This window comes from Manis javanica, chromosome 8, assembly GCF_040802235.1.
Source record: "Manis javanica isolate MJ-LG chromosome 8, MJ_LKY, whole genome shotgun sequence".
NCBI classification, from domain to species: domain Eukaryota; kingdom Metazoa; phylum Chordata; class Mammalia; order Pholidota; family Manidae; genus Manis; species Manis javanica.
In genome coordinates this window covers 115,236,203-115,478,824 of record NC_133163.1, presented here as the reverse complement: position 1 = coordinate 115,478,824, position 242,622 = coordinate 115,236,203, and the positions used below count along the sequence as shown (strand labels likewise).

The 242,622-nt window shown below is 45.6% G+C and overlaps 5 protein-coding genes, 1 long non-coding RNA gene and 4 other non-coding genes across 13 annotated transcripts; 7 read left to right on the top strand and 3 right to left on the bottom strand.

Annotated features, from left to right (window-relative positions):
• Nucleotides 1-41,978: 41,978 nt before the first annotated feature.
• LOC140843297 (uncharacterized) lies at nt 41,979-43,874 on the bottom strand. The gene is made up of 3 exons (XR_012120923.1): nt 43,632-43,874; nt 42,973-43,143; nt 41,979-42,448 (listed from the first exon to the last, which is right to left on the bottom strand). It is a non-coding gene; the product is annotated as an uncharacterized lncRNA (long non-coding RNA).
• Nucleotides 43,875-107,196: 63,322 nt separating this feature from the next.
• On the top strand, nt 107,197-120,160 carry LCTL (lactase like). The gene is made up of 14 exons (XM_037010222.2): nt 107,197-107,308; nt 107,810-107,949; nt 108,338-108,501; nt 109,158-109,245; nt 109,502-109,611; nt 111,428-111,556; nt 111,656-111,751; nt 113,103-113,157; nt 113,242-113,403; nt 116,480-116,754; nt 117,245-117,371; nt 117,547-117,746; nt 118,602-118,665; nt 120,045-120,160. Exons 2-14 carry the CDS (start codon nt 107,832-107,834, stop codon nt 120,158-120,160), a joined length of 1,704 nt encoding a protein of 567 aa, XP_036866117.2. The 5' UTR covers nt 107,197-107,308; nt 107,810-107,831.
• Nucleotides 119,360-155,156, bottom strand: ZWILCH (zwilch kinetochore protein). Its single transcript, XM_073241715.1, has 19 exons — nt 154,910-155,156; nt 151,735-151,783; nt 148,679-148,774; nt 145,488-145,606; nt 142,119-142,318; nt 138,607-138,677; nt 138,140-138,295; nt 136,745-136,858; nt 133,987-134,029; nt 133,386-133,462; nt 132,648-132,753; nt 132,060-132,139; nt 130,163-130,319; nt 129,606-129,634; nt 126,875-127,011; nt 125,659-125,754; nt 124,376-124,488; nt 121,308-121,422; nt 119,360-120,306 (listed from the first exon to the last, which is right to left on the bottom strand). Exons 1-18 carry the CDS (start codon nt 155,032-155,034, stop codon nt 121,334-121,336), a joined length of 1,857 nt encoding a protein of 618 aa, XP_073097816.1. The 5' UTR covers nt 155,035-155,156; the 3' UTR covers nt 119,360-120,306; nt 121,308-121,333.
• A 225-nt stretch (nt 155,157-155,381) lies between these two features.
• RPL4 (ribosomal protein L4) lies at nt 155,382-160,263 on the top strand. Its single transcript, XM_017652189.3, has 10 exons — nt 155,382-155,507; nt 156,890-157,061; nt 157,258-157,364; nt 157,722-157,860; nt 158,283-158,407; nt 158,701-158,830; nt 159,110-159,266; nt 159,557-159,640; nt 159,753-159,873; nt 159,957-160,263. The coding sequence occupies exons 1-10, from the start codon at nt 155,505-155,507 to the stop codon at nt 160,188-160,190; spliced, it is 1,272 nt and encodes a 423-aa protein (XP_017507678.1). The 5' UTR covers nt 155,382-155,504; the 3' UTR covers nt 160,191-160,263.
• LOC118970896 (small nucleolar RNA SNORD18) lies at nt 157,110-157,180 on the top strand. Its single transcript, XR_005059086.1, has one exon. It is a non-coding gene; the product is annotated as a small nucleolar RNA SNORD18 (small nucleolar RNA).
• LOC118970897 (small nucleolar RNA SNORD16) lies at nt 157,567-157,665 on the top strand. The gene has a single exon (XR_005059087.1). It is a non-coding gene; the product is annotated as a small nucleolar RNA SNORD16 (small nucleolar RNA).
• Nucleotides 158,112-158,183, top strand: LOC118970894 (small nucleolar RNA SNORD18). Its single transcript, XR_005059084.1, has one exon. It is a non-coding gene; the product is annotated as a small nucleolar RNA SNORD18 (small nucleolar RNA).
• Nucleotides 158,890-158,958, top strand: LOC118970895 (small nucleolar RNA SNORD18). The gene has a single exon (XR_005059085.1). It is a non-coding gene; the product is annotated as a small nucleolar RNA SNORD18 (small nucleolar RNA).
• Nucleotides 160,264-161,344: 1,081 nt separating the features above from the next.
• Nucleotides 161,345-167,775, top strand: SNAPC5 (small nuclear RNA activating complex polypeptide 5). 3 transcript variants are annotated; one of them, XR_005059020.2, is made up of 5 exons: nt 161,346-161,533; nt 162,508-162,597; nt 163,369-163,500; nt 163,869-164,075; nt 166,807-167,775. XR_005059020.2 is itself a non-coding variant. In XM_037010035.2 (4 exons), the coding sequence occupies exons 1-3, from the start codon at nt 161,444-161,446 to the stop codon at nt 163,480-163,482; spliced, it is 294 nt and encodes a 97-aa protein (XP_036865930.2). In that variant the 5' UTR covers nt 161,345-161,443; the 3' UTR covers nt 163,483-163,500; nt 166,807-167,775. The 3 variants fall into 3 exon arrangements, 2 of the variants coding, with proteins under 2 accessions (XP_036865930.2, XP_073068141.1); XM_037010035.2 differs by lacking the exon at nt 163,869-164,075 and having other exon boundaries at nt 161,345-161,533; XM_073212040.1 differs by lacking the exon at nt 166,807-167,775 and having other exon boundaries at nt 163,869-164,114.
• MAP2K1 (mitogen-activated protein kinase kinase 1) lies at nt 165,326-240,983 on the bottom strand. 2 transcript variants are annotated; one of them, XM_073212038.1, is made up of 11 exons: nt 240,473-240,983; nt 206,151-206,361; nt 204,757-204,903; nt 196,830-196,907; nt 196,236-196,287; nt 172,943-173,067; nt 171,276-171,477; nt 169,969-170,033; nt 168,120-168,181; nt 167,700-167,745; nt 165,326-167,022 (listed from the first exon to the last, which is right to left on the bottom strand). In XM_073212038.1, exons 1-11 carry the CDS (start codon nt 240,550-240,552, stop codon nt 166,909-166,911), a joined length of 1,182 nt encoding a protein of 393 aa, XP_073068139.1. In that variant the 5' UTR covers nt 240,553-240,983; the 3' UTR covers nt 165,326-166,908. The 2 variants fall into 2 exon arrangements, with proteins under 2 accessions (XP_073068139.1, XP_073068140.1); XM_073212039.1 differs by lacking the exon at nt 240,473-240,983 and adding an exon at nt 228,384-228,412.
• Nucleotides 240,984-242,622: the final 1,639 nt, after the last annotated feature.

Genomic DNA, 242,622 nt, shown 5'->3' with positions numbered 1-242,622 from the left:
GCTCAGCACTTCCCCCAGGGGCAAACTATGAACTGTGTTTCCTTTCCCCTGCAGCTGGCCCCCCATGCCTCCCTGAGGTTCAATGGCATCCCTCTCTGCAGGGTTCTTGGTAGAGCACCCTGAGGGATGTCAGGCCTGTGGGGGCTCAGGCCAAGGAGAGTCGAGGCAGTGACCTTCCTGGGGATGGCTGCCTTCTTCCCTGGGCAGTATCTCAGACAAAGTTTTTGGCTGGGGTGGGGCGCCACTGGGTGCCAGCTGGATGGTGTCTGAAAAGCACTGAAACCAGAGTCTGGTGGGCCTCTTTAACCTCCCTTAAGCCTGGGGGTTCTCATCTGTAAAACAGGAATTGGAATCATGCTAGAGATGGTTATTAAAATTAAATGAGGATGCAGAGTCATCCCTCATTACAGGAAGATTGCCTTTGAGTGGAGATAGTGGCAGGAAGGGAAGGGCTGGACAGACCCACTGTCCTCGGGTTCCCAGGGCCCAGCCAGCCTAGCGCCGGACTGCATTTTGACCACTAGAGGGTGTGTGCGGTGGGGCCCAGCAGGGAAAGGCTGTGGAGCTCCAGCCAAAGGGCATCCGCCTAGAAGGGCCCTCTGGAGAACAAGTTCCCTGGGGGTGTAGGAGAGGAGGAAGGTAGGGTCCCAGCTGCTGCTCGCTGCAGCTGAGTTACTCACAAAGAAGTCACTCTAACCCTTCAACTTCAAATCTGTTTCCTCCCCATTATTCCACTATGCCCCCAAAGCACCTGTGCTTTCTCTTAGCCGCGTTTCTCACAGCTGGGAACCATTCTCCTCTGCCTCTGGAATGTAAGTCCCACGTGGGTAGAGGTGGTGAAACTACAAGGACAGGTCACCCACAGCAGCACTGAGGGAGTGGAGGCAGGCCATTTGATGCCACTCTGTGCCATCCAAGAAGCTAATTCACACAAGACAGCTCCTGCCCCATTTCTCCCCAGTCTCTAGCACAATGCCTGACACATAGTGGACACTCTATAAATATTTGTGATGTGGTGGAACTAAAATCCCTCACTTCACCAGCTCCATGCCCACCATCATCCTGTACCAAACACTTACATGCACTATCTCATCAGATTCCCCTCAACCACAGAATGAAACAGTTAATTCTTACTAGACCTATTTTGTTTTAAGAGAAGGTAACAAAGAGGTGAAGTTATTTGTCTCTGGTCACTCAGCCAGTATGTGGCAGTTGGGACTTGGATCTAGGGCTGCTTGAGGTAAGTGTTCATCTTCTTAACACTTGGTCTTAGAAAAGAAAATGTTTCTTTGCCCTCGGGAAGTTTCTGTGTTAGCTGAGAAAACGGAAGGCATGAAACAGCAGAAATCATAAAAGGCAGAGCTTGCTTCTTGATGGTGGGAAGGGGCAGGCTCTAGGGACCACTGCTTCCAAACAGAGGTATCACAGACAGAGTGTAGGCCACCTCTGGCTAGAGTCACATGATCTGGAAGGGAGACTGATTCATCCTAACCCACTTCACAGGAGACTGATAGATAAACCAACACCTCACTTACTAACTCTCAGAGAGAACAACTATAGGCCCAACTGGCTAAGTAGTATTGTCTGTCCCTTCAGAAGGTAGATCTGCTTGGCCATCATGGCCCCAAGTGGGGGAATTGGGGCACCCTTGGGTAATTCACAACCCTTCTGAGGTTTTGATGAATGCCATGGACCCTCTCTTTCTTGAAATATACACACATGCTTGAATGAAACATTGTGTTCATTTATTCCACACACATTATTGAGTCCCTGTTGGGTGACAGGCTGTTTTCTAGATGCTAAGCATTCTGCAGTAAGCAAAACACAAAAATTCCTGAGCTCAAGGAATCTGGTGGGAAGACAAATGGATCATAAATAAAATAATCAGGTCCGCAACATATTGGAAACTAAAGTTACCAAGGTCAAAAATAAATCAAAGAGAAATGAGGAATGACAGGAGAGGATAGGTGTAGTTCAGAGAAAGTGGTAGAGAATGCTTCCCTGAATTGTGACCTTTGAGTAAAGTCTTAAAGGAGTTGGGGAAACCAGTGCAACACTATCTGGGGGAAGAATACTCCTGGCACAGAGAACAGCAAGTACAAGGGTCCTGAGGTGGGGGCATCCTGCCATGTTCCAGGACCATCAAAGAAGTGATGAGATGGGAGAAATACTGGGGGGTTGAGGGCAGATGGCAGGTCATGCAGGCCATTGTTGGGTCTTTGGCTTGTTCTCTGAGTGTGCTGGGAACCCCTGGAGGTTCTGAGAGCCGGAGACACATAATCTGCCTTCTGTTTAACAGGCTCTCTCTAGCAACTGTGTGGAAAATAGACTGCCAGGGGCAGGGCTAGGAGCGGGGCCTACTAGAAGACTACTGCAGTGGTCCAGGAGAGGCCATGCTGGCTCTGGGAGATGTGGTCACACATGGACACTTTCAAAGACAGAACCAGCGTGAGTGGCTGTTACGTATTTGAGTTTAAGAGAACATCTGAACAGTGTAGACATGTTATTGACACTTAGTTTTTATAAATCAATCCACCACTTTTGCTTAGCCTCATCATAAGCAGTAATATCCATGGAGTCACAAGTGTGCTGATTATATCTATCACTTTCAAATAAAAACATAAAATATGCTTATCCATGTATCACCTGAAATTATCCTGGGACTACGTGGATACATGCAATATTGGGAACACTGGTTTAATCAATTCCTAATCTCACCTATTTCTAGGCTTTTGTGTTTACTGGTTTGCTTTTACTGCTTCCTCCCAGAGAGAATGCTTTTTTTTTTTTGGTCTTGTCTGTAATTAGGGGACCCATTGCCGTAGCCCCCACGAACTGACCACTGGTTTTGCTCCTGATACTCCAGGCAGGCTGTGCTCCGTACGGAGTACTGGTTCTTAATCATTCCTTTGTTAAACCCAACAGACCTGGGCTCAAATCCTGTTCAGCCACCTCTTAGCTGTGTGACCTGGGGCAACTTCCTTCACCTCCTGCAATAATTTTCCTTAAGATGCTACTATTATTCCCAGGTTCTAGATCATAGATGGGGGACGCTGAGACTTAATGTTGGGAGATTGTTTTGAATGCTTTGCAGTGTCTGGCACCTAATCAGTGCTCAGTAAATGGCAGCTATTATTAGTGAAAAGAGCGTGGAGTCAGCCATTACCAGGTTAAGCCACTAAACTAACAACCCTGCAAACTGTTGAATCTCTGAAGACTCAATTTCCTCATCTATAAAATAGTCCTACTTTTTTGAGAAACCTCAGTAACTGCTTTCCGTAGTGGCTGCACCAGACCAACAGGTATTATGCCAAGTGAACTAAGTCAGATAAAGAAAGATAAATACCATATGATTTCACTTACATATGAAATCTCCAAAAGAAGACAAATGAACAAAACAGAAATAGGCTCATAAATACAGAGACTAAACATGGTTACCATGAGGGGAGGATGGGCAAAATAAGTGAAGGGGATGAAAGGGTACAAACTTCCAATTACAAAACAAGTAAGTCATGGGGATGAAAAGTAGAGCATAGGGAATATAGTCAATAATATTGCAGTAGTTGTGGTGAACATTACATAATGTCTGTAATTGTCAAATCACTTTGCTGTGCACATGAAACTAATATTGTATATCAACTATCCTTTAATTTTTTAAAGAATTAAAAAGATAAAATGGACCTACTTGACTGAGGTGGGAATGAACTGAGTTAGGTCCTGGCCCAGTGTAGGACTTAGGAGCTCATCATGGGAAGTGACCTGGGGAAGGAAGGTGGGCCTGTAAGGTAACCAAGAGAAACTCCCCTTCCCCATGCTACTGGTCACACCCCTTGGGCTGCACTTTACCCTCCACTATCTAATCAGCCCTTCAGAAGTATACAACAGAGTGGGTAAGGGTGAAGGGTAGGGTATTAGGAAGAGTCTAGTACCAGGAAAGGAGGGTGACTTGCCCAAGATCACAGGGCCAATTGGAGGGAGCTGGGAACCGAGCTGTGCTTCTCTGATGCCCGGGCTCCTTGCCCCTGATCCCCATCTGGGCAGTGTATGCAGTGCAGAAGGTAAGAGGGCAGGCTCCGGGGTCAGGCTGCAAAGTCCTAACCCTGACTCTGGCCCTGGTCACTTTGCCTATCCTCTATGAATTTTAGTTTCCCCATCTGTAAAATGGATTTGATAATAACAATACCTACCTCACAGGGTCACTGTGAATATTGACTGAGATGCAGGTATCCTCTGCTTTTTGAAAGGTGGAGTCACACCACTTTGTTTTTGCAAAGGACCTACATTGGTACCTGTTTCCATTAACAGAAAGAAACCTGAAGAGGATTTTTGCTTTTATGAGAAAAGGTGAAAAGTGAGAATAGTGTTCAGCGTTTGGTCTGCAGTGAGCCCTCCTAGAGGAGCGCACACACCAAGCAGACAGTGTCCCCGCCAGTCTCCTTCCCCCAGAATCACACTCAGCATCTCAGCATCAAGACACCAGGGCTTTGAACTGTGTGAGCATCGGCGCTCACATCAATTTATTTTGTGCAGCAGTTTGCAAGCTGCATCCTAGGCATCAAAAAAACCTAAGAGAGGTTATTTTTTGGGTCTGGGAACACTCAGAATTTTTCCATATAAAGTAATGGTAATTGCTTGTTTGCTTTATGCCATTTTGGCTTATGAAAGCTTTCATAGAACTCTCTACTTTCAGAAAGCTGGGGAAACCTGTGATACATGCTAAGCATTTAGAGCTGCCACTGTTATTCTGCTCCTTGCAGATGCCACAGGAAAGGGCAACGCCCTGCACATTACCAGCTTTCAGAAACATCTAGTGAACAAATGAGCAGAGGCATGAATGAGGGAAGCGCAGCGACTCATGGTTAAGAGGGCTGGAGGCAACTGCACAGAGGTCAAGGTGAAGACTGTGGATTTACCTCGATGAATCTGGATTACCTGCACCATCTTTCTCCAACTGGGTGACGGCTGGGAGACCTCTCAGAGTCAAAGAAGTTTTCTGGAGAGCAAATTTGACTCAAAGATGTTGGAGAGATTCATTTTTATATTACATTTGTGATATATTCCATTTTTAATGTTAAAGCTGACCCAGATATATCAGGAAATAGAATGCAAGATTCCCATATGTTTTTGACAGAGATGGGAGACTTTTAAGGAATGCCATAGTCACTGTGAGCAGCATTACACTGCAACCCAAGGCCTGGAGGAGGAGCCCTCATTTAAGGGACAATGCCAAGGGATATGGCTCATTTGGTGGCTGGCTATAATTCAGTGGCATGGGCACTTGCTACTGGTCAAAGGCACTTAGTGCAGGGAGTCGTGCCCTTCAGGGACTGGGAGTATTAGAAGAAATGTCTGCATTCAATCATTCCTCTACAACATGGCGAGAGAGAGCCTTTTAGCATTCCTCTCTGAACCTGATGCTCCAGCTTGAGAACCCTTCAATGGCTTCCCATGACCAATAGGTTAAAAAGTAACTTCCCAACACTGGTAGGGGCAGATCCCACCTCATCTCCCCCTCCTGCCACATGGACCCTAAACCAGAGAGCGCCAGCTTCCCAAAACATTCCAGAGTTCTCCCCTGTCCTGCTGCCTGACATCCAGCCTTTTCACAGGCTGGCCCATCTGCCCGGAATGCCCTCCCTTCTTTCCTCTGAGCAAACGTCTTTCTCTCTCCTCCCAGTGACTGGCCGCGGGCTGTCTTCCTTGCACTGTCCTGGCATTTTTACATCTCTCCTTTCCAGGTCTAGAAACAATTTGTCTACATCTGAGAGCCCCTCAACAGCATAGCCTGAGCGCTCCTCAACTCTGTACCTCTAGACCAGAACCCAAGAGGTACTCCAGAAATTGTTTGGGGAAGGAAACTTAATTTTTGATAGATGTGACCAAACTGGCCTGCTCCTAGTTGTCCCAACTTTCCCTCCCTACAGCAGTGCCCATGCATGGGACTCCATTCATATACCATACAGATGTGCTTGCTCGTGAGTGGAACGAGATATACACACATATGTGTGTGTGTGTGTGTGTGTGTGTGTATATGTATATGTATATACATATACACACACACAGTTACTTAGTACATAACTTAAAGAGTGGGGAGTTATATGCTCTATAAGGTTACTTTGGAATGACAAGGAAGATTGGAAACGACTTTTATCAATAGAGAATCTAGTTAAATAAATTTTGCTGTATCATCCAGCTGTTGACAAAGAATGTGGCAGCCTTCAGTATGGAAAAAATCAAGATGTTAAGTGACTGACAACAATGTGTACAGTATGCTACAATTTTGTACATTTTTTTAAATGCATGTATATTTGCATATGCCTAACTTGTCTTTGGAAAGATACATGGTAAGCTGGTAGAGATGGTTGGGGGGCCACTGGGACGGGGAGACTGGAAGCCAGGTGGGAGGGAGATTCACTTTTCAGCCCATACCTGTTTGGTTATTTTGTTTGCTCGCTTGCCTGTTTCAGTTCATTTTTTAAATAGGTAATGGTGGCACCTGGAACAAAGTGCAAACAGGACCGAAGGCCGAGCACAAAACCAGCCTCCCTCTCTCCCCCGCCCTCAGGCTTGCTGGTGGGCGCTCTTCAGTACATTTTTGCACCATGGGCCAAATTACCCATTCAAAAACAATTAGATCCAATGAATATATTATTAAAACAGTAAACATTTGTGGAAGAAAGGAGTAAGTCAACAATAGTGGATGGAAGAACTAAATACATGGAACAGTCCAATAACCTGCAAAGCGGGACATGACTAACTGAAGATGAAATAACAGGAACAAGAAATTGACAACAGGACTGATGACAGTCAGAGCGCATCCTGTCTTGTCTTGCTCTTGATGTCCTATATGTACATCTTCTCTTCCTAGCCAGACCAGGACACGCTTACTTCCCAGAGCTGAGTGTACAGAAGGTGTGTAATAAACATTTATTGCCTAATCCCCACTAGCACTAGCCATGCTCTGGAGAGGGGCGGGGGACATGGTTGCCAGTGTTTTCCAGGACCCAGGACTGTGAGCAGCGCTGCATTTCTGGCTTCCATGGGCCCCGGATGCTTCTGTCTCCATGGACCTCTTCTTCCATTAAAAAAAAAAATTAGAAAGTGTATTTTACAAGTGTATTGGCATAAAGACTACATTGTAATCCAGGCTGGATTTATTGTTATGTATTGATTGTTATTCATTTTTTAATTCTGATTTCAGACAAAATTAAAACATTTCATTGGCCCCCTAAACTTATCATAGGTCCTAGGCACTGTGTGTGCTGTGCTTAAAGGATAAGCCCACCCTGGGCCTGTGCCCTGAGCCTGGCTGGTATTCAGTAAAATAGGCTTTGCTCCTAGGAGCAGCCTGGCCAGGCAAATTCGCATGGGCTTTGATGCCCGCTCCTCCATTGCCCACTGGAGCTTTGAAGGCAGTCATTTCCTGAGCTCGGTTTCCTCCCTGCTAAAATGCAGTGCTCTGATGAGCACTAGCTGTTCAATAATGTCCAGTATTATTGGTTGATTTGTGCCCGGGACGGAGGGAACTCTCTGGAGGTGGGTGTTGATGACGCTGACCACAGCCCCTTCAGAGGGAGAGGAGGGAGGAAGTGATGGTGGGAAGGGCAGTACCCTGGCCTCCTCTTATTAAGTCTGCCGCAGATAAGGGAAGATTAAAATTCCAAGTCAATCCTCTCTGCTCGGGGGTTCTTGGCCTTGGCTGTGTATTAGAATCACGTACGAGCTTTAAAAACCACTAATGCTCAATCCCCATCCCAGACCAACTAAAATAAAATATCTGATGTGGGGCCTAGGTATGTTTCAAGACTCTTCCCCAGGTGATTCCAACATGGGTCAGGGCTGAGTATAGCCACGGCGTTCCTGTGGATGGAACTATTGAGCTGGGGAATGGTCCGTCTCATCCGGCTGATGATTTCTCACCTGGACATCTAAGACCAGGAACTATTAGTGGCTGCCAGAGGCAGATTGAAATCGAGGCAAACGTCACTCAGAGGAGGCCCTTCTAAGACTCTGCACCCAACAGAGTATAATTTTTCTTCAAGACAGCCTCCCAAATTGTGTAGGTTCAGGTGGCACCTGTGGTTGCTGCGCTCAGCCGAACCTTCCTGGGCCCTGAGATACGGGGTCAGAGCATGCCCCAACCTAAAGGGTGAATAACTAACAAGACACAGAACCCATCCCAGCAAGCACTGAGTGGGGTTCTCCAAGGGCAAACTGTGGGCCCCACCACCTGAAGATCTGGGGTGCAGCTAACCTGCCCTTCTGGGCCAGCCCAGACCCACTAAATTAGCATCTCGGGGTTAGGTCAGGCTGCATTCTTCACACACGCCTCAACGGATTCTCATGCACAGGAATACTTTTTAGTTAGTTCACATTTCAATTTTGAAGGGAGTTACCTTGGGTATACATATGTAAAAAATCATCAAAGTTTACACTTAAGATGTGTGCTTCATGCACCTGACTGAAAAACAAAACAAAAACCAAAGAGAACCACCTGCCATGTGTCTGGAGCTTAGGAAGGAGAACCAGGAGAGGCTACCTGTAAGCAGAGCCATTTGAGGCAGGCCTAGACAGGGAGCGGAGCAGGGAACAAGACAGATCGAGCTGGGAAGCCCAGTGGGAAGAGACTCCTGTACCCATCACACTGGGGGAGGCAGGTAGGAGCAGAGGAGGGTTGGTTCTGGAGCCTTAACAGGCAGCTGCCTCACTCTCAGCAAGGAACAGGGTGTCCTCAGAGGCCCACAGACTGCAGTGGTCAACACAGGTAGTCCATCTAAGCTCCCAACTTGCCTCCAAGTGCAACCAGGTCATTCTCCCCAACAAGACAGCATTGTTAGGGGTTCCAATGCAGGGCAAGAAAAACAGAGAGCCCAATTGTCCCTGTCATCATGGGTATATAATTTATAATAATGTCAGCTATTAAAGGATTTTTCATAATTAACTGACAGTGGTGTGCAATTTCATTGCATTTTTGCCTTGCCATAATGATCTTGAACTTTGCAAGACGGTTTTGAACTTGCTCAAAATAAGCTCTGAATACAAAGAAAGGCGAGATCATTCCAAATGAGGGGTAAGAGGGGGTGGACAAAATAGGACTGTTCTCCTCCCAGGAAGAGGGGTGAGCTGTGCAGAACCAGGGAGATCTGAGGCCCACTGTCTTCCCAGGGAGCTGCATGACTATTAAGACCCCTGCCAGGCTAGGGAGAAAAGCAAGTCAGCTATTTCATAATAGTGTGTTAAGTTACATTTTTTGACACACCTTGTTTGCATGATACACAGCTAGGAATATTTTTATCTTCCCCAAAATAATATGCATCCACTCTCATTTTTCTTGAAATACATGGCTCTCTTGGTATACCTTTTACTCTCTTGATTTTTAAGAGAGACATAGATATAGGATTCCTTTTCTACTCTAATTCTACTAAGGGAAAAAAAAGCCAGCACAAGCCCTCGTGAGAAATAGTAACTGACACTGAGTGCTGGAGAGGCATTAGAGAGTAGTGGGTTCTATGGCAAATTGGTGAACTCAGAGTGAGCAAGGCATCAGCTCCTCCACTTCAGACACCAGACCACAGGCCTTGGGCAGAGACTGTTTGGTGTCTATGGCAACCTCAATTCCCTCCCTTTCTCTTTAGTAGCAAAATGATATATCCTTTTCCCCATTTTTTTTTAAGTGTGGCAAATTTTATCCTGGGGAAAAAGACTATTTTGGCCCAAGCATAGTTACATGACTATCTCTATTCTCCTCTCACTGGTACAGCCATGTGATGTTTCTGTCCAGTAAGATTCATGTAGAAGCCTTGTACAGGAATTCTGGGAAGGCAGCATAAAGAGAGCTGACTCAACTGGGAGGCACCATTTTTTTTCCTTCAACCTTTCCTGCTCTGACCTAGAGTGTAAATATGTTGGCTGGAGCCCTGGAAGACATCACAGACCATGAAGCAACATTGGTAAATGGAAACTATACCCTGAAGACAACAGAGCAGAGAGACATTAGGTAAGCCCCTGATGACTTCTTGAATTCACCATCCCTGTGGTTGCCTATTTATCTCCTGGCTTCTTTTGTTCAAGAAAGAAACACCTATATTATTTAAGCTACTTTTATTTTGAGTTTTTCTGTTATAATCTTCCCAACTTAATCCTAATTAATATAATTGGACTATCACCAGATCGTGCAACTTCAAATTTATCCAAATTATGCATATTTGTATGTGATATATCTTGATGTCATAAATGTTGAAAACCTTATAAAAATGTTAAGATACTGAACAGGCCAAATAAACCATGTCTGAGATGCATTCAGCCCAAGCCCCACTTTGGCCTATACCACTGATGGTAGGCATTAGGACTGTTAGCTAATAGCCAGTCCTCCCTTTCCTGGGAATAGAGGATTATGCTTCTCCACCCACTTGAATTTAAGTGTGGCCACGTGACTTTCTTTGGCCAATGAAATATGAGCAGGAGTGAAGGGCCGCACTTCTGGGCAGGTGATTTAAGAGCCAGTGGGGAGTTGGTCATATTCTCTTTTCCCTGCTGCTGTCACTATGGAAGCATGTCACCATGGAGCTTCCTTCAGTTGGATCTTTGAATGACTTTGAAGAACAAAGCACCCTTATATCCTGCCATGGAGGGCATAAACAGGAAATAAACATGGTTGTTGTAAAGCCACTGGGACTGGGGTAACGTTTGTTACCACAGCATTACCTAGCCTATCTTGATTGATCTTCCATCTGCAACCTGAACATTGATCATTAGAATTACAAAGCCCTTCATCAGCCTTTTTCTCTATGGGTGAAATTCCCCCATCTTTCTAGCCCCCCTTACTCATTTTTTTTTCTATGTATTCTTTCATTCATTCATGCATTCCTACATCAAACACACAGATGGCCCTGTTATGCAGCAAGCTAAGTCATTGCTATCTGGCAGCTCACATCCTTCCTTAGATTGGGATGTATCTCTTGCCACTATCCCTTTGGACCCTTACCAACCTCCATCATACTCAACCCAGCAGTGGAAAGGAATAGGGAGAGAGAGGGATGAAGCCCTTTGAAGGCAGCCTCTCAGATCTAGGATTTGTGTAAGGGTTTTTGTTTTTTGTTTTTTCTTTTATCTAATTCCACCCTTTCCAGTTAGAAAAGCAGGCCAGAGGGGTTAACTAACTTGCCCAGTCACACAGTTCAAAAGCAGCGCACCTACTCTCAACAAAACTGGTATAGAGAAAATACACCTCAACATAAAAAAAAGGCATATATGACAAACCCACAACTGACATTAAAGTCAACAGTGGGAGGTTGAAAGGGTTTCCTCTAAGATCAGAAGAAGACAAAGATGCCCAATCCCACTACTTTTGTTCAGCATAGTAATGGAAGTTCTAGCAAAGGCAATCAGACAATAAAGGGCATCCAAATTGGTAAAGAGGAAGTAAGATTGTCACTATTTGTAGATGCATAATACTAATTATAGTAAATCATAAAGACTCCACCAAAAAACTATTAGAACTAATAACTGGATTAAGCAAAGTCACAGGATACAAAATCATTATACAGAATCTGTTGCATTCCCATACACTAACAACAAACTAGCAGAAAGAGAAATCAGAATAACAATTCCATTTATAATTGCATTAAAAATAAAATAAATACCTAGGAATAAACTTAACCAAGGAGATGAAAGACCTGAAATCTGAAAACTATAAGACACTGATGAAAGAAATTGAAGAAGACACAAATAAATGGAAATCTATCCCATGCTCATGGATAGGAAGAATTAATATTGTCAAAATGGCCATCCTGCCCAAAGCAATTTAGAGATTCAATGGAATCCCTACCAAAACACCAACAGCATTTTTCAAAGAACTAAAACATCTAATCCTAAAATGTATATGGAACCACAAAAGACCCTGAATAGCCAAAGCAATCTTGAGAAAGAAGAATAAAACTGGAGGTACTGTACTCCCTGGTTTCAGGCTATACTACAAAGCTACAGTAATCAAAACAGTATGGTACTGGTACAAGAATGGTACATAGATCAACAGAACAGAATAGGAGACCCAGAAATAAACCCAAGCACATATAGTCAGCTAATATATGACAAAGGAGGCAAGAATATACAATGGGGAAAAGACAGTCTCTTCAATAAATGGTGTTGGGAAAACTGGACAGCTACATACTACATACAAGAGAATGAAACTGGACTGCTGTCTAACACCACACACAAAACTAAACTTGAAACGGATAAAAGGCCTAACTGTAAGACATGAAACCATAAAGCACTTAGAAGAAAACATAGGCAAAATCTCGAACATAAGCACAAGTAATTTTTTTCTGGATACATCTACCCAGGCAAGGGAGATAAAAGCAAGAATAAACAAGTGGGACTACATCAAACTAAAAAACTTCTGTAAAGCAAAGGAAACCATCAACAAAACAAAAGGGCAACCTACGGTATGGAAGACTATATTTGCAAATGATATATCCAATAAGGGACTAACATCCAAAATGTGTTTTTTTAAAAACTGGTACTACTCAACACCAAAAAAGCAAATAACTCAATTAAAAAATGGGCAAAGGACCTGAGTGGACATTTTTTGAAAAAAGACATACAGATGCCCAACAGACACATGACAAGATGTAGCACATCCCTAATCATCAGGGAAATGCAAATCAAAACCACAATAAGATATCACCTCACACCAGTTAGAATGGCCACTATCCAAAAGACAAGAAATAGCAAATGTTGGCGAGGATGTGGAGAAAAGGGAACCCTCCTACACTGTCAGTGGGAATGTAAATTGGTGCAGCCACTGTGGAAAGCAGAATGGAGGTTCCTCAAAAAACTAGAATACAAATACCATAAGACCCAATAATTCCACTTCTAGGAATTTACCCAAAGAAAACAAAATCTCTGATTCAAAAAGAAATATGCACCCCTATGTTTATTGCTACATTATTTACAAGAGCCAAGTTATGGAAGCAACCAAAGTGTCCATCAATAGATGAATGGATAAAAATGTGGTACATATATACAATGGAATATTAATTCATCCATAAAAAAAAGAAATATTGCCATTTGCAACAACATGGATGGACCTAGAGGGTATTATGCCAAGTGAAATAAGTCCAGCAGAGAAAGACAAATGCCATATGATTTCACTTATATGTGGAATCTAAGAACAAAACAAAGCAAATAAAATAGCAATAGTTTCATAGACACTGAGAAGAGACTGGTGGTTACCACAGGGAGGGGTGGGTGGGTGAAACAGGTGAAGTGGATAAACAAGCACAATATCTCGATCATAATATAAATTAGGGGGATGAAAGTACAGCATAGAAAATATAGTCAGTAATTCTATAACATCTTTCTATGTTGACAGAAAGTAACTACATTAGTTGGGGTGAGTAATAATGTAAATAACTGTTGAATCACTACGTTGTACACTTGAAACCAATATGATATTGTATATCAACTATACTTCAATAACAAAAGCAGCAGACCTAACCTTGAGGCCAGTTGTGACAACCTGCAAGGCGTGTCCCCACGACAACCTGCAAGGCGTGTCCCCACAACTGTCCTATACTACTTGCCTCCATGGAAGTCTCTTTACTGTGGTCAATGCTACCAGCAGAACCCATCTACAGCTATAGGGCAGCATAGCAGATAGAGCGCTTCTGAGTTTTTCTTTCATCACAGACTGAAAAAGCATTTGAAATTCTTCACTGAATCCGAGGTAGTCAGTGCAAAGCCCATGGTCAGCATAGGAAACAGAAGGGCTTGAGCTACAGTCTGTGGGAAACAAGAATGTTTGCACATGGGTTTGGAGATGGTAAATCGAAGCTACATCCATTTGGAAGCTTTGGGCTGCAAATAACTGGAAACCCAATTCAAAGTGGTCCAAATGATAAGAACCTTTATTATTTCATGAAAAAAGAAAGAAAGAAAGAAAGAATCTCGGAGATAAAGCAGGTTCTCAGAGTAGTTTCACAAGGTCATTGAGAACCCAGTTCTTTCCATCTCTTTGCTTTTCGATCCTTAATGGAAATTTTGCCTTAGGCTTGCTTCCCTCACAAAATAGCTGCTGCAGTTCCAGACATCACATGAGAAACAAGGAAGAACAGCTCTCCTTCCTAAAAGTAAATAACCTTTCCCCTGGAAATGCCCTAGCATATTTCCCCTCAAATCTCATTTGTCAGAACAGGGTCACTAATTGACTAAAGCAAAAAAATTTCATCTGTTAAGTGGTAAATTGGGTTCCTGGACCCAATTCCAGTGTAGGGAGAGGGTCACACACACACAGCAAGCAATGTCCAACAATGTAACTATCTACCCAGAGATAGAATAGGATTCCACAGGTTAAGGGTACAGTCCTACAGAACTGCCCTCCACTCCCCTATTCAGACACCAGTTGCAAGTCCCAGGTTACCTGTACTTCTGATCTATGACTAAAGATTGGAGCTTCCATCAACCTCCTCCTTAGGTTCACATAATTTGCTAGAACGGCTCATAGAACTCAGGGACCTAACACTTGTGTTTACCAATTTTCTAAAGGACACTGGAAAGGATACAGATCAACCACCGGAAGAAGAGATACATAGAGCAAAATCCTGAACAAAGGAGCTTCTGTCCTAGTGGAGCTCAGGACCTGGCTTGGTAGCAGATGGAAAGGCTCTGGTTCCCCAAGCAAGGAAGCTCTTCAAAAAGGGAAAGGACCTGGAACAAATAGTTCTAAAATTCATATGGAACCACCAAAGACCCCGAATATCCAAAGCAATCCTGAGAAGGAAGAATAAAGCAGGGGGGCATCTCGCTTCCCATCTTCAAGCTCTATTACAAAGCCACAGTAATCAAGACAATTTGGTACAGACACAAGAACAGACCCACAGACCAGTGGAACCAAATAGACAGTAAAAATATTAACCCAAGCATATATGGTCAATTAATATATGATAAAGGAGCCATGGATATACAATGGGGAAATGACAGTCTCTTCAACAGATGGTGCTGGCAAAACTGGACAGCTACATGTAAGAGAATGAAACTGGATTATTGTCTAACCCCATACACAAAAGTAAACTCGAAATGGATCAAAGACCTGAATGTAAGTCATGAAACCATAAAACTCTTAGAAAAAAACATAGGTAAAAATCTCTTGGACATAAACATGAGCAACTTCTTCATGAACATATCTCCCCGGGCAAGGGAAACAAAAGCAAAAATGAACAAGTGGGACTATATCAAACTAAAAAGCTTCTGTACAGCAAAGGACACCATCAGTAGAATAAAAAGGCATCCTGCAGTGTGGGAGAATATATTCATAAATGACAGATCTGATAAGGGGTTGACATCCAAAATATACAAAGAGCTCACGCACCTCAACAAACAAAAAGCAAATAACCCAATTAAATAATGGACAGAGAATCTGAACAGACACTTTTCCAAAGAAAAAATTCAGATGGCCAACAGGCACATGAAAAGATGCTCCATATCACTAATCATCAGGAAAATGCAAATTAAAACCACAATGAGATATCATCTCACACAAGTTACAATGGCCACCATCCAAAAGACAAACAACAACAAATGTTGGCGAGGATGTGGAGAAAGGGGAACCCTCCTACACTGCTGGTGGGAATGTGATTTAGTTCAACCATTGTGGAAAGCAGTATGGAGGTTCCTCAAAAAACTCAAATAGAAATACCATTTGACCCAGGAATTCCACTCCTAGGAATTTACCCTAAGAATGCAGGAGGCCAGTTTCAAAAAGACATATGCACCCCTATGTTTATCGCAGCACTATTTACAATAGCCAAGAAATGGAAGCAACCTAAGTGTCCATCAGTAGATGAATGGATAAAGAAGATGTGGTACATATACACAATGGAATATTATTCAGCCATAAGAAGAAAACAGATCCTACCATTTGCAACAAGATGGATAGAGCTAGAGGGTATTATACTCAGTGAAATAAGCCAGGCTGAGAAAGACAAGTGTCAAATGACTTCACTCATCTGTGAAGTATAAGAACAAAGCAAAACTGAAGGAACAAAACAGCAGCAGACTCACAGAGCCCAGGAATGGACTAACAGTTACCAAAGGGAAAGGGACTGGGGAGGGTCAGGGGGAAGTGAGGGATAACAGGATTAAGGGACAATATGACTAGCACACATAATGTGGGTTGGGGGGGTCACAGGGAAGGCAGTACAGCACAGAGAAGACAAGTAGTGACTCTATAGCATCTTACTACACTGACGGACAGTGACTGTAATGGAGTATGTGGTGGGGACTTGTTAATTAGGGGAATCTACTAACCACAATGTTGCTCATGTAATTGTATATTAATGATACCAAAATTTTTTTAGAAAGTGGGGAGGGAGGACCAAAACACTGTCCTCTTAGGCTTTTGTGAGGGTTTCATTACACAGTCACGATTGACGAAGTCATTGGCCATTGGCTGATTCAACCTACAGCCCCTCTCCCATCCCTGGAGGTTGACGGTGGGACTAAAAGTTCCAACCCTTTAATCATATGGTTGGTCCTCCTAACCCAAGTCCTGCCCTTGGGTGGGGTCCAAAAGTTACCCCCATTAACAAAAAGACACCCATTTCACTCTTATGGCTGTAAAGCATTTTCAGGAAGTGTAGTAAATAGCAAAGAGATATCTGAGAAATATATTTTGCTCATCTGTATGACTCAATATACATTTCTTATAAAGCATCATATCACAGGTGGCTAGATATCTTCCATTCATCCTTTCGCTGCCCACCCTGTGTCCTGTGAGGCTGGTGTGTGTGGGCTGCATGGACAGGAAACCTTGTCTCTGACTTCAGGTTGGACTCAGCCAATGGGGGACACCAGAAAGTGCTCCCAGAACAGGAAGAGGAAGCGGTCGGGGTATTTATTCCGCTCTGCCCTCCTTGCTGGGCTGCCATAGGTCATTAGCATCTTTCACCATAGGACACAGCTCCTGTAGGGCAGCCCACTCCATACCATACCCTTTCTTTGTTCTGGTTCCACTCTCTCTCCTGGGGCCTCCTTAGTCTTAGGGGATGATACCAGCTCCCATCATTGCTAATCCCAGGCTCTTTTACCACCCCTTGTGCAATGCCCAAACTCTTCATACACCTTTGTAAATAATCTTATATCCATCTCTCTGAATGCCTATTCTCTATTCTTTCCTGGCCCTGAAGATCCTGGGCCGGTGATAAAGTGCCCTTTGCAGTCTTGAACAACTGGCCATTGTTCAAGGCTCCTTCCCAGAAGGTCTCTTTAGCATTTAACCCTCAGTGCATTCCCAAAATCGTGCCTCTCCTTATCCCCCATGCTGACTTCCCCATCTCTGTCAGTACTGCCACCAACCATTCAATCTCCCAAGATCAAAACCTGGGTGTCAACTTCCATTCTCCCATTGCCCCACTTCCAGCCCAATCCAGAAAGGTCCAAATGATCCCACCTCTTCTGTCTCTCTCCCATTCTTCACCCCTACCCAATTTCAGACCCCCATCGCTGCCCATCTGCCACGTGACAGCAGCCTCCTAAATGAGCCCCTGCCTCCAGTTTATGGCACTCTCTGCCGCCACAGGAACGTCCTCAACCACAGCTCATTCTCCTGCTCAAAGACCTACCTCTTTGCCTACAAATTAAACTCTACATTCCTTAATCTGACATCAAAGTGCTCCACATTCAGGCTCCTAACCAGCTTCACAGCCTCAGTTTCTACCACACACACCATCCTCTGGCCATACAGGTTATATCAGTCAGCTATTGCTGGGTAAAAAAAATCACCCCAAGACTTAGTAGCTTAAAACAGTGTATATTACTGATAACAAGTCTAAGGTCAGCCAGAAGTTCTGCTGATCTGGGCCAGGCAGGGCTGATCTTGGCTTGGCTCACTCACATGTCTGCAAGTAGCCAGCAAGTTGGCTGGGGGCTAGCTGGCCTAGGGTGGCCTCACTCACACGTCTGGTGGCTGTCTGACTGTTGGCTGGGTGAAAGGAGGTGCCTGGGCCGTACGTCACTCATCATCCAGCATATTAGTCTGGTGGGACATTAGTTATCTATTGCTGTTTAACAAATTGCACAGCCACCGACAATGAACTTTTATTTCCTCAGAGCTTCTATGGGTCAGGAATCCAAGTGCCGCTTAGCTGGGTATCTTTGGCTCAGGGCCTCTCACGGGGCTGCAATCAAGGTATTGACTAGAGATTCACTCATCTTGAAGCTCGAATGGTGGAGGACCTACTTCTAAGCTAACTATGTGGTTTTTGACAGGTCTCAGGTCCCCGCTGGCTGTGAGCCAGAGCCACGATTTCCTTGCCCCACGGGCTCCTCCACGGGGCCCTCACAGCATGGCAGCCAGATTCCCTTACAGCAAAGGGAGAGCAAGATGGGAGTCGCACAATCTCATAACCTGATATCAGACCTCTTTTGTTATATTTTATTTCTTAGAAGAGAGGCACTAGGTCCAAGCAACACTTGATGGGAGAAGATTGCATGGAGCATTAATCCCAGGAGGTGGAGATTACTGGCAGCCATTGCAGAGGCTTCCTGGGCTTGGTCATATCCTGGTAGCAGGGTTCCAAGAATAGCAAGAATGATGCATAAGTGTGCAAAGCCTCTTGTGGTTCAGGTTTGGAACTTGAATATGTTTGGCCAAAGCAAGTCATAGGGCCAAGGACAGATTCAAGGGATGGGGAAATAGATTCCATGCCTTAATGGGGAGAGCTGAGTAGTTACATTGTGAAAGGGATATGGCAAGGGCAGAGAATTGTGCCCATTTTTGCATAGAACCACACAGATTTTCCCACTGGTCCCCCAGATGCCTTGTGCCTTCTAGCTTAAGGGCCAGTGGGTGCACCATTTCTTCTTCCCATGTGCCCTAGCCCCCCACTCTGCCATTCTTTCCGTCTTTGAGAACTAACTCCTGTATTCATTTCCTTTGGCTGCCATAACAACTTATAAACTTAGTGGCTTAAAACAACACAATTATTACCTTATAGCTCAGGAAGTCTGGAAGCCAAAATGAGTGTTGCTGGCTGAACTAAGACCAGAGTGTTGGCAGGGCTGCATACCTTTATGGAGGCTCTGGGACAGAATCCACTTTCTCACCTTTTCCAGCTTCTAAACACAACCCACATTCCTTGGCTAAAGGCCCCTTCATCCATCTTCAAAGTCAGGAATGGCTGATGGAGACTTTCTCACTCGTATCACTCTGATACTGACTCTCTCCCCCTCCTCCTTCCACTGGTAAGGACCCTCGTGATTACACTGGGTCAATGCTGATGATGCAGGATGACCTCCCCATTTCAAGGTCAGCTGATTAGCTACCTTAATTCCCCTTTGTCATGTAACCTGACATGTTCACAGGTTCTAGGGACCAGGACATCTGGTGGGAAGGGGATTATTCTGTCTACCACACCTCACTCCCACCCGCCATGACCAATAATGGCTGCAACATTTGTTGAACACTTACTGTATGCCTGACAGTGTACCCCTGCCTCTTCATTCTTCACAGCCCTACAAGGAAATTGCTAGTAGTGTTCTCATTTTATAGACTCCAAGGAGTTAAGCAGTTCCCCAAGGCCACCCAGAGAATAAGTCCTGGATATTGGAATTTGAACTCAAATCTGACCAACTCTGAAGCCAGAATTCCAACCACTGTTCGTGCTGCCTCCTGTGAACCTGATCCCTTCAACTGAGTATCACCCCTCCTTTGTGTTTCCATGGCTGAGTAACTGGGTCTCCCTTTTAAGAGACACTCTTCTGAAGTTTCAGTTTAGGAACAGGCCGCCTCCCCAGTTCTCCAGCTGTCAAAGTAAAAATAGTAATTTTCTATGAAAACCTACCATGTGCCAGACCCTTTAATACAATGTCTTTCACTCCCGCTGCTAAGGCACGTGTTACTTCTACTTTCTAGAGGAGGAACCTGAGAGCCTGAGAGACGAGGTTCCGCTTCAGCGTTCATCAGCGACAGGCCTGGAGCTGAACACAGGCCTAATTCCAAAGCCAGTCACTGCCTTTGCTAGGGCACCTCTGCAGTTGCAAGGGCTCTCTGCCACCGTAAGCAGGATAGAAACATAAAAATCATTCACTGGCTTTAAGCTGGCAGGGTAGCCCCATGGTTAAGTTGGAGGTTCTGGAGTCATAGTGTTGGGGTTCAAGTGCCAGCTGTCCCACTTTCTGCCTAAGTGCTTCAGGCAAGTCACTTAACCTGTATCTGCTTCAATTTCCTCATCTGTAAAGTGGATATAACGATAGCACTCACCTTATAAGAGTTGTTGTGAAAATTAAATGAGTTAATATATCTCAAGTGCTTTTGATAGTCATTGTCACATGGTAAGCACTCAATTAATGTTAGCTATTATTGTAGGTTGGCCTGGTCAGGTGAGGGTCAGTCAGGGCCCCTGGCCCAATGTCCTGCCATGTCATTGGCCTCTGCTCCTGCCTTGCTAGTATCTCTCTTCTGTGAAACTTTGTTACCCCAGACTCCCTAAATGGACAGTTATCTGGAAGAGCAAAAAAGGTAACTGCTGAGAAAATGCTTTGTAAACTGTATGTCGACTATTGATGATGTTTATGAAGTGCTTAGCAATGAGGCTGGGAAAGCATAGACCCCCCCAGAGGACCCAGTGTGGGCCTTCTCAGTGTGGCCCCAGGGGGACAAAGGGCCAGCGGCTGTCATATTTCCTCCTCCCCTCCCACCCCCACCCCATCCATCCTGGGGTGGCTGTGTCTGCAGGAATGCGATGGTATCTCAGCAAACAGACAATCTGTTCCCAAAGGAGGGGGGCCCGCCCCCAGGAGGCCCCACTCTCCCAGCCACAGTAAACACAAGGGTCTGTCCTCTTTATCAGCTTGGCTCAGCAGCAGCAGAGACAGTCTGCCCATCGGAGAGTCGCTGCAGGGCGATAAGCCTGAGCTGCTTGCTGGCTGCCCTCCTGGGGCTGCAGCGGAGCTGCCCTGGAATGGGAATCTCGGGGCCGGCCTGGCTTGGGGCCTAAACACCTCATCCAGGGGCTGGGGGAGGAGGAGGGTTCAGGATAGGGGCCTGGCTGGCTGCGATCGAAGGATGTTACCACTCAAATGAAAGAAGCAAAGGCCCAGAGTTGTGCCAAGGTCCCAAGGCACATAGTCCGCAAAGCCCCCAGATGTTCTCCAAGACTTCTGAATGTGTTAATTACATTGCCTTGCAAGATTTCTTTATCATCATCTTCTATACATACCATACATATTGATGACAGTTTCCCCACCCAATGTCCTCCAATCCCTACTCCATTCAATGAATTCAAGCACAGAAAGCAGCAGGCCTGATAAGGCTTATGGAAAATCAGCTTGCAGGGGGCACAGTGCAGGAGTGTTCTTGTCCTCACTCTGGTGGTACAGGCAACCCCCACTCCCTTAAATAATAACAGCTAACCTTTATCTGGGAAGGTCATGCCCGTATGTCAAAGTTGCTCAACTGACTAGAGGTAGGGAAAACTGGAGTGAACAGTGTCCCCATTTGAGAGGGGAGGAAACTGAAGGTCCCAGAGAGGTAACATGTTTCGCTCAAGGCTGCACAGCCAGGACATAGCAGAGCTGGGACCAAACCCAAGCCCTCAAACTCAAAACTTGAGGGGTCTCTTTCCATCTTAGCCACTAATTGCCCTGAGCCAATCACTGAGAACTGGGTTACTAGGCCATGTCCTGGATCCTTTCTAGGGTCAGGCAGAAGCAGAGCAAGATCCTGGGGAAGGGACTGGCCAACAGTCCCTCCACAGCGCTCTGGAAAGCAGCAAGGAATGGAATTCCAAAACAACCAGTGGTAGCTGTAGGCCTGTAGGGTGGGCACTTGGCTGGGAGTCTCAGAGTCCTGGGTTCCAGTTCCAACTGCTGTTTTCAGGCTGGTGATCTGGGCTGGACACTTACCCTCTCTGGGCTTGGTCCCAGGATCTTCATTTCTGTATCTGTAAGTCACTGCCCATTGGACAACGGCTTGGCTACCTTCTCCTCTGCCTTGGCTACCTTCTTGGCTGGGTGAGTTAAATAAAGTAGTACACATTAAAAGCCCTGGTTTGGAGCTCCTAAGTAAAGCATCCTCTCCTCCTGATCAGCTGATTCAAACCCCTGACCACCATTCAGTGGCCTGCTCAGATGCCTCCTCTTCCAGGAAGCCCTCTCTGGTCTCCCAGCTGGGTATTACAGCTCCTTGGAGCTGTCACATCTCTCCTGGGGTACCCTCTCCCTTTCACAGGGTCAAAGTTTAGGACTGATTCCTCATGGCATCCCCAGATCTCAGCATAGCGTCCAGCACACATTAAGTGCTCAATAGAGTGAGTACATGAATAGACTACTGAAGTGAAATGACTGTTCCCTTCTGCCTACCAGGCTTAGAAGAGAAAATCTCCTCCTGTTTGGTAAAGGCTGGTAGAGACCCCCGAATAGCAATATCCTCCCTGAATATAGCTTCCTTCCTTTGCTACACCCTGCTCTCAGTTCCAGATCCTCCTTTGTTCCCTGGGGCCCCCAGGATTCTAGCTGGACTCGTTGGCCTTCGAGGCCCTTCCCAGCCGGGCCTTAATGTCTGCTCAGTTTCTTCTCTGGTCCCTGGTTCCCAAAGTGCCCTCTACCTGGGCCTTGCTTTCTGTTCTCCAATATTCACATCTCTGCTCTTGCTGAGTCTACAAACCAGCCATCACCACCACAGGGATTTCTGCTGCCTCCTCCCTTCTCAACACCCACACCCTCCAGTGGGCACTCTCTCCTAGTCATGGGACCTCCAGGAGGCCTTAGGTTCCCACAGCACACCAGCAGGGCCCCTGCATCTCCCCTCCCCCAGTCGACAGGCTCTGATCTCAGGGTCGCAGAGGGAAGGGATGGGCACTGAGCTGGAATTCGGGGCCTACAGAATGGCCCCCAAAATGTCTCAGGTTTTCTCCAGGACACACCTTCGTCCCTGTGTCCAGTGGAGTGTTCCTGCCTCTACCACCCAACTTCCCATCAGATTCCACACCAAGGGCGCCTCTTTAGTCCACTGCTGCAGCCTCAGACCTCCAGCTATCCCCTGGGCATGGCTGTGGCCTCTCCACCCTCTCACCCTATCACCACTGTATTCACAAATACCCACCCAGTACCTACTCTGTGCCAGGTATTGCTTTAGGTGCTGGGGGGCACAGCAGTGACCAAAACAGATGTGGTCCTTTCCTTCATAGAGCTGTCATTCTAATGAAAGAAATGAGGGCAATAAATAAATGAGTAAAACGGGAAGCATTTTAAGTTAGTTGTATTACAGGCAACTTTACTATCATTGAAAGTAAAGGCTTTGGCTAAAAATAAAGCAGGGATGAGTTTGGGGAGTGCAGATGGAATTGCTCTTTAAATGGAGTGGTCAAGTAGGCCTCCTTGAGAAGGTGACATTTGCTCAAGGAGTTGAAGGAGGCAAGGGAGAGGGCCTTGAGGATCCTGGGGGAAGGGCGTTCCAAGCAGAGAGAATAGTCAGTGAAAAAGCCCCTGTTTGAATTCATGTTCCCTCCACTGTGTACCCACATTTTCCATCCCTTTATTTTGCCCTTCACAGAGTTCCAGACATTTAGAGGAAGTTGTTTACTTGTTCACCTGTCCTGCTGTACCAGGAGCTCCTTGGGGCAGGGACCCTGTAATGATCAACTTCATAGTCACCCTACACCCCACCCTGACATGTCCAGACACACACACCCAGCCCCACACACTCACACCCAGACATACACACCCAAACTTGTACACAGAGACCTACACACCATGGCCAATAGAGAAGGCTCAGTTATTGTCTACTGAGAGGCACTGAATGAAGAGTAAATAATAATTAAGTGCACCCAGCCCCATCCAGTTTACAAAGGTCTCTCTTATGCCTACTCTTTGAGCTTGAAAACTGGGGGGTTATTAAAATACAGCTCAGAGAGACCAAGGTGAGCTAGCTGGTAATTGGTATTTGCAAAACTGGAACCCAGCTTTTCTCATCAGCATCCAATGTATGTCTTCATTTTTTTCAGATGTGAATATAGAACAAAATACAAAATGTCTGTGAAGACAAGGGTCCCTCTTTTCGCTCCTTCCCTCCCCCAGACACCCAGCTCCCTCCCTAGAGTCTGAGGGCACTTCCCAGTTTATTTCCAATTTGCTTGAATTGGACACTTAGGCTCTCCTTTCTCTGTGAAGAGAATCTGCTTTGCAAATACCTCCGATGGTTGAAAACAGGCCAGGGGCCCACTCTGGAAGCATCTCTGCTTGGCCTCTAGAACCTAGGCTGTCTCGAGCCAGGCTTGGCATCCACTTGGTTCCCCCAAAACCACAAGCCTTTAGGATTCATGACATGGTCACTGCATGTCACATATGTCAGTTCCTGGGGAAGATCCACTCCTCCTGAGGAATCCATTGTCCTCAGAGAGAGGAGAGAGGGACAGACCAAAAAGAGGGGAGGAGTGGAAAGGGGCTTGGAAGGGTGCTGGGCACTGTAAGCAGTCACATTGTACCAGGGTGTCTTTAAAATAAGGACCCCATCTAATGGCCTCTGTATTCCTCCCAGTGCTCACAGCTGAAGGACTTTAAGTTCCCCAGGAAAGGATGGCGCTAGAATCACTGGATGACCACCCCACCACATCCCATCACAGAGCCCCAAGCCCACTCAACTACAACTGCATAGCGTCCTGCATGTCTTCCCTTCAGTAGGAGCAGACAAAAATGAGTCAGCCATGGGCCTGCTGCCAGGAGCTTATAGCCTAGGGGAGAACACACACACACACACACACACACACACACACACACACACACACGCACACACACACGCACGCATGCAGTAGGGCAGTGCTCAGGAAGCCTTGGGGGACCAAAAGATGGTCCTCCTCCTGGAGTGAATGAAAGAAAGAGAAGAAGGAATACCCAAGACCCCAGGCAGAGGGGCCAACATATGCAAAAGGCAGGGATGCTTAAGAAATTACAAGGGAAATTTTGATCTTGGGTGGCAGAGACCAAACAGGAGTCAGAGGGGGTCAGAAGAGAGGGATTTAGGTGTCAAGGGGTATGTTTGAGTTCATCTTACAGGTGGGGTTTTCAAGCAGGGTTGCAGCAGGATCCGATTTGTGTTTTACCTGGATCTCTCACAGACTGTTCTCAGTGTAAAGGATGGGCTAGAGGCATGAGATTCTAGAGGCTTCAAGGGCACTGGACATCGAGGCCTTACTAAAGTCAAGCAGAGACAATGTATTTATAATGCTTTATTTCTTAAAAAAATAAGGTGATGGGGACACAATGTTTATGTTCTTTTTATATGACAGGTAGCTCATAATGAAAAAGAAATTTTTAATAAAAAATGTCAGTGAATATAAGCTCAAAGAGTAGGCATTATGATTGGCACCTATGTTGTGTGTGGGGGTCACGGGGAAGACAGTACAGCATAAAGAAGACAAGTAGTAACTCTGTGACATCTTAATATGCTGATGGACAGTGATGGCAATGGGGTGTGGGGGAGACTTGAGAATATGGGTGAATGTGGTAACCACAAAGTTTTTCATGTGAAACCTTCATAAGAGTGTATATCAATGATACCTTAACAAAAAAAAATTAATCTGTAAAAAAAAAGATAACCCTCTTACACAATAACTAATAATGAAGTTTATTATGCACTTAGTTCTTAATAGGCACTATTCCTAGGACTTTACAATATACATTTATTTAATCCTCATAACCCTATGAGGAAGGTGTTTTGAGGAGCACAGAGGAGTTGGTATCTTGACCAGGTCACCCAGTAGGTAGGAGGGAAAGCTGGGCTTCCGGGATCCCGCTATTGACCAGGACTGCGTTGCCACATGGGTCCTGTTCACTACCGCATCCCCAGCATCTGACACGTGCCAACTCCATAGTACGTTTTTGTTGAGTGAATTCAACCCAGAGAGGTTCAGAAATTTCCCTTAGGTCACACAGCCCTTCAATATTAGGCCCCCATGGGAGCCTGGTTGGCTGTCTCTTCATCCAGTGCTGCTTCCCCAACCCAACCTGGCCGCACCCCTTCCTCATTCTGTTTGTCTCGCTGTCTCCATCTCCAGCTGTCCCGGGTCAATACGCCGCCAGTGGGAGCCTGACTCAGCCGGACAAGCGGAGCCAGGGTGACCGCCACCTCGCGGGACTGCCCGGCCGGGAGGAGGGGCGCCACACGAGGCGGGGCTAGGTTGGGGTGGGGCCTCGATGGGGCGGGCCGACGCCCACAGAGGCCACGGAGCCCCATCGCTGCTGGAGAGCGCCGCCTTCCCGCAAGGTGAATCCTGCCACTGTCCCGCTGTCCTTCCCGCGCTCTGGGAGACCCAGCTATTTAGGACCTGTTTTCAGACCCAAAATGAGTGCTCTTGCAAGGGCCTGGGCCGAGAGGAGCCGGGAGGAGGCGCGCGAGGAGCCTCCTTGCACGGGCCGCTGGATGCCCAGCAACCCAGGCCCAATATTCCAGGCTCAGGGCCCGGAAACCACAGGCCCCTGCTGTGGCCGTCGCCTTCTGGGCTTCAATTTCTACGTCATAAAGTAGCAGTTGCGGGGGATGGGGGATGTTCTTTCCACAGCTAGTGCCTTAGAGGCGCGGGAGATGAAACGTAACCCCTGCCCACGCCTCACCCCAACTCTTGTCCTCTAACAAAGCTTCCAGTGGTTTTCGAATTGTGATACATAGACAGTAATAGCAGCATTCGCTAAGAACTTGCCAGAAATGCAAATTCTCAAGCCCCATCCCAGACCCACTGAAGGAAGAACTCTGGAGACTGGGTCCAGCCATCTATTTTACCCAGCCGGATTCTGATGCACACTCAAATTTGAGAACCATTGCTCATTAATTTCCTGATTTGGGCCTAAAGCAGAGCCACATATTTCTTATACTCAAAATATCATCAAGGGCTGCCTATTGCCATAGAATCAAACCCAAGCCCTTCTCCTGCCATGCAAGGCCTTTCACAAATCAACTCCTTTATGCTCCACCCCTAGAACAACAAGCGCCTGACTCTTCTAGACAACTAAATAATTGTCTTCCCCAAAACACATCCTGCATGTATTTCCAGGCCTTGTTAATGCCCTTCCCTGTGCTTACAATGTCTTTCCTCCCTTTGACCAAAGCTTCAAGTTTCTCTCTTCCAGAAAACTTTCCCAGAATGCCCAACTCTTGATGCCTCACTTCTGGGAGTCCTCACTCTTTGCAGGGGTGGGCTGGGCATTGATTGGTATTTGGTTTTGTCATGGGCTAAACTGTGTCCCCTTCCACCACCCACCAAACTCATATGTCGAAACCCCAAGCCCCAGTACCTCTGAATGTGACTGTACGCAGAGACAGAGCTTTTAAAGAAGTGATTAAGTTAAAATGAGGCTGTCAGTGTGGATCCTCATCCAGTCTAATCAGTATTCTTATGAAAGAGGAAATTTGCACACACACAGAGACACAAGGGACATGTGCCTCCAGAGAAAAGACCATGTGAGAGGGAGCAAGAGGGGGACCATCTGTCAACCCAGGAGACATGCCACAGATGAAGTCAGTTCTGTGGTACCTTGATCTTGGACTTCCAACCTCCCGAACTGTGAGAAAATCAGCTTCTGTTGTTCAAGACACAGAGCCTGTGGCCGAGAAGACTGCCACAGAGCTCCACGGGGTCAATTGCATCCTGAGGGGTCTCCCCTTTCTAAATCTCACTTCTCCTCAGGCCACTGTGGCAGGCTCTGCCCTTGTTCCCCAGCACTACTCTGCGGCCCGGAGAAGAGCCATGTGTCAGATCACGATGGTCACCTCTCCTAGAGTAGGAATGGATGGATGGACACAAGCACAGGCGGATGGACACTGTCTGCGCCTCTCTGTCCCTGCCTCACAAATGGCTTCCGGGGAACTGTGTTTATCATTAAGAGGGCGAGACACCGGTGGCTTTGCAGAAGTCATTTCCAGTTCCTGGATTCCATCTTGCTCGTTCCCGGCCTTTTCCCCTTTCCTGAACTCAAGTCACGTTTGATACAAGCAATATTGGTTAAAACAACCGACCTAGGAAACTATAAGCTATGGTGCAGAGTCATAAAAACCTGGGCTCCACACTTGGCCCTAATCTGCTGCGTGGCACTGGCTTAGCCACATCCCTCCCTGGGACCCAGGCTGCCCTGTCAAAGGAAGAGCCCGGATGAATAGATGCCAAGCAGGTTCCAACTGATAAAGCAGATGGTGGGATGGGAGGTGGGCAAATCAGGCTGGAGGAGAGGAGCTGGGTTGTGGAGAGCCTTGAAAACCACTCCAGGAGGTGGAGCTTCGGGTAGGCAGTAGGGAGCTATGGCAGGCTTCTGAGCGGTAAGAGGGCTAACAAACCTGAACCAGGGAATTACCGGCCATGCTGGAGGGGCAGGAAGCTGCCACACCCTACCCATGCCCCTGCTTTCCTAACTTCATGCCTTGCCACACTTCCCTTTTAACTCAACCTTTTGTTCTTCCTGGAACATTCCAAGTCCTTCCCCACTCACACCTGCTACCCTTGCTGTTCCCTTTGCTAGAAATGTAGAAGCAGAAAACACTTCCCGCAGTTAGTGACGTGCCAGGCCCTGTCAAAGCACTTCACATGTGTAACTCAAAGTCCTCTTCACTTCCCTATATGTACATACATGATTCTCATGTGCAGATGAGCAAACTGAGGCACAGAGAAGAGAAGTGACTTGTTCAAGTCCTCACAGTAGTGGCAGAGCTGGAATTTGGAACACTGGGATTCAACTCATTCCCCCACTTGAATAACTTGCCCCTCCCTTTGCCACCGGTAGAAAATGGCTCCCCATACAGACCTCCCACCACCCCTTTCCTTCTGTGGCTTTAATCATGACGTTTGTGTCCCACTGCCTTTTTGCATTTCTGCATTCATCACCATTGTTTGAGTGTCCGTCATATCGTGAGCTCCAGGAAGGCAGGACTTCGTCTTATCCACAGCTGTATTCCTAGCTCCAAGCACAGTGCCTGGCCCAAAGTAAGGACTCAATATAAGTTTGTTGAATGACTGACTAAAGGCCCAGGAATGTGAATCCGTCTCCTTGAGGCCACGCGAGGGGAGAATCTGTCTCCTTGTTCTTCTGGCTTCCAGTAGCCTCCTCCCCGGTCTTCAGAGCCAGCATCAATGAGTCAAGTCCTCACAGGGCACCACTCCTTCTGCATCCTTCTCAGATTCTTTTCTTCTGCCTCCCTCTCCGCTTTTAAGGACTCTTGTGATTACGTTGGCCTCATCCAGATAATTGAGAATAATCTTCCCATCTGAAAGTCAGCTGATAGTAACAACTCCCCATTTCCAGGTAAGCCAAGAAATTCACAGTTTGCAGAGACTACGAGAGGGACATCTTGTAGGGGCAGGGCCATGATTCTGCTTACCATATAGGTGTTTCTCAGATTGTCCCTCAAACCTGCCCATCCCTAAATATCTGTGAAATCATTGGAGCAGGCTCAAAGACCTGCACCGTGGGACAGCCTGGGGCTAAGTTCTCTCAAGGTCTCCAGCGCTGGGCAGGTAGGGGGCATGGACCTCCCATAGAGAAGCCCCTCACAACCTACAAGGAAGCCAAGGACTTGCTGTCGACCACTTGGCAAGAAGGGGCAGGCCCCTTAGAGCATTTTCACCGTTTATCAGTATCTCACCAATTCTGAGTGGGAGGCCATGGAGACATTCTCATCCACATTCTAAAGGGCAGGAAAGTGAGTCCTGGAGGAATGGGCTCACTCACCCAACGTCTTGCGTACAGCCTACACGCGCATGCTTTGAATCATGTGCTCTTTCTCCTGCAACCTTGCTTCTTACAATGAAGTATTGTATCATCCAGGTAGCCAGGGTCCTGGAATTCAGATAAACATACACTTCTTGCCCCATTGTAATGTTACATTGAGCATGTTACCTAAAATATTCCTTCTTTATTAAAATAACACAAATATTATGAAGTAAAGTGCAAAAGCAATTTGAAGTTTTAAGAAAAAACTTGAGACCTAAGAGAAACTGTGGGGTTGCATGGGTCATCCTGCCAAATCTTAGAGGTACATTGTCCATTCCCCACTCTTGAGGGACAGATCAAAGATGCAAGGTGCTACATGTGCCAACACACAGTGCATGCATGCATATCTATGCACATGCATGCATGCACACACACACATTGCCATTCACCCCAGAGTTCCAGAAAAGCCTGTGGTCCAGCTGCAGCTAACTGGATTCTTCCTTTCAAATATGGATGCTTTTTATTTCTTTTTCTTGCTTGACTGCATTAGTTAGACCCTCTAGTACAATGTTAAATAAAAGCGGTGAGAGCAGACACCCTCATCCTCTTCCGTGATATTTGAGGGAAAACATTCAGGTTTGGTTTTTTTTACCATTAAGATGTTAGCTGTGGATTTTTCATAGATGCCCTTAATCAGGTTTAGAAGTTCCCTTCTATTCCTAATTTATTGAGAATTTTAATTAGGAATGGATGTTGAATTTTGTCAAATGCTCTTTCTGAATTTACTGAAATGATCATATCATTTTTCACTTTTGGTGAATTACATTGATTTTTTTAATGATACACCAACCTCTCATTCCTGGGATAACCCATTTGATTTAATCTGTTATCCTTTTCATATATTTCTAAATATAATCTGCTAAAATTTTATTTCTAATTTTAGCATCCATGTTCATGAGGAACATTGGTCTGTAGTGTTTCTTTTCTTGTATTATCTTTAACTGGATTTGGTATGAAAGTAATGCTAGCCTAATAGAATGGTTAAGAAGTATACCCTCCTTTTCAAATTTCTAGAAGGTTTTGTGTATAGTGGTATGTTCTCTTCCTTAAATGTCTTTAAGAATTCTTCAGTGAAGCCATCTGGGCCTAAAATGTCTTTTATAGATATTGGGCTATTCAGTTTCCTCTTGAGTGAAAGTTTGTGTCTTTTAAGGAATTTGTCCATTTCATCTAAGTTCCTAGTGTATTGGCATATATTGTATGTAACATTCCTTTATTATCCTTTTAACATCTGGAGAATCTGTAGTGATGCTCATTCCCAGTACTGGTAGTTTTTAATCTATTGCTTTTCTGTTTTTTATTCCATTGGGTTTTGTTCGGAACTTACTTTGGGTTTCCTTTACTCTTCTCTTCTAGTTCTTTAAGGTTGACACTGAGATCATAGATTGTGGCATGTTCTTTTTAATATAGGCATTTTCATGCTATATTTTTTCCTCTACATACTGCTTTAGATACATCCCACAGATTTGGGTATGTTGTGTTTTCATTTACATTCAAAATATTTTTTTAATTTATCTTTGATTTCTTCTCTGACCCACGGTTTATTTAGAAGCATGTTACTTAGTTTCAAAGCATCTGGGAATTTTCCAGAGATCTGTCTGTTGTTGATTTTTAATTACTTCCACTGTTATCAAAGAACATACCTGGTATGGCCGGAATCATTTAAAATTCATTGAGACTTGCTTAATGGCCCTGAGTATGGTCTGTCTTGATAAATGTCCTGTATGCACCTGAAAAGAATATGTATTCTGTAGTTGCTTGATATAATAGTCTAGAAATATCAATTATGTCAAGTTGTTTGGTAGTGCTGTTGCAAATTTCTAGATCATTCTGTATCACTGATTTTCTGTCAACTTGTTCTATGAATTATTAAAAGAGGAATGCTGAAATCTGTCTATAATTGTAAGTATGTCTGTTTCTTCTTGCAGTTCTACTGCTTTTTGCTTCTTCTGTTTTGAGGTGTGGTTATTGGCTACAAAAACATTTAGGAGTGCTACGTCACCTTGATGAATTGACTGTTTTATCATTATGAAATGAATTTCTTTATCCTTGGTATTTGTTTTGCTTTGATATCTACTTGGTCTGATGTTAATATAGCCACTTCAGCTTTCTTTTGATTAGTGTTAATATATCTTTTTCTGTCCTTTTATTATTAATCTGTTTTTTTTCTTTATATTTAAAGTGGGTTTCTTGAATGCAGCATATGGTTGGGTCTTGCTTGAAAAAACAGGGTCTTTTTCTATTTAAGTAAAAGTAGTTTGGAATCTTTTTATTTTACTCAATCTGACAGTCTCTGGCTTTTAATTGGGATGCTTATATTTAATCACATTTAATATGACTATTGATAGGATTGAGTTTAAATCTGTCATTTTTCTATTTGCTTTCTATTTGTCCCGTCTATTATTTTTTTCCCTTTTTCCCTTTTTCTGCGTTTCTTTAAGTATTTTTTTATAAATCTATTTTATTCCCTTTGCTAGCTTCTTAGCTATAATTCTTGTTTGTGTTGTTTTAGTGGTTTCTTAGTATAACTCTTTAATGTATCACAGTCTACCTTCAAATGATACTATACCACTTCACATAGAATTCCAGAATCTTATAATAGTATACTTATATTTGTCTCTTCCCAGCCTTTGTACTATTGCTCAGACATTTTATATTTAAATTTGTTATAAATTCAACAATACATTGTTATCATTTTTCCTTTTAACAGTCGAGTATATTTTAAATATATTAAGTACTAAGAAAAATAGTCAATATTTATACACATGTAGTCACCATTTCTGGTTCTCTTTCTTTTTTGTGTATGTAGGTTTCTATCAGGGACCATTTTCCTTCTGCTTGTAGGACTTCCTTTAAAAATCCTCCATAGGGCAAATATGCTGGTGATAAATTCTTTCCAACTTTGATATGTCAGAAAAAGTCTCTTCTTCACCTTTATTTTTGAAAGGTGTTTTCACTCAGTGGAGATTGTTTTGTTTTTTCTCTTCTGATACTTTGAAAATGTTTCACTGAGGTTTTTTTCATCTTGTATTGTTTACAATGAGAAATCTGCTGTCATCCTTAAGTGTCTTTATCCCACCCCCCAGTTGCTTATAAATTTTTCTCTTACTCACTAGTTTTAAGCAATTTGATTATGATGTGCTTTGGTTTAGTTTTCTTTATGTTTCTTTTGATGAACTTTCATTGACCTACTTGGATCTGTGGGTTTATAGTTTTCATCAAATTTGGATATTTTTCAGCCATCATTCCTTTGAATTTTTTATTAGTCCCACTCTCGCTTCCTTCAGGATTCCAGCTGCACATACATTTGGTCTCTTGAAGTCCCATCATTCATTAATGTTCTATTCATTTTTCCAAATTCTTTTTCTTGTTGTATTTTATCTTGGATAGTTTCCTTTAACTATGTCTTCAAAGTTGCTATTCTTTTCTTCTGTAATATCAGTTCTGTCATTGATTCTATCCACTTTTCATTTTTCATCTCAGACATGTTTAGAAGTTTGATTTGAATCCTTTATGTCTCTGCTTAACATGTTCAATCTTTCTTTTAGCTTGTTGAACGTTCAGGCTACAGTTAAAATAGCTGTTTTAATGCCCTGTCTTCATTATGCATTAACCCTCACTTCATCGTGTGTTGCATTTTCTTTCTTCTCTGCATGCCTGGTAATTTTGCGTAGATGCTAAGCATTGACTTTTACTGTGTTAGGTAAAATCCTTTTGTATTCCTAGAATTATTCTTGAGGTAAGTTCTGGGGCATGGTGAAGTTATTTGGAAAGCGTTGGTCTTGATTTTAAGTGTCATTAGGAAGAACAAGAGCAGTACTTAGTCTGTGTTTAAGTCTCCCCACTACTGAGATGAGATCTTCCATAGTACTCTAACTGATGCCCCGTGAGTTATGATGTTTTACACTCCGGTTGTTGGGAACAGGCACTATTCTGAGCACTATAGAGTTCCAGGTACCGTTCTTTCTAATCTTTTGGGGTTCTTTCCTGGCCTTGTATAGTTTTCTCATATGCATGGACTAATCGGTACTCAGTTGAATACTAGGGGGATTTCTGGCTTTCCCTGTTTAGCTCTCTCCTTTCTAGTAATGCTTCCCTGGGAATTCTAGCTGTCTTGGCTTCCTTGGACTCCAGGCTCTATCTTCTCAACCCAAGGTAACTGCTAGGCTCTACCTCGGTCACTAACCTTTGCTGTGGTCTGGAGGTGATCTCCAGGCAGTAATCTGGAGCAAGCTAGAGCTCATCTCATTTCTTTTCTATCACTCCCCTCTATTGCCTGATATCCAACATCCTGAGAGTCATTATTTCTTATATTTTGTCTGTTTTTCAGTTTTTTCCAAGTGGCAAGATAAATCCAGTTCCTGCTACCTAAATGTGAAAATGCCAATAATCAGAATTTGAAATTAAAACAAAAACAGTACTAAGTACTACTTAAAATAGCATTTTAAAATAGTAAATACTAAGAGATAAATCTGATAGATATGTGCAAGACCTATACAGTGAAAACTACTAAACATGGCTAAGAGAAATTTTAAAGCATACATAAATAAATGGAGAAATATACAATCATCATGTATCAGAAGACTCAGTATTGCTAAGATGTCAATTCTGTCAAAATCGATGTAAAGATCTAGCACGTCCCAGTCGAAATCCCAGCAGGCACTTTTTGTTGAAATTGACAAGCTGACCCTAAAATCAATATAAAAGTGCAAAGGACTTAATGTAGCCAAAACAATTTTGGAAATGAAAAAGTTAGAGGAGTTACCCTACCTGCTCTCGACTTTTTATGAGGCTACAGCAATCAAGACAGTGTGGCATTGTCCTCAAGATAGGGAAATAGGTTAATGAAACAGAACTGAGTCCACAAATAGATCCACATGTAAATGGTCAATTGATTTTTGACAAATGTTCCAAGGTATTCATTGGGAAAACAAATCTTTTCAACAAATAGTGCTGGGACTATTGGATATCTATATGCAAGAAAATGAACTTTAATCCCTACATTGCACCACATATAAAAAGTAACTCAATGGAAAATCTAGAAGAAATGGACAACTTCCTAGAAAAATACAACCTTCCAAGACTGACCAAGGAAGAAACAGAAAATCTAAACAGACCAATTACCAGCAAAGAAATTGAATCGGTAATCAAAAAACCATCCAAAAACAAAACCCCTGGGCCAGATGGATTCACCACTGAATTTTATCAGACATACAGAGAAGACATAATAGCCATTCTCCTTAAAGTTTTCCAAAAAATAGAAGAGGAAGGAATACTTCCAAACTCATTCTATGAAGCCAGCATCACTCTAATACCAAAACCAGGCAAAGACCCCACCAAAAAAGAAAATTATAGACCAATATCCCTGATGAACATAGATGCAAAAATACTCAACAAAATATTAGCAAACCAAATTCAAAAATACATCAAGAGGATCATACACAATGATCAAGTGGGATTCATCTCAGGGATGCAAGGATGGTACAACATTCGAAAATCCATCAACATCATCCACCACATCAACAAAAAGAAGGACAGAAACCACATGATCATTTCCATAGATGCTGAAAAAGCATTCAACAAAATTCAACATCCATTAATGATAAAAACTCTCAACAAAATGGGTATACAGGGCAAGGGCAAGTATCTCAACACAATAAAGGCCATATACGACAAACCCACAGCCAACATCATACTTAACAGCAAGAAGCTGAAAGCTTTTCCTGTAAGATCTGGAACAAGACAGGGATGCCCACTCTCCCCACTGTTATTCAACATAGTACTGAAGGTCCTAGCCACAGCAATCAGACAAAACAAAGAAATAGAAAGCATCCAGATTGGTAAGGAAGAAACGGAAGCAACCTAAGTGTCCATCAGTAGATGAATGGATAAAGAAGATGTGGTACATATACACAATGGGATATTATTCAGCCATAAGAAGAAAACAAATCCTACCATTTGCAACAACATGGATGGAGCTAGAGGGTATTATGCTCAGTGGAATAAGCCAGGCGGAGAAAGACAAGTACCAAATGATTTCACTCATATGTGGAGTATAAGAACAAAGAAAAAACTGAAGGAACAAAACAGCAGCAAAATAACAGTTACCAAATGGAAAGGGACTGGGGAGGATGGGTGGGAAGGGAGGGATAAGGGGGGTGGGGAAGAAAGTGGGCAATATGATTAGCATGTATAATGTGGGGCAGGGCACAGTGAGGGCTGTACAACACAGAGAAGACAAGTAGTGATTCTACAGCATCTTACTACGCTGATGGACAGTGACTGTAATAGGGTTTGTGCGGGGGAGTTGGTGATGGGGGAAGTCTAGTAAATATAATGTTCCTCATGTAATTGTAGATTAATGATACCAAAATAAAAATAAAAATAAAAATAACTCAAAATGAATCATAGACCTAAATATAAAGCCTAATGCCATAAACCTTTCGAAGGAAACAAGAGAAAATCTTTGTGATCTTGGATAGGCAAAGATTTCTTAGATACACACCAAAAACACAACTGATACAAGAAAAAATGAAAAGTTAGACTTCATCAACATATGAATTTATGTTCTTTGAAAGACACTAGTGAAAAAAAATAAGCCACAGAGTTGCAGAAAATACTTGTAAGTCAGATATTTAATAATGGACTTGTACCCAGAATATATATAGAACTCTCAAAACTCAATCATGAGAAAATAAACAGCCTAATTTAAAAATGGACAAATGATTTGATGAACAGACACTTCATCAAGGAAGATATACAAATGGCAAATAAGGAAATGAAAAAACGCTCAGTATCATTAGTCATTAGGGAAATAAAAATTTAAATCACCGCTTAACCTACTAGAATGTCTAAAACCTAAAAGACTGATCATACCAAGGGTTGACAAGGATATGGAACAACTGGGATTCTCTTACCCTGTTGGTTGGAATGAAAACATACAACCACATTGGATACGGTTAAAAGTTAAACTTACGTCTACTATAGGACCCAGCCTCCCATCCCTAGGTATTTACCTAAGAGCAGTGAAAGCCTATGGTCATATAAGAGTTGTATTCAAATGTACATTGCAGCTTTATTTATAGTAGTAAAGAACTGGAAACATCCCAAATGCCTGTCAACAGGTGAATGGATAAACAAATGATGGGATAGCCATTCAATGGAATACTACTCAGCCATAAAAAGGAAAGAAAGATTCATGCACAATATGGATGAGTCTCAAAATAATTGTGGTAAGTGAAAAACCTTACACACAAGAATACATACTATCGGGTTCCACTTATATAAAATTCTTGAAAATTAAAACTAATGTATAGTGACCTCAAGTAGATCAGTGGTTGCCTGGGGAATGAGGTGGGAGGTTGGGAGAGAGGGAGGGAGGGAAGGATCGCAAAGTGGCTGGAGGAAACTTTTGACAGTGATGGACAGGTTCATTTTCTTGATTAGGGTGATGGTTTTGTGAGTGTAAACATATGTCAAACTACCACGTTGTGCACATGGCAATATATTGTATGTCAACCACATCTCAAAAGAGCTGATATTAAAACATGAAAGGAAGGAACCCAGAGATAAATCTGACCGGGACTCAGCTTCTAGCACCCTCCTGGGCAGGCGGAAGAGGGCTGTGCATTGTAACCTAATCAAAGCCTGAGGCTGAGGTGAAGATGGAAGGACAGACTTCAGGCACAGAGCAAGGATGGAACCAGAGCAGAAGGCCAGCCTTCTCAGTTCCTGAAACCAGTGAGAGGCTGGCTCGGCCTTGTCTCTGATATTCTTCTCTCTCTCCGACATTCTTTCATCCTAAGAAGTTTCCAGCCAACTTCCTGAATTTGGGCAGGGCAGCCTGAGGAGTCAAGAACAATAGCACAGCCCCAGCTATGGAGCCAGGCTCCCTGTTAGTTGTAGGTAACCCTCCCATCACTCCGGCTGGACCTAGTCCTTGTGGCCCCACCTTACAAATAAAGAAACAGGGGTGGAGAGAGAATGCAGGCTGAGAACAGTGACATGACTGCTCAGAGATGATGGCTGACCGGCACCCCCATCCACGGCGCATTCCCGAGGGTGTGCACACGCAGGCTGGAGGGGCAGGGGTGGCCCAGCCCCTTGAAGCCTTTTCTCAGCCCTGGCCACTCTTCTTTGGGAGATCCCATCGCACTGCATATCCGGCATATTAAACCCACAGATCCTATAGTGAACGTGGTTTTTAATGATCATTCCATTTGCAATGTTCTTGTTGCATTTGGGAGCCAGACATGTTCTTTTTTCCCAGTTTCAAACATTTGCTTCAGCTCTAAATTCTAATGGCAACGTGGCCCTGCTCGGTGGGGGTCTTTCCAGGGGACTGGCTTTGTGAGCAAGGATGTGAAGACCCAGTAAGAGGCCCTGGGCTTGAACGCAGGCGTGCCTGGTTCCTGCAGGCTGAGGGACTGACTGTGCTGCCAGGAAGCCTGGCTTGGCACGACTCTGGACTCAGAGCTGTCTGGTGCATATCCTGGCTCCACTGCCATTCCTGTGTGACCTTGGGCATGTATGTCACCTCACCTCTTTGAGCCTCAGTTTCTCCTTCTGTGAAGTTGGGATCTTAATACGTACTTGGTAGGGTTGGGTGGTGGTTAAGGTCATTTGCTGTGTGGAGACGTGTGAGCACTAAAGAACTGTGTCTGAGCAGGTGCCGGAAATCCCGTCCTGGGCCATTTCGGCACCCCCAAGACTCCGGCTGTTTTCCTTCGGAGTCATCTTACCTTATCAAGTCCCAAGTCCCTGAGTCACCCTCAGCCTGGCTAGCTCCTCAGCTGTCCCTGCCACACTTCCTGTGGCCCTCCTCCGCCCGCCCCATATTGTTCGCTGCCCCACCATATTCAGAGACGCTTTGTCTCCCTGGGCCTGGAGACTGGGAGCCGCTGGGAACAGGAACTGCACGGCGGCCTCCGGTCATTCCCAGGAAGTCCATGTGGAATGGAAGGGAACGTGTCAAGTGGCAGGCCTGGACCCCACCTGGACTCCAGCTTCCAGCCGCTGGCTGGAACAGGATTAGAATGCGGGCTACTAGCCTGTGCTTGGGGCCTCATCTGTGCCTTTTTAGTCACAATGTTCATCTCTCCTTCTAGCCATGAATATGCCATGAAGGTTTCTGGATATGAGGAGGTGTAAGGGCCTGGGGGAGGCGTCAGGCAGCCTGAGCCCTGGAGAGTGGAGGGGACCATTGGTGCCAGTTATTTACAACAGCTATGCAAATGCATCAGTATTTAACCACTGGTACCGCCATGCACATGCATGGCAGCTGAAGGTCAGCCTTGCGGGTTCAGCCCCTCTGCCTATCCGGGTCAGCCCTCCCTGACCCCACCAGCCAATACCAGGGGCCCTTTCCGGGGCTGTGCTTACCCCAGGGCTTGTCACATCATAATCCCCTTACCCGTCTGTCCCTTGAAATATTCTGGGCAGAGGAGCCCAGGCTGCCTTTTCCACCTCTGCCTCCACGGAAGGGGCTGTAGTTTTATGTCAAACGAATAGAAGGCATTACATAGGTTCAGAAGAGTCAGCCTGGGTTCAAAATCCCCGCCTCCCCCTCATAGTTACGTGCTCAATTGTAGGTTTGCAAACCACCTTGTGCCTCAGTTTCTTCCTCTGACAGGCTTCACGTTGGCTGCCTGAAGCATCACTTGGAACCATTCAGACCAAGTGCCTTCTCGTCTCTTTCCCTCACCTTCAGATGAAGCCGGGGGTGCCACCCGCCGCAGGCCCAGACAGAGGGCAGCTTTGGCTTTCTGGCTGGAGGGAGAAGGGTCTCCTGAGAGAGCTCACCTGACTTGGCTGCTGCCCAGCCCCTCCTGACACCGCTGGATGTAAGGCCCCTCCGCCTGTGAACTGCCAGGCCTCAGACTGTGCCACTGACGTACACGCCACGTGTGAAAGGGCCACGGTCATCGTAAGGGGAACGACTTATATTTACAAAGGACTTTAGGGATCACACACCTGATCTTAATTAATCTCCCCAAGCACCCTGGAACATGAGTAACAAGAGCCTCCTACGGTACGGAAGAGAAAACTGAGGTCACCAGAGCCCACAGCATGCCCTCTGCGTGAATGACTGAATGTACTCAGAGATCCTGCCCACTGGCACCGGGCACACTGACGTGAGAGAAAACCCGAAGTGGATGGAATGGCCGTCGTGGTGGGATTTCAGGTGGCGGCCAATGGATGGAGGAGGGAATTGAGGGCTGGTGAGGAGGCTTTCCAAGGCCACTGACACCTGGTCCCACAGGTGGTGGCCCCTCTACCTGCGGGAGACCTGGGGGAGCAGACAGGGGGCCCTTGTTGACCCCCTGGCCTTGGCAGACCCACAGAGAGGCTTGGCCCAAGATCTGTACCGAGCTGGCTCTCCACCCTTCTTTTTCATAAGAACAGGCAGGAGAAAAGGCTGGGAGAAAAATCTGCTACTAATAAGGAAATCAATTAGTTGGTGTGCGTGTCACAAAATGCTTCCATAAAGATCTGCCTTTCAGGGATTTTTCCCTTCCCCTGTGATTTCCCCCCACCCAAAGAGACCTGGCTGGGGCCAGAATGTAGTTCCAGTGTTCTCTTGTCAGAGGGAGGTGACGCAGCTGCGTCTGGAGCTGATTACCAAAGGGATATGCTCCGCTGCCCTGCTGGCATTAGGGGCAGCCGGGGCCCCGCCTCTGCCTGGCTCGGCCACACCCATGGGAGTCAAGAGGAGGGGTCCCGCCCATCCCAGGTCCTAGTCAGCCAGGCTAAGAGGCTTTGTGACCCTCCAGCACACACAGTGGAGCACATACCAGTCACCCCAAATCACCCGTGCATAATCACACACACACATCCACATAGACACACACTGCTCACAATAACAGCCCAAACTGCACGCTGACCCTCATATCACAACACACATGCACGCACAGCACAATATTACACATACTCATACCACCACCACACACATATATATACATTCCCAATTGCCCTTATGTAATCACGCATACACTCCAGCCATACACATTCCCATCTCTGATTTCCCACACATAACCCACATGCAATTACACCCACACACTCAACATCCCCCACATACAACCACACACCTGATCACACACAGTCACTCACACACCCGATTGCCTACAATGGCACACACAATCACAAACATATCCTTGATGCAAGAATCAAAGAATGTACGAGCTAAGATGAATCTTCAACATCTTTGATTCCAACTGCCCCTCACGTTACCAGTGGGGAAAGTGAGGCCCAGAGAGAAGGCCCAAACTGCACAAATGGCACCTCTCTGTCCTTCAACACCCAGTTAGAAATGTCTTGGGATGAGAAATATTCACCAGGGGATCCAGGGCTGAGAGAGGAGCTCATCTGGAGCCCAGTCCCCAAAGAACTTCAGCCAAACTTTCTAATGAGGAAGTATAAAAATAATAATCAGGACGAAATCCTCAGAGCCCCATAATTCACCCAACCCTTGCCCAGCCTTAGGAATAGCACAGTCTAAGTGTAAAGCCTGTGGCCTTACTGGGGAGACAGACCAGGCTTCCGGAAACTCAGCTCTGCCATTCCCTTGCTGGGTGAACTAGGGCAAAGGACTTCATCTCTCTGAGCCTCAGTTTTCTCAGCTATAAAATGGGAATGAAACCAACCTCTCGGGCTTGTAGGAAGAGAGGACAGGTTAATGTCTCCAGAGCATCCAGTGCTGTGCCTGGCAGGTGGCAGGTACTTAACCAATCTGATTTCTTTTCCCTTTAGCCCCTTACTCGGCCACAGTTTTGCTGGGTGACCTGGGTGAGTCCCCTCCCTCTCTAGGCTCTGGCCTGCCTGTCCAAAGGAATCCTAAGGCCAAAGAGGAATGAGCTTCTCAGCTGAGAGCTGGTGAGCAGAGTGGGTCTAGGTGGTAACCAGGGCGGTGGCCTGGAACTTGCCCCTGAGACCCCAGGCCTCCAGGTTGGAGGAGAGCAAGGCTACTGCCCCTCAAAGAGGTTTTGAGGGGAATTCAGCTTTTGGCAGCCCCTGCCTGGTGAGGCTGGTATTTGAAATATTCTTCTGAACAGTTGAGAGACGCTGGGAGGTCTCAGGGCAAGCTGGGAGGAGGGATGCAGTTGCCTAGGAAACCATGTGTTTTCACTTTTCTGAGAGAAGGGAAGCCTGAAGAGGAAGGGCCTGGGGTGCACACAAGAGGAGGGCAGTGGGGGGAATGTGTGTCCTTAGGGGGGCAAGCTGGTGGGAGGGGAGGAAGCCAGCAAGAAGGGGCTCAGTGCAAGGCTTGAGGGAAAAAATCTATGTGCCCTAAATGCCTGAGGGCAAATGGCAGAACAAGAATTCCCATAAATACAGATTCTCAGGCTGAGAGGGGCCCACAGAGTGGGAGGGCACGAGGCTGGACAGGGGAATGAAAATCTGTATTATTAACCAGCTCCTGGCCTGGGAACACAAAGAGGATACCAGGGGGGTCAAATTAGGAAGGAAAATGGGGCCAAGACTGGCCCTTTCTGGGACCTGGGTGTCTTCATCTATAAAAACAGCGTGGGCGGAGGGTGGAGCAAATGGAATCAAAGGCCTCCCCACAGCTCGATTCCCTGGAGGCTGTGGCAGGAAGGCAGCAGCCCGGGCTTTTGCAAGATGGTCTGAGTCCAAACTCCACTTCTCCCAGTTACTGACAGAGCCTTGGCCAAGTCACTTGACTCCACTGCAGTTTGCTTGTCTGTAAAATGGGTATAACACCTATTATTATTATTATTTATCATTTCACCAATGTGGTAAAGCAACAGTCATGTGTTACAAAAACCGCTCTTCTGTCCTTGCCCTGGGGGTGTACAGGCCTTCTCGGTCTGGCTCCACTGACCTTTCCTTCTCCCCCTCCCCCAGCCATCCCTGCGTGCTTCTACCACCGCACCCCAGATTCCTCACACAGGCCACCAGGCTCTGCCTGTGCCAACTCTCTGCCTTCTTCCTTCTAACCACCCCAGACCAACTCAGACACCTGCTCCCAGGTGTTCTCCGGCTTCTCTCCTGACCAGGACGCCACAGTGCCTGTCCCATCCCTGCCCCAGTTCTTCACCCCTGCCTCTCAGCTCAGTGTGCCCCTAGCTGGCACCTGGCACCAGCAGTGAGCAGGGGGTCTGTGGAGTAGCCACATGCAGCCTGGGCTCAGACTCCCCTTCAGGTAACCCAGCTGGGCTGGCCTTCCTGAGAGCCCAGAGAGCAGGCCACCCCATTTCCCCTCACCCCAAGTGTCTTCCCCTACAGCCTCCCAGGCTACTCCAGACAGCCGGCAGTTGGAGCAGGCAGAGCGATGCCTTCTTGTCCTTTTCTTTGTGTATGAAGTCCTCGTCCCCCATCGCCTGGGGGCTGAAGGCAGTGTTTGGATGTCCCTTAGAGAGAGGAGGACCCTGGAAGCTGAGATGAAGAGGGCATTCTAAGCAGAGGGAGCAACCAGGGCAAAGGTGGCGCGTGTGGCTGGGAACAGAGCGACCCCGCCGGGGGAGGGGGCTCCATGGCCTGCGGCCAGCCAGCCACTCTCGCTGTGCCAGGGCCTGGGCCCCGCAGGCCGCCCTGGAGGGTGCTGCATTCTGGAGCTCCGCTGACCCTGCCTCTTTGCCACTAGCACCCAGCCCCTGGGAAAGGAAGGCCTTTTTAGACCCAGGATGGGGAAGATCTTGATGTCTCTTATAAAACGGGGTTGGGGCAATTTCCCAAAAAGGCCCTCCCAGCTCCAAGTTGGCCAGTTCCTCCCACATCAGCTGCCAAGAGGGTGGTTAGGGCCTCTCTGCCCCCTCGGAGGGCCTTTGCGGGCCCCTGCCCCCGCCCTCTCCGACAGCCCCCCCGAGGCGCAAGGGGCTGGGGGTCAGCTCGGCTCCCTGCTCTGCTCCGCAAGTCACCCCTACCCCAGCCCGGCCCTCGAGGAGCCCGGAGGGACCAGCCCGCCAGCGTGGAGCCAGAGTGGAGGCGGAGCGGGAGCCGGGTCGGGGGAGAGGCCGGCCAGCCTGGGAGGCCCGGCGGGAGACAGCGTGGAGACAGGGCGCGATAAGGCGGCGGCTCCGCGGGCGGCGCTCCCCAGCCCCGCCGGGTCACGAAAACCCAACGCAAACATCCGGGGGCGGAGGGGCGCGAGGCTGGACCGGTGAGCTGGGTGGGGGCCACGGGACTCCCTCCCCGGTCTCGTCCTGCTACGACCCTGCCCCACCTCCAGGAGGCTGGGGTGGGGGTCAACCCTACTGCGCCCCACTTCCCTCCCTGGCCTCCCTCCTGGGCGCGGTGGGACCGGGGAACTGGGGTGGGCCAAGTGGCTGGGAACTTGGGAATGAAACAGACTGAAGCCAGCAGGCCCTCCCACCCCACTGCCTGCAGGTATTCCTCAGCATGAGGGGGCTGGGCTCCAGAAAGCAATAGATTGGGGTGCAGGCCAGGGGTGTGCTCTTCCTGCATGGAGGAGCCACCGTCCAAGAGAAACTGCACTTCCCAACTCCAGAGGTAGGCAAAGGTCTAAGATTACCAGCATTTACTGACCACATAATGTGAGCCCAACAATTATTGTCATTATTATCCTTTCAAACAAATGCTGGGGGCTAAGGCTCCTGTCCCCTCCAAGTACTACACTCCCTCCTTTTACAAGTCTCACTCAAACTCTTCAATAGCCTGCAGTTGCTCAATAAACTTCCTTTAATCCTTTTGTACCCATGTTTTCATTCATTAATACTCATTCATTCAAATTTACTAGGCCCTGACCCCATGCCAGGCCCCCTGACTGGTGTAGCGATTCCTGGAGGACACAGCAGAAGCAGCCCCTGCCTCACAGTGCTTCACATTCTAAAGAGAAAGACAGATAAGGATCACAATTAAAAACTTATTTACAGCTGTGAGGAGTATTTTTCGCCAGGGGTATAGTGTGTATAAAACAAGAGAACTGTCTGGCTTTTGAGTGGGGCCTGTGATCGGGAGGCTTCCTTCTGAAAGCAGTTTGCCCAGAGGCTGGGTTAACCCTGGTGAAGGGGGCTGGGGGAGTGGGCATGGGCTCTCCCATGTGGAGATGCTGAAGCCAGAGGGGACCCCCACAGGTAAGAGAAGCTTGAAACAGGCCCCTTGGTCAGAGTAGGGGCCCTAAACATGAATGGGGAAGGGGCAGAAGCCAGAAGGTATCAAGACTGGTCCATGGTAAGAATAATGCTGGGTAGGCAGAGAGCATTACAAGCCTGGGATCGCTGTGACCTGGGTGTGTTTTTAAGAGCCCTCTGGCCATCGTGTGGTGAATGGACTCATTGGGTGAGGACAGAGCAGGCAGACCAGATGGGAGGTGTGGCAAGTGCCTGCAAAAGAGATGCCAGAGGCTTGGCTTCTGCCTCATCCCTCCACTGAGCTTTTGACAGGTTCATCAAGGACCTCCAAGTGGCCAAATCTGTGTGATCCTCCATGCTGGGGGGCCCTGCTGATTGCTCCCTCCCTGAACCACCTCTGTCCGTGGCACCCTGGGACCCATGCTCTCCAGTACCCCCTCCCACTGCACCCCAAACCCCACCTCTCACCACTTCTGCTTAGGGGTCTGAAGAGGATCTTGGCCTTCTCCCTCACCCCTAATGTCAGGACACACTGCTTCAGGCTCACATTCCTCTCCCCTCTCTCAATACAGCCTCCCCCGCGCTCACAGATACACCCGCCACCTGTACACAAATGATTGTCGAACATCTTCCTCCTCTGCTCCAAACGACTTTGCTGTCTGAACCCTGGACACCGTGCCTGGCTTTCCTTGGGCTCCCTGAAAGCATCCTGCCCCCAGAGGACAAGTTCAGATGCCCCTGCACTCCAGCAGCCAGAAACTCAGCCCCCCTCGACCCCTCCTACTCTCTCTTTCACACACACCTGATGCCCCCCCAGTCACCTCAATATCTCAAACTCATCTGCTCCTCTCCATAGCAACTGTTTTTCCAAAACATAGATCTGTCCTCAGCTCTCCTTTCTGCACTGCTGTTTTGATTCCTCACCAGCCTCAGAACAAGCCCAGATCTCCCAGCAGTTTCCATGGCCTCCAAGGTTCAGGCTTTACAGTCTCAGCTCCCGCCAGCCCTCCCCACCCCGCAATGTCAATTCTCTGGACATTTTGTGCAGGCTATTTCTTCTGCCCATGACCTGCAGACTCTGCTCAGAGACCCTCTTCTCCAGGAAGCCTCCCTGACTCCAGGCTCTGCTTGCTCCCTGCATTTCTCTGACTTGGTGACAGTGATGGATGGGGAAGACAGAACTTTGCCCTTCCTATCTGGTCAGAATTACCATGGAGAAGAGGTCTGATCTAATAGACCCGATTCCAGGGAGTCATGGCCACAGAAAGATGGAATATCACAGACAGACAGAGAGCAAGAAGCGCAGCTCCAGGCTAGACCAGCAGGATGGTTGCAGGGGGAGCCTGTTTAAAAATAAGGACCTCTCCCACCGACCCAGAACCCTTCCTGCCAACTGCACTGGCTTACATGGAGGTGCCTCTGGAAGACACATTGAACTGCCCATCTCCCCTCCTGAAAATCCCCTCCTATCTCCACCCCTTCCTGGTAAACACTGTCCTGCCATCTTCCCTGATCAACTGCAAATGCTTGACGAACGGATATACACATTGAGCAGCCACTTCTTGCTGGATTCCCCTTAGAGATCAATCCTCAAAATGAAGTATTTAAACCTGATAAGCCGGCAGACAGTCTAGGGCTGTATTACGGAGGGTATTTAGGTTTCAACACTCTTACAGACACAAAGCAGGGCCCCGATGAACTCTGCATTCAAGGACTCACATTGGAGGGATTACCTAGAGGGCTATTACCCAGAGTGGGTGGCCTGCTTTGCTCTGCCAATAGCTTGGCGGGTAAGGTTATTTGGAATTTCTACTCCTAGAGACATGGGGTAACCCGAGGGGCCTTCATCTCTACCTCAGCTCTGCAGTTGACTGAACACTCCACAGACAGGACTTTGAGGGCAGGAAGCGTCCTCAGTACTCATCTGGTACAACCCTTTATTGACAGATGGAGAAACTGAGACCCAGAGCGGGGGCAGGAGCTTGCTTAGGGCTATAAGGCAGAGCAACAGTGCAGACCTCAGCATCTAGGACTTTCAGGCCAGTGTGTTCCTATGGCCTAGGCGCCTGGGCATGGAAACATTCTGAATTAAGTGGGGGCTATCTTTTTAAAAGGCACCAGTGAATTTGCAGTTGGTTAAGTCATAGGGAGGGAAGACTGGTGGCCTCTCTTTAATAATTTCTGGAGGAGGTTGCTGCTTAAATAAAGACCCAGCTGGCTTGGAAGAGGGCATACAAAGATGCCTAAGACACTTTAGCACAAGTATCTGCCTAGAGCTGAGTTCCATCCTGGCTTATTGCTTAGCAGCTGTGTGACCCTCAATAGGTTACTTAACTTCTCTGAGCCACAGTTTCCTCATTTATAAAACAGACACTATTTTCAAAGTGGAGGACTTCACTTCAAGTCTGACATGTAGCAACCACAAAGCAAAAGGTAGTTATGGTGATACACATTTGATATGTAGTCTACCAGGCACAACCCCCATTTTTTCAAAACAAACATGGAGAAAAATAATTCAGAGAATTAGATCAAGAAGGCTTTGAGTTCCCACCCCACTTAGCTCCTATGCTTCTAGCACATTGATAATGGGTTCTGGGTCAGGGGCCTTCTTGCCTCCAGGTCGCAGTTTTCCTGTCTGTATTCTAGGTCCAGGGTAGAAGCAGTTGCTCTCAGGAGTTGTTTCTGTCTGCAGACCAGGCCTGGTGGCATCAGCAGAGCCACCTCTACCCTAGCTCCTGGAGATGTGTTGGGTGGTCAGGAGCCTGGCCCAGGTGGCTCAGAGCCCAGGCATCCTGGTGCAGTCAGAATCTCTCTGCCATTGCACACCTTCCCCAACGCACTTCCCCACAGCCCCTGTGAGCTTCCCCAGACTAAAGCGACATTGTGCGCCCTAGCAGGCGAGCCAAACCTAATAAACGGGTGCGTGCACTTCACCCGGCCTTCCCAGCTAAGCCACATCAAATACCATCTATATGCCAATTACACCAAGATGCTGAAGTTTTCCAGGCCACTGACCTTTAGGGGCTGGAGAAAGAAGTACATAGAAATTCATCCAGTCATTCACTCACTCCCTTACTTATTCACTGATTCATTCATTAAATAAACTCAAAGAGCATTGTCTAGACATCAGGTATTGTACTAGTACTGAGAATTCAGACTGAGCAAAACAGCCCCCACTTTCAGCTTGCTCCTGGACTGGCAAGGAGTTAATTCCCAGAGGTGCTGCCAAGGTCCAAGTAGTGCAAGATCCAGAATAAAGCGTGAGCCCTTCTAGTTTACAAGATCAAGGAAGACTTCCCAGAAGCAGGGGCCTATGGAGAAGGCCTTAAAGGATAGGCAGGAGGGGGTCAGAAAACAGAGGCAGGACATCCCTGATAGAGGACACAGCATGAACAAAATTTGGGATTTGTGACTGATTGTTGAAATCACAGTGTGAGCGCTGGAAAAAGCCAAAGAAATCAGCTTGTCCCATCCCTTTATACTACAGATGGAGAGACTGAAGCCCAGGCAGAGCCCGGTTGTGCCTGGCATTGCCTTACAGGAGGAGAGACCCTGATTATGTGCCACCAGGCTTAACTGTGTACAGGCTTGAAGTTCAGGGGCAACTGAAGACTGGTGCCCCAGGCAAAGCTGGTCTCTTCCCAAGAGACCTGCAAGAAGTCTGTGTGTATGTGAGTGTGTGTATTTTACGGCCCAACGTTATTTAGTTAGACAGTTATCTGTATTAATATAATAAGCACCCAGGAACCTGGAGCTCTTTCCTATTTTTAGGTAACACAGAGGGCAGGGAAAAAAATGCTTGAACTTCTGCAAGAGGGCTTTAAGGTAGATGTAAGGAAAAACTTTCTGAGAATGGGCCAAGTCCTGCATAGGAACTAAGGCCAGAGAAGAGGCCCCCCACAGGACCCAGGTCTCTCCCCTCTGAGCTGGGTGTCTGTGAATCCCATGAGAAAGGCCTGCGCTCTGGAGGCTATTCTGGAGCCCACAGTGGTTCTCACTGAGACATGAACGCGTCCGGAAGTCTAATGAAGACTTGACCCTGGCCCAGAAAAACTCTCCACCTGTTCAGATTTCCCCTGCAGTTTTGGCAGCTGCTGGAGCTCCTGAGGCCTGGCCATGGACCCCAGTGTGGTGGGAGGAGGCTCAGAAGACTGACAGGCCCGAGTTCCAATGCAGGCCCCAACATTCACCAACTCTGTGACCTCGAGTCATTTGACAGCTCTGGGCCTCAGTTTCCCCACTGTGAAAAAGAGGCAAAGACCATCCTTTCCACAGGGTGTGGCAGGAATTGATGAGTCCACATTGAATGCTGAGCACAGGGCTAGGCACAGATAGGCAGAGAATACGTGCTCCTGTCCTTCCCTCCCCCCTAAAGGGCAGGCTCATCAGACACAGTGGGAGACACAAAGAAAAAAGACAGAAACATCCTCAAAAATTCCCTCAAAGGTAGCAGACTAGGGCTTCCGTTCATTCCTCAAGGCTTTTTAACCTTTCTACAAACACACTTAGTTCTATATAAAAAGGATATTGTAGGAGAGAAAAAGGACTGAAGAGCCCTGGCCCGGCCCCCTACTCCTCATGGCTCCTGTCCCACTCTCGGCCCTCAGGCATGCTTGTGTCTTGTGCAGGCTGTTTCCTCTCCCTGGCACTTCCTTCTGGTCTTTTCCACCAGAGAAACTCCTACACATCTGTCAGAGCCCATCCCAGATTTCCCCTCTTCTCTGAGTTGGATGAGCTAGCTACCATACCAAGCTGGCCCACAGAGTTTTGGTCTCACCTCCAGTATAGGATTATCACATTTCCCCACCATTTATCCTGGCTATTTATTGAGAGCTGGGACTAGAGACGCCATTGCCCACTGTACACCCGAGTTTTGCAACCTTGGGAAAATGTCGAATGAATGAACAAGTGAGTGAGTTTTTGAGAAGTTGAGCAAAGCCTGAATCTGATCTTACTATAAAGGTCACGCTAGGTTGTGCAGAGGGATGAACTGAGCTCTGATTCGAGGGAAGGGTTTTTCAGCCTGTTTCACTACCGCTCCCCACCAAAGGGCCTGTAGAGACAGTCTCCCCTAATTGCTCTCACTACAACATTCTGCCACACCAGCTATACTGTATGCCTGTTTAAGCACCACGTGGGTATCCCTGATTTAGGAGTTGTTCATACCTCCACCCTGAACCAGTCTTTGCCCTCTGAGGGGGAATGCCTGCTCTAGGTTTGACAGTCACCTGCAACATCTCCTCTAGCCTTCAGAGCAGGCAGGCACCATTATCCCTGTTGTACAGACTTGCGAACTGAGGCAGAGGTGTTAGACAACATGCCCAGCTAGTGAGTTCCGGGGCTAGGAGGCGCATCCAGGACTTTCAGAGGGAGTTGCCTTGAGGGAGACAACAGGCAGCTGCGTGCTGACAGGAAAGGAGCCCTAAGATGGGAGTCAGACCCTTGCAGGTACTTCCTGCTTCTGGGCCTCAGTTTCCTCTCTCCCAAAGTGAGGAGGGGGCCCTCAGTGTGTCCTAAGCACCCCTCAGGCTTAAAGCTTCTGAAAGGGGGTTTTAGGGCACAAAGACACTGCCCCAGCTCCCGGGGCCTATCCTCTCGCTGGAGCCTCCCCACAGTTATCCCCTGTCCCCCTGCTGGGAGAGGGCCTGGCTGCTAGGCTGGAGCTGCTGCGGGCAGGTGCAGGGAGGGGATGGCTCAGCCTCGGGCCCCAGAGACACAGACGTCTGCGCCCGCCTGGCGGCCTCCCAGGGGTGCTCAGCTGGGAGCCTGGCTGGCCCCGGCTTTCCCCAGGGCCTGATAAACCAGAAAAAAGAAAGCATGCTGTGAAGGGAAGGAAGCACCAGCAGACAAAGAAGGGAAGGGCACGCTGATTCCATCGGCTCCAAGCCCTCGGCCCCCCTGGCGGGCTGGGCAGGGCGCAACGTGCAGACAGGCTGCCTGGGGAGCTGGCGGCAGGATGCTGGGAGCCGGCTGCCCAGTGATCACTGTGCCCGTCTGTCCTAATGCCCAGGCTGGCCGGGGTGGGGACTGGGTCCAGGCCAGCAGGGACAGGCCCCAGCACACAGGCCTTACTGTCTAGGGATCCTCCCCACAATTATCCCCACATACAAATGGTGTCTTGGAGCCTCTGATGGGGCCAAAGTCCTGTAGCCAGTCAGTGGCAAAGCCAGGCTGGGACCCAAACTCCAAGACCTCTCCCACCCCGTATCTCATCAGGTCTGCCGAAACCTGATTCTGTTGTCTGAGGAAGCAGGGAGCCACTCAGAACACAGAAATAGAATAGACCCAGTTCACCTACCAGGCATTTTTCTGTGTTATCTGACTTAATCTTTACAAGGGCCCTATGAGGCTGACTATGTTATTATTGCTACTTTACAGACAGGGACACTGAGACTAGAGAGGTTAAGTAACATGCCCAGGGAACTGGGATTTGAATGGGAGCCCATGCTTGCAGTGGGTAGGGCAGCCATCTCTCCCCTGGGCTGGAGGGCTCCCTGAGCTAAGGGCCTTCCGGGGGGACTTGAAAGGGAAGGGCTGAGAGATAGGGAAGAATAGATTGACTTTTTCCTAAAATCAGTGACCAGGAAAGATATCCTAAAACCTGCCAACAGAAGGAGAAAAGGAGAGAAGCCTGGCTGGGCTCTGGCCTTTCCTTGGGGACCTGGTGGAATGAATGGCACCTGGGTGGACTAGGAATCTGCAGGTGGGGGATGAGCACCCAGCTCCACCACCTACATCCAACTGCTCCATCACCAGGCAGAGCAATGAACCCCAATTCACCAGGCAGGTGAGGGGAGCAGAGAGATCTGGACAGAGGCTCTCCCCAGAGCCGGGCTCCCTCTTGAAGCTCCATCGCCCTCCCACAGGGCTCAGCCAGAGGTTTTCAGGTATGCCAGCTGCAGCTCACACACTAACCACAGTCTCTGAGACCTTCCACTTCAGATGCCCCCCAAAAGGTCAGAAAATGAAACAGGAAGGAAGGAAAACCAGCCGAAGGGGCACTAATAAGCTAGTCACCACTGTGGATAACTAGACTCCACCCTGCTAGGGTCCCTCAGAGGAGCTGTGTAGAATGTGCTCAGAATCTCCCCTGCAGGCTGGAGGAGGAACATTACCCACCGGGCCTCACCGCCTGGGGCAGAGAGCAAGCATAAAGGGGCCTGCACGGCCAGGGCAGTCACTGTGCACCTGCGCCTGTCACTAGTCACCTTAGCCGGACTGTAAAGGTGGGGCTCAAGAGGTGGCTGGCACCATGCCCCACTGAGGCAACCCCCTTCTCAATCAACGGTCCCTGGGCTCGGGGTCCCCGAGGAGGGGTCAGACCTGTCCTCTAGCAAGTAGGGGGCCCTCATGTACATTCTCCCACCAGGAGGTAATGACAATCGAAACCTTCATTCACTCAGCATCTCCTGTGAACTGGGGACCATCAGCAACCCAACAGGATAGATACCCTCCTGCCAGCTCTGTTCCTGTGTCTTCCCACGATCACCCCACCTGGAGTCCCCAGGAGCATCTGATGAAGACCTAAAATCACAGCTCATCAAGCTGGAAGGCCCTCAGGAGCCAACTGGCTCGACTCCTCAGCCACCCACTGTGACAATGCTGAGGCCCAGAGAGGGATGTGGTGTGCCCAAGGTCACACAGCATGGGGTAGAAAGCCAAGGCAGGAGCCCAGGTCTCCGGACTCCTGCTTCAGTGCTCTCTGTCATGCAGGTGGCATGTGCTAGGTTCTCCAGGGCCCTGTCCCCACTCTCAGGAGTAGAGCTTATCAGGATGACTCACATCCAAACCTTTTCTTGCACTACAGCGAGAATCTCCTTCCTGGGTTATGCAGAGCTCAAAGCAGAGCGCTGCAGGGAGCCCAAGGGCCTCAGCTCAGGCTGGGGTGGCAGAGGGGCCGTGGGTGAGAAAGAGGCAGCAGAGCAGGGCTGGCCAAACCTGGATATTACAGCCAGGGGAGAAGTGACAGGCTCCTCCCTCCTGCCCTGCCACCCAAGTGTACCCCCAGCCAGCCAGAGCACTGGACAGAGGACCCCTCACTCACTAGCTCACAGGGATACTGGAGATGGGGTCGGTGCTGAGCCTGAATGACCTAAAGTGCCAGAGATAGAGGCTGGGGGAAAAATCCAAAACACAAAACAAACACACAACTGCCCCCAAAGGAAAAGTCCAGAGTCTGAATTTTAAACAGGAAGAACTAGGCGTCAGACTCAGAGGAAGATAACAGGGCCCGGCCGAACAGAGAAACAACAGAGAAAGCGCTAAGGAAAGCTGGGCAAGGCGTTCCTGCCAGGAGCCTGGGACCCTCCCAGCTCTCCCTTGTCCCCAGGGTGCCAGGGGCACTGGGGTCCTGTTGCCACTAGTGACCCCCCCTTACGTGGGGCCCTGTGACAACCTGCTTGGAAGGCAGCAGGCTATGTAGAAAAGAGCATGCATCAGAGCCCTCAGGCAGGTGATTTTCTGAGCCTCTATTCCCTCTTTGAAAAATGTAACAAAGAAGATCTACCTTGAAGTGCAGGCAGGACTAAGGGAGACAGGAATAGCCAAAGCCCAGCACACAGTAGGGCTAACTTTTATCATCCCAGAGACCATGAGGTTCACAGGTCCAACAGTGAAAGACTCTCTCCTCTTCTGGAAGCACTGGAACACATGGGTCTTTGTCCTCAACAAACTCTGGCAGCTTGGTGAATCAGACAATCCTATGGGGCCAGACAGACAACCTCTAATGCATTATTTTCTGGAGCTGCCATAACAAAGAACCACAGCCCGGGTGGCTTCAACAACAGAAATTTATTTTCTCACAGCTCTGGAGGCTGGAATCCACGAGCGAGGTGTCACAGGGTGGGCTCCTCCTGGGGCCCCTCCTCGGCCTGTAGACTGGCCCTCTTCTCCCTGGGTCCTCACCCGCCTTCCCTCTGGGCGTGTCTGTGTCCGATCGCCTCTATAAGGACACCAGTCCTGCTGCACTAGTGCCCACCGTATGACCTCATTTTAACTTTATTACCTCTGTAAAGGTGATACAAATACAGTCACACTCTGAGGTACTTGGGGTTAGGACGTCAACATAAGAATTTTCCGTGGGGACACAATTCAGCCCCTAACACAACATCTGCCAAGCCACCCTCTTCTGGGCTCCATCCTATAATCCTCCACTTTGGCACTGGAAGGAGCCACCATGTCCTCAAGTCCAGCTCCTGTTTTTTAAGAGAGGATAAGTGCAGGCCTCAGAGAAAAAGGCTCAGGTGACACAACAAAGAAAAATACCCATAAAATCTAGGCCCCTAGAGACATCCAGAGAGAAGGCAGTCCGAAGGGGACCTGAACCCCCAGCTGAGGGGCTCATGTCTGTGGGTTTTGCCCACTGAGGAGCGAAGGCTTTGGTGAGGGCAGAGAGGGGAACACAAGATGCCTACACCTTCCCCCAAGCGCCAGAAAGAAAACGGCTAGTGTGCATGAGCTCTTACTGTGTGCAGGCCCTGACCAGAGCACTTTGCATGTGTGAGTTTGCTTTAGCCTCCCAACAATCCTCTGATTCATATGAGAATCCTAATAACGACTTCAGGGAAGAGGAAACTGAGGCACAGAGACGTTAAGTGACTTGCCCATTGTCACACATCTGACAATGAGTGTACATGGCAGTGCCAGGGAGTCTGGCTCCAGGGCCCGGGGTGCATCGGCAATGCCTTACTGTTGGTGAGGTGCCTAGGACGAAACCTTGGCTGGCCTGGCCATCCAGTCTGGCCCTTCCATCACTTGCTGTGCGGACATTGCTTGGGCCTCAGAATCCCCGCTTGTCATAGGACAGGTAAGATCAGACGACCCTTGAGTCCCAGGCAAGCTACCCGCTTTCCTCTTCCTTGCCCCTTCAAGGCCTTCCTCGGGTTCAGAAGAACAGTCTTTGGCCTCGCTGCCACGGAACAAAGTCATCTCTTGGGGAGTCAGGGTCTGGAGGGCAGAGCAGAGACTGAAGCAAGCCCCGGGCCACCTCTGCCTCTCTGCGTCCTCTGCAGCCACCTTGCTGCCCTGGAACGGCCCTGGCCACAAGGGCGGCACTTCGCTGGCTCAGCAAAGTGGTAAAGTCAATTTTGGGGAAGCCATTCCCAGCTCTGCAAGAGGCCCCATGAGCAGGCAGGGGAAGGCTTGGGTACAGGCAGACCTGGTCGCCTCCCAGCCTGAGTCATCAGGGGACAGACCTCACCCCTGGAGGGCCTCCTAGGTCTCCCACTCCACAACCAGCCTCACCACCCAGGGCAGAAGCCTGGAGGCAAGAGCCTCGGAGTGTCAGAGCGTCTGTCCCTTAAACCACTTGGGGCCTCCGATGGCTGGCTTGCCAAAGTGCGGTGTGCCCATCCACAAACCCGCCACAGCCCTGAGGGGAGGGAGCTCCAGAGAAACTTCTGTTGACAAGGTAAAATGTTACAGAAAAAGAGAAAACTTTATAATAAACCACGTATGAAATATTATTTCATAGTCTCCAACACACATTGATATACATGCATAGAAAAAAAGGAGTACCCCCGAGATCTAGCAGTGGTTCCCCGGGGCTGGGACTAGAGTCTCTCCCTCCTTCCTCCCTCCCTCTTGCTATTTTTCTTTTTCTTTCTTTCTGTCCTTCCTTCCTTCCACCTTTCCTTCCCTCTTTCTTCTTCTATTTCTATACACTTGTGGTAAAGCCTGTTTGGGGAATAAAAAGACCCATTAATTACAAGCAAATATGAAAAATAGAGTCATACTGAAACATACACAGAGGCTGACACCGCCCGGGAGAGCCTTGCTTCTTGGATGACGGTGACCTGCCCCCACCTGGCCCTCTCGTTGTCCTGAGTTCTCTTTATGAGCCTCATACATGCCTTTCGCTTTGCGATTTTCAAAGAAAAGTCACATGTTCTCTCAGTCCTCAGGAATGAGTGGTCACTGTTATCGCGCTGTGCACATGAGGAAACTGAGGCCCAGCTGTGGGCTTTGGCTTGTTCCAAAGTCATCCTGCAGGGGAGAGGCAGAGTGGACTTTACCTCATGCCTCCAGATTCCTCTAGTCTCGGGTGCTCTCAGGGACTTGGGGTGCCTGGCCAGAGCTTCAGAAATCAGGGGGTTGAAAGCAGAAAGCACTGGTAGCATCTCTTCTGGACACAAAAGAACCACCACCTTGCTCTGCAGCTCTCTGCTTCGGTTTCCCCAACTGCAAACAAACAAACCCTTCCTCAGCTGCAAGAAGAACAAGCCTGGACCTCCCCCCTGGGTGGAGGGGCGCTCTCCTAGGATCTAGGCCGAGCCACATCCCATTCTGGGTCCTATGCCCCAGAGACCCCCAAGCCATCACCCCAGCTCCTCCCTTGGGGCCGACACTCCGCACTGGCTTCCCCGTGGGGGCGCTCAGCCAGAGCATCGACTGGATGGGAAGGCGGGAGGCCGGTGGGCACAGCACGACCCAGGCACCCCCTCCCGCCTCACCATGTGACCCAGGGCGGCCAGCAAGCCCTCCTCTCTGGGCCTCAGTTCCCTCCTCTGTATAACAAGGGGCAAAAAAGGCCCTTGTCCAGTCCTTGAAGAACCAGCATTAACTGAGAAAGAGCTACGCCGACGGCGATTTGGGCCAAGCTCATGGCTACCCTGTGGACACAGAGACGACTCTCCGGGCAGATCACTGCCCAGAGTCTGGAAAAGAGCTTTTCGTCCGCACTTGGGGCCTCGGGTTTCCTCTACGTAAAATGGGAGGTCAGTTGAAAGGGCCCTGAATGGATACTTTTTATAAAACAGCCACCACAAGAACAACAATTTCTCTGGCACTGCTTCTGGCATGGGGGGTGGAAGCCAGAGGCGGCCAAAAATAACAGGGGCTTACATGGGCCCAGGACTCTGTAGATTATACCGTATTCCTAAACACCCAGTGTGATCACTGCCTCCCCAAACCTGGCTAAAAGGTGGGTGCTTTTATTGATTGTGATCCAGAAAGGGCCAGTTTCAAGGAGGAGGGCAGCACCAGAGGGAGCCCAGAGCACCTGGCCCCGGGCCAGGCTTCCCGCACCCCCACATGCCCTCTAGCTCCAGACTGAGCAGTGTGACCATAGTATGGTTAATAGTGGCATTAATAATAACCAACATTTAAGAATCACTCACCTTGTACCAGGAATGGTAAGAGCTTTATTTGAATTAAGTCATTTAAACTCCAGGCAACCCAATGAGGGAGGTTCTATTATTATCCTCTGGCTGGCAAATGAGGAAACTGAGGCACCAGGAGATCAGGTAACATGCCCAAGGTGTGGCAGCCTGCAAGCAGCTGAGCTGGGATTTGAACCCAGGCAGCCTGGCGCCTGCATTGACTCCCTTTAACCACTGTGTTGTACTGGCTCCCAGGAGAGCAGCCCAGATAATGAGCCCCTCAATCCCGGTCTCAGCTGCCGAGCTTTCCTGCGGCTCCCTCTCTCCCTGCATACACGAAGCACTTCCCAGCCCCTGACGGACACGGCACAGGCAGAGACACATTAGCAACAAAAGACCAGCATCCAATTGTTAATCCCGACAATGGCCCGGTGATGCAGCAAAGCCATCCGGTCTCCACTTGACCCCTCTACAGGTGGCTCTGTGAGGCTGGGTTAGGTGAGCACCACGACACAGCAAGTAAACAGCATCCATCCATCATGTGACCCTGCTTAGGGGTTCAGCCTTGGGCAAGACACCCGCCCTCAAATAAAACCAGGGAGTCAGCTCAGGTGAGCGCTCAGCCTAACAGGATGCCTGCCTCCTTGCCTCCCCTGTGTGGGTGCTGGGCTAAGCCAGGCGACTCAGGCAGAGAGGGAGGCTGGGTGCGGAGGGCTGGGCAGAGCTACGAGGGGGGATCCTGGACAGAGAGAGGGACATCAGGCCAAGGCAGACATTTTGCTAGAATAAAACTTTTCCATCCCAATGAAGCAGCTTTGTTAGAGGAGAATTATAGGTTTAGTCCTTTGGCTGTAAGGAAAACCCAGTACAATGTTCTTGGTGGCTTTGTCCCAGAGAAGGCTCTGCAGGAGCTTGTGTGTGTGTGTGTGTGTGTGTCTTTATCTCCATATACTGTCATTCTGACAATGAGCTGACTACATATTGCTGTACAGTAAATAATAATAATAATAGTAATATTTTCAGTTACAAAATTAGTGGAAATACTAGTTTTGTTTCTGACTCCAGGGCATAAAGGTGCTCTTTCTTTACATGAACAGCCTCATGGTGACATGGTAAGACCCCTCCCGGGCCAGTGCAAACGTCACCTCCTCAGTGAGGCCTCCCTGATGACGTGGGGGGCTGGGAACCCACAGAGGGAGGAGAGAGGCCAGGCCACCGCAGTGGCAGGCTAACCCCGCACTGCATGCACCCTGACACGGTAGGGAGCTCAGCCAGCGAGCTCCCCTCCTCAGGTCCCCAGACTCCTCCAAGGGCAGCCACACTCCTGCCTCCAATTCTGTCCACAGCCTTCCCCGGCCTCAGTGATGGAACCTGGCATTCCCTGTACATGCTTTGTTCCTGGCAACACACAGAAACCATCCCCCAGGAGCCATTTTATTTAACCCTCATCTCCTCTCAAGGTTTCCAGGCACCCCCTGACATTGGTAGATCCAGAGCCCACTTACCCTATGTCTAAATATTTAATAGTTACAGGTCAAACCAACAGTTACATGTCCCACCCTCCTGCCTTGAACAAGTAGCAAATATACCTCAGGATGTCTGGGAAGAACAAGCTCACATTTAGATTTCTTGACATCTCAGTGCCTCCCTGGAACCAGGGTCCCCCACCCCAGGCGTCCCCTCCTCTCTCTACCCCCAGCTCCACATCTCCTACAAACAGATGTCCCTAGGCCACCCCCTGGCCCAGGGGCACAGACACTGGCATACATGTGTGCCCTCAGGAGGACAGACCCTGGAGGGAGGGAAGCCCAGTCCCTGGGGCTGGAGTGTGGTTGGGAGGAGAGGTGGGTACAGACTCTGGTTGGACACATCTTCTCGGCCCTTTGGGCTACTCACTACATGAGAAAGACTTGTCCAGAGGAAGCACTGAATCTAAGACACTACAGTAGGTTTATTCAACCATTATCTCCATTTTGCAGAAGGGGAAACTGAGGCTCAGAAAGTCTAAATTGGTTGTGCAAGGCCTCGCAGCCAGGAGAGAGGGGGCTGCTTTCAGACTCAGAGCAGGCTGACTGCAGGCTGAGCTGCCCTGCCTGGGAGGAGATGGCGAGTTCCTGTGACAGGGCCATCACAGGGCAGGGCTGCAGCCCTCAGTCCACAGAACAGGCAGAGAAAGCTCAAGTGCCAGGCCCACAGGGATGTAGCAGGACCAGGAAAAATAACTCCAGTGCCAGGCAGGAGAAGCTAAGAGCTGTGGGCAGCACAGGAACCTAGGAAGGAAGGAGGCTGCATTTTGGGGCCTAGAGGGGGCAGACTTGGACTGCGATGGTGGGGGTGGGATGCGGAGAAGCCTCAGACAGAACTCAGAATACAGATGCAAGGTGAGAAGGGGCACCCAGGGAACAGCCACGCATGCTCAGTGTGCTGGTGGTCAGAGCCTGGGCTGTGGACGGGGAGTGGGGGCAGCTGGGGCTGAGAGGAGAGGTTGGGGAGGCATGGGGGTCCAGCCACAGGGAGCAGCCTTCCTGCTGTGTGGTGCTGGGGAGGGTACAAGCCAGGAGGGACCCCAAGGGAGTGTCTGGGCACATCTGCAGGAAGAGGATGGCGCCCAGAGGCAGCCACGTAGGACCGGGGCGCCCTCCCTGTTAAGAGAACACTGCTGGGCTCGGCCTGTCCTGAGAGATGCTCTGGGCTGGGGTCTTCCAAGGCCACCCCAGGACCATACTCCTGTCTTCTCTACCAGAATGGGATGCCCTCAGGCCCAGACCCCACAGGCTGCTCCCTACAGAGGGAAGCGCCACACCCCCACCTCCCTGTCCTTAGCACCTGGCTGTGTCCTAACTCACTCTTGTATACCCATTCAACAAACATTTATTGAGCTCGTGGCCATTGTCCCAGCACATGCTGGGCACTGGGAATACGAGATGAAAGAGCCAGCCCTGCCCTCAAGGAATACCCAGACCCAGGAGGAGACAGACACATACTCACAAATCCGGGCCCCTCCACCCGCCTGGCCACATGTGCTCACACGTGGACCCAGAGCTGAGTAGGAGCCATGGGAGGGCGGCCAGTGCCTGGGGAAGGAGATAATGGCAGGGAAGGGGGGAGTGGGGAGAGGGCAAAGGGCCAGGGGAGAGAATGGCAGGGGCAAAGGCGTGGGGGCGGCACCCTAGAAGAGCACCCCAGGGTCAGAGAGCATCAGAAAGACATTTCCCTGGGTGGGGGCAGCAGGGCTGTGGATGGGGAAAGGTTGATTAAGTAGATGGGGGAAGTCTGGGTAGGGGTGCCTCACAGGCCATGCTAAGCTGCTCACAGCATTCCTCTAGGCAATGGGGAGCCATTAAAAGGTTTTAAACTGGGGTGTGAAGGAGTCAGATTTGCATTTGAGAGCTGGAGCTTGGGAGTTCTGGGAGGGAGAAGTGGAATGTCTGTGCGTAGGGGGTGGTGGGCGTGGGCAAGGGAGGCCTGCTGGGGAACCAGTATCAGGGCCCTTAGGAGGGAAAGAGGCCTGAGCCCAGCAGGGGGTGCCCAGCAGGCCCCTGCTGGGGGGATCCCGGGGACGCAGGAGTCACAGGACTTGTTGACTCACTATCCCTGGGGAGCCAGCGGGACACCCAGGTTCTAGCGTTGATGGCAGGTCCGGGGAGAGGTGTGAGTCAGTGCAGACTAGCCTTGGGGTGGGGTGCCCATGGAGCCTTTACGGTGGTGGGGGCCCAGGCCCAGCCCTCCACTCCGCCCTGACTCGCCCCCCTCACGCCCACCCCCCACCTCCAGCTTCTGTCCAAACCAGCCTGCAGCTACCCAGAGCTTTGAAGGCTGCCCTTCCTTCCCTCCCCATCCCTCTCCCAGTGCTACCCACCAGCCCCAGAGACGAGGGTTTGGCCTAGCCAGGCCAGGCAGGCCATAGTCGGGTCTCCCTGGGCAAGAAGCCAGGAGGCAACCAGGGAAGGCTAGGCATGCGGTGTCTGGGGACCGAACACAGTGGGGCTTGACAGGCTTTGTGGACAAAGGCAGTGGTTGTGGGGGACAGGGGGCAACCCTCCATCACCCGCAACTGGGACATCTGGGATATGGGGTAAAAAGGTGAACACAGGAGAAGCCCCCAAGCCCTTCATCCCTTGGCACACGGACACATGGAGTCTCTGGCCCAGCCTCACACCTGCCCCGAAAGCCAGAGTGTCTGGCCCCTCTGCTGAGGTGAGGACCCTGAGGCCTTCCCAGGCCAGACGATGCTTTTCTGACGATTCCCCCCCTCGCCTCAGGGTCCCCACCTCTCAGCGAGGAGGCACCGCGGGGCTTTTGCAGGAGAAGGAGGAGGCATCTTAGACCGAGCTCTGCTGCTCCCTGGCCTGGAGTCCAGGGCAGACCTTCACCCAGCTGGACCCCGGTGCCTCTTGCTCAGGGACCCTGAGGACTAAATGAGGGCAGGTAGGTGACACGGCACAGCCCAGACCCAGCTGTCTCCAGAGAGGGACAACGTGTGATTCACATTCTGAAGATTATTTTATGAGAATAAGTTTTGGGATTACTTGTACACCATTTAAATAACGCCAAAAGTTAATTATTTAAAAAGCCACAACAAGTCTGCAGCAGAAACTCTTGGGGCCCAGCTTTGCTCTGCACACTTACCGGACACCCCCCCCACCCCAGACGGACCCCTGGGAAAACACCCCTGCCGGTTCCCCACCCTGGGCCGGTGCCGTCCCTGGCAAAGGGCTGGGGGCCACTTTCCCAGCAGCAAGACCAGCTCAGCCGGGTGGGACACGGTGGCGACAGCTGATAAGCCGGCCTGTTTAGTTCTGTCTGCCGCAGGCCTGGGGGGAGGCCCAGGCGGCAGACAGAGTGGCTGTGGCCTCTTCCCCTTCCTGGGCCAGCTCGGAGCCCTGGGGCTGGAACGGCCCTTGCCAGGGGGTCTTGTAGCCACTGTCTCCAGGCCCCTGGCTGGAATGAGCTGGGCGCAGTGCTGAGCAGGGCATGCCCCGTTACTAGTTTAGATTTGTTTATCTTTTGGTGTAGGTATTACATTCTCTCAGTTCAAAAGCTCCATTGGATTTTTATCCCTTATCTCCAGCACCCCTCCCTGCACTCTTCCCAGAGGCAATGGCTGTTGGAAGATTTGTGGGTATACCAGCAAGTATATGTGTGTATTTCATGGCCCCACTGCCCTGGGTATCACCCCCAGCCCTTGTCTGAGGTGGCCTAGGTGCGGGTGCCCAAGGCTCTGGACACACCTTGGTCCACAGGTGCCACGTTATCACTGACCACTCGCAAAGCCCAAGTCATTCTGTCCATGTGCCATTCCTCTGCCTGGTGCCCTCTCTACCACTGTCCCCCATACCCCACAGATGTTCCCACCATGGTCACTGACAAGCCCATGTCCCAGGAAAGCCCTCAGGCCCAGGCAAACCAGGACAGCTGGTCACCCTAGCAGATGCTGAACTCTGTGAGGGCCAGAAGGGCTCTGCCTTATCCATCCCAGTCTCCCCAGCACCCAGCAAGGTGCCTGGCACCTAGAGGCTCTTTAAGTAGTTGTTGCCTCATAAACAAAGCAGCCCACTTACGTAGCAATTACTCTGTCCCCAGCAGTGTGCAGAGTGCCCTACGCATATAAGCTCATTTCATCTTTACAACAACCCAATGAAGCCAACAAATTCCAGGAGGTTTAGACATTTACCCAAGGTCACACAGAGGGTGAAGGGTGGCACCAGGATTCAGGGTCTTTACCGAGGGCATGCTGGGTGTACATGATATGGTTCCTGGGGGCCCATAGCTGACCAGATCGGGCTCCTACAGAAGGAGAGCTGGGCAGGAAGGGGCTCCCAGGCCCCCACAGCCCTGCAATGGGCAGCACTTCTAGCGATACAGGGCCCGCTGGGGCTGAAGGGAGACCTTGCTTTAGCCTGCACTGCTGGAGAGGGGCCTCTCTGAGGATCCCCCATGCCCCAGAGCTTTGTACAAAGGAGAATTCTCTCCACTGCCAGCAGAGGGGGTAGGCTTGGAAAGGGGAATTAGGGGAACAATAACCATCGTCCCCTTTTTACAGGGGTACTTACAGAGGATTAATGACCCCAAAGCTCTGCATAGTTGCCCCTTCAATAATGGACCCCCCTTTTGCTTTAGGGGAAAAAATGCCTTTCCTACATACACCAGGTTTCTCTCCAACATGGAGTCCTGGGACCTCAGCCTGAGCTCAGCCTTCTCCTCACTCTAGCTGTGTGTCCCTGGGCAGTTTCTGAGCCTCTCTGAGCCTCTTTCCTCACCTGTAAAGAGAGAATAATAATAGTACCTATCTCATACAAGTGTTTGTGGAGTCAATGAATTAATATGTATAAAGTGCTCAGAATAGTCATTATACGGTGTCATCTCTAGGTAGGTGTTGGCTGGTGTTATTTCAATTTTACGTGCCCCATCTTCCTAGAATGCCCTTCCCCACCACATGGTGAAATGCAGCACTTTTCAAGGCTTTCCTGCTCCTGTGACTCATACCCATCCCTGTGTGTCTGAGATCAGGGACCCTGCCCCTGGGAAGCTATTGCTCATCCATCATTTGTAGTAAAAGGACAATGAGTAACACCATCAAGCCTTAACCTCGTCAGGCACAATCAAACAGCTACTGGGAACACAGTGACAACTGTTGTGGAGATGTGACTGAATGGTGTCTGCCAGGGGGTTTGGGGTGGGAGTCGGGGTGGCTGAGCAGAGTCCAGGGAGTGTGTGGTGAGCAGGAGCACAGGCCCAGGAGTCTGCCTGTCTGGGTTTGGGTCCTCACTCCTTTCTTAGCTAATCGTGACCCTGGGCTCAGAGCCTCCTGCCCCACCTCCCACTCTTCATCTGGAAAATGCAGGAACAAGCACGTCCTCATAGAGCTCTTGGGAAGATACATGCAGATAGCTCATGTGAGGCACTTCCCTAGGAACTTAACAGCTGTGTGACCAGAGGCCAGGTACCAATGGGCTAAGCTTTGGTTTCCTTATCTATGGATCTACAGATGAGGAAATGGAGGCAATAAACATAGCTCTCATGGTGGTTTTCAGCAAGTACCCAGCATGAAGCCTGGACAGTGACAGGAATTACAGACATGTTGCTTCTCTACTTCTCTTCCTCTCTTCCCTGAGGTTCCCTGAGGAGCACAAAGGTCAGGAGCACTAGGCCTGTGTCACTCCTAAATCGCTTTAGGCAAGTCACCCAGTAGAGCTGGGCTGGAAGGAAGGAGACAGGGAAAGAAATAAGACAAGAAGAAAGAAGAAAGAGAGAAGGAAGGATGGAAGCAGGGAAATACAGGAGGAGGGAGAAGGGAGAAAAATGAAGGGAAGGAAAGAAAAAAATGTGAATGTAATATCATTCCTACCAGCCAGCCAATATGGGGATAAGCAGGCTGAGCAGACCAAGGGAGACATTGGCACAGGCCAGTTGGGAAGACAGTGTCTTCTACTCCATCTGTGCTAACAGGAGCTTTCCTAGGTGGAATCCCATCCCATGTCTTCCCCTGGATCTTCCTAGGAATATCAATTCAAAATTTCCTTGATGGAAACCTGCCATATTAAAATATGTGGGAGAAAGAAGAACAAAGCTGGGAGCCACACACTTTCTGATTTCAAAACATATTACAAAGCTACAGTGATCCGAACAATATGGTAGTGGCATAAAGACAGACATCTAGACCGATGGAGCAGAATACAGAGCCCAGAAATAAACCCTCATGTATATGGTCAAATGATCTTCAACAAGGATGCCAAGGGTTATACAATGGGAAAAGGACAGTCCCTTCAACAGATGGTTGGAAAAACTAGACATCCATGTGCAAAAGGATAAAGTTAGATCCTTGTCTTACATTATATACAAACATCAACTCAAAATGGATTAAAGACCTAACTTTAAGACTTAAAAATATAAAACTAATAGTAGGAAACATAGAGGGAAAATGTTATAATGTCGGATCTGGCAACACCTTCTTGGATATGACTCCAAAAGCATAGGCATAAAAAGCAAAAACAGTTATGGGGGACTATACCAACTTAAGAAATTCCATGTATCAAAGGAAACAGAGCAGAAACACTCAACAAAGTGAAAAAGCAACCTGCAGAATGGGAGAGAACATTTGCAAGCCATACATCAAATAAGGGGTCAATATCCAGAATACATAAAAAATGCTTTAAGCTCAATAGCAACAAAACCAATAACCCAATTAAAAAATGGTCAAAGGCCATTTCTCCAAAGAAGCTATGTATATTGCCAAAAAGCATGTGGGAAAATGGTCAACACCAGAGAAATGCAGATCAAAACCATAATGCAGTATCACCTCACACTGGCTATGATACTACCAAACACAAAACACAAGAAAACAATAACAAAACAAAATAACAAGTGCTGGTGACGATGTGAAGAGATTGGAACTATTGTGCATTGTTGGTGGGAATGTAAAATGGTGCAGTTGCTGTGGAGAACAATAGGGTAATTCCTCAAAAAATGAAAAATAGAATTATCATTTAATCCAGCAATTCCACTTCTTGGTATGTCTTAGTCAGTTTGGGCTGCTATTAGAAAACATCATAGGCTGAGTGGCTTATAAATTTATTTCTCATAGTTCTGGAGTTGGGGGTGCCAGTGTGGTCATCCTCTTTGGGGTTGCAGACTGCTGACTTCTCATTGTAACCTCACATGGAGGAGAGCAGAGAGCTAACTAGCACTTCAGCCTTTTGGAAGGGCACCAATCCCATTTGTGAGGCCCTCATGGTTTAATTGCCACTCACAGGCCCCATCTCCAAATGCCATCACATTAGGATTAGTGCTTCAACATATGAATTTGGGAGGAGATGAATATTAATTCCATAGCAGTATATATTCAAAAGAATTGAAAACAGGATCTCAAAGAGATATTTGCATATCCATACTAATTGCAGCATTATGCACAATAGCCAAGAGGTGGGGGCAACCTAAATGTGCATGGAAGGACAAAACAAAATGTAGTATGTATGTACAAAGGAATGTTACACAGCCTTAAAAAAAAAGAGAGAGAAATCTTTGTCATACTTACCACATGGAAGAACCCTGAGGACACTATGCTAAGTGAAATAAGTCAGTCACAAAAAGAAAAATACTGCATGATTCCACACATAGGAGGTGTCTAAAGTAGTCAAACTCATAGAAACAGAAAGTAGAATGTGTTTTCCATGGGCTGAGGGGAGGGGGAAATTGGGAGTTGTTCAATGGGTATCGAATTTCAGTTATGCAAAATGAAAAAGTTCTAGAGATCTCTTGAACAACAATATGCATATAGTTAGCACTGCTGTACTGTACACTTAAAAAATGGTTAAGATAGTAAAGTTTATGTTATGTGTTTTTACTGCAATAAAAAGATTAAAAGCACAAATCTCAACAACAAAAGATACCAGGGGAGGGGGCCACCATCCTCACCCAATTTCTGATCCTTATGCACATTTCCTCCTTGTAATCACAGTAGACAAATAGTACTGTATGCTTTGTAAAAAAATGCAAACAATAGACTTGTAAAAATAAAAAACCCCTTCAGCATACCCCACTACTCATAAGTGACCCCTAACAGTCAGCCCTGTCTTCTCCCAGCCCTTCTACATATTTACAAGCACAGGTGCACCTTTTCACAAAAACTGAACTGGGTACATACTGCCTTTCAACCTCTCTTCTCTTGTGTGTGATCAAATTTATTTCACTGCAATTTTTCCAAACTGCAAAAACACAGGCTGCTGCAAGAGCCAAGAGTCACAGAGAGATGGGGACCAACAAATTGCCACCCCTGTCTCCTCCCACCACAGGAAATCCATGGAACAATCCAGAAGAGGCTGAGAAGAACCTCTCCTCAGGCTCATATGCAGGGAAGGATCCCTCATACGCAGAATTCCTACAAATGAAATGGAAAATGTCAGACTACGGAAAAATGGGCAAACACATTGGTGGGTACCAGAGGCAGGGGCGGGGGATGAAGAATTAGGTGAAGGTAGTCAAAGGATACAAACTTCAGTTATAAGGCAAATAGGTCCTGGGAATGTATGTACAGCATGGTAACTATCGTTAACTTCACTGCATTATATTTGAAAGTTGTTAAGAGAGTAGATCTTAAAAGTCCTCATCACAAAAAAATGTAACTATGTTAGGTAATGGGTATTAACTAAATTTATTGTGGTAACAATAAATCATTATGTTGTACATCTTAAATGTATACAATGTTTTATGTCAATTGTATCTCCATAAAAGAGGAAAAAAAGAAAAATGGCAAAACCACTTGCCACTTTCTTTCAATATATGCACCCATTTTTTTTTTAGTCTCACGCAAACATAACCAACACATTAAGCCTGGTGATGGCTTAGAGTCTCACACCTGTCACTCACATACACACACAGAGGTTTTTTTAACACAAAATGGGATCATAACTTAACACTACTGCACAATTGCCTTTTTTGCCAAACAGATAATCACAGACAACCTGCAAGTCACTGCCTATAGATTCAGTGAGCTCACTCTCAGTAGTCAACAGTATTCCCCAGTATGGATACAACCAAAGTTATCCACCCATGCCCTAGAGGCATGATGACACTGAGATTGTCACTATGAAGATCACGAAGGTAAAAAATATATATATTTTTATGGATAGAGTTTATGGAGAAAGTTCTGAAAACGGGATTAGTGGGGCAAAGAGCATTCCTACTTCTATTTTAATGGTGCTTGGTGAAATGGCATTTTGTTTATATTTTTACTTGCATTTTCCCAACAGCTGGAGAGATCATGTGCCTTTCTCATGTTAATATTTCCTCTTTTGTAAAGAGGTTTTCTCCATTTTTCTATTGTTTGACTTTTCCCAATTAATTTGTAAGGATTCCATAGAGGGATCATGAGTAATACGAGCAACTCTTGGACCCTTCAACTATCTTGCAAATGACAAATATTTCTCCCCATCTGCTATTATCTCTAGACTTGTTTGTGGAGTCTCTTCCCATCTAATATTTAAATATCTAATATGGTATAATAGGTCTTTTCCTTTATGGGTTCCTGGCTTGTTTGAGAAGATTCTCCCTACCCCCAAATTATACAAAACTTTTCCTAAAATATTCATCTTATATTTTTATTTCTAATTTTTCATATTTAGGTCATTTATCCAGATGAATGCAACTTTCTTTTTTCACTTATCATGTGCATCCTTCCCTATTAATCGATACTGATTATCTCCCTCTTTTTAAATGCCCCCTCATATGCCACTGGAAGATACACTAACTTGTTTAACGTGAAGTATTTGGAGGTACTGAAGTTATTTCTAGCTTTATTACTACTTAATAATAATGAATGCTACCAATTATTGAGTGCTTTTTAGACCTAACTACATCACACATATTACCTTATTAACCCTCACAACAGTTATGGGGTAGGTTCCATTATCTCTTTTTATAAATGAGGAACTACATCTTGTAAGATCACACAGCTGGGAAATAAGGGGTGAAGCTAGGATACTGATTCAGTCCAAGGTTGAAGGGCTCAAGCACTCCAACCTCTGAACCCCCATATGCACTTTCTCTAGTATTTACAGATGGGACTTGAAACATCCAATACTTTCCTTTCTGTAAGGATGGAGAAAGGGGGGAAATAACCATTTCTTACATTCCTCCTCTACCCCAAGTGCTGTCCTAGATGCTCTCAGAGATTGGCTCCTGGAATTCTTACACAAGTTCTTTGAGCAGCGGGTTATCTGCTTTCCAGACATGAAAGTGGAAATTTGGCAAGGTTAGGACACTCACTCAAGCTTTGCAGGCGACGGTGGTGGGTTCAAACCCAATTCCACGTGACATATATTCCAATTTTCACTTAGAAAGATAGGCTCACTAGCTTTACAAATACCACAAGGATGAACCCGTAGTTTTTTTTGTTTTTGTTTCTTTCTTTTGCTGCTGCTGAACTGTTTCCTTGGGATACATTCCCAGAGTGAGATTACTGAGTCAAAGGGTACGAATGCTTTTATGGCTTTCCATCTATACTGCCAGATTGTTATTACAAAGGTCTGCACCCAAGTTCCCTGCCACCAGCACCGCGGGGAGCTTCGTGCCCTACGATGCAAGTATCAGCAGGGGAACTGAGCCTAAGGGCGGTGCCACATTCAGCGCACCAAGCCCAGAGCAGAAAGCATTTCAGAGAGAGCTGGTGGGTAAGCGCTCTGGGGTCCCAGCCCCGCTGCACCGCGGCGCTTTTGTTTTTTGTTTTGTTTTGCATAACTTTGCCTCTCTCGTGAAATCCTTTAAAACGTGACTAACATGGGATGAAGCGTATTTAGGTTTATCTTTTAAGGAAAGAACAAATCTGACAAAAAGTTTTCTGACGCGATGCCCCTGGGGGAAGCTCTCCCTGCAGCTCGGCCCAGAGGGGCAGCCGGGGAGGGTCGGGCCGGACCGGGGCCGGCGGAGGGAGCGGCCCCGCCTCTGCCCCCTCCCCGGCGCCCGCGGGGCCCTCGCTCGCTCGCGGGGGCGGCCGATAAGGCGGGAGCGGCCCGTCGCCGCGGAGGCCCCGGCCCGGCGGGAAGGCGGGAAGGGGCCCTGCCAGGCGAGGGCAGATAACGCCCGCCGCTCGGGCTGCCGAGACTCGGAGACGCCGCGGCCGCGGGAGATGGAGGCGCCCTGGCCCGGGCGCGGCTCCCGGCGCCCGCAGCGGGCGCGCCCACGGCCCGCAGGGTCCGGGGACCCGCAAGGTCCGCGCCGCCCGGGACCTCCGCCCGCCCGCGGCGCCGCGGCCCGGCCACCAGCAGGCCGCCACCCGCGCCGGGGTCCCGGCCCCCGCGCAGGCCCGCCCCGGTGACCCCGGACGGAGGCCTGTCCTTGGACTTCAGTCCCCTCCTCTGTAAAACGAGGGCATTAGCAGCCGTTAATAACCTCCCAGCACAGGACAGGGCATGTGACAGGCGCTTAGCAGTGGCCGAGGACCACTCTGTCGCCAAGCACGGCCCTCCAGCAGCCCCGGGGGGGAGCGGCGGTGACCGCTGCCCCCTGGTCACAGACGGAGGGTTAAGGAGCTCGCCCTGGCTGCTGAGCATGCGGGTCGGGGTCCAGAACCCACTTCTCTACCACCGCCCCACAAAGAGGGGTCCCCCGCCTCAGAGGCTCACAGGGAAATCTCCAACAGTGGCATTTGCATTCTGCCTTTCCAAATTCCTCAAATTCCCCACATAAAATTCAGTTGGCTGCCAGACAGCCAGGGAGGAGGGGGCTGGGAGAGGCCACACAGGGGCAGCCAGGAGCCATAAACCCGTCCCAGCTCTCTGAGAGGGAAAGAGTTTTGGGGCTGGGTGGAAATACACACACACACACACACACACACACACACACACACACACCACACACCACACACCACACACACGGCTGGGTGGAAATACACACACACACACACACACACACACCACACACCACACACCACACACACGGCTGGGTGGAAATACACACACACACACACACACCACACACACACACACTCCCTTTAATCACCCTGCTGAAAATCTAACCTCTCCTCACAGCAGCAAGAGGGTCCCGACTTCTGAACCTGCCATTCGAGACCCTGCCCACGCTGTCACTGACTGGCCTGTGCCTATCAGGCCTCCAAACACCACTTCCAATGTGGACGGTTTGCCTGACACAATGCCTCACTCACCCTCTTGTCTCCTTGGCAACTCTAAAGCCATCCTTTTTCTTCTCCACTCATCCCCAATAAGGATCTAACTCTTCATGGTTTAAGTGATTTTACGATTTTCAGATTAATTTTTTATGCATAAAGCTTCTGTAAGAACCATGCCCCAGGTTAAGACTGGACGCCTCTAGAATACAGCTACCGCTGATTACATGCCTACCACCTGCCAGGGCCTTCCTACAGCATCAGATCCTGCCAGCAACCCCAGGAGGTAGGCCATGCGAGTCCACTTCACAGATGAGGAAAATGGAAGTTGAAGAGGTTCACTAACTTGTCCAGGGCCACAGAGCCAGTTATTGGTTCATCCTAATTCCAGATTCAGGCAGAGAACATGAGGAGATGCAACTGCCTAGGAGACTCACTCTCTGTGACGCCCCTTGGGCAAGTCCTGATCTTTCTCTGGGCCTCAGTCTACTGGGAGAGAAATGGAGATGACAGTTCCTGCTTCCCAGGGCAGTCATGGGGCTCTGCAGAAAGACAGATATGAGGCTGAGCCTATAAGGAGCCCCTCCTCCTGAGGAAATTCTAGATTACAAATACGTCCCCTTCTTTCCCAGGTTACAGGGGAACTGAGTTATCTGTGCCCGCTGTAACCCAGGCAGGCCTCTCCAGAAAACAAGCCTCCCATTTCCTTCTGGCAAATGGGCAACACCATCAGCCTGGGTACTTCAGCTTCCATTCTCTATGCACGCCCCCTGACCCTCCGCCCTGTCCTCCCCACCCCACTCCCAGGCTCTCAGGGCCCTGCTGCCTCTCTCCTCCCCTATTCAAACTTGCTCAAGGAAAAGCCACTCCATCAGTCAGTTACAGCTGAGTATGAATGAGTTCAAGTTACTAACATAGTCTTCCCAAAATATGCATGTTATCAGTCTGGGATTCTGGATAGTTACTAATTTGGGGTAATATGCTCCTCCCTCTCCCCAGGAAGGAAGGCTGTTCTCCCTGCCCCAGCATCTGGAATTCATGTTTTTATATTTTTATTGCTTTTACTCTCTACCCCCCACATGCTGACTTGGGGAGAGGGTTTATATGAGCCCATTAATTATCACAGAACAGAAGCCTTGTTTCATAAATAAATGCACAGATAGGCTGCATACAGCATATCTATGAATGGAAATGAAGCTTGTTCCCTCGAGAGTGTTTAAACTTTTAAAAATATTCACCCCCAGGGTCTGTGCAGGTAAGCCCTGAGGGGCTTTTCCAAGGAAGACCTGAAGGAGGGGTGGCTGGTCATCCCTCAGGTGAAGATGGTTCCTTGGGCTCTGAGCTGGGCCCTTTCGTAGCCTGGCCTCTATAGCTCGTGGTGACCCCCTATGTGCCCCCTTCCTGCTCCAGCTGTCTCAGCCCTTCATGGGCTTCTTGGCTGGGTCCCTGGGCAAAGGGGAGAGAAGAGTTCATGAGAACTGTCCCCAGAGTTACTAGATCTGGGTTCTGGTGTGGCCAGGTGGGGCTGTGAGACCCTGGGCAAATCGGTGGCCCTCACCCGACTGTCTTCCATCCACTGAACCTTGGGGTCTCCTCCCACTCACTCTGAAGTCCTGGCATTATAAATAAAGCTGTCCTGAGAGCTGAAGGCAGACCCAGAGCTCCCCTGTAGGTGGCTGGACTCTGGCCTGCAGACTTAATGCCTCAAATCACTTCAGATGTGGGCAGCTTTCATCTTCAGGACCACACCAAACAGCTTCGACTGATACACCAGTTTCGCAGATGCAGCAACTGAGGCTCAGTGTTTGATCTGACATCCAGACCCCTCAAAGAAAGCCAGGCAGACGTGACTCACATCTTCCTGCAAATGTGGAAAATGAGATCTAGAGGAACCCAGCAGCTCTGTCACAGTCCTGCAGCCTGTTCAACTAAGGTGACAACCCCCGGGAAGCACAGAGTGAGGGCTGAGTGACCGAGGCGTCCCCTACTCCTCCTGGGCTCAGTTTCCTTTGCTGCAACCCAGGCTGACAGGATGGTGGTGTGGACGTGCTGGGAGGAGAGCAGCCACGCTAAAACTGACTCTGGATGGACAGCTGGCTGCTCTTCCCTGGGAATGCAGTGGCCTGCTTGGAACCATCTGGTGGCCAGATCTCATCACTGCAGCAGGCTTTCTGGTCAGATTTCCCAGTTTCCAGGGACAATCTGCAAGAGTTTTGAGCCCAGATCATGAGGCGGCCAGAAGAATTCAGAGGAAGCTGGTTTGGCCACTGGAGCAGCTTCCCCTCCAGCCCTGACACAGGAAGGGCTCCTTCCTATATGTGGTCCCCAGGGCATTCAGTGGTAGGCTGCTGCAGAAGCATCTTGCATCCCGCCCTACAGCACAATGGGGAGACTGAGGCCCTGGGAAGCTCAACCCCTGATTGCAATCACACAGCAAATCAGAAAGAGGACAGGCCACAGGATTAATTCAGTACTTATAGTGTGCAGCAAAGCCTAGCTTTCTGTGTGACTTGTAGAAATCACACACCATCTCTGAGTATGTTTCTTCATTAGAAAAGGAGGGACATTGTGCAGGTCAAATGACAATGTGTGCAAATTGCCTTGCACATGATAACGGGCTGTGCTTATCATTATTATTCCAGCAAATGTTTCCACTGTTGCTTCTCATCCCCTGGGCAGCGAGGGGCCCTCATGGCACCACTTCACAGAGGAGGATGTAGAACTTGAACAGCTTGCTCTGGAATACACTGAGTAAGAGGTCAGTCAGGAATTCAAACGCTGGCTGTTTCAGAAAATGCACAGTGAAGGTGTGAGGGCCGTGCAGGTGTGATGCTGGAAGCCTATTTTAAGGTAGTTCCAAAAGAAGAAATAATACAAGAAAAGGAGAATGCCGAAGCAAAATGACACAGAATGTGAACTATTGATGAATCTGGCTACAGGTTATACTGGAGTTCTCTGTTCTATTTTTTTTCTTCTTTTCTTTTCCACGAGTTAGAAATTATATTTAAAAATGGTTTAAGGCCCAGCTGTTTCCAAATTCTACCTAGTTTCAGCTACTATACTCCCGGGGAGCACATGAACACGCAGGCCGCTCAGAACGCCTCGCTCCAGACCAGTGGCTCAGTTCCTGAGTCGTCTGGTGGAGAACGTGAGTGCTGGCTGCTGACCTCAGGCCCTGACACAGACAGAGGAGCCTCAGCCCAGCGGCCAGCATCACTCGGCTGACCCCAGCCTCCTCAGGGCCTCTCCTCAGCCTCCTTTTTTCCCAGCCCCCATCTCACTCCCACCCAGGTCCCAGCCAGGCTGTGGTGCGAGGCTGAGGTGGGGTTTATTTATAAGTTCCTGCTGATTATGAATCACTGGAGGAACTGCCCGCAGACTGGAGACAAAAGTCTGGGGCCGCCTGGCCAGGAGGAAACACTCCTTACATTCGACTTTCCCCTTGGCACAAGCCTCCCCGCGCCTGGCCTGGCCAGGCTCTGCCAGCCCCTTCTGTTCTCAGAGGCAGAAGCGCATTTGCCGCCAAGTGCTGTCGGCCTGTCCGCCTTGCAGTGTAAACAGGACCCAGGGCTGGCGGCCCGGCCCCACACTGGAAATGAGCCTGCCTTCCGCAGCCCAGCCACTTCCTCCTCGCATCCGGAGACTCCTCAGGGTTCAGATGAGGGCTGGTGGGCAGTAATGAGAAGCTGTGGTTTTGCCCTACTATGGTCTTCATCAACCTTGTTGGAGGATCCGTGGACAAGTGGAGGAGCAGAGGACTCTTAAGCACCCTTCAAAGCCCAGTACAAATGACCCCTTCTCTGGAAAACCACTCCACCCTGGGCCTGCCCTCTGTTGTTGTTCATAGTTTAGTTAAGTTCAATCAGCAAATACTGAGTGCCTCCTGTGTTCCAGGTCCTGTGCGAGGTGCCTGTGAGGCAGGGGTGCATGGAGATACTTTCTTCAGATCCTCATTAATTTTTTTCATTCAATTGCAAGCTTCCTCAAGGCAGGGTTAATGGCTGGCTCATGATTCACCTGAACTTACAAAGCACCCATCATGGTACCTGCACGTAGTAGAAGCTAAGAAGCTAATAAACTTTCTGTTGCATTGACCTGGATTAAATTAGGGCAGGCAGACTAGAAGGAGCCCGGGATCCAGCCCATTCCCTTTTCAGGGCCTCTGCCCCCAACCTGCCTTGGCATTCTGTAACCTAGGAGCCATACTCCTTCTTATAAGAACTTGGTTTCTCTTTATGAATATGTGGACCAGATTTTCTATTTAAGTAATGAATAACGTAGGTGATTTGATTGTAAGGGGTGCTAGAAGCCCTTTCCTCAGCCTCACCCTGAAACATCTTCCCCACTGCTCTGAGATGTCACCAACCTCAAGGCATTCTGCCGGGTAAAATGTTGCCCTCTGCACAGGGTCACCCGTCTAGCTGTGAACCTCTGCTCTGTTCAGTGGCACCTCCAGGTGAATGATGGGAGTTCATTCTGGGTTGTTGGCATTGTAGCTCCATTTTACAGATGAGAAAACTGCAGCTGAGAGCAGTGGCACACTTGATCAGGGCTGGTCCAAGAGAGAGTTGGGTTTCGAGCTCAGCTATCTGCATCTGATGCGCAGGATTCTTACACAGTTGAACTGCCTCCCCTTTATCTGATGCCATCTCCAAGCGGGAGGAAAAGAGGGGAAGCTATGTCTCCTCAGAGGGAGGAAAGATGGAAGTCAGCTTCAGAAGCTTGCTCTGCCAGCCATTCCAGGCTGTGCTCAGTGCGGTCTTCCTGCCACTCCATTTATCATTACGCTCATTTAACAGATGGAAAAATTGAGGCTTGGAGAGGCTGTGATGGCCTCAAGGTCACTGAACTCACGATGGCAGCCACAACCCTTGCCAGGCCCCAGCACTGTCCAGATAGCCTGGGGTTGGTGTAGTTCCATAGAAAAGCCAGCCTGTCAGCCGGGCAAGGCTGTGGCAATTGCAGCCAGAGATTTTTAGGGTAGATATGATGCAGGGTTTTCTTATAATGGGAGATGTGGGAGAGAGAGAAATATCTGAAAGGCTTTTTATTCTGGTGGCTTCTCTTTGACTTGCCTCGAGGCTTTTGCAAGAGTTCTGCGCAGCTGTGCAGAAAAGCAAGGCCTTCTCCTTTTCTCCGATGGGAACCTGTCCCCTCTGCTCCCTGGCTCTGCTGTTGGGGTGACTGCAGAGGCTCAGATCCCACTCACTAGCTCAGGGGTCTCAGGCAAACTGTCAGTTCCATCATCTGCAAAATGGGGGTCATATAGCAATTCACAAAGTTGTCTTTGGGGCATTAAGATGTGAAATATCTTCATAAAGCGAAGTATGAGCAAAGAGATGGTCATGATGGTGGCCTGTGCTATATCGTTATTTCACACAGGATGGGCATTCCTCACCCCAGGGTCCTCAGGATCTGAGGGAAGACAGGAAGATGACAGGGCCACTGTGTCCTGTTCATCTGTCCCTTCCTCTCCGCCCATTCCTACCCACCTGTCCCTGCCCTGCCCCCTGTGCCTAGAAAAATGCTATGTATTCTATCAATGCTTGCTGAAGACCTAGGGTGATTAACCTGGACACAGAGGAATGGGCTCAGACCCTGTGGCCACAGAATTCTGGGAGATGTAACTTCCTGAATGGAACCTCCTGAAGCCTCTGGTCTTGGCCAGTGGGCAGGGATTTCTACATCCATTGTCTCACTGAACTTTCTCAGCAGCCCTGTGAATTAGACACCATGAACCTCATTGGACAGATGAGAAAACCAAGGCTCAGAGAGGCTAATTGACTTGCTCGAAGCCACTAGGCTAGTAGGTGGTTTCACGCTGAGGATTCAACCCAAGGCCAGGGCTCAGCTGTACTAGTTTCAGTATCTGAGGTCTTGGTGCCCAGGGAAGACCCAGGTCTGAATCCTGGCCCAGACCCATGACCTGTGAGCTGGAACTATTCACTCACCCGAGACTGTGTCTCTGTAAATGAGGACGGTGACACCCTATTGTTTGTTGGGATACTTAGACAATAAAGGCAGAGCCCCAGTGCAGCGCTTGGCATGACTAGAGCCAAACCAGCATGCGTGGGCCATCCCCACCCATGGCCCCCTCAGGTCTTCCTCACCAATGATGACTTCAGTGCCCCAGCCAAAAGAGGACACAGGGAGATGTGCACCAGTGCCAAGTGCAGGGGGCTGGCTAGAAAATGTAGACCCATTAGCGGCTGAGCTCCAGCGTGCTGGTGCCTGGCATGGTGCCGGCCCAGAGTGAGTGCTCGGTAAACACTGCCGCATGAATGGATGTTGTTTAGATGCCGAAAGTCGGCAATGCTGCCCGTTTGCTGTCCCACGGGACAGTGGAATGGCCTGTTTGGAATGGGGGGCTGTCCCGTAATGTCTGAAGAGTGAGGTCACTGGGCTCGTATGCACCGCTTACAGGAAGCATGCTAGCTCAAGAAAGCCCGATGCCAACCAGCAGACATTTCCTGGCTGGCAACAGTCCACTGCCCCTTCCTCTTCCTCATCCTCTCAGGCCCCCAGGCCAGGCCCCAGGGACGGCTTCTCTCCTTGTGCCAGGTCCCTCTCTGGGACTGGAATGCCTGTGGGTCACCTGGGGTCCTCCCCGCCTAAGGACCCAGCAGGGTCCTGCTTTTATTGTCTAAGTATCCCAACAAGCTGCTATCTTCTCCCAGGCCACCTCCTCCCTTACAGGCCCCTGGGGCCCCGCTGCGAGGGGCTTCTCAGTGTGACCCCTTCCATGTTATTCTAGCCTGATCTCAGCCTGGTCTGGGTGGAGGGATCACCTCGATGGACCCTTGGGTCACCCCATGAGATGGGAGGCCACACTACACAAATGAGGCACACACGCTTCAGCAGCAAGGCAGTCCGGCAGTACCTCTGTGTGGCCAGAGAGGGTGACACTGGGCCAGGGAGATTAAGGCAGTTTCCCAGGATTGTGCAGGAGTCCAGACTGAGCACTCCCACCAAAAGCCAGGACCAATTCCTGCTTCCTCAGTCTTTGGGCAAAAAACCCCACTCCGGGTCTCTTTCTCCTCCTCTGAAAATGAGCAGGAGGGGCTGGGCAAGCCTTCTGCCCTTCGCAGCCTTGTGACCGAAGTATGTCCTCCCTCCCTACTCCATTCTCCCTCGTGCGATTGTCCAAGCCCCTCGTGGGGTGGGGGCTGGGGGCGCATTTTCTCTCCTGTGCCTTTTCTGCTTCACTGACAGACTTGAGTCTTAGCTCAGGAGTGTTAATGGTCCCTCACCTGCATTTAAAATCACTTTTGCACACAATATTTAATGCTCCCTACACCCCTTTTAGAGAAGAGGAAACAACCCAGAGGGGCTGTCCCTGCAGCCAGCAAGGGGCAGCGCTGGGTTTTGAACCCCTGCCTAAGCAGGGCCTGCATCTCACTCACTCCCCCGGCTCCCTCAGCATGGGCACAGGGCCAGGCCAAATCAGATGCCCAGAAAGCCTGTGAGGGCACGTGCTAACTCTTCTGGGGTCTGATGGGACCATTTAAATGGGGGTCTTCTGAAGATGAAGCCCCTCCCAGGAAATGGCTGGACCTTTGGACCCACAGCAAATCAGGAGGTGGGTCTTCTGCCTTCCTATGCGCCCTGATGGTCACCAGAGCTGGGAGCAATTCCCTCAGTGACCCATCCATGAAATGACAATAACAGTCACACCCATGTCTTAGGAGTGGTGTGAGGCCCCACTGGTGCCAAGCCGCCTGCCTCCTCTGGCCCAAGGGGGCAGGGCCCTGCAGGCTCCGGGGCTTCAGAATAGGAGCTGGCCCTGAGCCACAGCAGGCTGGGAGCCCCGCACCTTCATCTCCCAGCTTCCACACAGCTCACATCAAAACCGAACCATCACTCAGTCTGCCAACCCAAACGTGGCTGGCCAGAGGTGCTGCAGCCAAGAAGAAGGCAAGGCAGGGATATTTGCTATCCAGTGCTCAGTCACTGTGGTGCAATGACCACAGTGGCCAGCAAAGTCAAAGGGGACTCTGTTCTCTGAAGCCAGGGCTCCCCCAGGGTGGGAGGGAGCTGGCTACCCAAAGCCTGAATCAGGCTAACCGAGCGGCTGGCTCTAGGCATGGCATTGGCCTCCATGTTTCACACACGTGACCCCATTTAACCCTATAACACCCCTGCCAACAGGGCTGACTCTGCATTGAACGGACAAGCAAACTGAGGGGCAGGGAGATGAAGTGACTCACCTACTGTCCCGCTACTAGTGAGAGCAAACCAGGTCATCTGGCCCCATTAAGCATAATGCATGACTCCAGTACCAAGATCATGCCACAACCTCCTTCACGGTAAGCCCCCTCTGAGGGCTATGTTAGATTGACTTGAGCACCTACTGCCTGCCAGGCGAGTTGCTTTGCTGGATTTTTATTTGACCTAAAAGTGAATAACTTAGAGAAGGAGACATCTCTAGCTTCTTGTACAGGTGAGGAAAGTGAGGCTCACCCAAGAGCCACTTCAAGGGTCCCCAGGCCCAGGAAACTCTTTAGTAGCTGAGCTGGACCCCTCAACCTGCTTTGTCCTTCTGTGTTAGAAAGACAGCAAAAACCTCCGATGGCATTATCCTCTTGACTCAAACAGTGTCCCCCTGTGGGTGGACTGCAAAGTACACACTCTTTGGGGTGTAGGGTGATTTGGTCCTGGAAGACCATAAGTGTATATAGCTCGATGAGTTATCAAACCATGAGTACAATAGTATAACCTCCACAGCCTTGCTTTTGAAAATAAGTATGTTCACCCAGGCAGTGCAAAAGCACTTGGGGAAACCAGATTGAGGGAGCAACCTGAGATGGCATTTCTAAAGAGCTGCCTGGGATGCTGGCACTTCCTGCGTAAGTGTGGTCCTGAACGCACCATATCAGCACCCCTGGGAGCTTGTTGGAAATGCAGAATCTCAGGCCCACCCCAGGCACAAAAAGCATCAGTCAGCTCAGAGCATTAAAAGCTATTGAGACCCCACCTCCAGAGGTTTGAATTTAATTGTCCTGCCGTGGGACCCAGGCATAGATTTTCTTGACTGCCCCCAGGGGCCACTGAGGCACAGTGGAGGTTGGGAAGCTCAGCTTGAGCCATGAGTCATGACCAGTGCTGGGAAGGACCCCACCCGGCGGCCTGTTCTGCCTCTGCCCTTTACGGAGGATGAGAAAGAGTCCCCAGGAGGGGCAGCAATTTGTCTGAGGGCACACAGCGTATGAACAGACTCGCCAAATGTTAAAACAGGAATTGATTCAACACCTTCATTTTGCATTAGAAAAACTGAGGCCAGGGGAGGATGGGATAGCCAGGAGCAGCCCCAAATTCTAGGACTTCTCTCCATCGTATGTGCTATCTCTTGGCAGCTCTTATCTCTGTCCAGATACCAGATTCCAGACCTGGCAAAGAACAAGCCGCTGCACTGCTCAGACGTCAGCTGCAAATGCCAACACCCTTTCTCCCCTAAATCTCAAATGTGGATTAAGGACCTTCCCAGTCACTGGAGTTGTCATGTTAAAAATGCAACTCGGCCCAAAACCAGGACCCCACAGAGGGAATACTGATAACTGTTACTTTGTAAATTTTACAAATGAGACATAAATCAGTAAAATGTAAACAAATAAAGAACAAAAGATTTGCCAGTAATTATGACAAGCCAAAGATTAATTTGATGCTGTCCTTCATATGTAAAGCACTTTTACAATCAATTAGAAAAGTGGGCAATGGGTATCAGGAAAAGCATAAAAGGCCCATAAATGTAAGAAGAGGTGTTCTACTTCTGTGATAGAAGAAAACACTGGGCTACAACCCTCACCTATTATAAATAAAGATCTAAAAGACGGCCTGGTCATTGTGTAGGGAAATGGGCAATTGCACACATAGTTTGTGAACATATAAATGTACAAAAATTGATTTTGGCAGTTCGGTGATATCCATAAATATTTAAATTTGTATATTTTTTGACTCAGCAATTCCACTTCTAGAAAGTCACCCTGCAGATAAATTCATACAAGTGGACAGAGATTAGGTACAGAGCGTCATGTCAGCGCTGTTTGCAATAATGGCAAATCGGAAATGACCCAAGTGACCATTCATGTGGTCATGCAAACAATGAGGAAGACACACGTTCCCACTCGGAGAGGCATGTATGTCGCAGAACGGTACGTAGATTATGATTTTATTTGTACAAAAAAAATTATACAAATGTGTGCATAGTTCATATATGCACAGACACATCTGGAATGATGCACAAAACTGTTCATATTAGACCATGAGATGGAGGGGAAGGGAGTTTTCAGTTTTTGAATAGCTCATGTAATTCTGTAATATTCACCTAAAAGCACTTACTACTTCTGTTATAAGTAATTTTTAATGAAATTGGGTTGCACTTCGTACCATCTCTGCTGTTGCTGGAGGCAGTGTTGGTTGGGGTGGCGGGTGGGCAACGTGCTAGAACTTTATCAGCAGGACGCATGAAAATCTCATCTTTAATCTCATCAGTTAGCAGCACAACCAAATACATGCTAGATTGCTGATGAAATCCATTGCTTAAATTAAACAAGGTCTAATTGTATTCCTAGGTAGGTTTTTATATCAGACTATGGGATAAAAGTAAGTGTCAGGTCACTCCCAGAGGAAATTCAGAGAAGCTGTGGTGGTGGGTTTAGTATTTAATGGCTTAGACAGCTCAGAGCTAAATGGAAGTTCCACTGTGTCAACCCTCTCTCCCCAGGGCCAGGGGGCTGTGAAGGACAGTTGCCCAGGCCCAAGGAATGGAGGGGGTCCCAGCTTACAGGACCTCTTTCCCCAGAACTTCAAGCAAGGCACCTTGGGGTTTGTCACTATGCAAAAAGGAGAAGCCATGCATGCAGCTCCTTCTGCAGAGCAGGTGCAGGGCTGGGGTTGAGAGAGGGAACTCTTGCCTCTGTGGTGGCAGCAGAAAGTTCCCATAGTTCCCTGCAGTCCCAGTCTGGGTCTCACCATAGAATGAGTGCCCTGCCCACCTGCTGTGCCCCTGTGACATGGAATCCTCTCCTGGTCCCCTCAGACCCCATGGGCTTCTCACGCCTGCCCCTCTCCCCTCTATCAAATCCTGCTCTGAAGGCAGTGTGGGTCATGGGTAGAGTTTGGGGATCCCCTGGGATCAATCCCCTCATTTTAGAGATGGGAAAACAGGCCCAGAGAGGAGAAAGGTGCCCAGGGTCACCCAGAAAATTGGTGACAAAGCTGAACCCGGGACTTTGAATGAAAAAACCTCACAGTCCTTCCCCACGGTTTCTGGGATATGTCTGACTACCCCTTCCCCACGGTCCCATCTGTTATTCAATAAATATTTATTGAGCCCCTATTACGTGCCAGATAATGTTCCAAATCTTGGGGACACCGCAGTGAGCAAAACAAACAAGCTCCTGCCCTCGTGGGGCTTCCATGCCAGCTTCATTACACTGCCCACTTGCTCGGGAGGGACAGGTGCTGTCTGCCAAACCTGGGAGACCTGGGCAGCAGAAACCAGTCTGAGCACATCTCCACTCTGCAAGACAGAGGGCCTCAGCCCTGGAGGAAAAGGCGCATGAGCCAGGAACGGCCCAGGGCTCCCCAGTGCCAGCTCTGCAGGCGTAACAGACCGCGCCCATGAGAATCATCTCCTTTGATTCTCAGAACACTCTAAAAAGCAGGTATTCATATCCCCACTTTACAAGTGAGGAGACTGAGGTCCAAAAGGTGAACACCGCAGGCAACTAGGCCGCAGGTCTGGGCCTTCCACTGCCCTCAGACAGGGGGCCTGGATGCATTCTGGCAGGGCCAGGGAAGGTGGGGCAGTGGGAACAGGTGGCATCTTCTGCAAGCCTCCCCCTTGTGGAGAGGAGAGTGGGGGGCTCTGTTGGCCTTTTCTCAGGGTGCTCAGGGGAGTTTGTGTCGCCTGTCCTGCCTTGGGGACGCCAGAGTGACCAGCTGTGGTCCAGGAGGTAGCATTCCTGTCCTGAGACTCTGGTGCCCAGTTCCTAACTGCCAGGGGATGTCAGTCTTTTCTGTACTTGATGAAAACCATGGACTCTCCCTCGAAACATACTACTTGTCCCCCTCACATCATCTTGTACTCAGATGCCCTGAAGCCCCTCCAGGCAGGGGTAGACCCCCTGCAGAGCATCTCCTAATAAGGGCAAGTCACACCGTGGGGTTCAAAGTCCAGACTTGGGGTATCTCCTGCCTCCTCCAGAGAATCACTGACTGTGGGGCCTGCAGACAGCCACGGAGGTGTCTCCGGCCAGACCATGCTGCCCGGACAGAGCGTGAGTGCCCCCTGGGGGCAGCTCTTCCTAGGGTCCCAGGAAATGAAGCCATCCCCCATGGAAGTTTAATTTGATGACAAGATTTGGTGGAGAGAAGTGGTCATGTAAAACAGTTTTCCAGTTAAAGTGGTCACAGATGGGTGTTACGATGTAAACTCTGCTCTAAATTTCAGGGCAAACCCTCTTCAGGAAGAGGCGCTTGTGCTCCCCGTCTTCAGCGGGGTGACCATGTGATGGTGTTTACCTTTCTCTGCCAGGTTTTCTCAGCTGGAAAATGGTCATGACACTCCCTCCCCTGCAGGGCTGTGTGAGGGTTAAATGCTCATAAAGCATTCAGTGCAGAGTCGGCTCCCAACAAATGAAAACTTTTACTGCTGCTGCTATTGTCGTCGCTACTATTATTGAAGGTTTCAGGAGGTAAAGTCTGAGAACCTCTGTTGGGTCAAGGCTCGACTAAACAGGACCCAGATTCAAACCCCACACCCCTCAGGAACCAGGCTCTATTCCCTGTGATTCCCTCAGCCTCTCCCCGGCCTGCAGCTCCCTGACTCTATCAGGCCCCCCACGCCCCCACGGCTGTGCCAGCATCTCGGGTATAAGCCACCACCTTTCACATCTGTGGGGTCCTGTCAGATCTGAGGGTCTAAGTGCTGCAGGGTCAGGAAGCGGAAGGGTGGGGTGTCCTGGGCAGGAGGTGGGGAGGGAGGCAGGGAGACTCCATGTGGGGAGCAGTTAGTAATACTGGTGATCCTGAGAAGGGGGCGACGCAGCCCTGGTGAGGAGCCGGGACACCAGGCATCGACTGCCGACCCAGTCACCCACTGGCTGTGGCACTGGGCAATTCACTTCCCCTGCTGGCCTCAGCCAGCCTCTGGCAGTGAGGAGGGCCGTCCTCGGCAGAGGAGTCCAAGTCCAGGGGGCCCTGGCTCCAGGCACTGCCCTCTTTGTTTCCTTTGTCCAGGCCTGAGGGGCGGTGTCCTTGGCCTGCCCTTCCCAAAGCCCAACAGCTCAAGCCTTTGGCCTCCTGCTAGACTCTCCAGGGCTAAATATGGGGAGAAGAGTCAGGGTTCCCATCAATGGAGGCTCAAACAACAGCTGGTCACTCTGGGATCCCCAAGGCAGGGCAGGCAACACAAACTCCCTGAGCACCCTGAGAAAAGGCCAACAGAGCCCCCAGCTCTGATGAGAGCCGGAAGGGACTCAACAGACCCTCTGAATCCAACCCTCCGCTAAGGCTGCTGGGGTGACGGGGCAGTGGTGTGACCTGCCCAAGGTCACTGAGTGAGGTAGGGTGGGCGCAGCTCTCTGCTTCCTGGTCCTACTGGTCCAAAAGCCCCTAGGCCCACCTTCAGCGGGAGGTGAGGCTTAGCAGTGGCCCAGCATGAAGGTGGGTGCACCAAAAACAAACTTCTCTCCTTTTCTGGAAGTGGGGATGGTGGGGGGGCTGCAGCAAGTCTCACCAGCAAGTCTCATCCCCCAAGTCAGCTTCCAAGGCTGGGGCTGCCGAGCACCCTGTGCTAAGCACAGAAGACAGAAGTGAAGGGACTTGGACCCTGTCCTCCCCTCCCCAGGCCCGTCATACCAGACCGAGGGAGGGGAAAGACAGGGTGTTCATCCTGGCTTAGCCATGACTGTCCCAGGTTTAGAACTAAAATTCCTTCATCCTGGGAGCCACCCACCTCCAGACCTGGGCAAAGCAGAGCTGCCCTCCTCTTCAGGGAGGCCAGCCTGCCCCACCGACCTGCGTTTGATCAGAAAAACCAGAAACCCAGAGGGCCGCCGGAGCCCAGCCGGGCCACGGACCCTGTGAAGACTCACGGTTGACTAAGGATGGGAACTACCACCCAGGAAAGAGAATGGAAGGCCACCTTGACCCTCAGGGACTCTCGGAACACTGCCACCTGGTCCCCATCAGCAGAGCAGCCCACACTGGTGGTCAGTCCCCAGGTGTCCAGAAGACAAGCTCCCCACGTCCCTCACTGCCCACCCAGCCCCCAGCTATCCTGGGAAGCTGCTGAGCCCAAGGGATGTCTAAGGGTCCAGGCACCAAGGGGAGCCTCCCTTCGAAGGGGAATTTCTCAGTCTGTGTCTAGACACCCAGGGCCCCAGCGAGGCCTCAGAGCCCCACAGAGCACTTAAGTCAGGAGAAAGCAGTCCATCAAGTTGAGCCCACCCCTGGGGGAAATGAGAGGTACCCACATGCCTGAGGTTGTATCTACACTGCTCCCCCACTCCCCCTCCCCCGGGGGTGCTTAAGATGGGCACTAAGTGGAAGGACAGGAAAATTAATTTCTATTTCTTGCTCACCTGAATCGCTGGCCCGAGACTTACTCCTGCTACATTGCCCAGCTCACCCCCTGACATCCTCCCACCCCATCCCTAAACTCCATCAAACAAAGCCCCGAAGGACACGGACACTGACGGAAAGCCGCGGCCCACCAGAAGGCGCAGTGGCATAGCAGCCCAGGGTTGGAACCTGGCTCTGCAGCTCACCTCACCACCACGAGCTTTGCCAACCCCGTGAGGCCTCTAAACTTTGATTTCCCATCTGTAAAATAAGGACCACAAGGCCCACATCAGAGGGTTCTGAATGCGCTAACTCACACAGCCTGACCCGGAGTCAGGATTCGTTTCCTCCTTCCACTGGGGCCTCAGTTTGCCCACCTGTACCATGAGTTGGCCGCACCAGCTGGGCACCTGGGTGGCCTTCGGCTCTGTGGCCAGGTGGCCCAGGTTGGCTTTCGGGTACCCACATGGGGTTCCAGCAGGAAGCAGCACCTCTGCCAGAGCTCAGCTCCCCCTCTCAGGAGGGAGGGGCGCCCGCAGCCCTGATGAAGTCCTGCTGAAAGCTGTGGCTGGCCCCGGTCCAGCACCCAGCACACACCTGTCAGCAATGAATACCCCTGTATACCAGACCATCCTGGAGATCCCAGCCATCAACCCTGAGCCCCAGACAACCCCCTGCATGCCCCCCAGTTTGGGAGTTCCCCTCCACACACGTATGCACATTCTGTGAGTGACTCTGAATGGAAGCGGCTAGTGTTTGAAGCCACCAACGGGTAGGCTGGGCTGCCTGCCCAGTCACAGTGCACAGCTTGGGGATCAGGCCTCCAGGTGAATGGAATCTGGCATCTGCAGGCTGCTTCTCCCATGATGCTCTCTGGAGCCAACCAGAGCCTGGGCATTCAAAGGAGAAAGAGGCAGGCACAGACCTTTTCAGGGGGCACTCACCTCATTAGCCCTGGGGCAAGACGAGGGACATGAGAGCCAAAGAGGTGGCTGGGAGTGTTGAAGGAAGGGAGAGAGCCCGCTCAGACCCTGCCCTCTTCGAGACACATTGTCCGCTGCCCGTAACAGGAGGTGGCGACCCCAGCCAGGACTCCACAGGGATGCGGAACTTGGTTCAAAACTTGGCACTGACAGGAACCCACTGCCCTGTCCTTGTGAGTGATAAGCTGCTCACACCAACCCTGTTGCCCAGTGCCAAGCCCTGGTTCTCTTCTGGGGACCCACATCACAGCATCTCCTTTCTGATGCTCACAAAGGGCTGCTCATTCCTCACATCCTAGACAAGACTCTGATGTCCCCAGCGGGGCCCAGTTCTGAGAACCACATGAAGCTTCCAACAGGCACGATTCCCCTTGACAAAGGCACCACTTACCTTTCCTGAGAAATCAGCACAAAAAGAAAAGAAAACCCACACATTTAATCCCCAACCATTTAATCTCCAACTTTCATTATACCGACCTCACAGTCACTCGTGCAGTTTTCAGGGTTAAGTGTTGGGGGTCGGGGTTAGGCTAGGCCTGAGCTGTCCAACGCGAGGGCCACTGGCCACATGTGGCTATTGGGAACCTGAAATGTGGCCAATCTGAGTTAACACGTGCTCTTAGTGTAAAATATACATGAGATCTCAAAAATTCAGTAAAGGATGTAAAGCATTTCATTCATAATTTTATATTGATTACATGTTGAAATGATAGCGTTTTGAATATATTGGGTTGAAGAAAATAAATTATTAAGAATAATTCTACTTTTCCCTTTTTATTTTTTTAATGTAGCTTTCAAAACAATTAAAATGACCCTTGTAGCTCACCCGGTATTCGTACAGGACAGCACCGGGTCAGAACGTTCCCTCCCCTGCGACGCTGTGAGTGCTCTGAGAGCAGCAGGCCCAGCTCAGGGCTTCAGTTTGCCGGAGACAGATCATGAAAGGTCTTGAGGCCTGGCTGAGGGCCCTGGAGTTGCCCTCTGGGGACTAAGGAGCACAGCATCTGGGTTCTCAGAAGGCCTGACCGTCACCCAGACCCAACCCCAGCCCCACCAGGGAGAGGAGAGGTGGTATCTATCTGAAATGAGAGGACCGTCAGATGGGAACAGGCAGGACCTCCAGGAAGAGGGAACTGTCTGAACAAAGGCTCACTAGCAGTCAGGCCCTGTTGGGAGGGGAGGGAGCCGAGAGAAAGGGACACAGACAGAGGTCAAGAGAGAAGAGGAAGAAAAGAGGACTGGGGAGAGAGCAGACAAAAATAGAGAAAACAGGAGAAAAGAGTAGCTGTCTTTGAAGGGAGTGTTCAGCACAATCCTGCTCCTCTGAGTCCTCCATAGTCTGAGGCAGGTTTCAAAGAAAATCTCCCGGCTCCCTGCCTCCCGGAAGAAGACAGGCCTCAGATGACACTGTCTGTCTGCCTCCTCCGGCAGCCCCGCTCAGATCTCTCCCTCCCCTCCCGGAGCCACAGCCGCATGACATCTCCGAGCTGGCCTGTGAGGACTGGGCCAGAGGCAGGGTTGGAACTAGTGGGGAACAGGGCAGAGGAAGGACAGCGTGGGGGGCCAACCTTTGTCCCTGCTTCCTGCCCCAAGACAGATCCAGTTTCTGGTGGGACTTGCAGGACCAGGCCCTTGGGAAGGCCTGTTTCTCCTGTAGAAGGAGCCAGGTTCCTAAAGGGCCAGATAATCAGGGATAAGGCCCCAGATCCCACCACTTCCTCCTCTGTTCCGGAGACAAGCACCCAGACAGTGGAGGCAGGTATTAGCATCATGGCCCCTGGCCTCTGGGATGCAAAAAGTCAGACTGAGGAAAGCTTTGGCGCCAGGAGTGCCTGTTTTGGTCAGAGGGTGTCAGTAAACCACAGCTCAAGGCCCATACCACCTATGTTTGTACAGACTATGAGCTAAGGATGGTTTTACATTTTTAAGTGGTTGGGGAAAAACATCAGAAGAGGAATAAAGTTTTACAGCACCTGAAAATTATATCAAATTCAGATTCCAGTGTCTCTCAATAAAGTTTTACTGGACACACCCACACTCATTGGTTTACAGGTTGTCTAGAACTGCTTTCATGATACAGCAGAAGAATTGAGCAGTCATGGCCTGCAAAGCCTAAAATATTTACTATCTGGCCCTTTATAGAAAATATTTGCCAATCCAAAAGTTACTGATTTTGAAGACCTGCTATAAATCTGGGCCCAGGTTCCGGTCAGACGGACCTGGATTGGAAATACAAGCCCACCATTTCCTACCTGGGTAACATTGGAGATAAGAATAGAATCTACCTTGTAGGGTCACTGAGAGGTTTAAGTGAAATAACACATGTGTATGCTCAGCAAATGCTAACAATTGTTTCTATAATTGTTATTCTTTTTAAGTGGACAAGTCTGGAAATGTGCAAATCTCTACCAGCCCAGACATTGGGGTCCATCAGATAGGCCACACTCAGTCTGACACTCAGAACTGACCTCACTTCTGTGTCCCAAACCCGCTCCTCCACCACATCGTGGCTGCTGATGTCAGGGAATTGTGGGAACACCTGTCCCTCACCCTATCCCAAATGCCCATAAGTCTGAGTTGGGCAGCTCATGTCTGCAAGTGGGTGAGCCAGGCAAGGCTTAGTAGCTAGAGACTGAAGGAAAGAAGAAGTGGGAAGGATTTGTGCGACACTGGCCTTTTGCCAGGCACCCTGATGACCCTTACAAGTCCCAAGGTGTTATTGTCATTTTACAGAACAGGAAAGTAAAGCTCAGAGAAGCCGAGTGACTTGCCTAAAGTCACACAGCTATAAAATGGCAGGACTGCGATATATATAATACATTTATGTAATTTGAAATTCCAAATGTACAGAAGAACACAGTAGAAAGTCTGCCTCCCAACCCTGACTCCCAACCACCTAGTCTCTTTCCTGGAAGAAAATGGCCTTGTGAGTCCTCACAAAAATACTTTATGCATACACAAACAAATGTGAAAAAAATATGCACATATATGTAGACAGAAATAGGTATTCTTCCCTCCCCACTTTTTTCTTTACCAAATGGTACTAAATATATATTCTCATCTGTGTCTTGCTTTTATCACTTACAACTATCTTAGAGATCCTTCCATATTAGTACATAGTTTCATTTTTTTTCACATAGTATTCCATTGCATAAACAGATCGTGAATGATTTACCCAGTCCTATATTGGCAGATATTTGGGTTGTTTCCAATCTTAGGCAATTACAAAAATAATGCTGCAATGAGTAGCTTTGTGTGTTTGTATATCCATAGGATCAATTCCTAGGAGAACTCCTGGGAGAAGGGGCAGGTATTTTTGCAATTTTAATAAAGAGATAGTTCCAAATAGTGTACACCAAGATTCACCCAATTTACAACTCCACTAGTAACACACAGGCATAGAGGCAGAACCTGAATTCAGGTCCACCGGGTTCCAAAGCCCGGGTTTATTCTGCTGTGCCATGGCAATCTCTGTCATCACTAGAAAGTTCTTCCTGATAACTTGGGCTGCCTCCAGGTCTTTGGCCCTCCTGCTTACTCACCTGGAATGCCCACCTCCTCGCCTAGGAACACTCGGCCCTACCAAATGCCCCCATGCCCAGTAAACGCTGCTTCCCCTGAAATCCTGTCCACCCACTGTCCATCCTAACTGGTTTCTAAGCATCTGACAGCTCAGTCCTTGTTTCCTGGGGGGGGGGGGGGGGGTGTCACTCTTGCCCTGCAGTGCCCCTGAGAGGACAGAGATGGTGCCACATGTCCAGTCCTAGTACCAGCCATGAGGAATTGACTCAATAAATGTTTGCTAAATAAATGTACCCAATTTTCATGCCAGGTACACAGAAATTGCCCCTGATCCCTACTTCTCCTTTACCCTCAATATTTAACTAACACCAAATGATATTGATTCTACCTCTTAATATCTTGAGTCCTTCCACTTATTTCATCCCAGCTGCCCTCTCCTAGTCCTGGCCACCTGAATCTCTCACTTGGATTATTACAATGGTTGCTCACCTGGTCTCCCTGCCTCCACACCCACACCTTCCAATCCACTCTCGACATCTCTTGCTTGGTGGTCAAAACATTGTTCTCCAATATCCATTCTCACCTTCTCCCTCCGGCAACAGCACCTCTGCGTTTTGCCCAGTCTGCCTTGTAGCGGGTGGGACTGAGCTCTGGCTTCATGCTCGTGAGTACTTATGACAGCCACAGCTCTGTCTGCCCTTAAAGAGGAAGGGCACACCTTCCCCCCAACCCCAGCCCCCTCTCCTCTTCTCATTGCTGGGACAGGACAATTAGCCAACTTAGACCTGGAGATGGAGGCTGGGCATTGAGGATGGCAGAGCCACAAACTAGAAAGAGCCTCAGGAGGCCTCTGGGAAAAGGGCAGGGTGCCTGGCAGGGATACTCCAAACAGGAGCTCTGGCTGAGCATACCCACGGCACCACCCGCCCTGCCTTGGTACCTGAGATCTAGCCAGCCAATGGATCGTCCCTGAGGGCACTGGGAATATGGGAGGAAGCAAGAGCAGTGTCTTTTAAAAGTTTTTTGGGGAGTTGACTTGGAGCTCAGCCATTGAAGTGTCATCCCCCTGGGTTCCTGCTGCACACACACACATACATACACATATGCGCACGCCTGGCAGCTCTCTGCTAGGAAAGAATGCAGCCTTTTCCCTTCCGTCCATCATCACTGTGCCTTCAGACAGCTCGCATTCCTCCTCCCTGAAGTCAGCAGCCTCACGCTGCAGGCAGCCACGGAGAACCTGCACATACACAGTGATCCATTCTATCGGGCCAGCTCTCCGCTCTCCAGGCCAAAGGAAAAGCAGCAGACAGTCCCCACAAAGGTGATTAGCATACACACATCGTATGCATGGACGTCTGTCCCCTTTGTCCATAATCTGGAGTGTCCACTAAAGGCCAGGTGCTTAGTTGGGTCTCAGGGTGCCCATGATCAGAAAGAGAACCCCAGGCCTGTTCCTGGGGCAGGAGGAGGCCAGCAGGTCATATCATGGTGACATCACATTATTCGGGGCTCACACCTGTGTATAACCCACCGCTCAGTCACACGGCCGGGCAGTGCAAAACCCAGGATTCAAGCGGGCCCTCTTCCCACTGTGCTCATCGGCCACCACCAATTATTCACTCATCAGACATCTGTGAGGCAGCGTGGAGGGGGCACTTTTTAGGACTGGGGAAATGGTGAGATTCTTCAAGTTTCGGGGATTGGAACTGAAGATTCAGGAGAGAAGGGGATCTGAGGGGAGGAGGGCAGATTGCCTAAGGGGGTCGTTTAAGTTGGAGAAGCAGGGCAAGAAAGGAAATAGTTTCGGGCCTTGGAATGGGGACTGCAGCAGGAGCCTCTATTTTGACCTCTATGGCGGGTATGCAGGGGCCAAGCCTGGAATTTGTAGGGCTTCCATCAGTCGCCTCCTCAGGCAATTTTCCCCTAACGGCCCTTGCATCCAGGGAACAGGAATGGAGATAAGATAGGGAGCCCCAGCAGAGTGGGGTCGGGGGCAAAGTGCTGTAAGTCCGGGGAAAGGAAATCCCGGGGCAAAATACCTCTAAAAACTGACACCACTCAAAGGGAGAAATAAAGTTTAAAATCCATTTATTGCCTACAAACTGCAGTCCGGGGCCTTCTCCTTTTCCTGCTCCAGCAGAAGTAAAACCAGCCCTCCCCTCACCTCTCAGGTACAGATAAGCCCTCCTTGCCCAGGTAATTGCCCATTGATATGGAGATGAACTTCTCTCCACCCCTGAGGAATAATGCAAATGCACTATTAAAGCCAGGGGAGATATTCTGGAAATATTACAATTTTACCCACAAGTGCTGCAAGAGAGCGGCGGGCCAGACTGGGGTTGCCCAAGAGGGATCACGGTCTGCTGTGGGCAGTCTAGAAAGGATGCCTGGAGAAGCAGGCCCAGCATACAGGAGGCAGTGAATAAATATTTGTCTGAATTGCTTTAAGTGTCCCAGGAGGTCTCTGTGGATGAATTCTCTGAATCCTTGCGCAGAGCCGATGATGGAGTTGCTGCTGCCAGGACTTTGCACACCTGAGCTTGGGGGAGGCAGCTGGTTGTCCCAGGGACAAGGAGGTGTCTGCTTCTGGGCCTGGGGGAAGGCACAAGAGGCTGTCTGTGCCAGGATGCAGGGAGAAGAGGGGCGAAGGCATGGAGACTAGGGGACAGGAATGGCTTCAGCATGAGGGCCTTAAATGTCAGCTGAACACAAGCATACGTGGGCTGTCAGTTGTGTTACTGGCCCCTGCACGGGTGTCACCTTGGCCTGCGGTGTTTGCGGCTGTATCCCCAGTGCCCAGAACTGCGCCTGGCACTGAGAAGGTCCTCCATAAATGTTTGTATAAATCTACAAATAAATAGATTTAATCCTCACAATGTCCTTGTGCTCCATAAATGTTTGTATAAATATACAAAGTAATAGATTTAATCCACAATCTGCACTTTACAGAGGAGGAAACTAGGATTGAAAGGCATGCAGACCCAGCCCTTGTGAGAGGCAGGATTCTAAGAATGATCCCCACTGACCCTTGACCTTATAGGATCCCCTCCCCTTTGAGTGTGGTTGGTACTCATAAATATGCTGAGATATCACTCCTGTGCTTATGTTTTATGACAAAAGGGAGATTATCTGAGTGGGCCTCTTCTAATCACATGAACACTTGGACAGCAGTTTTCTCCAGCTAGCGGCAGAAGCCACCAGAGCCATCAGAGATCTCCACAAGCCATCAGAGATCTGCAGCACCTGGAGCCTTTGAGGGGGGGGCCACACGCCACGGCTGGCTTTGCAGAGGGAGGGCCACATGCCAAGAACGAGGAAGTAGCTTCTCAGAGCTGACAGCGATCCCCAGCTGACAGCCTAACACGGGCACAGGACCTCAATCCTACAAATGCAGGGAACTGAATTCCACCTACAACCTGAATAAGCCTAGAAGTGGATTCCTCCCTGGTGCCTCCAGAGAAGAGCCCAGCCCAGCCACACCTTGATTTTGGCTTTTAAGACCTACGCAGAGAATTCAACCATCCCCACCTGAACTTGTAACCTACTGAACTGTGTTAATCAGTGCACATTGATTGAAGCTGTTAAATTTGCAGTAACTCGTTACACAGCAATAGAAAACACAGCCCTTGTGCACAACACACAGAGCATACAAGGGCCACATCACACATGGGGCACACGGGGCTCTCACTGCACGCGTGCTTCAACCCCCACCCCCGTCTCTTGTGAGCTGATCCCACGCACAAGCGCTTCAAAGTGCACTTTCTGATGCCAGGCTCACTCCCGGCTAGGCCAAAGATGGCTCCCCTTCTGCAGTGCAGTTGACTCTGGGAAGTGGCTGCCTAGCCGTGGACTACATTCCCCACCCGCTCTTGCATCCAGCATGATCCCATGATCAGTTCTCACCAGGGGAATGTGAGCAGAAGTGATGTGAGTCAAGTCACTTCCTGATCTAGGCAGCTAAGGAGTGGGTGTGCACCTCTCTTTCCCCACCCAGCCACTGAATGTACAGGACTCGAAGGCCCTTAGAGGCTCAGAGAGCCACAGGCTAGAAGAAGCCTTGAAGAGCCACCGGCCAACCAGAAACCCCTGCGGGGCACCGGGATGGGAGTGACTGTGTTGCTGGGTTAAGCCACTTACCTGGGTGTGTGCTGGTCGGGAGAGGCTTCTCTGTTGCATTAGCTGGTGTTACCTTGATATGCCAGCCCTTGTTCTCCTTGACCCTGCCTTCAGGCCAACCACAGGAGAGGCTGGGGTCCTCAGGTCTGATGGGTCCTCTGCAGACCCTGGATTAGGGTAAGCTCCCCTCCACCCCTGAAGGAGGAAAACAATGGAGGCCCCTGTAGCCGTCCACATCTGCCCGGTGGCCATCCTCCACATGCTTAGCTCTGGGCAAGGGCTGGGCTTGGGGCCATCCTTCCCTTCCTCTCACTGCCACATCCAGACATCTGGTGCCCTGGGCAGGACTCACAGTACCTCACTGAGAAGTCAGCGGTAGCTTCAAACCCTTCTAGTGCACTGTGCATTTGCACCACAGAGACCTTTCTGAAAATCTTTACCCTGTAACTTCTGCTTTCCCTAGAGCCTTCAGTGGCTTCCCGTTGCCTTCCAAATAAAGCCCACTTTCCCACTCGATCAGCCTTCTCTGAGATCAGAGCCTCTCAGAGCCTCAGAGGTGCTCCGCACCTGCTCATGTGAACTGTGTAAGCACCGACCACAGAGGCACATCATTCCCAGTGATGATGGTAGTGATCAGCTGAATGACCTTCTCCCGATCTCAGCCTGTTTTAAGTCCTGCCTGCCCTTCAAGATGCTCAAATCCCACCTCCTTTAGAGGACCTGGGATGGTTAAGTTTATGTGTCAGCTTGATTGGGCTTGATTGCCCAGATGGCTGATAAAATATTGTCTCAGGGTGTGGTTAGGAGGGTGTTTGCAAAAGAGTTTAGCCCTTGAGTCCGTAGACCACATGCAGATCGTCTCGCCAGTGTGGGTGGGCACATCACATAATCCACCGAGGGTCTGAACCGAGGGCAGAGGAAGGGTGGTGACTCTGCTCTCTGCTTGATTTGGGACATCCATCTCCCCGGGTCTGGGCCATCAGTGCCCCTGGTTCTTGGGCCTTCAGACGCACGCTAGGACTTAACACCAGCAGCTCCCCTGGTTCTTGGGCCTTCGGGTTTAAACAGGAGCTACCCTGCCGGCCTGGGCCTACAGCTTGCGGATGGCAAGGGAACTGTCTAATAATGATCCATAGCATGCATCTCACGTGCTGGGTCATGTTGCAAAAAAAAGATTTAGGCATTAGGGATGAGGAGGGGAGAAAACACATATCTGAGTTGACATATTCACTGCAGTAACATTCTTAAGAATTTCATTAATGAGGAAATGATTCTCAGCCTCCATAATTGCATGAGCCAATCCCTCACAACAATCTCTTTCTCTGTATCTATGTATATCCTATCAGTTCTGTTTCTGTGGAGAATGCTGATTAGTACAGGGCCCTCCCAAGTGCCCCCAGCAGGAATGGTTCCACTTTCCCATTGCTCCCCTTTCCAGACTTGGGTCACACCATTCACCAGTGCTGCCCGTCCCAGGTGCCACAGGTTTGGTTCTCTGAGAAGAGTCTAAGATGGGCTTTAAGGGGCAGGATGTTTATTAAGGAAGGTCCTTGGGATCAACACCTGCAGAAGGGAGGGGGCGAAAGTAGGAAGGGGCAGAGGGAGAAGCTGAGCTGCGGTCCAGGTCCAGCCCCCGGGTAGCTCTGGAGCACATGTGCCCTTCAGAGGTGACCTAAGTGGGCAAATAAAGGCCTTCATATTCCCTCTTCTGTTGTCAGTGGAAATGGGCCACATAGGGTAGGGGAGAAACCTTAGCAAAGCAGCCCTTGGCAGCCGAGGCCATCCCTAAGGGCTGGCAGCATTCCCGACAGCTGGCAGCAAGGCCTTCCTGGAAGAGGGGCACTGCATCTCCTTGGCCTCCATAATTTAACATGTGGCATCACTTCCCCCACCCGCTCCAGAAGAGGCCCTGAAGGGAAGGGAACCTAGAGGCTGAGTCAGTCCTGTCTCCTTCGCCTCCCTCCTCCTACCCCAAACAACTCTCAGGCCACCATCTTGGCAAAGACCCCCAGGGCTAACCAAGTTCAAAGGGTGTCTGTAAGCTGGGGTGGGGCAAGCCCAGGCTGCAGAGCAGAGGCCACGCTGGGAGCTGAAATGTGTGGCCTGTGTGTGTGGCCTCCTGAAGCTGATGCTCAGAGAGGGCAAACTGCCCCTGGGACACCTTGCACAGGGTTGTGGGGGGGGGGGTGTTGGTTATCATGGTGATGGGGGGTGGGCAACACTGGTGAGCAGGCGTGGTCCTGCAACAAAGAACTGTCCCAGGTCCCATGGTGGTAAAACACCTGTCTGTAAGTCTCCAAGTCTAGACCTAACTCTGTTTTACACATAAACACAGAGTATTTTGTTGTATGACTTTAAAAGTACACACAATTTTCTAAGAATGTGACTGCTATGTAAATCAAGGGAAGATATGTACTTTGTTTAGTTTGGAATTTTATCAAGAAATGTTCCTCTTTCAGAAAATCATGTCATGTATTTGACTCACCAGGACAACACCCTGTATCCACCTGCATATTACCTGTCACATTCTTAGTGCTTCTATTTATAGCTAAAAGCCAGGGGTAATGAAACATTACAAGGTCTTCCTAGCAGAGTGATGCTTAAACATTACAGACTGAAATTCATTTTATTCTCTGTTTATTTCTCCCTTATATTGCAATTAAGGCAGTATATTTGTTTTTTAATTACGTTTCTGGAATAGCTGTGATATCTGTGAATTTCATTTCAGGATGGTAAAAGGGACATCCGCAAGATGTTATATTGGAAGAAGGGTGGTGGGCCTGACAGGTTAACAGCCTCTGACCTGAATGTGTGCCCTCCTCAGGGGCCCGATCTAGCTCCCAAACTCATCCTATCACCCACCTTCCCCCACCAGCCGGGTGGGGCGGTAGGCTCTGGGACCTGTGAGGGGAGGGCGCCCTCTGCAGGCCGCCATCCCCTGTCCCCAGGGAACAGGCCCACAGAAGCCCTACAAGGAGCTTTCTGGAGGGATTTTGGTGCGGTGACTATTTCCAGAACTCCCTCCAGACTCACCGTCACTGGTACCGAGCCCTCCCACCGTCCTGGGAATCTGAGTGATGGACAGAAGGGTGGCAGGGGAGGGGAGAGGGAGAGCTCATCCTCTCTCTTTCTGACCCACCCACCTTGCTCAGGGTCCGGGCCACTGAGTGTGGTGTCATTGTCCAGGTCTGCCTTCCACGATGCTTTTGCGGTTTGTGCGTAACCCCTCCACACACACACACAGTTTCCCTGCACTCGGTCACGCTGACATAATGCTGGGTCACACACAGACATGGGGACTTGGTTTCCCGGTAGGACTGCCAGATTTAGCAAAAAAAAAAAAAAGAACACCCAGCTAAATTACAATTTCAGATGAGCAAGTCATACTTCAGTATAAGTCTTTTCCAAGGATTGAATGGGGCATATTTACACTAAAAATACTACTTGTTTATCTGAAATCCAAACAAACTGGGCATCCTATATTTTATGTGCTAACCTACGCCCTAGTCCCGAGGCAACTTCCTGGTTGTCACATGTACTCTTGCCCTCTGCAGACGCACGCTGAGGACGTAGACCCCGTTAGTCGGGCCATTCTCTCTACCTCTGCCCGGGGGATGCCCTCCCTGGGCCCAGCATCACTGGCTGAAGTGTCCAGGGAAGACTCACAGGGAAGCCTGCCTTGAAGAGTGAGTGGGAATGAAACCTGGAAGGCCAGGAGAGGCCTGTCTGGTCTGACCTCCTTCACTGACTCTCCTGCCTCCCTCTTTCCCTTACAAGAGCCTTTGCATGACATTGGGCCTAATCGAACCTACTTAGATAATGCAGGGTCCTTCCCCATCTCAAGATTCTTAACCTAATTACATCTGCCCAGTCCCTTTTGCCACGTAAGCAAACATTCTCACAGGTTCTGGGGATCAGGATGTGGACATTTTGGGGAGCCATTATTTGCCTATTGTACCTAGTTTAAGGGTCAAAATGCAAAATCCAACCAGGTATCAGCCTGAGAAGGAGATGCACCGGAACCGGGAAGTGTGTATGGATAATTTGGCCTCAAGGTTGTGGGCTACTTGACCATGACATTGACACTTTTGTGTTAAGAGGTAATCTGTGGGGGTGGGGGTAGGGGTGACAGGCGCTGCTGGACCCCCTCCTGAAATGCAATGCAAAAGGAACATTATGTATATGCAGCATCTGTTTGCCTCTTTTTTTTTTTTCTTTTGGCTTTTGTTTTTCTTTTGCAGTTATTAAATCTGTGTGCATGGAATTTTAAACCTCTGCCATAAGTATATCCATCCCTGGGCATTATTACCATGTCATGTGAAGGGTTGATAGTGTCCTACAACACTCAGAATGCTGTGTTCTAGAGTTTAGTTTTGCCAGAGTTGTGTTTTTTCAGTCATTTCTTCAAGGGAAACTAAATGATTTAGTTGGAGAGAAAATAAAACCAGGTAATCTGTGCATATTGTTACTCTGTCATGCTTGTAATGCTTCCTGCCTTTATGCCTTTGTGCCTGCAGTTCCCTCCCTCCAGGGTCCCCTGACCCTCCTGGGAGCCCCTGGGGTTGTGCTCCTTCTTTTCTCCCCACGGGACAGAGAGCTCTCTGGGGGCCGGGCCTACTGCTGTCACCTTGCATTTCCTTGGCTCTGTGCAGGGCATTCTGAGGATAACCACAAGGGGGGCAGTAGACAGGCTTGTTCATGTTCTTTAGCACCTTGACAACAGCCTGCCACTGTCATCTTGACCATGGTCCCCAAGGCCAAGGGAACCCTTGGGATACCCCACTTCTGTCCAAGCCCGCCCACTAGTGGTTATATGAAGCCTGTTACACTAATGTTCACATTTTCAATGTGCCTGAACAACTGTTGTGAGAAGCTATGGAAAGTAGGCATCATCAGCCCCGTTTGTCAAGCAAGAGACTGAAGCTTAGGGAGGTGAATGACAGTTCAGTGCATCAAGCCTGGATGCATTTTGGAATCACCTGGGGAGCTTTTAGAGATGAAGTCCACATCTCTAGGTGTGGAGCTTAGGTGTCGGTGTTTTTTAAAGCTCTCCGGGCAATTCTGATACATATATAACCAAGCTTGAGACCCACTGAAGAAGCCCAAGGCCCACAGCCAGTAGGGAGCAGAGCCAACTCTAGAATCCCAAATCTTGGGGCACTGCTCTTCTTTTATCCCTAAAAGAACTGGGGAAGTTCCTGGACAACTGGTTATTTGGGGTCCCACAAGCTGGAAGGCAGTGCCAGAAGGGTGGGCTCCACAAGACAGTCTCACCTTCTGTGAGGCCAGCCTCTTCCCTCCTCATCCCTCCCTGACTCCAGAACTTGGGTCCAGACAGCCAAAGCCCAGGGGACAAGGGGTGACTCAGACGCTTCCTGTTTTCCTGGCCTCGGTGACTGGGGTTCATGGCCTAAGAGAGGGGGCCTGGAGAGAAGAGGAGGCTGGAGCTGGGGACCAGCTGCCGGGGAGCGAGCTAGCTGGTGCCACGTGGGGAGCTGACTGGCTTTGGTGGGTGGATGCACTGGATTCCAAAGGGCATGCAGGCTTGATGCACTGAACTGTACGCCAAGGTGGTTTGTTGGGTGGCCAGCTCAGCAAAGGAAGGGAGGATTTGGGGTCAGCTTTCTCTGAAAGGTGGGGATTTTCTTGAGTCCTCAGGGGCTGAAAGGAAGACCTGTGGTTGTGCCTGGATGTCTGGTTCAGGCAGCTGGGAGGCTGAGGGCGTCTGAAGGAAGAGCTCTACACAGGGAGGCAAAGGACCCAGATTACCTTGCCCCGCCCTGCGTGAATTCCCGTGTGACCCTGAGCACACCCCAGTCATCTCCGAGCCCCTGCTTCCTCTCCTATGAAACGGGGGAGAGGCTGGGTGAGCTGAGCTCTGAGAAGTCCTGGGTTCCTAAGAAAAACATAACCTCTCCCAGCCTTACAGGGGACTTTTCATTGACATGATTTTAATTTCAAGTCAGACAATAATCTTGAGAGGTAGGCAGGGAAGGTACTGTCATTACCTGATCACTGTCGCAGACGGTGATGATCAGAAGACTAAGAAAGGCGCTGGCCAAGGGTGTGTAGACATGGGGAACCCGGACACTCCATGAGGCCCAACTTGGTCGCATCCTTCCTTGGAGGGCAGCAATATATGGATATTTATGAAAAAACAAACATGTCTGAATGTTGGCCTCAATCATCTCCCTGATGGGTTCACCTTTTAGAAGTGATCCTAAATTCAGAAGTCTTATTTGACAGGAAGATGTTTACCAAACACAGCCCAGACATTCAACAATAGGAAAATATAGGCGGTAGAATGTGTATGAGTTACCTGTTTCTGAGTAACAAATTACTTTAAAACTTAGCAGCTCAACTAAAAACTGATTATCTCGGGGTTACCGTGGCCAGGAATCCAGACACAGCCTCGCTGGGTATGTGTGGGTCAAGGTCTCTGCAGAGGCTGCAGTCCAGGAGGAGAGATGGAGCTACCGTCAACTCAAAGCTTGGCTGGGGGAGGGTCCACTTCCAAGTTCACTCACACGGCTGTTGGCTGTCTCCGGTCCTTGTTTGCTCTAGAAGAAGACACGAGTCCGCCAACTGGTGGGCACCGGATAACCTCAACGTGGCAGCTGGCTTCTCTCACAGCAAGGGAGCACCCTAGAAGGCACGCAATCCTTCTGTAACCTGCACTTGGAAGTGACCTCCTCTCACTTCTGCGGTATTCTATCCCTAGAAGTGAGTCACTCCATCTAGGCCAGGTTCAAGAGGTTACAGAGGAGTGGGAATACCAGTAGGCGGGACCATAGGGGAGGGAAAAGTTTTCCTCCACCCTCTTAGGGTCTCTGCCTGGGCCTGAAAATTAAACTGACAAATACAGATTAACAGGAGAAAAGCATATAAATTTATTTAATACAAGTTGCATGTGACAGGAGGCTGTGTAAGGAAATGAGGACCCAAAGAAACAGACCTGAGTATTTTATGCTAGGTCTGGTGGAGAGTGGGCAGTTGGGCGGACACAGGGTGGGTCAGAGAATGTGAGGTACGTGTGCTGAACCAGAGGGACTCTTCTTGGTGTCCCTTTGTCTTCAGAGACAGGGTGGTCCTTTCTTCCGATTCAGGGAAGGCACCTCTCACAGGAGGGGACTGCTGAGGAGAAGGGCAGGAGAAGGTCACAGTGACCTTCTCGATGTTGCTGTTTCCTCAGACTCCTTCACCTTAAAATACTCAGTACGCCAAGATGTCATATTTAGGGATAGTGTGTCCTGAAGCCCTTCAAGATCACGGGGGGCTTTAGACGCTGCCTACCGTAGAGTGTCTGTGAAATGCTTATGATCTCAAGTGACGGGAAGACAACAGGGTGTGTACACAGAATGATCACATGCGGATAAGAAGACAGTAGGGAAAAAAGACAGGAAGAGGTTTGTTACAAATATATATACACCTAAGAACCACATGGAGCCTGCATGATAAAGCACCTTTATAAATTAGGCCTTTTGCTTTCCACCATGTATTCATTTATGCATCTTTTTTCCCCCAAATTATTTATTCACCAAATTTCAGTAACATTTCCTGGCCCCAGGGACCAAGGAAGGGGCTGGGTAGGAGGGAGTCCAGGCTCACCACCCGTCCTTGAGCCTGTCCAGCAGTGAGAATCTACACATTCTCACCAGGACAGGCCTCAGGGGTTGTGTCCCAGGTAAACCCTGACCCTCTAAGCTCACTGCCTATTTGTAGGTTTCTTGGAGTCTAAGGAGTTAGCTTTGCGTGCAGCACTGGCCAGAGAGCATTCAGGGTAGAGGGGGCCCCAAGGAGTGAAGAGATGGAGGACACGACCCAGAGAGAAGGGAGAAAGCAGTTGACACAAGGGGAAAACACCTGAAAGTCGGAGTCTTTAGCCCGAGTTTGCCAGTCACGTGACTGTGACTCTTTTAAGCCTCAGTTTCCTCATCCACAGAATGGGATGAAGATAAGTAATAATGCCCTTCCTCATTCACTAGGGTTAAGTGGGACTGATGGTGCACAGAAATACATTCTGTTAACTGGGAAGCTCTGGACCAGTGATGGTTTCCTCAGGGATTAACTAGAACCTCCCTCCTGCCCCTGAGCTGCCAACAGCCTCTCCCGAACCACAGCGACGGGTTCCCACACACTGAGCCAGTTCCCTTCGGTCTCCAGTTCTATTGGTCAGTGTTGACAGTGACTATGCTTCGGTTAAAAAGAATGGGGTTACCACTCGCGAAGGATGATTTGACAACATACAGCAAATCACAGCTGACTCGGACATTCCACCTTCCAGGGTAGATACACACGCGCAGGCATGAACTCACATGTGCAGGCACAGTCATCACAGCAGCCTTTGTGAGGGCAGAGGGTGTGAGAACGAGGTGTCCATTCTATCCACAGGGGACTGGTGGACACTATGGAACATCTGTGCAGGGCTCAGCCGTGAGAGTATGACAACGAAGGAGCCAGCGCCAGGGGCCCTGACCCAGGAGGACCTGCAGCACAGACAGGGAAAAGAGCAGGTTAGCAAACGCCAGCACCTGCTGATCCCCACTAATGCAGAACGCTGGACAAAACCACCTGCACGCACCTGATTTGTATGGAAATACAGAGGAACGCAGGGAGGAACAAGACAGCCGTCAGAAGTGGCCATCTAGGGGAGGGAGGGTGGGAGTAGGGCACAAGGGGAAAGGGCCTCACCCTTTTAACTCCATATACTTCAGGGATCGCTACCATTTCCTTGTGATGGGATGGATATTCATGTATTCTTTATGTAATTTTTCAAACTTAAATATATACATATGTACACACACACACACACACACACACACACACACACACACATATATAAGGGACTAGATAGCCCTTGAACAACATGGGTTTGAACTACACAGGTCTATTTATACACAGACTTGTTTTCAATAAATACATTGGAAACATTTTTGGAGACATAACAATTTGAAAAAACATTTTCTTTTTTCTAGCTTATTGTAAGAATACAGTATATAATACATATAACATACAAAATATGTGTTAACCAAATATTTATATTAACATTAAGGCTTCCAATCAACAGTAGGCTATGAGTACTTAAGTTTTGGGGGAGTCAAAGTTTAGTAGTTCATTTTGGGGGAGTCAAAAGTTATAGGCAGATTTTTGAAGGCACAGGAGGTTGGCGCCCCCAACCCTCACGTTGTTCAAGGGCCACTGTATAATATGTACAAGCCTTAGAATCTTTCACGGTCTTTAAAGTTAGAGATCCCTGGCTATTATTTCAGATAACTTCTGAGAAAAAAACAACCTTCATTCATTCATTCCTTAAACAAGTAGTATTCAATGGCAAATAAAAACAAACAAGATTAGTCTAGTGAAGGGACAGACCGTCATCAAACAGCCTCCTAAATAAAAATGAAACAATTCTATGATGGATGCTCTGGAAAGCAGACCCAGAGAATGTTCTGACGAGAGAAAAGCTAAGGAGGTTTTCCCCCCAGTTTTACTGAGACTCTTCCCCTCTCCCTGTCCCACGCCCTCACTCTTTCCATCCTTCAGAACTAGAACCTGAAGGCTTGGCTGGGGTCTTTGGCAGCTTGGCGCAGGGGCTCCCTCCAAGTGCAGATGCAGGGAGAAAGCACAAGGCAGGACCCAGGAAATCACTAGCAGATGAGCTCGGACTGCAGGGCTATGCTGGGGAGGTGCTGGCCGGCTTGACAGCCTAGTAGTTCCAGGCCTGTCATTATCCTCATCCCTTGTTCACAGGCACAGCCTCCAGGCACCCAAGGCCACTGTTCAGATCACCATCCCTTCCCCAACTTCTGCTCTGCAGGGATTCTGAGCAGTAAGGCCACTGCTAAGTAGCCTCTTTCGGTTTGGAATTGGTATGTTCACTGCCAATGCCAGAGTCTGGACCAAGAAAAGAATTCACGTGTGCACATGTGTGTGTGTGTGTGTGTGTGTGTGTGTATACACACATGCATACTATACACAAGGTCTGTACTCTGTGGATAGGGTGTCAATTCATTCCAGATTTACTGGAACAGCCTCAGTTTCACATATTTGGACACCACAAACCATTGAAATATCCTGAAAATTCCAATATGATTATTTATGCAGCACTCCTTCAGTCTTGTTCCAAAAAAAGGATTTTAGAACCAGCTCAAAGAGCTGTATACACTTCAACAGAATTTAAACATAACAGAAGGAGCCAGGGAGAAAGGAGAGTAAGATGGCACAGAAACACCTAAGTCAAGACCAGCGTGTGCTGGAGGCAGGCCACAAGTGTATCCCAGAATTTCCAAGCAGCCGGAGCTAAGAGGGGAACAAGATGACATGGATTCCTGCTCTTTAGACCTGTGGGAATTTCCCCAAAAAGTCCTCAAAAAGATGCAGCATGACTCAGAGTTACAAAGGAATGAATTCATGTTCCGTATCTTAATAATGTTTGGTTACACGTGACTGCATTTGTCAAAACTCACAGAACAGAGCCCTTGAGATCTGGGTATTTCACTGTAAGCAGATTTTACCTCAAAAAGAAAAGAAGCATAAACATATGCTATAATATGTTATAGGAGGTAATGATATGCCTCCTGGAGTGTTTAGGGGTAAAGTAAGTTGACATTCGCACCTTACTTTGAAATGCTTCCTCAAAAAAGCAAAGATGAGTTGCTGGGTGGGATGAGGGATGGAGGGCCTGGCAGGGGACAAAGCAAGTGTGGTAAGAGAGAGTCTTGGTAGTGGGCGTATGGTGTGAGCTGTACAACTCTTCCGACTTTTCTCTATGTTTGAACATTTTTATAATACAAGTTTAGGGGCTCCAAGAAATTAAATGGACCTTCGAAGTTACCCTCAACACCCAGAGGGGCACAGGCCCTGCGTTCGGTTCACAGAGCCAGAGCTGGCTGCAGCCTCAGTCTCTGCCAAGCCCCTCGGCTCCTTGCTCATGGGCAGAGCTCTGGCTTCACTGGGGACAGAGAGGCCTAGCTCCTGCATAGCCCCCGGCGTGGCGGGATTCTGGCATCTCCCAGACAAAGCTCTCAGATCACGGAAACCCCTTGTCAGGCCATGAGGAAGCAGCTACCCCCTGAGGCCCTGTGTCTCGCCCTGAGTACCCCTGCAAGTGGCGGAGTACTTGCCTCAACAATGTGATGGTGTTGACAGAGGGGCTTTTCTCCCTGCTGGGGACTGTATGAAGCATTTACAGCTATCATGTCATTTAATGTCAAGTGCCCCACTCTCATCCCTGCAAACCCCCCACCTCCATCCCAGCATCATCGTCAGGGCTATTCTGACCAGCTTCCCCGCCTACCACCAAACCAAAACCCAGACAGCCTGGGTGGGGAGCCTATCACCTCTTTAACAGAATCCCAGGCTTAGGAAGACTTCAGACAGCAGGTAGGTGCCACCTTAGTTTTTACAGTGGAGGAAACGAAGGCCCAGAAAGGTCCCACGGCCAGCCCAATGTCACACAGCTGCAGGACTAAACTTTGTCTCCTGGGCCCTGTCCTTAGCTCAGGGCTAGTTGGGCTGCAGGACTAGGTAGGGAGGGGACAGGGCCAAGACCCCACTGGAGAGAGAAAGACTAGCTCATAGGGTCGGGGAAGAGAATTGCTGGGCCCCACAAAGCGCCTGCTGGAGAATCCTGAAAGAGCAACTCTCGTTATATAGTTGGAGAAAGTTGGTCCCAGAGGAGCGCCTGTCACTGGGTCCCACAGCCGGTTCCGAGCTGCATAGAGGCAGGAATCTGTTTCCCTGAATCCCCACTGTCCTTCCCACTCTGGTCCCTCCATTCACTCTGAAGGGTCCCGAGGTACAGAGCAGATGGGGCTGTGCGTCTGCCATATGCACCCCCACCAAGCCCCCGTGCCTGGGACCCAGCAGTGCTCCCCGGGACTGAAGGCCAGAACTTTTGCTTCTCCCAAGAGTCCCCTCCTAAGAGTTACAGAACCCAGGTGCTGTAAGGGCTACTGGCAGAGGGCCCCCCACCTCTGCAGCCCCTTGCAGGGGGGATGAGGAGGAAGCTAGAGAGCCCCAAAGCCACACATCCCCCAAGACACCTGCTTTTCAGCCAGGCCTGACCCCAGAGACTTCAGACACCCCACCCAAGGGAAGCGTCCAGCCCTGGTTGCTCCAGGCCTCAGGCAGGACCCAAGCAGACCCTAGATTGAGGGGTGGGGGGAGGGAGGTGGTAGAGGAACACCCAGCGGTGAGGCCCCCAGCCTTCCAGCCAGAGCCAGGCGGGGAACCCATGGGAGAAGGGGGGTCAGATGTGGAGACAGGGTCTACAGACAGGCCCAAAGCAGCCGGCCATGCCAGGCTCACCAGCCCCCTCCAACTCAAACAGTGGGCCCCTGACTCTCTGGGAAAGGGGCATTTTTCAGAGATTACATCAGCTCTTAAAGTTTTATGTTTCCTGCCTACCTCAGCCCGGAGAGCAGAGCCCCAGAGCTCCTGGGCCTGTGAGCAGGCGGCAGTCCCGGTGCAGAGCGCCACGGGGCTCAGACATGCAAGGCAGTCCCCCACCACAAAGGCAGCCATGAGGGTGGCTGTCCAGCAGCCCGCTCACCCTGAGGACACAGCGCTGCCTGGGCCCTGCAGGGCAGATGCAAGAGGAAAGAAGGTAGCAGGCTCCCAGGTCCCCAATCACACCTGGGGCCTTTGCTCATGCTCCCCCTCTGGCAGTTCCCATGCCTTCCCTGCTCTGTGCCACCTGGCAAATGTCTGGGCATTGTTCAGGTGTCACGTCCACTGTCCTCTCCCCTGTGAAGTCAACCCCTGAGCCCCTGCAATGTCTTGTCCATCCTTCCATAGAACCCTGAGCACCCTGTGTGGTGTTTAGAACCAGCCCACGTTCCCTCCTGCCTCACCTCCCTTCCCCCCCAGCCCCCAGTCCCTGGACAGCACAGGCCAAGTTCCATTTCACTCTGGCAGAAATGAATGAATCAACCACAAAGGGGTCGGAGGGACCCACAGTGAGAACTCAGCCAGAGGCAGGGAAGCTGGAGGTACATGAGCCAAGCGGTGGGAAGTGGGGGACATGGTCCCCAAGAGAGCCACAGTGTAGCCAGGGTGGGGAGAAGAGGGGCTGTGCCTCCAGGGATGGTGAGCTCCAGCAGGAATTCCTGTGTGAATGAGCGAGGGAAGGAACGCATGAGTACAGACAGGAGGGAGCGTGCAAAAGCCATTACCTGCTACCGTGAATTCTAGCAGCAGGTAGGGGACAGACGTCTGCATACACTAATTCCCACCCCACCACCCCCACCTCAAGCTTCACAGGCTAAGGGGTGCTGAAGGCGGTACATCAGGCCCAGATGGGCCAGAGTTGCCCCTCTGCCCAGGCAGGGTGCTGACTGGATGCCCCGGGCCCAGGACCAAGCCACCTGGCTGCTGACTCAGGCCCCACCAGCCAGCTCAGCATTCCTGCCCACCCCACTGAATGGGGCTATTGAAGCTTTTTGTAGAGGGGTTAAGCCACTGACCACACCCCCAGCTAGAGTCTTCGGCTGCTGTAGCCGCTAAGCTGCGGGCTCTGCTCTCAGAGGACAGCACAGGCCCTGGGGTTCTGTCTGAGGGAACTCTGGCCACCAGCTGCTGCTCTGGGACAGAAGGCGATCCTAGGTAAGCAGCGAGGCTGCCACCAGAAAGGGGACCCCAGTGGGATCCTCAGCGGGAGGCCCTGGATGGCTCCCCTGCTCAGGATTCCCAGCTCCTGGGGGAGTTTGAGCCTCCGCACATGCCACAGTGCAGAGGAGAGATGCTTCTGGGGGTTGTTCTGCCTCCCCACCAGACAGCGCTTCCCTAGGCAGATATGGCACCCCCATTCAGTCCGGGCCCCTCACAGGTATGGGCTGGGTCTCCCCGATCAGACAGGGAGTCAGGGCGGTGTGGAGCCTGGCCATCAGACCCAGAGCTCCCGAGCCAGGAATGCATTTCCTCCCTGGAGTTTCCCTCGGGAATTGGACCAGCTGCCCCCAGTAGAGCCAACATGTCTCTGGATGAAGTGTCCCCATTGCGTCCTGGCCCCCTCCTTCCCTGGCCTCTCCTTCCAAGCCCCGCTCTGGCCCCCTGGCCCCCTGGCCCTGCTGTGGGAGCCTACACCTGTCAGGAGTGTCTTTTCAGGAATGGGGGCGGGCCGGGTGCCATGAAGCCAGTGTGGGTTGTTACTCTTTGGTGGGCACTGCTGCTGGTGCGCAGGCTGGGGGCCACCAGGAAGGGATACCCAGAAGAAGCCTCTTTCTACTACGGAACCTTCCCACTTGGTATGTCCATTCCTCTGTTGGTCTGTCTGTCTGTCTGCCCGTTTGTCCACCTTGATTGGCTTGCCAATGAGTTTGTTTTGCTTCCTCACAGTAGGATGGGAATGGAACCCCATACAGTTGTATTAAAATAAAGGAAGTTCTTAAAAGACTTTTTTAAAGTTATTATATAGATAGCCAATGTTAATCAGAGCTAAAATTGTGCAAATAAATGTTTTCAGTGTATTGTATCTTCTCCCAGCCCGCCCCACATGCTCCTGCTCCTGGGGAGACAGGGGCAGGCTGCTGGGGAGGGGCCAGCCCTGTGGTCCAGGAGGCACAGCCTAGAGTCCTGGCAATGGGTGGGCTGTGGGAGGGGGCCCAGGGCCCAGCATGGGGTATCTACTTGCAGGCTTCTCCTGGGGCGTGGGCAGTTCTGCCTTCCAGACCGAGGGTGCCTGGGACCAGGACGGGAAAGGGCCCAGCATCTGGGACACCTTCACGCACAGCGGGAAGGGGAAGGTGCTTGGGGATGAGACAGCAGATGTGGCTTGCGATGGCTACTACAAGGTCCAGGTGAGTGATGGGAGGGTGGGTTTGTGCACGAGTGTGTGTATTTGAGCAGGCACCTTGCTGAGAGGCGGGCAGTGACAGACTGAGGGGGCCCAAGTGGCAATGCCAATTCAGTGCTCGGCTTGACACCTCCCTCCCCAGAGCAGCCCAAAGGGGCGGGGCCAGTGGTGCTGAGATGGGCGGGATTGACAGGCGTGCAGCGAGTGGGAGGGTGGATGGAGGAGGAAAGGAAAGCAGGGCCCCACCTGAGCCAGGGCCTTAGTCCAAGTGATGGAGAGCTGAAGGGCTAATGTCGAGACCCCACAATGGCCCAAATCCCTGGTACCTGCTTGTAAATTGGCCCCCGTGGAGGGAGTGGGAATGGCTCATCCTCAGTCCCTCTGATCAGCACCCACTGTCCTCCCTGGCTGAATTCTTGGGGGATCCACTGCCCAAATTTATTAGGAATAGCTGATAGACTTCTCAAAGCGTCCCCATCTCCTGCACTTTATTGGACTCTTTTAATTTCCCTAGGAGGAAGCAGGCAAGTGGTTTCTCCCTATTATACAGATGAGCTATGGACAGGAATAAGCCTTGGCTCGAGGCCCCCAGCGTGACCCCTCCTCCCTGCCCCAGAGCCCCGGGTTACTCCAACCCGCCTCCCACCCCTGTCTGCACAGGAGGATGTCATTCTGCTGAGAGAGCTGCATGTGAGCCACTACCGGTTCTCCCTGTCTTGGCCCCGGCTCCTACCCACGGGCAGCAGAGGTGAGACAGGGCAGCCCCCCCCCAAGCCTAAGGGTGGCCCCTTGGCTTTGCAGGGGGTCCTGGGGAGGGAGAGCAGCCCATGACCACGGTTTCTCATGGCAGCAGCTCTCACAGGTTCCGCTCCTTAGACCCAGAAGGCTGGTGGCTGAGGGTGTCTTCAGGTCTGCGAAAGGCCAGGGGACCCAGGAATGCCACACCTCAGAAGGCCAAGGCCAGGGTCCCTTCTCATCAAGTCCCCTTTTATTTCACCCATCAGCTGACCGGGTGAACAAGAAGGGAATCAAATTCTACAGCGACTTCATCGACGCCCTTCTGAAGAGCAACATCACCCCCATCGTGACCTTGCACCACTGGGACCTCCCGCAGGTGAGGGTTCCTGCAGGCTCAGGAGTCCCAGGTGACCTCAGGGGTGGCCAAGGTGGGGCAAAGGCTGGCGGCTGGACAGGGACATGGGAGGAAGTGAAGTAGAGATCTCTCTGACCCACTCACGGAGAGAGGTAAGGCTGGTTTAACGGACATTTGTGACAAGTTGCAGGTTTTGATGTTTTCCAAAACATTTGGCCTAAAAAGAACAGATAAAACAATAAAGAAAGAAACATCTTTTGAGTAAGACCTGATGACATGTTATCAGTCTAGGGAAAGGAAATTCCGGGGCAAAATACCTCTAAAAACCAAAATTAGTCAAAGGGAGAAATAAAGTTTAAAACCTGTTTATTGCTCACAAACTGCAGTCCCAGGCGTCTTCTCTGCTCCAGCAGCAACCACACGGCCCTCCCCATCACCTCTCAGGTACAGATAAGCCCTCCGTTGCCCAGGTAATCATCCATTAATATGGAGATGAACTTCTCCACCTCTGAGGGAAGATGCAAATGCACTAAAGCCATACTTCTTTCCACTTCTGAATGCCTATTGATATGCAGATATACCAAAGCCAGGCGAGATATTCTGGAAATGCTACAATTTTACCCACACATGTCTAGCCTTTTGTCTTCCTAGCTTGTTTGAGCCAGCACCATATGTGCTCATGTATGAGCACACCCCTCCCAAGAAATTTCCTCAAAGTCTCAACATGCTTAAGGATGTCACTGTTAGACATCACTGTTCAAGCAGTTTGTTTCATTCATTCATTAATTCAAGGCCTCTCCGAGATCACAGCCTGGCCAGGAGAGGAGTGTGTATACAACTCTCTGTGACACGGGGCTGTAGGAGGTCAGGGGCTGGGGATGTGGTTTCAGGGAGGTGTTGGGGAGAAGATGGAGTTCCATCAGTATCCTGATGGTCTGGCCATGAGGTGGGAGGAAGGGGTGTTCTGGTTTGAGGAAGCCTGGCAAGAAGGCAGGGGTGAGGCTGAGCCAGTGATCCAGTTGGAGTTTGGGGAACGGGCAGGAGGGGAAAGGAAAGAGGCTGGAGGAGTAGCTTTGCGCCAGGCCTGGAAGGCCTTTGGTGCTGGGCTCAGGTGGCTTGGGTCTCTGCTGTGCGCGGGGCAGCCACCTGTGGCCTCTAAGCTGGGGCTGGGGCCACAGAGCTCGCTTTAGATGAACTGGAAACCACCTTCCAGCTTCCGCCCTGGATAATTGCTTTCACTAACTAACCTGCCCCTGTAGGTTCCCTCAAGCATACTAAGGAGGGCTTGGTAGGTAAACTCAATGGAACTATGACTCTTTGGGAATCTAGCCCTCATGAGCATGTGTCTTTGATTAGGAGAGAGCCCTTCCCTGAAGAAAGCAGAACCCACTCTCATAACAGGCTTCTGGGAGGTTTCTGACAGCTGCACAGCCCTCAAAATACCATTCAGAGCGTCCATGGCTGACATCCTATTTATTCCTTTAGAATTTATATTGAAGATTCTTTTCCCATTATCAGACCTCCTTCCCCTGGCAAATTTTCTTAAATATTTAATTCACGAAGTTCCTCTTAAGCATGAGTCTCAAACTTCTCTCCTGTTCATATGAGGCATGTCACACGGCTTAGCCCCACATCGCCTTTCTCTCGTGGGCCATGGCGGCCACTGTCTTCAAGTCCTAGTGCCCAGGACCCCGCAGCTCTGCTCCCCTTCCCTCTAAACACCCTCCGTAGCTGTGACCACCCAGGTTCCTCCCATAAACTTGGCCCAGCGGCTCAAGCTTTTTCTGGAAATGGGTGCCTGGGGCATCTGCTTCTCTCTCCACTCCTCTGTTCGCAGCTGCTCCAGGTCAGGTATGGCGGATGGCAGAATGTGAGCATGACCCACTACTTTAGTGATTATGCCAACCTGTGCTTTGAGGCCTTTGGGGACCGGGTGAAGCACTGGATCACTTTCAGTGACCCTCGGGTAAGCAGGGTGCCTCTGTGGGTGGGAAACCCACTTCCTGGACCAGAGTGCCCCTGCCCTTTTCACAAGTCCTGTGGGCCCCACTTGCCACCCCTGTAGACAATGGCAGAAAAAGGCTATGAGACAGGCCACCACGCACCCGGCCTGAAGCTCCATGGCACCGGCCTGTACAAGGCGGCACACCACATCATCAAGGTGAGCAAGGTCCTTCTGGGAGCGAGGCCTGGGCTCAGGGTGAAGGGACGCCCCCCATGTCAGCTCAGCCTGCCCCAGGGGTCTGAACCTGACCTCGGTCTTCTGCCACTCCACCTCCAAACCAGCCTATCCCGTAGCACCGTTGCACCTCACTTCCGGAGGGAGTACCCTGTCACCCAGTGCTGAGCTGGACACGGTGGCTGAGACAGTACAGAGGCTGCTCTCTGGAGCTTACGATCTAGCCAAAGGGATGGAGCGCATGCACATGAGAGCTGGTCACCTGGGGGAATAGTGACAGGAGGGAGGAGGTTGATAGTGAGTTAGGGGCTAAAATCTTCAATGAATGAATGAAGTTACTGGAGGTTGGTAAAGGACAACGGGAAGAAGGGGTTGGCAGTGCTCACCTGAAAGATGGATCTCAAAGGACCTGGGGTTTCAGAAGGAGGAAGGAGAAGTAGTTTGGGCGCAGTGGTAAAGAGCAAGGCAGACGTACCCTATGGTGTGTGGGTGTGAGAAAACAAACGGCCTCTGCTCTAAAGGGCTGCAAGTGGAGGAGCACAGGGGTGAGGGCACAGGGGTGAAGGAGACAGGCAGAGGGGGCGCCAACAGCGTCTCACTAGTTACAAGGCACCTGGAAAGCCTTGAGAAGAGGGGGAGGCAGCTGGGTCACAGTACAGGCCACAGAAGAGGATGTGATCATGGCCAGAAAACAGGGACATGAGGCATGACGGGGTGGCCCCAATGGACTTCCTGCAGAAGATGGGCAAACTGATCAAGCAGAAAGACAAGGGACCACTGGGTGACACACCAACCCTCAAATCCACATCTGGGAGAGGACTTTCGTTCTCCCTACATTTGGCTTATGATTTCTTAAACTATGAATATTTAAAGGGCAGCAATCTGAAGACATCAATGGGTTATGGATAGAGAATATAGAGAGGGCAGGTTGACATATTTGATTCCATTTCTCAAGACTGCTCCAGATGCCTGGTATTTTCCTAACTTCTGAGCACCTAGGAGAAAAGTACTGACTAGGTACCTACGGAGGACAAACAGGAACAGAACAATCAACTTGGCGAAATATCTTAAAAACAAGAAATAACATAAAGTGATGGTTTGTGTGTTCATGCCAGATTTAGACTAAGTTTCCTCTACAGCACAAAGGGACCGAGTGGCTCTGGAAGTCAGAAGCAAAGGAGACCACGGGTTGGGATAATCAAGGCTGGCCTCCTGAAAATGATAGGGCTTAGATCTGATCTCTAGAATTAGGAAGGAGAGAAAGGCCACCTCAGCGTGACAGGAAGGAGAAATGGGCAGGGCAGGTCCCTCTGATGAATTCTTCCTCCTTCAGGCCCATGCCCAAGCCTGGCATTCTTACAACAACATGTGGCGCAGCAAACAGCAAGGTGAGAGATCTGCTACGAAAGCCAAGGGCATGGAGGAGTGATGTCCTTCCGACCTGCCACCTGCTTTCTTTCTTTTCTTGTAAGGTCTGGTGGGGATTTCACTGAACTGTGACTGGGGGGAGCCTGTGAACATTAGTAGCCCCCGGGACATAGAAGCCGCCGAGAGATACCTGCAGTTCTGCCTGGGCTGGTTCGCCAACCCCATCTACGCTGGTGACTACCCCCGGGTCATGAAGGACCGTATTGGTGAGCCAAGTCATGTTCGTAAGCACCAGATACCGCACAACAGTCCTGAGCTCAAGCGAAATGTCCACAAGGCAAGGGGATGGGGAACTCCAGACCCCAAGGAATTGAGAACTGGTTATTGAAAGATGTGGAGCGGGGAGGGGGCAGACACCAAAACAAATCCCTAGACATGGAAACTGGAAATTCTTCAGAACCCAGGGAAAAAATGTAGCAGTTCTCCAAGCTGCCCTCTCTTGTGCTCTGCTGTCCTGTCTCCTCTCCCCTGCTCCACTCCATTCTAACTGCAGTGAAGTAGGTGAGAAAAGATCAAAGACACAGTTGCCAGCAGTGTCATTCTACTGTCAGTTCTTTCTGTCACTTGAGAAATACTTCCCAAGCTCTGGTTTTCCACAGTATCAGAAAAGAGAATACAGACAGGTAGAGCGCACCAGGCTGGATCAGTTTGGATGCTTTAAGTGCTGTGTGACAGAAAACTCCAGCTAGAATGGCCTGAGAAGCAGGAAATTTATCATCTCACCTGAGTCCAGAGAAGGGTGATTCAGGGTCGGTTAATCCAGCCTTAAAAACGCCCCCTCCAGGGATTTTGAGGACCCAGGCTCATTCTGTCTTTCTACTCCGGCCCCTTTAGAGAGCCCATCAAGCACTCCCCTCGTGGCCACAAGATGGCTACAGGAGCTCCAGGCATCACATCTTTCCACATCAACACCTAGATGCAGAATAAAGGAAATAGCTGTCATGCCTATTTTTAGGAACAAGGAAAATCTTCCCAGGAAACAAGCCTCCATCCTCAGGTGACTTCCCTCCAGGGATGCAACTACCACATGGCCCAGCATGCCCTAGACCACTGGGACTAGGGCCTCAGAGGTTGGAAGGATCCAGGACTCCCACAACAGATGCAGCCCCGTGGAAGAGGGTGAGGAAGGGAGGAAATAGGCAGGGACTATTGCGTAGGCAAAGAGCAGGGTCTGGCCATAGAAATCTAAACACAGTATCTCTGCATTTGGAGTTATCAGCCCACAACCCCCTAAAAATAATAAGAGACAAGGATGACATGGAAATATATTTCAATCTTACACAACAAGGCTATTTTCGATGTCTGACTAAGAACTGTGAACATTTCAAATTTTCCCTTTCTAAAACACCATTTATCAAACTTACCTGAAACAGGAGCAGCAGGTTCTAATCCCAGCTCAGCCACAAACCAGGAAGCGGCTCTGGGCAAGGCGCTTCACCTCTCCTCTCTGGGTGGCTGTCTTATCATCGGAAATTGAAGGATTGGCCAAAACAATCTCTCAAAATCTTTTGGCAATAACTAGTTCTGTGACATGTCTATACATATACACTCAAAATCTTGAGAATGATTTCCTCAAGGCACACAAGGAAAAAGCACTCGTGGCCGGGACAGTTCCCACATCCCTGCAGGCGGGTCCCCTCACTCACGCTTCAGTCACTCTGATCCCACCAACTGCAACTTGCTAATACTTCAGGCGGAAATCGGCCTGAAGCTTGCCTTTGTACAATGTAGAAAGCAGTTCATATTTTCTTCAGCAACGAAAGCATTGTTTGAAACCTTGTGCACAAATTACTTCCAGGTGCACCATAAGCACCTTGTGTTCACAATAAATGTATTAAAGAAAGTAATTCTAGACCAGCACTGTCCACTAGAACTTTTTGGTGCTGATGGAAACGTTCTATGTCTGTGCTAATACAATGGCCTGTAGCCATTTGTGTCTACATAAATTAAAAAATTTAAAGTATTAAAACTTCAGTCCTTCAGTGTAACTGAATTCACGATGCAGTCACACTAGCCATATTCCAAGAGCCACATGTAGTGAGTAGCTACTGATTTAGACAGTACAGTGACAATACCCTGTGGTTTTCCTCGTTACTAAATATAATGGAAAGTAATGACATGCTAACAATTCAAAGGTATTTAATATGTTTCTTACTCATTAAACCAATAGCCTTTTTGGAAAGATTTTTTTTTTGTTATATTCCAGAATAACTCATAAAATATTACTCTATTCATTTATAACTTTTTTTGCAGTTGACATGCATGTTTCAAGTTTAGGTTGAGCCTTGAACAACATGGGTTTGAACTGCACAGGTCTACTTACATGTGGATGTTTTTCAATTAATATATTGGAAATCTTTTGGAGCTATATGACAATTTGAGAAAACATATTTTTTCTTACTTTATTGTAAAAATGTAGTATATAATATATATAACATGAAATGTGTGTTAATCGACTGTTGATGTTATCAGTGAGGCTTCCTGTCAGCAGTAGGCTATTAGTAAAGTTTTTGGGGAGTCAAAAATTATATGTGGATTTTCAACTGCGGTGGGGGGTGGGGGATGTTAATGACCCTAACATCGCATTTCACAGGAACATGCAACTTTTTCTTTCCATGTTGGTGTATCATGTGCTGCCTCATAGTGTTGTCCTAACAGATACATGTAATGACGGATATGTGTGTGTATATATATCCCACCGCTTACATAACCAGTCTCTCCGGACACTTAGGTTGTTTCCAGTGATTTGCTACTCCATCTACAATGAAGATCTTTGTACATACATCCTTTTACATATTAGTAAAATGTAGGATAAACAGATTTGGATCTGGTCAGTGAATGGACAAATACTTGTACAATTTTGAAAGCTAGGACAAAATTTCCCAACCCAGGGATCGCGGCCGCACAGCACCACACAGGGCACAAACATGGCCTGTGCGCCCCCGCCACCGGCCTTCTGGTTCCCTTCCCACCGGCAACCAAACTTCCCAGTTTTTCATATAAGTAATAATATAGGACTCCAACTCCACCCCTTTCTAGATGACTACACCGTTGTCCACATACCACAGAGTAACATGAAAATATTACTTTTAAGCAATACAAACTTTAATATTTTTGGATGGTATTCAAATGTCAAAATCCTAGGTTGAAAGGCTAAAGTACATTTTCTATACAAATGAATGCCACAGCCCAGGATCTGGGTAACAGCTTTCATGTAAATATGCCAGCATCATGATTGTGAAAAAGAAAAACTTTGTTAAATTCTATTTTTCTCTCTCATAGGAAGAAAGAGCGCAGAGCAAGGCCTGGATGTGTCGAGGTTACCTGTGTTCTCACGCCAGGAGAAGAGCTATATTAAAGGCACATCTGATTTCTTGGGATTAGGTCATTTTACTACTCGCTACATCACAGAAAGGAACTACCCCTCCAGCCAGGGGCCCAGCTACCAAAACGATCGTGACTTAGTGGAACTGGTTGACCCAAACTGGCCTGATCTGGGATCTAAATGGCTATATTCTGTGCCATGGGGATTTAGGCGGCTCCTCAACTTTGCTCAGGTGATTGTAACATCAAGGTATTTAAAGGACATTTTTTACCTGAATCCATGACCTTACAGCTTAAGCTCAAGTGCCCACATTTAAAAATTAATAAAACAAAATACTCCTACCTCAGAGGCTACTAGATGGAAGCTTTAGTCTAACTTTAAGTGCTGTTGTGACTAAGTGTTTCAGTGTACCTAAAATTCTCACCTCACATTTGGCTATTTGGCTGCCCTTCTCACTTGAAATGGAATACTTGGGAAAGAGTAAGACCTTAAGTACATTTCCTCTACAAACATGATTTACTGAGAAATACACTCTTTCATATGAACTTGCCACCTGCCTACATTCATCTCTAAATAAGCATGTGAACTGGCATCTACTAAACACTAAATCCACCCAATTAGAATATGGCAGTCTTGAGTATGTGTTCCTGTATGTGTCTCAGACTCAGAAACCCACCTGTAGGTTGGAATTTTTAAGAGTCAGTACTGTGACTTACTTGCAGACGCAGTATGGTGATCCTCCCATATATGTGACAGAAAATGGAGCATCTCAAAAATTACAATGTACTCAGTTATGTGATGAGTGGAGGATTCGATACCTTAAAGGATACATAAATGAAATGTTAAAAGGTGAGTTACAAACCAAGACTGTCTTCACATATTTTTCTATTCAACTTGGACTAAGTTTGTAATATGACTAAAACTTGTTTCCAAGTTCATCGATGAAAACACTTAAGATTATCTTCACAGTATACTTTTCCTAGCAGATGAAGTATATTAAAAATGGATCAAAATGTCTCTGCAGCTATAAAAGATGGCGCTAATGTAAAAGGGTATACCGCCTGGTCTTTGTTGGATAAGTTTGAATGGGAGAAAGGCTACTCGGATAGATATGGACTCTACTATGTGGAGTTCAACAACAGAAATAAGCCACGCTATCCAAAAGCTTCAGTTCAATACTACAAGAAGATTATCACTGCCAACGGGTTTCCCAGTCCAAGAGAGGTAGGCCAGTTATCTATTGATGTTCCTTGTTCCAGGTTTCAGAAGAGCTAGGCAGCTGGGGTGCGCAGAGGTTGCCAAGCACCTCTCCTCGCTCCTCCGTGAAAGAGGACAGGGTATGTGGGCGCATGGTCCCTTGTCTTCTCCCCTAACTTGCACTACCGCTTTGTTCATTCACTTAGTTAGAATGGGGTAAATATGCCTTAAAATTTGACTGTAACTGGCAGAGCATTAGGGGACGACTAAGGTTATATAGGAGATCTGTTTGCTTTAGGTTGTGAGGTTGTGATAGTCAACAAAGACAGTTAAATGTTATTCTAAATGTGTGTTTTAATGCAAATACTGCCTGTTCATCCACATATGTGAAAAGTAAATCAAATGTAAAATGAACATTTTATTTTCACTTTTTTCCACCAGTCATTGAAATGCACTCGTTCCAAAATAAGATTTAAAATAATCACACTTAATAATCCTTTAAAACATACCAAACAGCTTCAATAATCCATACATTTTTCTGTCAGCAATCTATGTTGATATCTTTGTCAGGGAATAGACATCATCATTTAGAATGTCTTTAGCATTCTTTTAGGGTAAGCCCAGAGGAACTATAAATGGCAGTGGTAAGTGATAGCTATCAGGCATCAACTAGTCTTGCATTACTAGAAAAGCACTAGATTGCAAGCTCCTTAAGAATAAAGACTGTTTTGACTCCCTCACAAGGAGGCACATAGGTATTAATAAATATTAACTAATTTAAACTACAGGCAGATTTTTTTATCCCCCATTATTCCAAAAATGACTTCACACAACAGAAAATCAGTCTACAGCAACATTATTTAACAAGCGGATTTTTATTAGGTGGAAAGCTGGTACCTCAAAGCCTTGGAAACTTGTTCTATCAACAACCAGATGCTTGCTATAGGTGAGTGTATTTTAATTGTTCCCTTTGATAATTAAGCCACATAATTACACATATGACATTATCAAAATCTCAAAATTTGGGCCTAACTGAAATCAATCTTCCAAAACCAATTTAAAATGAATTTTTAAAAAAAATTTGAAGCAATGTCAAATTTCTACCGTACTATTTTAAAAACCATTAAGGAGAAGTATTTTATCCATCCTAGCTTTCATACTGTAAATTTATAATCTATTTTTGTTATCGTGGGCTTTGTGAAAGGAAGGGAATATTCAACCACTATACCAATGGAATGAAGAAAAGTCAAAGAATACTTGAGGAGATATTATATTTGCTCATTCAGCAAGTATTAAGCACTCACTATTAGCCAGGGGGTGTTTTAAGCTGTGGGGATATAGCAATAAACAAAACAAGGTCCCTACCCTCATAGAAGGCATCATTTTTATGCAATGGGATCTAAGAGGCTCAAAGATGTAAAGTAACAAAGATTCACCTACATATCAAATGCCAACACATATAATTTGTTACTTTGAGTTTTGTCTTTCTCTCTAAGGGCAGTCAGAGAAATACACTTTGTTTTTTAAGAAATTCATCTTTAATGTGGTATCAGTGGTGGAGTTCTAGACCAAATCCTACCAATTCAGCTATTTTTATAGGCCAACACCCCCTCCATCTAAATAACCAGGTAATAATGATGAATATGCCAATAAACTATAATAAACCTTTATTTTATCACATTAGAGACATGATGTAAAATTTACCATGAGTCTATGAATTCCATGGGCAGGGCCTGTCCCTTATTTAATTACCTCAGTAACCAGAATACCTGACACAAAACCTAAAAGCAGGTATTATAAAAATGTCCTCTACTATATTCATGTACATAAAATATGCTTATCATTTAAATCTTCAAGATGATTAACTATACAAGAATTTTACCATACAAAACTTCAATATAGAAATTTCTATACCTAAGATACACAATAACATCTCTGAAAGGTTGGAAATGTTTCCCAAGGCCTTTTCTTTCACAAATTGCCCAGTGAAAATTATAGAAACCATGGGATATGGTGGCTAATATTCTCAGATTAATTCATGGTAATAAGCACAGGCGCTGACAGACAGCTAGATTTTACTGCAGTGCCCATGGAGGAAGCAAATCTAGGCATTCTTTATCCTGTATTTCCTGAAATATTCTACAAAGCCCTCACATAATTTTTTATACTTAATTCACTAGGCTCTCTTTCATAGCAAAGGAGATTAACTGGAGCGCTTTGATGATGCCATTTTCCCTTTTTCAAGTACAGTTAAGGCTTTCAGGGTGGGGCTGTATTCATGAAGATGGAGTCATTCTCACGTGTGGGTGGTTCTCTCCCACTCAGAGCCCTTACTCAGTCACATGCGGATGGTGACGGAGATCGTGGTACCGACAGTCGGCACCCTCTGTGTGCTCATCGCTGCAGTCCTCCTGACGCTTCTCCTGCGGGGCCAGGGCTGAGACGAGGTTACCCATTTCGCAGATTCTTCTCATAGGACATCTTCAGGATCTTCCTTCTCTTTCTGTTTTGCAGGTTTATATACATTTCTGTTTTCAGGCTCTGTGATAATTACTGGTTTTGGGTTTTATTTTGTTTTGGGTTTGGGCTAGGATTTAAAAATTAGAAAATAAAAATAAGCATAAATGAATAAGTCACCTGTCAAATCAATGTTACTATTTTGCTGTGTATTACACCCATTTTCATTTTGCAAAAAAGGGATCATAGGGCACAAACTGCTTTGTTACTTGATTTTTTTCCTTTTAAAATTTGTCCAGAAATTTTAATGTAGAAATGACTGCCATCTCAGCACTGTCTTACATATGACGGACAGTCAGTCATTTATAAATAACCCTTTTGGGTTAAAAATCCAATCAGGCAACCAAGGAAAAGCTTTCTTACATTAAATTTAATTCACTTTACTGAAATAACCTCAAAGAAATACATCTAATTTATGTATCTTCTCCATAACTAGATGATTCTGCTTTTTTCAAATAAAGGTCTATTTTATTCTTAACTATGCCAGAATTAACTAATCTCCATTTATTTGGGGATAAAATACAGCTTAAGAAAAAATGGTATTAGTTATTTTATTCATTATCTGATTCTACTGAATGTTATTTTTGAAACACAAAAACAGCAAGCTAGTAGAAAATGCTACTAAATATAAATTCTTTTGATTAATACCATCTCAAATTAAACATTTAAAAAAGGGCATCTGCATTTGGGCCTTAGTGCTACAGCTGGGCTAGGGTAAAACTGTTGTGAACAAAACTCATCTTTCAATGTCAAATGAGTATGTCTTTTCAGGGTTTTCCTCTTCCATCAACGTTTTTGAAATCAAACTCTCCCACTATATGTAGAAATATAAAACATAGAAATTAGTACTCAAAAATTTTTTGTTTCTCTGGTTTTAGGATTAAACTGACCTATGAAGTTGGCTACAGAAAGTAGAAAAAAAAATTAAAGACTTGCACTGCTCAGTAACGTCTGATAAGCCGTTTATGTGACTACTGATAATCCATATTCCACATTTATGTTGTAGAAAAGAATTAAAACATGAGGCATTCGATACAAGTATTTGGAGAGAACAAAAAGCAAACACACTACCTTACAGAAGACTCCATCAGCACCCTTCACTTGAAATGCACCTGGCTGCAGGTAACCGTGTTAGTAAAGGATACCCTTTCTTCCAGGCTGCCATTTAATGTTAATTCAGGAAAATCTGTAACCAGAGAGAGATCAGAATTGCTTACCACCCTGCTGGCTGTTCTACCATACATACTGCTGAATTTTACAATAATCAAGAGGTTAATCTGAATGACATGTGTCTTCTACGTGAAGAGAATCCATTAGACAAAAACCAGCAAGACCAATTCTGTAAAATTAGCCCTCTTACTGCACTGACAATATGATTAGCAAACTAAAATATAAAGCATATTTTTAAGTTAAATATTTTTAATTGGGGAACCTACGGCTGTATTTTTTGTGCCTCATCCACCTTGGCTGAACAGCTTAATGTATTTTTCAGAAAACAATTTCTAATCTTAGGGTTGCACACATCCTTTTTTTTCTCCTGAAGACTATTGTATTTCAAAAATAAATGGTAGTTAACATTTAGATGAGATGACTTCCACTTCCTTGTGGGTCAACATTTTGGTTCCACATTCTCACCATTAGGACAACCATTTGCTGAGCACCCACTGGGTGAGCAGCGCTCTGACGGACACTGTTTTTGTTCCCCAATGATTCCAAATCATTATTCTCTTCCCATGGCAGCTAAAAGTACACTTTACTCTCAAGTCGGCCTGCTTTTGATGTTAACCATTGTACTTGAGTATCATACCATTAGGTATCTTGAAAAGCTGGTATTCAACCTAACTGCTTAGTCCAACAAAGTAGAAAGTCTAACTTCTTAAATGCGTATCTTCAGCAAAAAATAAATCATTATTGGACTTTAATATTTACAACTATGGCTTTGTTTACATAGCCCATGACTTTTATAAATGCGGTCCTCCTTCAACATTACTTTGGACTAAAGGTCACTGAATGGTTTCTAGACAAAACACATCAAGAATATATGATGAGTAGACGAGGTTATAAAGTTTGAATGCTTTTGCAAGCATGCAAATATACTTCATAAGAATTCCTTATTTTCATAGAAGGAGTCAGTGGAACAATGTATTAACAAATTGCTTTAACTAACATTCAGAACAACTTTCACTCTTTTTTGAAACAATTTGCATAAAAAGGACTACAGAAGATATATGTTCAATATACTTCACTTATTTAGCATCATTGGAAAAAGGTATTTAATCATGCATGAATTTCCTCATAACAGAGGTTTAATCTGTATGTAATAAAATTTCTTTTAAAATGGCATTTTCAAAAATGTATCTCAAATGTCCATGTCTTTAAAACTTTATTTTTAATCATAAAAGTAAAGCTTGTCTTTAAAAAAAAATGAACCTGAAACAACATATGTAGATAAAATGTTTAAATTGGCGGTGCTCAAACTAAACTGCACGATGGAATCGCCTGGAGAACTTTCCAGTGATTCTGATTTACTTGGTCAACTATTAGGACTTTAAAAGCTCCCTAGATGACTTTAATGTTCAGCCAAAGCTGAGAACTACTCCTGCCTTCCCCATTCCACACCTCAGAGTTAATATTTTGTTGTACCCTTCCAGACCTTTTTCTATGCCCCAGTCTCCATATTTTTTCTGCTCTTTTGTTACTGTAAACAATACCACAATTAATAACTTTGTTCATTGGTCTTTTTGCACAGAGCTGGTTATATGTCTATAGAATAAATTCCTACTAATGAATCTGCTTGCCCAAATATGCATGCTTTTTAAGTTTTGGTAGATACCGCCCTCCACAGAAGTTGTACAGTATTACACTTCAACTGGCAATGTGTGAGGTTGACTGCCCATTGCCCCATCTTCTTGCCAGCACTGTGACACCAAACTTTTTAATCTTTGATAATCTGACAGATAAAAGATGTTATCTATATGATGTAAATTTGCATCTCTCTTATTATAAGTGGGGTTGAGCACCTTTTATTTTGATGATGACATCTGAATTTCTTTTTTGGTAAACCGTTCATTTTACTTGCCCATTTTTCTACTGAGATATTCATATTTTTCTTACTGAGTTGAAAGTTCTTTATATACAAGGTAATGTAGCCCCTTTACTAAATATGAGCTGCAAATTTCTTTTCCTAGTTTCTCACTTGTCTGTTATTTTGCTTCTCATATTTTTTGTAATGCAGAAAATTTTCCAATTTTACATAGCTGATTTTCAATCTTTTATAACTTCCAGGTCTTATACATCATATTTAGGAAAGAAAGCATGATTTTAACTGATGGTTCACAGGAAAAAATTTTCAGTTTCTTTAGGACTTTTACAGTTCAGCCAGATGAACAGAGAAGCTTCCTTTCAAGTTGAGAGTAGTTTCCATTATGCCTGAATCAAAATACATTTTGGGGAAAGGGATAAACACTTTCTGGAAATAATTTTGCAGAGTATCAATCACTAAAATAGGACTATTTGTATTCCCAGCAGCAGTTGACTATAAGCTTTTGAAATCTTGGACTCTGTCATAAAACTATCAGATTTGATTTTTACTAGTCCTTGCAATATTTGAGTGCATCCATTTAAGATCTCTACAGATAGGAGAAAATAGCACCATATACTCCACGTGCATGAAGATTGAAGATAATAGTTGTATAGGTACTTACTGAAGGAGAAAGACTTGGTGAGCCAGCTAATTACATCAGAGGTGAAATGACATACTCTGACTGGTGTGGACATCTTTGACAGAATACTAGAAATCTCAACCCTTATTCCAGCCACAGAGAAGACATTAGGGCAGAAATGTCATCACTGTTTTAAACAGTGCACAGAAGAGTGAATTACGAGCTGGCATTCAATCTTGTATTTGTACACCTATGTCCCTATTGCTTGACCTCTTTTAATGAAAGTTCCTCTATCTAGGATAATGAGTAAAAGTACTCTTTCACCATTTTTTTCCTCCAGAATTAATGTTTTACACCTAGAGTTCAGGAAATTTATTTAAAACAGGGCACAAAGCTACAATAATGATCTTTACCAGTAAAATTTAGTTTATTTTCTACTGGAAAAATTTATCTAAATAGACTACAAACCATCTTTACCAGGTTTGTGGAAATTCAGATGGTCTACAGGTGGACTGTCACTCAGTTGCCAAATTGTTTTCACTTTTTTCTGACCACTATTTATTTCCACTTTCCACTTCTGTGGTTTCTCACTAAAGAAAGAAAAAAGATCAAAGGGATAAGAAAAAGTTATTTCCTTCTACAGTCATTTTGTGAAGTCCTTATGTGATAAGCACTGAGGAAGAAGAGATGAACAAGCCACAATTCTAAATTTCAGATTTTGAGTTTGAACCACCTATAGGACATTGAAGTTGGGGATTCACATCTAATAGGCTTTCAGAAACAAGGGTCGGAAGCTCAGGAGAAGCTGGAAATATGGGCTATAAATTATCAGTAGCCCAGAGGAATTGAAGTCTTGAGTATGACGACAACCACCCAGGGAAGACAGAAAAGAAAAAGGTGGACTTCTGTTGACAACCCACATGTAAGAAACAGGAAGAGAAAGAACCTGAAAAGAGAATTCTTCACAATTCTTGGAAGTGGGCCAGAGAGGCTGAATTAAAGTTAAGTCAGAATGCTCCGTAAAGAAGGGAAAAGGATAGGTTCAAGCAGCAGCGGTGTCAACTGCCCAACAGCCTGTGGTTGCTCACTGAGGTGCTTACTGAAGGAGAGAGAACTGGGAGGCCAGCTAATTTACACAGGGGGCTAAAAAACACTGTTTTACTAGAAAGTCTCCACTGGATCTGGTGACTGGAAGGCCACTGGAGACCTTTACCCAAGCAGTTTCAGGGGGTGATGGGGTTCGGCCAGGAGGAAACGAAGCAGAGGGAGCATATAAATAGAGTGGCTTTAGTGTGAGAGGAATTCAAGTACATTATATGCTGAGGGAAGAGCTGGGGAGACCGCCTGCGGCGACCTCAGTGCCCCATGGATGGCTGACCTGTCACCCCCGTCATCCTGGCCTCACTCTCCACCCCTCCCCTCCTCCTCTCACTCCCACAGCCACAGGCTTGACTTCACTGTCATTACTCTGATCCCTTTCCTCCAAATCTGTCATTTCCCTTTTAGCTGTATTTTTCACCCTACTTTGTGAAGCAATTGTCAGAAAAATGAAAGACTAGAGGCCAAATTACCAAAAGAGAGGAGACAAAGGCCCAGGAGAAGGAAGAGGGAGAGAACTCACTCAGACGATGGTCAGAGAGCAGGATAGAGATGGTTAAGGGTTCGGAGGTGAAACAGCTCTAGGTCATGATGTCTTCATGGAATAGATATAACAAAATTGCCTAGAATTATGGCCAAAGTATAATTTAATTATTACTTACTTTTGATACAAGTTTTTTACAGCAGTTGGTCTGACTGGCAGCTGAAAAATGTGTTGCTCATCAAGAGGATTTTGTTTGTAATATTTTATGCAGGATCTGAGAAAAAAAAGAATCTCTCTTGGAAAAAAAGTCCCTCTTGGAGATACAGGCTTTCTGGTAGTCCAAAGCTCACAAAGGAAACATTTTATTCAATACCACTAACCATAACATCAACCAAAGAATAATTTCAGGGCCATGAAAGTAAACGAACAAAAGTTGGGTTATGGTTTTTTTTTTCTTTCAAAGAAATTCTCATTCACTTTTAAAAACAGTAGACATATTTCTTATAAATATAAAATATATTTAATTTGAGCCTGAATAAAAGCTTCACTAGAGAGAAAAATGTATCAGAAAGAGAAAAATGAAAAGAGGCAAAAAAGAGACAAAGATACAGCCTCCAGGGTTTTTTGAAGTCTGGGAATTAAAGAGTTAACTCATTTATACTACTGATCTTTAATGGAAACAGAACCTTTTAGATTCTGTAAATATTAACAATTTCAAACTTTTCCCTTAACAACTGGGACAAATTCCAATTTTGGAAAATATAATGGTATATTTCCTTCCATCGGGAAAAAGAAACCCAGTTCTTCCACTGGTTGGTTTACTTATTTCCAGTTTGAGGTCTCAAAGACATGTAAGACACCAGCAATGCACGTATGAGGATTATTCCAAATTGTCCTTAGCAGGCTGATTGGCAGAATCTCTACAATTACAGCAACACTGTTGACAGAGGTTTGGTAATAATATTTGAGTCCATTCAGTTACCATATAGGTGCTTAGCAATGATTAGCTTGTCTTAAATTTATAAGGATATAAAGAAAAGAGAAGGAATATTTATTAAGCACCTATTAAGTATCAGATACTTTATACTCATTACATTAGTTAATTGTGACAATAAACACATGAGGTTACTAGATCCTTTTCACAGATGAGAAAACAAGATACAGTGAAAGGACACTTCCTCAGGAAGTCAGAAAGTGCTGGGGCCAAGTGTCAAATGTGACTCCTGACTACAAAGCCTTTGCTTGCTATGACAGTGACAGAACCTTTCTGCTCCTACAAAGATAAGGTACACAAATTCTAACCAAACTGGAAATAAAAACTGCACACATTTTGGCTGCAACTATTTCAGAACAGAATACATTTTTATGTAAGGAAATAAGAGAGAAGTACTTACTGTGTTAAAGAAAAGAGGAGCTCATGTTGAGGTTTAATGAAAAGCATGCAACTGACTACTATTTCTAGAATATGGTGGAGTTTTTGAACACGATAAACCTGTTGTTGTATATCCACTGATGGAGAAATGAAATATTCCTGGAATGAAAAACAGTACAAGCAAAACAAGGAGTTAAAGAACAAGTAGAACCTTTAGAAAGAATACAGCTATGCCTGCTAAATCTAGACCACGGCTTACCAAGAAAGGAAAGCTCAATAGGATTTACCACCTCTTACCTTTCAATACTATTCTTTAAACTAAACTGTAGGCGAAGTATTCACTGAGATGTTCTAAGCAAACCATTACACAGTCTCTGGAAAAGGCAAATCACAGAACGGCTTCACCAAGGAAGCCCAAGAGGGTAACTACCACCACCAAGCTCTCCAGATGGAACAAATGGCAAATCCACAAGATAATTCTTAACTTCAATACTCTTAATAGGTTGATGGAAGTGTCCACCTCTAAAAATAGGTAATAAATCTGCAGTACCAAAAAGTTAATCAAGTGTATTGAGAAGCTTCTGCTCCAAATATATTACTGGTAAATTGGTACAACCCTTTGAAAAAGAAATTTGGCAATGTAGGTCAAGCATCATGAAGAGCTCAGACCTTCTAATTCTATTTCTGAGAACCCATCCTTAGGAAATAAGCCACGGTCAATATGGTAGGTGGCATTCTATGATGACCCCCAAGAGTCCCAACCCCCTTGCAGTAGACATCTTGTATAGTCCATTCCCCTTGAATGAGTCCAGAACTTGAAAATAGGATGGGATGTCACTCCCATGATCAGGTCACTAATCGACTGACCTTAGAGTTACTCAAAAGGGAGATTATCACTGATAATCACTCTGACCTAATCAGAGGAGCCTTTGAAAAGAAGGTGAAGCATCACAGATGCTCCCCTGCTGGCTCTGGAGAAACAAACTGCCTGTCACATCGTGGAGGGGGCCCCAGGGCAGGGGCCCGCAAGCAACCTCTGGGCCAACAGCCAGCAAGAAAATGGGGGCCTTCCTCATAGGGCCACAAGGAAATGAGTTCTGCCAGATGAGTGCACAGCCTGCTGACACCCTAAGCAGAGGACTTCGCTAAAACGTGCCCAACTCTCGACCCTAGAAGCTGACTTAATAAATTTGTTAAGCTTAAGAAGTTAAAACTATTAAGTCAATACCTTTGGGAAAGGCTTAAGCTTCTAGGTTTGTAGTGCAGTAGCTCCCCCACATCTGCAGTTTCACTTTCCACGGTTTCAGTTACCCACAGTCAACCTCGGTTTGGAAGATGATCCTCCTTCTGATGTATCATCAGAAGGTCAGTAGTAGACCAGTGCTATGTCACAGTGCCTACGACACTCACCTCACTTCATCTCATCATGTAGGCATTTTATCATCTCACATCATCACGAAGCAGGGTGAATACAGTGAAATAAGGCATTTTGAGAGAGAGACCATGTTCACACAATTTATCACAGTATATTGTTATAATTCTTCTATTTTATTATTCGTTATTGTTGTTAATCTCCTGGTGGGCCTAATTTATAAATTAAACTTTATCATAGGTAAGTACATAAAGGGCTGGGTACTATCCACGTTTTTAGGCAGCCACTGGGGCTCTTGGAATGCTTCTCCTGCAGGTAAGGACGGACGACTGTAAATGTTTGCAGCAATAGAAAACTAATACAGATAGGGAAAAGCATCAGAGTTATTTGGAGTGTGAGATGGCTTGTTTAAAAAGACATATTCCTGACTCTAGAGCTACTGAGCCACTGGGGCCCAGGAATTAGCATTTTAATAAGCCTGAAGGTTCTCAAAGCTTAAAAACTACTGTGTCAAAAGTTTGGGGTCAAACTGTATTTTTTTAAAAAGCAGGCATATGAAATGACTAGAGGGGGATTCATGAAAATAAGGAGTACTCATATTTGGGTGATAATATTAAGGGTATATTTGCCCTGTATTTTAACTGAAAAACGTTATTACTTTCCTAAATTTAAAAAAATGTACAGAAACACCAAAGCATGCCTCTCTGGACCATGTGCATGTGTATATATAGATTTTTTTTTTCTAGAACATGTTTCCACTAAAAATAATTAACCCTTAATAAAATGTTAAAATTTAAATACCATAATTTAACCCTCAAAAGAATCTAGTTGAATCGTACTTTGCACAACAGTCACAGAGTTTTTCTGTTTAATTTTTATAAGAGATAAATGACAAAAAGTTGATACTATAGATACATTTTCTAAAAGAATCTTTCAGTGAATGTCAAGGGTCAGTACAGATGCTTCTAACCTTTCTAAATCAGTACACTAGGAAAATACAATAAAGCTCATAATTATGACATTGAAATCCAGAGGTATCTTTTGAATCAATATATTAAAGAACATAAATTTCTGGAAAATATTCTTCATGTATAATAGAAATTGGGTAGGAGAATATAGAGCAAATGCTCCTTTATAGGACCTATCAAAGAAAGGTATTAGTGAGAGTAGCGGGAGTACATGGGATTGAGCAGGATACAACTCCAAATCAGTAGCATAAATTTAAAAGAGAATGAGAATTTACATTGAATGAGCTACTTTTTTGTCTTTGCCTCATTTATCCATTTCCTAAAACATGGGGCGGAGGCTGGCACACAATAGGCACTTAATACCTACATGCAGAATGACAAAAACTAACTTTAGAATAAAAAAGTAAACTCACCAAATGATTCAAAGATGCAAGTTCCTGACCTATTAAGAAAAAACACATATATACAGATAAGCTTTAGGTATTATCAATTGTTTTTTAAGAGGCCTCAGTAAAAAAGTAAACATTTTCAGAATTCATATATAAAGCAGATGTTTAAGCTAAACAGTTCCTCAGAAATGGCCGAATTTTCTGGCACATTACACCATAAATATACACTGGCACTTATTCTAAAAATGATCATAGCTTGCCCCTTACAAAAACAACCAAGAATAACCAAGTGTTGAGTATTAACATAGCATCTCATAAAAGTTTTTATTTACTACACCAACTTCATAGAATCTCAAAATGTTTGAACTAAAAACAAAGAAAGAAAACCACAGTTTTAATGTAATACCTTTACTGAGAGGGAACTAAGGACCAAAGAATGCAAGTGCCTGTCTCACAGTGAACCAGGGGCAAAGCCAGAACTACAAATGACTCAGGACAAGTAGAGAGATAAAATCTGGAAATAACTACAGCTGACAACTGTGATGTACTTTTTAATTTTTTGAGCTGGGAAAAGGACTTACCTATGAAAAAACTGATATAATCTTTCTTTAGTTTGTCCAAACCAATTTCCAAAAGCATCTGAACTGGAATAGTCCCACTGAGAGAAACTGTGTCCATGCGTCCATGATAAGACTGATGAATGAGCTTACTTAATAAACTGTTACTCCCACTATGGAGCTGGAAATCAAGAACATTTTTATAAAACTACAAATAAAAATATAAGTAAATCCAATAAGCAAAAGTGAAGCAAACTGCATTGGTTACAAGCTGAAAATTAAAAGCTTGCATCTGTAGTCTTCTGCTACTATAAATTGTTTGAGTAAAAGTCCCTAAGTTACAAATGTCAATTTCTAAAGTGTCATTCCTACATCACTTGCTTACGTCCAAAACAAATACAAAGAGTTTAAACTTATCATCCCTAGATACATTTCCACCAAAGAGGAGACAGAGTTGGTCCTTTGAAACTTTACAATTAGGCATTTTTCTCCTGGCTGATTAAGTGCTTTGTGCATCTTTTCCAAAACTGAACATCTTCATCTACATGGAAAATCTGGGCTGCTACAGGAAAACTCTCTCTCCCTCAATAGTCCATGCATGCATCAGAAGGAACTCCTTACTGGCTACAATATCAACATACTAACTAGATCATTTGCACATTAAAAAGAGCTATGAACTTATAGATACAGCATGTGTTCCAAATACTAATTCGTTTTAAACATACCTAAGATATTTGGCATTTCCTATTACCTCTAATTTTAATGATAATCTCTTGCGTTTTTTAATAAAAACTATTTGCACATGGTAGTGATATATTTGTAAACGTCTCACCAACACAGAGACTTTCCTGAGAAAAATTAAACAGCCAAGACTAAAATAGCTACAATGACTAATGCCCAGTTAGGGGCAGAGTTTGCAGGCCTTTGCTTTGGACTGTATCTTTGTTCACACCTATGAAAGTTTCTAAGTTTCACAGTCATGAACTGGCAGCCACATTATTCAAAAGAATTCCTATTAAATGAGGACTCTTTTCATTTCTAGTTTTTTATTTAGCTTTTTTAAATCACAAAAGCACAGTGTCATTATAGAAAATACATAAAGTACAGAAATGTATAATGCACTTGGAAAAACTCATTTGTAACCTTAATACTTATAGCTGTAACTTTTTTATGGGTGATTGCTATAACTTTTTAGTACGTTTCCAGGTTTTTCTCTCCAAAAAAAATTTTTTTATGTAACAACATATAGTCCTCTTTACTGACCATTATAAACATTTCTCTACATCATCTGTCAGTATCATTTTTAGCAACTATTACATGTGCCACTATGTGGTTATATCACTGCTTACTTAATCATTCAATCAACAGGGGAAATTTAGGTCATTTACAACTTATTGCTACTGTGGGGCTTGATGACTGTTCTGATATACAAGATCTTGATGCCTACCTTCTCATACTTCTGTGTATGTAGGATGGTTCCTAACAAAAAAATCACTGATTCAGACGGCGTGATACATTTTGAGGATCTCAATACCTTAACAAAATTGCTTTTTAGAAAGCATCCCAGTATGTACTCTCATCAGTAGTATATGAGGATGATTATTCATAGCAGCAGTAACAACAATATTAGTATCTTATGAACAGTAAACACTTAATTATGAGCTAGGTGCAAGGCACTCTACATGAATTAAATTATGTAGCCCTGAACACCACCATGAGGTAGGTACTATTCCTACCCTACTTCACAAATGAGGACACTGGGGCACAGAGAAGTAAAAGAATCTGCTCAAGTTTACACAGCTAGAAAGTATCAGGGATGAAATTCAAACTCAAGAGAGTCTGTTCAGAGCCTGTGCCCCTACCTGTCCTGCCACGCTTCTGAGAAAGCTTTTGATTCTAGCACACACACCGCTACACCTACCCACGGCTGTAGCTCACCACGCCGCAGATTCTGGATGATCAATGTAAAACACTTCACCAGGTCTTGATATGAAATCACACCTTGATATGAAAACAAGTGAGTCCAACATTATTTTCATGGTATTTCTGCAGATCAAATACACCATTCATCTTAAGGATACACAAATTAGTAGAAGACAAGTGTTTCTGTACTTTATGGATGGAGAAGAGGAAAAAATTAAATGCAAAAAAAACCCTAACACATTTCTAAAGTTAAGAAATTAAAGTCATTGCCATAAAATAACACTGTAAAATATTAAGGAGTATCTTTTCCTTTTTCTAATAATTTCACTAAGGTTTATATTTTAATAAATACAGCATAAAAACCACCTCCAACTTATCCTTAAGGCAGGAGAAAACAGATTCCATGAATTGCCTTGTCTTAGTACAATTCTTGAGTATAAGGTACCAATGCATTACTAGAAATGAATTCGATAAAATAAGATCCACACTTCCACACAAGACTAGCAGTACATACTGTATTGTTGCCAAAAGACTTTTAAAAGAATAACAGAAAAATGTTTATTTCACTCTCAGGATGGACACCTACTGCTGCTCATTTTGAACCACAGCTGCTCAGCAAAGTCGAGATCACCCCGCACTGTGAAAAGACACTCAATGGAACGATCAACGGCTGCACTGTCATGCTTCACTGTCTAGAAGAGAAGCAAACATCAGAGAATACTCAATTTAAGAAAAAGTGAAATAGTTGAAGGACAATAAGCTTTTAAATGCTGCTCCAAGAAAATGTGGATTCATGAACACACACACAAAAAATATGAATGAATTTTGTAAACTTCATTCGCTGATGAGGAGATGCAAATCAAGAGTAAAAAACTGGATCCCTGGAACTCTCTTAAAATTGTGATGCCTAAAAGCAAGCATTCAACTTTCCTTCATGTAAAAATATTCAATTCAATAATCTTTGTCTCCATTTTCCTCTTTACCAAATTATAACCTATTTTGTTTCATTTAATGCCACATATGGCATATTAACATATCATCTCACAGTATGTTAATATACTATAACAATACCATCTTAAGGTAGATTAACATAGTCACTTCTTCTCTGCAGTTGAATAATAATGCATAAGTTCTCTTAAAATATATAAGTTCTTAACAAAAACAATCACTAGTGCTAACATTAAAGAAAAACAAAAAACTACCCTCAAAATGCTGCCTTGGCTGCACCAGATCCACTTGAGGTGGTATGACGTGAAAGCCAACCACAACTGCATTTTGAAAGCTACTTTAGTGTACATCTCTAACTGATGTAATAATCACTTACCTCTGTGTCTTTTTTTGTAGAATCACCAAATCCATCCAGTTTATTTAAGTCTAGAAAGTGGCAAAAACTTATTAATTCTGGATCTTATTTTTCTGCTTTCTAAATGATTTCCATCCTAGTCCTGTCTTCAAATGGTAAATGAGGACACTAGAAGTATAACCAGGGATTTCAGTAAATCACTTAACTCTCTATTGGAGATCATAATAAATAACCACCAGGCAGGGCTGGGAGGATAAAATGAGATCCAGCAAAAGCCCCTGATAAACAATGTCAGGCACATGGTAGTTATTGTTCCATTCCTCTTCTCTTATAATCTCAAATATAGTTGTGGTATATACAGTTTAAATTAAATATTATTATTTCTTAAAATTACTTAGAACTTTTACCATTAGCAATTCAGAATGAAAGCTGTCCCTCTAACCATGACAGAAGAAGGACTGACAATACGGATGCAACAATCAGGGAAAAGCAAACGTGAAGCTGAATGGAAGTTTATATTAAAATAACATAAACACATACGCCTAAACTAAAGCAAGGAAAAGGGGTTACGAAAGGTGGGAAAAGCTAGAGGAGTAATGTGAGACAGCCGCTCAACTCGAACGAGGGAACTGCCAGTCACAGAGCACGGAAGGTGGGGACAACACCTAGGGGACAGCAGGAAATGGGATTAGAAGGAATAGGGGCCAGACAGGAATAGTGATCTCTAAACCTGACAAGATTTTTTTTTTTATTTCATTGGAAGACAACAACTACTCTTGATTTTTTAGCAGGAAAATGACATAATCAAGTAGTTAAGAATTCCTGTCAGCCATCCCCAGGGTGGATTCTATGGGGGAAAGTACAATGTTTCTCAATACAAGTGATATCATCATCTACCACCAGATGGTCTTGGAAAAATGTGTGGATAATTTTTGGTGTCACAAAGACTAGGGGTACAGGAGCACTTCAAGCATTTACTTTGGTAGTGGCCAAGTATACTGTCTGTGGCCAAGGATATTATACTGTTATGTGAACAATGGTCCCAAACCACCAAGAACAGCTCTGCCCAAATGCTCATGGTGTCCCTGTTGAGAAATGATGAATGATCATTAGAGTGGCCCAGGAGGGAGGTGAAAAGGGCTGTAACTAAGATTGGGCAGTGAGAGAACATTTAAAGGAAAAAACTCACAGTTTATTCCACAGAGAGAGAGACAGAGAGAAAAGTATATGTGGAACAAGAAAAAAGCTTACCCATTTATAAAAATACAGGGGATTGAACTTGGAGAGACTATGGTCATGTGCACATCTAAGATTCTGTGAATTTATAAGGGAGATTATAACAAAGTATGGACTTTCAAGTCAGATGGATATACATGTACTTGAATGTATTTGACAGACATGTTATTTAAACCAGCTCTTCCACTACAGTTGTCAATGCCTCAGGTCAAATAACCAAACCATCTAGCATCATGTGCTGGCACAGGGAATGGCAGCTTCTAGTGGTGGTAGTGGCAGAAACAGTTCTTACTATAGTAAAATACAAGATTTCTAAATTGAAGGAATGGTAAAACCATAGACAGAAATGAGGTGGGGGGGTCTCTAAGAGGATCTAGTATTGAGATTTTCAAGTTTCATTTTGGAAATACTGAGTTGAAGCCATAGTACTCTGCTCAAGTGGAAATAATTTGGTGGATGTGGGAAAGACGGGAACTGGTATCAGCTTCAAGAAGGAAGTCTGGAGTCCCCTCGTAAAGCATTAGTTGAATCACTGACAGGACAAGCTCTCTGCCAGGGTGTGGAGAGAGACAGGCAGAGAGCTGAGAGCAGAAGCATGATGGAAGTCCACGGTGAGGGTCCTGGAAGAGGGGCTTACAAGAAAGAAAGGTGAGAAGGTAGAAAATGTACTACGTTGTGTACAAACAGGGAAATAATGATTGGTGATACAATATTAAAACTGCTTGGTACTATGCCAGATGCTGAAGGCACAACAGAGTACACTCCAGTCTAGTAGGGAAGACAGAAAGTAAATAATTGTATTTGACAAGCACTCTGACAGGAGGTGTGTGTGTGTGTGTGTGTGTGTGTTGCTCCACAGCAGAACAAAGCACTGGCAGAGAGCTCACCCAGCAAGGAGGCAGGAGAAGGGCACACCAGAAAGTGACACTGTGACAGGACGGGAGCTACCACAAGCAGGGAGATCGACGTGGTGAGGGTTTGGGTTCAGTAGGAGCAGAAGAGGGTGTGAGATTAAGCTAAAGAAGTAAGTAGGAGCCATTCAGAATATGAAAAGATCCTGAAAGTCATTAGTCACCAGGGAACTACAAATCAAAACCATGGGATACCACTTTATCCCCACTAGGACGGCTATAATAAACAAAGGACAATATCAAGCACTGGCAAGGATCTAGAGAAATTGGAACCCCCATGTACTGCTGGGTGGGAAGGTAAAATGGGGCAGCCACTTTGGAAAACGGTTAGAGTTGGGCAGGCCCTCAAAAGGTTAAACATAAAGTCACAATATGACCCAGCAACTCCACCCAAGAGATGTGAAAAACTGTCACACAAACACTTGTACACAACTGTTGGCAGCATTACTCATAATAGCCAACAAGTAAAAACAACAAATGGATGCATGGTTAAACAAAAGTGGTGTATCTATACAATGGAATGCAATTCAACAATAAAAAGGAACAAAGTAAGACAAACAGATTAGTGGCTTCCAGGGACTGGTGGGGGAGGGAGTGACCACTAATGGGCATGAGGTTTCTTTCTGGAGTGATGAAAATACTCTCAAATTAAATATGGTCACGGTTGGACAACAATACATGTAAGTACAGTAAAAAACATTGAATTGTACACTTAAAACAAGTGAATTTTATGGGATATAATTTGTATCTCAATAAAGCTGTTAAAAGAAAAAAGTCAGTAGGCCAGTGATGTAACTGGCTTTGTAGGGACATACTGGCTTTGTAGGCCAGGCAAGGACATATGGATTTCTACAGCGTTAAAATGAGGCGCTCAGTTTGTACAGTAGAGCTGAAATTACTAACACATAAAATTCCTGAAACACATGATTAATCTTTAGCATCAATCAAAAAACCAATCCAGTTATTAACAAGCAGATTATATATGTATTAAGAATAAACTGGCAATTGATTCATATGAAAACAGGGGAATCCATATGAATAAAGACCAAATACTCCCTTAGAAAAGGCAGAACTGTAGCTATTAGCTACTCAACACTCCCTTTAATTCTAAGGACAACCACCACGTAGCAAAATTAAACTGCCCTAATTGCCAAGAGTACCTAATACATAACACTCAAAAGACATTTTGAAGAACACAAAAATAACATCATTAGCAAAATTTTTTATGAAAACATGTGATTTAATGCAAGCTACAAATTCCTGAAGGATACTCACAATGAGAAATTTCAGTTCTCTGTGAAGATGATTCAAAGGACCTCTGGGTTCTCCCAATTCCACTTTAATATTCTAAAAAGTTCCAAAAAGTTTTAAAAGGTCAGTTTTCACTGGTAATCCCATCTTCTCTGCATAAGGGTCACAGTTACTTGCATTTCAAATCACTCATGCATTAAAAACTATATTTCAGAAAGTACTAATAAATTGAAAAAGTGGGGTAATGTTTCATTTAGAACTCCTTATTCAGAGATACCATAGATTCTGTCCATCCCAATACAGTAACCTAAATTCATGCCACCACAACCTCTCTCTATACCAGAATTCTACCTACGTGCAACAACTGTTCTGTCCTTTCCCACAGATGTTCCAAGAGGACAAGTAGGAAAAATATAAATAAATACATCTCAAGACCCAATGGCAAACTTAGCATTACCACACACCAAAGATAAAACCCCCTAATAAATATGTTCACTAGACTCCTCCTAACTAAACCAACAGTGTGCTGTCTTGGCCAGAGGTCAAAGTTTTACAAACCTAAAACCTTTAAAGAAAAAAAAAAGCGGTGGTGAGAGGAATGAAAGAAAAAAGCAAATGCTGTTTTATGTAAATTCCTATTCCAGGAAAAGAAAAGCATCAGGAATATAATTATCCATAATCCCACCACCTTGAGGGAACTGTCAACACTAGCTAGGCTTCTGTATACACATTTCTTAAAAACATGGTTGAGATCCTACTATATATACAATTTTGTACATTTTCTTTCCTTTCCTTTGCTTAATAATAAGTATCTCCTATTATTATTAAAGATGTTTCAAATCATGATTTTTAAACAATGGAATATATTTCATCATGGAAATCTATTTTAATCATTTCCCAGCTGAATGTTCAAGGTTTTGATTTTAACAGTATGGAAACACAGCTATTATTACTGCACTGAATATCTTTGTACACGAACTTTTATTAGCAATTGGATCAATTTTTAAAGACAGATTCCTAGAAATGTGAATATAGGGTGAAAAGGCTTGACAGCATGATTCTGATGTGTTGCCAATATCTGCACTCCTTTAAGAATAGCAGAGGTAAGTCACTTTGATGATTTCATTTGAGTCCCAACTCCAAAGACTTTAGTGATCACTGGGAAATTCTCAAGTTACATAATGGTGGTGTGTAGGCAACTGATAGGTCAGATCACCTGGCAAAACGTCCATTGACTGCCCTGGAAAGACTTGAGGGACAGGCTGAGCATTTAGGAGCTGTTTTCAAGGGCTGGGGCTAAAAGCTTCTCTGGCAACAAGCAAGGTAAACGTAAAGGCGTACTGAGTAAACTCAAGAGAAAACAGGGCTCACTCCCACCAGAGCTGCGGTTGAAGAAAGTGGAGGGACTTGAAGAATCTCATCCACAGGACTCCAGGCGATATCCAGCGTGATGGTAGTTTGTGATGCAGCAACCGTGTCGTCCAAGGCAGTGGACTTAAAGAGCTCATACTGCGCAAAGCCCCTGGATGTGACCTGAAAAGAGTGCATCCAGCACACGGTTCACTAAGCTTCACGTGGCCAGACATTAATCATCAAAACTACTTCGATTCTGTTCCCAAAAGAAGAAAAAGCAGTCCACTTTTATCCCAAATGGAAAAATAAGACAATTCCTTTTCATCACAAAGGCACGAGGACATATATTTTTAGTCATTAGCTGATATAAAAATAAACATTGTGATATGAGAGAAAAATCTCTAGTCGTATTAGGAGTTAAAAAAACTTTAAATTAGGAAACAGGTCCATAACAGATTAAAGAAAATAATGAGTAGAAGAGAAATACTTACAGTAGACAAATGATGTCTTTTCTTATGTGAATTTTTCAAGTCTTCAAGATTTACAGAATAATTTTTATCAGCTAAAGAAAATGAAAAAAAGAAAATATTTAAAGGTACAATTCAAAATCATTGTTAGCACTAAAACTTACAGTCCCTCAAATTGTGTTCTTTTTTTTAAACCTTCAAACAGAACTGATTTTATTTCCATTTTTTGGTTTCAAATGTGTATCACAGTGGTTCAACAGTCCCCATGATCAACTTATATTGTGATTGTGAATTATTGTGCCCTTATTGCCCTCCCCTTCCCCCAACACCTGTACCCGCTCCAACCCCTCCCCCTTGGTAACCACTAGTCACTTCTCAGTGTCTGAGTCTAGGCCTGTTTTGCTTTGTTCTCATATTCCACAAATACTGGATCCATCCATGTTGTTGTAAATGGCAGGATTTCTTTTCTTTTTATGGCTGAGTAACATTCCATTGTGTATATGAATCACATGTACTTTATCCATTACTCTATTGAGGAACACTTAGGTTGCTTCCATATCTTGCCTATTGCAAACATTGCACTGATAAACATAGGGGTGCATATATATCTTCAATTCCTCAAATTCTGAGGGTACCACAACTAACACTAATAATCATTGAAATTAACATTGAAATCACACATGAATAAAATGTTTATAAAAGTAGGAAAAGTGGAACAGGGGTAAATAATAATACCAAGAGTATAATTAAATGCCTACTATGCAATTGGAATTATATAGTCATTATATTCAATTTTTTTATCCTGTAGTGAAAATTTCCAAAAAGACACAATAAAAATCAAATGAAACACATCTTCCACCACATCAACAAAAAGAAGGACAAAAACCACATGATCATCTCCATAGATGCTGAAAAAACATTTGACAAAATTCAACATTCATTCATGATAAAAACTCTCAACAAAATGGGTATAGAGGGCAAGTACCTCAACATAATAAAGGCCATATATGATACACCCACAGCCAACATCATACTGAACAGCGAAAAGCTGAATGCTTTTCACCTAAGATCGGGAACAAGACAGCGATGCCCGCTCTCCCCACCGTTACTCAACATAGTACTGGAGGTCCTACCCACAGGAATCAGACAAAACAAAGAAATACAAGGCATCCAGATTGGTAAAGAAGAAGTCAAACTGTCACTATTTGCAGATGACATGATATCATACATAAAAAACCTGAAGACTCCACTCCAAAACTACTACAAATAGTATCTGAATTCAGCAAAGTTATAGGATACAAAATTAATACACAGAAATCTGTTGCTTTCCTATACACTAACGATGAATTAATAGAAAGAGAAATCAGGAAAACAATTCCATTCACAATTGCATCATAAAGAATAAAATACCTGGGAATAAACCTAACCAAGTAAGTGAAAGACCTCTAACCTGAAAACTACAAGACACTCTTAAGAGAAATTAAAGAGGACACTAACAAATGGAAACTCATCCCATGCTCTTGGCTAGGAAGAATTAATATTGTCAAAATGGCCATCCTGCCAAAAGCAATCTACAGAATCAATGCAATCCCTATCAAAATACCAACAGCATTCTTCAACAAACTGGAACGAATAGTTCTAAAATTCATATGGAACCACAAAAGACCCTGAATAGCCAAAGCAATCCTGAGAAGGAAGAATAAAGCAGGGGGGATCTCACTTCCCAACTTCAAGTTCTACTACAAAGCCACAGTAATCAAGACAATTTGGTACTGGCACAAGAACAAAGCCACAGACCAGTGGAACAGAATAGAGAGTTCAGATATTAACCCACACATATAGGGTCAATTAATATACGATAAAGGAGCCATGGACATACAATGGGGAAATGACAGTCTCTTCAACAGATGGTGCTGGCAAAACTGGACAGCTACTTGTAATAGAATGAAACTGGATCACTGTCTTACCCCATACACAAAAGTAAATTCAAAATGGATCAAAGACCTGAATGTAAGTCATGAAACCATAAAACTCTTAGAAAAAAACATAGGCAAAAATCTCTTGGACATAAACATGAGCAACTTCTTCATGAACATATCTCCCCGGGCAAGGGAAACAAAGGCAAAAATGAACAAGTGGGACTATATCAAGCTGAAAAGTTTCTGTACAGCAAAGGACACCAGCAATAGAACAAAAAGACATCCTACAGTATGGGGGAATATATTCATAAATGACAGATCCAATAAAGGCTTGACATCCAAAATACAAAAAGAGCTCATGCACCTCAACAAACAAAAAGCAAATAATCCAATTAAAAAATGGGCAGAGGATCTGAACACACAGTTCTCCAAAGAAGAAATTCAGATGGCCAACAGACACATGAAAAGATGCTCCACATCACCAATCATCAGAGAACTGCAAATAAAAACCACAATGAGATATCACCTCACACCAGTAAGGATTGCCACCATCCAAAAGACAAACAACAACAAATGTTGGTGAGATTGTGGAGAAAGGGGAACCCTCCTACACTGCTGGTGGGAATGTAAATTAGTTCAACCATTGTGGAAAGCAGTATGGAGGTTCCTCAAAGAGCTCAAAAGAGAAATACCATTTGACCCAGGAATCCCACTTCTAGGACTTTACCCTAAGAATGCAGCAGCCCAGTTTGAAAAAGACATATGCACCCCTATTTTTATCACAGCACTATTTACAATAGCCAAGAAATGGAAGCAACTTAAGTGTCCATCAGTAGATGAATGAACAAAGAAGATATACGCACAGTGGAATATTATTCAGCCATAAGAAGAAAACAAATCCTACTGTTTGCAACAACATGGATGGAGCTAGAGGTTATTACGCTCAGTGAAATAAGCCAGGTGGAAAAAGACAAGTATCAAATGATTTTACTCATATGTGGAGTATAAGAACAAAGAAAAAAAAAAACTGAAGGAACAAAACAGCAGCAGACTCACAGAACCCAAGAATGGACTAACAGTGACCAAAGGGAAAGGGACTGGGGAGGATGGGTGGGAAGGGAGGGACAAGGGGTAAAAAGGGGCATTACGATTAGCACACATGGTGGGGGGGGTGGTGGCATGGGGAGGGCTGTACAACACAGAGAAGACAAGTAGTGATTCTATAGCATCTTACTACACTTATGGACAGTGACTAATGGGGTATGTGGTGGGGAGTTGATTGGGGGAGTCTAATAACCATAATGTTGCTCATGTAATTGTAGATTACTGATACCAAAAAAAAAAAAAACAAACCAACAAATAAAAACCTAAAAAAAAAAAAAGGCAAATGAAACCCAAACAAAACAGCCATAAAGTCCGGTTCAGACTCTCAGAGATATGCTTCTGGAGTATCTCCTACATGCTGCAGTCGTACAGTAGAGTAGATTCACGGTGGCTAACAAGTTCCACTGTGTCCCCCCCTCTTAAAGAGTACATCAGTTTCCAATAAAAACCATATAACCACACAAATAAATAAATATCCACACCCCCATAAAAGTAAAAACAGTGAACGCTCACCTTTACAACTGACCATATATAAGACAATTCCTGTAATGCTGCTATTTGTTGTGATAAGCTCAGCTCCCAGCCAACAGGTACCTTCAGGATCTGAACTGTCACACCTCACCCAAAGAGGAGGAAGGGGAGTAACTGGCCGATTAATCTTCAAATGGGTCATATTAGGATTGTGAGCCATAGTGTAAAGTCCAATTAACTGCCTGGAATTCAAAAGTGGGAAAAAAATATATAAGTAGAGATTGTCAGTCAAGAGTTTTCTTTTCCGAAGATATCATGAAGGGAACTTACAATTCTAACTCTGATCCCACTTCTGATCACCAATTAATATTCTGCACCCAATTCCAATGTGTGGGGTTTTCCTCACACTAAGCAATTCTCAGACACCAGCTGGGTGTCCTGTAATTCAACTCAATTTAACACTATTAACCAGAGATAGCATCAGATCCTACAGATTAAGGGCTCAGTACCACAAGACTGCCACCCACCCCTTCAGATGCCAAAGGCAAGTCCAGGTTACCACCCATGCTTCTGACAGGCTACACGTTGGAGCTTCTGACAAACCTCTTCTTGGGTTCCATTAATTTGCTAGAGTGGCTCACAGAACTCAGGGAAACATTTCACTTATTAGATTACTGGTTTACTATAAAAGGATGTAACTCAAGCACAGCCAGGTGGAAGAGATGCACAGAGTGAGGGGTGGGGAAAGGGCGAGGAGCTTCCATGCCCTCTCCTTGCGTGCCATTCTGCCTGCATCTGCACGTGTTCACCAACCCCAACAGCTCTCCAAACCTCCTTTCAGCTTTTATGGAACCGTCACCACATAGGCAGGGTTGACTAAATCATTGGCATCGGTGGCTGGCACTCAACCATCTAACCCTCTAACCACAGGGCTCCTTCCCCTGGCAACCAGCCCCATCCTTTGGCTACTTAAGGTTTTTTGAAATGTTGCCTCATTAATATAACAAAAGACAACTTTATAGCTCTCCTCAGAGTTTTAGGAGTTCTGTGCCAGGAACAGTGGACAAAGACCAAATATGTTTCTTATTATAAATCACAAATCACAGTACCCTAGAAACAAAAATCTGGAAATTACGTGGCAAAATACATAAATATTTCACCCAGTGAAGAAGTGGGAGAAGGGCACACCAGGCAGATGAAGACACAGGCACCAGAAAGTGACACAGTGTGACAGGATCCTAGCTGCTACAAGCAGGGAGTTCCACAAGGCAGGGGTAGAGGGGCAGTGGGGGTGAAGCAGGCTGTGAGATTAAGCAAAAGACCAAGTAGGACAAGTCAGTAAAATCATAATAAAGCTAGGGACAGGGTTGTAAATGTAGAGCCAGTAACCTCCTGAAAAGATCCTTGAGGTCTTTAGGCATTAGAACACGTAAAGAAATTTGAATATAGACTGTGAACTAGATAGTAGTATTTGAACAATGTTAAATTTCCAGATTTTGATCATTGTTCTATGGTTATGTAAGAGAATGTACTTGTTCTTAGGAAATACACAGTGAAATATTTAGGGGTAAAGGAGCACAGTATCTCCAACATACTGTCAATATTTCATTAAAAAAGTATAATGTGTGTGTTATCATATAGATGTGTTAGGAACGTCAGGTAGAAAGCCAGACATGAGTAGCCGGGGAAAGGGAAGATAAGGTCCAAGGAAAAAACCCACCCAAACTCTGCCCAGGTAGGGGGTCCCAAGTGAAGACAACAAAGGCTTTGCAGGGAGAGAACTTCCTTGTCTGGTCCAAACTGGTCCCAACCAGATCCCAACCTGGGCACAATTGAACAAAACTAAGAACTCCCCAAAGCACACGCCAACACGGGAAAGGACATGTGCAAGGAGAGGGATGGCTATATAGATGGACCTGGAAGTCAGACGACCCCACCTGGTCCATCAGAGAGGCGCCCCCCCAGCCCACCTGAGGGATCAGGGCTACTACCTACCTTGGCGGGAATTCAAATAAAACTTTCACTCTGCTTCACTGCTGTGTCTCTGCCTTTCAATTCTTCGTCCGGGTGGGGACAAGAACTAGGGAGAACAAACGTGCCCCCTAACAGATGGGGGCGCAGGAAACGAGGAAGAGCACGCCCAGAGAGAACGACCAAGCAGATGCGGCACAATGTGAATCTGGGCTAAGGGTGCACACAAGTTCCCGTTCTATTCTTCTGACTTTTCTGTACACTTCAAAGTGTACCAAAATTAAAAGTTACCAAAATATGTGGCTTGAAATTTTTCAGAGATGAAAACTGAATTTATTACCAACAGATGTTCAAGAAAGGAATTTCTAAGGGATTGTACTTAAAAGGAGACACGATAATCCCAGAAGGAAGGTCTGACATGCAAGAAATGGAGAGCAAAGAAATGATAAGCATATGGATAAATCCAAACAAACACTGGCTGGAGAAAATACAAATAAATGTTTAAGTCGAGGAAGAGAAAAAAAAAAGGCCAAATATGACTTAAAATCAAGAAGTCATGAAACAAAAGACTTTGAAAGCTTCTACATAGTAAAACAAACAAAAAACCATGAAGGAAAGCCACTTTGGGAACATGGTCATTACAGTCATTATTCTCTAATACTACCTCTATGACTATATGCTCCAGAGCCCCTTGACAGGAGACTTTTTGATTTTGGAGGTGAGGGAGGCCAGGCAGAGGGAACAGCACATGGCTACACAGGGAGAGGCAGAAGCGAAGCTGGCAAGGCAGACAGGCAGGGTTTCTACCGGGGCATGCACTATTGGCATCTGGGCGGGTTAATTCCTCGCCGTGCAGCAGAGCCCCATACATTACAGGACATTTACCATCTGTGGCCCAAGCCAATAGCTCCCCTCAGTCACTGTGACAACCCAGAAGTACTCTGCATATTTCCATATGCCCACTGGGTATGGCACCCCTGGTGGGGGACCACTGGACTAGACAATGAAGGCCCGTATGCATCACTCATAAGGAAGTTGTAGTTCATCATGAGGCAACCAGAACCGCTGAAGGATCTTTAAGCAGGGGAGCCATGCTATCAGGCTTCCATTTTACAAAGATTCTTCTGGCAGCAGTGTGGAAGCAAGAATGGAGGGCAACCAGATGAGACACAAGGAAAACAGTCAAGAAGTGACACTAATAAATGGTCTAGGGGAGTGGAGAAAGGGAAGACCGGCAGTTCTTGGGCGTGTTTGGGATACTATGGGACATTCAAGTACAGCTATCCTTGGAGTTGGTATACATCTAACTAGAGGAGGAAGGAGGGAGAGAGGGAGGGATCTGAGCCAGAAGCATATATTTTTCCAAGGCTGATAAGAATGCTTCAATTTAAATCCTGCCCTCGAGCCCTACTCCTACCCTGACACTAAGAAAAACCTTACCTTGCTCTCCCAACTGGTAAAGCAAGTGGTCCAACATTCTCACCAGTAGAGAAATCAGAAATAGCAGTTTCTTCAGATTGTAGTTCTTCAACATGACTTGTTTCTTCCTTTTCTAAAGTCTTTAAAAAATGTTTTTAATTATTTAGCCAGGTAAAACAATCCTTAAGATAGTGGCGAAATCTTCACTATGCTAGAATAACATACTAATTTCTAAACCCTTAAGCACAGATGATTGGGTTATGGTACGAATCATAGCTACAAACCAGGTTGACACCAAAAAATCTTGCCATCACAAACATTTCCTCCGTCCCATAAAAACATATTGGTCTAAGTTGCTACTAATACAGGAAGCTTCTTACACTACCTGAAAAGGAAGCACTCCTACATGTACAAAATGATGGTCTGAGATAAAATCCGGAATCTGGCAAAAAAAATTCAAAGTCAAGGAAACATTAAGTGTAATACCTACCAAGTCTACAAAGTATTTATTGCCATTAGAGCTTAACGGATAAGAGCTTGAGTTTTGGATTCCATCCTCCTAGTTTCAAATGTTGGTTCTGCCAAGGGAAACCCATGGGAAACTCCCCAATTTTGTCAGATTTTTCATTCTTGAAACACAGCCCTTACTCCTTAAATCTGTTCCTCTGAGGGCTATCAGCTCTCATTTGTATACTGAGCTCTGATATCTATGTGTTTGTCATCTACTGATATTAGACAGTAAATAACTAGCTCAGTCTTGACAATAATAATTATAAGAGTTAACATTTCCTGAGCATTACTATGTACCAGCTACTGTTCTAAATTTTCTTTTATTCTTCATAGAAATTCTGAGATACACTAACCCTGTCTCATAAATGAGAAAACTGAGGTACAGAACGGCTAAATAACTTAAGCCTTGAGTGACACAGTTGCTGAGTGGCAGAACCAACATTTGAAACGAGGAGGATGGAATCCAAAACTCAGGCTCTTATCCATTAAGCTCCAATGGCAATAAATTCTTTGTGGACTTGGTAGGTATTACACTTAATTTTTGCCAGATTCCAGATTTCATTGCCTTCCAGGCCTGGCTTTCCAAATAGCTCCCAAAACTAGAGGTACACAGGAAATGTCATTTTCATCTCTGTTCTCCTTTTCAGTATCTACCTAAAACTCATGCTTTGGGCTCTACTGATCTTTGCAGAAATAAAGGCCTTTTTAATTGTTCTCCATCACAAAATGCCAGGGCCTCACTGAATCACAGGTGACTCCTCACAACTCCACATTGCATTCTCACCTGTTTCCTGACCTGGGTCTTCATGAATCCCCTCGGCTCGTCTTTCCTTTTCATGATTACTCATTTTCATCTGAGCACCTTAATTTTTTCAGCTTTTGCTCTACATGCATTTTGCCTTCTCCCCATAACAAAAGTCTAATTTCAAACACATAATTCACCTATAATTATTTTCCAAGCATTTGCCCATCACAGACATGCAACAAGTATGTGACACCCTTTCGTTAACATAAACGACAAAGTAGTTTCCCTTCTCAGAAAGGAGTCTTCCTGTATTTAAAATAGAGTTCTCTGCTGATTTATTATAATACCCATCCGGACGGCATGAGGGTCCCTAAAGCAGACAGAAGGCATTCCTTCCAAAGAAACACCTCTCCTCTGTTAGAGCCGGTTCCTTTCTACTTCAGGAAACAATGTTACCATAGGAATGGGTCCTGGCTCCAAAGCAACTGTGTAACTAACAGCTTTGTAGCACTCAACAAAAATCACCATATTGCTCTGCCAAAACAGTTACCATAATTAAAACACAAAGGTTTAAGCCTGTAATTATAAAATGATGCAAAAAATAAGAAGTTCCCTCTTGTTATATTTAACAAAAATTAAAACTTCACGAGTCATAGCCACTTACTCTGCGCTGTTCAATACAGTAGCCACTCGCCACATGTGACTACAGAGCACTTGAACTATGACCAGAAAAAACTGAGATGTAAGTGTAAAATACACACCAGATTTTGAAGATTAGTATGGAAAATAAAACTCCAAACATCTCATGAGTGGTTTTAATATTAATTAGGTATTGAATTGGTATAGATTAAATAAAAAGCATTAATTTTTTTTACAAAGTATCATTGATATACATTCTCATGAAGGTTTCACAAGAAAAACCATGTGGTTTTTACATTCACCCTTATTATCAAGTCCCTCCTATGCCCCACTGCAGTCATGTGACCCCACACACACCATATGTACTAATCATAATACCTCTCAGTCCCCTTCTCCCTCCCTCCCCACCTGCCCTCCCCCACCCCTCCCCTTTGGTAATCACTAGTCCCTTCTTGGAGTCTGTGAGTCTGCTGCTGTTTTGTTCCTTCAGTTTTGCTTTGTTGTTATACTCCACAAATGAGGGAAATCATTTGGTATTTGTCTTCCTCTGCCTGACTCTAAATAAAAAGCATTATTAAACATTATTTCATACCCAGCAATGCTATTCGTGGATATTTAAAGAAAATGCTCACACAAAAACCTATACAAAAATGATTATAGTAGCTCTATTCATAATCATTGAAGACTGAAAACAACGCAAATGTCGGGCAAAGGATGAATGGGTACATAAATGGTAGTATATCCATACCATGGACTACTTACTCAGCAATCAAAAGAAATGAACCACTGACATACAAACACAACTTGGATGAATCTCAAGAGCATTATAGTAAGTGAAAGGGGCCAGACTCAAAATGTTACACTCTGTATGACTCCATTCCTGACATTCTTCAAAGGACAAAACTACAGTGAGGGGGAAGAGATCAGGGGTGCCAGGGGTCAGGGGTTGGTGGTAGGAGAAGATTTTAAAGGGATAGCACACGGATTTTTTTGGGGTGATGGAAATGTTTTGTGTCTTGTGATGGTGATTATCACAATAAACATAGGTATCAAAATTCAGAACCGAACCAAAGAAAAAAATCAATTTTACTGAATGATAATTGATTCTCTTTTTTTTCTTAATAAGGCTACTAGAAATTTGGAATTTCATATGTGGTTCACATTTTATTTCTGTTGGACAGCATTTTATCTATTTCAAAAAAATTAGAATCCACTTTCATTAACATGCTGATAAAAAATTTATAATTTGAGATTATTTCCAAGAAATCAAATGTGACTATTAAGAATTAAACCACTACAAAGTCCAAGCACTACTTACCACTTTCTCCACAATGAATACTATGTCATTTCCATTTAGAATATTTTTCAAAGGGGTTGGTTGCCCTTTGCCAATCAATTGCACTTGGACATCAGCCTATTAAAAAAGATAATGTCAAGCAATATTTTATTTATTACAGTATCATTGATATACAATCTTATGTTGGTTTCAAATACCCAACACAGTGGTTCAACATTCACCTATATTATGAAGTTCTCACCCCTTCAGTGAGGTCACTGTCCATCAACATAGTAAGACGTTACAGAACCCTTAACTGCATTCTCCATGCTCTACTACTGTCCTGACCAAATTATATTGTGATTGTGAATTATTGTGCCCCTTAATCCTCTTCTTCCCCCTGCACCCTACCCAACCCCTCCCCTTTGGTAACCACCAGTCCCTTCTTGGTGTCTATTAGTCTCCTATTTATTCCTTCTGTTTTTGTCAAGCAATATTTTATACACACACACATACACATATACTTGTACAAATATTTAACCACAAAAAGACCAGTCCAATGCAAGTAACTAGAAAAGGGAATTTGAACAAGACCTAATATTTTAAAAGTAAGGTTTCATTTATTTTTTGCTCATGTTTTTCATGTTCAGAAAATCTAACTCATGTCTACATCATGCTTCAGGCCCACCTGAAGTGCACCCTGCCTTCTAAAGCCTTCTTTTGATTAGGATCACACTGACAGCCTCTCCCTCAAATTCCACTCTATTTACTGTTATGTACTATAAAATTAGCACTTTTTTAAACCTTATCCTTTCTTTTGATTGCACGGTGGAAGTTAGGACTTTCTCAGTTTCCAGGAGTTGCATATTTTTTCCTTCTACTTGCAAAACAGGTTTATTATAGAGAAGTTGGAAAACAGATAACTAAGAGATTTTTTTAACTCACCTATAATTCTACTGCCCAAGGTAATCACTATTGTTTGTTAATAGCTTGGTTGGTGTATATTTTGCAACATCTTTTTCTAGGCATATAATAAAATCTATTTAAGAGAAATGTATCTATTATTTAGATATATAGGCAGAGTTTTACTTAACAGAAAGAGAATATTCTAATAATTATATATCATGAACTTCTTTTCATACCATTAAATGGTCTGTCTAGCACCATGGCTCCATCATCATATAACTAGTGCCATACTGTTCAATATTTGGGTAATTTCAAGTTATTTGCTATAATAAACCATTGATAACAGACATCCTTGAATTACTTTCTTTAAAATATCTAAAATTACACTGATATTGGCAAACTGCCTTTCGAACATGTCATACCCACATATTTTCATTATTATGTCAACATATGAGTATTTTCATTATTTACCATCTTAGAGCAAAATATTGTATCTTATTATTGTTTCAGTTTTCATTTGATCATTAGTGAAGCTAAATAGATTCTAATATGCTTATTATTGACAAAGATCTCTCATTATTTGAATGTTTAATTCCTTAGTTTGGATACTGAAGCATGTATTTCAAAAAAATGCACAAATCTCAGTATACAGCTGGATGTACTTTGACATGTATATATGCTCATATAACCATCACTTAGATTAAGATATCAAACATTCAAGTTTTTCTTCTCCTTCACCTATTACGCCTTCACCAATAGACACTAAAGCATTTAGATACCAAGTTCAAAGAGCAAAGGATACCATGTTATTCTAATCTACTAGGTTCTTGAGTTTCATGTACTACTGTGGGTTTAATTTATTTCCCAAAAGATATGTTGAGTTCCTAACCCCTGGTTCCTCTGAATTTGACCTTTTATTTGGAAAATAGGATCTCTGCAAATGTAATCAAGTTAAGATAAGGATTAGCTTGGATTAAGGTGGCCCTAAATCCAATATCTGGTATACTTATAAGAGGGAGAGATTTAGAGACAGCACACAGGGAGAATGCCATGTGTCAACTGAGGCAGAGATTAGAATGGTGTCTACAAGCCAAAAAACATAAGGATTGTTGGAAACTACCAAAAACTGGGAGGAAGCAATGAAGAATCCTTTCCTAGAGCCTTCAGTGGGAGCATGGACCCGCTGACACCTTGATTTCAGACTCCTAATCTCCAGAACTACAAGAAAATTAATTTCTGATGTTTTTAGCAAACCAATTTGTCATACTTGGTTACAGTAGCCAAAGGAAACTAATACCAATATCAAGCAGCAAGAATTCAGATAGGTAGGGATTAATATTATTTACTTGGATAATTGATTCCTGAATTTGGTTCATGAGAATTCAGATAGTGAGAAAGAACTATATTTGCATTTTTCTTTCTGTGAATATTTACTTGTGTCCATTGCTTATTCTTCTCTTATTGGTTGTTTTTCTTATTGATTTTTAAGAACTTTTATATATTTTTTATATATATGGACATTAACCCTAACCACTTGGAACTATTTCCCTCCAGCTTATCTTTTACTATATAATTTGTTTGCTAATTATTTTATGGACTAAACTCTACAGAGTTTACCTATAGAACACTTGGCATATACTAGATGCTTAATAAATCCATGAATGATTATAGCAGCTTTATTTATAACTATCAAAATCTGAAACCAATGCAAGTATCCATCAACTGGTAAATGAATAACCAACTGTAGTACAGCCATACAATGGGATAATATTTTTCAAGAAAAAGGAATGAAGTACAGATACACACACAACAATGTAGGTGAATCTCAAACGCATTTTACACAATGATAGAAACCAGACCCAAAAGGCTAGTATGGTTTTATTTATTCTGAAAATTAACTCTGTTTATTTATTCTGGAAAAGGTAAAACAGAGAACAAATTAGTGGTTGCCAGTGACTGGGAGCAAGGGCAAGGGTTAACAAAACAGGACATAAGGAGATTTTTGGAGATGACAGAAATATTCTACATCTTGAATTTGGGGGTGGTGATATTACTGAATGCATTAGTAAAAACTTACAGAACTGTACTCTAAAAGGGTGAAATGTACGTAAATTAACTTCAACAAACCCAACTTTTAAAACCTCGTAATTTTAGAATTACTAAATTGTGTTTAAAAAACAAGTTTTTCATACCTCAAAGATAAATGGGTCTTTACAGATTCCTTTTTCTTCATTGAATTCCCTGAAATGCAGAACCACATGTGAAAAACAGAGCTAGAATACTGTCATGTAAACTCAGGAGTTAGTCATCATTTTAATCTCTGCACGACACCAGTAAGAAAACCAAATGCAAAGTTTTCATGGCAGTCCTAAGGCAGAGTTGGGAAGAGAGAAAAAAGCAGAAAAAGAATATTAGGTTAAAAAGGAAAGAGAAAAAAATGTGGTAGAGATTAATAGAATGCTGCCACAACTGGGTACAACTGCTTCTCAGAGGCAGCAGGAAATCAGGTTATCTACCTCCAGTATCATTTAAAACACATGACCAGTTACTATTAAAATGTGATTTACCACATGACTTTGGGAATTGACAATGACTGGACTCTGATCTGCTACTGCACCAGTGTGTAACCACGCAGAGGTTATTTAAGGGTCCCATGCCTTGGATTTCCATGGCTAAGATGGAAGCATCTGTCCCCCCTCTATGTTTATGAGCTGTTACTAAAAAATCAGTGAAGTTGATAATGGTAAACAATTTTCTTTTAAAAATGTAAGCACAAAACCCCTGCATATCATTTAATAGTTTTCATTTCATTCAAGAAATTGTTAAAATAGTGATCCCAAAGCATGTAAACTATTAAGCCCTTAATATACCAAAATGAATCTTCAGAGTCCTGAAGGAACTCAATGGACTTGTTTCAGGATATCATTTACTATTTGATCTACTCTGACTTACCGAAATAAAAACAGGAGAGCACAGCCTGTGACCGATTCACTTTTGCCATTTTGACAAGATTGTGACTTATTAAAAATGTCGGTTTTCTATGTGTAATTCAGGGATGTTATTCAGTCAATCATTCAACAATCATTTTTCAAACATGTGTACTATATGGGGAAGCACGCTTACTAGATGTCCTAGATAAAAAAACAAAAGCAGAGTCCCTGGTTCTTTTTTTTTTTAGTGGAGTCCAGAGTAAACCAATAGTTGCAATACACGGTGATGGAGTCTCCAACAGAGGCCAGTGAGGGTGCTGTGGGGGCACAACGGTGGAGATTTTGTTATTGGGTTTGAACTTTATCCCTAAAGCCAAGAGGAATTCACTAAAAGATTTTAAGTGGGAAAGATCTCTCTGACAGTAATACGGAGGGTATAAACTCGGAGGCCAGGAAAGTAATAATGTATAGCATTTCAGAGATGATGGCCTTACCAAAACAGTAGGGGTGGTGGGATAGCAAATGCACCTGGTGACTAACTGTAACAGGAAAAGCTTGGCATCTCTGCCTCCACGTTGTGTTTCCTTTGCTGCTTTAATCTTAGGGCCCCCCCCCAAAAAATGGAAAAGGGCTTCTGCTCTGCCTTGCAGCACTGCATATAGACTTGTTAATCATCAGAAGTAATTTTGCTTATAGTTTGAGAATTCTGCAAATAGCCCCTAACCCGAAGCTTGCCTCCCACTAGGAGATAAGAAAAATATAAAAATAATGATTGCCCTGTCAAAGATTTATAGGAACATCATGACCAGACCTAGGTCAACTAACCAAGGACACAGAGTGTCTCAGCTCTCCTTGGACTCTCACTGGCATCATGATGTCCGCAGCCTTCGGTGACCTCCTAACCTGCTCCCGTCTCCTCTAGCATAAAAGAATCTTGAAATTAACCCTGAGTTAAGATGGCTCTTTAGGACAGTAGTCTGTCATTTTCTCAGTTTACTGGCTTCCTGAACAAAGTTACTTTCCTTGCCCCAACATCTTGTCTCTTGACTTATTGGCCTGTCTTGCAGCAAATGGCACCAGCTTGGACTTGGTAGCATGACTAGATAGGATGGGAGTAGGGAACAGTGGAAAAGAGAAGAAAGTGAAAGCCCTGGATTTGGAACTCTTGAGAGAAACGTAATTCAAGACTAGGATGTTAGGTTGCAGGAAAAAGATGAATTCAGTTTTGCAGATACTGAGTTTGAAGTCTCATGTGGAAATTTCCAGTAGGCAGCTGGTTACACAAGCAACGTGAAGAATTCAAAAGAAGTAAAAGAGGCTTTGGGTGCCTACAAGTGGAAAGAAAGACTAACATCCATGAAATAATTGGAAAATATTAAGGGACTAAGTAAAGCTGTTATTAATGGAGGAACTGATTAAATAAACATAAGACTGCCATGGAAGGGAATATTACACAGCAGTTAAAAGCTGGGGTAGATCTATAGGCTCTCATACTGAAAGCTATCCAAGACATTGTTGGTTTAAAAAACTAGTGGTCTTCCCATAATGCCCAAAAAATTGGCTAGCATTACCACCTCTGTAAGCAGAAAATAAGCAAAAAACAATAAACAAATATGACTTTTAGAAAAAATAAGGGGTTAGATTTTATCAGTGGTTCTCAAAGTGAGGTGTCAGGCCAACGACATCGGTTCACCTGGAGTTTATTAGCATGGCCAATTCCTTGGCCCCACTCAGACTTACTAAATCAGAAACCCTGGTGGTGGGGCCCAGCAATCTGTGTTTTGACAGCCCTCCTGGTGATTCTAATGGACGCTCAGATTTGAGAACTAATGGATTAGATCTTTACGTCGGATACAGAACTAGATAGGATCCCCTTTCGTACTAATACTTCACTGACTGTAAGAATTAAAGAATAAAAGACCACTAAAATAATGATAGAGCACAGTGAAATAAAGGTATTTTGAAAGGCCAAAGACACCACGTTTTCATTCAGCTGTAGCTCATATAACTATCTTGAATAGACTATAATACCAGCAAGGTTTCACACGAGCAAGGCTTTAAACAAGTGAAGGACGCCAACATCTAGTTTTCCATATTCTGGGAGGTGCCGCTAACATCACAAGCTCATTAGAATAAATAGTTTTCCTCTTGGAAAATTTGTCACACTCCTTCTCGACTGATACGTACTGATGTTTTCTCCCAAACGAGACTACAGGGAAGTCCCCCCAGGACCAACCCCACAGAAGAGCAGGTAACGGGCCTCTCACCAACTCCCGGACCGCAGGAAAGCTGACTTAGTCTGTAACATATGCACTGCAGGGAACGCGCAGGGCGCTATTCCCAAGGCTGCGGCAAGGGGCTGGGGGCGAGGATCGAGATACCCCGAGAGAGAAGTGCTGCCTTCGCGCCCTAAGCAACGGCAGGGGCTACAACTCACTGCAAAAGACGAGCGTAAAACTCCTCGGCCGCTCGGTTCATTCGGGACCACATCCCGCCCCAGTCCAGCTGCAGATCCAAACCGCCAAACTGAACTGCGCGCCGGTGGCTGACGTCCGGTGTCATGACCCCCCGACGGAACTACTTTTACCTCCAAAAGGTCCCGTTTGTCCACAAAGTTACACTTTTGTTTTAGAGCATACATAGGTTTTTCCTATCCCAAGAGTTTTCCATTCCCGTAAGAAAAAGTTAAAATAGATTGCAGCTACTGAGGGGCACTACACAGTGTCTCGCGAGAGCTAAATACGCCCCCTTATGGATTATTCCGCGAAAAGGAGTCCCTCGTATCTAAGCGCTATTGTTGACTTTGGAAGTCAAAAAATACAGTGGTTTGACCCATATGAAGATATAATACGCTATTTTTTATTTTTGAAGAGTGATATATATATATATATTCCGTGTCTGTGTCTTGGTTCTGAGGTTGGGCAGGGTGGGGAACGAGTTGAGGGTTACATACAGAGCGGCAGTGAGAGGCACTTCCTTTTCCTGTAAGAGCCGCCGGGGTGAGAGGAGCGTGGCCCTCTCCTCTCTCCGCCATGGTGAGTGGAAGTGTCCCCGGCTGGACTTTCCCTTGCTCTCGGGGCCGGCGGGAGTGGATTGGGGGTTCAGGGCGTAAAGTCTTCAGGACAGAAAGCGATGAAAAGATGAGGACCAGAGGCGACTGTTTGTGCATGGGAGCTGGGTAGTGCTGCTGTATGGCCGCCATCTTATAGGCAACGTGGGTGTTCCGGCGCTGGATGCGCCCGAAAGCAACATAAGAGGACACCAGTTCGTTTTGGGGCCCAGAGGGACCTTTGGAATTCTAGCTTTCCTTGGATCTTAGAAGGCACGGTTCTGCTGAAGACTTTGGAAACTTTGGGGACCTGAGAACTGCATCGGGGTAAAATAGTCAATTTGGAGCTTTATCTCCCATGTGCTGCTTAGTAAGGAATAGTTACATCTTTTGAGACTGACTTTCTTAAAAAAAAAGAAAAAAAAAAACTTCCATTCTCGTCTTTGTCCAGCTTAAAAACCGCCTCTGTAAAAGCTGCTTGGTCCTTTTAAAAGTTAGTTGGCCTATTTGGTGTTTCCTAAATCTTTGAATTCCTGGCTCGTAGTATAGCTAATGCTACACGTACTGTGTAGTGTTCTGTGCCCTGGGGAGTTAAGTGAACGAAACATTTTTTAAATTAGGATGCTTGGATCGTAATTGAATTGGACAAAACACATAGTAGTGATCGATAGTAGTAACTTCCGTTGACATAGGGAAGGGGAGAGGAAGCAGCAGGGATTTAAACAGTGATCAGAGAAATCTTAGGGTGGCCTGAGGAAGGTTAGGAACAATGCTAATAGTATCTCTGGGGTGAAGACACTTGAGTAGGGAAGAGACTTTAAAAGTATGCGGAATGAAGCCGAGCAGAATGTGTAGGCCATCCTCAGTCAGGACTTCAGTTTTTCTTGAGGTGGTAAGTCTGGAGAAGGTTGAGCAAAAAGTAACATAATCAATGTTTTCATTAGTAAGTTTTGGAAGATGTCTTTAGAATGGGATGAATGGGGCAAGAATGGAAGTTTTGGAGTAGAGCCATGGTAAACAAGATTTGCTGGCATTTAGGTGGTGGCATTAAACAGCGTTTTCGAGCCTTATAGTTTAGCTTTGATTATTTTGCTTCATTTGGCCTGGTTTGAAATGAAAGTTTAATGATAAACTATTCCCTTCGAAAAATGAAAGTCATGACAGAACTTGAGGCTCTAAGTGTTCAACTATAAGAATTTACTGAAGTTAATAGACGTGGTGATGCTTTAGTAACAGCCTTTCAGTGTTGTCTAGTGTACCTCACCAGACTAGTCTCATCTGTAACTGAGCATTAAGTGGTATAGCTGCCACATAGGAAGAATGCCTCTGGCCTTGCTTGTCAGTATAAACATCTCTGCCTTTTTCCAGGCGTGTGCTCGTCCACTGATATCAGTGTACTCTGAAAAGGGGGAGTCATCTGGCAAAAATGTCACTTTGCCTGCTGTGTTCAAGGCTCCCATTCGACCAGATATTGTGAATTTTGTTCATACCAACTTGCGCAAAAACAACAGACAGCCCTATGCCGTCAGTGAATTAGCAGGTACGGATTTTAATACTGTGTGGGTTGGTGTTACAAGAACTCCTTAACAGCAGTGATGAAATTCCACTCTATTGGTCCGTGTTTCTGAACCACATGATTTTCCCTGATGTTCTGATGCTGTTGACTACAATACATGGTAGTTACAGATAGCTATAGTTGTGTGGCTTAACCTTGTATTTCTCCCCCCCAATTTCAGGTCACCAAACCAGTGCTGAGTCTTGGGGTACTGGCAGAGCTGTGGCTCGAATTCCCAGAGTTAGAGGTGGTGGGACTCACCGTTCTGGCCAGGGTGCTTTTGGAAATGTATCCTTTGTTTCACTATGTAGACTGGTCAACTCTTGTGGAATTCAGGCGACCTAGGTTTAATCATGTTCGTAGTTAGAAAATATTTCATGTCCAAAATGCTAACAGTGTCCAGGATAAACATTACTCTAGGTAGACTTGAAATCTGGAAATTTTTTCTTCGATAAAGACAACAGGGGCTTGACATTACAAAGGCTCTGCTTGCAATGATGTCGTAATTTGCGTCCTACTCTGTTCTCAGCGACAGTTGCCTGCTGTCACTAAGCTGGTTCAGAAGGGTGACGAAAATTCTCACTGAGCAAGACATAATCTTATTCCTAAAATTTGAGAGAATGTGATTCTTAACTGGGAAAATAGATGTGTCGGGGGGGACGCATGTTTGCCCCAACCAAAACCTGGCGCCGTTGGCATCGCAGAGTGAACACAACACAGAAGCGGTACGCCATCTGCTCCGCCCTGGCTGCCTCGGCCTTACCGGCACTCGTCATGTCTAAAGGTTTGTAGTATTTTGTAATACAGGAGTGGTACAAAATGCTCTTCTTTTCCTTCACTTGGATCTTTTCATTCATATTAATAGAGCCTCTGTAAATCCTGTACATCTCAGAGTGCCTGACTAAATTTCCCTCTACTAAATAACTAGTTCAGATTACCTAATAAGTCAGTTATCAGTGAGTGCTAAGTAACCAGGGAACTAATTTGAATACAGTGACAATGTATTGTTAGGATACCTTCTGCTGCCTACTCTGTTTAAAATGATGAGATTCCACTTCATTGGTCCGTGTTGCTGAAACACATGATATTTGTGGAGATTCTGATTTGACAAATTGTAAGTCCTTTTGTTTTGTGGGTTATTTAAAATGTTACCCAGTTTTTCAAAGGGCTCAGGGTAACCAGGTCAGTGTTACTTGGCATTATCAGGTCATCGTATTGAGGAAGTTCCTGAACTTCCTTTGGTGGTTGAAGATAAAGTTGAAGGCTACAAGAAGACCAAAGAGGCTGTTTTGCTCCTTAAGAAACTTAAGGCTTGGAATGATATAAAAAAGGTAGGTTTAATGAACATGTTTATAGTTTGGTGGCCCTTTAACAAAAACTTGTTATGAGAGTCTTAAGTTTCAAGATTACTGAAGGACAGTATAACAACCTCAGAGAATAGGAGAGCAAGGACTCTGGAACCACATTACTTGGGTTTGAATTCTGACTGCCATTTATGGCTGTTTGTTAATGTTAGTAAGTTAGTTGTGCCTCAGTTTCATCCTCTGTAAAATGAGTTTTTTAACTGAAGACCAGTTGCAGGGATCATTTCTTAATCAGAATACCAGACTGTCTTGCTTTGTAGGTTTATGCCTCTCAGCGAATGAGAGCTGGCAAGGGCAAAATGAGAAACCGTCGTCGTATCCAGCGCAGGGGTCCATGTATTATCTACAACGAGGACAATGGGATCATCAAGGCCTTCAGAAACATCCCTGGTAATTCTTGAACTGCGTCTGTATTTTGATTACCCATAAAATACAGGCTTACTCGGCTTTTGTTATGATGAGATTCCACTTATGGTCCGTGTTGCTGAAACACATGATTTTGTGGAACTTCTGATTCTTGGCTGAAGGAGTTCACCATTGATGGTTGCAACTTCATAATTAGTATTTAGATAGTTTTCAGGTACCTTATGTAAGCACGTAAGCCAGAAAGATGGTTTGTGTCTCTTCAGTTGAAATACAGGTTCCCTAATACTATTTTCTTTTTAAAAGGAATTACTTTGCTTAATGTAAGCAAACTGAACATTCTGAAACTTGCTCCTGGTGGGCATGTAGGACGTTTCTGCATTTGGACTGAAAGTGCTTTCCGCAAGCTAGATGATCTGTACGGCACTTGGCGTAAAGCTGCCTCCCTCAAGAGTAACTACAAGTGAGTGTGCGTCGTGTCTGTATACTGAACGCAGATGTTTATACTGTGGGTATTTTACATTCAGAATTGGTTTACATGTTTTCTAAATAATGGATTGTATTTTACTGACATACCCTTACAAACAGATGAACTAACGCTGAAACAGTGAGATGAGATGCTGAAAAGTGATAATGTTGAAATTCTGATTATATTTTTGAGGCATTTGAATGGTTAAAATTCTGTTGAGGTTCATGTTCTTCAGTCAGTTATATGAAACTTGTGAGAGTACCTTTTGTTAACATCTTTTTCAGCCTTCCCATGCACAAGATGCTCAATACAGACCTTAGCAGAATCTTGAAAAGCCCAGAGATCCAAAGAGCCCTACGAGCACCACGGTACAGTTGTGATATTTACAGTAATTCTTGCCCCAACCGCATACTATTATTTATCTCAAAAATGTGAATAATGTAAATAAAATACTTATAGAGTATCTACCTTTTTTTATAGCAAGAAGATTCATCGCAGAGTCCTGAAGAAGAATCCACTGAAAAATCTGAGAATTATGTTGAAACTAAACCCATATGCAAAGACCATGCGCCGGAACACCATCCTTCGCCAGGCCAGGAATGTAAGCAGTAATTTTTGGTTTTGCTGACATATTAAGTTTTTTGGAAGATTTGGTTCTTAGATTTTCTTCCTCATTTGTTGCAGCACAAACTCCGTTTGGATAAGGCAGCAGCAGCACTAGAAGCCAAATCAGGAGAGAAGAAGGTTCCAGGCAAGAAGAAGCCTGTAGTAGTGAAGAAGGGAAAGAAGGCAGCTGCTGTTAAGAAGCAGAAGAAGCCTTTGGTGGGAAAAAAGGCTGCAGCAACCAAGAAACCAGCAACTGAGAAGAAGCCTCCTGAAAAGAAACACACCACAGAAGAAAAGAAGCCTGCTGCCTAATTTAAATTTGTTTATTCCATAAAGGTCAAATCATGTTGGACAGCTAATTTTGAATAAAGACCTGTTCAAAGAAGCAGTGAGAAATGTGACTTGTTTTGGATGTGTTGTGTCTAAAATTTTTTGATGACGCTTTGTTCTGCATACACACTTTGAGTGAAAAAACTGATGCTCCATGAATCCTGATAAAAAGTTGTTTGCAGATTGCAGTGTCTTAAACGGATGGTTAAAACACTTGCCTCAAACATACAGAAGCTTAATTATTTAGCCTCCCTCTGGTGGTGGGGGACTTGAAAAATGGGAAAAATTCTGTGATTAGACATTTTCAGTAACCACAAGAGGGCAGAATCAACATACTTTGGGTGAAGGCAGTAAGAAGTTGATAGTCACTTGAAGTGCTCTTGGAGCAACCTTCCAGGATAGAATCCCAAGGAAATACTTGGTCACCCACTCTAATCTTTTGTTGGTATGAAGGTGCCAGCAGCATTTTTCAGAACCACTTCGGTTATTTTACAGTTCTAGGGGATGAATATGTATAGTCCGAGAGTGGTGTAGAGAAATGCACCCAAAAGATGTTTCTTATGAGGCTTTTCTTAATCTGCCATTGCATGTCTTTAAAAAAAGACCTTATGAGTTGGCTTATCCTTCCCTAGTTTTGTGTCATGTCTGGGTCGTTTTGCACCATACCCATTGGCAGTCTTAATATGGTACGACCAGGATGATAAATCCTTTTGCAGGTTGAGATGTCGGTTCCTTTGGAATACAGGCATCCATCTCCCAGTCCAAATTGACAGCAGCACTTAACCATCAATGCTCTGGATTTGGCGAAGGCCTGGGAAATACCTCTCGTGACCGGGAATCCTTGTCTGCAAAAAAGTACAGTTGGGTTCTTGTCCCGGTGTGCTAGATACCGGTGATTTTAGCCACTTGCTGCAACACCACGTTGGCGGTGCGATGCAGCGAGCACTTTAATTGTATTTGAAACTATGGCCGTTTTTATCTCCAGGCTCTATGGCTCCAACGCTATGTGCCTTAAGAATCCTGACCGCTATTAAGAGCTAGGGCTTTGCGTCCTGGCAGAGGTCGTCCGCTGCGGAACGCCAGCACGCTCGCGGCCGCGGGCGGGAAGAGCCTCGCCCCACGTGCCAGCCCCGCCCGGGCCTCCCTTCCGTTTCCGGGAATATGGAGGCCGTGCCGTCATTACCGAGCGCCGAGCCCACTCGCCGCGCTGAGAGCGGCGGGTGCGAGGAAGCGTGATGCTGAGCCGGCTTCAGGAGCTGCGCAAGGAGGAGGAGACGCTGCTCCGGTTGAAGGCCGCACTACATGACCAGCTGAACAGGCTCAAGGTGACCCCGCCATCCCCCCACGCCCCTCCACCCCGCCGCTCCCCCTAGCCCGGGCCGCCTGCCTCTACCCGAACCCCAGGCGTCTGCGGCGCCCACCTGCTGCAGGGTATCCCTTCCTCTCCCGGCCGTGCTGGCACTGACCTGGTGGTTTACAACCACAGCGGGAGCTTGTTTGAGATTAGGGGCCCGCCCCTCTCGGCATCTTGATCCTGCACATCTGGGCTGAGGCCCAGCAGCTGTACGCTTGGTGAATACACTCCCGCAGCCCAGTGTATGCGGGGGGCCCACACACGCCTCACGTTGCGAAAGAGCGATTTCCCGAAGGCTCGCCCAGGACCTTCCCAGCCCACCGATCGTTTCCAAGCTCCTCCGGCATTTGTCATCCACTTTTTACTAGCTTGTATTGGTGCTTGCAACAGCTTTAGAAGAGGCCCACAAATCCTCCCATTCTGCGAAGGCAGAGAGGTCCTGAGGAGACAAGTCGCAAAGTGGACTTCACGTTCGCTTTTCTTTCTGGAGCTGTTTACTGACACGGCTTTGACGGGAGTTGAGATCTAGGCCCACCAGGGGCATCTCCAAGACCTGTACATAATTCGCCCCCTTTAGCCCTAGTGAAAGGAGTCTGACAAGTGCTACTCAGCACCCTTTTCCAGGATCTCTAAGTCCAAGTAAGATGAGGGTTATGGCAGCCCTGTGTAAACTGAAGAGCCTTGTATAACTGTGATGTATCAAAATAAGACACTTACCCTCAGGATAGTCCTAATGGCCTACACTTATGTCCTGTACAAGTACCTAATGTGTGTGTGTTGATGACTTCCAAAGCCTAGATTCCTTTATGCTCCAGGAAACAGATTACACTGTTTTCACTTCCTCTCATGCTGACAAAAGACTTTTTACAGTATGCTCAGTAAGTGTTACTCCCATCGGTAACCCAGTGAAATACTTGGAAAATGTCCTCAACTCTTCTTTTCTAGGTTGAAGAATTGGCCCTCCAATCAATGATTAGTTCTAGAAGAGGAGATGAGATGCAATCTTCTCAGCCGCTCCCTGAACAGTCACATGATGTAAGCTTAATTGTGTGGTTAAGGAGGGAGTGCAAAGTTCCTTTTGCTCATGCTGTGTGGAGGTCAAGAATTGTTGTGAATCACATCGAGCCCAAAGGACTGTGGGAAGTACTGATAAGAATGTTCTTTGTCCGTACTACTACTACTGTTTTTAAACAGGGAACAGCCCACCTTTCTACCAGCTGATGATACATTCTTGATTAGGTACTGTTGTATTGCTTCCGCTGTCCTAGTCTTCCATCTCTCTAGTTACTCCAGTGAACCAGGGAGAGTGTGGAGATCTTTGCAGGAAAACATCAAAACTTACCCTGCTCTGTGAATAGGTGAGCTTGGAATTCGAAAATAGAGTGTAACTTCAGCTACAAAACATGCTAAAAAATGAGGTCTAGTCCTCATCATTTCCTCCTCTTACCAGATGCTTTCAGGTACATCAGTAAAATTGTCCTCTTTCTAAACATACTGTAGTTGAGCAGTACTTCTCCCATATGTGTTAAGCTATTTAAAACCACTTGAAAGCACATCTAAGCCAGCATAACTGTTATGTAAGAACCATGTCCGTAAATCAGGTAACTTTGTATCAAATCTAGGGCGTTTACTATCCCATTTTGGCAGGGTAGAATTTAGAGAAATATGAAAGTGGCCGTACCTTTTGGTGATAAATATTGGAGATGAATATGCAATTGAGATTTGATTTTAAAACATTTTTGAAGAATTTGCTGTTTTGAGGCTAATGTCTCTCCTACTAATCCATAATGTACTTTGCTAAAGCAGATGTTGGTGCATGTAGACAATGAAGCATCCATCAACCAAACTGCACTGGAGTTGACCACAAGAAGCTGTGTGTCAGAGGAGGAGGAGGAGGAGGAGGAAGAATCAGATTCCTGAAGAAGGAAGAGAGCCAGGGTTAGTTACACGAATTAAATTTCTAAGTCTTGGGAACTTTCTGTCGAGAGTTTTTCTTGCCGTGGGCCCTATGGCCTGATTTAAAAAAGAGCAAGAACTTTAGGAGGATGTTTAGTGCTGAAAATGTTTCCATCGATGACTCAGATTTCATACTGCTTTTACAAAAATAGTGTCCTACAGAAGAGCAAAGATGCAGTGTCTCAGCGTTGAGTAGTATGAGCGGTGCTGTGTCTGTGTTCTGGGCAGATTCAATAATTGTGTTCGAAACAAAAATTTCCTCTGAAATGCTATTGAGATGTCTGGCATTTGCAAAAAGGGCAGAGTTTAATTATAAGCCAGTCTTTCTAATCAACAGTGTCTCTTTTCAGAAAACCAAGTAAAGGCTGTTGGCAAGCCATTGAACCCTTCCGAGTAAAGCAAGGCCACCATCAAAGATGTTAAGGAAGTGTGCACAGAGGGTCGAGAACTTCAAGAAAATGAGCTGTTGCCACTTCTCGGCGACATCACAGCACACTGCCTACTATATAGACTGCTTTGTGTGGCTGTCATCACATCTAGCTTGAGACATCACTATGGTAAAATGTGCTTAGAAATAAATTACAGATAAATAGCCATCATGCACTTGCTGGTTTCCAGATAGCAGGGAAAATATATCCATTCCTCCTCTGGGTCAAATAGGACAGCAGGATGGTTTAAAACACCTTCCTGGACTTAACGAAATGTGCCATTAAAGGAGGAGTCACTATACTTGGGAGACTGGATTTTTTTTTAATAGAGATGACAGTTCTTTTCCACCTGATACACAGTTACGTAGTTTCTTAATTTTATGAAAGTAATTTGCTCTGCCAGGCAAGAGGCCAACCAAAAACATAAAGAACCCCCTCAAGAACTCCTTATGTAACTGTTTCAGAAGAGAACATAGATTTATTTGTTAATCAGCATTTCATTAAAGTCATTTTGAGCTACTTTCACAGGAAATAGGTGGAAACTTAAATGAACATGTTTCTTGGAAAACAGTATGAAAATAGTTTTGCAACAAAAAGCATCAAAATTAAAATTACATTTGGGAGTTAATTTAAAATATGAGTATGGGTTTTTGAGAGCTAGAAGAGCTGGCTGTGAATTCTAGATCTACTGCTAAGTGGTAAGAGGCCTTCCTGCCTCTTTCCAGCTCTCACTTTCCCATCTGTAAAATGAGGGAGTTTATATTTGCTTTAGCAATTGCCCAGGTTGCTGTGAGTTATCATTAAAAAATCCAACTACTGGTGTCTCAGTAAGAGGAAGTTTGAGGAAGGAATTTGGCATTAGGAACTCCAAACACAGCAAGACTGGTACAGGGAACATCATTCTTGAGAACAAGATCATTCTTGGTAAAAATCTTTTGGCTCAAAAAGCAACACGTTTGGATGTGAACAGGGAATATAAAGCCCCCTTCAGAAGACCCTGAGCATGAAAGCATTCAGATCCAGGTTTTAGACTCCAGGTTACATTATTCCTTCCTCCTGAGATGCAATTTGCACATTGTAATGAGATACTCTCAATAGTGGTGGCATTGTCCTCTATTAGCGAAAGACACAGGGTGTGAGGAGAGTGGGGGTCTGAATGTTTGTATGCAAAAACTGAAGACGATTACTACTGACCTTGAACAAATGTTAGTCTCACATCAAGACAAAAATGATAGACTAGCTCATTATGTAGTGTTATGTACAACACTAACTAGTTTTTTAAATCCTGGCTGGGCTCCAAGCTCTGGTAGATCTGTAGCAGAACTACCTGCTCAGGGGAGTCACCCAAGTTGTTTTTAATTTGAAAATGAAATAAGCTGTTCATTTTTAAATATGTTTTTATTTTGGTTTCTATATCCTGCCCCTTGAAGAAGGAAATGAGGGAAGAGGTGCTGACCATATAGCCTTAAATGTACCTCAAGTGCCAACAGTCACTTTTCAAAGAAAGAGCAGGCACCAGTGGCAAGTTGGGACATGGCTTTGTTTTCGGGGACTTCACTGCCACCTCACAGGCATGACAAAGCCAGTGCCAGGCACATTGCTCCTCTCCAGGAAGGTGAAACAGGAAACTTGTTCCGTGGAGCAGAGCAGCAGGAGGCTGTTCCGGGTGGAGGTGCCACCGCGAGCCAAGCGCTGTGGGCATACCACCACACCCACCGCTGCCCACTGCTTGTCCCTTGCATGGGGAGAGGGAAGGAATGGGTGGGACTTATTCACAGGTCCGTAGGAAAGGTGGTTGAAGAGTTGCAGGTAGGGGTATTTGGTGAAAAGAGTGAGACAAAATCCAAAGACTGGAATTGCAGGAAATCCGAGACCAAAGCAGTGAACTTGTCCTCGGTGTGGTATTTCCACCTTTCAGCCTCCTTTCTGTCTTTATCTTTCCCCTCATGAAACTGCGTGGCTAAATCATTTGCTTTCTTGTGTACTTAGAACCATTGAAGATCCTACCACAAAAGTTGAAATGTCTTTCATCCTTTTAACTTGATAATATATTTATTAGAATAAGAGTTTAGATTTGTTAAACATCTGGATTAAAATGGTTGAAAGGATTTTCATACAATTTTTAGGCACTATACACACTGTTGTTTACAATAGCATTGGTACTTGAATTTGGGGAAAGAGAAATCTCCTCCATTTTAATGCCTTGACCCATTTTTAACATTCAAAATGATTCCACCATTTTAGAAACACTTAAATCCAAACTTAATGAGAGACGTGTACCACTAAATATCCCACATGGTATATATTTAAAAATAAATAGAGAAATACAACCAGAAGTCTAGAGATCACCACAGCAGACAGACTGGTGAGGCCCCAGCTATTTTGGTAGTAGAGGCTCTGGCTAGATTTTGATGGAAATTGCTGAATTCAACACCAAAAGCAAAAATATATTAATAAAACAACATGATACACACGTTCTGATGCTCGCTTTCATAGCAGCAAAGCATGCTTCACATGCACTGCCTGTAAAGGATCTTACGAGGCTCCCTCCTACTTGAATAGAAAGAAGTGCGCCCCGCGAGAATGAAGTACCACCAAGTGTCCGAGTGCAGGCAGCCAGCCAGCCAGGGTGAGGGAAGAGCAGTGCGATTTTCATTTAAGAATGACTACCCACAGTCACCGAAGTTTCACTGTAATTCAACACTGTGTGTTTTGATCATAGACATACATAAAAATAGCCCCAAGCACAAAGCCAATCCACTTAGGGGAGTAACAGTAGTAATAAGAATAAAGACAATAATATTAAAAATGACATGAGTAGAATTTTGGCACATGCTGTGTTCTTCATCCTTTGTCACAGGTGAAATACACGTCTGAGCAGAGGCAGGCATGGGAAAGAGGCCTGAAGGCTACATGGCACACCACTGGGCAGGGGACTTGCTGTTTACTGCCTCCCAGGTGCTTAGACGCCAGCTGCGTGGGTTGGTGTGCTGGGCTGGTTAAGGCCAATGGTGGAGCAGAGCCAGCCTGCAAAATCCACTTCCTCAGCATCAGATCTCTTGATAAAAGCATGAACCTGCATGGGAAGAAACAGAGGAAGTGTTTAAAAACCACCAAGAAGGAAGATTCAAGAGCCCTGCATCTGGAGCTTGTGCCACAGCGGGGCCCAGGGAAGCAGGGCCAGCTGCAGGCCGAGAGCCCCACTCTGCTGGCTTCACCTGCAGTGAGGCCTTGGGCATCCGCTCACCTCCCTGAGCCCTCGCACCACAAACCGGGAGAGCAGCCCTGCCTTGGGTGCCTCGCGGGTGTCGGAACAAAGGAACTGATGGGCTTGAAGGTGTGCGTTGCTCTGTACAGGCTCCACGAGGCGTGTAAGTTCAGTTATTTACAGCATTACTTCCTTGCTCCTCCCCTAGCACTGCCACCAAACAAGAGGCGGCAGGTGGTGAGCAGCTTGGTGAGTGGAAGGTGAGTCTCCTATACTAGAAAGGCCCTGCCTCCACAAAGGGGTAGGCTCGCCCATTCTTTCCCTGGACACCCTCAGGCTGCAGGGTCAGGGTCACCCCAGCTTTTCCTCTAAACGGATGGGAGGAGAGAAGAGACTTATATTTTGTATCCTGCAGTCCCAGGGTCAGCTGCACTGCAGTGGTCAAGGCCGAGCGGGGAATGGACTCAGGAAGTCCTAGATGGATCAACTGACAGAAGAGAGATGAACAGACGGGTAGTGTAGGAATTGCAAATAAATGGACTTACCATGAGCTGCTTTAGATCTGCTCTCTCTGCAGGGTTTTTTATTAAGCTTAAAGGAATAAAGATAATGTGAGAACTATTGCCTGGTGCTGGTTCTAATTCAAATAAAGTTTGCATGCCTGTCCTCCCCACACCCTACAGGCTTGGAGGAGTGCCTGAGCCTTATTCCCTTAAGGTTCTTAGCATAATGTCCTGCCCACAGTAGGTTAAAAAATGCTTGCTGAACTAAACTAAAGTCAGAAGGCAATACACCAATCCCTGAAGAGCAAGTGCCGAAAGCGGCAGCTCTGTTACCCGCTGTTGTCGTCAGTCAGGTCACGGTACTCTCGCTCTGGGAGAAGGGAAAGAGCCATGCTCCCCACGATGGGATGGGGAACCTGACAAAACCAGGGTACCCTTCCAGAGAACAAGAAGCCAACTTACCACTTATTAACAAAATCTTGAAATTCCAGACTGAATACTCCGCTGGGCAGTTTTGGAGGAGGCTGCAAATACACATTGGGATGTAAGAGATGCCTGGCTTGCTGCTCCAGCCATCTCGTAGGTCCCCTCCCAACCCCCACCTCTGGGCAGTGCTGCCCTCATCCTGTCAAGGCAAGAAGGGGTGGGAGGCCAGCGGCCGCCTGCCGGGTCACCCTGATGGAACCACTGGCCTCATAAACCAGTTAAAACTGGGGCCAAGTCTGTTTTACCACTCACTTCTCTGGTGGTGGCTAAACAAATTACTGTTCCTCTCTGAGCCTCAGTTTACCCTTCTGTGAAATGGGAAGGACCTAATGATCTCTGGGACTCGTTCCAGCTCTGACACCAGAACTGCAGACCTTGGAGTGTGGCATGGAAACGCCCAGCAAATCCTAGGAACAACGGGGATATGCAAACCACCACCAGCATAGGCCAGCCTGGATGGCACCTATGGAAGTCAGAGAACACTAACTAGCTAAATAGTAATAAGATTTATATCCCTTTTCTGTGCCCTGAAGGAACAGAGAAGGTTAATAAAACATTAACTAGCAGAGAGCTGTGTCTGGAAGCATGTTACCTGTACACTCTCTCCAGGATCAAGACTGTCTGCAGACAGCAGAGCAAGAACACTGGCAATAGCTCATTTCCCCAGGGTGCCCGGTGGGGACCATGCAGGGCTGTACAGGACAAGGCCCTGGACCACCCGGCGCATGTGCTCCGTGCAGCTCAAAAGAAACACGACCCACCCTCACATGACCTGCACTGGAGCTGTGCACAGCTTCTTTGTGAGCTGATCCCCAGATACCGTGGGACGTCACTGCTCTGATGTGCAGCCCAAACCAACAGGTGAGTTGAGACTACATACTAAACACTGACACTACCAAAAGAGCCAGCCCAGCCCTCCTTCCCCTGATGCTATCAGAACAGCAGGTGAACAAGGCGGCCGAGGGTGCTGAACTCGTCTTGGCCCGCAGCTCCTCCAGCCCTGCCCGACCCTCCTCTGAGAAACCTTGGTGCTAAGTCCATAGCTTCCTGCTCCCTGAAAACCTAAGTTTGAGAATTGCTTATCAGTCTTCTCCTTGACTCTTTTTTCTTTTAAACATACCGGGATACACATTATGCAGACAATGTATGTTTTTCGTATTAAAGTCAGCCAATTACGATAACCAAGAAGAAACCTTTAATCAGCTGTACTCCGTCATTCAGATAACCAGTGCATCATACTACTTTCCAGACTTTATATGCACATACATGCATAGATTTTTTTAAAGAGTGGATCATACTATGCATACTATTTTATAATCTTTTTCATAACATTTACAGTGAATATTTTCCATATCTGTTTCCACAGTGTCATTTCTTATACTCATTGCTTTTTAATGGCACTTAAAAGAGAAACTCCTATATTGCAGTTATATATGCATTTGCCTTGCCTCCCCTTTACAATCTAACAGTCTTCAGGACAAGGTCTTTTGTTTTTCCATCTCTGGCTTCCCACCTCACTCCTGCCACCATCCCACAGTGCTGAGCACAGTAAGTGCACAAGAAAAGCTTGATGAACAAAGGAATAGGAATGAGCACGGTGGAGGCCCCTGAATCTGAGGAGGAGGGGCTCCTACGTGAAGGTGTTCCTAGGGAAGGGACTCCTACAGCCTCTACACTGACCACTCAGTTCCAAGAGCATGACGCACAAACCAGGGCACGTGAATCCTGGGCCCACGAAGCCCATGTTGTAGGTTTCCCAGTCAAATTCATGTCTTTTTTCTTGAGTAAATAAATCCTAAGGTTAAAGAAGCCATGCAATACTTACTTCATTGACTATATAATCCAACAACTCAAAAATTGCCATGGGAGGTCGGCTGTCCATTCCATAAGCTACAGATTGAATAAAAAGAAAAAAGAAAACAATTCTCAGAAAAACAGGAGGTTATTTGCCAGTAAGAGACTAGGGGTCAGGCATGGATCCTGGGGACCGGAACAGGGTGCTGGACAGCTGAGCCACAGGTAAGGCCTGCACAGGGGACCAGCAAAGGCCAGAGCGAAAGGCTCGCCACAGTAGGAGTCTGGGCTCCGCCACAGCTGAGGTTTGTGATCTTGGGCAAATAAGTTGATTGCTGAGCCCAGTTTTAAGCTTTATAAAGTAGAGACAGATAATTTTGTCTGCTCTTCCCTATACTGAGAAGAGCAAATAAGATAATAACTAAAGGACTCAATTTTAATTCTCCTTGAGCTTAGGTTTCTTCTTTTTATGCCCCAAAGTCCCAGGCCTGCCTCAGAGGCCACTGCCACCAGCCTGTCCAGTGACCCACCATCAGCTATCTCTGCCCCATCCGTCTCTCCCTTCAAAGATGCCTCCCCAGTGTGGACCTAGTGGAGGTAGAGACCAGGGCTCCCGGGTCAGACAGGAACACGCCGGCATGAACCACACAGTAATGATGGCTGGGCCAGGATCTCCCAAGCACCTGGTTTCCCTCACAGTATTCATGCCGCACAGCACTCCCCACCTAGAAGTCACACTTGGCCACTTACAAGTATATGTGGCCTTGGCTAGTCAAGCTCTGTGTGCCTCAGTTTCCTCATATCTGAAATGGAGATTATAAGAGTGCCCACACACAACTGCTATTAAAATTAGATCATAACAGGCAAATCCATGGAGACAAAGTTGAGCAGGAGGCAGGGGTTGGGGGAGTTCGGAATGACTGCTAATGGAGGTGGAGTTTCTTTTTGAGGTGATAGGAATGTTCTGGAATTACATAGTGATGGCTACACAACATGGAGGAATACACTAAAAACCACTGAATTGTACACTTTGATATGTGCAGTCTTTGTTACATGAATTTTACCTCAATAAGAAACTACCTTAAAAAAAAGAAAAGGCCATGATTTTTAAAAATTAGATAATGCTTATAAAGTGCAGTGCTGGGAACAGTAGGCAGTCAACAAAGGGAAGGAAGTTATTGGTAATAATTTCCAGCACCCCACCAGAGATCCCTGCTCTTCCTCCCAACCCGGGAAACCAAGTCTTGACAGAGTACAGAGAATCCCTCTAGAAACCCCCAGCAGTGAGGACCACCCTCCCCTCCACAGTCCAAGATGGGGCCAAAGCAGGCCACTCACAGCTGAGGGGCCTTCCAGGGGTCCTTGGCCTGGGTGGTGTCTCAGCCGCATCTCCTTCCACCTGGCACCCAAACATGAGCTCCAGCTCCTTGGCATCTGGAGGAGGAATGGGATACCTCCCAACCGCCATCTCAACCAGAGAGAGCCCCATGCTCCAGATGTCTGACTGCACCGAGTAGTGAGTCCCCTGGAGTCTTTCTGGCTATAGGAAAGACGGACACAGTCATGACCACCTGTGAGCTGATCTGAGCCCATGCAGAAGAGGGGTGAGCAAGTCCCCACGGACGCCCAGGGGGAGGCCTCACTCGCAGTGCAGGAGAGTGGGCTGCCCTGCTCGCCCCTGACCCTGGGTCGGCTGAAGCACTTGATCTTCTTCTGCTCTTCCCTCTCAAGAGCTCTCATTCTGTTTCAAGATCTCTACTAACTTCCATTTGCCTTCTCACCTGTCCCCAAATACCATGTTTACCAAATTCTAGCTGGCTCCATGCTCTGACCCCTCCTCACTGCTCTGTCTCCCCTGAACTAACAGTGTCCAACCCCGGATGCCCCTTTAGCTGGGGTTCCAGCTTTGCCCAGCCTGGTCACTGCCTTGCATTTGCAGGGCAGCTTGTCCAAAGTCCAGCATGACAGGCTCATCTTGTTACCTGAGTCTGAAAACGAAGCTTTTGGAACATGGGTCAGGAATGAAGTATCCAGTGGGTAGAAAGGATACTGGCCTTGAGAGGAAAGTGAGGTTCTATGATCAGCTCTGTCACTGACCCACTGACCATCCTTGGAGAACATGGAATGGTAGAAAAGGCAAAGGATCTGAGGCCAGGAGACCTGGGTTCAAGCCCAACTCAAGCTACATGATCCTGAGCCTCAGTTTCCTCATCTATAAAATGGAGCTGGTAACAACCTAACAAAATACCTATGCTACTTATTACTAGGGTTATTGAGAAGGTCCAATAAAATGAAAATGTATGTTAAATGTTGCAAAATGCTATGCAAATGTGAGTTGTTACTGGTGGGAAGAGTCAAAGAGAGATTAAAGTATGTAGTAGTATATACAAAGCATTATTTTTATTGAGCATTAACTGAAATATGTACTTCAAGAACCCTACAAAAACTTTTTATTCTGAGCATTGTATATTTATTCAGACAACAAATTCATTTCTCCCATAGGATTTTTCACTAACCCCAACACTACCATTTTGGAACTGACCACATAACCACAAAAATCCAAACCACTAAACCCTGTAAGTCCCAGGGCCTTATTATCGGTCCGTGGCCTGCTGATTTTGAACTTAGCAGATGAGTGGCCCTGAGTTGGCAGCTGGGGGGCCCAGGATGTTTGCTCAGTTTTTAGACATTTAGGGAAGCTGAATGGATTTCATGTTTCTTGAAACTGTGGGTCACTGGGGGAAGGGGAAGAGAGAGATGCGGGTCAGGACCCGGTGAGTGATGTTGACAGGGGCTAGAGTGGCAGTGAGGGTAGGGAGCAGGCAAGAAGGAATGAGGATGTGGGCATGACCTTCCATAAAGGGAGGCCTACAGCGGCTGCCCAATCCAACCAAAGAGGCAGGCATCCCCCAGCACAAGGTTCTGGCTCCACCAGGGAAGGCACCCCCTCGGCTCCTCCTCCTGACCAGTCAAGAAGCTCAAGAAACAGTATCTGCTATTCATACCGACATGTAGGACCTTGTGCCCACGAAAGAGTTGGCCATGGAGTCGATGAGCTGCCCGCTGACCCCAAAGTCACAGAGCTTGATCTCCCCACGGGAGTTCACTAGGATGTTGGAAGGCTTGACATCTGCCGGAGAGAGAACAGAGAAAAGTGGGGATTGGCACACGTAGGCTGGGGGGGTAGGTGGAGGTTGGTCACTCTACAGATACAGCCCTGACCATGAGTCCCAGGACCTACCCCTGCCCCCATCACAGCGCCAGCCCTGGGCTGCACACCCGGACCCCTTACGCCCCCTTGTTCAGGGTTCTAGAAAGGACTGCAAGGAGAGGAAAGGACAAGCTGCTGTAGAAGCAGGACTGAAGTCAGTGGATTTCCACTCTTTGAGAATTCAGTCTTGGCCAGATGACCCACAGGAAAGTCAATTATCTTGCATAATCAAGATTTAAACTCTGCTGCTTCAGGACTAGCCGTCACCAAAGGGGAGGGGTTGGCGAAAGGGGTGGGGAGGATGTGTGGGGAGGGAGGGAGAAGGGGACTAAAGGGCACTATAATCAGCACACATAATATAGGTAGGTCACGGGGGAGGCAGTACAGAACAGAGAACACAAGTGGTGATGCTATCGCACCTTAGTACCCTGAGGGACAGTGACTGCAATGGGGTGTTTGTGGGGGGACTTGATAATATGGGTGAATGTTGAAACCACAATGTTGCTCATGTGAAACCTTCATAAGATTGTATCAATGATACCTTAGTAAAAAAAAAGTTTGTTGCTGCAACCACCTTGACTGGCAGGACACAATATCTATAGTTGAATCATAAGGGAAGAAAAACACAAGTCCTGTTTGCTCGCTGAAGCTACAGACCAAAGACAAGGGGAATGGGACGGAGGCATGCATTCCTGTTCCTGACCTCGGGACCAAGCCCAGAGCATGTGAGTGTTAGGAATATGTGCCGCTGGGGTTGGGAGCTGACTTATGATCTCTTTCACTGCAGTCATTTCCCTAAGGGCCTTCACAGCTATACCGACCTTAGTCAAGAAACAGTCCCTTGCTGCCTGGGGCCAGAGAACTAGAGAGGCCTGAAAGCTGGTCCTCAGAGTCCAGGCAGTGCCCCCAGCAGCCCATCCCCCTTCCCTTCACTCAGACCCTCTCCACGTCCTGTCCCAGCTACTAATCCCCTGGCCTTTCCCTTTGCAAAGGTTTTTCTCCTGCTGTCTCCTCTGATTCAAACTGCTCTGTAATGTGGGCAGAGTACAAATATTCTCATTTACAGATGGGAAAACTGAGGCTGGGACTTGGTAAAAGTCCCCAGGCCAGGGTTTTGTGGGCAGACATCAGCAAACAATGAGAACCACACAAGAGCAGACCATATCCAGGGGCAAAATCATACACTGTGGCAGAGAATCTTTGGCAGAAGTAATATAGACACTGTAAAGAATTTCTCAAGAATTAGAGGGAAAAAAACCAAATCCCCAGAATTCCAACCTACCAAAACCACTACTACTATTATTTTTCCATTCAATATTTTCATATGAATGCATTCATTTATTCTTAAACAGATTCTAATGGATCTATTTAAGTATCTTTCCAAGAGGAAACTGAAAAAAAAAAACAATCACTCTCTCCTATCCCAGTCCTTCCCCTGCCCACCTCCTCCCAGGGGAAGGGCTCACCATACACCCCCTGGGTGGGGTGGGAACCACAACCACAGCCCCCCAGCCAGCTCTAGATTCCCTCTACCCACCATCAGCTCTGCTGGGCAGGGAGCTGTCAGCCTTACCACTGAAACTGCAGAGCCAGGATGATACCTGACACACACAAGCCGCTCCAAACGCTTGTGAATCAATGGATGTGAACTCACTGTGTGCAAAGGCATGCCCTCAGAGCCACTGGTGTGGTCTTTCTAATCTTTCGTCCGGTTACAGGACTTGAGACCTTTCCAAACCCCTTGGCAACCCACACCCCCCACACACCCGTATCTCGTACATACAGACCTCCAGAACATAAGCATGTGAAGTAGCCTCCTAGACAATATGGCTCCTCCCTCCCCTTCATAGTGGACAAGAAAAGTCTAAGGCCCAAACTTCTCTGCGGTCACATGGCAAAAACTGGGTAAAGCCGGACTCAGAACTCAGACCTCCTGATGCCTAGCCCTGTCCCCTCCCCACCACTGTGCCACTTTACTCAACTGTTTCACTCATCCACCTAACATTCGCTGAGCACTTACTACATGCCAGGCGCCATGCAGGCAACAGGGAGAGAAGGACAAGCAAACTGATTAAGCTCCCACCAACACGAAGCTTACATTTTTGTATGACGAGACAGACAAAAACAAACCAATGTGTAATGTCAGGTGGTCTTAAGTGCCACGAAGAAAACAGAAATAAAACCAAGCAGAGCACAGACAATGGGGGGGCGCTGCAGTGACAGGTGATGAGGGGGGGCCTCTGTGCAGTGATGATGCCTGAGCCAAGACCCGCACAAGTCGAGGGAATGTCATGCGGCCTCCTGGGGAATCCTTTCAAACACGTGGGGAGATTACAAACTTGAGGAGAACAGGGACTAACTTTTCTTCTGTTTCTTTCTCAAGCCTAGTACGAGGACAGGCTCCTACAGACACTTCCAAGGAGCCACAAGTCCTCATCTCCACAGTGCTGTGGTCCTTCTCAGAAGACAGATGCCTGACCCCTGGAGGTCAGCATTCAGTGTGGGGATGGTGATGCTGAGTAACAAGACAGAACAGAGGAGTGGGGCGAGTGATGGTGCTTGCAGGGCCTGGCGGGGCAAGCACATGGGGGTCTCTCTGACGTGAGCCTCTCCTCACACTTCCCACCAAATGCCACTGCCTTTCAGCCCTGGGCTTGGGCCACCAAGCCCTCATCTTCCAAATGTTCCCAAGAGCTGTCAAACCTTTAGAGCAAAAGAGCAGAACTGGCTAAAGAGACAGGAGACCTGCATTCAATCCTCACCCTGCCACCTGCCCCACAAGCGGCCTTGAGCACGTCACTCTCACTCTGCTGCTCTGGTCTGGCCTGCCCATCAGGAAACTGCGGATGATAATCACAGTTCTTGCAACCTCACCAAATGGAGAGCAGGTCCTAAGAATCTAATTAGGCCTAGAATCTAACGAAGTGTGGGCGTGTAAACAGCACACATGTTACAGGAACAAAATGAATGACAAGTTCACAGCACCAGACACCCCTGCTCCCCGACAGGAGCAGCCCCTCCCCAGGCCCGGGTGCCCTCCTCTGCTGGCTCAGACATTCCTCTCCAGGCTGCAGCTGCTGCTCAGGAGCTACTGCACTGCCTCTGTAACTGTCCTTGTATCTGATTTCTATTCACATGGCAAGCAAACCTCCCTTTTTTAAAAACTTATGTAACACCACTTTCCTCCTCCCTGGCTGTCAGTTCTTGCCTTCCCCACCCACCCCAGGGAACGAGGCTGCCTGGGAAGCTGCAGAGATCCATGGCACAGAGGGTCAGAAGGAAACCCCATGGGGTTTTTCCCTGCTTGGACCACATCTGTCCTGGGAGCCAGATGGACGACACGCGGCCCTCCTGGTGACCTGGGAGACCAGACGAGGAGTTGGAGACCTGAGCACTCTAAATCACTCAACTCCAGAGCCTGTGGCTGAAGCAGCCAGGCTGGGATGTGCTCCTGCCTGGCAGCCTCAGCCAAATCAGGCTCTTCTCTGGGGGCAGAAAGAGATTCAAGCCAGACACGGCAAGAGATTGTTTCCTCCTACTGTAGCATTAAGCATTTGCTTTCCACGATCACCAGCCCTCCCTGCCCCCTGCTCCTCCCTGTCCCCGGTCTCTTCTGCCCCCACCGCCTTCTGCAGAGCAGCCAGCACTCCTCCAGTGGGTCAGCCCAAGCACAGAATCTGCAGTCGGAGCCCCTCAGTCTGGCTTCCCAAGCCATTCACAGCTCCCTCCTGGCCTCTCCAACTTCTTGTTGCAACATATCTCCAAGTCCACCTCTCCCAGAGCAGCTGGCCCACCCCTGTAACCGTGCTGGTCCTCACATCTAGAACACCCTCCTTTCCCACTCATCCTCTCACTTCTGCTTCTAGGTGTCGCGTTCTCCTGAGTCCCCTTCCCAACGTGGAATACTGCTCTGCTCCTGGAGCCCTGGGATGTCCAATCAGGCTTCCTCCCACTTCTTTCCTAGCAGCAACCTCAAACACTGTTCAAATCACAGGCCCAGGCCCTGTACCCCCTGAGGCCTTCTCCAGGCCTTGGGTTCTCTTTCTGAGCCTGCAGTATCAAGAGGGTGAGGCAGTCCCAGCGCCTGGCAGGCCACGTTGCATTCTGGAGGAAGCATCTACCATCCACTAGGCTTCCAGGCTGACAAGATTCCCCAGGAGACCTCTAAGGTGCTGCGGTTTTATGCCCTGATCCTGCTCAGTCCCTGCAACAATGAGGATGGGTGAACCCTCCTTCAAAAACAAACAAGGACATAAAAAACCCTAAAGACTCCACTCCAAAACTACTAGAACGAATATCTGAATTCAGCAAAGTTGCAGGATACAAAATTAATACACAGAAATCTGTCGGTTCCTATACACTAATGATGAACTAGCAGAAAGAGAAATCAGGAAAATAATTCCATTTACAATTGGATCAAAAATAATAAAATACCTGGGAATAAACATAACCAAGGAAGTGAAAGACCTATACCCTGAAAACTACAAGACATTCTTAAGAGAAATTAAAGAGGACACTAATAAATGGAAACTCATCCCATGCTCTTGGCTAGGAAGAATTAATATTGTCAAAATGGCCATCCTGCCTAAGGCAATCTACAGATTCAATGCAATCCCTATCAAAATACCAACAGCATTCTTCAACAAACTGGAACGAATAGTTCTAAAATTCATATGGAACCACAAAAGACCCTGAAAAGCCAAAGCAATCCTGAGAAGGAAGAATAAAGAAGGCGAGGTCTCGCTTCCAAACTTCAAGCTCTACTACAAAGCCACAGCAATCAAGACAATTTAGTACTGACACAAGAACAGACCCAGAGACCACTGGAACAGAATAGAGAGTCCCGATATTAACCCAGACATATATGTTCAATTAATATACGATAAAGGAGCCATGGACATACAATGGGGAAATGACAGCCTCTTTAGCAGCTGGTGCTGGCAAAACTGGACAGCTACATGTAAGAGAATGAAACTGGATCACTGTCTAACCCCATACACAAAAGTAAATTCGAAATGTAAGTTATGAAACCATAAAACTCTTAGAAAAAAACGTAGGCAAAAATCTCTTGGACATAAACATGAGCAACTTCTTCATGAACATATCTCCCCATGCAAGGGAAACAAAAGAAAAAATGAACAAGTGGGACTATATCAAGCTGAAAAGCTTCTGTACAGCAAAGGACACCATTAATAGAACAAAAAGGTACCCTACAGTATGGGAGAATATATTCATAAATGACAGATCCGATAAAGGGTTGACATCCAAAATATATAAAGAGCTCACACACCTCAACAAACAAAAAGCAAATAATCCAATTAAAGAATGGGCAGAGGAGCTGAACAGACAGTTCTCCAAAGAAGAAATTCAGATGCCCAACAGGCACATGAGAAGATGCTCCACATCACTTGTCATCAGAGAAATGCAAACTAAAACCACAATGAGGGAATCACCTCACACCAGTAAGGATCACCATGCAAAAGACAAACAACAACAAATGTAGGTGAGGTTGTGGAGTAAGGGGAACCCTCCTACACTGCTGGGGGGAATGTAAATTAGTTCAACCATTGTGGAAAGCAGTATGGAGGTTCCTCAAAAAGCTCAAAATAGAAATACCATTTGACCCAGGAATCCCACTTCTAGGACTTTACCCTAAGAATGCAGCAGCCCAGTTTGAAAAAGACATATGCACCCTTATGTTTATCACAGCACTATTTACAATAGCCAAGATATGGAAGCAACCTAAGTGTCCATCAGTAGATGAATGGATAAAGAAGATGTGGTGCATATACACAATGGAATATTATTCAGCCATAAGAAGAAAACAGATCCTACCATTTGCAACAACATGGATGGAGCTAGAGGGTATTATGCTCAGGGAAATAAGCCAGGCGGAGAAAGACAAGTACCAAATGATTTCACTCATATGTGGAGTATAAGAACAAAGAAAAACTGAAGGGACAAAACAGCAGCTGGATCAAGAACCCAAGAATGGACTAACAGTTACCAAAGGGAAAGGGACTGGGGAGGATGGGAGGGAAGGGAGGGATATGGGGGGGAAGGGGGCATCACGATTAGCATGTATAATGTGGGGGGGGGCACGGGGAGGGCTGTGCAACACAGAGAAGACAAGTAGTGACTCTACAGTATCTTACTACGCTGCTGGACAGTGACTGTAATAGGGGTTGTGGGAGGCACTTGATAAAGGGGGGAACCTAGTAAACATAATGTTGCTCATGTAATTGTAGATTAATGATTCCAAAAGGAAAAGAAAAAAACAAACAAGGAGGTTTGATGAAAAACTAAATGAGAAGAAGTATTTTCTTCTCTGACATTTTGTCCTCAAAATAACCACAGGTCAAAGCCTCCTGATTTTCCCCCCAAGAATACGTGATTTTAACTTCTGAGTGTTTTCCATCACCCTAAAGCAAGGGGTTTGGATTAAACAACTCAGCAGGTCATTTGCTTATTCTATAAATACCTATAGAATGCCTGCACTGAGCTATGAGTAAAAAGGACACAGTCCCTTGACCCTGTCCCAAGGCTGATAACCACTAAGGGAGACAGAATCCAACAGAAAACAAGAACATGTGCATACGTGCAGGATGGTAAGGGCAAAGAGAGAGACACGTCAGGGCACTGTGGACTCAGATACTCTAAATTCTTCCAACCAGCCAGAATAGATGCCAGCCTGACTAGCTGGTAAGGCCCTTAGCAACAGATGAAGCAAGACAAGTATGAGCCCCCCAACCCCAGGTGCCATGTTGGAGTCTGTTTGGTTTAGGCTAATATTACAAGAAGTTGCATTACGTATTGTAGGGTGGAAGGGAGGGAATGCAACATGAAAGAGGGTAGAACATGGAGGAACACCAGGCAGAGAAGCAGGGGAGGAAATGGGGAGCACAACTGAACAGAAGAGGTAGAGGGAAGGAATGAGAGCCCCAGAGAAGCTAAGTGACACCTGGAAACCAGACTCACTCATCTGTGACGAAGGCTGAATCCAAAAGTAAGACATAAATGCTAAAGAAAAAAAAGGCAAATAAGATATGAGATTTTTAAACGGTAACTTTAGGTTCCAAATGGCCTCTTCTTAGCAACCCTGGTGGAGCCTTAATAACCCTTCTCTAAAGATGAAGAAATGGATGAAAATGTAGCTCACCCTGGTAAATCAAGTTAACATTCTCCACAGAGCCACAGTCAGTTATTCATGGCCTTGAGGAGCTAACTAAACAGCAAAGATAATTAACATTCAGAGACAAGCTCAAACCCTTCTATTAGCCATGACCTGTCACCTCTTTTTCCCATCCGCTCTTCCTCAAGAGCATTGAAAAGAGCCTCCAGCCCACCTCCAACCCCCCAAGCAAAGGAGAAGGGATGCAGCGGAAAGCCTAGGGGTGGGAGGCAGGGTGCAGACCAGCCCCACCCACCTAGGAGGACGCTGCCACAGCCTGGGTCATAACAACTCAGACTCTTGATTATCCAGAGATAATCTGAGTCTAGACAAATTGTAAACCACAGTGAGTTGTTCTCCAAGGTTTCAGAAAAGCCATTATTATTAAGTTGAGCGCAAAGGGGGTCAAAAGGCACAAATTTCCAGTTATAAGTACTGGGATGTATATACAGCAAAGAGACTACAGTTAACAATACTGTGCTGTATATCTGAAAGTCACTAACAGTAAATCTCAAAAATTTCCATCACAAGAAAAAAAAATTGTAACTGTGGTGATAGACATTAACTAGACTTACTATGGTGATCATTTCACAATCTGCACATCTATCAAATCATCCTGCTGCGCTCCTACAACTAACACTCTAGCCTCTGCCTTTAGCTCACAGTGTACAGTTTTCAGGCTGTGGTTGGGGCAGGGGGGTCACTCACATGATGGATGTAATAAGCTTTATCTGAGGATAGGATCTAATTTAGGGTAGGTTGAAATCCTTGAAATCTGGCTCTGAGAGAAAATAAATCTCTGCTCCGCTTTAGTGGGTGAGCGCTTCCTTCTCAGCTCTGGCTCATTATCCTCCGTGAAGGAACCAGAGGTTGTTTCCACCTCCTCCCGATTAACAACTGAGTTCAAAACGGAAGGGAACTTCTGGAGCAAGTGTGCCAAATCCTAACAAGCAGCTATTTTTGATCTCTCTCCACTCTTTGCAACCAAGTCTTCCAACTGCATTTAAATTTCTTTCCCCCTCCTAAGGTTCATTAGTTTTGAAATGCTTTCATTCTCTACCCTTCTGTGTCCCCTCTACAAATTCAGAGCTCATCTCCTTACCCAAAAGGCTCACAAATGTCAACAATTCAACATGAGATGAATTGTTCACCAGTTCAGAATTTGGTTTTCATTGACACAAAAAAATTTTTTAAATGGCCAAGAATTTTAAAATAAGATGTAAATGGAAGCCACAGCAAAAGGTATGGGGTTACACTGAAGAGACAGAGAGGGAAAGGAAAGGAAAAGGGGGCAGTAAAGGGAAAAGCTGATTCTGGGTTTCCTGGTTTCTCATTTCTAATGGCCCCATAATAATTTGGCAGAGCAGCCCCATTTTACAGATAGGAAATGAGGACCCAAGTAGAAGTCCTTTGCCAAAGATCCCAAAGTAACTTTTCCCGTAAAGAACCTGCCTTCCAGCAAGTATTTCCCCTTCCAGGCAATCTGCACTACTTCAGAGGACAAGCAGCAGGCAGCCCCTTGCAAAGCCCATCAGCCCCCTGCAGGCAGAAGAACCACGTGGCCTACCTGCATACTTACCATTTGCAATTCAGAAAGGGAAATGAGTTCCCTGGTTTGTTCTGCTGAAGGCTAATTTTGCTCCGCAAGAAGAGAGCAAAAAAACAACAGAGAAAGGAAAGGAAGAGATAGGCCAGAGATGTTCATTTTTAAATGGAGAGAGAATTTCAAGTCACTCACAGTACTTACGGTGACCCAGCCCCACCAGTGAGGCATCCCCACTTGCGCCTGGGTCACTGCATGATGACCAGAGAAGTTGGGAAAGGAGGTCAACAGGTCGCTCGCCCGTCATTCCTAGCTTAGCCCCTAAAGGAAAGCACTCAGAAGGCTGAGTTTGCTGATTTAAGGACAAATGAAAGCCAAATGGAATGGGCATGCCTCAGGTGGCCCACTGAGAACCCTGCCCACTACACACCCTCCTCGGGAAACATGCTCCTCCCTCACTCCAACCGACTGCTTCAGGCAGCCACTGCCAGTGGGCAGGCCCCTGACCGAGGCGGGCCACTCTCAGTCCCCTCTCCCCACACCACGGAGCCCCCAGAAGCACCGGGCGCAGGCCTGTGTCGACCTAATCAGAGGCCTTCCTCAGGATTTTCCAGCAGAAGCTGAGAAAGGCTTCTCCTCCTTTGCTAATGAGACGAAAGCCAGAGGCAACGGTTCCCAGGTGGCAGAGACGGCTGGCCTGAGAGAAGAGAAACAGCCCACTAAAGAGTCTTTCCTGACTACTCTTAGTTAAGTGTAACAGCTAATAACACTGAGTTCCTGGACACAATAACCCCTCAGGCCAGCTGCATTATCCTTCCTGGGGTTGGGTTAGCTAAGCCAGAAAACCAAAATCTCTTTTATTGTTTGAGCAAATTCATGTTCACTAAAAACAAAGAATCCTTAATATGCACTGGTTTTTATCATCAATTGGCATAAAAAACTACACTATTAAGTAGGCATATAGTGTGATGTGGAAATGGCACTACCAACTCTACAACTTCAAAGTCTGAGTCCTGGCTGCACCACTCACCAGCTGTGTGACCCCGGCCAAGTCACAGGGGCCTCTCTAAGCCTGTTCCCTCAGCTGTCGGATAGGAATAGTGATTCCCACATGATGGCACTTGGCAGGTACTAAGTGCTCAACAAACTGGAAGTACTGTGCGTGTGCACAGAATCTAGAGTTCAGTGGCTCTGGAAGCTTAGAAGAAAAATAAAAGCTAAAATTTGAGAAAAAGCATAGTAAGATAAAGAATCAGGTCCTGCTCCGTCTGGTTCCTATCGATGCTCCAAAAGGACTGCATGTTCCCCGTTTACCCCTTGCATGTTGTGTGTCTGAATCATCTGCTCTTGCTCTTTGTTCATATATGACCTACCATCCTTTCAGTCTTATTGTTTGTGGGAAAGGAAAGGAGAGAGGGCTCCCTAACTCAAAAGTATCGCCTTAATTAACCTCTTTACCTGTACACAGACGGAGCCCCACCAACCATCTGCACCGTGTAGGCTTTGCTAGGATACCCAGAGACTTGGGCTGAGAGGGTCAAGCTGAGTCTGCGCTGTGCCTGGGATGAACCTGATCACCACTGGGAGCTTGGGGGACAGTGGGAGGGCAGAGAAGCAGAGAAAACCAAGTGCAGAAGATGCAGGACAAAACAGCCTAAAGTAAAGAGAGGCCGGGACTCCAGTGGCCTTCCAACCCTGTCCTGTCTCTTTCTGAGCACTGGCTACATCTGCCCCTTGTGTTCCCCCAGGCCCCATGGGTCCTTGTAAGGAAGTCCTCTGTCTGTTTACACGGACTCAAATTGATTTCTATTACTTGTAACAAGAGACCTCATTGAAAGAACAACCAGCTCCCACCTTCTCTGTGAAGCCGCCCCAGACCACTCAACAGCCACAAGTCTCCCTTCTCCTTGGAACTCTGCAGCTTAATTTTTTCTCTGAAAAAGTCAATTCACAAAAGTAGAGAGTGTAACCATATACCCATTCCCCAGCTTCAGCAATTATTTACTTATTGCTGATCTTGCTTTATCCATAACCCTCAGCTTTTTCCTTGCAGGGTGGTAGGGAACAGAGTATTTTAAGGCAGATCCCAGACCTTATGTCAATTCTCCCCTGCATCTTACATTCAAATATTAAGGTATAATCTTGACTCTCCAACCAGGACTAGAAGCTTCTTAGGAGCCCAGCATATGCTCAGCGAGCTTTTAAATGCCGTGACTTTGATGGTGTTACAAAGTTGGGGTCTGAAAGTTTCATCTGATCTTCAGGTCCGTTCCAGGAGATAGAGAAGAAGAGAGAGTACCTCTGAGTGAATACGGAAAGCAGGGCTCAGAGATGATGAGGGACTCTGCCAGGGTCACTCAGGGTGCTGATGGCTGAGTGGAAGGAACCTTCCACAATGTTCTGTCAGAAGCCAGGAGGGAGAAGGGAGAGGAAGGCAGTGGCTGAGGCCACTTGGTGGGCGGCAGCTTTCTGGGGACTCTGCCTGCCACTGCCACCCAGTGACCGCACTGCACACACCTCACAGGTGGTGAGCACTTACCTCCAGTGAGAAATTTTGAAATGTGTTGTTTCCAAATGGAAAAGTAAATTCCCACATCTGGTTCTAATTAATTGTATCAAGCCTAATGCTGGTTCCCCCCTTAGGCTGAGATGTGCCGCTAGGCTCTACGCTGCCACTCTGTGGTGTTGGGCACTGTGGGCTCGGCTCCATCTTGCCTGGGAGGTGGGCGATGAACGCTGCCCCTGTTTGTTCACCAGACTTCCAGATCAAACCAGCTCTCCTGGGTTTTAGTCCTCCACAGGAAGTTTTCTGTAACTGAGGAGAGGGGAGACCCAGCCCAGGTTGCCCTCAGAAAGCAGGCTTTGGGATGTGGGAGGGAGCAGTGCAGCTCTCCGGGCGATCCTCTTGGCCTGGGGTAGCAGGGCCTGTCCTAAAGGTCTCAGGTACTGACTTGGGGCACAACCTTGGGCCAGGCTCTGTTCAACCTGTGGCCTCCCACCTGGGCTCCTCCCTTCACATCTATCCCTGGCAGCGCCCGCCCTTTGCTCTCCAGGGGCTTCCCAGAATAAAGCCTGACTGCATGTCCCCTTCCTGTCCCCTCCTCTCCCTTCACTCGGTCCCTGTCCTGACTCAGACCCACGTTCTCTCTTCCTGGGCCATGGCAACAGCCTCCTCACGGATCCCTCTCTCCTCTCCTGCTCATCCTGGCCACAGCAGGCAGGTCCTCCCCCTCCAGCACAGCTTGCCTTGCTCCCCTGTGCAGGAGGGGTCCTCTGCTTCCCACTGCCTGGCAAAACCCAGGTCAGGTCCTGAGCATGGCAGTGAAGACCCTCTTCAGTTGCTTCAGCTCTTCCCTCCTCAGCTCCCACCACTTGCCATCAGGAATCCTTTGTTCTACACAACTGGAATGAACAAAGCCGCTCTTTCCTGTTAAGGACATACCGGTGTTTTCCTGCCTCTGTGTCCTGACTCATGTTTCCCTCTACCTGGAATTCCTTTTCCCGACATTGCCACATGTAAACTCCTCCCTGTGCTTCAAAGCTCGGCACAAGCACCACCTCCTCCTGGATGCTTCCCTGAAGGGATCCGAGGACACGCTCTCTCCCTCCAGCGTCCCATCTGCGTCGTTTGAAGAGCTAAGAGACAAACTCATCTGGAACCATAATCCACTGCTGTGGGTCTAGCAGCTGAGGTAATTTTAGCGAGAACGTGACTCACACTTCTAACCTAGAGACAAGCATGCTGGATTCTAGCTACTGATTAGCCACTCTTGGTTTCTCTCCATCTGGAAGGTGCAGCAGTCTAGACAGAGTCCAAAGGAATCAGTTCACCCTACAAATCCACTGCCCCCTTGAGGCTGGGGAAAGAGACTGGGGGACAAAGGAAGCAGAGGTGCGGCCAGGGCCAGTTCCCTGACACCATGGGCAACCTGCAGATGGAGACACAGCAACACACAGACAGGAACTGTGCTCAGGACAGACACCTGTGTGGAGCCGCAGGGGCCAGCCTGACCGCCACTCAGGGAAGCCTGGCCGACACCAGAAAAGGCCCAGCAGTCGGGGACAGTGCCTGCACGGGTCATAGAAGCCACTCAAAAACTCATTAGGTGTGAGTCTGCTACAAACAGCTGTAAAACAACAACAAAATGAAAACAATCTTAGGCCACTTCAGATCTTGCCTACTGGTGCCAACAGCAAGTCTGACTGGCATGCAAAGAATTAAGAAATCCTGCCTGTAGCTGAGGACCCAGTTCCTCCGAAGACTATTGCTAGAACACCCTCAAGGTACTTGGGAGACCCCCATACGACACTGTGTCTCCTCAGAAGCCTTAACTCCTAAGGCCCTAAGAGCTTCCTGTTTTTACACAACTCTTTATTCTGAGCACCAAAGAACTCTACTGGAGCACATTCCAAGCAGGGTAACCCCATGGCATCAAGTACTCTAGCTCTGGATAGAGCCATCACTGGCGGCCCCAGTTAGTCTCATTACGCATCCCCTCAAAAACCTAGGCTGCCTTTCTCAGCATGCTGCAGGCCCAGGCTACTAATTCAACCCTGGCCATGAAGGTCGGGCAGCTTACACACTCCTGCAGCTGATACAAGGAAAAGAAAAACAAGTAGAGGCATAATTTGAAACTGTCCTTAGTATTTACTGACCTTCATCAGCAACTCCTAGGCAGAAATAATTCACAGACTAAACTGTATAAACTCCCTATTGATCTAAATTACATAATGCTTCCTCAGGGTCTTGATCAAAACAAGGCCTTGATAATAGGCAAGAAGAGTGGTGAGCTGGCAATGCAAACTACTGCTTTAAATACCAAGGAGCAGAGCTACATCCTAGGACCCCGTTTAACTCATAGCCAACTTGGGTCCACTTTGGATGAGCTGGACCTATAACTTCCTGCCATGGCAACTGGAAAGACTATACAGAATCCTTTGTGGCTAATTCCTTTCAGAGCTTCAGGGTAAGGGAAAAGCCCTCTCCCCTGTTTTAATGAAAACATCTATGTTTTCATAAAAAACTTAAAGTTTAATAAACTTAAAGCTAAGTTCTGTGCTTAAATTCTAAAGCTTCCTCAGTCAAGGGATTCTTCCTCCCCTTAAATCAGGGGTCAGGAAGCTTCTCCTGTAAAGGAACAGAGAGAAATATTTCTTCCTTGGAGGGCCACACAGTTGGTCTCTTTCACAAGCAACTATTCAACTTTGCCATTATAGCACAAAAGCAGCCACAGACAACACTTGAACAAGTAAGTGTGCCTGTGTTCCAATAAAACTTCATTTAGGGACACTGAAATTCAAATTCACACAATTATCACATCACAAAATTCTGAAAAACATTTTTTAGCTTACAGACCATACAAAAATAGGCAACAGGCCGCCAATATGCTCACCCTGCCTCCAATGCTTAATTAGGGTTTGATCTGCTAGCAGTTTTTGTCATTCTGACCTAATGCTTAATAGTATTTCTAGTGAAAAGAGGTTTTTTCCTGCCTAATGAGCTTTCAGCACCTGTTCCTCCCCCCAACTTCCAGTAAAACCCCTCTTTTCCATGTGGGGTATGCTCCCCCCTCAATAGCAAGTGTTTCTACTAGGGTATCAACTAAGAGGCCCCATCTACCTTGTCATGGAAATGGGCTTATAACCCAGGATGGCCAAAGAGACTACTAGCTCTAGTCCCCTGGACACAGCAATTGGTACATGAATGGGTGGGTACTCTAAGCAGAGCCAATCAGTGGTCCATGCACCGATCTGGATGCTGAGAGTAAGCAGAGCTCCTTCTCTGGAATAGGGGACCTAAGGACTAGACGCAGCTGGCACTAGTGACATCCAGGTTGTCCCCACAGAAAAACAGCTTGACCGAAAAGGAAGCCTACACCAGGAAGAGGAAAGCCAAGAGGGACCAGAATGCTGAGCCTGTCATCTCGACCTCCCAGCTATCCCTGTCTCCAGACCTCCTGGTAACCCAAGCCAATACAGTCCCTCTTTTGATTAATCCTGAGTTGGATTTCTGACACCAAAACCAAAGAAATCCTGACTAACTCTGTCACATCAAATTCTATTCGGAAGTTGGCGTGATTAAAGCATAAAAAAATGACACTGGTTGTGTTCCATCACGCATTCCGGTTATTTACAGTTATGTCTCTTTCCCCATTAGACTCTAAGCTCCTGGAGGACCTTCTGCATCATCTTTATGCCTTCTGTAGTTGATTCACCCAGTTCCTTGAACTTGGTACGTATGAGTATTTTACAAATATGCATTACTTTTATCGATAGGAAAGTGACTGTGAGGAGAAGGGCAAATAAATATAAAGGAACATGTGCATGTGTCTATCCATGACTAGTCACCAGAATGTTACCCAGAGACGTCAGAGAAAACTTACACTCCAGGGGATTTACAGATCTAAAACCTACCTGCTGGTCAACAGCTCACAAACCACATACACCAGGCTGAGCCACACAGACCGCTTCACCCTCTGAGCACCGAGGGGAAATAGAACACAATGTCTGTACAACACCAGGACAGATCACAGTGTACCCGTTCACCAAGGATGCAATCCAGGACACCTGGCCAGAGCTTCAGACAGCAGAGGTATCATCTGTTCATGTCCTGCCCAAGAAGTCCTTCTCCATGAGGGCAGAGCCAAATCCCTTCAGGAATGAGGGTGAGAACCTGCTTACCTCTAGGTTCTCATCAAGCATGGACATATTAGAAATGTAGGAAAGCTAGCCACATGCACACTCAAGGCAGTGTACCTCACTAGGACACACTTGCCCAGTCAAGGAAAGGTATTTGAAAAACTCCAAAGAGGTTACTTACTATCTAGCTGGAAAAACAGTACCTACATGGCACCTGAAAACAGTTGGTCTCCCCCAAATACCATCATGGTACTTCTTCTCACTTAAAAAGTAGCTTGTAAGTGCAGGGATGCCTGGTTTTGTACAGCTAACATAGTCCTAAGAGATGTTTCAATCAGATTGATGTAAGTTGCTTGCCTTTTGAAGATTCTTGAAAGATCTTGTAGTGAATGTTTTGAAAAAGCAAAGAACTGTCCCTGAGCAATTTGTGTCCTAAGTTATTTTTGTACATTAGTTATACTTAAGGCAGGGCATACCCAGAATCACTTTTAACCTAATAATTTAAAATCCTAAGTGTCCCCTCTGCACGCTGGAATAGGTAACAGGGTGCCAATGTGCCGCCAACACTCAGCAGGAGGGGATGAAGTCCCTTGATACATGCAAGACTGTTATGGGGGTGTATACTTCAGAGGCACTAACCCTGGGCCCCTCTGTGAGGGGACTGAGCATGCAGGCCACCCCGCAGTGAGGCTGAAAAGGGCCACCTGGCCCAGCGCCAGCAACCAGTGGTAGCCTGGACTAAGGGCAGCTACTTTTCTGCTGGCATGACCCAGCCTCCCAACCAGAGTAGCCTTGGTCCCTGTCCTGCCAAAGTCTGTGGGTTCAGCTGCTCAGAGGATTCTATGTACTTTCTAGGGGTCCTTCAAATGAATAAGTTTTGAGACACTTGAGTCGGGCTGGTTCCTGTTGCTGGCCTTTATGAAAACTTACTAATTCACCTGATAAGCAACAGCTAATATATATTAAGTGTCTACTGTATGCCAAGTGCTAGTCTAACTGCTTTGCAGGCATTATCTCAATCCTCACAACCCTCTAGGTAGGCTCAATTTCCTCCATCTTCCTGAGGTTTGAAGAAGTTAAATAACTTACCCAAGATTCGATAGTAAGTAGCACAGTCAGGATTTGAACCCTGACCTTGCATCACTGTGACAGAAGGGAAAAAAACTGGCCATAACATTTTGTAGTTCCTCCCAAAAAGAGAGAGTCTATGTCTCTACTTTTGAATCTTGGCTTGACCACACAACTTCCTATAACCAGCAGACATTAACAAGCCTGACCTAAAGAGAGGCTTAACCAGTGCTTGAGTATTGCGGGTTACCTTCTTTTACTCCTGAAACCCTAACACCATCATGGGAAGAAGCCACGGCTTTAGCCTCCCTGATTGACTGAAAACATGGGGAGAGAGACCCTGCCAACCCACTGAGTTGTAGAAAGTAATAAATTGTTGTTGTTTTAAAATCAATAAGTGTTGGGGTGTTTTACTGCACAGCAAAAGCTTTGATATAATCACTGAGATACTGCCAGCAAATCAGTATCAACAAAGAATAAATTAAAATATGAGGCAGAGAAAAATTTATTCTTGTTGTTCCCCAAGGACAAAAAGAGAAAAAAGTTTAAACTGCATCAGGAAAGAATATGTCTAGATCAGAGGAAAAACTTACTGGTGAGGAAGCCTAAAGATAGAGTCAGGGCGATTCTCCCTCTCTCTCTCTCTCAGGCTTCCAGAAATCATCCACTCATGTGCTTCCTGCTCAGGAATCAAGTTGTGCAAGAGGACCATTCCACAGGCCAGGCCTTACAATGAATTCTCTTAGGTTTCCAGAGAAGACCCACAAACACAAGAGTCTGAAAAGCTGGGCAGCCAGGCCAGGCCTGCCTGTACACACACTGTTCAATGGAGGGAAGTCCTTTTCCTGACCTCCCCTTCTGACCGGAGCAGGTAGTGAACTCTCCACCAAAAACATCTGTCTAAAGAGCTGCCTGGCTCACAAAACAGCTCTTCTTGCCAAAAAGCAGTAACTGATGGAGGCAGAAAAGAAATTCCTGGGAAAGTGGGGGCAGCACCAGGCAGCAGCGGAGAGCAAGCTAGTTACTCCAGGAATGAGCTGAAATCATCCTCTCTTTAGATGGGAAATAAGAGCTCCCCATCAAAAGCATGCAGCATGATATACAGAAGGCACATGGTAGAGAAAAAAACACAAGACTAGATTAATGACTATGTTCAGAGCCGGCAACATGGGCTTCTGACCCCCTTTCACTGTTGATTCCTGTGTGTTCTGACACAAGTTAATCACACGTCCACCACTCTAACAAACCTTTAAGGAAGAGCTATTCTCTGCTATTATGTTAGGGACTAGGGATGCAAAGGTGAATTAGTGATGTTCCCTGATTAGAAGAAACTCACAGACTAATGAGACATATAAACTCTCTGAGCTTTGGTTTCCACATCGGTAAAATAGGAAAAAATATACTAATATCAGGTTGTGGTGAACAATAAATGAAGTATCATAAAGCTCATATTACAGCCATTGGTACACAACAACTCCTCAATAAGCAGTGATCATTGTTACGTAAGAAAGGGATAGACACTGCTCCTCTGGCAGAATACAGACGCAGAGTGCTTAATCCACTTTGGGAACGGGGAGCAGGTTCATGGAGAAGCTTCTCATTAGAAGAGATGTGTGAGCTAAACAGTAACATCACTGTTAGTTAACATTAATGACCTATGAAGAAGATTTTAATTCTCACAACTATATGAAACAAGCATGGAATTTGCCGTTACTGCTTTTTGGCATGAATTACCTTGATTGTATAGATGAATAATAACTCAAGAGTTTATACACCCTGTATGTACGAGAGCTAGGATTTGAACTTTGGCTGATTCCCAAGCTTCATGTTGTACTTAAAAGAATGAGCAGACTTAGTCTGGCAAGGGTATGAGTCTGAGGGGGGTAGGGGGTGAGGACTGGAAAGTAAGCCTTCCCAGGAAAGGCAGTAATGTGAGCAAAGGTGAGAAAACACTGTGCAAAGGTACAGATCATAGAAGGAAATTAATCACACTGGGTCTCAGTTTCCTCACAAATTACATAAAGGAATAAGGAAGACAATTAGCATTTGTTAGGCCCTTCAGTGTGGAAACACTTTGCCAGTTGCTTTCCTTATGTAATTTCATGAATCCTCATATTGTATCCTCATAGCAACAGGATTCCATTTTATAGATGTAATGGCTTTGCTCTACCAGATCTTTCTACAACACTGACTTCATGGTTCCCTAAGTGAGATTACATATGTCATTTGCAGCCCTAGAACTGCTGCATGCTCAAGAAATGTTAATTCCCCCTCTCCTTTTAGCTACTCCTATTTCCTAGAAATTAATACACTAAACTAGTCTAGTCTAGACATGGAACTCAGATATCTGTAAAAAAAAAACACATAATATTACCATTTGACCCAGGAATTCCACTCCTAGGAATTTACCCTAAGAATGCAGCAGCCCAGTTTGAAAAAGACAGATGCACCCCTATGTTTATCGCAGCACTATTTACAATAGCCAAGATATGGAAGCAACCTAAGTGTCCATCGGTAGATGAATGGATAAAGAAGATGCGGTACATATACACAATGGAATATTATTCGGCTATAAGAAGAAAACAAATCCTACCATTTGCAACAACATGCATGGATGGAGGTAGAGGGTATTATGCTCAGTGAAATAAGCCAGGCAGAGACAGACAAGTATCAAATGATTTCATTCATCAGTGGAGTATAAGAACAAAGCAAAAACTGAAGGAACAAAACAGCAGCAGACTCACAGAACCCAAGAATGGACTGACAGTTACCAAAAGGAAAGGGACTGGGGAGGATGGGTGGGAAGGGAGGGAGAAGGGGAAAAGGGGGCATTACGATTATCACACATAATGTGGGTGGGGGTCACAGGAAAGGCAGTACAACACAGAGAAGACAAGTAGTGCTTCTATAGTATCTTCCTACACTGATGGACAGTGACTGTAATGGGGTTTGTGGGGGGGACTTGATAATGGGGGGAAATCTAGTAACCACAATGTTGCTCATGTAAGTGTATATTAATGATACCAAAAGAAAAAAAAACACATAATAAGGTCTTAATCCTGGAAAACTGCTCCCTCCTCAAGCCATACCACACCTTCTATTGATACTTTCTTAATTGTCATTAGAGAGAGGACAAAATGGTAGCAAGTACAGTTAGAAAGCAGAAGGCTTTCTATAGTTTTACATTTTAAATACATACTTAAGTATATACTTTGTTCATACTGTTGACAGACATTTGGGTTGTTTCTAGTTTTTAGCTATTACAAATAAAACTATGAACATTCATGTACAAGAGCTTGAATGGACATACGCTTTCGTTTCTTTAGGGAAAATCCTGGGAGTGAAAAGGCTGAATGCAGAGTAGGTATATGCTTAACATTTTATGAAACATAAGCTGTTTTCTGACATGATTCTACCATTTTATATTCCTACTAGCAGTGTCTGAGAGTTCTAGTTGCTCCATAATGTCAACATATGATTAGTCAATTTAGACATCTATTGGGTGTGTAGTGTTATCTCTTTGCAGTTTTAATTTACATTTCCCTAATAACTAATAATGTGGTGTATCTTTTCATGTGCTTATCTACCATTCACATATCTTCTCTAGAAAAGTGTTCAAATGTTTTACCCATGTTTTGAGCTGTTTATCTTTTTATTATTAAGTTGTAAGAGGTCTTTATATATTTGAGATAAGGTCCTTTCACATATATATGTGTTGCCAGTATTTTTCTGAGTCTGTGACTGGCCTTTTTCGCTTTTGTCATAGTGTCTTTTGAAAAGCAAATGTTTTTAATTTAGATGAAGTTCAATTTGTTGATTTTTCCTTCATAGTCTGTGCTTTTTGTGTCCCACTTACAAACTCTTTGCTAAAACACAGGTCACTGAGATAGTCTCCTCTTTTAGAAGTTATATAGTTTAACTCTTACAGTTTGACCTGCAATCCACTGAAAGTTAATTTTTGTATATGGTGTGAGGTAATAATAGGGGTTCATTTTTGTGCATATGGACATCCAATTGCTCCACCCACACTTCTTGAAAAGATTATTCTTCCCATATTGAACTACCTTGGAATCTTTGTCAAAACTCAATTGACTATAGCCTCAACAAACAAAAAGCAAATAACCCGATAAAAAAATGGGCAGAGGATATGAAGAGACACTTCTCCAAAGAAGAAATCCAGGTGGCCAGCAGACACATGAAAAGCTGCTCCACATCACTAATCACCAGGGAAATGCAAATTAAAACCACAATGACATATCACCTCACACCAGTAAGGATGGCCAGTATCGAAAAGACTAAGAATAACAGATGCTGGCGAGGATGCAGACAAAGGGGAACCCTCCTACACTGCTGGTGGGAATGTAAGCTAGTTCAACCATTGTGGAAAGCAATAGGGAGGTTCCTCAAAAAACTAAAAATAGAAATACCATTTGACCTCAGAATCCCACTCCTTAGAATTTACCCAAAGAATACAATTTCTCAGACTCAAAAAGACATATGCACCCCTATGTTTATCGCAGCACAATTTACAATAGCCAAGATATGGAAACAACCTAAGTGTCCATCAGTAGATGAATGGATAAAGAAGAGGTGGTACATATACACAATGGAATATTATTCAGCCATAAGAAGAAAACAAATCCGATCATTTGCAACAACATGGATGGAGCTGGAGGACATTATGCTCAGTGAAATAAGCCAGGCGGAGAAATACAAGTGCCAGATGATTTCCCTCATTTGTGGAGTATAACAACGAAGCCAAACCAAAGGAACAAAATAGCAGCAGACTCACAGACTCTAAGAAGGGACTAATGGTTGCCAAAGGGGAGGGGTGTGGGAGGGCAGGTGGGGAGGGAGGGAGAGGGGGATTGAGGGTATTATGTTTAGTACACATGGTGTCAGGGGTCAGGGCGAGAACAGTGTAGCACAGAGAAGGCAAACAGTTGCATCTTACACTGATGGACAGTGACTGCATTGGGGTATGGGTGGGGACTTGATAATAGGGGTGAATGTAGTAACCACATTGTTTTTTCATGTGAAACCTTCATAAGAGTATATATCAATAATACCTTAATAAAATATTTAAGTAAATAAATAAAAATTAAAAAAATTTTTAAATGGTAAAAAAAACCTCAATTGACTATATATGCATGTGTCTACTTCTGAATTCTTCTTTCTGTTTTATTTGATCTTTTATGTTAAATTTCTTAACAGTACAACATTCTATTGATTATTATAACTTTATAATCAAACTTAAAATCAGGAAATATAAGTTTCCCAGCTTCATTTTTCTTATTCAAAGTTGTTTCGGTTCTTCTCGGTCCTTTGCACTTTCATATAAATTTTAGACACAATTTATCAATTCTACAAAAAAGACTGCTGGGATTGTCAATGAATGGCTTTGAAACTATAGATCAACTAAAGCAAAACTGACACAGTATCAACACTGACAGTGATGGTGGTTGCCTAACAATGTGAATGTACTTAAATTTGCACACTTTTAATTTAAATGGTAAATTTCATGTATATTTTACAATTCTAAAGCTTTATTTTAAAAAACTATTTTAAAATTTGGAATCTATTATCTAATACATAGCAGCCCCATTGCACTCCACTCCTCAGCCCTCCTTACACCTGTCACTGTTACCACACTGCCACTGAAGGAACATGGTCAAAAACACTGTTTTCCTTTTTCCTTTCCTCTGGCTTTTTCCTCTTTTTTTTTTTTAATAAACTTTATTGAGATAAATAATTAATACACTATAAAATGCAGCCACTTTAATGGAAAGTTTGATTTTTGATAAATGCATATACCCATGTATCTACTAACACAATCAAGACAGAACATTTCCATCACAACAAAAAGTTCCCTCATGTCTCTGATGTTCATCTCTCCCTAGACCCTCACGGATACACAGGCAACCCCTGACCTACTTTCTGTCACTAGATCCACTGTTGTTTTCTCTATAGTTTTATATAAATGGAAACAGTTTGTACTGTTTTGTTTCAAGTTTTCATCAAGCATAAATATTTCTGAGATTCATCAAAATTACATGTATCAGTAGCCTCATTTTTTATTGCTGAGTAGGATTTGACTGTATGGATATATTATAATTTGTCTATCTTTTTGTGTGTTAGAGCACATTTTGGTCATTTCTACTAAATATGTAGCTGCTTTAAACATTCGTATCTGAGTCTATATGAACATATGGGTCCTCATTTACCTAAGAGTGGTATGGTCATACAGCAAGTGTATATGTATTACTTTAATAAAAGAAACCAGAGTTTCTTCTACAGTCAAACTCATATCCAGCCAGTGAGTCACGGCTTTGGGCCTGCCATAACCATGCACGATCTAGGCCAGTGGGCAGACAGTGACAGTGGGGTTGAGTACGTTCAAGCTGGGGCTCTGGCCTGGGCTAACTAAGTGACTATGCCTATCACAATCCCAGGTAACAGGTGTGCCACAGACAAAAAAAAAAAAAAAAAAAGAAGGTGGGAACTTATTGCTCCAGTCATCAAACTAAATAGTCAAAGACTTGTAGTAAAAATTAAATCTAGCATTAAATTTTAAATGGCTTTTACACCAAAACACAAAAGAGGATGCAATAACTTTCAGATTTCAGCTAAAATTCAAAATGTAACAACTAGCAAGCAGTATCTTACCTCTATGCATAATCTTGTGCTTCTCTCTCAGATATGTCAGGCCCTTTATTACCTAGAGGAAAGAGAATGTAAAAAGATGGGAAACAGATACCAGTGTTTAGAAAATACTCAACTCTCTATTTTAAAATGATCTAGAAAATTTATCATCTAACATCACAAATTTGCCTTCTTCCCTTATTTGATTTTTTGAAACCTTCCTTATCATCAAGAAACCATCTTTTTACAGTGCGTACAGACTATTATTTTTAAACAAAATTGATTATACAAGTTTAGATAACATTTTGAATTCATTTTTTTCTAAATCTGCAATCTTAAGAGAGGTTTTCTGATGCCACAAATGGGAATTCTTTTGGATACCCTGTCCTATTCTCAAGACACAGATTTTAATACAGAGAAAGTCACTTTTCTCGTTCTAGTGTGCACATGAGAATATTGTATCTAGAATCTAAACAGGAAAATTCTAGTGAGAAAACCCCACTTTTCTTACAAACTTTCCCTTCACTGACTTCTTTACCTTCCTTCTTTGTCCATTCCCTACCAACTTATTAGCTTATCAATCAGGGACATGGAAGAAAAACTGCATGATATACTCACAGCAATGCTAACTTTTCCTAAAATTTGTTCAGGAATTCTTCCAGCTTTCTTCAGAACCTGATCCAATGAACCCCCATCCTAAGAAGGAGAAAACCAGCACATTAGTGACAATGTGTCTAACTGCTCTTTCAAATGTTAAACTTCAGTGGGAAAGTGCATCTTACACATGGCAAGTAGAAGGGATCTTCCGGTTTGTTCCAGACATCAAATAAGACATGAATGCAAAATACTGTGGGAGGCTTCGAATAACTAGTAAATCAAATCTTATGAATAATCATTAAACAATTTACTAATTCAGTGGTCAGAAGGTTTGTTCTGGACTGACAGTACAGTTAGGAGTACAGGCTCCAAGGCAGACTATCTGAATTTGCATCCTAACTTTGCCACTCACTATTTAGGGTACTTTGACCAAGTTACTCAACTTGTAAGGTGGGGATGATAATAATTATAAGGCCATTATAATAATCATAGGGCTCTTATAAGTATTAAATAAGCTGACTGATACACATAAAGCACTCGGAACAATGTCTAGCCCATAGTATGTGCTCAATAAATGTTCGCCATTTTATCACCAACATATAAATCACCACTTGCATCTGGTATTATCCTAACAAATCACATTTAAGAAATCCAAAAAAGAAATGTCATAGAAAGTAGTAATTCATTCCACAAATCCTACCATGTGCTATGGATTGTGTTGGGTTCTATGTGGGGGGTGGATACGAAAAAGACGTAGTTCCTGTCAATAAATTTACAAACTAATAGGAGAAATATACAACGCTTGATAAGATATAACAAAACAGAATAAATGTGTAAGTGCTGTAAACATACAGAAGAAGGGAGAAGTAATTCTAACTTTACTTGAAAGACGTCATTTAAGCTGAAATCTTACTCAAAGAATGAGCATAATTTCTATACCTGGGAAAGAGGAGAAGCAGGGCAGGATATGAACTGGGTATTTTAACAAGATCAAAAGCAGAGAAGCATTCGGTGCCCCTGGGATGCCGTTTCATTGCGGGTCCATGAAGAAACGCAGTTATGGATCAGGCTGGAAATGACTGTCTGTGGCCAGATCACGGAGCCCCACCAAGGAACCAAGACTTGACCTTATGGAGATAGAAGGAAAGGAACCCAACCTGGGTGTTTTAAGATGAAAACCACAGCAGCTGAGAGAAAGAGGCAGGGGAGATCAGGGAGGAGCCGATCAGGGTGGGATGACATGAGCCTGACCCTGGGCAGAGGCGGAGAGGAGCGCACACGAGACAGTACAAGTGCAGTATGAGGCCAGCCTCTGCAGGGCTCACATGCTGAGCCTTCCCATTCATGGATTCTACATTTTAACCTGAGATCTTGAAGGAATGAATGAATCACTCCAGGAAGCCTGATGGTATCGAGGTAGAAATAGGTTCACACCTCTATGGCTTCAGGTACAGCCAATTACCACCTGCAATTAAAAATTACCCTCAGAAGCAGAATTTCTACAAACTCAGACTGACTTTCTCAGGTATCCTGTCTACACTGAGCAGTTACCTTCTTCACCCATCATGTATTAATCACCTCTGTGTAAGGAATAGGGATATGTAAAGAACTAGGGATGGAAAAAACTACAAATACAGGAAAAAACACACTACTTGGAGAGACAGAACATATTCATAAAGAGGCAAGGCACCTTAAATCCTCCTCTTAAATACAGCAGGGAACAAACAGCTGAATGAAGAAAAAAGACATTGCCACGGGTACTCAGAGGATAAAATGATTCCAGGACAAAACGCCAAAGGAAGGGCTCGCAACGGAAGCTGAGCCCTGGAGGTGGGCAAGACCCAGGTAAGCAGAGACATCCTGTTTCCAAAAACTACCCAGCCTCTTTGATGCAGCCATGGAACATAAAGTCACAGAACAATGCATAACGTGATAAAAGAAGAACAGAGCATAATACCATTTTTATGAAAACAAAAAAGTATATACTCATACAAAATCAGAACACCAAAAATGTTATCAATGGTTACTTCCAGCAACATGGTAAGGTTATCAGGGGTTTTTGTTGAATGATCTCCTCTTTGTGCTTTTGCTTACAAATTTTCTACAATGAATGTTTTCCCTTTTTAAATTATTGAACTCATTTATGAAAGTGAAGAAGTAAATCTATAAATCAATTAACAGATACTGAGCACCCATTCTGTGCAAAGGCACTGTTAGATAACACTGCCTTCTTTCTAAAGGTGATGAAAAAATAAGACTCATTTAGGGATACAGATCTCTCATAAAATATTACCTAAAACAATACTAAAAGTATATTAGCAACTTAAAAATTCTGTGCTTACAAAAGGATAGTTGGACCAATTACTTTCTGTCAGTGTCAACTCTGGATCACAGATGCTAACAGAATAAGAAAGTGGTACAGGTATGTGTTCTCAAATGCACACAAACACCCTTGAATGTGTTTGACTTCAAATCATAATAAATTCCCTAGCACAACTACCTAATGGTGGACAGTCACAGTCAACCAAGGAGCACAGCAGAGGGTTCCAAAATTCAACCTGAAATTTCAAATGTGCCATAATCTCCACACAGATATGAGAGTGGCATTATTAATCTAGAACCAAACAGAATTCTGTAAACACACTTATTTTCCAGAGCCCTTAGAAATGCTCCACCCAGGCTGTGACCCAGTATCTTGCCAATGGGTTTCAGCCCTGAGCAAGTTCACTATGGATTCAATGTGACCAAAGAAATGACAGTAGAACGTTCTTGGGGTGAAAGGGTTATACCCAACTTTATTTCTACAGTGGCAGGTCAGTCACTAAAATCTCATCCATTCAGAGCAAGTCTGCATGCAGCAAGCCAGTCTCTGCCTCTGAGCCTCTCTGCCTGCACACCCGTCCTCTGGGCCTGTCTTCAGCGCTGCCACCACTTCAGCCTCTGCTCTGCTCTCCTGCAGCCTTGCAGCCTTGCAGCCCTGCCACCATGTCGCTCAGAGCACTGGGCGGAGCTCTTTATATAGAGTCAATAACAACGTATTGCCCACATGTGTGCAGTGAGCTAGCCGACCAGGGCCAGGTGAGAATCCTGGCCACAGAAACCTTCATTTTATCCACACCCAGGCTAAGGTTTGGCTTATCCTCTGAGCCTTGCTGCCTGCACTATGCCACAGGACCCTGGTGGCCAAATCGGGACAGCACCACAGCCCAGGTAGCCACACCCAAGTCAGCAGTCTCCTATAAACGCCCTAACACCTCTCAATTTCCTTTACCAATGGGAAGTGGGACTCCAGTGCAGGAAGATTCTGATCAATTTCCATTTTGCTTCCAATTGAATGTGGTTTCAGATCCTTTGCTTCGATGGCTTTGCCTAATTATCAGGGAGGACTATACAATTAAAACTAGGTAACAAAGGCAAAATCTGATCAAATGAGGTAAGTAAGCCAGCCCTGTGGTTGTCAGGTTCCACAGCCTAGAAGAAAGAACAGCTCAGCTGTCCTGGTTTACACTTTCCCTGGAACCTTTCATAAATATTTCTATTAAAAAAGGAAGAAATCTCTACCCTTTAACCTCCTTCTGAGCTATAAGCAGAGTTATAATGTGAACAATGAAATTAGCAAGATTTAAGAAGCACGAACCACAGTTCGGATTGCCCAGAGTTGCCTGCAACTCACCTTACAACCTTTTAATTCTATTTCACTGTTGCCAAGGACTTGCCTTCAATGACTAAAACTGCTAAAATTATGCTTATTTTTAGAAGGCAATTATTAACTAAGTCAGTGGTGTTTTTGTGAAGGTTTTCTACAGAAGAGACAAATGTTTTATGAAAAAAAAAACAAGAGCTCAAAAGCTTTTACTCCTGCATAAGAACCATCAACCCTGAGTTCCCAGTTCTCTGGTTGCTCAGCTACCACCTGAGCAGGAATCTACCTCCCCCAAGGCAGCAGCATTCCTCTTCCAATCCAGGAGCATCCATTTACCCCTTGGTCTCAGAATTCAGACTGGGCAAACAGAGCTTATTTCTAAGAAAGGTCAGTCCCTGGCTCAGTGCTTTAGAAGACAGGGCTTAATAAATGCTAACTGACACAAATTTACTTTAAAATGCATTCAAAAAATGATTTGAGCAATGGATAGATGGACATTATGTGGAAAAGCAAATGTGGCAAATGATAATTGTAGAATGGAGGTGGTGGGTTTAGAATGTACATTACAGAATTCCTTCAACTTTCCATATGAAAAGTTTCATAGTAAAGTGTTAGGGGAAAATGTCAATGAAGATCATGCAAAGACCCTAACAGGGAGGACCAGAGGCCCTCAGAAGGTGGGATAACAGTAATGAACAGAGCTCTACACGACAACACCTTTGAAACGTGCAAGCTGAGGCAAAGGCGAAATCCCCAAAGGAAGTGGCAGCCAAGAGTCAGTTTTCCCATCGGGGGCAGCCAGAGGAGCAAGTCCTGGCAGGAGGGCCTCCTCAGGGACCAAGGGAGGGGTGAGAGTGTCTAGGGCTGAAGCAAAAGGCTACGGTGAGACATGGCTGCTTGGGCTTCAGGCCACAGCTGCTTCACTACAGGGTCCCATCTCTGGTAATAACTCTGAACCTCTCCACTAGTGTTAACAGACTGTTCCCAGCTGCTCTCTGGGCCTATGTGTACCCAGGAACAGAAGGGCCTACTGCCGACTCCAGGGCCTACCTCTCTCCTGCTGAGCCCCAGGCCTGACCATTCGCCCCTTGGCCCCCCGTCCTGGCCTCCCTCATTCAGTCACTCAATACATATCACCTAAGAGGTACCAGACACTGTGGCTTGGCCCTCAAAAGATTTTGACCCTTCCAGTCTTTGACAGTCAGTTTTCCAGACTCAGATTCCCCAGGACAGCTCCACAATTCAGGCACTTGTATGGAAGGACCCCACTATTCCCAGAAAGCCAAATCCATGGGAAGAAATATTGACCTGCAGATACTGGAAATGGACCAAGAGAATGGAAAGCCAACCCTTGTTCTGTCCTGTGTCTCCTCTTGGAGAGGAAGGCTGGGTGGGAAGGACAGGGCAAGGGGCACAAAGGTTGTGATCAATATCCATGAATCCAGAGTGAATAAAGAAGGATTCCAGAATGAGGAAGCCTCAAAACAGGTCAATAAAAAGGTCAAGACAAATAAAAAACTGAACTCCACCTAGCAAGAGGCCACATAGGTTAACAGAAGAGGTTCCAGCAAGTTCTGAATAAATGAATAAGCCACTGCCTGTCAATGTTTGGGGCCTAATCCTAACATCTAAAGCAAGGCTCTTAGAGGTCCAACACACTCACCCTGCAATGGCCTCCTGGTTTCTCTATTAAAGGGAGAACTCCAGGTGGCAGAGAACTTGGAGGTAACTTAGGAAAGAATTTCTGATGGTTCAGAAGACAGCAAGCATGAGATGACACATATCTGGTGCTCAGAAACGCTTATGTCCACACTGACACTCCTCACTTGAGAAGGGCCTAGAACACAGCCATCCAGCCTGTGAACAGCTGTGGGGGCGGAGATGCTGCTGTCAATGTCTCCATCCCCTCAGCAGCTTGTGTGGCACACTGCACGTAATAGGAACTAAAAACAAGTACTTGTGAAGCTTAACCCATGTTGATGAACTAATGTAAACCATAACTGGCTACAAGTGCCAGAAACCATAGAAATGCAGGATGTCCGTGTGGGGAAGGGTCCTGGAGAGGATGTGGTCTGAATATTTCTCTGCAGAGATGAGAAAATCCTGTGACAGTGTATGGCCTGCATAGTTTAATGGAAAGAATATGAACTGTAAAGAGAGCTAAGTTGTTAGGGATGCAGGTTAGAGATCAGCTCTAACACATAATTGGTTATGTGACTTGGTCTGATTACTAAACCTCTCAAGGCGTTCCTGTCTCCATCAGCTGGGGGTGGGACTGTCAACAATCCATCTCACGTGACAGGGCTAATGAATAACTTAAGAATGTGAAAAGGACCTGGCAAGTGGTGGCAGATGTGAAAGCTAGTTATGTCTAGCCATGCCGCCACCCACCGTCTATGATTCTGGCAAGACCGCAAGGAAAGAAGGCTATTCGGGCCTTTCCTGTCACTGGTTTACCACCATCACTTCCACCCTGTTCCTCTCCTAGTTTTCAAGGACCTCCACTGCCATTTACACATTCTCACCCAAAATTCTTGGGCCTGAGCTGCAAAACCAACCAAACCGTCATCAGCACAAAGAGCACAAGGTACCCAAAGGATAAGGAGCAGCCCACTCATCCCACCCTACCCTGCACAGGGGAGACCAGGGAGCAGCTGGAAATAATCAGCACCCCTGGCCTTGCTGAAGCAAGAAGGAATGAGAGCTTTCTCTGTGACCTTCAGAAGCGCGGAAGACATTTTCAGGCTCTACTTCCATCTGGCACCACAGAAGTCAGCAGATGCCTGCGACACTCTACACGGCATTTCTTGATCATTCAAATGAAGAGATGCTCAAAATAATGGGGCACCAGCAAGGACATATTTCCCAGGGAGGGTTCTTCCAGAGTCCATGAAGACCAGGCACTGGGCTCTCATTCCAGAGGTCAGGGCAGGAACGGAAAATCAGGAAGGAAGTGGAGCGGCTGCTGAGGGACACTATGCGGGATCAAAGGCACAGCAGCCACGAGGTCTGCAGACTCAGTCGCGCTCAGCCCTCATCTCTGAACTGTCGGCCCCAGGGAGAACAAGGCAGAAGCTAATGTTTGCAGGAGCCGCTCTGAGTCAGTGTGCTGGAAGACTCACGGCTGTTACTGTGTAATTCTCACTACCACAAGTCAGGTATAATAATGCCCATTTTATAGACGAGGAAACTGAGAATAAGATAAAGAAACTTGCCCAAGGTCATGAAGAGATGAAGAGACGGTGACAATCTGTAGACAAGTAATTACAGAGCACCTGCTGTGTGCCAGGACTATTCTGGGCTTTGGAGACACCATAGCAAACAAGACAAAGGGAGATAAACGTCTCAGATGCCAAAGTTCCCTGTGCCATTCTGTTTAATGGGGACACAAGAACGTAGCAGCCATGAAGCCAGCTTCTCTCTTTGCAATTCTAGTATCAGGGATGGAAACAAAGTCCAGAACATAATCCAATGGATTCAACATAGTACAGGTACTGGGGTCAGAAAGCCTTGGTTTACATTCTACCAATTTCACTTACCAGCTGCATAATCTTGGATAAATTGTTCCATTTCTCTGAGCCTAGTTCCTCACTTGTGAAAGGCAGCAATGTACCCAACCAGTAAGGTTGTTATAAAAATGCAATAAAGTATTAATTTGCTTGGGGTAGTGATTGATATAATCTACACTCAATAAATATTAGTTTACCACTATTAATATTACTAACATTATTATTGCTATTGATAGTATTATTATTACTCACAGTCACTGGGAAGAGAAGGGACTCTAGGCAGCTCACAGACACACAACCAGCCCTTGAAGGCCCTCCCACTTCGCTGACCTGCCCCAGGTGGGATTACCGCTCTGCATGCCCCAAGAACCCCTTTAGGCTGCCCTTAAAGCAGACTGCACGCTCTGGGGGCAGCGACTGTCTCACTCATCTTCATAACCCCAAAATTACGTACCTAACACACAACGTTTCATACAATAAATGAACCTCAACTATAATAACCAGATTTTACCCACATGAAAATCTCAAGGTCAAGAAAACTGGAGATATGCCCTAGGCACACCCACCACAGACACATGGTACCATCTGTCTTTGAAGAGAAGCAGGGACCTAGAAAGGAAGGCTGTCGTCTTTTGGCTATTCCCAAGTTCTACAGTCAGGATTCCCAGACGCCCAAGACAGCGACATGGATCCAGGGAGGAACAGGAGGCAGCTGGTCACCTCCCAGACCGAAGATGAGAGGAGAGCCACCCGACTCCCAGGCCATTGCTCCGAACGCTGCCAGGCTGCCGCATACCATGTGCTCCATGCAGATACTGATTTCGCCATCACTGTAGAAAGCACCGTAGAAGCCCACGATGTAGGGGGAGTTGCACTCATGCAGAACCTGCAGCTCCCTTATGATCTGGTTCCGAATTGCAGGTTTGATCTCCAGGTGAATTAGCTGCGGAAAGAAATGTGGGAGGAAGAAAGGCTTTGAAAAGATACAGATGGATGGATGCTTTTTAAAATTCTTATGCTCTTAAAGACAGGAAGAAAGAAAACAGGCAAGTTTTAACAAACAAGTTTCTGCACAACTAAAGCCCTTAGTGCCAACATACCAAGGTAGGTGTTGGCCCTGAAGGAGCAAGTAACCAGAGGAGGGCCAGCTGTGCCTCTGCTCCTGGGAGCTAAGACTGAGAAAGAGGGGCTTACCCCTCCTAAGAACAAAGCTCAGTGGAGGGTTTCCTCCAAAAGGACTTGTGAGGTTGAGAGATGAGGGGAAAGTGGCCTTGAGGACTTGGTTGAAACTCAAGCATTGTGGGAGTAGAAGGATATGAAGAACTGGATAGGATGACCTAAGCTGCCCAGAGGATTTCTCCATGACCTCAGGAATTGATGTGGCTGAGATTCAGCCAAGGCCTCAGGTGCCACTTTACATCCCCTTAATGTTGTCCCTTGTTGCAGCTGGGGAGACAGAAGACAGACACATGAAATGGCTACCAAGTAAGGCTAAGCTTCTAAAAACAGTTACAGTGAGTGTCAGAGGACATGGAGGCAGTGGCTATCAATGTGGTTGGAGCAGCTGGTGAAAAGCTAGGCAAGAGGTAGGCCTTGAAGTTGGGCACTGTTTGAAAAGAAGGAAGGAACAGCATGAGGAAAAACATGGGGACAGGAATGTAAAACATGGAAGGGTCCAACCTCAATTTGGGGCAGGGAGGCTATGTTCAGAATCAAGGGTCAACAGGAAAGGAAGTCTAGCTCGGACTGCACGCCATAGTGGGAAGTTTAGGTATTATCTCCAGGGAGGTGAAGGGGAACCCCCAGCAGGGATGAAACGTAGGGAAACAATCTGAAATCAGTGTTTTATGCATCCCTGCAGTGGACTAAATGAAAACAGCTTTTCTTGCATGTGATAAATGGCAAACAGGCACCTTAGCATTCTTTCCAGAGCACATAGGCTAAGGAAGGGTCCCTTGCTATTATTCTCCAGTCTGGGGATGAGGATAAATACACTAACAATTTAGTGTGTTTGTCTATAATCTGATAAATGAGTTCAGAATTCAAACAGAACTCAACAGTTCTGATGAAAAGTCAGGCTTCTTTCCACCCTTGCCCCAGGCCACCAGGCTCTCCCATGAGATAATCCAATCACCTGTTTACCAAGGCAAACTTGATCCAGTCCTCTTTTGTTTGTTAAAGTGGCCTCACCTTTCTGGCCATGACCAGGCCGGATGGCTTGTGGGAGACTTTGAAAACCACACCACCATTGCCAGCACCCAGCTCACTGATCTTCTCAAAGTCATCATCCTTCAGTTCCCCAACCTTCTGCTTCTGGGTGAGAAAGGCCTCAAGGCGCTTCCGCTGCTGCTCGTCAAGCTCCAGCTCCTCCAGCTTCTTCTGCAAGGCCTCCAGGTTGGTCCTATCCCAGAAAGGGGAGCAGAGGTCAATCCGGCCGAAGTGCGCTCCTGCTGGGGAGCGCCCCAGCCCTGGGACCAGGGAGAGGGCTGACGCAGGAGGCTGGTGGAGGCGGGGGGGGGGGGGGGTGTCGGTCTGCTGTGGCCCTGCCCCACACACACAATTCTCACACCTCACTTCTCAAGGCCTTGGTTCCCTCAGCTGTAAAAGAGTTAGGTCTCTGTCAATATGCTTAGGAGGAACCGAAGAATATATGAAAACCCAGAATGAGCCACCTTAGTTTGCTTTAAAACCTCAGTTTCAAAAGCCCACTAGTATTGGTTTTATTAAGTTTACACCAAATACAAAATAAAATCTATTTCCTAAAGCCACTGAACTGAAATCAAACCATCAAAACCGGCTTTACACTAAAACACAACCCTCCTTCCCAATGCGATCAGGTCAGGAGCTGGGTTAATAAAAATCAATGAATCATATAAAAAGACATACTTAAAGTTTTTATTTTTGTTTAATACATATAAATGTGCATACATCACCTATCTTTTATCATACAGCAAGGCCCTCTCTTTGAGCAAGAGTTCAATGTTAAGAGCCTCAACTTACCTTTCTTTCACAAACCAGAACATAATATCGTCTATCATTTCCAATTCCTGATATAAAGTGGAGCAAAACTGCAGACACAGAGTAATATCAGAAAAAATTGTATGAGTTTTATGATTTCCTCCAATCTTAATGCTCATCTGATTTGACAGTAATGTTTTCTAGTGACTTGGACTTCCTGAGCTCTTTCCACAGCTTTTAACTAGTGTTCATAGAGAGAACAAGGAAAGAAAACCACTTCATATGAAGTCAAATTTCATCATTTTCTGACATGCAAGTATATTACCTAGTTACAATACCAGCTACATCTGTACAAATGACTCAGGGAACAAACTAGCTCTTGGTAAGCACATAATTCAGTCAGTGGGTGCCAAAGCAAGTGGGCAAGGCAGACAGCAGCCTGCTAGCCGCGCACCCAGCATGCTGTGGACATCACTAAGTGTTTTACAGAGAGAACCGAAAGCATTCATTACTCCTGGGAGCTGGTTCCAAGGAGGGTAGGAAAGTGTGCTTCCACTGTATTTCAGTTGATTTTAGTCCCAAACAAACAACACAGGAGACAAGACAGGCCAGCGTTACACATCAGAATGTTGCCCCTCCCCACTGCCCCCCAGCCCCCCTCAGAAAACAAAAACTATACACACCACTTCTGAGCTTGAAGGGGAGGAACAAGCAGAATCTTCCACTCTTCGTTCATGCTCTAGTCCAAACCTCGAGGAGGCAGGGAGATGGACACCTAATGCCTCCCCAGGGTGTGAGCAAGACCCTACAGTGCTTTACGAATAACAGCACAGGGGCCCAAAGAGGACGCAAGGCTGACTTCACCGACTTTCCTCACAGAACCACTCTGGGGGGTGGGGGTGGGGGTGGGAGGGAAGACTGGAGCTATGAACTGAATTGTGTCCCCCCAGCCAAAGTCAGTTGTTGAAGCCCTAATCCTCAATATATCTACATTTAGAGAGAGGACTTTCAGGAGAAATTAAAGTTAAATACAGTCATATGGGTGAAGTCCTAATCAGACAGGAATGGTGGCCTTATAAGAAGAAAGGTTCTTCCCCCACCTCACCTCCAAGCACACACCAACAAAAGGCAGGTGAGAGCAGGAGAGAGGAGGTCGCTGTCTGCAGGCCAGGAAAACTTGCTTCATCAGCACCCAAGCATGCCGGCCTCCTCACCTCCAGCTTCAGGCCTCCGGAACTGTGGGAATATTAATTTCTGAAGTTTAAACCATCTAGTCTATATTTTATTATACAATCCAAGAAGACTAATTCAGCTGGTCAGTACTTTCATCCAGCTAAAAAGCTCAACTCAGTCTCAGAGCTGTCCCCAGGTGTGGGAGTCCAGAACACGTCTGGCTGGGGAAGCACAGTACACCCCCTTTGGTTGCCTCCCTCTCAGGTATCTCCACAAAGGAGTCCATGTTTGACAACATTCAGAACCATGTACTAAATGCAGACAGACCCCACAGCTAACACCAGGATCCAGTTACGGTTGCCTAGAAAGCTCAGCAGTCCATCTGGAAATGCGGGTTCCAAAAGCTTCCGTCCCCCCCACACTCACAGAATGGGCATGAGGGAGAGAGGGAAGGAGGGCTGGATGGAGGGAAAATCACTCTCCTCACAACACTGTGTGCTCTTCTGTTTTACATTTATTAACACGGTTAGCCCGAAATTACAGCAGATAGCAAACTCAAGCACAGACAGGTAAAGTAACTCATCCCAAGTCACACAGCCAGAAAATGACAGAGCCAGCACTCAAAACGAGGCAGAAAGAATCTCATCTAACCATAATTTATTACCACTTCAAAAGTTCAATACTTCCAAGGGAGGCAGCGTGCAAACATGGGTACGATCCTAGTGTCGGACATCTGACATACCAGAGCTCAATCTTACACGAAGATGGTGTATCTCTGCCTTAGGTGCAAGCTTGCCTCCCCTGCACATCAATTCTTACAATCCTTGAGAAGTTGTTAAAAAACTATTTCAGAGAATGAAAGACAAAAAATTTTATCAGAAGGTGAAAGGAAAATCCTGAATCTGAGCATTGCCTGGCAAACAACACTGGCCACAAGAAACCCCGTCCATTTGGCAAAAAGAAGAGAGGGGATGGGGGTGGGGAATATTGACTCTGCTCATTTTCCTGACTGTAGAAATAAGTAATTCTCCCACCTTCGGGCAGAAAAGCTAAATCTGTGCTTCCTCCCTCTTCTATCTCCTATGCTTTACGGCCTAACCACCTACCTCACCAGCCGAGGAACTGATTCATGCTTTCAGAAGACTGAGACTGTAAGCTGTGGTGGCAAGACTTTCCTAATAACTGGGGGTGGAAGAGCGCTGCCATATTAGCAAGTCGTTAGTACTGAGGAATCCTGGATTCTCATCAACCAGCTGTGTGACCATGTACAGGTCCTTTAACCTTGACACTTCTCAGTTTTCTCTTCTGTAAAATGAAGTGACAACTTCATGCTCAATTGACTAGGGGAGGGTCAAAATAGAAAACTAATGGGAAGAAAAACTGGAATTCTCACACAGTTCCACACTATTGTTAGGATGAGGAAGTAGAGTCAAAGCAGCAACTGCAGGATCTAGAAATTATTGCCTTTCCTTTAACAATTCTTACAACCATTGAGGAGTGTTTTTAAAACTAATCCAGAGAATGAAAGACAAAAGATTTTATCAGGTGAAAGGAAAATCCTGGCATCAAAATAGGCTTTCAGAACTCACTGTAAAGAAATCTACCAATAAGTAACAGTATTCAGTACTGCTCCCTCTCGCACAGGGCGTGAGCCATGGCCCAAAGGCTCGTTTCTGCCCTCCCAAGGAGTAAGGCTTCAAGCAAAGGAGATAGGGAGAGAGAGAATCCCTCACCATTCAACCACACCACAAACCTCCAAAACTCAGAGGGCAAGAAACTCTCTCCTTCACAATCCTTAGTTTTAACTGAAATCACCAAAATCAGGACTAGGGATTGAGAAAAGAAACTGAAGCCCAGAACAGTAAGTCTCTGAAACAAACACAGCCCTCTCCAGGGACCAGCTGTGATGTCTGACCCCGTCACGCCGCCCACTACAACACAGAGAAAGTGACACCTGATAACATGAATTGTGCACCATGGCTGTCCAGTAAACACAAGTTCATCAAGATACAAGAAGATTATAGGGTGAAAACAGGAACGCAGAGAAAAAACAAGGGTTGTCATTTGTGTTTTGAAAACACCAGAGAGGCACAATGAAGTGGGTGGGGAAAGGATGCTGCTTCAGGCAAGAACATCTCCTTCCCTCTCATCTCACCCATCTGCTAAGCCTAGTTGCACTACCACAACTGGAATCTTTCATTTGTGGCTCAGTGGTTAAAACTGAGAAGCAACATAAAATGTAGCATGAGGAGGGACCTTAAAGACCACCTGATCCAAACCATGCTACAGGTGAGGAAACTGAGGTCCAAAGCACAAGGTCACACAGTTTATTGGTAGCTAGTCTCCCAACAGCTACAGCAAAGCTCCCTTCTGGCTTTACACTGCCACCTCCAACCCTGATGGTCACTGAAATGGGAAGCTGACCTAAAGGATGATGTCCAAAGGATGTGATGTCCAGACAAAGGAATGGGTTTTTCAAACTGCCACACACAGAACAGAAATGGATCACAATTGCATGCTAAATACAGTCAATGGTCCATCACCAATCTGAGCCTTGCTCTAGCCACGGTGGCAGACCCTGCCTCTGCTAGGAGAGTGCATAGAGGTAAGAGCAGAGAATGAAAACCAATCACTCTGGTGGATGGAGAGAGGGTCCCAATGCAGGTGGGTGTCCTTACCAGAGAGCCCAGGGAATGAAGTCTCTCTCCCCTGTGGCATTTGGCAAGTAGGAATGCTACTGAGGGAGGGAAGGAAGAGGAAAGGCAAGACAGAAGACCAAGCTAAGAGTACAGCACTCAGAGACGAAGGTTACAACCCCATGATTCACACCTCCTCCCACTCCCCACCTGTGAGACCCTGGGACTGTTACCGCCCTATCTGGTCCTCAGTTTTCACACCCATTTAAAAAAAAGCATATGGGCAGGAAAGCAGGAAGAGGTGAGTCGTCTAGACATCACTGAGGTCCCAGCCTGTCAGTGTGACAGCCAGCTGAGGAAGTGAAGAATAAGGCTGACAAGGTGTAAAAGAGAAGAACTGGCATCCAGGTTCTCTGCACAGTCAAACCACGGACAGCAGGAGATGTCAGTGGTTACAAAGAGTAGTAAAACAGGAGAGACTGGGCACGAAGGAGGAAGGCAGAGGGGCCACAGGCACAGCTGACTGACTTCCAGACTCCGCCCTAGGCTGGCCCCCTCATGGGAGTGTGCAGACGTGCAGAGCAGGACCAGCCCCAGACAACGTGGTGGACAAGGAGCTCGACAGCCTCCCACACCTCAGTCCTGCAGGCCACTCTCAGAAGGGCCGGTCCACTCACTAGGTAATAAAATTCTAGGATGCAAAATACATACTATGCTGTTCCATCCAAATACAACTCAAAAAAAAAAAACTAATCTATGCAATTATAAAGGAGGAAAGTGGTCACACTTTGGGAGGGGATAATAACCAGAAGGGAACATGATGACTAATTTTATGTGTCAACTGGACTGGGCCACAGTGCTGAGATAGTTGGTCAAACGTTATTGTAGATGTTTCTGTGAAAGCGAGATATGTGGGGGGTGGCGAGTACATTTACATTGGTGGAGTCTGAGTAAAGCAGCAAATCACCCTCCATAATATGAGTGGGCTTTATCTAATCGGTTGAAGGCTTCACTGGGAACCAAGACTGACCTTCCCAAAGAAGGAAAATTTGCCAGCCAACTGCCTTTGGTCTCCAACTGCAAGTCTTCCGTGGGTTTCCAGCCACCAGCCTACCCTGCAGTATTTGTATCTTGGATGCTATGTTCTGATTTTATTTTATTTTTTTTCCCGGTAGTGTTTCAGTTTGGATGATTTCTACTGACCTGTCTTCAGTCACTGATCCTTTCCTCGGTTCTCTCCAGCCTTTTGGCCTTTGATGTCATGTCTTCAAATTTTTCTAGCATTTCTACTTGAATCTATTTTTAGGTTCCATCTCTTCAGAAAGTCTTCTTTTGTTCACGCATGTTGTTCATCTTTAACATATTAATCATGGTTATTTTAAAGTCCCTGTCTGATTATTCCAATATCTCAGTCATCTCTAACTTAACTGGTTCATCTCTGGTTCTTTTGATTGACTTATCTCTTGGTAATAGGTTGTTTTTTTCTCTCTCTCAGTTGATTTTTGTGTCTTGTAACTTTTTATTGAATGCTGGGCATTAACAGAAGAACAGAAAATGAGGCGAATGGTCTTAATGCTTGCTTTGTGTTATTGTCATGCCGCTAGTGTGTGTTAGGAGCTGAACTGGGTTTGGGCTTCCTTGTTAACACTGGTAATTTCAGTGTACCACAGGCTGCAAATTTCTCCAGAAGTAAGTTTTATCTTGTGCTTAGACTGGAACATGAGCTGCACAGTTTTTTCTCAGGGTTCCTATTACCTCTGCACTTTGAACTGTCCCTTAATGCCAGCCACAGAGTGTGGTCTTTCTCCATGCTCTTGCCCCTCGTCCAGGGTGGACTGCAATCACCTTTATTTGGTGTTAGGCTTGTGGAAGGGGTAGGGAGGTTCTCCCCTGTCCTGGTCCAGCCTCAGTCTTAAGCAGAACCTGTGAGCATGGAGACCTTCCTCTCCACAGCAACCAAACTACCTTGAATCTGTGGCAGTTCTTGAGCAGGAGAAAGTTTCTTATACCTCCTCTAGCAATAGCAGACCTCTGCTTTGTGTTGGTGTCGACCCCAGCTTTGGGCTTATATTCTCATGCAGCTGTGGAAACCATGCTTCAGTGCAGCCATTCTCTTGCATGGTTCATAATGTGCTTTGCTGAATTCAGCAGAGGTTTTTTTTCCCCCCTTTTCCTTGATGCTGGCTGCTAATGTAACTCATATCTTGGCTACCTACTCTTTTCTGCTTGCTGACAGATGTGTAGATGACAAAAGTCTCACAGTCATTGTTCTTGAAAGCAGCCCTGAGACCCACTTCTAAGATCAGTGACATATGCAGTAAATCAGTTGCTTGTGGGTCAGCACAGAGCTGGTCCTTCACAATGGGACATGAAACTACTAGAAAGAAGAAAAACATCCATGTGGCTGCCAGATACTCTTGTTTGAGAAACAGGTGCAAAGAACGGCTTTGGGCGTCAGAAGACCTGGATTCAACTCTAACAGCTATTTGGTCTGTGAAGTTGTGCAAGTCACTTTCCCTCAATTTTTCTCAAATGTTAAATAGGGGAGTTAAACTAAGCAGTCTTTAGAGTCCTTTTCTGTGCTAAAATTCCCTAATCCTAATATCAGATTCTTCCTGTAATAGTCTAAGGGTAGAACTCTGCAGCTCAGTACCAGGGTCACCCATCTTTGTAAGCACAGTGGATGGCTTCCCATACCATATGCTTTGAGGTCCTCGTCATTACTTCTTGCCCACCATAAACCATGCTGACGACTGTTATTCCATCCTCATTGCTTTTTCCTTTGAAACTAAATCAATTGTCTCATCTTCCAAAGTCTTCTCTGAGAATGCATGCACTCTGACACTGAAGGTGCTTAGTAAAATAGGACAGGAATATAGACACCTAAGGGCAGTTTAAGTCAATAATGTGATGATAAATAAAAGGTGGCTGCAGAGATTGAGAGTGTAATGTAAAAAAATGTTGTAATCATCTAAAGGGCTAAAGAAATACTTAATAATGCTGTTGTTAGCTAATTAGTTAATAACAATAACATCTGATTTGATAGTTCCTACTAATTTACTGAGTATCTGTTGTGTGTCTGGTACCTGCTAAATATGAATAAGCAACTTTAATTGCTGAACACTACAATGTGATTACCACTGTTAGTCCCATTTACCAATGAAATTTCTGCATTTTCAAGTTTTTCATCCATTAAATAATCTGAAAAAAAAAGCACAATGTAGTTAAATATTACTTTTATTGTCCTTAATTGGTTTCACCACCATTCACATAAAAAAATGATTGGGGCAAAACTGTCCCACAGTTCCCCTACTTCTCACAAGGGGCCTAGGACACAGATGGCTCTGTAATTCAGGATATGCTGGAGTAATCAGAATAAGTTTTGTAGAGATATGATTCCTTAATTCGTCTGGAACGATATATAAAATTTATCAAAAAAGGAGATAGGGTATTCTAGTAGGGTCCACTCCATAGGAAATAGAATTGGGATTCAGAATGTCATAAGCAAAGACTAAATGTTGGGCAAATACAACTTAAAAAGGAAAAAGTAAGAAAATGAGAGTTAGGACAGGTGTTTATCTTTAATGTCATTTTGATTCAAGTAGCTTTCAACCCAAGGAACAAACGTTTTTAAAGTTAAGAAAACAGGTTCAATTAGAAGAGACAAATAGTCATACTGCTATCCCTTAAAAAAAAATAAATCAACTTACACCTTCGCTTCTGAAATCATAAATTACTTTCCCACAGCACGTTTCTGCAGATAGTCACTGAAAAACACACTTATACACACACACAGAGGAACTTCTGGAGTGACAGGACCACCCACTCACACAGACTCTTCTTAAAATATTGAACAACATCCTGAATCAGAGAGGGGGTGTCATATTTTTGCTTGAAAGAACTGACAGTCTATGGTTCCTTCTGCCCCAGTGAGCAAAATTTATTTCATATTAGCCACATATGAATTAATTCCTAAAGGATCCATCTCCTGTAGAAATACAAAAGGAAAAGTGATGAAATTTGGAGGGAGAGGATAAAAAAATCAGAAGATAGAGGACAAGAAGGAATATCACCTTTACTTGATAAGGACAAGAGATGTAACAGTTTGATAAAGGATGAAATTTACATGCAGTTAAGAGATGAACTTCCTCAATGCTAGCCATGGTACACACATTAACTAATTTAATACTTACAACATTAAAAATTAGGTATGTTTGTCCCATTTTACAGATATGGAAACGGAGTCCAGAAGTAGTTAAGTAACTTCCCCAAAGCTCGGGTTGGAACTCCAATGGTTGATCTCTCACACCACGCTGAAGAGCTTGTCTGCTTCAAACAAATCACCCACCAAATCATCCCTAACACCAGGTATTTACCCATTAGTGACTTAGTCCTTTGAGGTAAAGAACTCAAAGTTCTGCTAAAAGGTACAAGTTTTTGGAAGGACAACAAATTAATTCTACCCTAAAAAGGAACTCCTTTCAGAGGAACATCCAAGGCTGATACATTCTGAATGAGGTGGGCAGGTAGGAGAATGGACACTGCCGAAGTGAAGCACAATGGTAGAAGCAGTAAAAATGTTGGTGGCCTTAAGAGTGGCAGGGGACTACTGAGGGAGGGAAAGGTGGAGAGAAGGGGACCGAGAGTGTTGAAAGGAAGCAAGCACCATAAACAAACCAGAAAATCCAATAAATATGTGGTCGCCATTAGAGAAACAAAGAGAGCCCTGAGTCTGGTGGTAACCACAGAATGGGCAAAGCTGGCTGTTCCTGAAAGGATAAGCTGGTTGGCTAAGGCCTTAAAAAGATGACGTGTTTGACCCCACCCATTCCCTGTTCTTAAGAACCTAACACGGAGACTTACTCCCACTGTAATAAAGGCCCATGCTGCTCTGTGAATCAGAGAGCAAGTTGCCCTTCAACGAGAGAAGGTACAGGACATAATGTGATCATAATCTTAGACTTCATAACCCAGAACCATGAGGGTAGTCAAGTTCCAAGGGCAAAAAGGTCCACAGCCAGTGCTCAGAAGCACAGGTAAGGGCAAGAAGATGCAGTCAGAAGAAACAAAGCACTCCAAACATTTCTCCAACATTAGTTCATGTTGAGAAATCATCAGTTCTCCAGACCTGTTTCCTCCCTCATATACACGAGTAACATGTTTGTTAAGAGCTGGGCCCTTGCTCAAAGTGCACACGACAGGAGTGAGCAAACCCCCACCTCTGAGCAAACATCCTCTCTGGGGAAAACCTCACTCCTAGATGACTCTCCAGGAGTGCTCAGGGAAGGCTGATGTCAGGTCAGGGCGAGAAGTCCATACAGGTGCTCAGCCAAGCACTCAACTTCTTAAACGAGGGAGCAGAAAATCACTAGTCAGGCCCTCAGATTAACTAATAGCAGTTGGCTTGGGAGAGTCAAAACCTCCCTGGCAGAAGTAACATCATGGACCAGAGAGAACAAAATTTAATTGCTTCTGTGTTCTGAAAGAAGGTGAAGGTTTCAGAAGTAAGTGCTTGTGCTAGCAACCCCCCTTCACAGCGGAGGCTGCCAGAAGACCAGAAGGCCTGACTAGAAGGGCTGCTCCTCAGCCTTGGCGCAGGCAGAAGAGCGCTGCACCACACACAGGGCTGGAGCTGGAGAGCTGAACTATGTTGCAGAATAAAACCAGAGAAGCTTGTTTGGGGAGTGGCTGTGAAGTAGTAAGAAAGCAAGGAAGGGATACACCATGGCAAAGTGGCAAAGATCATTTAAGAGCAAAGATATTGAAAACCACTAGATTTTATGTTGTCTTCTTTGCTAATACACCTTCAGTCCAATCTGCCAGGCACACAAATAGTTTTGTGTTTTGTTCTTAATATTGTTTGGTGGAAACCAGGGAAAAGAGACCAAATTCTAAACTGGTTCAACACACAGCAAAAAGAGTAGGAAAAACCACAGAAAGGGAAACATGAGTCCCACGGAAGCAAAAGTGACCCTGCAGAGAGAATGCAAACCTCCAGGACTGCTCCACTCCAGAGGAGGGCAGGAGATAGGAACTGGCCATCTGCTCATACCCATCTGTGCCTAGAGCTGAGGAGTGCAATGCCGATTTATTATGGAGTGCTCACTGAGTGACAGGACTCTCTATGCAGAGGCTAGAAAGGTGCAAAAGAGAAAAATACTCCCTGCCCTCACCAGGCATTCTGTGCATGTGTGAGGCAGACATATATAGGCAGGAAAGAGAAACAAACAGAGAGAAATGTAACAGTGGGGGCCAAACACAGGAACGGCTACTAACAAGAACCGCAATGGCAACAGGGTAAGGTAGATCAAAGTGCTGAAAATACAGTGGACGCGGGCACCATGGGAACACAGAAGAGACCTCCACTTCCATCTAAGATGAGGAAGGGAAAGTGGAGGTCAAAGAACATAATGCCTAAGTTTAGCCCTGAGCCACAGCAACTTTTACAGCAGAGGAAAAAGCACTCCAGGCTGGGCATCAGCAGAAACAAAAAGGCGCTGGAAGCCACGAGCCATTCTACACGGCCAGAGAGAGCAGGTGCATCGAGGAGAGATCCTGCACGAGGCTGGAGGGCAGGCTGGGGCTAGACTGCGAAGGGCACAGGACACCACACTCAAAGAATTAGGGTTTGTGAGAAGGGGGGGGAAACGGGGTTTTATGAAAGGAGGGGAAACGGGGTTTTGTGAGAAGGAAGGGGAATTAGGTTTTGTGAGGAGGGGGAAAACATTTGTCAAAGGATACAAACTTGCAATGAGAAGCTGAACAGGTTCTAAAGATCTAATGCACAACATAGTGATCATAGTCAAGCGATACGGTATGACATACTCCAAATTTTCTAGAAGACTAGATCTTAAGTGTTCTCACCATAGAAAAAGAAATAATAATTATGCATGATAGAAGTGTTAACTAATGCTACAGTGGTAGTTATACTGCAGTACATAAATGTATCAAATCAACACAGTTGTATACCTTAAACTTAACACAATATTATGTCAATTATACCTTTAATTAAAAATAAAAATCTTAATAAGAAAAAAAGAAGGGTAGCCCTAACATACCAAGACCTAGAATGCCTCAGGATGTTTAAGGTTCAGTAAAGAGCACCATGACATCTTAGCTTCTAAAACATGCCATAAGAATACTTGTTTGTATATTTAAACATCTAAACATTTAAACAGCTAAAATACATGCATATCACAATTTGACCAATGCAATTTAAGTATACAGTTTTAGGGTCAAATCACCCATAATGTGTTCTTACATAGCAGACATTGGGATAAGTGCAAAAAATTCTAGTTTGGAACCTTCACAGAAATGGTGTCAAGAGCTGCACAACTCAGGAAATACTGGCTTCCTTGAGACAGAGTGTAGAAATCTGAAGTCTAAAAACTGTGGAGCTTAGCTTTCCAAATACTTGGAAGGCCCCTTGTGACTTCTCTTTTAGATCATTAACCTCCCATTACCTGGTCCAAGGACTGACACAAAAAAGCCCCTAACAGTGCAGCCAAATCCAGTTCATTACATACACCAGCTCATACTAAAGGCAGAGGTGTTTCTTACATGCCAAACCATAGTCTGCAAGCAAAAATTCCCAAACCCAACAGTGATTTATATTATTACTATCTATGCAATAGCTTTGTAAATGATGGTTGCTTTTTCAGTGAGGCTTCAAGCTCACCAAATTCAGTTTACCTATTTAATTTCATGTATGCATTACTGAATCCCTGAGGGCTATTTTTATTTGCAAAATTGTACCCTCTCTTAATAATATGCCTCCAGTGCATAAACCACACTCTTAACAAAAGGTACCAAGATTGTGGAAATAACCCTGAACTTGGAGTCAGGAGGTCTAGAGACTTCCATCAACTCTGGTGGTAACTAGGCATCTAACTTTGAACAAGATCTCTCATCTGTATTAAATGGAAGCATACTCTTGTGCTGTATCACAAGGGACTGTTATGACCACCTGGACAGAGAATGGGTGAAAATGCATTCCAAAACAAATAAATAAGTAAAGAGATACTTAAAAAAAAACACAACAACAACACTTTATTCTAGCTTATTCTTGGTTAGAAAAGGGTGTGATTGTGGGTGACACCTCACAATAACTCTGAGTCCTCAACAGAGCATTAAAAAATACACCAATAATCAAGATTAGAAAACACAATCTACTAAGACAATACTCCACTGTATATTAAGAGTTATTGGCTGTGAAGAAAAACAAGACAACTGTAAAACCAGCATTACTGAGTATTCTTTGAACCTTGGTCACTTTTGGGTCCAAAATTCTGCAGGCTCTGCCTGGCACGCAAGAGAGACGCATGCTCCCACAACAGCAGATAAAAAGATCTGTCCGCCAAGCTCTTCCTCTCCACTTCTCCACACCCACTTCCTTTTCTTCCAAAGGAGAACTGTTCTCAATTACCCACTGGTTTGCCACATCCTGCCTCCGAAACGACTTCCTAGGAGTTGCTTGGGCTATTCTGAGAGGAGCTTTAACTCCTTCAGGCCCCAGACCATGAGTTTGTTTATCACAGCCCTACCCACCACAGTCACTGTCTGGTGACTAGACTCCACTTGACCAAATACTCACAACTTCCTTAGTGCCAGGCACTGAATTAAGCACTTTACCTACAGCACAGTCAGGCATGAGCCACATCTCTTGGTCCCATCTGGGGACTCCAACTACCCCAGCTTTGTTTAATCAGTTAAAAAAGACAAAAGGAAGAAATTATTCAAGAACAGTTATCAAGAAACTCATTGCATGTAACAGTGTATTTGCTATCAGTGAAAACCCAATAGAGCAAAGCTCCTGTCCCACATGAGCTCTGTAAGCTAACACCAACATTCATCCACTCCATTTACAGACCAGCTATACACACCAGGCATTGGGACTACACTCTTTATTGCCTCAAGCTCACAGTGTAGGTGGTGAAGCACAACAGATCTGTGTAAGATCACCCTGCCCCCCCCCACACACATACACGCACACACGCAGTGGTTTGTCTCCTGAGTAGTTCATGGATAGTCCCATGGAGCTTTTCGAAGGGAGACCAGGCAAAGTTTCATGGTCAAGATAGTATCTGACTTTAACCTTTTAAAAGGAGAGGTGGGTTCTTAAACACTGATAAAAAACTTGACAGAGAGACCCCAAATGAAACATAGTCATGGATAACATTTTACTGAGTGCTTACTATGATTTAGGTGTTGTCTTAAGGACTTTACATTTAACACTTGTAACAACCCTATAAGTAAGGTTCCATCGTAACCGCCTTACTAATAAGGAAGTTAGCGATGAGAGACCCTAAGCAACAAGTCCAATTGATCTAACTGTCTACGGGTAGAGCCAGGACCCCCATCTCAGCTGCCCTCCCCCAGGATCATTCCTGTGTCACAAAACAAGAGCCCCCAGCAAGTGCCAGAACAGAGTTTGTATCTGTGGGGAAGCTGGTCATGGTATTAGAAGAGGAGCAGGGCATAATTAGCAGCTCTTTCCCCCTTAGCGAGACTTGAAATCTTTGCAATCAAGAGAGGAGAGGACAATACAGATTTCTTAAACTATAATCAATCAACACTGACCACCTACTACATGTAAGATCCTTTGCAGAAGAAAACTGTGATCTCAGGTGTTACAACTGAACTTCCTACTATACATCACCCCAGTGCAGATCGATTGGGCCTCTGGCTATCCAGGCATGTGTGTCTCTCCCAAAGGTTCCCACATGGCAAAGAGGATACCCACCCCAGATGGGGAGGACTAAAGACCAGTGGATGGCATGCCAGTTGCTGAGCTTCCAAGAAAGACTGCCCAAGCCATTAGCAGGACAGTACAGGACACTGAAGCTTCCACGACACATGAGAAGTATTATTTTTTCAAGCTCCAGGCATGGACCTGTTGCTGTATTTTAGTAATCTTTAGCAGTCTGGACACTTGCCTTAGGATTATACATCTATCTGCCACATTTCAAACATCAAAATCTGATGATTTTTAGAGCCCAAGAGACAAAAGGTATACTGTTAAGAGAAAAATTCACAATTTTTTCTCTCCTTCCACATATTATCATCATCCTTCCCTAATTTTTAACCCTGAAAGTTAAATCCTGTCAGTCAAACTCACACAGGGTAACCCTTAAGCTGTAGTCATCTGTGCAGAAGCCTGTCAAGACTTTAATGGCTCTTACCAAAGATAAATCAAGAGAGGCTGTGAAGGTTACCAGGAAACAAATTCCCTCTGTGGTGGGAGCATGTAACAATAAACAACTGGTCACACCTTTTTCATTTAACCAAACATCTCCCTTGATAAGACAGAATCAAAGGGCAGGCAGCGGGGGTGGCAGAAAACAGGAGCCCTGCACTAGAGATGGCAGAGGCTCTGGATCTCAATTCATGGTGTCACCACCCGTGTAACAGCAGGTAAGCCATGCAGCCTCTCCAGGCTTCAATCTCCTCAAATATCCAGGAGGTTGAACTATCGAGATCTTTTCCATCTCTAGCATTTGCGGACAGATGGGTGACTATACTCAGGACAGAAGGAATGAAGGGTGCTGGTGGGGAAAAGGATGGTTAACATAATGTAATGCTATCCTGGGTCCAAAAATAGCCTGGCTTACTGCTGCATTCACTTTATCAGCCTAGATTTATTAGCGGGGGGGGGTGGGAGGGCTGGTGGGTGGGACTCACAGCCACCTACAGTAGAATTAAACCCACTTCCCGAGCTGAGGTCTGCTGAAGTGTGATTTACCCAGACAGCATTAAAAGATGTAGAGGCAGTATGAGACTGTTTCCAAAATTGTGTTATTGCACAAACTTAACTTTTCCCCATATGCAATTTGCAGAGAAGATGCAGAGCTGAGAATCCTGTCTGTGGCCATCTGTCCTATCCCAGTTCCTGGAGAGGCACTGGGGGCGAGTGTGAAAAGCCACAGGTGCTATGTATATTCAGCCACAATGTCGTATATCTGTCAAGGATTAAGTGTTCAGCTTAGAGGCGAAAGAGGCTAGCTGACCCATCTGGCCCCAATCACTCCCTGAGCCTCCCTCTGTGCTGGAAGTGGGCCTGATGGAACACCACTGAATAAGGAAGATGTCACCACAGGTAGATACTTCTCAAATGTTTCCTCTCTGGGCTAGGAAGGGTCTGTTGACTGAAAAGGCCACAGACAACCACAGCACCAGTGTGACATGCACAAGGCCTTTAACCCAAGACCCATTTTCTGTCTATTAAGCAGAGATATCACAAATCCCGCATGCCTCATGTGGTTGAATGAGGAAATAAATGGATATAAAAACAATGAAGAGTATACAGAGCCTCACAGGACCTATGATTACCACCAACACTGTGACATACTTGTGCCAAGATATTATAAACTGAAAATAATCAACCATAAAATCAGTCAGGCTTTGCAGCGATGACCTGAGACTTGACCTTGGGAAGGGAGTGTCTTCTGCCCTCAGCCTTTCCTGCCATCTCAAGGCTTAGTCATTTAAAAAACAAAATTTTACCAAACTGAGGCCAGGGAACTTGCTATGCACTGAAGATAATGATAAATAAGATCCAGTCACAGGTTTCCCCAAGTCCAGTCCAACTGGACAGTTATGCAAACAACTGAAGTGTGATGGAATACAAAAAAATTACTCTGGAAGGTGAAGAGGGAGATGATGACCTCCTGGAGTGGGGTGGAGGACAGGGCTGTGACGGATTTACAGAAGAGGCAAATTGAGCTTTGATGCAAGATTAGGGTTTTCACAAGCACTGAAGGTAGAGATGGGAATTCCCAGGAGAAGACACAGGCTGAGCAGGCCCCAGAACCCAGTGGGGAAGATGTTTGGATGAACTGGAGAAGAAAGCTAAGCTTCCTGGGTGGTGCTTGTCAGGCAGATGGCAGTCCTAGAGAGGCTGCGAGGGGTCTATACTGGGATATACTGAATGGCAGTTGTTTCCTAAGCACCTTTTGAAGCCTCCTGTTGTTTCACTGAAAATAATCCTTCTGCTTTCTGCACATCCCAAAAAATTGCAAGTATGCCTGCCTTTGTCTCTATTCTAAGTCCGTGTGGAGAGAAAACAACTGAAGCTGTTTGAGAGGTGAGAATTTTCTCACCTTCTCACCTGATAAAAGAATCTAGTCCTGGCTCTTACATTAGTCCAAAAATCAGTTTACACACAGAATGCCTACAACTCCTTTCTGCTAGGTAGGTGTTATTATGCCCACTTTACAGATGTGGAAACACACTCAAGGATATGAAAGAACCTGCCCAAGATTAGTCAGATAGTAAACGGAAGGGTCAGGATTCAAACCCATGCTTGCTGGTTCCAAGCCTTTCTCCCCTGGGCCACACACTACCTCCAGGCTATGCTTACTCCAAAGTCACACACATCATTCAAAATAAAACCTGCTGTGTGAGAACCCAACTCCTCTTTGCCCTTCTCTGTAATCTTGGATTCTTCATCTGCCAAAAGACCGGATCACAAAGATGATCTCTAAGACTGCTTTCAACAATAAAACTTAATCTACTTAGTGCTCAATGGTGACTGATATGATCATGTAGAGCTCATTATATAAACCTTGAAAGATAGGACAGTATTACCATCACCCCCACTTTGCAAAAAAGTAGGCACAAGTTAACAGCTGTACCAGGGAAAGAGCCCAGATCTCACACTGTCCCTCCACACAAGGCACTGTTATTCCAAAGCACTACAGCTTGAAAATTCTGAAGACTGCAGACTTTCTGACCCTCAAGAAGAGGGGTTAGTCTCTGGAATCAAATGAAACCCTTGGGAAAACAGAAACATGCATTCAAAATCTGACTGAGAAGCTGAGCTCCTCACTGGACTTTTAGCACCAAAAAGTGCCACTCCAAGAGGTGAACAGCATGTCCTCCTCAGGCCAGCCTGCATGTGGACTTGCTGACTCCCCAACTCTCATAAGCCTATTCCCAACATTCTAGAAATTAGAGCCTATGCTACAAAGCAAAACTTCAGGGAGCCATCTGCGTGCTTTGCTCTCCCCCTCCACACGATCTTTGGCAGGAAGACCAGACGTCAGAGCCCCCGGGAACCCCTTCCAGCTGTCCCCACCATCTTCAAAGTCCTTTCTGCCTCTGCCTTTGTGTTCTCCCACTGCCATCATTTTGACTTCTCTTTTTAATCTCTCTGAGCATATCATGCAGGTGACTTAACATTCCTTAGGAAAAAAAAACAAAGCTCATTTCTCAGTGACTGAAAGACAGCTCTCTAAACCATGAGTCTGTGAAACTGAAATCAAACATCACATTCAGGCTTCCTAAAAATATTACCCCAGTACAATGCCTCCTTTTTGTTCCCACATGCCCATCCCCCAAACACACACACACACACACATACTTTAGACTGTCATTTAGACACTGGAGTGTATAATTTAAATGTCTTTAATTGCATCTACTAAATGGACATTTGCACATGATTCTTCACTTCAAAGCTATGATCCAAACCAGACCTTTTATTGAATTTCAGGACTAATAGTTAGATACATGGACAATAAACATTAACAATTAATAAAATTCAGAAAAGAATTTAAAATGAACCTGACTTATCTATAACATTGGCATCTTTAAATTGTCAGCAAAAGTCCTTTTTGGCCATGGCTCAGCTCAGTGCCTGGTATATATTGGGCATGTACTAAATACAAGCTAAATCAATGTTAATACATCTTAATCTTCTTAACACACTAGTCAGAAATCTATTGTTGTAATTTTGGTCATAATCTAAATCTATTTGACCTTACCACAAAGCCATCTGAATCAACAGCAAATAACTAGCAGCTGCTTGCATTCAAAGTATACATACCTCTGTCATTTGAACTGTTTTGAAGTTGGCCTTGATTGGAAGACAAATGGTTAGCAGCTGCAAGTTCAATTACAAAGTGCTTGATAGGAACGAAGAGAAAGAACCAGAGGGAATCAAAGTGCTATTTCATACATTAAGAAGGAATTCCTTTCCAACAAACATCTTTCATTTCCCTGGGGGAAACTAATCCGGACAGGCCCTTTGAACTCCGAAAAACACAGGGCAGCACTTTGGGAGAAAGAATCTAGTTTGAAGGCCAGGCAAAGCTGGGAAAGTAGGAGTCACTCCTTTTGCACATCCCCACTCTGTCAACCTTTTTTAAGGGAACATGTGGAACGTGGGAAAAGCAACCAGACAACCAGTCCCAAAGGCCTGGATTCATTAGATGTATGACACCGAACAAGTTACTTCCTTCCTTTCACCCTCATTTTCTCCTTCACAAATAAAAAAGCAAAAGTAAATAAGAGGGTAAAATAGAATGACTTCTAGGTGCTTATAGAACTTTCTACAATGAGAAAGTGTTCTAATCTGTGCTCTCCAATACAGGAGCCACTATCCACATGGGCCCTTGAAATATGGCTTGTGCGACTTAATAATTTTTAAACTTGATTTAATTTTAGTTAATTTAAATGTAAATAGCTACATATGGCTAGTGGCTAGTTTTGTGTGTGCAGCTCTAAAAAGACCTCTACCTAGCATCTTATGCAATCTTTGGAAGACCATGTGGGAGAAGCATAGATGTTAAAGACAGACAGACCTGGGTTCTAAACTTAGGTCCACCATTATGCAACAACCTTGGGCAAATTACTTTACTTCCCTGAACTTCATTTTCCTTATTTGTACAATAGAATATTATGCATTTTTTTGCAAAATTTTTGTGCAAATTCAAGATAATGGATATAAATAGACCAGATAGGCCCTCAATAAATGGTATTTTTCCACTTACGATGTCAATCAGGAATAAAAGTTTGATGTCCTCTGACTTCATTCTACTGTTGTTCTTCCTGATCCGGGACCCGCACTTAATTATTACCCCACAAAGAGCTGCAGTCCTACAAATGCAGCTACAGATGCAATCCTTGTCGTTCAAGAAAACAACTTGCTCAGGAATTGTTTCAGGTCCTCATCTGTGGGCGAGCCTCCAGGAACTCTAGTCCCTGTGCCTCCGGAACCACTGATTTCCGCCTGCCCTGTACCTCCCCCACCTCATGCCAGCATTCAGGAATTCACAGAACTCTTCCCCCTGATAAGCTGAAACTTTAATGTACCCAAAACACCTGTTGGTGGTTTCTGGTACTTTTCCTCACTAACTCCCCCCTTGACTTCCCCTAACAAATATTTTGTGGCTTCTTTTTATTTACAGGACTATCTTTTATTCTGTTATTGCTCAGTGATTTAGAATACTCGGACACAGAAACTCAGTGAGCTACATTTATGCCTAACCCAGCATTAGTTACCAAAATAAAACAAGGGAAAGGAAACTATATTTTAGAAGGAGTGTTCCAATGAAATAATGTTGCAATCTAAATCTAAGTTAATGTAATGTGTTAAAGCCTGGTGCAAATATTCACTTGGTGAGTGAAACCTTCTCATGATTCCAATGGCCAGATTTTATAGCAGACATAAATGAATGCCTAAGATAAGCAGGATAAATTTTCTATTATTAATAATTATTGGAACGTTAAGCTGCTCTATTCTTCCTGTTTCCCCACTATTCCACAGAATCAGAGAAAGGGGTAGGAAGCTGACATACAGGGTGGCATTTTGGTAGGATTTCAATTTGGATTTGAGTAAGTCATTAGACAAAAGGTTTACAGTTAGCCTGGAATTCCTGCTAACTTCTGAAGGCCTCCCCCAACAAGGACATTCTTGAAGGATTGTTTACTGAAGGATGGTATGAAATCAATTAGGGCAAATAACTTCGACTCTGGACTCTCAAATGTGGTGAATATATGAGCTAATTTTTAAAACTAACCTGGATATGTAAGTTATAACTCTATAAAGAAGGAAATATAGTTAACCTGGATCCCAACAACCTGTAAGCACAATACAATTGGCTAACGAGTATGTCTTCTCCTTACAACTACCCAAATTTCAACATTTAACTGAATTTGAAACCCATGTGAATCATTCACTCATTCAACTGCTTTACTTTGAAAGGGAAACACACTCAAGAGCGTTGGAGATTCTGAACATTTCTTGGTAAGTTATACTCAAAATAGGCCAAGTCCAGAAACGTATTCATTTCAAGTGGACTTTTTTCTGTGGTTATTCTGAAAACCACTGCTTTTAAAACTGACATTATGGAGCTTAAAAATAGGTGCTCCTACTAAGGATCCTGGACTAAAATACCCTTTCCTTCCCCCATTTCCTTATTCCCATTCTCTTAAACACCAAGGAGAGTGGTAAAATAGAGGAGTACCTTTTTGAGGGCTTCATATACCTGGAAAGAGGGTTTGTTTGTTTTCTTGATTAGGATATTGAGTGAAGTTACCAAAATTCAGTTTGGGGTCAATTTGTAAGTTCCCAAACCAAGTAAGTATTCCAAACGAAAATCTGAATCAGATAAAAGCTCAACCACGTACTTCCACTACAGCTGTGTGAACTCCCAGCAAGTTCCCTCTCCTCTCTGGGTCTGGTTTCCTCATCTCGAAAATGAAGGTATGGAGTTAGAGGATCTATAGGGCCCCATCCAGCCCTAACAGGCTCTGCGTCTACAAAGTGAGGCAGCTGCTTCCTATTTTCATGGCTCCTTGGAAAGAGCATTCAAGTCCCCAGCCCAGTAGGTTCTTGGGAAGCCTTGCTATACTTAATACTATTCCCTTGAGACACAAGAACTGCTATTGATCATAATGCAAGATGAGACGTCTATAAAATATAAAAGATGTTGACAGGAAAAAAATATGTTTTGCAGATGACACTAGCAAATCTGCAATTGCACATATATTCGATCAAAAAGTTACTAGACATAAATAAATTTAACAAAGCTGCAGCACAAAAACAATTCATACAAATCAAGCCACAGTCAAGATGGAAAATGTGAATTAAAAATGTTCAATCACAACACCATTGAAATGTTAAGCATTTGAAATATTAACTCAAGACACAGGAAGAAACAGGATAAAGATAAAGAGACAAAAAAAGGAAAATGTACCCCATGTAAACTGAAAATTTTCTTTAACCCTACCAAATAAAAAAAAAAGGCTATCAAAACTACATAAGAGTGAATTAAAAAGAAATGTTTAGAATAGATCAAAATACCATAAAGATCAAAGGTAAATCCAACAATACTACAGATAAATAAATCATATTTAATAAACTGCAGTAAGATCCTAGAACTCACTGTGGAGAAAAATTAACTTAGACCCATTCCTCACACCAAACACATTAATTCCAGATGGGACAAAAGTTAACCACATAACAGAAAAGGCCACAAGAAAATGAAGCCACACACTCCTGTGAGTCGTGAAGAGATAGATGCCTAATAGTAACAACAAAACCAAAAAGACTATCTCATACAAAAGACATGCTTTTAAAGATAAAATTTTTTTCTTAATATAACATAAAAGGAAAGCATCACAATGAGACAATGTAGCAGCCAGATAATTTATAAAACTTAAAAATACACAATACACTGACCTATCACTTCAGCAAACCAGAAGACAAATAATTGTGTATGGGTTAATAAGACATGAGCTAACAAAAAAATATAAAATAAAATACAAAGCATATGAAACTATTTGGATATATCTATTTAAAAATGGTCAGAGGGGAAAAAAGTTTGCATGTGACTCTTCATAATGCCCAACAGTACCACAAAACCGTCCCACCTACCCCTCCAGCTTCATCTCCTGCGACTTGCACCTCCGCACTCAGCACACAAACTACTCGCCAGCTCGTCCACACATCCCAGGCTTTCCCACTTGTGCGAAGTTGCGTATCCTGAGCTATCTTCCGGCCATGCAGCCCCCACCCCACCCCCATTCCCATGGAAATCGTAGCCATCCTTCAAGACCCAGCTTAAATGTCATCTCCTCCATGGTGACTCTCCTAATCTCCCCCACTGGATGTGCGTTCCTCCTCTCAAATGAGCTCCAACAGTACTTTCTTTGTACCTCTGCTTTGAGGCACTTTTCTTACCCTGCAGCCATTTGTTTCCTTCCTCTTATATGAGATTTTAAGGTCTTCAGAGGAAAAGACTATCTTATTCACTTACCTATAGCTTGGAGCATAGTGAGTTACATTCAGTAAGCACTTAATAAATATTAGTTTAAACTGAACTGATGAAATACAGAAATAATTCCATTTCAAAAGTACAGCCTGGCTAACAATTAAAGTAAGGCAGATTGGCTTTTAAAGGACACCTTGTACTGCCTATTAAACTATCAAAAAATCAGTAAAGTAAAAAAAACTTCCTGAAGCTTGAGGAAACAGTTGAAATATAACTGGTTCTATGTTTTTTTGGAATATAATCTGTTAATGTTAACAGCAGTAACATAGTTCATTGCCTCCGATTCAGTATATGAATTAATCTAAAAACAAATTGGTTCAAAACATTTATGAGTATCAATATATATTAAAAACCTGGAAGCCACTTAAATAATCAACAGTTTCATTTGTGATGCCACACCCTTTCAAATTCTACTCTTCAGCCAAAAATAAATGACAAGCATGAGAATTATGTCCATGTGTAAAAACTGGGGTGGGGGGAAGGCAAGACTCATCAAGTGATCACAACTATCTATATATAAAATGGAAAAAACAAAAGTTAAACCAGAAAACTTAATGTCTCTAAGTTCTTTCTTTGAAAGGTGTTTATACATTCAATTATTTTTTTCACATTGTCCTTAAGCAGGCAAATATTCAAAGACAGGGTGGGGGAAAAGAGGTCACATCACCTTTGCCCATTTTTTCTTCAACTCCCATGTAACCTCTTCTTAATCTGAGTCCTTTGCTGACATCAAAGCAGGATGCCCTTGGGAGCTAATAGAGAAATCAGAGGCAGGATCAGCTTTTAGCTGTCAGCCACGCAACAGGATTCAGAGAACACCCGGCTATGTTAAAACAAAACGCCATTCATCCTGAGAGGAGTTAACTTAGCAAACAGGTATGTGAGCCTCCAAACAGCTCTCATGGGCTTTCAGGCAGAACCAGGACATGGGACACAAAGTAAAAACACAATCAAGTGGCAGTAAGAGACTAGGATGATATTTCAAAATTGGCAGCTTCTGGAAGGGAACAACAGAAACAAAACTGGGACCCTAAGCTTCCCTCTCAGGCTCACCTCATCTGCTTCCCAGCCTGTGGGTTCTCTGACTTTCGTTTCTCAACATGTCAGACTCACTACTATTTGACCTGTTTTCTGTACGTGGTGGAAATAACTATCAATTTATATAGTGGAAAAGAAGTTTTTTGTTGTTTTATTGAAACATTATTTTGCTTTACCCAATCTACCAACACGATTTCCTCTATCAACACTGTTGTAGACTCAGGGGTCCAAAAACATATGGTGCCTAATAATCAAATTAAAGAGAAAAACACACATAAGGAACATTTAGTGAATAAGAAAGCACTATGATTTAAAAAATGATATTGCAGGGGGCTGGGTGAAATACTGAAGAAGATAAAGAGGTTCAAATGGTAAATTGTAAAATAAGTTAGCCACAGGAATAGAAGTACAATACAGAAAATATAACCAATAATATTACAGCATCTTGGTATGGTAACAGGGGGGTAACCACACTTAATCGTGGCAAGTATCTATAAATGTATATAATTATTGAGTGACTATGTTGTACATCTGAAACCAATAATATATATCAACTTTATTCCAATAATTAAAAGTGATATTACATTTAATGTGTGTTTATTACATAATATAAATCATAAGTACCAAAGGGGAGGGAGAAAAATGTGAGTTAACACTAAAAAGGGTATAAGACAGGATGGTTTTGTTCTCTGGGTACTTTTTAAAAACCTATTATGAATTTTTTCAGACATAAAAATGAAAGTAAACCAGAGAAAGTCCTTAACTAACCAGCTAAACAACTATGAACATTTTGCCGCATTTGCTTTATTCATTATATGCAAATGTGTATTTTTTCTTAACCATTTCAAAGTTTCATGCATCATTATGAATAACATTCTCCTACATAATCATAATATTACACCTAAAAAATTAATAATAATTCTCCATTCAAATTTCCCTAATTGTCCCAATGTAGAGAACATGGAAGTTCCTATGGTCAGGATTCTCACCTGACCCTGGCTGGCTTATTCACAACATGTGGACAGTATGTTATTTTTGACTGTATATAAAGAACTCTGCCCAGTGCTCTGGGCTGCTGCACGGCTGCAGAGACTGGAATGGTGGCAGCGCCCAGGACAGAGACTGAGACTGCTACAACAGTGGAGAGACCCAGAGGCAGAGACCACTTGCTGCATGCAGACTCACTCTGAGTGGATAGGATTCTAGTGCTTGACCTGCCACTGTGGGAATAAAGTTAGTTTTAGGTATAAACTCTTTCACCCCCATGAACGTTCCACTGTCATTTTTCAGTCTCACTGAATCAAGAATGAACTTGCCCATGGCTAAAACCCATTGGCAAAACACGCAAGAATGTACTTTATTGCTATTTCATCTTTTTAATTCAGTACTCAATCAAGATTGATGCATTACACTTGGTTGGCATGCCTCCTTAGTCTCTTTATTCTAGAAGTGCACCATTTCCCCCTATTTTCCCTGTGACATTGACTTCTTAAAGACAGCAGGTCAGCTGTCTTAGAGACTATGTTTCACATCCTGGATTTCTCTGACTGTTTCCTCCTAATGTCTTTTAACTTGTTCCTTTGTCCCTGTTTTTGCTTTCAAAAGGACAAAATGGATGGAGCTGGAGGGTATTACTCTCAGTGAAATAAGCCAGGTAGAGAAAGACAAGTACCAAATGATTTCACTCATTTGTGGAGTATAACAATGAAGCAAAACTGAAGGAACAAAACAGCAGCAGACTCACAGACTCCAAGAAGGGACTAGCAGTTACCAAAGGGAAGGGGTAGGGGAGGGTGGGAGAGGAGGGAGGGAGAAGGGCATTAAGGGGTATTATAATTAGCACACATACTGTAGTGCCACGGGGAAGGCAGTATAGCACAGAGAAGACAAGTAGTGACTCTGTAGCATCTTACTATGCTGATGGACAGTGACTGCATTGGGGTGCGTGTGGGAGACTTGATAATATGGCTGAATGTAGTAACCACAATATTGCTCATGTGAAACCTTCATAAGATTGTACATCATTCAGCAAAGTTGCAGGATACAAAATTAATACACAGAAATCTGTGGCTTTCCTATACACTAACAATGAACTAACGGAAAGAGAAATCAGGAAAACAATTCCATTCACAATTGCATCAAAAAGAATAAAATATCTAGGAATAAACCAAACCAAGGAAGTGAAAAACCTATACCCCAAAAACTATAAGACACTCTTAAGAGAAATTAAGAGGACACTAACAAATGGAAACCCATCCCATGCTTTTGGCTAGGAAGAATTAATATTGTCAAAATGGCCATCCTGCCCAAAGCAAACTACAGATTCAATGTAATCCCTATCAAATTACCAACAGCATTCTTCAATGAACTGGAACAGATAGTTCAAAAATTCATATGGAACCACCAAAGACCCTGAATAGCCAAAGTAATCCTGAGAAGGAAGAATAAAGTGGGGGGAGGATCTTGCTCCCCAACTTCACGCTCTACTACAAAGCCACAGTAATCAAGACAATTTGGTACTGGCACAAGAACAGACCCACAGACCAGTGGAACAGAATAGAGACTCCAGACATTAACCCAAACATATATGGTCAATTAATATATAATAAAGGAGCTATGGACATACAATGGGGAAATGATAGTCTCTTCAACAGTTGGTGTTGGCAAAACTGAACAGCTATATGTAAGAGAATGAAACTGGATCATTGTCTAACCCCATACACAAAAGTAAATTAGAAATGGATCAAAGACCTCAATGTAAGTCATGAAACTATAAAACTCTTAGAAAAAAACATAGGCAAAAATCCCTTGGACATAAACATGAGTGACTTCTTCATGAACATATATCTCCCCAGTCAAGGGAAACAAAAGCAAAAATGAACAAGTGGGACTATATCAAGCTGAAAACCTTCTGCACAGCAAAGGACACCATTAATAGAACAAAAAGGTATCCTACAGTATGGGAGAATATATTCATAAATGACAGATCCGATAAAGGATTGACATCCAAAATATATAAAGAGGTCACGTACCTCAACAAACAAAAAGCAAGTAATCCAATTAAAAAATGGGCAGAGGAGCTGAACAGACAGTTCTCCAAAGAAGAAATTCAGATGGCCAACAGACACATGAAAAGATGCTCCACATCGCTAGTCATCAGAGAAATGCAAATTAAAACCACAATGAGATATCACCTCACACCAGTAAGGATGGCCACCATCCAAAAGACAAACAACAACAACAAATGTTGGCGAGGTTGTGGGAAAAAGGGGAACCCTCCTACACTGCTGGTGGGGATGTAAATTAGTTCAACCACTGTGGAAAGCAGTAGGGAGGTTCCTCAAAAAGCTCAAAATAGAAATACCATTTGACCCAGGAATTCCACATCTAGAAATTTACCCTAAGAATGCAGCAGCCCAGTTTGAAAAAGACAGATGCACCCCTATGTTTATCGCAGCACTATTCGCAATAGCCAAGATATGAAAGCAACCTAAGTGTCCATCAATACATGAATGGATAAAGAATATGAGGTACATATACACAATGGAATACTATTCATCCATAAAAAGAAAAGAAATCCTACCATTTGCAGCAACATGGATGGATCTAGAGGGTATTATGCTCAGTGAAATAAGCCAGGTGGAGAAAGACAAGTACCAAATCATTTCACTCATATGTGAAGTATAAGAACAAAGGAAATACTGAAGGAACAAAACAGCAGCAGAATCACAGAACCCAAGAATGGACTCACAGTTACCAAAGGCAAAGGGACTGGGGAAGATGGGTGGGAAGGGAAGGATAAGGGCAGGGACAAAGAAAGGGGGCATTATGATTAGCATGTATAATGTGAGGGGGCATGGGGAGGGCTGTGCAACACAGAGAAGACAAGCAGTGATTCTACAGTATCTTACTACATTGATGGAAAGTGACTGTAATGGAGTTTGTGGGGGGGACTTGGTGAAGGGGGGAGCCTAGTAAACATAATGTTCCTCATGTAATTGTATAATGATACCAAAATAAAAATTAAAAAAAGATTGTATATCAATGATACCTTAATAAAAAAAAAAGGAAGTTAGATTGTAAGGCTTTCTCAGATGGAGGTTTGAGTTAGACTGTTAAGGATTGATGGCATATATAATGTCGAAATCAACAGGATTTATCAACATTTGCAATTAAGTGTTAAGAATAAAAGATAAGTTTGCTTTCTGAGAAGAAATCAAAACTGGCATCATTAGTAACACTTCCCATTTGTATAGCATTCCAATAATCACTAAGTGTTTTCATATACATTATTTCAAATCATGCTCACCTGCCCTCCTTCCTTTACAGGTTTGTTACACTATCACCCTTATTTTACTGATAAGGAAAACCAAATCTCACAGAAGTTAAATTGTTAGGCAGAAAGACAGAAATGAGCGGTATGGAAAGGAGAAAGGACCCCCTAGAGATGACTAAGGGAGTTAATCAAATAGAACCAGAAAGCCAGAAATGACTCAGAGTTAATCAGATGAAGCCACAGGGTTCAAGAATGACTCAGAAAATGTCCAGGGTCCCCCCAGATAAGAAACATTAGAGGCACAGTCACAGCACAGCCCCTGTCCCCATTTCACCAATCAGAACAAGCCTAGAGAGCTGACCACTGTCAATCAAGGACCTTTCTGCCCTGCCAAAACCACATAAAAGAAGCCTCAGAATGAGCATCCACACCTGCCTGTCTTGTCTTATGCAGGCCTGCTCTGCTACTCTATGAAGAGTGTCTTAAAACTTACTTTGCTTTTTTGAGTTTGGTCTCTTGTCTCACTGTATCTGACTTCCCTCCAACACCCAGCCAAGTCCTTTCCTTCCAAAAAATATGACATGCCCACAGGCAACAGTCCAGGAGTGGTATAACTTAAGTCTGGAACCCAAGTCCTCAAATAGCAGGCAGTTACTCAGAAAAGGCTTCATGTCAATGAGCTTTTTGCTAGGTCTTAAAAGATGGGTGACATTCATTCATTCCAGGCAGTGTGCCAGATACTGAGGAAATATCAGTACACTGGGGCAGGGGAGGTCAGTAAAGGCATTAATTGGTGTGGATCATAGCAGGTGAATTAGGAAAGAGGGAAAAATCAAACTAGACAGATAAGGCAGGACCAGCAGCTACCCTACTGAAGCTTCCTCTCTTTCTTTCAAAGATTTATAAGTAAGTAAAAGTAGAATTTTGCAAGTGTTACGTTCAAACAAGGGCCCCACACAACTTGCCATGGGCTCAGTCACCTTTATGAATCCTTCTGCCATTTCTGTGTCTACTACAACAGCAGAGCTCTTCCCAAGGGTATGGGCTTCAGCTGGCCTCACTTTTCCCCTGAAGCTGCTCTAAAAAGACAGCATCAGTATTAGTACAGCAGCAGACTAGTAGAAGCATCCCAGTTCAAAACTAGTCAGTTAAAACCACTTCAAAAGCTCCTAGTTGCCATGGGGCACAGCACAGCCCCGTAAGACTCCCAAAAAGCACATCAACGTGCCGTTCTGTCACCTTCCTTAAGGACCTACATACTCTAATAGTGTGTCCCTTACAAACCTGGCAGAACTGCTGACACCATGAACTATGCTCTGAATGTAGTCAGTCTATAGTGTTTCAGGGTTACACCAAAGCAGCCCCAAATCCAAAATCTGTGGATGCCACCAAGGCCAAGCAATGCACCTCCTGTTTATTCAGCACCTTAGGTCCTTCAGAATGTTTTTATGTGTTACCTTATATGTGATACTAGTCTTTCAAGGTAAGAACAATTCCATGATTTAATCAATAGGTATCTACAGAGTATCTACTAAGGCCCAGATACTGTTTCTACTCACTGAGCAAGGAACAAGGCCAAGCCCCCAACTCTTGAAACTTACATCTTAGCGGGGGTAGGGGAAGGGCAGATAAATACTTACATACGATATAAAGTTAGCAATAAGTGCTATTAAGAAAAACAGGGCAAAATAAAGGGGTAGAGGATGACAGAGAGTACTATACTAGACAGAAGGATCAAGAATGGCCTCTGTGAAGAGACATTTGGGCAGAAATCTGAAGGAAGTGAGGAAGCATGTCATGTGGGTATTTGAGAAAAGAGCATTCCAGCCAGAGGAAAAAGCAAATGTAAAAGCAGTTGGGAATGTTTCCAACCACGGGGGAAGAGCAGAAAGAACAGTGTGGCCAGAGTGCGTGAGTAAAGGGGTCAGTGGAAGAAAACAAAGGACATGATCAGGTAGGGCCTCGTAGGCCATTAGGGTAAAGATTTTGTAAACCATTATCATCTCCAGATAAGGAAACTAAGTCAGAAAGTACAAAGGACTTGCCTAAAACAAAGAAAAAGTGAAGTCTTGGGAAGTACCCCTGCATTGCTACTGCAACTTCTACTCAGGGCTCAAGCTTCTTCCCACGGAGACCGAAAGTTTCTTTAAAAAACAAAGAAAGAGACCACGTATGTGCCTCATCATGGCAGGAGAGGCAAGGTACCCTAAAACCCAGCAACCCCCATTCTGAGTACATTCCCCAGGGAACTCTCACGAAGGGAGCTGTATACAAGGATGGTCATGGATGCACGTTTGAGGCAGCAAGAGGCTGGAAACAACAAAGTTGTCTGATGCTAATAATAAGGAATAATAAGTGGAATGTGGTACACGCACCAAGAGAAATAATAAACTAGGTGCACATATAGCATCATAGAACTCAGAAACACGGCATTTGGTTAAAAAATTAAAATAAACAAATAAAAGTTGCGGGTGTTCATTGCTTCAGTTTGAATAATCTTGGTTCTCCTCCTTCCAAGAAGGTCCCGCCCACTTTCAAAATCACTGTGGCCCTGTGATTTGCCTTGGCCAAAGGAATGAGAGCAAAAGTGAGCTGCGTCACTTCTGGCAGGAATTTTAATAGCCAGGATGTGGTTCACAAATTTCCTTCTCACATGAGTATATTTCAGAAACGGTGCTTCCATCAGCCCAGATCCCTGATGGAATCCAATTAACAGACCCTTCTACTGACCTGCAAGGGTATCAAACTACTGAGATTTTTGTGATTACCACCTCAACATAACTTAGCCTATCTCAACTAATGCAGATTTATAGCACAACAGCATTTTTAATAGAAACAATATATTTAAGGTGTACAACATAACTGGATATATGTATGCAGAGTGAAATGACTACTACTGTCAGGCTAATTAGCATATCTATCTCCTCACATAGTTACCCTTTTTGTGTGTGATGGGAGCACCTGATCTACTCGTAGCAAATTGCCAGTATTCAATACAGTAATATTGATTATAGTCACCATGATTATAGTCATCAGACCAGTAGAATTACCCTACATAACTGCAACTTTGTACCCTTTGACCAGCCTTGTTTCCCCACCTCGCTGCCCCTGGTAACCACTTATCTACTCTCTTCTATGTATTTGGCTTTTTTGATTCCACATGCAAGTGAGATCAAGAAGTATTTTTCTTTGTGTCTGGTTTATTTCACTTAGCATAATGTCCTTCAAGTTCATCCATGTTGTCAAAAATGGAAGGCTCTTCTTTTTTAAGGCTGAATAATTAGACAGTAACATTCAGCACTCTAAGCACAGAAACACACAAAACAATACTATCTACCTCCCAAAGGTACACATATCCCAACAAATAGGTGGAACTACGAGACCACTGTTAAATATCCTAGAGTGGGTGAGTGAGCACCTGTGAAAGAAAAACAAACAGAGACAGGAATGAAAGTAAAGGAAAAAATAAAAGAAAAAATAAAAGGTTAAATACATTGTACAAATATAAATTCCATTCACTCACTAATTCACTCAACAAACCTTTGTGCACTTAGTAGTGTCAGGTATTATATTATATTATTCTAGGTAGAACTTACAGAGCAATGCATCAAAAAAAAAGCATTCCTATGCTTATAGTTTATGGTGTACAGAAGAAAGATATAAAATACCCTAATAAAAATTACAGACAGTGAACAAGTGCAATTTTAAATCAGGTGACATGAGAAAGAGGGAACTACTTTCAATTGGGTGGTCTATGAATATCTCTGAAGAAATGTCATTTAGGCAGAAAGGTGAAGACTACTTCCTTCCCAGCCTGGGAAGAGGAAGGGATGATTCATTCCACACAAAAAGAACAGCATATGCAAGGTCCTGGAGGGAGTATGGACCATCCCATGGCGGAAGTGAAAGAGGACCAGCAGGAAATGTGGTTAAAGAGATGGGTGTGGGAGGGCTACAGAAGGCAGTAACTCCATCTCATAGCCCAATATAAAGAGTCTGGATTTTATCCTAACTGCAATGGAACCATGAAAACATTTTAAACAGGACAATGATACAATCTTATTTCCAATTTCTCTCATTCTAACACAATATGCTCATATGATTTTGCAAAACTTGCACAAGAAATATTTTTGCATTCTTTTTCTTCAAGAACCCCAAAACTTGCATAAATGTCTGGTCCTATATAAACCAGCTCCATCTGAATGGGCACTCAGGTAAATCCCAAGGTGCCAGGGAGCCACAGAGGAGACGCAACCTTGCCAATTTAGTTCTTTACTGTCAATGGATTTTTGCTTCAGTTTATACTGTATGATATTATATTCAGAATTGTGCTCAGGTCTAATCACAAAAATCAGAACAGCAGCTTTGCTTGAGAAACACTTTCAGAGGTGAGAGATGAGGATATATCCAACTTCCCCCAGTAGCTCCAGGAAATGCAGGGGAACAGTCCCCTGTTTGTCTCAACCAGCCTACACAAAGATGCCTCCTATTGTAACACAGCAATGAGTCATGGAGGTAGATGCCGATAGAACAGAAAAAAGCAAGGGAAAGTTGTTTATCCAGAAGCAAAGCCACCTTAACACACATATCCACCACCAAGAATAGAAATTACCTTCCAGTTTGCTTCAGCTTTCTCAATATTTACCCTCTACGAGATACCAGCAGCTAATATTTATTGAAGGTTTACTGTGTATTAGATCATTTAGTCTTCACGACTCTAAGTTCTCTCGTTAGTCCCATTTCACAGATGAGAAAACTAACCTAAGCCTTAGAGAGCCTGACAGACTTGTCCCAGGTCACAAAACCACAAGTAACAGTGCCAAGCTTCAACCTTAGCCGGACTTGAGTTCAACCTCTTATCCACTACCAAGAATCTCCCAGTCCCACCCAAATTCTTCTGCTGCCAACTCCAGAGAAGTTTCTTCTTTTCTTCCCTGTTAGTGTTTTCTTTTAATGAAATCCCTCCACTTTGCAAGAATACAGCTCTGGAATCACAATAACCAGAATGACAACAGGTATTTCCACTTATTTACCTTCCTCCAAATCAAAAAGGAGCAGGATGATCAGGCCAACATTCTGCCAGTATATGCTGTGATCAAAATTCATCCTGCCCTGCCTTCAGGGGCTTTCAGTCTGTTTTAAGGGGATAAAAATCTGTACAGTAAACCTGAACTGATGTGTACAAATCAATCCACTGACCTGCACAAGTCAGCATCATGAAAAACAGAACGCTACAGTAGTGAAAGGGTTTGTTGAGAGCAGGTGTGAGGAACCTGGCTGAGCGCACACCACAGGTCCACCACCAGCCTTGTGATCACTACAGGGATGGACAGTCACCAAGCAAATAGGTCCGTGGGCTTTTCAAATCTAGAGATAGAAAGGAAGATTACAGAAATCATGAAGGGTAGAAGAGGCAGGCCCATTCTACATTTCATCAGCTAGCTTCCTAAAGACTCCAGCAGGCAGGTAAAAGATTAAGAACCAAATCTTTTCTGGTTATTTCTCCACCAAGCCTGCTCTCCCTCCTTCATACAGTCTTATCCCTTACTCAGGATGCAAGAGTTGTGGGACCTCAGAAACACCCATAAAATAGCCTCATTGTTATTTAATGAAATAAAGTGGTCTGTGAGCAACACTGAAAGCTGCAAAAATGGAGCACCTTGTGTATGGCTTCCACGGCCATGGTGTTCATGTCTCAAGTCAGGAGTTTAGGGCTCACGGTCAAATAAGGAAAGCCAGGAAAGTCAATGGTGAGCAGTGATCTGTTAATGAATACACGGTCAGTTGAAGTCGCTCCCTTACACTCAAGAGAGTTTCCATGAAGAAGGCCAAGGACAGGGAGCCCCAACATCGGCAAGGGGAAAGCCATGGGGATACGTGTGTACACCGCCCCCCCCAGCTGCCAGGCAGCCCGCCCACAGGTGTCAGGCACTAAAGGTGATGCTGCTCGCTGGTCCCAACTCCACAGCCTAGGCCGGTCTCAGACACAGACGCGATTTTAATTCTTTGCAAGACATTTGCTCCCTTCTTCCCACAGGCCAGAATCCCAAGGGATGTGGAGAAAACAGCTGAGGAATGGCACGCGATAAACCAGTTATTTGGGGGGAAGAGGCGGAATGCCCAGTGGCCAGGGATGACTAAAAGGGTCGGGGGAGGAAAACGAGACTCTCTGGGTCCACTGACTTGTCTAGTCAGGAGAACAATCAGTGCTTAGTCACCGATACCTCGGCGGCCGGAGTTTCTCGCCCCGCCAGCCCGAGACGTACGTGACGAACCCGAGCGGAGCTCCGCGCGCCGCACACAGCCGACTCCGCTCGTGCGCCCCGGCGGGGGCCTCCCCAGCCCGGCCCTGGCGCTCGCCACCCACCCCAGACTTACTCCGCCGAGCTGGTCCCGTTGACGGCGGAGCCGTCGGGGGCCGGGTTCAGCTGGATGGGCGTCGGCTTCTTCTTAGGCATTTTGGACCCAGGGAAGGCTCTTCCAACTCCTAGGAGAGAGCGGCTCCTTTTGCTTCCTCCCTCCGCGCTGCCCCGAGCCAGCCGTGCGGGGCCGAGTCGGGGCCGCGGGCCCGGGAGCTGTCTTCTCGGGGTGCGCTCCGCGCGGTCCCGTCAGCGCCGAGGAGCCGGTGGAGGTCTCGGGGAACCACTTGCTAAGGGCTCGGCTCGCGGAAAACCGAAAGGCTTCCCGGCGTAGCGCGGCAGCCTGGGAATCCCTCCCTCTCTTCCTCAGTCAACCAGACCCTCGGGCACGAGCGGCCCCCCCGGGCGCGCACCAGAACCCAGCTGGGGATGCAGCCGGGGAAAGTGCAGCCGCCGCCGTCGCCGCGTTCCCAGCCGCTCAGCGTAGTCGACCCAGGGACCGACTGGAGGAGCAGGGAGGGGCGAAAGGGGAAGCCTCGCCCCCTACCGGGACAGCGGCGTTCTCCAGCCATTCGGCTCCGCCCCTATTACCTCCCAGACAGCCAATGGGAGCACGCCTCGGCGGCAGATGACGCGGAAATACGTCACGGGGCGAGGGCGCTGCCCTAGGGGCGGAGTCCGCTGCTGGCTCCACAGTGCCCTCTGCTGCTGCGACGCTCTCTGGGGGGCCCATCAGGAAGAGAGGCCGTGCGTCCTGTTCTCCGCAGCTAGTGGCGAGGTGGGCTTGACCGGCCAGGTGCCGCGCGTTCTCCTCCTCTGCGAAGACTAGAGCTCCCCAGGGCCGGTCACGTGGACGGAGATGAAATAATAAAATTAATAAGGAGAAGGACCCCCCCCCTTCATTTCTAGAGAGGAAGTGTAAGGGAGTAGAAAACTTGTCAAGAGACTCCTTGAGCCTAACTGTCAGATACGTATGTCATAAATATATATGTAACTGTAATACACACTACTGATGAGGGTAAAGGGAGATGGGTACTCAGTGCTAAAGAGATTGTAAAGTGGGGCAACCCTTTTTGGGGCAAATTGGTAATATTTTTTAAAGCTTTAAAAAAGCCTTTCACCTAATAATTCCAATTATATGAAACTTGAAGAAATAAGAGGAAAGAGTTTAACACAAGAGGCACAATACCTACACCCATTCAGTCCTTCTTTTCCCCTTTGCCCTTCCTAAGTATTCAGTCTGAAAGGCATTAGGTGTGCAGAAAAAAGTAAACATCTGCACCTGGTGGTCTAGAGCAGGGTGTAATCTGCCCAGCTGTCTGCAATAGAGAAAGAAAGGTACCTTTTTCATTTTGTAGCCCTTGGTACTGTTTGAATTTTTTATGTATATAGCTCGTTCAATTAAAACATCTAAAAAATTTTTTTGTTAAACATTAACATAGGAATGTAAAATAGTGCAGACACTTTAGAAAACAGGCTGGCAGTTCTTCAAGTTAAGTGTGACATAGCAATTCCAATCCTAACTATATACTCAAGGGAAATGAAAAACATATATCTACACAAAACTTGTGTACAAATGTTAATGGCTGCATTATTCATAATAGCCAAAGAATGGAAACACCCCAAATGTCCATCAACTGATGAATGGATAAATAAAATGTCGCATAGCCATGCAATGGAATATTACTCACCCATAAAAAGGAATGAAGTGCTGACTGGATGAACCCTGAAAACATGCTATGTGAAAGAAGTCAAAAAAGACCACATATTTGCAATTCCATTTATGTGAAATGTTCAAAATAGGCAACTCTATACAGACAGAAAATAGATGAGTCATTGCTTAAGGCTTGGTGGGGCAAGTAAACAAGATAGTCAGATAATACCTAATGGGTATGGGGTTTCTTTATAAAATAATGAAGATGTCCTAAAAGTGATAGTTGTACATCTCTATAAATTTATTAAAACCATTGAATTATACATTTTAAATGAGTGAATCATATGGCACATGAATTGCCTCTCAATAAAGCTGTTAGTAAAATAATAACAACAGCAAGGAAATTAAAGGGGGAAAATAAAATAGCTAAGACAATCTTGAAGAACAAAGCTGGAGGATTTACACTATCAAATACCAAGATCCATCTAAGATTACTTAAGACAGTATTCCACTGG

Excerpts from the sequence above, each read along its gene's own strand:
- ZWILCH (XM_073241715.1), bottom strand. The coding sequence starts at position 155,034 with ATGACACCGGACGTCAGCCACCGGCGCGCAGTTCAGTTTGGCGGTTTG. Across the intron at positions 145,607-148,678 it reads TATTCATTGTGGAGAAAGTG|ACTTTAGAAAAGGAAGAAAC; the intron begins GTAAGTAGTGCT and ends CATTTTTTAAAG. Across the intron at positions 121,423-124,375 it reads TCTGAATTTCCACAAACCTG|ATTTTCCTGAATTAACATTA; the intron begins GTAAAGATGGTT and ends CTCTGGTTACAG.
- SNAPC5 (XM_037010035.2), top strand. The coding sequence starts at position 161,444 with ATGCTGAGCCGGCTTCAGGAGCTGCGCAAGGAGGAGGAGACGCTGCTC. Across the intron at positions 161,534-162,507 it reads ACCAGCTGAACAGGCTCAAG|GTTGAAGAATTGGCCCTCCA; the intron begins GTGACCCCGCCA and ends CTTCTTTTCTAG. Across the intron at positions 162,598-163,368 it reads TCCCTGAACAGTCACATGAT|ATGTTGGTGCATGTAGACAA; the intron begins GTAAGCTTAATT and ends TTGCTAAAGCAG.
- LCTL (XM_037010222.2), top strand. The coding sequence starts at position 107,832 with ATGAAGCCAGTGTGGGTTGTTACTCTTTGGTGGGCACTGCTGCTGGTG. Across the intron at positions 113,158-113,241 it reads GTGGCGCAGCAAACAGCAAG|GTCTGGTGGGGATTTCACTG; the intron begins GTGAGAGATCTG and ends TTTTCTTGTAAG. Across the intron at positions 118,666-120,044 it reads CAACCAGATGCTTGCTATAG|AGCCCTTACTCAGTCACATG; the intron begins GTGAGTGTATTT and ends TCTCCCACTCAG.
- MAP2K1 (XM_073212038.1), bottom strand. The coding sequence starts at position 240,552 with ATGCCTAAGAAGAAGCCGACGCCCATCCAGCTGAACCCGGCCCCCGAC. Across the intron at positions 196,908-204,756 it reads GTATCTGCATGGAGCACATG|GATGGGGGTTCATTGGATCA; the intron begins GTATGCGGCAGC and ends TCTCCTTCTTAG. Across the intron at positions 170,034-171,275 it reads CCCTGGAAGGCCCCTCAGCT|CTTATGGAATGGACAGCCGA; the intron begins GTGAGTGGCCTG and ends TTCAATCTGTAG.
- RPL4 (XM_017652189.3), top strand. Across the intron at positions 157,365-157,721 it reads GCCAGGGTGCTTTTGGAAAT|ATGTGTCGGGGGGGACGCAT; the intron begins GTATCCTTTGTT and ends CTGGGAAAATAG. Across the intron at positions 159,641-159,752 it reads AGAGCCCTACGAGCACCACG|CAAGAAGATTCATCGCAGAG; the intron begins GTACAGTTGTGA and ends CTTTTTTTATAG.